Source organism: Sphaerodactylus townsendi, linkage group LG11 (genome assembly GCF_021028975.2).
Source record: "Sphaerodactylus townsendi isolate TG3544 linkage group LG11, MPM_Stown_v2.3, whole genome shotgun sequence".
NCBI lineage: Eukaryota > Metazoa > Chordata > Lepidosauria > Squamata > Sphaerodactylidae > Sphaerodactylus > Sphaerodactylus townsendi.
Genome location: NC_059435.1, coordinates 48,416,351 through 48,704,708, shown reverse-complemented (window position 1 = coordinate 48,704,708; position 288,358 = coordinate 48,416,351). Strand labels below are relative to the sequence as shown.

The following is a 288,358-nucleotide window of genomic DNA, read 5'->3' as shown; positions in this document are numbered from 1 at the left end:
AAAGAGTGGTAAAATACAGATTATGTTAAAACCAATTGACTAAAATTTACACAAAGGTTTCACTCTTGATCCAAGTGCCTTTGTTAAAAACCTGGCAACTGATTCAGTAGTGTGGGGATGATGGTCACTAAGCAGGTGTGAAACTATTTCCTTGTCTGATCTCACTGAAAATTTCTTCAAGATGGCCTCGAGAAAAAAAGCAACCGATAGACTGCCAAATCTTTACAATGATGGAGCACGTGTTCATTTGTTTCGGGTAGGCCCGCTGCTCAGGAACAAGTCCTGTTCCCTATCCTGTGGGGATGCCATGATATCTGCCTCCTTGTTTTGGGTAAGCGGTCGGTAACACATTTAAGTCGAAAGCAAGCATAAAATATCTGCGGAGATGTGGATTGATTAAATTACTCATATATTTAGCCATAAAACCCGGCAATGGTGGTGAAATGCCATAAAATGTGGGAGAACAAGTTCTGCAGGCTCCAGCTGTGAGAAGCTGCCCTTCAATGTCAAGAGTACGTTGTTTCAAAACTCCGAAAGCCTGTCTTTCGTCCATCAGTAGGAGTTGGTCAAAAGATACACCTATGTTGTTTATTTGCTTGATAATCTTGGTGTGCCAGGTGGAGTGGAAGTGGTCGCTTAACAGAAAATATGTGAGACTGCCCGGGGTGTGGTTTTCTCTAACAGGCAGCGGTTCTCCAGGGCTTCACATTACCTTCGCATCACCTTCCACCTGAGCTGATCCTTTTACTTGGAGATGCCAGAAATTGAACCTGGCATCTCCAAGTATGCTAAGTAATGCTAAGTAAATGCTCTACCACTGAGCCCCAGTCTGTCCCCAATACTCAGTGGTGTGCTTTCCATCAGATTTATTTTCTGCAGTAACCATTTTCTCAAAAACATATCCAGAGTAGCGAAGCAACAATCATCAAATATCTTTCTTTTCACCTGTCCCCATCTTGATTTGCATAAATCAAGCTTTGTCTTGGACGATGCCGCTGTACTGATAATAAGTTTTCAAGCCATTTCCATGCTGGTGAATTTCATCTGGTACAGTTTGTCTATTAAATGGGTTTCAAACTGTATTGTCATTGCAATGTTTTCTGCACTGATGACCTCTGTGCTGTGGAGTCTATGTCTCAATAAACAGTCTGTGTATCCTACTACACTGTTTATATTAGGCCTTCCTTAATGACCTGTAATCTAAACGCCCTTATTTGGTAATGAAACTCAATGTATTTTTCAAGAATGAATATAAATTTAATTTCATTTCACACCCTGGTAACATGAAAATATCCTACATTTGAGGTTATTCTACTCTTGCATTTCACTTGGCCTAAAAAAAGTCTTCAGATGTGTATTCCTAATAACATCTAGTTATTTTGCTTGGATCAGGTTCCCTGTCTGTAATAAAACCATTGTAGAGTCACAATTTATGTTATGGTCAAATGTATCAACTACATTTATAGTATTAGATGTTAGATAGTATTAGATGTTATTTTTCATCTTATATTTATGCACCATAATCCTTATCTACTGACTGAATCACTGAATCCATTGACTGAACCTTGGTCCATCTACCTCAGTATGGCCCATTCTGGTTACCTGTGATCTTTAGGGTCGCAAGCAAAGGGGTCCTCTCTAACACCCCATCTGCTGTCTGTGCTCCTTTAATTGGAGATGCAAAGGATTCACACCTGAGGCCAACTACTTTTAAATCAGGTGCTTTAATTCTGAGCCACTCTTTCCACCCCTGGGATGTCTCCTGCCAGAAGAGGAGTTCATGAGTGAGACTCAGCAAGGATTTAGGTGGTCAGCTGGAATGGTCATGGGTTGAGTCCTTGTACTTCCTTGAATAGTGGAGGGTTCTCCTGTTTCTGATTCTGGCAAGTCTGGACTCAACACTCTGGTTGCAACCATATGTTAGCCTTGATTGGGCTCTTTCCTTCACTGTTCTGTCATCTACCCCACTCTCTCACTTGCAACAGGGCAAATATCTGCTCTGAGAGGACATCTAAAGTCAAGTAAACTGAATAGAGCTAATATTAAACCCCCCCCCCCCAATTGATCTGAAGCAGGGACATTCTACACCTCCTGTTTTTTTATGTGACTCTGGAAATCCACCCACACATTTGGTTTTCAAGTCTGATGACCCAACATTGGTGTAACCTGCTTATAATATCATATTTGGTATAAAATGAACTAACACTTGTACTGAAATGAACTTCCTATTATGTACTGGTGAATTCTGAATCCATAATTCTTCATCAGAACCATGGCATTCTTGTAGCAGTGTTGTGCTCTCATTCGAAAGGTTTTGGTAAATCAAGAGCCTGCCATTGAATTTTGGTTTCCTTAAGGTCAGTGCAGCTGAAATAATTGGCATTTGTTCCTGTGGCATAGGATTAGTTTTAAGATCTTGGCTTTGGGGATGAGAGAGATAGATTTGAAAAGAAAAATGTCAGAATTAGCATTAGAAAATGAGCCCTATTCCTTTCATTCTGGGAGTTAATATTTTTGGAAAAGACTTGAATAACATTTTCAGTAACTGCAGTGGCGTTGACGAGAACCAGAGCTTATGTCCACTATGAGTCCTTTCAGGCTAGTCTAGGGATTCCCAAAGTGGTCACTACTGCCCCCTGGGGGAAGTGGAAGCATCAAGGGAGAGGTGAGGAATTTGGGGGCAGATGGTGGGGGGCGGTGGAGGAATTCCTGGGCTAGCTGTTGGGTGGGACACCAGCTCTGCAGCCTAGATCTAGTTGCTTTTGAGAAGCAGTCAGCCCTGTCTTGAGAAACATTGGCACACACCGCTGCCAGTTGCTGCTGCTGGCTGGTGTATGGGTTTGGGAGGCAGCAACAGAAATCCCCCCTGGCCAGCAGGGGGAGGAGAGGAAGTGAAAGAGCCCTTAAGGTGGGCAGGCAAACAGGCAGGTGTGCTGATTCTTCCTTGCAGGGAACTGCCCAACCTGTGTCCTCTTCGCAGTTGTGGCTGCGGGGAAGGCACTGGCCACAGGCTGGCTGCCAAGGGAGGTGAGAAGCTCAGGCTGAGCTCCTATGGTGGACTGGGGCTGTGTGGTGATTGGTTAGTTGGGCATGAGTAGAGGGAGGTGGGCTTGGTACACACACCCTGAGCCCTGCAGGGTCAGGCCTGTATGCTGCCCTGCTCTCCTGCAGAATGGGTGCACTCTCTCTGGGCCAAATGCTCCTAATCCAAGTCTCCCAGATCCTACAACGCTCCAATTACTACACAAGCCCCTCATCATGTTTAATGATACAGAATTAATGATAGGATATCACACTGCAAATCCCTGCATCTCTATTTAATTGACTGCTGCTGCTGCTGAAGGAGGGGATCCTTGTGGAGCCATGACATCATACCCTTTGCCTCACTAGACAATACTCGTAACAAGATGGGTGGATCTTGTCTTTTGTGGGATAACCCCTAACTGGGGGGAAAGGGAGGCTTGAGTTCAAAATCCACTTTGCAGCCCATTCTGCAGTCAAATCCCATGAACCATCCATATATACAATATTTCTCACAAGACTGAAAAAAATATCAAACCATAGTCTGGGCTGTGCACGTGTTAACTATGGGGAGTGCTGCTAACGCTTCTCATTGAGAGGAGCAGTGGGAGCTGAAAACAATGTCTACAGGGGTCATTCTCAGGTTTTGCTTTTCATCATTAGGGCCAGTTCAGATGCCTGAGATATGACAGCGTTGTGAGTCTTAATCTGCTTTTGAAAATATGCTAATAAAGAAAAGTTCGCAAACCTGGCACATTAATCTTACCCTCTATTAGGCTCATGTGCTCCAGAGGTCACGTCAGGACACAGAATGGGTTATGTTGGTGTTAATGAGTCAGCAGCTTGGGCATTAGATGATTAGTGGATGGGAAGATCGTCTGCAAAGCCTGCAACGACATGAAATCCAAATGAGCCTCTGGGCTGTTCACGCTAAAACACATGGCAGGCTGTGCAGGTTTCCTTTCCAATTGTGAATCAGCTGAGGAGCTGCAGTCACCTCCAGAACTTTAATGCCACATTGTAGATCTGAAAAAAAGGGAAGATGCTGAAATTAAAAGTGACATTTAAGAAACACTTCCTGTATTATCCAAATGTATGTGTAGAGAATTTAATTAGTATCATAATTTTTCTAAGTTCAAACCATCCCCTGAGTAACCTTAATGTAACTTCTAAAATTAATTAGAGCATATTAATTCTCAGAGAAACAACCATTCACATTTCTCTTTGCAGTCCCAGTTTCTTCATATTATCTTTTAAATATCTTCATGACCTTCAGTGGAAATACCAAATAATAAAGTTCTTAATATCAAGTGAGGCCTGCTGAACCTGTATACATTATTTCTCTATCCTTGCTAAGTGGGAGTTCCTGAAATTCTTTTTAGAAGAGTTAGAAAACGACAAAGAAATCAATGAGTCTATTATGAAAAGAATTTCCACCCCCTTTTTCACATTCTTCTAATGAAGCCCCATTTATCATTTCTAGCCTTTTATTTCCCTTGAAACTCACTTGTAATCCAGTTATCTATTTAACTCACACTTTAGAACATGCACTTTCCTTGATGGTAATAATAATAACATGGCATAAATTAAATTAATATCTTTATTGAGGCAATAAATTAAATAACTTTACCAGTAACTGTCTCTCTTTATCTGTCATCAGAGCACAATAACAAACAGCAGCATATGGATATCTAAACAAACATTCATTTGGATGTCAGTGATTCATATAAGTCTTAAGCACTGCTCATTAAATCACATAAGTACTATCTAGATTTATTTTGGGTCCTTTTCCATTATGTGGTTTCAGTTTTGAAGGAGACACAGAAGACAGGACTGGGGACTACAAAAACAGTCAAGAATTTGTGTTGTCGAAGGCTTTCACGGCCAGATTCAATTGGTTCTGGTGGGTTTTCCAGGCTGTGTGGCCATGGTCTGGTGGATCTTGCTCCTAACATTTCACCTGCATCTGTGGCTGGCATCTTCAGAGGTGTATCACAGAGGGAAGTCTGTTACACACTGTGTCCAGAGAGAAGGGAATGTTTGGGGTAGATATTGTCTATGTCCCAGGGTGGGGAACTAATCATTAGGTGTTTGGGTGGAACTTGTTATGCAAAGATGTGGTTGATAGTATTGTATTGTGGGTGAGACTTATCAGTCCAGGGAGTGTTTCACATTTTCAAGCCCTGCGGCAGCAGCAGTATTGGTGAATGCAAATCCTGTGTTTGGGTGGAGTCCATTGTTCATGAACTTAGCATGCCACTGAAATTCACAAACACCAAGACAACTGCAACAGGAAAGAAGAGACTCTGAGAATTAACAAAGCTTGGCTACACGTACTTAAAAACACCAAAAGCAAACCCCAAGGGCATGTGAATCACTCCCTGGACTGATTATTATTATTATTATTTATTATTATTATTGCATTTTTATACCGCCCTCCCCCGGAGGGCTCAGGGCAGTGTACAACACTAACAAACAGACAATAAAACAAAATAAAAGTTAAGTTAAGTTAAGACTTAAAATGCAGCATTCAGTTATCAAAACCAATTTAAGTTTAAAATAGATGGCATCCAGCTATTAAAACTCCTCTTAAGAGAAGGACAGTGGGTCTTAGAGTGTTTCTCAGAATGTTTGTTTCGGGCACCCACATCAGCAACTGGTCTCCCCGAAGGCCCGGTGGAAAAGCTCAGTCTTACAGGCCCTGCGGAACTCATTAAGGTCCCGCAGGGCCCGGACAGCTGGAGGGAGAGCATTCCACCAGGCAGGGGCCAGGGCCGTAAAAGCCCTGGCCCTGGTGGAGGCCAGCCGCATCATAGAGGGGGCGGGGATCACCGCAGAACGCAGGGACCGACGTGGGACATATGGGGCCAGACGGTCTCGTAGGTACGAGGGTCCCAGGCTGAATAAAATGAATAAAATGGGATATTATTTTTAGTAGACCAGCTTAGAACTGGTCTCTAGGCCACCCATAGCTAACATGAAAATCTATGACTGCATAAAATTAATAGAGTTGCCAACTTTTAAAACAAGTCCTTTCAAATGGTTCCTTTAGCTTCCCTTTGACATCAGTTTGACCTGCAACTGTCAGGTGATGTTATTTCGCTTTGTGCCATGAAAAGCTGCAGTTTCTCATTTCTATTCCTTAAATTTTTGTTTCAGGGATGGGAGATTTGTTTGTTTTTTTCCCCCTCTCTGCCAGCTGGCAACCTTATGGTTTTATAACTGATGACTTCTTCGTGGTGATTTAAAAATACAGACATGTACTGAGAGTAACCTATGATAAAGAATCAGTTGTACTATGCAGCTGAGAACCAGGGTAAGTTTTCTACTCACTTATTCCTGAACATTAGCAGTGTAGCTTTTTATCACAAAAGTCCTATCTGCTTGGGCTTGGGGCCAAATGGACATGGGAAAGGGGTAGGCATTTCTACATTCCTCCCCCCCTTGTGCTTTATAAGAGAACTAAAGCAGAAGAATTCGTACTGAAGAATGCATTCTTCGTAGCACAGAACCCACAGTCTTAATTTCATCCCCATTCCAGGATAAGCGACTGAGAAATTACCTCCGGTCGAAATTTCTTCCTCCAGAATACTATTAGCTTTAATGCACCTCAGGAGACCAATTCCCCCACCCCCCTCTGTTTTTGGCTTGTTTTAAACAGATGCTCAACCATTCTCAACATTCCATGTTCCTAAGGGGTACTGAGCATATTCAGTTCTCATAACGCTCCTTTGAGTTCACTTACAAAGTCACAATCTTTCTGCACTCCTGGGGAGGAACATGAATGGTCAGTCAGACATCTCTTCCCTGTCTGTGGGTCATGTCATTTTGTTTTCTGACTGATAGGTGATTAGCCATGAGGTTTAAAAGGAACAAGTTAGGGGTTTTGAGTACTTGCTTGTGGTAGGATTATGCAGATAAAGTCTAACAAACCACAAATCCATGTTTGAGAACAGTTTTTTCCCAAAAATTCTAACCTTAGGGTTGGAGCCTGTGCTCATCCAGTTGGTATTGTCAGGCCCTGCCATTCTGGGCATGTCTGGCTGCAGCTGAACTCGTATTAGCATTGCCCAAGGCCAGAGGCCCTGCCTTTTGTTACTGCAGTAATGTAGTGGATGGAGTCCACCGACTCTCCCTAATTGCCCCTTCCCGGGGAGAAGCCAAGCCATTCCGCAAACAATGTATCTACTGCAACTGTCCTCAACTGTCCTTTCTCATGCTGATATGGGGGGAATGGAAAGGTGGGGGTTAACTGACTGTAACTGTAAGGTTTATACTGGGGCCAGGGAGCTGGGGCTTCAGTCTCAGCTACCTGGCCATAGGGGTCAGACACAGTTCTAATAGAGCTCCTGAAGCCATTCTCGAGTCTTGTTATTGACTGGGGTACCAAACCCTTACAGGTATACACCTGGGCTTTGGGCCCATGTTGTGTTGAAAGTGTACAGGCAGAAGGAAAGGGCTAGATTATCAACCCCTTCATAGAATCCTGGATTCCTCACCGACCCCCAGGCATGTAAAATAACTAAATCAATATTATCAATAATAAAAATTTTTATTTGTGTAATAACAATGTATAATATCAGATTGGGGCTATATATAGCCATGCATCAATAAATTGTAATTTAAATTTATTGTATCATTTTATGTATTTTTATTTCTCATACAAATGTCGGCTTTTGACTCCAAAAGTTCACAATCAACCATGGTGTTTATTGACTGCCTTTTGACTCCAAGGCATTTGTTGACCTCTTGGATAGTGCCATCAACCCCCAGAGGTCAATATGAACCACTTTGGAGACTCCTGGGCTAGTAGTAGAAGAAGAAGAGTTTGGATTTATACCTTACTTTCCTCAACTGTAAGGAGTCTCAAAAGTGGCTTACAAACTCCCTCCCGTCCTCTCCCCACAACAGACACCTTGTGAGGTAGGTGGGGCTGAGACAGGTCTAAGTGAGTAGCCTTTACACAGCAGACTTTATGTGTAGGAGTGAGGAATCAAGCCCAATTCTCCAGATTAGACTCCACTGCTCTTAACCACTACACCATGGTGGCTGGAGTGCTCTCCCTCAAAGTGCATTGACCTGTTCACACACGTTGCATGTTCAGAGCTAGTATATTCCTTCTAATGGACAAAGTTCCTGGGTGCGTGATTTCTGGATCACTGTTTAATGCCTCAAAGACTTTACATTTTTTAAAAAAATCTCTTTCATAATATTTTCTTTTCAGAATAGACTCATCAGGACTTCTTGATGTGGTGTAGAGGTTAGCCTAAATCCAAATCCCTATTAAGCAACAATGTTTACTGTCTTACATGGGACACATGAACATGCCACACATGAAGCTGTCTTTATCCTGAACCAAATCGTTAGTCTATCAATGTCAATATTGTCTACTCTGACAGAAGCTCTTCAGTCTCTTTTGTACCACCAATTACCACGTCCCCTTAACAGGAGCTGAACGAAGACATTTTGCATGCCAGAAGATGCCCTACCATTGAGCCACAGTGCAATCATTATCAACCTAACCTATGTCACAAAGTTACTGTGAGGAAAGGGGAGAGAACCTGTCTACTCCCTTGAGCTCCTTGGAGAAAACAGAGGATAAAAATAAAGGGGATTTTAATTATTGGTTTCTTTCCCCTGTTGCTATCATTCCCTGCTTCAAGCTCCTACCTGCCTATGTAATGATCGCATATCTTTCTCATGCTGTTTCTTCCTCTTCTGTAGATGTGGATGGTGAAGGAGGAAATAGCATGTGCTATTTTGTCTAGCTTTCAATGGTGTAAAAATAGAAGCAGAAGACTAAGTTTGAAATAAGTGCCTCCTTTAATAAAGAGTCCCATGTGCCAAAATAGAAAGACAGAAGTGCTTGTTTTCATGGAAATGTTCAAGAAGTGATTTTCAGGAACAATATAGAGAGGGTGATGAGATTATTAATGAGGTAGCCTCACACAGCTGGGTCTGAAAAAAGAGACTCAAACACTTTCCATTTTAAGACAACGTCTCTTTCTGTTAAACTAGCTTGGGAAGGGTTGTTTGGGAAGAAATGTTTGCGTGTTGGATGCTCTCATCTGTTTCCATGAAGCTTCCCCTGATTCTATAATCTTCTATGTTGGAGCAAAATTTGCAAACCATTTTTATGCTCTTGTCACCTGCCCCTATCCTTGTTGTCCTCACAAGGAAGAAAGAAACCCCAGAATGTCTACTCTTTGAATCTTCTGCCACTCTAAGAGGTGAGGAAATAAACAATCAAGTTTTCTACATATCTTTCAGTGGTTCACACAAACCTTGTGCTTTTATGACCTTGTCATCTAGATCTTCTGAACAGTCTAGCCTTTGATAATTGTAATCCATTCTCTGATCCAATGAACAGCACATCTACTCATACTAGTTAGTCAGTTGACTACTTGTCAGACCTCGCCATTCTCAGCCTGGCACATAGCATGTCCGCTTCAAGGCCATAGCTGGCCCAGCCATTATCACGGCTCGAAGTTAAGGAGGCCTCCCCCTACTTGCATGTAACCAGACAATAGAGCTTAACCATCCACTCTTATCTGCCTTTCTTCAAGGGAGTGAACTGCCTGTCTTTAAACAATGTCTCTGTTTGCACCAGTCATTGTTATGCTGATATTATGGGAATGCAAGGGGGGGGGGGATTTTGGGATGAGTCATGTTGTAACTTACAGGTATATACCCGGGTCAGAGAGCTAAACTTCAGTTTCGTCTATCTGAGCCTTGGGCTGACACAGTTCCAATAAAGCTCTTGAAACCTTCTCCAGACTCGTTCAATGACTGGAGTAACAGACCCTTACACTAACTGAATAAACCTCAGAGAGAAACTTTCAGAGCCAGGAGTAGGAAGGCAAGGAGCACAAGCTAAGCTCTCTCCCTCTTGTCATTGGTCCTTGGGACAAGTCACTCCCTTGCATGCCACTCCTCCCTTCCTCCCCTCCCCTTGCATGCGACCCATCCCTCTTCTTCCCCTCCCTCCACTAGGGTGGGTGGGCCATGTCCAGATGCCGGACCCCCTTCCCCTCCCTCCCCTCCCTTGCTTGCCACCCCTTCCCCTCCCCTCCCTCTGCTAGGGTGGGTGGGCCATGTCCAGATGCTGGACCCCCCTCCCCTCCCTCCCCTCCCTCCCCTCCCTTGCATGTTACTCCTCCCTCCCGTTCCTCACCCTCTTCCCTTGCATGCCACCCCTTCCCCTCCCCTCCCTCTGCTAGGGTGGGTGGGCCATGTCCAGATGCCAGGCCCCCTTCCCCTCCCTCCCTTGCATGCCACCCCTCCCTCCCTCCCCTCCCTCCCTCACTTCCCTTCCATTGCATGCCTCCCCTCCCTCTCCCTTTGCTAGGGTGGGTGGGCCATGTCCAGATGCCAGGCCCCTCCCTCCCCTCCCTCGCATGCCACCCCTCCCTCCCTTCCCTCTCTTGCATGCTTCCCCTCCCTCTCCCTCTCCCTCTGCTAGGGTGGGTGGGCCATGTCCAGATCCCTTCCTTTGAGGGGTCTTTTCAAGTTCTGACTATTTTTAGCAATGTTTAGGAATTACTTTTACAATAGTGGTATGTGGTGGGGGGGAGGGGGGATGCACTGAGTTTCCATGGGAGAGAAAAAAATGTAAACAGAAGTGTGCATCTGATAACTTTTTGAATGGGATAGGGAGGCTTATGAGAAAATCTGTATTTGGCTGAGAAGGGTCACCGTGAGCTCATTTGCTTTTCTTTGATGCTGCAGTTCAAATCTCTCCTATCAAGCTTTGTGACACACAGCCAGATGGAAGAGCAAAAAAGTCAGCACGTGTATTGATTCCAAAAGCCCCGGCAGTTCCCAGGGATCCACACCTAGTAGGAACATTGCAGCACATTTCTCAGACGAGCAGCATCCAGAAATTATGGGCAGATGCGCAAAGAGATTGCATAGCACCAACAGCTAATAAGGGTTTGGAGCCAAAGAAAGGTCACTGTGCGGAAGAACAACTAACTGTTAGGTTGGAAAACCAGACAGAAGGAATACTCTGACCGTGGGGCTTTTTTCAAAATAAGCCTGATTCCAAGGGAGCAAGTGGCATCTGTAAGTGCTCAGATGTAATTCAAGTTGTGTCTGCAAACATCAGTGCTGATGGATGAATGTGCCACCTGCCCTCAAAGCCAGCTGATGTCAGTCAAAGAACAAGTTGCTGAAGAACAACCTTTTAGACTGTATGAGTATTGGGGAGGAAGTGACTATATGAAAGCCAATGTAGTGTATTAGCTAGAGTGTCCATCTAGTAGGCAAGTGTCCATCTGTCATCAGTGACCTTGCCGGGTGACCTTGGACCAATCACATACTTTCAGCCCAACCTCCCAGGAATTCTGTGAGGGTTCAATGGATGAGAGGAGAATGATGTAAGCCCCTTTGCGTCCCCATTGAACAAAAAGGCAAGAGATAAATGATGCAAGTAAGTAAGTAAGCCAATAAATAAAATGATGAAAATTACAGAGCTTCATAGATTCCAGAGGTTGGGAGCTGCTGTATCAGATGGCCCTTTTCACTAGTTTGTTTTGAGGCTGAATCACAGATCACACACAAGGCATCTGCTTTGCGACAGGGACAAATGTCTGTTGCAGCAAGATTTCTTGTACGGATGTATTTCCTCACTTTCTAGACTCCCTGTGGCAAGCAAGACCACTGTGGCAAGCAAGATCATTTCCTCACTTTCTAGTCCCCTTGTGGCAAGCAAGAGCACTTGTAGCATGAATTTAATTTTGCTGCCAAAGTGGGGAGATTTTCCAGTGAGCACAGCTTTGCTCCAGACCTCTTTCCTCTGCCCATGCCTAGCGCCACCCTTCCCTCTCCTTGCGCTGCCATCCATGCCTTTCCATTTCATCCATCCCTTTCCATGTGGACAGCTTCTTCCTTCTTCTCTAAACCCTCATATCAAAATATCAATGTAACCATATAGCAGAGTTGGCTTTTGCCAGGAAAAGTGCAAGCAGGGTCAGTTTCTGGCTTTAGCCCACCTCCCTGTTCTGCTTCTGCCATCCCCAATGATTGGGAGGGCTTTTAATAACCTTTTTTCAGACAAGCCTCTTTTTAAAAACAAGTCTCTCTTCCGCGGCAGCAATGAGAGAGAGGTTGGGAGAGAGAAAGACAGAGTGTAGAGAAGAAAGGGGTGCAAAAAACCAGCTCTATAGTATTGGGACTACTTAGTGCTGTGATATCTGTGCCTTTAAGAGGAGCAGCGTTAACAGAACCAGGAAACAGAGGCCTGTTGAGGCTACCTGTGGGGTTGACCAGACTGCCTCTTTGCGCATAAACAGAGAACCACAAACCACACTTCAGCCCCACTGTGCAGCTAAAAGGCCTGAGATGAGTGTTCCATGAGTAATGGGCCCAGGTTTCTCGCTAACACTTCTGACTTCAAGCAATTTTGCAGCATTGTGATTTCATACACATACGGTAACCTGTTCTGCATTTATCTAAAGGCCACACAACAGCTAGTCCAAAAGACAAGTTGGAATGATACAGGTGTTCTGTTATTTGGTTTTATCATCTAAGTTTGACCCTGGATTTTACAGATTCTTATAAATAAATAGCTCCTAGTTGACTACAAAGTATCTTAGATTTTTTTGCCCCTGTAGCAACGTAATAGGGATGTACATTCAGACATTAACTAGCCAAAACCCAACCTGAAAAATATTTATTTGCTAATCAATATAATATATTTAAATTTTTTAAAAAAGAGAGGTAGGATTCAAGTTGTATATCTGTGCATCTGGCAGTTATTGTTGAACCTGGCTGTCAAGAGATGGAAGAGTGAACAGAGAACGAGGAAGCATTTATCTGACAGGAATGTTTTCCAATCAGTGGAATTATACAGATCTTGCCACCTAAGAGAATTGAACGGATAGACAATATTTCTAAACTATGTAGATTAGACTGATAACATTTTTAGCTCTTATTGAAGAGGGCACGGATTCCACATTATTAGCGGATGCTGTTTCCTTGTTCCTCTCATCTGTGTAATATGTTTTTGTTTTGAAATACTTCTATCCCCACTTCAGAGGTGAATGAGCAGAGAATTTCCTGGAGGAAAAGCACACACACTGTGACCATTATCACAGACATTGGTTCTGCCAGCTGTGACCTAAACTGATTAATTCCTTGCATTCCCAGCAGAGCAGTGTCCCCATATTCCTACTAAATGTGGTGCCTGCCCAGTGGCATTTTATTTATTGATTGTGAATGCTTTTTCTGCTATGGTGCATGCCTTATGCATTGGGGGATTGTGTAAGAATCAAGGAGAAACCACTCTTTCCTCACATACCATTTCTCAAATCAAAGCTGCCCCCTTCAGCTGCTGGGAAAGAAGACTTATATTTTTTCTTATCAGGCCTTCTTGGCCTGTCTTTTTCCTGCCAGGGTGAACAGCAGGCTGGAGGAATCACTTTCAGTCATGGTAAGAACATGGACACATGAAGAGAAAACTCCTTCATCAGTGACAGAGGTCCAATCCTAACCCTCACTTGCTGCAGTAGGTTTTTGAAACTGAACTATAAATCAAGGGATCCCTGTTGTAAGATAGGTTGGCCTTGAATGTGCACATCCAAAGCAGCTGCCTACTGAAGAGTGACATGGTTTAAATTACACTTGGTCTTTTGGAGAAGCTCTCTTGGATTCAGCTCACTGTTCAAGTTGGAAGAACAGATACTGGATGTTGATATTTTAAATTTTATTTTTAAAATGAATACCTTTCGCTGAAACTTTTCAGCACAATGGTGGAAGGTCCTGTCAAGTCACAGCTGAATTAGGAGGCCCCAGCGGGTTTTGAAGGCAAGAGGTAGTTTGCTAGTGCCTGCCATTGAGAAGCAACTCTGGATTTCCTTGGTGGTTTCTAACTGGATTCTAACTGGAGCTGACTCTCCTTACCTTTTGAGATCTGATGAGATTGAGGTACCCAGGGGCCGTGCTAAGACCCAAGGGCTTAGACAAAGCAAAATGCAAAATATATTATGGGATTAGGCAGGTTGGTGAGGTGATAATGGAGACAAGCAAAAGATATCGGGTTGAAGGGAGGGCCATAATGTTTTTCTTCCTAGTCTGGTGTGACTAGCAATGCAGTTTTATTGCTTTTGTAGTCATCCCCGCAGGGTCGTCGCTAAGGAATAGGCGAGACGCGGAGGAGGTTTCATCTGGCGGAGAGCGTCAGCAACAGGAAGCGCGGGATTTCGTGATCCTGACAACTCTGCTCTGTGCTGGTCTCTGGCACCTTTTATTAGGGTTTCATTGTGGGCGTGTAAAGGAGGTGGGTAGGGAGATGAGCGGGAGATCCGGAGACTCCTGGAGATCATCATGTGATGCATGATCTCACCTGGCTACGCGGCGGAGAGGAGCTTAGTTGCCTGGAGCTCTAACTCTCACCTGGGGGTAAAGACCATTGTCCCTGCTCTCGTGACTGAGCCAGACAGTTTCATGACCCGCGGACTCATAGGGGATGAGGAGTGGGGTGCGAAAGCATCAGCAAGGTCCGTAGGTCCCGCTTGGCCCTAACGTTTCTACCACGGTGCTGCTATCAGCAGTGCATTACTACATCTCCTTTTTTTACATTTTAGCGGCGGGGACCGAAACGCTAAGTGCATTTAAAGGGACGCTATGTCTCCGGCCGCCTGGTCAAGCTGACCAAGCTGCTTGTCAGTAACATTAGAACTTGGCTGCGGGTAAGGGAAATTCGAGGGGCTTCTTGCACACGCTACAGGCAATATTAGACACACATTGAACTAAACAAGCATCCGATACCCAGGCAATAATAATTAAACCAATGCAGAGCTAAAATAATAGCACTTCAACCATCTCTCCCGCAGCCAGCGCTCCAGAGGGCTGGACCACCAATGGGGCAAAACATCATACCTTCAGGATTAGATACAATCTTCTTGCAGCTCACGCATCTTCATATGAATCAATTGGGAATTATCAGAAAGATTAAAACAAATACATATTATGTACATTCTCACAACCTTTGGTGATGTAATAACAATAAGTAATCCAATAGCTGCAGACGATTTTCTAGGGTCGCTTTGATCGAAGTTCCTGCTGCTCGGAGGCCAGAGCCGGCCCAGAGCAATGGAGGTAGAATTTGATGGGCTTCGCGAAGGGCATTGCAGGCCAGCCGGCCACGGATAGTCTTGGTGTTACAGGAAACAAGTCCCGGGCTCCCACAAGGGAAGTTGCGGGGAGACAGGCTCCCGCCTTTGGAGAGGGCTTTTACCGCCAACAAGCTTCGGTATTGGTGAGGGATCGGTAAAGGCAGAGCTGAGCTAAGCGGGCGGGCGTCGGCGCCCGGGGGTTCTGGGGTGAGTTCGGGGTAGCAGAGAGTCCCGCAGACAGACAGGCGGAAGCGGAAATGCAGCAATAACAAATAACATAACTTCAAAAATTAGGGCATGCAATAAATTTAAACAATAAAACAACATGGCTAAACGATACATAGGCTGGATGATGTAAGGAAGGAAGGCAACCTCGCGGCTGCATTAATTGTCCAATGCATGGCTCTTGCTGTTTGGACTACCAAAGCTGGCTACAGAGCCGATGTATGCTTAGGAGTCCATGGTGGATTTCTCAAGAGCCTTAGTGGAGCAGCCATCACTGATAGTCTTTAGCATTGCAGGTTCAGTGTGGATTCTCACGATTTGGAGCAAGGTTGTGAGAGAAGGCTGGTTCCAAACAACAATATTCTGCCGGGCTGGAGAACAGCCGGAGAGTTCCAAGGGTTAATCTATCAGGAATGTCCCTGGCTGCAACTCCAAGCTTCCAGCCAGGGGCGGCAGAGAGTGGCTGGCGACCTCGCGGGAAGAATGGGTGTACTGGTTCCAGAGAGGTCCCTCCCATCTCTCGCCCAGGCTGGGGCAATCGGGCCCTTCCTCGAATAGGGCTAAGCGGGGTCGGATCCTCTCAGGGAGGCTCCGGCCCATCTCCTCGGGATGGGGCTGGCCTGGCATGGCGAAAGCTGGACTCCTGTATGGAAGAGAAAAGACAAGCAACGCTTTTCCCTCTAGGGTTTTGGCGCGTGCAGGTTGGCTGAGTTAGTCCTTATAGGATGACGATGGAAAGTTCGAGCCCTGGAGTGGGGGGGGGCGGCAATTTTTTTTGATAGATAGAGAATAGAGAAGAGTACCTCTTTGGATATGGTCTGCTGGATGAGACCTTTGATTGGGTCGGATAGGGGGAACTACTCCCCTTTCGCTTTGTTTTGGCCAAGCTTTCAAGAAGCTTAGTTGGCTCCATTCCTGGACAAATCGCATCACTTGCAACATTCAAGGCGCAGAGATACAAGGCAGGAATTCGTCCCGGAAGGATTAGGAGAAGGGAGAGGTCATATCCAGGTCGGATGTTTGTTCGTGAAACAATCCCAATCACCGCCTAAGGTGTGGATTTTTTGCAAAGCAACTTGAACAATTCACAATTATAGTCATATCGTGTAATATAGCATCTATAGGGAAAGATATAGAGAAGATGCAAAGAAAACAGTTCCTGGGCTTGAGGTTTGATCACAGGAGCAAATTGAGAGGGGTGTTGCAAAAAACCCTTTATCAGATCCCTGATCTAGAGGTGGGGTAAAGCGCCAGCTCCATTAGAAAGAGTGGAGGGTGTGCAGAAAGGAAGGCAGGGGAGGGTTGCTTGGAAGTCAGCTCTACTCCTTCCTCCCGTGAATGCGATCCTTGGCCTCGGTTTGAGCTCGCTTCCTACCCTCTTCACAGCCGAGGCTGTGTAAGATAGGTGTGGCTGGAGAGACCCCCTTGGCACTGTGACTAGCCAGGGAGCCAGCAGAGAATGTGGGAGCGCATGAAAAATGATTTTACTTCATATGTAAACTTGCATGCCACGCCAATGTGGCAGTGTGTAGGCTCAGATGGACGGAAGCTGAAAAGGTTCTAAAGGAAAGGTTTGGAAGAAGAGTTTTGAGTGGTTTAAACTAAGATGGATGGCGTCTCAAGCAGGTCCCATCGGCCTCCTAGGGAGCACACATGCAATGAGCCAAGCTGCCCTGTTTAGGGTTGATGCTGTAATGGGCAAAGCCTTCAAGGCATTCGGGCACAACATAATCAGAAGGAGAAAACTTTAATTGAAGCACAAGAGCATAGCTTAGAAGCTAATGGAAAATCCTCTTGCGAGGGGAGAACTTTAGGGTCTCTCTTGAAAGGGGCAAGACATACAGAACATACATAGGCATACAGAGCACATATAAAGTAACGAGGAGGATTGCAACTCCCCTGATTTGAGATTTTGCTCTCTTGAGGTGCTGACGACGGTTTGCTGCCAACTGGGAGCTTTGAGCTTAGGGTTTTGCACAGGCTCAGAGGCTATGAGATCTGGTTTGAACCTTTACAGCTGGAGAGGGCCAAGGGGGGCTTCTCCTCCTTCAACGGCGACTTCCTTTGGCTTAAGGCCATTGTAGCTGAAGCATCTTCCTTCTCCATGCCTCTATTGTCCTGTAGATTTGGCTATGGGGCATTCTGAGGGAGGGCTCTAAACGGCAGTCCTCTTCCGGCCAGCATTCCCTTCTTGCTGCTGCAATTCAGTGCGACTGTGGACTCTGCAGAGAGAGATGTTTTGAAATGCTGCGTACATTCTGGGGCACTGGGCGGAGGCATGGCGTGACTTTGGAAGTAGAAGGGCTATCGTGCAAAGCAGGAAGTATAGACGTAGGGGCAAGCTGGCAAGACCAGCCCAATGGTCTCAGTGGGGATGGGATCACTATACTGGAAGCTGGGGCTTAAGATCTCTGGGCTGAGTGGAGCCCTCGGGAAGGGCTTTGAGGTGCGGATCTTGGGTTCCGGCTGGGAGATGCCCGGCTGGCAAGCTCCCCAGCTGGCATTGGGAGCTCGTCTTAGACTTTCCTGGCCTCGCTCCGTCTCTGGGGAGAGACCCTCCTCCGGCCAGGGTTGTAGGCCCCCCCCGCCGGCAGCCTACAATTCCTCCGAAATGTCCTGGCTTCGCCGCGAATTGAGACACTCGCCTCGGGCTGTCTCATTACGGCGTTTATAGTGGCAGCGGGCTAGAAGGCTGGGCTTGGATGGGCTTAAAGACCCGATCATCCTGGCAAGCTTTGGAGCATGTCGGCCAGCTCGGGTTCCTTCCCTATAGGCCTGGGATCGCTTTGCGCACTCCAGCTGGAGGCGCGTTTCCCTTTGGCAAGGCGCTTAAGGAGTCTCGCCTCTGGGCCTCTAAGCTGTCAACCTTGCCTCTTTTTTGAGGGCCTCCTGGAGCCTGTTCACAAACTCAGCATAGGCTCCTTGGAGGCTTCTGCCGGTGTTAGAAAACTTTTGGGTTGGCTGTCCGGCATTGGGGATCTTTCAAAACGCTTTGTATTTATTCAGAGGCTTAATCGGGTGGCCACCGCAGGACGATCTGGATTGTTGGGGTTACTGGAAGGCATCGGGCCGAAGCTGAGCTGCTGTGTAGGGCGCCGCCGAGGCGGCCCTGCTAAAGCATTGCTGGCGGAACTCGCCTCCCAGATCACAAATTGTGCAGGGTCAGAGCATGCGAAGCGGTGGTCTTCCAGTCGCCAACCGAACCATTAAGTGATTCCTCGCGATCACTTCTAGCATGCCTCTCACATAGCTGGTGACTTCACGTTCCGCATCAGCTTTGGCGGAGCTCAAAGTGAGATGTTGTAGCTAAGGGCTACACCGACAACTCGGGCTTAATGACGCACCCTCCCTCGGTATCTGTGAAATGGACGGGCACAATGCAAGAATTCGGCATCGCCTTCCGCCAGGGTTTCTTCTGCAGATCGTGGCTAATACCGCTCTGGCGAGCTTGAAACCCGCCATTACGCGGCGCTGACGGAGGTGCAGTGGCTTCGAAAATGAAGGCGGAGCAGGAGGGGGGCGGCTGAGCCGCTGGAGAGTTTGAAATGGGCGAATGGCTATGGGCAGAAGGAGGACAGGCCCAATTTAGTGGATAGAGAAAATTCCGGGTTGAAATTGAAGGTGAAAGATCGAAGGAGGGCTGCCTACAGCAAGGGAGCCATAGGTTCTGCAGGCTGATGGCTTACATAGCATTGTCTCCACGCCAGTAGCGACATCGGCCAGGCTCTGTGCTTAAGAGTGCTCGATGTTTTCCCAGTCCTTAAGATTCCAATGTCCCCCCTCTGGGTACCATGGACACTGAGCTTCAATCTCAACCAATTTGCGCAGCGCCCCTTCACGGGGATCTCTGTCGCGATTTCGCTAACGCCAGTTCGCCAACGTTTGTCATAAGCCCTGCTTTTGCAAGCTCCCATACTCACCGGGTGTTCGCCGGATTCCAGAGAGTGTCCTAGGACGCTGTCTCTGGATGCGCCGCATCCAGAGGTGACAGGCGATACCGGGAACGGTGGTCCCTGGATGCGCATCCAGCCGGACTTCGTATCGCTGCCCTTCCCCAGGCGCACGGTGAGCAGGGTGGAGGTTCGAGGATTCCTCGGTTTCGCACGCCAGTCATCCCCGCAGGGTCGCCGCTAAGGAATAATACAGACGCCGAGGAGGTTTCATCTGGCGGAGAGCCGCCAGCAACAGGAAGCCGGATTTCGGATCCTGACAACTCTGCTCTGTGCTGGTTCCCTGGCACCTTATTAGGGTTTCATCATTGTGGGCGTGTAAAGGAGGTGGGTAGGGAGATGAGCGGGAGACCGGGAGACCTGGAGATCATCATGTGATGCATGATCTCACCTGGCTACGTGCGGAGAGGAGCGTAAGCGTCTGAGCCTAATTCCTCACTCTGGGGCAAGACCATTGTCCCGCGCTCGTGATCGGTTTCAGACAGTTCATGACCCGGGACCAAGACTCATAGGGGATGAGGAGTGGGGGTGCTGTGACTAGCAAGGTGCGTCAGGTCCGCTAGCGCCCCAACGTCTTGCACCACGGGTGCTGCTGGGTCAGCAGTGCATTACTACAGCTTTTGTTCTGTTTTTTTCCCCTTCTAGGTAGCCCTTATTAGCGGGTGATGAGCAATGTAACTCTTGTGGACATGTCCTTTAAAATTTTATCCCGATGGAAAAGTAAGCAGATAGTTTACTCCTTTGATCTTATATCATTATTTTCTTCTTGTCAGTGCTTTGTAGTTGCTTCTCTCACTGTTACCTGTTTTTGTTAAACTGTAAGTGGAAATGTGAAACACAGAAGTTGGATGAAATATATAAAGAGCAGCCTGCAGAGCCTGCTTCAGAAGTCATTACCTTAATAAAAGTGCGTGGATCAAAGCATGTTTAGGTCTACAGACATTAAATGGGCCAAAGAAGTCTAAAATCTTTTGTCAAATCTAACTTGGAATAGGTCCAGGGAGAGGTTTGTGCTGTGAACAATTAAAATGCAAGAAGAAGACAGAGCACACATAAAAACATGAGCTATGTCTGATGTACATGCAGTGGTGGGATTCAGCCGGTTCACACCACTTCGGCAGAACCGGTTGTCAAAATGGTGCTTGTAAACAATCAGTTGTTAAATTATTTGAATTCCCACCACTGTTTATTGTTTCTGCTGACTAGATTTTAAAATTGAGATTGATCTTTAGGAAATAAATGTATTTAACTCCTCAGCTGAAAACAGTGTATTCTATAAGAAAAAAGACTGCTTTTAAAAATGGTAATGCAAGAAAATATATTTTTCCCTCAGGATATTTTTCTCAGGAGCAAAGGATTTTGGCACAGGACACATCTCCTTCCCTGTACTTAAAAAAAATATTTGGGAGCTGAAAATCAAGCTCTTACTATGGACTTCTTCTTTGTTCCAGACCAGACACTCTATTTCTCCTTGGTAACAGCTAGCCTAATGGACCCTTATTATCTCTCTCTTTCTCTGGAAATTATGCCAGGGCTCCTTCAGAATTGGCTGAAAGCTGTGCTGAATCAATGAGACAGCTGGCACCCTCCCTGGAGACAGAATGTTTTACCTTTTTGATTCATGCGTCTCTCTACTAGCTGAGATCCAGGATGCCAGGAGTGATTTCTCTAAAAGACAGGTGAGAACAAAAGAGCTTTGTAAACCCAGTTCAATAGAAACTGGAGACATGGTGCTTTATTGATTACGAAAATACATACGCAGTCCAGAAGCATTTTCTCTGCAATTGATTTCTGTGTGAGATGGAGCTGAGAGTCCCATCAAATAAAACATTCCATACCAGAGTTGTCCTACATATATATCAGCATGTGTGGAAGATCTCAGCAGTGGCACCTCATCAACCGAACTCTTGGATTACTTACTCATCAAAATCTGTCTGCTATAGGATATCTCTTTTGTCTCAGAGATGATCAGTCAATGGACGTGTAGGCATTTGCATCTCTTGCTTACCATTTGCTTGTTTGCAGTCTGCATGAAGAGGATCAGAGAGGAACAACAGAACCATTTGTTTACTTGTTAAAATCAATCAGCTCCACATTTTCAGAGGATCTTGAAAGAATCTGCTTTTATTGTGCCCAGTAGGTAATCCAAAATGGGATGATTCAATTCACTTCTGATTTTTCAATCTGGGCTGGATTGCAGTATGTACGTGAGCCCAGCGTTCTATTTTACACAGTGGCCAACCAGTGGCCATGGAGGGCCAATAAACAGTGCAACAGAGTCCAAGACCATCTTGTGATATTGCCTCCTATCACTAGAAGTTTCCTTTAGTCATCATGGCCTCCATGAATCTGTCTAATTTCCTTTTCAACCATCTATGCTAGTGCCCATTACTATGTCCACAAGCTGTCTCCAATAAAAAATTGTCCAAATCACATTTGTTGTTGATACTTTGAATTATCCTTTATGTCATGTGTCCCCAAACTTCTTAAACCTCTGAGCAGTTTCAAAATTTGAAAACAGATAGCAGGCACCAACAGACAATAGCCTCTCTCTCTCTCTCTCTCTCTCTCTCTCTCTGTGTGTGTGTGTGTGTGTGTGTGTGTGTGTGTGATATTAATGATAAAATGGCTGCCACAAGGTTGGGGGTACAATCAGAAAAATGTTGGCAGGTTCTGAACCTCCTATGGTGGAGACAGCTGTTGGCAGGTTCCCGAACCTCGCATGGTGGAGACAGCTGTTTCTAAACAGCTGCCCCAGGCAGGCTCATTCAAAGGTGATGTCCCACAAGCTCTTCTGAAGAACTCCAGTGAAATGGAGGAAAGCCATGACTGGCTCTTTGCTTCATGAAAGAGTTGTTTTGGGAAAGAAGGAAGAAACACATTGGTGACATTATAGCACTCAAGGGCACCATATTGGGAATCCCTGTTCCATGTTCTCACCTCCTCTTTTATGGAATTTCTTTCTTTAGATGCTGAGGCTTGTCTCTGTTTGCTTTTGTCCCTCAAAAGCCCTCTAGGGCAAGAGCCCAATGGGAAACATTTCCTGTGACTTAAATCCCTGTTCTATATTCTCATTGTCATAAGAATGAATAGGAGGGAAGGCTAAATTATCCTGAATTTCTTGGAATAAGAATAAGATTAAAAATGTAACAAAGAAACAAATACATGTATTGTATTCCATAGTCGTTATTTATTTTTAAATGTCATAGTGCTCCCCTGTGCAAACACTGGGTCATTACTGACCCACGGGGTCACATCTCATCATTATGTTTATTAGGTAGATTTTGCTTACAGGCTGGAACGCCACTGCCTTCCCCAGTGATCTATACTCTACACCCAGCAAGCTGGGTACTAATTTTACCAATCTCAGAAGGATGGAAGGCTGAGTCAACCTCAAATCACCTACCTGAAACTGACTTCTGTTGGGATTGAACTCAAGTTTTGAGCAGAGCTTTGAGTGCAGTACTGGAGCTTACCACTCTATTTTCCCCCCATCCTGTACAAATGATACATGCCAGGACAGAGGCAATATGTGCAGAGGGGAATCAGGAAGGAATGTGTTGTCCCTGCCCCTGCTTCTGACAAAGCATACTGTGCCATCTCCTGTGCTCATTCACCCAAATGTAGGCACAGTGCCTACCTCTGTGCACATTGGACAGACATAGTCTTCAGCCGCCCAATCAGGCACATTGGAGAACCAGTATTCATGATCACAGTTTGCACACATGCATGTAGGGTGCATAGCCACATTAGGCCACAAATGCACACAAATGAGGACAAGGTCTGTGTGTATGCCATTGTGAGCAGGAGGTGAGGCCACACTCTAGTTCCTGCTCCGCCAATATGCTTTGGCTTCCCCTTGCATGCCATTTGTGCATTGCTTCTGTGATGCTACTTCACAAACTAAACTTTCTGTATGGATTGGTGGCTGAGATCTGTTGATGCCTCGTGGTTCTAAGGTATAATGGTAGAATACATGTTAACAGCACTTTACTGAAGCTAAGCGGGTCTGGGAGGCATGGTTAGTACATGGCTGGGAGACCCACCTTTGTTTCCATGATGGAAGATGTCTCGAAATAAGCAGAGATCAAGCTAAGAATGCCAGCCTCCAGGTGAGACCGGGGGATCTCCCAGAATTACAGCTCACCTCCAGGCTACAGAGATCAGTTTACCTGGAGAAAATGGATGCTTTGGAGGGTGGACTCTGGGGCATTGTACCCCACTGAGGTCTCTGTCCTCTTGAGGCTCCATCCCTGTTCCCAGGAGTTCCCCAACCTGAATTTGGCCATCCTACCCACCATCCCCATCTGCTGACGGGGAGAACTCACAATCCTAGGTAAATCTGAGATTGAAAATAGGGTTGCCAACTCAGGCATGGGAAATTCTTGGAGGTTTGGGGCGGTGCCTTGAGAGGGCTGGGTTTGTAGATAAGAGGGAGATTGGTGGAGATGTATTGCTGTCTACTTTGCCCTCCAAAGGTGATGTTTTCTTCAGGAAAACTGATCTTTGTGGTCTGGAGATCAGTGGTAATTTTAAGAGCATTCCAGGCCCCACCTGGAGGTTGGCAAACATAATTAATAAATGCAGTTCAAGGAAGTGTGTTATTTATCATCCTTGTATCATGATTGCTGTTTTGCAACTGGCCAAAGCCCAGAGATCTACAGACGAGGAAAGAAGGCCCTGCAACTCTGCCAGCTGCAACAGCTCTGTAGGCTCTGTAGGCCCCAAAGAGATAAGGTAATCAAACAGAGATAAGGTAATCAAACAGAGATAAGGTAATCAAACAGGTCACATTTGACTGAAGAGGCCAGGCCTCCAAGAGAGAGCTGAGGGCAAAGAGTTAATACTTCTTGCCTTTAAACTCTGTTTGCCTTTTTTCCTGGAAGGAAGCCCAAACCATCTCTCTTTTTCACCCATTCCACAGGCTGTGTTTCTGTACAGGGTTTATTAAAAGGCTTGTCTTTGGGCCTGGTCACTTTTAAGGCTGCCCTTTATATAATTATTATGAATCAGGGAGCTGGCCAGGCAGTGTGAAGGTGAGGTGCGGCAACTGTAGTGACTCAGCACAGTTGGACAGAGAACCGAGGAGAGCAAACGAATGCAGTCTTCAGCAGAGTTACACCCTCTCCACTCCACTGAAGCCAGTGGGGCTTCGAAGGGCATCAGCCTGCTTAGGACTGTGCTGTAACTCACTGCCGTTTGTTGGATGATGCATGCTTTCTCTGTCTGGCTGTGGGAGACAGGAAGCAGGGCGCCGTAGGATGCTGAAGGCTGACATTTTGGTGTGGGGTATAATTTTTCTCTGCTGGGAGCTCTTGCTGCTGTTTCAATGAATTTACTTCTGACCCACATAATCCATTAATAGGCATGTAGCAAAATACTTTGAATGTATAAAAAGAGGAAGAAACAGGATTTCTGAAGAACTACACTTGCTCCTTCCTTTATTAAGGGAGTTAAGCTGAAAGAGTGGGTTAATATTTATTGGCGATTAGTCAGAACTCACAATAGGGCTTTTATTGCCTCTTTCCCTTAAATTATGCCCTTGGTTGTAACCTCTGAGCTTGTTATTTTCAATAAGGGTTTGTTTGTCTTGGACTTAGTTGTTGCCGTTGTGCACAAGATGCAGGACAAAAAGGTACCTTGGGGTTACACTATTACCTTCTCTTCCAGCAACAGTTATACTACTTTTTAGTAAGGATGCTTCTGAACTTTGTGACTCGACCCGTTTGATTCAGAAGTTGCAGTTTCTACCATGGGATCTTCCTCTGTTGGGTGAAACCAGATATTCTTGGGTGCACTGAGCATGTCTGACACAAACAGGGCAAACACCCTGGAATTGCTGGCAATGATGTATATTTATTTAGCCTTGCCTCCAAGGTGGTCAGGACATGGTCCCTGGAAGAGTTGTAGCAAGGGGGAACAGCGCCCGGGGCACATGTGTGCCCTGCACCTCTGCCATGCCCCTGTCCGCCCCTGCTCTGGAACACCCTGAAATGCCCCCTCCAAGCCCCCACACCGGCGAGCACCCGGTGCAAGACCCCCCTGCCTCTGGGTGTTACGCCGCTGGTCCCTCGTCTTTTCCTCCTCACATAGTAGTTGTGTATTTTCCTCCTCCTTTTCCTCCTAGCAGATCGCTCGACCAGTTCAGAGTCAACCTCTGAACAATAGGGCAGCTGCAATATTTTAGTTTGGTACAGGCTAAATATACTGGTGTCATATTCACATTGCCTCACGTCTGATTGTGAGCACTGAGCACAATATCTTTGGTTGCCAATGCTGCTTGCTGCAAAATTTGCAGCATCCCTAGAAAAAACAGCTCGTCTTCTTCCACAATCGGAAACTTTTAAGATAATTTGTTTATTTATGTGTTTTTATATTTGTACCCTGCCCTACCCCCAAAGGACTTAGAGCGGCTTACAATTTGGGTTCAGACAAGCCACTGAATATTCAGCTTCCATAACTGCTACCCATAAGAAAGGCATTAGCCTCTCTGGGCCTTTCCCCACTTATCTTAAGCCCCACGCTACTTGAGGAGAGTAGCGCGGGGTCCCCTGGCACTCCCCACGACAGGGGCGGCTACAGAGCAGCAGCCCCGACGCTGCCGCTGTCATGCCCCCTCAGCACACGGCATCCCAGGCGCTCTTCTTAACGGCGCCTTTTGATGACCCCATGCAGAGCATGGGGTCGTGGGGGCGCCCGGGCGCGCGCCTGGGATGCCGTGTGCTGAGGGCAGCACGCGGCATAGGGGGGATGGAAAAGAGTGGGGAAAGGCCCTCTGAAAGGCAACAGAGCATCCCTGCATAAAACAGACGACCACATGGGCTATATATAATATAATAAATTATATATATATAAAATGCATATATATATATATTTGCATTAACAAAACCATTTGTAAGAATTTCCCATCACTTTAGCTCATATACTCACGTTTATCTGGGGGGATTTTCAGATTACGAAAACGGCACAGTATATCAAATACATACTGTACATAATCACACAGGTGGAATGCAATTAAAGAACATTAACTGATGAACCCCCTGTAACGAACAAAAAAGCATATAAGAACAGCATTGTGAAACCTGATCTTGTGAAAAATAAAGTCTGAAATGTCCACCGTGCTCTACTCAGCCTCAGTACATAGCCGTTTTTTTTTTACTTTTTCATTTCTCTGCAGAAGTGGCTTTAGAGAGGAAGAGCTGGTGAAAAAAACGACACTGTTTTCTATGCTTCTCCAGTATCCACCTGCTATGGAGCTTCTCCTCTATACTTTGCATTAGCAATTTCCTGCTTGATTGCTCCTCCACTATAAAACAAGCTTGGAGATTTAGCGATCTCACAGTACAGCTGAGTAACAGCCCTTCCATTTCCTTTTAAAAAATTGGCACCTCTCTTGCCTTGTAAGAACCTTACCCCTTGTCACTCAGATTTCAGAAATGTGGGGAGTCAGGTAACAAAGATATGTGGGGGGCAATGGGGGGTGGGTGGAGAAGTGTCAGCCATTTAGTAACAGCTAGTTTCATTTCCATCCTTATTTCCTCCACATCATGGATGGACTCTGTAACATGATTCTAATTGCCTAGGCACCTGGAGTATGAAAAGAAATGTATTTTCCATTCTAGTGGGCTATATATTGTGAGCTTACAAATATCGACCTGGTACAGTTGTTGAATGAAAGCATAATTTCATACACAATGAGGCTTGCCTTCCACAGCTGAAATCACACCCTATGCTTGCAAAACAGACAGAAATTCTCTGATGATTCGGATGTGTTCAAGAGGCAGGGTTGCCAAGTCTGGCCGGGAAAATTCCTGGGGATTTTGAGGGTGGAGTTTGAGGAGGGGAAGGAGTTCAGCCCAGATGGCATTTGCTCCAGGGAAAATGGTCTCTGCAGTTTGGTGATCAACTGTAATTCTGGGAGAGCTCCAGGTCCCACCTGGAGATTGGCACCCATAGCAGAGATCCCTTCTTCTGTGCAGTTCACAGTCTCCTTTGCATTCTGGGTTCTTCAGTTCCACTGGTGGATTTACCAAGTCCACCAGTCTCTGCTGCTTCCTGGTTGGTTGTGGCACAATGACATCACTGCATCACATTGAGTCAGCTGAGGTGTGATGTCATCACCACATCAGTGCAAGTGGCCAAAATTCTGGAAAATTATGCAAAAAAAAGCCCTGTTATTCTAAATCCCAGGCTACTGAAAAATTCTGCTTGGAATATTGTCCAGTGGCACATTCAGCTGTGATTTAAATATCTTCTGCCTCAAAATGTAATACACAGAGCTGCTGTTTCTGCCTAGGTGTAGGCACTCATTTATTTCAAAATGGCTTGTGTGGATAGTATTTCAATTTTTTTCTATGTAAGAACTACCCCGGGAAGCTTTAATTCTTTTCTGCTTTGTCTTTAGTTTGTAATTGTAGGTAGATCTAGAGATACAAAAAATAGCAATGCATGAGATATATTTAATACATCATCCCCAAGAGAATATTCTCCTTGTAATATTCTTCTCCAGGAATTTTGTCCCTCTAGATTCCTCCTTCCCTATCATCTTTCACTATTTTAAACTTACTCTTCAACACTAGCCACAGCCTTACGTAGGTATTCATAGGAGAGGCTATAAGAAAGAACAGGCCCAACTGTCCCCTGATTCCAAGGTATATTTTAAAGACTACTACAAGGCAAAGTTTGAATAACCTGTTACGATGAGTGACAACCATTACCCCTGCCCCCCAATTTACAAATGGGCTGAGAGCAACAGAAAGTCTCCTAGAACTGGGTCCAGTTCTAGTGAGTTTCTAAGTCGTCTGTTCCCAAACTGTAGCTACCTAAAGGAATATAAATATGCAGTCTCGCCTCAAGGATAATGTGGAGAATCTGATTGATCTCCCAACTAAAACCTTAATATGGTATTAAACTGACTGCGTAACCTTCAGTATAACAGAGTGAAAATATTATGACATCCATTGTAGGAAGCAACACATTAACAAGTTGTTATTGTTGTTCAGCAACTTGTTCTATAATCTGACCATCCGTCCTCCACACGTATTCAGAATATCCTACCCCAAACGAGGACTTCATCATAGTTTAACTTCTTATGAACAAACTTCTTATGAACAAATAATTCCTCAAAGCTGAAAGCAAAGATCTCCATCATTGATCTTATTTACATACAAACTAGAACAGTGGTGGCGAACCTTTGGCACTCCAGATGTTATGGACTACAATTCCCATCAACCCCTGCCAGCATGGACAATTGGCCATGCTGGCAGGGGCTGATGGGAATTGTAGTCCATAACATCTGGAGTGCCAAAGGTTCGCCACCACAGAACTAGAAGGAAAGAATCTAAAATGAACTTCTGTTGAATATCTCTGTAGTTTCAAACCGAGAACCAGTATGGTGAAGTGGTTGAGATGTTGGACTAGAATTTGGGAAACTCAGGTTCAAATTCCCACTTGTGCCATGAAAACTTGTTGGGTTGACCTTGGGCCAGTCAAATGCTCTCAGCCTTGATCCTGGCCAGCCCTGGCTTGTATTTGAATGGGAGACATCCAAGGAAAACCAGGGTTGTGACACAGAACTTCTGTTGCTTTGAAAACTCTACAGCATCATCATAAGTCAGTTGTGACTTGATTGCAAAAAAAGTTTCAAATTCCTCTGTCATTGGAGATGCTAGAGCCATTTTCTTGTACAATGTTGTAATCAGATGCAAACATCTGTTATCAGCATGGGGGGGAAAACCCAAGCACAATATGAAAATACTTTCTCTGAGGAAAAAAGACAGGCACATCTAAATCATGATCTAATTAGGCCACCGTATTTGAATGTAAAGAAAAAACCCTTGGTATGTTTCATTTTGTTTTCAGTCCAGTGCTTTGGCTTGTCTATGCTTGTCTACACATCTGCATATTTATGATTATGGTGTACTTCTCGTATCATAAATTTGGAGCCACGAGCCTAGTGGTTAAGTGCTTGCCCTGCCACTGACATGGTCAGGAGTTCAAGCCCCCTGTGGGTCAGATATCCTGGCAGATGGCTCATGGTCAACTCAGCCATCCATCCATTTCTTGGTCGGTCAATGAGTACCTAGCTCATAGCTAGGCGATATGGCAAACTACCCCACAAAAGCGGCTTGCCTATAAAATCACTGCTCGCATGTGATTTTATAGGCAAGCCTTTACCTTTTTTTCCTCAAAAACTTTACCTTTTTTTCTCAAATCACAGGCTCATTCCGCACATGCAAAATAATGCACTTTCAAACTGCTTTCAGTGCTCTTTGAAGCTGTGCGGAATAGCAAAATCCACTTGCAAACAGTTGTGAAAGTGGTTTGAAAACGCATTATTTTGCGTGTGCGGAAGGGGCCACAGTTCCAGGTTCAATCCCTGAATCTTCTGTTAAAGGGATAATGCATAGCAAGTGGTAGGAAAGCCTGTCTGAGATTCTGGAAAACAACTGCCAATGTGTATAGACAATGCTAGGCTAAATGACACAGTGGTATGTCATGTTATAGACCACCTCATATGTACCATAAATATGGCCAATAAATCTTTTGATTTATATCTCATCTAGCTTCTAAGACTTGGGACTTCTAAGATGTTTAGATCAGGGGTCCCCAAACTACAGCCCGGGGACCAAATGTGGCCCCCTGAAGGCATTTATCCGGCCCACCAGGCATGGCGGCGATGGCTCCATTCATGTACAGTGGGGGCTCGAGGGAGAGGAGGAACCGGCCCCAACGGCTGTTGATTGCAGTTACATGATGGCACCCCCAAATCTCCATGAATTTTCTGACCCAGAGTTGGAAACCTTACATGTGGCAACGCCTGCTCCGCCCTTCCCTCTCGGCTACTCCATGTGCTGCTCTCAGGCTTTCTGTTCCGCCTCACTCCCATTGGGATCAGCCAGGCTGGCGAATCGCTCGCTGGCTGCTAGGGAGGAAAGAACCCAGGAAGATACCTGATCCTGGGTTGGATGGAATGCTTCATTGGGAAAAAGGTATTCCACAGCCTCTCCAACGATATTTGGAGCCCACCCTGTACTTGACATACTTTGGTCACTGTTCTAAAAATAGACCATGACAGAAAGGCTGAAAGGTTAAATCAAACATTTTACAATCATTTGTGCATAGGAATTTGTTCATAGTTTTTTTTTAGTCCGGCCCTCCAACAGTCTGAGGGACAGTGAACTGGCCCCCTGTTTAAAAAGTTTGGGGACCCCTGGTTTAGATAGAAATGCAACACCGGCAACCTGACCTGGAAGATGGAATTTACCCCATAACATGTGTTGCAGTATTCAAAATCCACAGAAGGTGGCGGTAGAGGATTATAGTCATGCACAGCAATTAAGACCAGAGTTATAAATCACATCATTGTCAAAGTTAAAATAAAAAAGGACTTTTACATTAAATGATGCAAACCATGAAAATTGGTCATTTCTTTCTTCAGATGTGGCTTCACTGCCTTGAGCTTTTTTTTTTTGTTAAAGTGCTGTCAAAAGCAAGACCAAGACTGGGCAACACACAGCACAGAACACTTTGATGTCTATCCTTCTTTTATAAAAGCGTTGTGGTTCACTGCTGTTTACTTAAGGATCATGGTATGAACCTAGCAGTTCCTTCCATAGCTTTGCATGATGCCTGCTCTTAACTTGTAATGATAATCTGTTAGAAGCTTGGGTGTTAGACTTCACTGCGGGAAACTGGGCTCAAATCTCTGCTTGGTTATGAAACCAACGGGGTAGTTTCAGGCATCACCACTGCCCAAGCAGAGGCTACAACATAGTGCTACAGCACAAGGTTTGCCTGCAGAAGTCCCACATTCAGTCCTTGACCTCAACATTGAAGTGTCTGGCAGCAGGTTGCAGCAAAGACTTCCCTTTTCTCGACACCTGGGAGCAGGGGCGTAACGAGGCAGCCCTGGGCAAACTGTAGCCCTGGGCAAAACCTGAGTTGGATGCCCCCCCCATGGGCGGCCACTCCACCACGACCAAATTCTTTTTGCACCAGGACATTGGTGCCTGCAGGGGGTGCATTTTTAGACACATCAGCACCAAAACTTCAGCATATCATCAGGAGACTGTTCTTATGCTACTTTCCAAGTTTGGTGAGGTTTGGTTCAAGGAGTCCAAAGTTATGGACTCCCAAAGGGGGTGCCCCCCCTTGTTTCCAATGGGAGCTAATAGGAGATGGGGGCTACAGTTTTGAGGGTCCATAACTTTGGCCCCCCTGCACCAAACTGCACCAAACCTGGGGGGAGTCTCCTGATGAGACCCTGAAAGTTTTGAGACTGTGCCTTCAGAAATGTCCCCCCCCCCCAGCCTGCAACCCCCATTGACAGCAATACAGAAAACTCAATGCAGAACAAAGATTATTGGGCAAATTTCTGGGATGTTCCAAATTTCTGGAAACTGTCCTTATGTTTAGTGCAGTTCAGGGGGTCCAAAGTTATGTACCCTCAAAGGGGGTGCCCCATCCCCCATTCTTTGCTAAGGAGATGGGGGCTACCCTTTTGAGGGTCCATAACTTTGGACCCCCTGAACAAAACTGCACCAAACCCTGGGGGTGCCATCATGACAGTCTCCAGATGATACCCTGAAATTTTGGTGTTGATACGTCCAAGAATGCCCTCCCTGCAAGAACATCCCGAAATTTGCCCAAGAATCTTTGTTCTGCATTGAGTTTTCTGCATTGCTGTCAATGGGGGTTGCAGGCTGGGGGGGCACATTTCTGAAGGCACAGTCTCAAAACTTTCAAAAGAAAGGCACAGTCTCAAAAGGCACAGTCTCAAAAGGAGACTTCCCTAATGATACCCCCAAAGTTTGGTGCAGTTTGGTTCAGGGGGGCCAAAGTTATGGACCATCAAAACTGTAGCCCCCATCTCCTATTAGCTCCCATTGGAAACAATGGGGGATAGGGGCACCCCCTTTGGGAGTCCATAACTTTGGACTCCCTGAACCAAACCTCACCAATCGTGGGGGGTAGTATAAGGACAGTCTCCTGATGATACGCTGAAAATTTGGTGCTGCTAGCCTAAAAACTGCGCCCCCTGCAGGGCAAAAATGGAAAACCACTAAAAATACCCAAAAACGAACCCAGCATTTTGATGCCCCCCACAAGGTGATGCCCTGGGCAGCTGCCCACCTTGCCCAATGGGCATTACGCCAGTGCCTGGGAGCAGAGTAGTCAAAGTGGATACTTGTCAACTAGAAGAAAAGGAAGAGTTTGGATTTATAGCCCACTTTCCTCAACCATAAGCAGTCTCAAAGCAGCTCACAAATCCCTTCCCTTCCTCTTCCCACAGCAGACACCTTGTGAGGTTGGTGGGGCTGAGCGAGTTCTGAGAGAACTGTGATTAGCCCAAGGTCACCCAGCAGGCTTCATGTGGAGGAGTGGGGAATCAAACCTGGTTCTCCAGATTGCAGCCTGCCATTTTTAACCGTTACACCACACTGGCTCTCTAGAAAGTCTAGAAGGACTAATGACCTGACTCATGGGTGTGGGTTATTACAGTTCACATTCTGCAGAGTCCTGTACTGAGTTTGTGGTCCTCACTCCATTGCTGTGCTTTCTACTTGGCCAGCACAGCTTCCAAACAGTTCGCAACCAAGACAAAGGACCAAAGGAAAATGGCAAGCATAGGGGAGTGTTTTTGCAAGTATAAGGACTTCTATCCATGAAGTAAGACTTGCTTCCGTCTCCAATGTCAGCCCCAAATCCTGCTCATGGGTGAGAGAGGACCCTTCACTAACAGGATTTGAGTGGCATTTGAGGAGGCCACAGGCAGGAGGAGCTGCAAAATTTTGCTTTATGGGAAGACGTCCTTACACTTGTGGAAACATGTACTGGATCCGAGCCACATGTTGAAAAATTATATCTGTAGATACATCTATTGGGTCAATACTTGATACAGAAAGGTATTAAGAATCTGACATGTGAATACTGCATACATTGAAACATAATTGGATTGCATGCTCATTTTGAATCTTCCTCAGATTCATCCTGAACAGGAAGGATGTGAATTGTAAGAGGAGACACCAGAAATCCAAGTTTAGGACCAAAATCTGCACCAGATATACAGCAAAAGGAAAAAATATAAATGTACCATTATCCAGATAATCAAAGGTGAATTGAATCTTTGAGGTGTGGAACCTAAATGTGTAATTGTATCTAATTATCTAGTCCAAGTTGGAACACAAAGGAAATCCGGATTGTTTCCAATGCAGAAACTCCAATGAATGAAGTTAGTCCAGTTAGGCTATTTCATTTCCAAGGTGCTCCAAACAGTAGGCTGGGTTCTCCTCTTCTCCCTTGTATCCTTATAACTACCTTGTGGGATTGTGCAGACTGAGAGAGAGAATCTGATCCAAGGTCACCCAGTGACCTTCATGGCCAAGTGGAGATTTGACCCTGATTTTCCCTTCCCCAACCAACCTTATTAACTACTGCATCACACTGGGTTTAAACAAGGGATGGATAGAAGATCACTCAGAAGTGACCAGTCACTCTCCAAGCAATTAAAATTAGCTCTCCATCTCTCCTGGAATCACTTTTGTATCCTTCTGATTAAAGCTACCAGAGCAGGTACGCTCCTCTTTGTCTTTCACTCAGAAGAGGAGGAGGGACCCGCATGTTGTGGTGTGGTGGTTAAGAGTGTAAAACTAGTATGGGAGACCTGGGTTTGAATCTCCACTTATGCAGAGGCGTAGCTCCAAGGGGATAGGGGAGTGGGGATGCGCGACTCACCGGGCATGCACCTCTGTGGAGGGTGGCAAGGTGTGGCATGGGTGTGGCCGTGGCATGGCGTGGCATGGCCTTCTGGGGTTAGTTCTGGGGCAGACAGGGGCATGGCAGGGGTGAAGGACGCACCAGTGCACCGGGCGCTTTCCCCCCTCGCTCTGTCCCTGCACTTGTGCCATTGAAGTTTGATGGGTCACCTTGAGCCAATCACACTGTTAACTTAACCTACCTCACAGGATGGTTGGGAGGATAAAATAGAGGACAGGAGAATGATGTCAGCCACTTTGGGTCCCCATTGAAGAGAAGGGCAGGATACAAGTGAATTTAACACATACATATATGCATTCTTACTCAACAACAATTCCAGCAGCCTTTCCCATCTGCTTCTCTGCCTCCTTCATGTGTGCACAGTCTGTGCCCTTACTCTGGAAGGGAAAGGAGTGGGCTAACATCTCTTTTCCCTTCCTTTAAACCTACCATTTGCTCCTGCCAAGGAATAAATAGAGCCAATTTATTTTCCCCTGCAGGGCAACTTGTAAATTGGGACGGTGTGGGTGGTGTGCTTTGGGAAGACAGCAGAGGCAAAATTTCCCCACAGGAGCACTGCAGACATTCTCTAAAATGCTGTAATTTTTATAGAAGCCATCATTTTCTCACTGGCTCCACTCACCAAGCTGCCATTTTGTGCCTGGTAGCTCCTAAGGCTCTTGGGAAAAAAAACCCAAACAGATAATCCCCCCAAATAATAAATCTGCCCTCACCTGCTTTAAAACAAGCTGATGGTCAGCAAAGGACTTGGATCATTGCCTCTATGAACACATACAACTAGCATTTGTATTAAAATATTCAGTAAAATGATCTTTTTAATGTGTGGCTTTCAACCATGACAGGGATACTGTATGTTCTAAACATTAAAAATGTAATTTCAAAGTCCGTGTAGAAGAGCAGGATGCTAAGTGTGATTCCCCCTTTATAATTAAAATTGTCTTCATAAATTCAATTAAAAACAAACACTAGGCAAAAACAGCTTGCTGAAGTCCCCCTCCCCCATTTAATCAAATGTTCTACGCTTTGAGAAGCCCTAAATATGTCAACGGATTCATCAGGTGGCCCCCAGCTGACTTTAAGGGGGGGCTGAAGCGGCCAAATGGTCAACAGTGACATCACAGAGGAAGAATGCACATGGTTGCAAAAACCTTGTTGTGCAGATACTGCACCGTGGCTTCCACTGAGAGCAATCCATGGAATTAGCTCCATCAATAACCGCAGTGGGAAGAGAACGAAACAGACCCCATTTTTCCTGATCTACAGCCTTGTTAAAGCAAAGTGCGAGGATTTCAGATTGCTAAGGGCATTTTCACAAGGCATTCTAAAAATGCTCTTTAGGCTATGTCCTCCAAGCAGCTTCCCCCAGGCTGATATAATGCTGTATCACTACATCACTACCAGAGAAAGGGTGCGGCAAAGAAGAGGTACCAACCAGAACAGGAGTGCTGTGCTGTGTGAGCAATAATTTCCAAATTTCTTATCCCTGCTCTTTCGATCATCAAATTTCCATGTCATTCTCATGTTTCCTGGCTGTGCATCAAATCCATAAAGGGTCTTTGGGTCTTTTTAAAATCTCAAGTCAACCAAAAATGATCAAAGCAGCATGTCAATATCAGTGCGTAGATACATAGGTAAATGGAGATATATTGATATATTAACAAAAGCAGTAAAAAAAACAGCTCATCAAAATGAAAAGGAACAGGAAAGCAGTCTGCAGATTTAGATCCAACAGCAAAATTGCACAGCGGGATAGCCAACTATTCAAATGCTAAAAACAACAAATCAGCACCTTCAAAAATTTAACATTAAAATTGCTAATAACTCTGAAGGATCTCAAGTGCCTGTCCTAGGAGAGGCAGTACCATATGATCAGTGGACATTTGAGACCCCTGAAAATTACTCTGTAGAATGTCTAGATTATCCTCTTGCTGAGCCATCACCTCAGTCATAACTGGGTTTCCTGTATTGGAGTGGGGTTGCAAACAAAAGTATACTGGAGATCTGGTCAAGGGACTTCCGGTACTTGACTCTGCTGAGCATGCATAGCAGTGACCAGGTTGACAAAGAGTCCAATGTTTGCAATTGTCACATTCTTTATGCTCCAGAGGAAATTTACTCCAGAAGCAATTTCAGGAGTGAGACTTGTCCCGTGGTCCCGTGGCTACTGACTTCAGTGGAATGATTTGTTCTTATTGTCAGCAGTGGCGTAGTGGTTAAGAGCAGGTGTACTCTAATTTGGAGGAACCGGGTTTGATTCCCCGCTCTGCTGCCTGAGCTGTGGAGGCTTATCTGGGGAATTCGGATTAGCCTGTGCACTCCAGCACACGCCAGCTGGGTGACCTTCAGCTAGTCACAGTTCTTCTGAGCTCTCTCAGTCCCACCTACCTCACAGGGTGTTTGTTGTGAGAGGGGAAGGGAAAGGAGTTTGTCAGCCCCTTTGAGTCTCCTATAGGAGAGAATGAACTTGTAGCCCATCCCTTTCCTCCTTTGCTTACTTATAAATAAATAATAGCCAATAAATGGTAGCCTGGCTGGAGCCGTCACTCAGCCAACAGCAGCAAGTAGCAATGGAGCTCAAATCCCTGGCAAGCTGAGTTGCAAAGTCTTCTTTTTCCAAACTCTTACTAACCTGGGAAAACTTTGGAAAACAGGGGAAATATCTAAACAAACTCTGGTGTCCTTTTGCCATTAATTAACCAGTTTCAGCACCAGTTAGCAGCACAAATCTCTCCTCATCAATTGAGATCTGTAACAGTGGTCCTGTCGGTGAACCCTTATCTTCAGGGCATGAATAGGCAATTATCAAGGACAGAACTTTTTTCTGCAGTTCCATCTCAGGTTCTGGAACTCATTCCCCACAGCAGCTGGCTTGGTTCCAAGTGAAGGGATGGTTTATGCTCCCTTTTGTGTGAGTTTGGGTTTAGTTGATCTCACACTGTACTGTTGTCAGGCTATTGTTGTGTTTTATTTTTCCTACATCTTTTACTGCTGCCAGGCCAGTTCAATCTTAACAGATCATGGGCCTCAGCAGGGCCAGCCTTGGTTAGAACTTGAATGAGAGACCACCAAGGACTTCCAGGGTCGCTATGAAGAGACAGCCAATGGCAAAGCACCTCTGGACATCTTTTGCCTTGAGACCACCATAAGTCAGCTGTGACAGGAGGGCACTTTACACACACATTTATTGCTACTTGGTATTTTGTTGTGTTTACTCGGTATATTGCTTTTTCTCACTGCTCAGTAAATTACAGTAATAGTTTCCTAAGTCATTTTGGAAATTCTGAGCTAAGAGCCGATGGGATATGTGCAAATAAAATTAATTTTAATTTGGGACCAGTGTGTCACAAATTTGACTTCACAGGTCTGGAAGTGGATTAAGATAGTTTGACATCTTAGTTACAAAAGTAGTAATTGCTCTCTCTCTCTCTCTCTCTCTCTCTCTCTCTCTCTCTCTCTCTCTCCCCTGCTTTGCCAGGAAGAGTCAAGTGTCCAGATAATCTGAAAAATTGTTCCACAATCAGCTCCAGCATCAATTGCTTCTGGCTGGCTGAGAGGCTGCTGGATTTATTACTGCACAGCAGATGCCAGTGAGTTGAGCATTTGAGCTGTCATTGTTATCCCAACTTCCAACTCAGTTCTGAAACAAAATTAACTTATCACAACTAAACCAAACCCCCACACTTCTGCCTAGGCATTAGAGTTATCCTTTTTTTAAAAAAAAAAGTATACCTCATCCCCAAAAGCCCCCAGGGCAGCTCACAACCAGATTAATTTTTCTTGAAAGAATAACGAACAATAAAATGTAACAACATAAAGTTTAACATAATTGATTGCAGAAGTCAAGCAGGGTCGATGCTTAGAAGGAAGACCTCTAAGGAAGGCTCATTCCGCACATGCAGAATAATGCACTTTCAAACTGCTTTCAGTGCTCTTTGAAGCTGTGCGGAATGGCAAAATCCACTTGCAAACAGTTGTGAAAGTGGTTTGAAAATGCATTATTTTGCATGTGCGGAAGGGGCCAAAGACTCTGCAGAGGAAGGCAATGGCAAACCACCTCTGCTTTATCACTTTGTTTTGAAAACCCCACCAGGGGTCACTACCAGTCAGCTGCGACTTGGCAGCACTTTACACACATATATAACTCTGCTGTGTTAAATCTATGCTATATTATTCTTGTACACGGAGCTGGTAATGTCATTCCCTATTTTAATAAGTGCTTTTATTGATGTCTTCTGTTATTTGCGAGCTACCTTGAATACATCGGATGAGTCAGGATATAAATTCATCTGTCATTCAATCAGAATTGCCTCTTAGGTTAAATGTGCTTCAGTTTAACTCTTCAGTGAAATCACTGAGGAGTTGGATGAGTAGGAGTTCCCCTATTTTTTCTGTGAAGGGAAACTATCCAAACAAAAGCTCTAGATTCACATCAGAGATTCACAGTAATGGTCAAGGAGCATTACCAACAAGCTCCATGCCTAACGTTGGAGACTTTTTCGTAGATCTGCCCCCTTGGCCTATAGTCAGACATCAGGAACCTACTGCTTCTAAGTAGATGGCAAAAGCTTCTTTCCCTTTTCACCAACATCCTGAGCATGTTTCCTGTGCCACTTTGCCTTAATTCAACCCTTCTGTGTGACTGACTTTTCCTTAGAGATAACTGAAAACATTTTGGTGCATGGGGGGTGGGGGTGGGGGGGAATGCATAGATGTGGAATCATGAACTTGCTCTGGGTTGTATTCCAGCTGGCATTCCCAGTAGTAAAAGCAAACTGAGCAACTGACAATTTTATCATGTTGTCCTTCAACTCTCCTCCTGTACATGAGCCACCACACTCCGCCTAACAGGTACAGCTGCCCAGTCTGTTGCTCTTGTTAACTTTTTTCCTTCCTACCTTTGCTCTGCCATAGAGCCTGTTCTGAATTTTGCTTTTGCATCTACCATCCCTTGCCGATCGCTCGTATTATTTCATCCTGTTTTGACCCTGCTTTTTCCTTTTGGCTTCACACCCGCTATTTTCTGCTGCAGACCTGTAATCAAGCCCTCCTGCTTTTATTGGACTTCCAAAATGCTCTGCCCTCAGCCAGGTTGATCAGCTTCATCCACAGGCCTTTGGCAGGTTGCTGGCTTTCGTGCCTCACTTCCTCGACAGAACCTGGGCTCCAAAGACTTCTCCAGAGCCCTGAATCGGCAAGGAAGCGTCACTACGTTGGCTGATGATGGTCATAATAAGTTGATAATTATGCCTGAACAGTAGCGGGCGGGGGGGGGGGGGAATTCAGATGCGTGTATGGGAAAAGCTTAATTGGCTGAACATCTGCCTCTCAGACAGTCACCGTTGCAGAGCACAGGAGTCCTGGCAGAAACACAAGTTGGCAATTTTACTCCACCCGGGGATGATTTTCCACATTCTTGCTGTTGCCACTGCGAGCACAGAGGCATTTGCGACAGCAACAGAGCATCCGCATGCTCATTCACCCCACAATTTTCCTGGTCCTGGCTGCTGCCATCCCCATTTGCCACTAGAGGGCCGTTGGGGGCATTTAAGAATGGTAACTTGCACGCTACGTGTTAAGTTATAGCAATTTCCACTAATTTTAAAAGCCTGAAGAAAAAACTCCCCATGGTGCAGAGGGTGGCCAATAGCAGCCATGGGGGTCTGGGGCAAGAAAAGTGGTGCTGATGTGCCACAAAAAATGTGCCTCTGTCCACCCAGAATGTAGTGATGCTTTGACAGTGATCTTTTTAAAACATGGCATCAACCCAGGCTGGAAAAAGGACTGCATAAAGGATTGCATAAAGACAGGGGAAAACACAGGAAGGGAATAATTAGGGGATGATGTTGTATGGGTGCTCTCTCTCCACTCCAGCAAAACCTCTGGGCAGAGGCAGCCCAAACTGACTTTTACCCAACCCTTTTGGCTTAACTAGGCTTGATTGTCAGGCTGAAGAAATGATGGATATAACTTTTGTTATCAACTTTCCTGGTCTTTAGCAATTTTGCCTGGGGGAATCTGTCAATTAATAATCCCCTAGGGTGGCCAACAGAAAGAATCCTGCTAATTGTATTTTAATGACAAACTTCACTTTAGTAGTGCAGCAATTTTTGAAATCTCATTATCTCTTTAGGAGAACCACCCAATTCATTGCTTCTCTGCAAAGTACTATTTGCTGGCTCACTGCGGGCCTTTCAGCTTTGCTGCAAGGTATTTTCTTGTACAAGTGTGTATGAGTAATTAAAGCCTTTGCCCTCCCTAGAGTCCTGCATCAGAAGACCTCTTGTGTTTGATCAATTAAATATGGGAGATGCAAAAACAAAGATTTATTATATATTTTACACAGTAATCTCCCCCCCCCCCTTTTTGCCAAAGGCTTTCCTGTGAAGAAACCACAACATGAGTGCTAGGAATGCGTTACATTTTATTACAACTGATGAGAGAAATCTCAGTTGATTAATCAAACGAGTTTCAGTTGATTCATTGATTACATTTGTACAAAAGAAACTACCATTATTCTAAAGGGAAAAAAAGACATTTACTTTTGTTTCTCGCTGATGCCTGCATATTTTACAGTAGGGTTCTCTCACACACAGAAGGGCAAGATTCTTTTAAAATGGTGTTTGTCATCTAAAGTTTTTATAAGCAACTGTGTTAAAATAATGATAACAATAAGTTACCAATCCACTCTCCTATTAATGAAGCACATTGTTTTTACTCAATCTCAATGCAACGTAGTAAATTAATCTGCCTGATTAGTTCTCTGAAAGTTACTGCCCTGATACAGAAGTTCAGTATCTATCCTTTCTTGAGAATCATTTTTTCCCTAAATCGTTCTGCTCTGGAGTGTGAACTGGCTTGATGAGATTCAGGTTCAAGCCTCACCTTAGGCTGAAATGTCAGTGGTTGACCTTGGAGCAGTCATTCTCTCATTTCAGTCTACCTCGCAGTGTTGTTCTGTCATTAAAGGAAGAATCATGTAAGCCACCCAGGACTCCTTGAAGGGAGGTGGGATAGAATGTGAGGTGGGATAGAATGTGACAGATAGTCCACCTAAATTTCCAGACCTGGTCCAAGGCACTTTTGCTTAATGCAGATATAAGTTTGGCCACTTTCCCTTGGCTACCATCACCTTCTTCAGCCTTCCCTCTCTTATAACCTTGCAGCCTTTCAAGGGACCAGAGCTACCTACTATGAAGGATGCCCTTAAGAAAACAAACAGTTGGGTGAATAGCTACCTACTTTGTGGTAGGGCATCAAGTAGGTAGTGAATGTGGGCCAACTTTGACTTCAGCTGTGGGTGAATTGAGTCCTGATCAGTGGTGACAGTTTTGCCAATATATATTCTGTCTTGTTCCATGGATGTGTTTGATTTTACAGGGGAAAAGTACATTATTATCCAGAGTATGTTTTTTTCCAACTCTGCCAATGGAATGAACCAAGCTGGGGTAGGGAGGGGGGTGGGGTGAAATTCGCATTTCAAGCTATGGTCAACCAATTGGACCCACATGTTGCATGGTCCAACAAACCAGGCTGATTGAAACCTGTCAATAAACCTTCTAGTTTCTGCTGAAGGCCTGGACCTGCAAAAAAGTGGGACTTGACAAATCACAATGTATAGCGTTTAAAGTACAAACTTGCTTAAAGGTTGTATTTGCTTTGGTAGGTCTGAGTCAACAACCTTGGGCTTAAATCTTTCATAGCTTGAACGGCCACACTCAGACATTTGGGCTTCTCATCAAGTCTGTAGCCAGAACTTTTGGAGTGAGGGAGCATCAATACTGTAGTTAGCTACATAGGAGGTAGAAGTAAATCAATGCAGAACAGTGTGGCCCTGAATTCAGATCATCCAATGGGCATGAAAAGGTGTCATAAGAATATATAATACAATAAAATTCCATTTTGTCAGATTTCAAAAGAAGAGCCTAATGCTTTTCATCCAATTGGCCAGAATGCCAGCAAGCCTGAGCAGATGGGTAAGACACTGTCTGCATGCTTTTCCTTGTATCTTTCTACACAAAAAGATCCGACTTATTTATTGGAACACAAAAGGTGGCCATGCAGGGAAGGGGCCTGTAAACTGATGGAAAGGAGCCAGGCCCCTCATATGCAAATGCTCTGCCACTGGGTCATAGGTCCTCCAGCAGCGGGGGAGACACTCTCCATTTTTCTCAATTGAAGCTTCTTTTTGGCCCATAAGAGCCACGGGGACAGGCCTAAACTTGTGCTATCTGGAACAAAAAGCATGGACAAGGACAGAATGTGAAATTGCACTTCAGATGAATTTGAATATGTCATTATAGCAGTTTACGGTGACAACAACACAGTGCAATCCAAAAGGTTATAATTCCAACATACCTGCAAGGAAGTCAGCTTCATTGGACTCAGCTGAATTACTTTTTAGTAAATATTTTTTAAAAATCAACCTGCCAGCCGTATTGCTTCAGCTTAATTCTTACAAAATACATTAGCATATTCTTGGCCTGCTGGAGACTGTAGCTTCCATTGAATAAAGAACAGGCAATTGCATATCATTCTCACTAACAACCCTCAAAACTCCTACTATGAGTATGCAGAGACTCCCGTGGGGGGAAAAATACTCATGTTCTTTTAATTAAGACTTCCGTGTTCAACAGACACATGTCTGGAAACTGACCTTGATACAAGCCACTTAGAACTGATTCAAACCTTTAGCACGGCACATAGCATGGTCACTACCTCGTCAAATACACTTGGGTCATTATCTGTTAGGGACTACACCCTATAGGGCTAAATCTAGCTCAGCTTCTCTCTGCTATATTCGTTATTCATATGCAGGAGGATTTTCAGGTGGAGGTGCTTTCAGACAAGCAATCCTCCATGTTCACACCTGAGCTGGTTACTGGCCAGACTGGACAAAATGTGTTGTTGAGTGTTCCAATCAGCTCTTACTCAAGAGAATGTTTACAGACATCTATAAGAGTTGTACACTAACAGATCAATCAATGCAAACTCCACTCGAACAAATCGCTGTGGTTGACTTTGATGGAACTTCAGCAGGACCTGTCTAATCTACACTCTGATTATTTGAAAGGTCTCATTTGCTACATTCATATGCATCCTTTGTTAAAATCACGTCCATCCAACCTGCTCTCGCTAACTCGAGCAGTTAACATATATTGGATGTTCTATTATTATTATTATTATTATTATTATTATTATTATTATTATTATTATTATTATTATTATTATTATTATTATTATTATTATTATTATTATTATTATTATTATTATTATAATATTTAATATACCGCCCCATTCCCGAAGGGCTCTGGGCAGTGTACAACATAAAACCGTGTATAAAATCATCATAATCAGACTTCCACAAATATAATAAAAACAGCAGTTATATCCTAAGATGGCATCCCACCTAAACCTAATCCTCCTAGAAGGAGGAGGGAGAGGTAGTGGGTCCTGATGGTATTAGGACCTGTAGATCTCAATAATGGGTCCCGATGATATTGGGGACCCATGACCTGGGGGGGGGGGGCACAACTCTGCGGCTGGTTACTCCAAAGGCCCAGTGGAACAACTCAGTCTTACAGGCCCTGCGGAAATCACCAAGGTCCCGCAAGGCCCGGACAGCTGGAGGGAGAGTGTTCCACCAGGCAGGGGCCAGAGCCGTAAAAGCCCTGGCCTGAGTGGAGGCCCGAGTGGAGGCCAGCCACAACATTGAGGGGCCAGGGATCTCCAGTAAGTTGGTCTCTGCCGAACACAGAGGTTGAACTGGGACATATGGGGTGATGCGGTCCCGAAGGTACGAGGGTCCCAGGCCGTGTAAGGCCTTAAAGGTCAAAACCCACACCTTGAAGATGATTCGCAATTCAACTGGGAGCCAATGCAGGCGGCACAACACAGGTTTCTACCAGCATTTCTACTTTGTTCTGCCAGAGTTGTTCTACCAGCACTACTAACATTAGGGGAGGGCCAGAGGCGTAGCAAGGGGGGGAAGCGCCCAGTGCACTGGTGCGTCCTCTGCCTCCGCTCCACCCTGAAATGCCCCCCTACCCCAGAACACCCCTGCCCTGCCCCTGGAATGCCTCTGCCATGCCCTTGAAATGCCCTCGCCTCACCCCCACAGGGGGATGCACCCGGTGCGTCACACACCCCAATCCCTTGGAGCTCCACCTCTGGGGAGGGGTTGTGGCTCAGGTCAGTTGTTCAGAATTACATTCCTTATCTCATTCAAACATCAAATTCAAACCCTGGCAAAAGATTTATTTAGCAGATGTGGAAAGATCCCTGCCAGTCCCTAGAAACAGAACTGACTTTGATAAGTCAAGATTCTTTGACAGATGAAGGGTCTAGCTCAGTAAGAGGCACTTCATGTATTCTTTAGATTATGGAGAGTTTTTACTGAAACAAAGACAGAACTACATGGTTGGAAACAGCATAGTGCTTGAATTGGGTGGGACTACCTGTTCCGACTAGGTTGGTAAACCTTCAATTACTACTTCACTGAATGGACTGAGGATACCTAATTTTCCAAATAGGATGTAGACCTGGTCTGTGATTGAGAATCTTTTGGGAAGCGCAGGCGAAAGCTGGCTATAATAAATATATACGTATTTTTTAAAAAATAAAACTGTGACCTCAGGAATGCATGCAGAATTCAAAGTTCTTTGTTCACTTTCCAATATTGTTTTTTTGAAGAAAAGGAGTTACTCTAGATTTTCACACCATTTAGCTTTCCAGATGCTTCACGGTTGTAGTCCCTCTTGAAGTCAATGAAGCTAAACTGATTTAAAACAGGTCTGTTGTTCAGAATTATATTCCTTATCTCATCTTTTCCTCTTCCTGAGCTCACTTCAGAGACCAATTTAAGTCAGAATGCCTAGAATTAAGATGATATGGATGTACTTTAGCAATGGCCCATTGAAATCAATGGGGCTTATTTCCAAGTAAATACCCCCAATCTTCATCTCCAAAGGCCCTCTGAGGCAAACACAGAAGGCCTGCTTATTCACTTCGCTGAAGGGAATAGCTCTGTGTGTAAAGAGACATAAGCCGCAGTGGCCCCTTCAATGTAAATAAATAAGAAAGCCATCAAATGGACGAATATTCCTTGCTTGCATTCACAGTCTCATGCATGCAAGGGGAGGAGCTTCTGTATTGTGTGGCACTGGAACTACTAGTTGTTTTGGCTTCCCTAGGATGAAACCTAACCTAAAAACTCTTTTAGGGAACCATATGCAGAAAGGTGGGATAGAGATTTGCTTAATCACTGCCACCACCACCAATTATTTTCAAGGAACTTTAAAGTAAATCTGCTTGTGTGCATCGAGGAATGCTGCTGTAAATTTCGTTGTGCGTGCACAATGACAATAAAAATGCTTATGCTTATAAAAATGCTTATGCTTATGCTTACTACTGCAGCCTGTATTGGGGTAAATGCAAGACATACTTTTCTGTTTGTTTGTTTGTTTATGGAACAGACATTTTAGGGAATCCTTCCTGAGTCAGTATAGCTACCATGGGATTAAAGAAGAGTGAAATGTAAATACTGACTTTGGTTAACTTAATTCATAACTCTACTTGACAACAAGTTTTACAGTGCAATCCTAGGCAGTTACTTCAGTCTAAGCCCAATGAAATGACAAGACATAGACTGGAGTAAATCTCTTTGGTATTGCACTAGTTCAATCCAAAGGGGGGGGGGCAGCAGAACAGCGACTGGGGGACAGTGCTGCCGCACTGCCTCCAAAGAAGCAATCAGCAGTACAGGTGCCGGGTGAGAAGGAGAAACTTCTTTCTCTCCTGGGAAAGCCCATAGAGCAGGGGTCTCCAACCTATGGCCCTCCAGACGTTCAATTACTATGATTCTCATCAGCTCTGCCAATTGGCCATGGTGGGAGGGGCTGATGGGAATTGTAGTCCATGAACATCTGGAGGGCCATAGGTTGGAGACCCCTGCTATAGAGGGATACGACTTAGGTGGCCTAAGGTGGCCTAAGGTGTTCTGGCTCTGGGGTGCTCTGTTACCAAGGTAAGTCCCTCTGTGCTGGTGTCCTTGTCACTTTGCGTGGTGCTGGTGGTGCTGGCACTGGCACAATCCTTCTGCCACTTCCAATGTGCCTTAAGCCCACCCACCTTTGATTGCACAGTTTCTCAAAAGAAAATACAATTGTGAATCTTTTTGAAAAATTTCAGATTCAAATGTCAAAACACTTGCCCCAGTGCAACTGTACTCGATACACTGGGAACTTCTGTTCCAACCATACTGACCCTTACCTAGTTCTTTCTATCGCATGGAAGAACAAATCACTCCTGATACAGATACCTGCATCCCCAGGCAGACCTTCCTTGCTAGATTTGGGGCATGTGTCTTTGCCTGCAACCTGCCCACTCTCCTTGAGTCATATCCGTTCTGCTGTACTGGACTTGAGATAACATAGATGAGTGGTCTTCAACTCATGGGTTGAAACCCTCAAGTGGGTCATGGAATTCCATCTATTGAGCTTTGAACCACTATAGAGCTGCAATTTTTACTGTCTTGTGGAAGGACTTTCTGCTAGTCCACATTTTTAAACAGCCTGAACTCTACACTTCCTATCTCTCATTGAATGCATAATGGGAGAAGCAACAGCAAGGTCAGGTTAATGGTTTTGTAAAGCTTGGATAACAGGAAGCTCAGGATTTTTTTGAAGCAGGGAAAATAGAAGGGAGGAGAATTTGAGAGATTTGAGAGATTTGTCAGTGGGTGAGAGTAGGGCTGCATCTACATGTCACTGGATATTGCACAACGGTCACAGTGAAATTCTTTTCCTGTGTGGATGAACTAACCCAGGAGTAAATGGTTACTACAGTGCAGGAATCAGCAAGAGCCAAATGTGGCTCAGCGTGAAATCAGATGTGGTTCTTTCTTTCAAAAAGAAAACCAAATGTTTCTATTTAAAGTATACTGGAGGGGGATGGCAAGTCACTCTCTTAGCCTCAGTCCCTTGTATTTAAAATGAGGGTTGATAGTAAGCAGGCAGGAACTGGCCCAGACTGAGTCCCAGCAAGGAAGAAGCCAAAGTCATATTTTGCATCTTCGACTGTGAGTCCACTGAGACTCATAAAAGTGACAGCACTAGTAAGACTTGCATAAGAGGGACTTTTAGAGGACTTACCATGATAAAACTCTGCAAAAATAAAAATTTCTGGGCGGTAGAAACCAGGAGTCCCCAACCTTTTTGAGCCTGTGGTCACGTCTGGAATTCTGACACAGAGTGAGCACGGCAACAAAATGGCTGCCACAAAATGGCTGGCACAGGAGGCAAAGCCCGTCTCAAAATAATTAGCACAGCATAACTTCAGTAACACAGTGTGGGCCCCTGTGCTGTGCTGGCAGCTGCTGCTGCTGAAGAAACATTTTTAAAAATCTGCACAGCTAATCAGATTTCCAACAGTCAGTCAGACGTCTTGCTGGGCAAAAGCCCTACCTGACTTCACCCACTTCTTAAAAACACTTGGTAAGCACAAGGAAAAGGTGTCAGTGGGCACCATGACAACCACAAGCAGCACACTGGGAACCCCTGGAATAAACAGGCAATAGCCATAGAAATAGAATAGCTTTTATTTAGCAGCCTGAACAACTTTCATTAACCAGGGAGTCCAAACCAGATGCAATAAGAGAAATTAACTGTCACTTATTTGGGGCTGGCTAGTGAGTTCCTAAGCCCCCTTTCCAGCCCCCCCATCTGCTCCCACCACCCACTTGGCTTCTTTACCCATGACCCATCCCACTGGCTTTGCTTTCTGCCATAGGCATGCCCTTCTCCCAGCAGCCCTGAGCACCTCAAGTGGCCAGAAGTGCAGCTGGCAGGAAGACTACCAAGTGGGGCAGTGGCAACAGGCCCTCATGGGTGCCTGGACTCCAGAAGCTGCCCCACCTCAGGAGATGCTGATGCTGATGCTGGGCTTTATTTGTGAATAGCTTATATCTCTTGCCTTTTGAGAGCCAGCATGGTATTGTGGTTAAGAGCAGGTGCACTCTAATGGGGAGAACCGGGTTTGATTCCCTGCTCTGCCACTTGAGCCGTGGAGGCTTATCTGATGAACCAGATTAGCTTGTGTACTCCAACACCACCAGCTGGGTGACCTTGGGGTTGTCATAGTTCTTCAGCCCCACCCACCTCACAGGGTGTTTGTTGTGGGGGAGGGGGAGAGAAAGGAGATTGTAAGCCTCTTTGAGTCTCTTTACAGGAGAGAAAGGGAGGACATAAATCCACACTCTTCTTTTTGTACTGTGTGCCAGACAGTGTGGCAGACTCATGACAAGGCCCTGGTTTCCAACATCGGTGGTTACATTTCACTCTCCTCCAGTGGGCCCAAAGGGCTAGAACAGAGGCCACCATATCATCACGGAGGCTTACCCAAGTGTCCGTTATGCCCTCCATCACGGTCACATCCAGACTCCAAGACAGTTTATCTAAAGGCATTTAATCACCGACCGGCTTTTTATTACAATGTTCTAAAGCAAGGCCTCCGAGTTGAAACAATATTTTAGAGTTTAGTATCAAAATGTCAGGCAGCAGCATTAATCACCCAGATGTGTACTGAGGGAGCAGGTACTTGGCAGGACAAATGGAGTCCTTTTCTTTTTTCCGCTGGAGCATTCAGGGCTTGATTGTCTCCTGGTTTCCTCCTTTGGAAGATGATAAATCACAGCCTTTCGTCAACAAGTAACAGGAGGAGGCTGCTGAGGTCTGCTAGTTAGGCTTCGATCCCCCCCCCCCCCCAACCATCCCCAGGCCAGAGTTTCAGAGGCTGGGTGAAAGGCTGGGATCTCCCTCCTGTAGATGCCTAAGGCCACTGATCGTGTATTCATGATCCGGGGGTTGCAAAACTCAACCAGGAGCAGAACAGTCCCAGGAAAAGGCAAGGTCCTGTTGAGCCCAAATATCGCTGTCCGCGCTGGTGGGAGCTGTCCATGGTGGCAGTTTCAGCTCTATATCTTTTAACAGAGGGGACCAGGGTGGTTGAAGGCAAGATCATGTGGTCGAGCATGGGGTGGATCCGTTTTGCTCCAGGACACCGTCGCGCTAGCGGTACAGAACTGCTTACTCTTGGGCGGGTGGGTTGCCGTCAAATGTAGATTAGGAAGGGTGAAAAACTTGCCCCCCACCAGCCAAAATAAAGAAACCTAACAGGGACAAGCTACAGAATTTAGACTTGACCGCCAACCCACAGATTTCCTTTTAAAAGGTGGGAGGGAACTCTGTCCATAGCAAGGGTCTTGGAGATTGCTCCTCTGCCCAGCTGTATGCCAAGCTATAGCCCCCCCCCGGGGCCCCCTTGCACAAAGGCAAAGTTCTCCTGTATGAGCCTTGGCAAGCAAGGACACGCTGCCTCCCAGAATAGAGGGGGAACTCCTGTTCAAGCGTAAGACTCTTGTTTTCTCCCTCGCTCTCTGTCGCACACTTTCTTTTTACTTCTAGAGCTCCTCGTGTCCAGTCTACAAAATTAACGCCTTAATTCCCATATAAGCATGCATTAAAGTGTGCCTGTGTGTGTGTGTGTGTGTGTGTGTGTGTGACTTTTCAGCACTAGGACGACCAGCAAAGAATGTATGCAGTGGGGCAGAGGATCCTGATCACGTGCTGTCTTGTAATAACTTCTTGGCTTTAAATTGGGGAGGGGGAGTGTAAAATGGCTGGGAAAAGGCTTCCTCTCGCTTCCGTTCTTTCCGTGCCCGCCTATGGCCGACATGGGGACGGCATTCTTCCTGACGGGATTCAGTCCGGAAAAAAGCGGAGGAGGGCAGAGATCCTGAATTAATTAATCCGGAGGAAAGCGAGAGACCGCCGCGAGGCGCGTGTGGAGAGGCAGAAATAGCAGCGGCGGCGGCGGCGGCGGCGGCGCTTTTAAAACTCCAAGTTGCTGAATGGCGGCCGCCCCCCTCCCTGCCCAACGCCAGCGCCGACATCTAGACCGGGGGTGGCGGTGCTGGGGAGAGGCATCTGCGCGCCAGGCAGCGCTCTCCCCCCGCAGCCCTGTAACCCAACTTCTCTTATCTCGGGTGCCAGACTTCACGCCCCATTTCTCCAGCCATCTCGCGCAAGCCCCTGCAGTCATCTCCAGGAAACCATCGGAAGACATCAAGCCTTCCCTTTCAAGTGCTTTATTATTTGTGCGGGAGCCAAGGGCGACATCATTATTCATATGCATGGGATATTAATTGGTATTGAAGAAGGAGGAGGAAGGAAAGGAAGGAAGGAAGAAGGAAGGAAGGAAGGAAAGAAAGAAAGAAAGAAGGCGGGGGGCGGGAAGGAAGGAAGCAAAAGAAGAGAAGGAGAGCCAGTCCAACCCTCCCGTTTTCCTCCTGGTGCCAATGTAATGTAACCGCTGGGCAAGACGTCCCCTCTGCCCCGACGGCCGAGCGACGGGTGCGGAGGGAGCCCCCTGGCGGCAGGGCAGCGCGCCGCAGCGCCTTGGGCGGGCTGTGATTCGCCGCCACCCAGTCGGCGCTCGAGTTCGAGGCTCGCCGCTTCTGCTCTCCTGCTCGGCAGCGGCAGCGATTCGGGGACCGCGCCGGGGGCTCCTGTCTCTCCGGCATCGCCCGCCCGCCCGCCCGCCCGGTCCGCCGCTCGCTCGGCTCCTGGTTGGGGCGGGGGGCTCCTCCCTCCCCTCCCTACTCGCCGCGAAAGGGATGCTCGACCGTGGTGGGCTTTGCAGAGCGATCTGAGCCAAAGTTGGGGAGCAGCCCTGGCCGGACTGGGGCTGCCGGCGGAGTCGCGTCCGCCTCAGTAGAGCCACATCGCTGGGCACGGCCGGGCTGCTGCCGCTTCTGCTTCTGCCGCCGCTCCTCTTTCCCGAGCGAGCCACAGGCGGCCGGTCCGGGCAGGCTGGGCTGCGTCTCCCGCCTTCTTCGTGCAAGTTTGCCGCGACCGCGACCGTCCCCGGGCGCCTCCCTTCCGCATGCGGGCTCCTCGGCGGCGCCTCTTCCAGCGGGACCCCTCCGGCCAGAGCATGGAGCAGCCGCGCCCCGGGGAGCCTCGCCTCGCCCTCGGAGCCGCCGCCGCCGAGCCCCTCTAGGCTCCTCCATGGACTACTCCCGGACCCCGGCGCTGGCTTTCGGTCGCTACAGGCAGTAGGTTGCCCTTCCCTTTCTCGCCACGCGGTCGCGTTGCTTTCTAGTGCGGGGGGGTGGGTGGGGGTGTCAGTCGGATCGGATTTCCTATTTTTAAAGGGAGGGCGGAATGGGGCCGAGAAGCTGGAGTTGGCACCCAGGGCACGCGCCGGCCGGGGGAGAGTTCAGCGCTCTGCTCCGGCTCTGACTGGGGTGGGGGGGTGGGGTGGGGGTGTTTCTGTGCGCGGCCACCGGCCCCTCTTGGCGTCTTGGAGGTGCGAAGGGCTGTTCGGTTTAGAGCGTGAGGCGTGGGGGGGGGGCAGATCCCTGATCCCGGGCTAACACCCCCCTAACTCCCATTTCCACGCTCTGGTGTCCGTCTTGAGTGCGGAGGGGGGGGGGGGGCGGCGATCGCGCAGCCGTCTCCTCTTCCCGTCCTCCTGACAGCCAGACGCTAAAAAAAGCCCCAGCCCCACCGAGCACGTCCTTTGTTCCGGAGTCACTCCGCAGTAAGCCGGCTTGGCCCGGTCGACCTCCCTCCTTCCCCGCCCTCTGCTCTCTACGTGGATTAACTCCCTTGGAGTCGTTACTGCCCCCCCCCCCCGCGCTGCCCTCCCCCGGTTCCCCCCCCCCACTTGCCTCCAAGTCTAACCTTGTTTTGTGGTCATGGAGTCTATAATTTCGTTTTTGTCTAGGCTGGCGCGAGCTCTCCTTGTGCTATAGAGTAGATGCCCGGTGGATCTATGTTCCTGGAGGAACCCGGAGCAACAGAAGGCGCCGCCGCGGAACTTTGAGCCGGGAGGATGCAGCCCGTCTATTGGTACGCCGCGCTCCTGCTACAGCCCGCGCTTTACCTGGTGAGTTTCAATTGCCTCCCCCCCCCCCCCCAGCCTGGGCTTGGGCTGGAGGCAAGAGGGCACCCCGCCCAGCAAAGCCCACGATCCTCAAGCCACTTTCTCCAGAGTCGCCTCATTGCCCCCAGCAGCATTCCTCCTATGTCGACTGCCAGGCTTCCCCTCTGCTGGTAGTTTTGGGGTGGCGTAGGAGAGGAGGCAGGCTGGCGGGCGTTTGGTTACGTGCCGGGCAAAGAGTTGCGCTCTTGCGGGTCTGAGCGCGGGTCGGTCAGTGTGCGCGTCGCGTGTGCGGGGCCCGGTTGTACATCCCGGCATCTCTTAGCAAGTCCAGTCGGGGGGAGGCTTGGGAAAGAGACTGGCAAACTTTTCTCCCCCCGTGGAGGGTGGTGAGTGGCGCTCCTTCCCAGGAGCGAAGGGCACAGGCAGGGCGTCGAAGGGGCGCGGAGGAGCGCACGGTGCCAAACTCGGGACCTCCCCCTTACAAACTCTAAATTTACTGCAGGTAGCTACAACTCTCTCCCTCCTGGAACTAAGGAGTCCGAACTGATGCTTGGGACGGATTTTGTTTTCTCCAGCAAACGAATCTCTTCCGTCCGCCCGAGGCTGTGACCGCGGGGTGTCACCTGCTCTGCCCCCAGGGGGCGTTTAGCGCTCATTGGGACTGGAGTTGTGGCTTGCTCTACACAGTGCCGGCAGGCAGTCCAGCACTAGACAGGAGGGACCCGCTCTTAGGCCACAAGACCTCCTTATGTATCCGATGCGTCATACCCCCCCCCCCTTCACAAATCCACTTTAATGTAACCTTCCGATGGGGGTCCCTTGAGCAGGATCAGAATCTGCACAGGGTGACAAACTAAGGAAACAGCCCCCCCCCCCCCACGCTTTTTAAGCCCTGGCATGGGTAGTGATCACTGTTCAGGTGGGGGAAAAGGTGGAAGGGGCTTCGGAGTCCGGGCTGGACGAAAAGGCGGGTCTCTGCAGCCGAACCCAAAGAGAACCCCGACCCAGGCTCAACTCCGGAGCCTCAAGCCCCAGCCAAGCGCCCTCCTTTCTTTGCGCGGCTGGCCTGTACTGGCGAGGATTGTCCGCGTGAGGGCGCTGTGCGCCAGTCTCCACGCAACTCGGACACCTCGGTGGGTAGGGGGGAGGGTTAGTAGATGATCGCGGGGGCAGCCCCTCCAGTTGGGGCTCGGCGCTCTCGGATGCCGTCGCCTGCGCGCTCCTGCAACATCCCCCCCCCCCCCGCCCGGCACCCATGGACAGTCACAGTTTAGAAGGGCAGGGAAAGAAATCGAAGAATTAAGGAAGAAGACAGGGAAAGAATGATTCGGTTCTGCGCCTCTCCCTTCTCTGCGGGGGCTGCAGCTAGGACGGAGAGCCTGGTAGGATTTTTGGAGCTGTTGCGACCCCTCCGATGACGTATGAGGCAGGGGCTTGGGAAAGCTTGGCTGACTCCGTGTGAGGGTCAACTCCCCCCTTTTTTTGGTTAGCTGTGGCTCTCCTCTCCACTTTTGAGAGGGGGTGGCCAAAACTCCAGAACACGTAATCTCTCTCTCGCAGGCACCATATCAATAAACTGCGTGATTCTCTCCGCCCCCCCGCCCCGCTCCGCTCGCCTGCCTTGTGGTTGGTGCTGGCACTTAAAACTCTTTCCCACTCATTGCAACAACAGCGCGGGATTTATTCTAATGCGCGGCAGGCTGAAAACAAGCGCATTAATTCTCCTTTAATTGTAAACTGGGAGCGTTTGAAAACCATTCAGTGTGCAAATTATGCTGATTCAATTACCGTTTAGTTACAGACTTCATTACCTGAATGCCGCACTTCCTCCCTCGTTCCCCCCACCCCGGCAGATTGGGCAAGAGGGAGGGGTGGGGAAAGAGGCAAAATGCGACCCAGTAAAATGGGAATTCAGTAAAATGGAAAGTTTTCATCTGCAACCGGGTAGGGGTCAAGGCAGGGTTTCCAAGGCTGTCGCTGTCCTTTCCTGCAAGTCCGGGCAATTTCTTTGTGTTGTCTCCTGAGCAAGTCTGAGATAAGGCGTCTGTTATTAGGCGTGAGCCGGGAAACTTGAATGCGATTCCAGGACCGCGCAAGATGTCCTGTTTTGTGGTCTGCCTGTTGTTATATGGATGTGAGGGGCAGAATAGACGTGTCTCCTCAACACTAGGACCGAAACGAAATGGGTGGGGGCCGGGGGCATCAGACCCGAGTAAAGCGAATGTAGACGGTTCTGGATTCTGCCTGTTATGCCGAGAGGTTCGGCTGACGCCTGTTTGGGGGTTCATAGCTAACACGAAAGAACCGTCAGTTCCTCACAGTAGCTGGCCTGGCCGGGCCTCCGTGATTCCCGCCCTCCCCCCTCCCATCTCCGCTTCGAGGAGCCTCTCTCCGCCCAGATCTGCCGAAGTCTTCGCCAGGCAGTCTTGTTTTAGTTGTGAGCTAGAAATCGGTGCCACTCCGAGGTCACTGCAGAGGCAGACAGCCCTCAAACGGCCAGGAATTTCAGGCGGACTCCTTTCTTGTTAGGCGTCTGGCGAAATCAAAGACGGCTGTAAGAGGCTCGGTGGTGTTCTTGAAGGGATTGACGGAAGAGCTCCGTTTGATAAGCACAAGGCCTCCCACTCCCCTTGAGGAATGAAAGATTTCTGATTCTACACTGTAAAGGGCCTTAAATAAGGACGGGCTTCAGGTTGAGCCTGCCTGCCTGCCTGCCTGCCTGCCTGCCTGCCTGCCTTCCTTCCTTCCTTCCTTCCTTCCTTCCTTCCTTCCTTCCTTCCTTCCTTCCTTCCTTCCTTCCTTCCTTCCTTCCTTCCTTCCTTCCTTCCTTCCTTCCTTCCTTCCTTCCTTCCTTCCTTCCTTCCTTCCTTCCTTCCTTCCTTCCTTCCTTCCTTCCTTCCTTCCTTCCTTCCTTCCTTCCTTCCTTCCTTCCTTCCTTCCTTCCTTCCTTCCTTCTGCCTGGTGTAGTAGTTAAGAGGTGGAACTCTAATTTGGAGAACCCAGTTTGATCTCCCACTCCTCCACATGAGCCGCTGACTAATCTGGGGAACTGGGTTTGATTCCCTGCTCCTCCCTATGAAGCCTTCAGGGTGACCTTGGGCTAGTCACAGTTCTCTCAGGGCTCTTTCATCCCCACCCACCTCACAAGGGAGGTGGGGAGAGGAAGGGAAAAAGGAATTTGTAAGCCCCTTAGAGACACCTTAAAGGGAGAGAAAATCAAGGTGTAAAAACCAGCTGTTCCTCCCCCGGCTTCACCTTAGTGGAATTTTGGACTGATTTTAAATATGTCTACAGAACAACACAGCAAAGTTGCTGGGTGCATAGGACTCCAAATCCCTGAATGACACTCCGTGGTTGCCTGAACCTTTGGAGTAGTGAAAGTGTGGAATGGATTGTTAGAGCAGCAGCAGCAGAGTTTTGGAATGATTCCTAAAAGGAAATCTGGGGTCTGATATTATTTCTGGACATTTTCCTTTAGGCTCCAGGTATGGACCATCCACTAGACTGTGATCCAGAAGAGCTGCCCTAAATATACGCTAAAACACAGAGGTGTGTGATAATGTGACACAGCTAGATGCCAGTTTAAGGTTCAATGGTACATACTAACAGGCATTTTTGTAGAGAATGGGACACCAGTGACTGATTGTAGGTGTGACTTTATATTTGGTAGTTACAGAAACCGCAATGTATAAATACAAACGTGTGTGTGTGAATATAGACACGTAAATGGCATGATTAGGCTTCTTTTTGCATAAACGACTAGAGGTCATATTTTCCAGACCGCTTGAACTAAGGAATGGGGTGCTGTGACTGTGATCTACTAATCAGATACCTGTCAGATCCCATGCACATTTGCTCGGAAGTAAATCCCGCTGTTTTAAATGGAACTGATGACCAAGTAAGCATACATAGGATCGCAGGCCAAAGCACTGGTTGACAGCTAAGCAATATTGGTCCTAAAGACAGAAGCAGGTTCCCTTCAGATGAACTGCATATATTTTTTTAAACATGTAAATATATTCAGGATCGGGGCCTCGGCCGACTTAGTTTACTTGGATTCGCTGAAAAGCACACACTTGGACTTCCCTTCATCTGCCTGTCTTCAGTTGTGGGGGGTTGGTCGCATCAATGTGTTACAAGTGGGAAGAACCCTACTTTTTTTTCCTGGAGGGGCGGGGAGCAGAAGGGCGATGCTAAAAATACTTTGTTCCGAAAGGTCTGGGCTGTCGGTCCCACCCATTCCGGCATTCTTCAGTGGCTACAGAACACACACACACACACCCTCCGGATTTTAGAGGTAAATCGAAACAGTGGCGTGACCGGTCTGCTCCCAGGGGGCCCAGGCGTCTCCCTGCTGTCTTCCAAATGCCTTCAGAATAAACTTGGTCTTGGGGCTGGCAGGCTAACGTCGAAATCACCCGGACCGCCCTTGCCAGGATGGAAGAGAGGGAGGGAGGGAGGGTGGGGAGAAGCCGGCTGGCTTTTAGGAGACGATTCTTGAAGCGGTTGGGTTGCGCCTGTCGTTCGATTCGGCGGTGCGATCGTGTAAACGAGGGTTCCCAGGACTTTGGATCGTCTACACCGACCCGCTCTCACGTGTCCGTCGAAGGAAGTCCGAAGACTTTTGATTTGTTTCTCCCTTCACCCATTTTTTGTTCTAACCTAAGCAAGTTTTTTTCTGTCGACCTTAACTCTGGGTTGAAAACAAGGCGACCAAGTCCAGGGACTTGACTCCTCGGTTTCCTTACCGCCTTAGAGGGGATCTCGCCAAGCACCGAGGACTGAGAGCTCTCCCGGCTCGGTCCGTGAGCCAGTGAAGCCAATACCGGTTCTAGTCCAGCTCGGCGCTTCCGTCCTAAACTGCCACGCCAATGCCCTGACATGAGGCGCAAAATGCCCTGAAATCCATGAGCCAGGCGTGCTTACTTGGAAGTAAGCTCTATGGCAGCTCAGAGGACTCAGATTCCGCCCAAAGGCGCTTTGGGCCGCCTCTGAAATGTTGAAGCAATGAGCCATAAGCGCGACTCTAGGCTGGCTTCTCTGACACCTTCTGGTGGCTTGCAGGCCGGGCTGTCCTCTTGCTTTTAACTCAGAATCGGAAAGTGGGATCCAAAAGAGTCTAAAAGCAGCCGACTGTCCAATAGTGCCTCCTTATAGGCGTCCTACGGGGTATGCCTTGCGGGGAAGCTTTTTTTAAACAGCACTTGTCGTTTTGCTCTGCGGATGTAGCTGTTAAATGTCAGAGCTGGTTGGAAGGCTGTCGTGTGTACTCCTGTCTAAGGTGTCGGGGCCTGTTACCAAAGGCGTGACGAATACGCTTGTTTTTCTCTTGGCTCAAGAACTGGGGCGTAGATCCCCCCCCCCAGGAAAGCGACCTTAGAACAGCCCCCCCCCCTTCTAAGTTTGATGCTGCCGGCGATGCTCGGCTGCTTTCTGTCCCAACTGGGATTATGGGCTTCTTGTGTGGGCAGACAGAAGGGCTCTCCTTTTCTACCAAGGGTACTTTCCTTAGACTCTTCAGCCTGGCAGCCGACATTATATGCAACCCCCCCCCCCCCCCGAGCCCTCTTCCAGGAAAGAGCCCCTCTTGGCTAGATTTGTCAGAGGACACCTCTGTGGAGGCGTTTGGCTGTTAGTGGCGACTCGAAGGGGCTGGCGGGTGGAGGGAGAACTACGCAGACAAGCTGGTAGGGTTGGTGATGTGTTCTGCGACTCAGAGCCGATTGAAATTATTCAGGGGGGGGGGAACGGGGAGGTGAGAAAGAACCCATAGCTAAGATACTCGGTGGGTATAACATAGAATCACATCTGAAGACATATAAACGGAATAGAATGTGCAGGCAGGCTTTGCCTCTGGTAAGAAGGCAGTCAAAAATCAGGTGTCTGGGAGCATGCAGGGGTTTGCAACCTGCGGCTCTCCAGATATTCATGGACTACAAATCCCATCAGCCCCTGTGGACACCTAGGTATAGCACACATACATATGTGCAAGCACCTGATTGTACAAGGACCTAGTAGGCTACACATAAGCAGTAGTGTATACATTGCACAGACGCTGCATAGATCCTGAACAATATATTGTATTTCGACAGGTTCTTAGGCGTGCCTGGGAACAGGGTACAACATAACACATCCGACAGAAGTTAATATAAGCAATGTATAAGCAGTTCCAGCTAGATCATGTCCCTTTTTGGTCAGATTTATTTTTAGCCTGATTTGGTCTGAGCCGTGTTCTCTCTCCTTCTCTCTCTTTCGTTCTAGCTCCATAAGCGCTCCTGGAGGGCAGCCCATAGATTTCAGTGACGCTTACGTCTTAAGCAAAGATATTTAGGCTCGCAACCGTGCAGCTTGGTCCTCGGTATGTTTCCTCGGAAGTAAAACCCACTCGTCCATGGGGCTTACTCCTAGGTGAATGTGGGTGGGATCGCAGCCTCGGATCCCTCGCTTTCCCCTCTGGCTCCTCACTTATAGTATATCCAAAACCGGGGAAATTCGGTGGTGGCGGTGACGCCCTCCCACTCTTTCACCTTCCCAAGTTCGCACATAGTCAAGGACAGGCGAGAGGATCCAGAGGCGCCCGTCAGGTTTTCCTCGCAGACCCCGATGATCAACTAGTTCAGAAAGCAATTCTAAACAGGTGTACCCGATGGGGTTTACGTCCAGGAAAGGGACCTTTGAACCGCCACTGTAAATCTCCCTTCCTCTGATTTGTGGAAGGACAGAAGCGCAGTGTGGGATTTTGGAGGGCGGATCCCTCTTCGGTGGAGAGTAGGCTGGAAGCCCACCGCAGCCTGTCTTGTAGCCATTTTAATCCTCTTTAGTCTCTTTTGAAGACCTTTTTCTTCGGAGAGCAACCTCGTCCCACCCAGCCCCACCCCAAGGAGGCTCCCCACTTCTCTCTCTCTCTCTCCGCCTCACCCCCGCCATTGTCTTCCTGGCGACTCTACCCTGGTGATTTACCAGCTAGTTTAACTCTCAACCGGCGCTTGTAAGTTAGCATTTGAAGCGCCCCCCTGGGTGCTTGGTAAATAGGGCTTTAGCCATTTTTTATGCGGCGCACTGACAAGTTGACGACTCTGCTGGAAGGGAGCCTTTGCTCCCCCCCTCCCCCCGCCTTTTGCCCAAGCTTGGCGTGCACTTCATCAAGGATAAAAAGGCTGTGCCGTAAGGATGTCACTCAATTTATTGCGAAAGTCGAATGAATTACGTTAAATGAAAGTGCTCCCCCGACGAAGATTACCAGCCATTTCTTGAGTCTTGGCGCTGTCAGGTTGATAGGGGAAAATGCCAGCCCGCTCCCCGCAAAGATCTCCAGTCGGGACCTGCTTTTGCAGATTAGGAGAAAGTGGGCACACACGGATTACTCCTCTCCTCTCCTCTCTGCCCCCCATGCCCCCTTTCGATCTCCAGCCCTGCAGATCTTCGGCTGTGGGGTCACATTCAGCTTCTGCGAATGTGGGGACACTTATGTGGGGAATGTGGGGACACTTATATAACCAGCCCGCTAGAGAAACTGAGGTTTGGCCCCACGACATTAAAAGACCCCCCCCCCAAAAAAAAACCTCGGGAAAGTTTCATTGAAATGAAGTAGTTTCATAAAAGTTCAGGTCTTATCTGTGCTTGAATAGGCAAGCCCGATCTTGCCAGATCTTGGAAGCCAAGCAGGATCAGCCCTGGTTAGTATTTGGATGGGAGACCACCAAGGGTCGCTGTGCATAGACAAGCAACGGCAAATCATGCCTGTTAGTTCCTTGCCCTGCCTTAAGTCGGAACTTCATGCAGGCAGGACGGGAGCTTGTTCAGCACGGAAGGCTCAACTAAGTCAGATGGGAGAGTTCTCCTTGCGCATGTGGATACACCAGACCACGAAACAGCTCCGCCTCAAGGAACAGGGGTGGGGGTGGGTGGAGGGCTTGAGCTCCGATTTCATGGTTTCGCCAAACGGGGTGGAAGAACCTAGCTCAGGCTGCTAACCCAGGCGCACCTTCTGTTGTTGAGTCTCTCAGGCACGGAAGGAAAGCAGCCAGGGCCCAACTTCAGACGACCCTCCCTTCCCCTATGAACATCTTGAAGGTCACTTCTGCTATGGTCTTTCTGCTCGGATTCCACTCCCTTTGGGAGTCGCTTTTTGGCTGATAAGAAGGGCGGAACCAAAGAAACAAATACTTGTGGAAGGGAGTCCTGTCGAACTGGGAGAGAAGAACTCGGAGCAAGGTGGGCATAAACATGCGAAGGCTGGGTAGGACACAACCCTTGGAGTCCTTGGCTTTACCATAAACATAACTCACACCCTTGGTCTATGAATCCATTTGGATGATTCTCAGTGTCTTTTGATGCCCTTGTGAACCTCTTTAAGATCACCCATGTCGGTTCTGTTGACTCCTGTGAGTCTTTCTGAGAACCTTTCTGATCCTTTCTTGAGAGTAAATCTGCAATTTAAACCAGGAAACCATATCTCAGTCAGTAAAAGGTTGTGCGTGGGAGCGCCTGTGCAAATTCCAGCCTTCTTTCATAAAGTAAGTTCCTTTACTTCAGAGGGACCTGATATGAGCAGGTCCTTAACCTCAGTTTGATTTAAGATTACCAATACTACGATTTTAGGGGCACTGAAGTTACAGTCATCAAACGCCTTTAGAACAGCAGAGGTCAATTTGAGGCGTTACTGCTGCTACCTGAAAATGCTAAAAAATTCAAGAACTCTAATGAGGGTTATAATCTTGGGACACTAAACTGCAATCCTAAAGACACTTTCCTGAGAGTGAGCCTTTACTTCGGACTTACTTCAGAATAGACTTCCTTAGGCTTGTTCCACAGGGCGCTCCTGAATCAAGAACTTTTGCAGTCCAGTTCAGGTTGCAATCGGGACTAAATCCTAGCGAACCCCAGGGGCTTCTCAACAAATATGGATTGGGGGCACACGTCATGCAGTGCACGTGTCTGTGCGTGTTTATCCCACTATATATTCATGTGTATGTATGGAAAGATGTATAAATTCCACTGTGCTCAATGAGACTAACTTCTGGGTAAATTTGGATAGAATTGCAACGTTAGCTCTATGTCCAATGGTTGTTTTCTTCTTGGCAATAAGTTCTACTTAGTTGGATAGCATTTATTTCCAAATAACTATTCATAGGGCTATAACTTTAGAAACAACTGCACACTTCCATGTTCAGGACTTAATTCCCAAGTAAATGAATTTAGGATTGTTGTTTTGCTTGAATGTAGATGTTATTGAGCTCCAGGGAGACGTGTTTCCAAGTAAATAGGATTGTGTTTAATACACTTAAATGGGAGCATTCTCATTTAACTGGTTTGTTGGTCTGGCTGAAAAAAAAACATTGTACAGTAGTAAAGTATTTTCTTGTCATGTCATTGTGGATGATGCAACCATGTCATTTGGGACAGCTTCTTAAGAACTTTTGCATGGGAATCCAAACATCTTGCTTCTGAAAACCTCAAGAACATCCCTTTCTACAGCCTTCTACTTAGTCCTACTGAAATTCAGGGGACATACTTCCAGGCACATGACTAGGATTGGGGTGTTCGTATGTCACCCCAGAAACTCATTTGCTGCACCAAGATCATCAAGGGCAAAATTGCAGGCAGGCTTTTTTTTTTCTCTTCTGAGGCTTCTCCAAACCTTGAGAGATAGGAAAGCCTGCCCAGTCTTGGAACCTGCAGCTAGATGGACCTATGGACGTGGCATATTCAGAGTGAGGTGAGTGAGTGAGTGAGCAGACTGATTCAATAAACAATCCTCCTGTTTATGGGGTAAGCTGATCTTAAACAGGTGACACTAGAGGAAGGCTGGAAAACCAATTATGACTGCAAAGAGTTACAAAAATAGGTGTCTAATTTCTAGACAAACTTTCAGGTTATACAGAACTTTCAAGTTATCCTGTCTGTGAGAGTACAGTAACATGGAATTTTGGAAACTCTCATACCACAAGACTTTTATTTGTTTCAAAGATACCCCTTCATCTAAGTTTGCCTCACTTGTTCTTTCTACCCCACTGACAGCCACCTCAAAGTAAGACTCTTATTTGCCTTATCTATAGCTGGTCAATTCCAGTGCATTATAATTTATTGGTGTTACAAGATTCAGCCAGAGCTGGAGCAGGAGAATAAAGAGACTGGCAGAAAAGATTGCACACCACTTTGAGGTTTGACCTAGGGCATATTTGTCTTCAGTGTCATTGAGCTGGAAAATCTGTCTCTTTTGTTGCTCTCTTTCAGACATGAGTGAAAGCAAATTCCTAGGACAGGGCAACAAGGTTGACAAGTTGGTTAGAACTTCAGAAAGCTCTCTCTTCTGCCCTGTTACTGTGATCTTGGTCCAGTGAAAGGTATAGATCGGCTTTGAGCAGCGATGCTCTAACAATGGCTCTGTTCAGGACCTTGGACAGTGTCACACTCCCTCTTCCCAGGCGCAACCCTGTGACCGAGCTCGGCGGTTTGTTCCTCACCAGAACCCTGGACAGCGTTCAAGCCTTCTCCCAAGCCCATCCAATCTCTGCGACCAAAGCGACCTTGATAAATAGCCTTCCTTGCAGGTGGCGTTTTTTAGCCCATCGCGATAACTCCGCCGAGTTAACAAAGCAGCGCTCCTCTAACCCTTCCTCTGTTGCTTCGGAAACAAAGAAAGCGAATAACTGAGATTGATGTCTCATTAACCATCGGTGCTATTTTATGTGACGCTGCTTAAATCAAACATTTCTCTTTTAAGGCAGCCCCCTCTCGCTCATTTCAGCAGAAACGGATGCCTTTGGAATAATTTTTAAGACAAATGGACAGGATTTGATCTCCAAGAAAGGTTCAGCACAAAGAAACGGACCCGTTGTGTGGACATCCCTCCCCTCCCCCTGTATAATTACACTTTCGAGGGTAACTTATCTATGTTTGAGAACCAAAGGGAAGGATTGTTATTCATAGGTATTAGAATAAACCCTTTCCAGCAAGCAGATCATTTATTTCTTACATCACTGACTGGCTGGCCCTGAATGTAGACAGATGGGGAAGCCGGGTTCATTATTTCCTATGGAGAGTCCATGGAAAGAAAGGAGCTCTGGCAGGGACAGTGGAAAGAATCTTTTTATATTTATCATCGTCAGGACAGGCAGTGGGAAACCAGCATCTCTTTTTAGGAATTGTAGAATACTAGTTTCCCTGAAGTCTCCTTTGGCTGTGGCCCGTCCCCTCCACACGGAAAAATTAACTTAGAAGGTTACAGACAATGAAAAAGGGGCAAATAACCGGAGTCACAGAATATTCAATGGCGTTAAAAAAGCTAATGAGACCTTTTGTAGTTACCCTGACCAAACCGTCCTTTCGGCTCGATCCAGTAAATAAGAACAATGATTAATTAATTGATTGATCGATTGATCAATCCACAGCTTTTAATCAAGGAGCGGTGCAACAAATCTAATTTGGTTCCACGCCAAACCTTAGGAACTGTGCCATCAGAAAGCTATTGCAATCGGCCAGCCATAGTGATCGGTGTCAAAAAACATTAAGCGGTCGCCCAATTAACTTAAACGTAAACGATAGTTTTGGCGTTCCGACGAGCTCGCCTTCCCCCCTGGTTAAGTAAGAGATAATCATTGACTTTGCCCCTCGATCGCATAAATCCCCACTTAATATTGACAGAGCGGTCCCTCAGGGTTCTGCTCGCAGGGAAGCGGTTGTCGATAAAACACAAGAAAGTTGACAAGGAAGGTGTAACTGGATGAGTGATGGGTAGCCTTACGAGTTACGAGAAAGAGCAGGGATGGGAGTAGATTGCGTCGTGGCGACGCTTCAAATCAGGCGCATTCAAACACCCCCCCCCCCGAAAATGGGAGCAGGGAAGTGGGCGATAGAAGCCCCTTCCCTCCTTGGAGTCTGGCTGACGAAACTCGGGGAAGGGGACAGCTAGGAGGTGTGGGTTCAAAGTCTGTCCTTGCCCATGATCCCTTGCTTGGTTGTAGACACGTCGTTTTCTTTTAGACTCAGTAAGTGGTGTGGGAAATGGGCATGCTGCTGGAAGGCAGAATCTCTGCATTCATTGCTTTCATTCATGATTGTGGTGAGGACGCCGGTAACTGAAATGCCAGAGTGGTGTCATGGTTAAGAGCGGTGGATCCTAATCTGGGAAACCAGATTTGTTCCCTCACTCCTACGGTCCTGATGGGTGACCTTGGGCCAGTCACAGTTCTCTCAGGACTCACTCCGCCCCACCTCCCTCGCAAAGGTGCCTGTTGTGGGGAGAGGAAGGGAAAGGAGTTTGTAAGCTGCTTTGAGTCTTCTTCTTACAGTTGAGAAAAGTGGGGTATACGTCCAAACCCTTTTTCCTCTCAGTTGCAAAAGCCTGGAATAATAAGGTGCGGGCCAGCCAGTTTTTATTTGTAAGATTATGTTTGTGTGTATATATGCATGCATGTATGTATAGCTGTCAAATCACACCTGACTTATGGCTACCCCCTTGTACATGTGTACACTATACCTGTGAGTCAAATTACTAAGCCGTGCAGTTTTAATAAGCCCTGAACCTAGAGATATGCGATGTAATTCAATGCACTGAAAACCAGGTGGGACCGGGAATGGGGTCTTCCTCCCAGCACTTTAGCCCATTATGAACCCCACCAGGCTTGGTTTTTTGCTTGGCAGGGAGTATACTTCGCCTCTTCCGTTCTCTTGGAAGCGGAGGGGCAATAGACACGTAGCTTCGGCCCTTAAAACGCCGTCTCCCCTCCTGCCAGCACCCACCGACGGCTCCTGCAAGTATCCCTCTCTCTCTTTGGCCCTGGGCGGCGTTCCCCGCCGTGGTGTCTGTTGCAGGTTGCTGGTTGACTTTCATTGTTGGCGAGGCCTGTTGCTTCGGAAGGCGGGAGGGGGGGGGGAGGGGGGGGAGCCGGTTCAGTTGCTCCAAACGCAGGCTGCTTTCCGACTTCTCGCCTTATTAGCAGCAGCAGCCCGTCGCTAGATGGTTGGCCAGCCCTCCGAAGCGCAAAAAGGCGTTCTCGTTTGCATATGTGTAAAGGGCAGGGGGAAAAAAGAAAGAAAGAAAGGAGGCTGCGGCAGTGCTCTGCTTTGAATCCTTGGTGTCTATCAAATGGCAAACCGGTGTGGCTTTCCTCTTCCAAATGCAATGAATGCAAAGATTATTGGAGAACAAAAGCTTGGATGACTGTGCGCCCCCCCTTCTCTTCCTGCTGAACTTTAAAAGTCATTCTAATGCAAATATTTCTGCATTATTTCCTTTCTGGTTTCCCAAAATCCCCGCCAGGGAAAGGAAAAAAATATATTGGACTCTGAGCATTCAGTTTAGAAGCACATCCACTGTGGAAAGAATGCCTGGTGCCCAGTGAAGGAAGAACAACTTTGAGTGGGGATAATGGGAACTGGGCGGAGGTTTTGTCAGAAGTTCTGGAAGGAAACATGCAACACAGTGGAATGGATTTAAAAGAACACTTTTTTTAATTTTAATTTTTTACAGTATTGATAGACTTACAGGGGGTTCTAAATTGTAAATATGATCTATCTACTCAGTCACTCTGATCCTAGAGGAAAGGTGGGGGTGTATATATAGTTTAATTAATTAATAAAATATCTGTAACCTATCATCTATCAATCTACATTCTTGCTTTAGAGATAATTTTAATATGGTGAGAGACATCTTGCGCTAGGATGTCAGACCTTTGATGAACGATAAATTATTGAAAAGAGTTGATCAACTTGTCTTTTAGAAAAATGGTTATCAAGTACCATTTCTGCCAATCCACGAGCTTCACTGAGTTTGCAGGGAACAATTTTGATAGGTATTTAACTATCCTACAATTTAATAAATGGCAACAGCTTTGTTCAGAGATGGAAAATGTTTCATTTTCGAATAATGTATTTCAGGATTGCATTCATTTGTATGTCTTTAAAATGTATTGGAAGATATTGTGCTCTGTTTTTTTATTATTGTCATTTTTTCTTTACGTATTGCCATTTGAATATTAAAATAAATAAAAAGATGGCATATATTAAGATCATCTCAAATGTGAGCTACTCAACTCAGGCGTGAATAAAAACACTTTCGTTCTCTCCGGAAATGTCCCGATGGTCTTAAAACTATGTCAGAGTCTGCCAAAAACTTTGGACTTTGTGATTGAACTAGAATTGACCAGTAGGCCTCATAGAGCGTACACAGCAATTCCTAGAGCATTTCTGTGTTACTAATGTCCTCATGATACTGAACATCTTGGCCAGAACTGGAGCCCACAATATAGTCCAAGAAGCCAAGCTCCAGTGCAGAAATGGTTGCTCTCTAATGGAAAATTTTTAAATATCCAGGGAATATTCCAGCAATGGATAAATTTGGAAATTATTACCCAAGTAAAAAGGACTCTCTGACTAATTGACTTCCTTTATTTCTGCATTATGAAGATAGTATGTGTTTGACTTCAATAAGTATAACAAAAACATAGCTTAATCTCAGGAAAAAAATGTTTTAATAATCCTGATCCTAAGCATTTTTATTCAGCAGTAAATATTCTTACACTCAAGTAAAAGTGCCCATGTTTGCTGTTTAAATGAATAATAAGAACATAGACATGTATATTTTCTACCATTTCTATCAACAATTGACATTTTTAAGGATTGGTTTATGAAAGCCAATATTTGAAAAGTGCCATTAATCAATTAAACAACTCTTTGTTTCAACTCTGCTTTGAATAGCACATGTACACATGTACAGAAAGGTGGAATAAAGTGGACTGATTGTAGTTTTTCAGGCAGGACTGATCATTAGAGAGGGAGCTGTACTGTCCTAGTTTTATCCATAGCAAAGTTCACTGTGACATATACTTGGAAATATGGCCTGTTACTCTGAATAGATCTATTGTGAAATAAACACCTTGGGATCAGGGTCTATGTTTAGTGTATGAAGAGTTTGAATCTAAGTATAGGGGAAAATATACATTTTAAAAGAAAACAAGATGGTTAAAATGAGGGACCTCTTTAACTTCTTTTTGGTGGTCAGATTCTCCCCTAAATTGACAGTATCCTGTAGAAATTCTCCCCCTCCAATAAAAAATAGGTCAATTTTATTACTTAGGAAGCAGTCTGAAAGTTCATTTATTATCACATGTAGTTTTAAAGCCACTCCTGACTGAACTTTTCACAGAACAACTTTTCTGTGAAACTATCTTGTCAAGAAATGCTGTCATAGGCCTTAAGGTGTATCAAACAGCTTGTGTAAAGTTAAAGGGGTGCTTTATATACTGACAAACTGACTGGCAGAAGTCTTTGCAGATCAACATGTGTATTTAAAACAGGTGCCATCTGAAGCCTGCATATTCAGGTTTGCTGCACAATCAGTGATCTTAAGCAATACTGAGAAGTGTTGAAAAATCAGACTGGCTGTAGGTGAACAATCATTTAGAGTTTTCCAGTGTGTGATTAACAACACAGCAAAAATTCGTCATGCCCCCCCCCCCCAAGAGTACACTTATGCAGAAAATGTGGAGCACAATTAAGCATGTTATGTGTCTAGCAGTGCTAACTCTCTGCAGTATATTGCAGATTATATGGGAGACACAGCTGTTGACTTAATGGGTTTTATAAGAGCACCAAGAATAGACACATCAAGCCAGAGAGCTGTTTTTGGTATGAAGAGTTAGCACAAAAATGGAATCCAAAGTTTATCAAAACACTTCTTGGAAATGTTCCATTTGTGCCAGATAGACATGAGGAGCATTATATGAATACTGGTCCAGTTCACAGAACAGGATTATCCCAGAGAACCCTGTGATATGATTTGATGTGTTCAATCTTTGTTCAAAAGTCCCCTCTCTATTACAGCCCCTACCATCCCCCCCCTTAATGGAGATATTATGATCCCAGAAATATACTTTCTGGTGACCAAAAAGAGACCCTATCTACTGTTTGTCATGAGTGGAAAAACTGGTTGGATCCCACACTAGATGTTTTTATTCCAAACTGCCCAATATCAAGGAAGTTCAACTTGATAAATACAGAAATAGCTGTTTATGGTTTTGCGATTTCAAGCCCTGTGCAGTAGGACAAGCCAGGATCAAAGGTTCCAGAGAGGAGACGGACAACAAATGCAGACTTTGTGGAGGGATTTTCAGTAGTGCAAAAGAGTCAGAGATGATCAAGTGAGGGAAGCCACCACAATGTTGTCAGTGGGGCTCCGCTGGCTGCTCTTAGGGGAGTGAGTGTAAGGGACCATTGGTGGATGCTTATCATGGCTGGCTTCCCTGGTTGCATAGACTACTATCTCCATATCTTCCCAGCTGGGCTGAAAAACCTGGGGGCAGATTTTCTTGCCCCTAAAAACCCTTGCCTGGAGGTTACAGTTGGGTAACCTCCAAGGAATACCAGAGGCAGGCAATGGCAACCCTTTGAACAACGATTGCAGAAAACCCTGCAGGATCACCATGAGTCAGCTGTGACTAGATGGCAAGCAAGCACCCCCAAAAAACCCTGGTCAGGACAGAGTTTGATCAAAATACAGGACACAGATATTCAAGATGAAACACTTGAAAATGTAAGATGGATTATTGCTAGCTGGGGTCACAACTGATATCAGTGTATTTATGCCCTGCCCATCACTCAAATGGGGACACAAATGGTCTGCACCATTCTCCATCATCATCCTGAAGGGTACTTGATGCCTTCTTTGAGGGTTTAGTTAGCTTTGCTTTTTGTTAATCTCTACCACTATTTTTCTAATTCTCGTGCTTCTTTCTTGTGTTTTGGTATTTTTGATGAGGGCTATTGATTTTGCTGCATGATTTTTTTATTGATGTGGGTCACTTTGGACCATGGGTTTGATTCTGTAGATCTGTTTTGTGGCTGCTGGTGCTTTCTTCTGGTGTAAGATGCCTTCATTCAACACAAAAGACACTGAGATTTAACCCAGCATTTTGATGAGAAGTGGGATATAAACACTTTCCATTTTTTAAAAAAAATCCAGACATGTACATCATTTCTTAATACTGGAGCTGAGATAAAAGAATAGGGCATCCTCTATTGTATATCGATTTGAGTTCTACTATATCCAACAGATAAAATTAGATATAAGCCAATACTAAAATAATACAAGTGAGAATCCATGAGGACTCGTGGTAGAGTGGAAATCCCATTCAATAGCTTTTCTCCTATATCCGACAAAAGCCTTTTCTGCACAAATCACCAGAGGCTATTGAATGGGATTTCCACTCTACCACATGGAAGAAACATTTTATTTCCTGTCTCAAAATGTTTTTAAAAGTTTGTGTGGAAATGGCCTTTGTTTCCTGCCTTTTCCATCTACTGCAGAGGTGGGATCCAACCAGTTCTCACCACTTCTCTAGAAGTGGTTACTAATTTTTTCTGAGTGCCGAAAAGGGGTTACTAAAGCAATCTCCCTGCCCAATAGGGACTGGAGGTGCGTGTGTGCGGCGCCGCCACTGTTTGAATCCCACCACCATCGGAACCTGTTATTAAAATTTTTGGATCCCACCACTGATCTACTGCCTTTTTCCATCCAATACCTCACCCTACTTTCACTTTCTCATGGGGTTGGTGGCTGCCTCATGGTGCAGAGGGGGGGGGGGATTTAGAGTTGCTATGACAACCCAAAATGCTGTTTGTACTTCTTTGGTCCTTGATCTTTATGCATGCACGTGCACAAATCTTACTCCAATAGCATTTTTTAAAGGGTTTTTCCTTCAGTTTTTAACAAATTTGATTTCTCTGCAGATCTGAAGTTTAGGTTTTCAGAACCTGATATTGAAGGTACAGCTGGCCCTGTTGAGCAGGTTTTTTGGATGCACTTATGATCAGTCTTTGGCTATTATATTCAGTTATTTGTGATCAAAAATATAAACAGCAACTAGAATAATAATACCACTCACCAATGTGAATCACTTAGAATTTCTATGCAGTATGAAAAGGTAATGCCATAACAATTGTCTGTAGGTTTTAACACACTATATTGTTTTATATATTTTAATATATACATATCTTAAAGGTTTGGGATAGCTAACAAAATATTAAAAAGCATTATTATAGAGATATTCCAATTCATAATTTAATTTTTGAATTGAAATATTGACAAGAAGAGCTAAGTTCTTTAAGTCTGCCAAAGATTTACCAAATGTAAACTGACAAGTGGTTCTGCAGGAACTATTGACTGCTCAGGCTCTGTGTTTACAGGCAGTGCCTGGGAATCTGGAACCAAAAGTGTCTCGTCCTCTCCATCTTAGTCTTCCTCCCAGGGGTTCCCAACCAGACCACGCTGAGCCATAACAGAACAGAGGCAGGGAGGGGGAGGGCAGCAGAAGCAGGGAGAGGTGCAGGTAGGTTAGACTGAGGAAAGATGGGGCAGCTGGAGGGCAGAAGGTGTGGGAAAAAGTAGGGAGGGGAATGGCAGTGGGGTTAAAGGGAGAGAACACTGCCTGCAAGAGTATCAGAAGACAAAATAGGTTCAGAGCTGGAATTTTCCCACTTGTGTGGTATAGAACATCCTAGCTTGATGGGATCATCAAGTCAACATTAGAAATATTTGGACTGTGCTGTTTTTGTTTTATCATAGGAAGAGAAGCAGTGACCATTTTGCTTACTGTGGCAAAATACTAGCAGTTTCCCTTGAAGGAGAATTACGGTGCTGTCTGTCCCTTAGCAAGCTCTGAGGAGACAAACTACCATGGGAAAAGTGACTTTTCATGGCATAGAGAACTGTGTGTGTGGACCAGATGTACTGGTTAGTAAGATGGTCAAGGGTGATAGATGGTGATTTGTCTTAAGGTCACCAACCTGGGGGCAATTTAAACCCAGGCTTCCTAAAACCAAGTCTAATGCTTTATCCACTCAGTGCTTTAATGGCAAAGTAAGGAAAGGGAAACCATTAACGATGCATGGCAAAATCATAGCTTTCTTGAACAGAGCTTACATATGGTATTTCAGGATTGTATTCACTATAAAGCTAGACTCTACATTAACTATCCATTAGCAAATATAGTGATTCATAGTAGCTGCAAATTTCATCATGGATCCCATAAAATGGAACTGCTGGAGACCTTTATAAAGTATGATTTTAGCTGCAAGCATACACATGTGTGAAGGTCAGTGGTCATATTTGGCAGGTGCTCTCTCCATATTTTTCCTCTTGCTTGCTTGACAGCCCTGTAGTATGATCCCATGCTATTGAGAATGTATGTAGAGGAAGAAGCCATGTGCATGGAGTCAACCACACTGATCTTTTCCCACTTTTCCAGATTAGGGGTAGCCAACCTATGTTGCTCCAGATGTTCATGGACTACAATTCCCATCAGCTCCTGCCAGCATGGCATACTAATTAGATTAAAATAATAGTTTAGAGCAGAGGTCTTCAAACTATGGCCCTCCAGATGTTCATTGACTACAATTCCCATCAGCCCCTGCCAGCATGGCCAAGTGGTAGGGCTCAAGTGGTAGGGCTCATTGCAGTCTATGAACATCTGGAGGGCCATAGTTTGAAGACCCCTGGTTTAGAGCCAGTGTGGTGTAGTGGTTAAGAGCAGGTGAACTCTAATCTGGAGAACTGGGTTTGATTCCCCACTCCTCCACCTGAGTGGCAGGGACTTATCTGGTGAACCAGATGTATTTCTGCACTCCTACATTCCTGCTGGGTGACCTTGCTGGGTGACCTTCAGAACTCTCTCAGCCCCACCTACCTCACAAGGTGTCTGTTGTGGGGAGAGGAAGGGAAAGGAGCTTTTAAGCCACATTGAGTCTCCTTATAGGAGAGATAGGTGGGGTATAAATCCAAACACCACCACCACCACCACCACCACCACCACCTCCTCCTCCTCCTCCTCCTCCTCCTCCTCCTCCTCCTCCTCCTTCTTCTTCTTCTTCTTCTTGGGATTCTCTCTACATAGAGAAGATTCTTGGAAATCAAAATACACTGACAGTGGAACTGTCTGACTTCTTTCCAGTCTTGTACTACATATTACCTTGGGAAAATTTAGATGACAGCAGCATTATCTATCACTTTTACATGGATTTAAAGAATGTAAATAAAATTGTTGGAAGTAAATAGTATACATGAAGGTTCTATTCATTTCCACCATAATGACAAAAAATGCCGATTGATCCAGCTAAGGTTTAGGAGACCATGAGGCATTCTCTTAGTTTCTAGTAATCTAGGTTTAAGCATTTTATAGCTCAGTATTTATGTGCCTAGTTCCCAGTCAGGGAAATAAGAAATCTGAAATGAACCTTTAAGAACTTCATTGTGGGTATATTTATAGCCTGACTTGCCAACCTCTCAAATACTGAACTTTTTAAAATGCCAAGTCTTCCTGGATTACAGTTTTTTTTCAGGTGGAAAAATGGCAACACAGAATATTTGCAGAGATAGGAGGAACAGCCTTTGAAATATGTTGAGCACTCTTGAATAGGCTTGAAAAAAGGGGAGGGGAAAGATTCAATGTGCTTATCATTCTTCATTCTTTCTTCCCACTATGCCTGTAGTATGTGAAATACTCTGACTGGGCCATTCTTTTCTGCTACTGAAGGAAAATGAAAATGCTTTCTCAGGGGCCATTCGCATCTTGCTGTTAATTGGCTTTAGAAAACCAGGGTGATGTAGTGGCTGGAGAGTGGGCTGTATGTGGGGAAACTGGGGTTTATGTCCCCACACTGTGGGAAACTGGCTCTCCCTTAACCCATTTGATACAGTTGTGAAGATAAAATCCAAGAGGAGAAGACCACGTACTCTCCCCTGAGCTCACCTGACAGCAATGTACCAGCTAGATTTCAAAATAGTAAGATGAATGAATTCCTGCATTTTTTTATTTTCACATCACAACACATTTTCTCATAGGGATTTCACCACTTACCTCAGCTGATGGGAAAGAGATTTTTCAGTGCTTACTGGACAGCAAGACCCTAGTTCTTCATTTCACTTTGGGAGTGAAGAAATATCTAGATTATGTACAATAAAAAAAAAGATTCAGTTTGTTCGGAGTATTCATAAAGCTACAAGCTGCCATAAATATAAGCTAGTAAATGAGATGCATGAAACAAACTTGGAAACAAATGTATCTGCATTTAATAACCCAATCAGTTTTAAAGATAAATAATGCCACAATCTAAAACTCTGGATCTGTACTGTCTATGGCTTAGCAGCAGTGTGCTCCTCCATGCTCTTATATCCAGGGGAAACTATGCTTGCACATCTGCACTCCTGGTACAAAGTTGTTCACTGCTCTGAAGGTAAAGCTCAGCCCTACTTGAGGCACTTGGAAACATCTTGCCTTTTGGAACCAGTAATCAAAACTTTAGAAAATGCCCATCTGGTTATTTTTGCTTCTTTTATTTACATGTCATCTTTAAACTTACAGACAGAATCCAGCGAGAGTTGAATATCTTCAAGCTATGTTTATTTCAGAAGAAAACTGAACCTCATATTTAAGTATCTGTTATTAAAATGAAAGGAACTTTGACTGGATTGTGCCCTGTGGGTTAGATCCTGTGATGTCCTTGTGCTAACCGGGAGTTTTGTCCTGTGTAGGAAACCTTCTCCTGTCAAAGCCAAGATTCTTCCACCAGAGGAAGACTGTGGGTGCCCTTGGATTTAACTCTATGTAATTATTAAGGCAACAATGCATGTGGTGAATACCTGGGCATATATTATTCAAACAGAACCTGACTGGAAACGACAGTAATGGACAGAATAGTTGCCGTTGCCTGCCTCCACATCACGAGCCTGGTATTCCTTGGAGATCTCCCATCCAGATACTTGCCAGGATTCACCCTGCTTAGCATCTGAGAGCTGACGAGATCGGGCTAGTTTGGGCAGAGACAGTAACGAGCAGAATAGTCTCCATCTCTCACAACAATGTGCACATCAGAGAGAAGGTTTTTGAAAGAATGTTTAACTTTGGTTTAAATACAGCTTCGGTCACAAGTTCCATTAAGCAAACCCTCAAAATATTACAAGTGTAAGGAGACAAACAAAATTGTGCAGTTTATGTAAGAAAGGAAGAAGTAAGAAAACAAAACAATTGCAGCAACAGTCACTATATAACTATCATTAAGAAATCGGTTTTCATCAATGCATTACATTCAAAATAAAATATGGGCTACCTCAGTTAGGGTTTTAAGTACATAAATTAAGCTGATTTTAGGAGTGTCTTTTTTACAGGGCTCATTTTTGAATTCAATATAAAAAGAGGAACGGGAATCCTTCCTTGGTAAAGTTGCAAGTCTAAGTGGAATTCTCCATACCTGCCAATTGGGATGATATTTGTCTAGCACCATAGTATCCTACCTAGATCTTGGCATACCAGATCGAAATAGTAGGTGTAGCAGTTAAGAGTGGTGAATTCTAATCTGGAGAACTGGGTTTGATTCCCCACTCTTCCACATGAAGCCTGCTGGGTGACCTTGAGCTAGCCACAGTTCTCTTAGAACTCTCCCTGACTCACCCACCTCATAAGATGTCTGTTGTGGGGAGGGGAAGGGAAAGGGAAAGTGATTGTAAGCTGCTTTGAGATTCCTCAAAGGCAGAAAAAAGCAGGGTATAAAAGCAACCTATATATATATTGGGGGGGGGGTAGCCTTTTTTCTATGACATGAGACACATTTTTCATGGATGGGTGGGGAGCTTTTGAGCAACATCTCTGCACATAAAATTTGAATTCATACTATCGTCACTGATGAGGCTATAATGGCAGCAGAAGAAGGACATCCGCATACAAATAGGAATGTTCACCCACTGAGAACAATTAATAGGAAGCAGGTTCAAAAATGGAATTTTTAACTGGATCTGGGAGGACTCACAAGGGACTGAAACAGCATGGGGCAGAAATACCACGAAAAGGGGCATTGATTCTCCAATAACGATTTTTTAAAAATATGGATTTGCTCTTTTTCTTTTATTTCATTTCACATTGATGTTTTTATATAGCTGTATGATTTTGCAGGTCCAATATCAAGCATCATATTGGAATTATGCTTTCATTCAGGGGACAATACTAGTACAAAAAGATGTACCATGTTGCCCTAAGTCTACTGATTTCAAGAAGGAGGCAACTCTGGTTAGGGCAGATAATTTTGCAGCAACATATTGCTGGATTAGAAATATTAATACTGATTGCAGATGTTAACAGGGGGCCACCTCATTCTTCCTCAGCATAATAGGATAAGTCTGCACACTCTCCCTAGACTCTGTTTTATCTGACCTATGCTGGATAGCCGGGCCAGACTTCCTCTTCAGAAATCTTTAAACTTTACTCAACCCCTTCAACTCTGTCACAGCTTAGATGCTGATGCTTGACAATTAGGGAGGTCTATTGTGCTGATCCAACAAAATCCTGGCTTGGATTTACTCTTAATTAATAAACTCTACACAAGGGTCAGAAAGAAACAGGACTTGTTTCTAGGCAGGGAAGTTTCAACTGTAAGCCAACGAAGCAGAAAAGCGAAGAGCCTCAGGAAAAACCATCCGTTTGGGGATACTGTACAGACATTCATGGGCTGCATGGTACAGGTCCCTGGGAAGACTGCAGGCATTCTGCATTTTAACAATATGATTTATCAAATTCGTGTCCCAGCCTTTCTCCAAGGAGCTCAGAGTTTGTTTTCGATCTGTGAGAGGCTGTCAGAGATGGAGATTGGCCCATGAACTCAATAAGATTCATGACCAGACAGATATTTGACTCTGGGTTTTCCCTGGAGGCAAGTGTGACATTTTCTCCACTAGAGTAAGGGATACAGGCAGCACTTGCTCTGTTCTTATCACATAGCCAGGCATTCAGGCCCATTACTCAGCATGTAAACTCATGCATTGTTACAGAGGCACACACAATTGGACATGTATTTAAGGGGCACCTTTCCATACTTCGGGTTTAGCAAAGACCAAATGCATTCATTCTTCACAAAAACAGCTCACCATATTTCTGTGTTCATCCAAAAAATCAGTCTGAACTTTGGAAATAAAAAAAAGCACTCACCAAAAAAGCACGATGAGGTTTGAGTGGGAAGGATGGCTGACTCCCCTGATTCCTTAATTGTATGGCCAGAGAGGCTTTTTGCAGGTGGCAACCAGGAGCAGCCTGAAAACCTCAGTTGCTTGGAAAGTTCTCAGTGGGTTGCTGCACTGAAGGGCCTTAGGGAACCCAGCAGCAAGAGGAGCTGGGGTCTAGTTGCTCAGCCAACACTGCCTGGCCCACTTGGCTTGGACATGTCCAGAGCAGCGACCAGTGTCAGCTGCCTGGCTGCCTCTTCATACACTGCTGCCAGTGGACTGAAGTTCAGAAGGAGGCTTTTGGTGCCACTGACCACATCTGAACTCAGGGGTCCTTATACTGTTGGCTGGTAGAACCGCAGGGACCTTGCTTCTGGCTTGCTTCTGGATCACTTAACTTCCCAATCCTCCCTCAGTGGTGATTCAAGGGGACTTTGAATGGAAGGGCCACCAGAACACTCATCAGGAGCACAAACTCTTCTCTCAGTGCCCTGCTGCAAGCCCCCAGATAAGGCTAAAGTGGCAGGGTATTGAAAAGCTATTTGTGCTTGTGGCAGAGAATAACCACCTGGTTGGGCTTCTAATTGATTGTGAAATCATTTGTATGGGGTCTATTGTGGATTTGTAATGTATAGAATAGAGAGTCAAGGTTTGAGAGTGTATGAGTCAAGGTTTGAGATGCTTTGTGGGGGGACTGGGCTACAGTCATTGTGGGGCCACATAGGAGTTGTTAGTGGATCTTTTGTGAAGCCTGTTGAAAAGAATGGGAACGTAGCAAGTTGTGATTGTGAATGGGAAGGGCTGACTGAAACAGGATGATTGCCATGTCCCATGTTTACTTCCCTGACACTTGAATTCATCATTTCATGACACATTTCCTTGACTTTCTCTCTTTTCACACACCCTGATATTTGACTTAATCTTTGTTTTACTCCAGCAATACAGCATAGGTGATTTATAGAGAAGAGGCTGTGGGTTGAATTGTTCTAAAGTGTAGTGTAAATGTTTTGGACATGTTTATTGGCTCACTACTTTCTTGTCTGTCACTTGCTTCCTTTTCCTATCCAATAATCAAGCCAGGTTAGCCTGATCTCACCAGATCTTGGAAGCTAAGCAGGGTTGGCTCTGGCTAGTATTTGGATGGGAGACCTCCAAGGAATACCAGGGCATTGGCAAGCAGTCACAGGCAATGACAAACCACCTTTAAAATATTTTGCCTTGAAAACTTTATTGGGTCAACAGTTGGCGTTCCCCACTTAATCTGGATTTAATCTCAGTCATCCATCCTGCTACAGCAGACCTGGGCATTATACGGCCCGCCAGATGACCCTGACCGGCCCCCCTGCCTTGCTGGGGAGCACAGGCGTTTTTGCCTAGGGACAGTACCTCTTTTCCCCGGGCGCATCCATTTTGGTCACGTGGGGGGCGCCAAAACGTCCCTGCACACAAGCTGATTCAGTAGGCCTTAGCAAGCAGGCACTGAGGCAACGACTGTTGCCAGTGCCTGTTGTAGCCCCGCCCACTCTGTACGGTGGCCTGGAGTGTCCAGGGGGTGGGGGAGAAATCCCACTGTGCTCCCAGGAGCAGGACTGGGGCGCTCCGCCTCCCCTCCCTCTGACCCAGTGTGCCTTATTCTCCCTTACTCACAAGCCTTCTGGGCAGACTGGCTCCGATAGGCACAGGAGAAGGGAAGCTGAGCTGGATCCCAGCAGCAACAGAACTGATGATGATGCTGGCATTTGTTCGGTAAACCTTCAGATGGGGGTGATTTGTGAGAGATTTATATGCTTAAAAGTTAATTTCCCCTTGCACTGGCTTGGAGCTGTTTCTCAGGCCAGCCTACCTCACAGGGTTGGTGTAATGACAAAATTAGGAAAGAGAGTTGGTGGGGAGAGAGCCATGTATGTTTTGCTGGGGGTGGGGGGTGATCTGTGAGAGATATTGCTGACATTTGTTTGGTAAATCTTCTGATGGGGGTGATTTGTGAGAGATTTACATGCTTAAAAGTTAATTTTCCTTGAACTGGCTTTCTGAGCTGCTCTCAGGCTCATTCCTCAGCTGTTTCTCAGGCTAACCTACCTCACAGGGTTGGTGTAAGGACAAAATTAGGAAAGAGAGTTGGTGGGGAGAGAGCTCAAGTGTATGTTTTGCTGGGGTGGGGGGTGTCGGTGCAGGGGTGCAAAAAAATCATTGTTTGGTCGAGTGGGGAAGGGTGGCCACCATCTCGGGGAGGGGCCCAAATTCAGGTTTTGTCCCAGGCTCCAGTTTGCATAGATACACCTCTGCTGGGAGGGCTTTGAAAGCCCTGCAGAAGCTGGTTGCCTTGGCTGCCGGCTTCTGGCGGGCTTTCAAAACCACCTTCTGGCTTGCTGCTAGAGCGAGGGCGCTTTGAAAAGCCCCGCGAGAAGCTGGTTGCCTTGGCCGCGGCTTCTGCGAGGGGCTTTCTGTGCTACCAGCCTTAGAGCTGGTAGGCTTTGAGTCTCGCGAGAAGCCGGTTGCCTTGGCTGCCGTTTCTCCATGGGCTTTCAAAACCACCTCGCCCCCCTGGCTTGCTGGGGAGTGAGGCGCCTTTGAAAGCCCCGCAGAAGCCGGTTGCCTTGGCTGCCGGCTTCTGCGGGGCTTTCAAAACCACCTCGCCCCCTGGCTTGCTGGGGAGCGAGGCGCCTTTGAAAGCCCCGAAGAAGCTGGTTGCCTTGGCTGCCGGCTTCTGTGGGCTTTCAAAACCACCTCGCCCCCCCTGCGTTTTGGCCCGGCCCTCCACAATATTTTCTGTTTCTTATGCGGCCCCATGGAAAAAATAATTGCCCACCCCTGTGCTACAGCCTTCAGATAACTGGCCAAAACCTTTTAGGCAGATCCTGGATGACCCTCCATCAACAGATATAACTGGGCATCATCAGCGTACTGCTGACAACCCAGTCTAAACCTCTGGATTAACCCAGTGAGGGGTTGATGTAGATGTTAAACAATTTTGGTGACAGAATTGCTCCTTGTGGGACTCCTCACATCAATTAGGGGCACGTGGAAACTCTCACCAATTGCTACCCTCTTTCCCTGGTCCTGGAGAAATGAGCACAGCCATTGTAAGTCTGTCTCTTGAATGCCCATGCCAACAAGACAGTTGACCAGGATATCATAACTGACCAAGTTGTATGCTGCTGACAGATCTAATAGCAGTGCCAGATCTATTAGCAGGTGTCTCCAGAGATCATCTGTGAGGGAGGTCAGAGCTGTTTCCATCCCATGGCCAGTGCAGAAGCCAGACTGGGATGAATCCAGGGCTAATGTCTCATCTGGAGCTGTCCTGCAACCACTTTCTCAATGACCTTGCCCAGGAACAAACGGTTTGATACTGGGCAGTAATTGGAAGGATCTTGAGGATCCAATGATGATGTTTTAAAGAGCCATCTCACCATGGCCTCTTTTAACTCCTTGGGGAAAATACCCAAACTTAGGGATAGATTTTTAATATCCCCCAAAGCGGTTCACACTGCATCCTCATGGGCTTTCACCAGCGAGTAGAGGCATGTGGTCTAAGAGGCATGTGGTGGGTGTTATATGTGTGGAGGCCGTGGTAGAATTCAAATAATTTAACAACCAGTTCTGGTGGTGGGAATTCAAATAATTTAACAACTGATTATTTACAAGCACCATTTTAACAACTGGTTCTGCCGAAGTGGTGCGAACCTGCTGAATCCCACCACTGTGTGGAGGGGTGGGAACAAGGGGGTGAGGTAGTTGACTGACTTGTCTTCCAGATGTACTTACCGGTAGTTTTACTGCCTCACTGTGAAAGTCAGTATCCATCAACTAGGGTAAACTGAACCCCAAATTTTCACACTGCTGCCTAGGAGTTGTAATTCTGAGCATGCATCACCATAATCTTAGAAGGCATAATAGTTATAGCATTGGACTAGGATCTGAGAGACCCAAGTTCAGATCGCCAGCCAGCCAAGGAAGCTCTCTGGTTTACCTTGGGCCAATCACTGTCTGGAAAGTCAGAATGGTGTAGTGGTAAAGAGCAGTGGACTCTAATCTGGGAAATCGGGTTTGTTTTCCACACGCCTCCACCTGAATGAGGCACTCTTATCCGTTGAACCGGATTTGTTTCCTACATATGAAGCCAGTTGGGTGACTTTGGGCTAGTCGCAGTTCTTTGGAACTCTCTCAGCACCACCCACCTCACAAGGGGTCTGTTGGGGGGAGAGGAAGGCAAAAGAATGTGTTAGCTGCCTTGAGTCTCTTTACAGGAGAGAAAGGTGAGGTGTAAATCCAAACACTTCTTCTCTTCTTCTTCTCTCGCAGCCTAACCTATCTTATAGGCCTGAGAAGGGGAAAATAATATGGCTGTAATGCAGATTCTGACAGGGGAAGGGGGTGGAAAATCTGGGTGTAAATACTTATGAAACAATATAATAATGTTGCTGTCCACTGACTGGGCAGCCCCAAAGGACTCAGAGTATCCAACCCACTCATGATGCCTCTGGAGCACATGTTAGCCTGCCAGTCTGTGAACTGTGAGCATCCAGTAGAAGTGGCTCCTTGGCCAATCACCATATTGAATGCTGCCAGCAATGCGCCTACAAAACTCCTTGAAACACTACTTGTTTTGAATGGTGAAATCATAAATATGAACACATGGGGCATTTGATGGGGATGCTTGTTTTTCAAACGTGTTCGTTGCAAAAACGGAATCATCCCCGCTTGTGAATTGTCCTTTCACGAGCTGCTTTTCAAGGGCGAGGTGGGTGTTCCCAAGACTTGGCACAATTTAGACTTGCAAAAATGTGCAGTGTACCTGATGGACAGGCCCAGTTTCAGTTATCAACAATGTACGTAAGTTTGTTTTGCATATAAGAGTTTCCCCCCCTGCTCTTGCTTTTTGGAAGTGGACGTGGCTGGCAAAGCTACAAAAGCGTTACAAAAACATACAGGCTCCAGGGAATACTTTATCTGTCTACCAGGCTGCCTTTTCATGGCAGAAAAGAGGAGCTTTTCTTCTTATGCAAACAGTTTTAACAATTTTGTAAGCCTTTGTAAGCTTCTCTGTACAGAAAGGATGATATTGCAATGCAAGGCCCTTGATTTCAGTAGCTTGCAAAACCTACATATTGTTAACATTCATAATGTCTGTGAAATAGGAAATCAGGAGGAAATTACCAGCAATTTATCAGCATTTGCTGTCTGCTTCTGGCTGCCAGATGGACTAGAGAGAATCTTTAGTTTTGGAATCTCAGTCCATGCTGAAGATTTTGTAAGTGTGTCTGTTGCTACTCCTATGTTATGCTCAGGATTCTATTTATTCTGCTAGGGGGGAAATCTAAATTCTACACCAATAAAATACAAGCTCTGTGGTATGATTAAACCATGCAAATTAAATGAATTTACATATACAACTGTTTATTCTATGTAATTTGTTCAGCTTTTGCTTGCCATGGGAAGGATTAGGAGCAATGCATATTTTACTTCTAAGCCACCAGCTTGAGTTCCTTTTGGTTTTTAAGGATGCCACCAGACGTTGCTTAAATATGATGAAGCTGTAAAAACAAAACTCTTGAATCCTTAAAAATCAATTCTGGGATTTTCTGGATCCCAGATCTTTGTCTGATACTTATTTCCACACTTGTACAATGTGCAAGAGGCTACCAATCTTGATCCTCCTTGATCTGAGATTGCAAATGCCTTAGCAGACCAGGTGCTCGGGAGCAGCAGCAGCAGAAGGCCATTGCTTTCACATCCTGCATGTGAGCTCCCAAAGGCATCTGGTAGGCCACTGCAAATAGTAGAGTGCTGGACTAGATTGGCCTGATCCAGCAGGCTCTTTCTTATGTTCTTATGTGTTAATGTACACAGAGCCCAGTTACATTCAATGACTTGGGAAGCACACACAAGTTAGGCTCATTTTATTCACTGGAACTTAACTGCCTGCAACATGTTCTTAGGATCCTGTCTAGCATGAGTGACACTTGTGTGAGCAATCCTTCCTGCTTTCCCCTTCATGTTACAGCATTTGTGTGCTCTGGGATCGGTGGATTCCAGGAGCAGCATGGGAGTTGGTATTAGGTAAGAGAAAACAGGCAAAAACTGTTCCCCTGTTTCTGCTAGTGGAAGTGCCTTCTGCCAGTGGAAAACATTCTTAGGATCTATTGTGTTGAACATTGCAGCCCCCTTTTGTGCTAAATCACTGTTCCTGTAGGCCACCATTTAATTGTTAAACAAGATAACTGAACATAAATGAAAGGTAATGAGAAAGATGGTCAAGAATGCAATCTGGAATCCTGGTGGTGCTGCTGGTAGTGGTGACATGGCAACATTACTTCTAGTGTGGACCAGTAGTGATGTCAGTGTGCCAAAGGTACCACTGAGGATTCCCTGGTATTTGGGAAAAACTCTATGAAAAACTCTTTTATTATTACAGGGTTTTGTCATAATACCAGAACATTCCTGGTGGTGTCAGTGAAGTGCTGATGTCACTTCTGGTCCAATGTTAAAGTGACATCACGAGGATGTTTCAGTTTCTCCAATCCTTCCCACCCCTGCTGGCCAACTGATTGGTGTGGGGTGGCAGCAGCTATAAAGGCCTCTCTCTAGATAAACTCCTCCAGGAAGTTACTTCTAACTCCATTTGACTATGTCACAGGGGCTGCTCCTTGGTGGGCAAAAGACAAGGTCACCGCAACGGCCAATTGTAAATGGCAGTTGACAATATAGGTGCATTAGGCAATAGAGCTAAAACCAATCCATTGACTTGGCACAGTTGCTCTGGGGGGTGGGGCAGCTGACAGCTGTATGAACAGCCTGTTCATGGGCCATCTCCCAGCCTGAGACCATTAGGCAGGAAGTGACTCTAGTCAGCAGGGTTTGAGTATTCTTAACTTTCCTGAAAATATTAGCCAAAAATGAAGATAGGCCTTTGTTTGGTGGTGGAGAATGTACTTGCATGTAGAAAGTTCCAGGTTCAATCCTCAGTGCCTTCAGTTAAAAGAAACTCAAATATTGATTTATCTATTTAATTCATTCATTTATACCCCACTTTCATCCCAGTGGGCACCAAGGCAGCTTACATCATTCTCCTATCTTCCATTTTACCCTCACAACAACCCTGCGAGGTAGCTCAGGCTGAGAGAGCTTTCAGGGCATAAGCGATGACTTGAACCCAGGTCTCCTAGATAGTCTTAGTCACTGCGCCACACTGGTTCCACTAGCACGTGATGGAAAGTCCCTTGCCTGGGGTCCCGGAGCACAACTGTCAGACAATGGCTGAATTAGATGAAGTAATGTTCTGACCCAGAGAAAAGTATGTCAGCCAGTTGGCCCAGTGGTTTAAGTTTCTGACTCGGGTCTGGGAGATCCAGGTTCACAACCCCAGTTGCTGTAAAACTCACTGAGTGTCCTTGACCGGTCTAACCTACCTCACAGGACCAGTCTAACCTACCTCACAGCCTAACCTACCTCACAAGATTGAAGTGAGGATAAAACGGACAAGAGGAGAGAACCAATGGTGCAGCCTTGATCTTAGTGGAAGGAGGGTGAGACAAAAATGTACTGCATAAATGTCTACCAGCCACAAAAAATGTGTCTTTATCAGAGATTCTATCTTCATTTAGTTAATTTCTTTACTGTTTCTTTCTGAACTTTACACATTTGCAAAAGTAAAATGTAATGCTACTCTTGGATAGCCGTAGAGAAATGAGCCTGTGTTTATACACTGACCTATAAGTTAAAAGCTCTGTGGCATATTACCAGTCCATAACATTCTACACCTTATTTTTGTATTTGTATTCAGGGCAGTCTTCAAGCTGTGCTATGGGAATTCTGAAGCCACACAGATCCATAAAAAGATCCCAAATCTTTAGTCATTTTCAAACACATGATCTGTAAATAATGTTTAAAGAGAAGACTTTTTTTTCTATTATACCTTTTCGGAGAGAAAACAAAAATGTTCTTTTGCTCATTTTACAGCCTTTTCCTTTTGACAAGAGCAGTCTATAGAGAAAAAAAACTGAATCATGAACTAGAACTTGCTCAAATAGTATAAATAAGACCATTAAAAGAACCTTGTTGGAGCTCACCAATGTTCCTCTAGTTTGGCATTCTGTATCCAGGGGTGGTCACCCTGATGACTCTGGGAAGTTTCCAGATAGCACTCGAATCCAAGTGTCCTTTCTTGTTTGTCCTTAGGGTCTGGTATACTGCCTTGAATATGGAGGTTCCATGACTAACCTTCATGAAATCATCAAGTCCTTTTAAAAATCTGCCACAGCTGGTGATCATCACCATGACTTCTGGTGACTAATTCTATCAGTTAACTAACAGTTAATTGTGAATTGTGTGAAAATATGCTCTCTGTAAATCATGAGGCAATACAAATGTAGATTGGAATTGTCAATTTTATTTCACCTGGAGGGATTTTAAATTGAAAAACCACATTTAAAATATCTGTGCGCTCTTTATCATTTACACTGTGCATGCATATTTCACACTTGGGCATCTCTCTCCAAAGTAAATAGAAAGTATCAATGCAACCCTGTGTAAATTTACACAATTTACACACCTTAAAGGCTATCATTTCCAGGGTATAAGTTTTTGGAGTCAAAGCTCCCTTTGTCAGGTACCCCAGTTTTATCCCAAAGTGGCTTAGAATATTGTCCCCTTCTCCATTTTACCCTCATAACAACCCTGTAAAGTAGGTTAGACCAGCCATTGGAAAAGGAAGGGGAGTGGGAGGGGAGAAAATATGCCATGCCTATGGATGATGTAATTTCTAGTGAATACCCCAGAAGTGATGTCACCATGCTGGTGTGACGCCTCTAGGACCTACCAACTCTATGGTAAAATCTCTATAGTTAAATCATAGTTTGGGCCGAATTCAAGGTCCATTCCGCATGGGCCCCTGCAGCGGCTGCACACCGGCATATATGCTGTCAGTGTGGCCCTGTTGCTGTTTGCACGCTGAGGTGCGAGCGGCCCGGGCCCACACCGGCAGCATATATGCCGGTGTGTAGCTGCTGTGGGGGCCCGTGTGGAATGGGTCTTGGTTTCCCTACTGAGATCCTTTAGGGGAGAAACAATGTAGGGTGGGGTCTTTTTTTGTTCACTGCACATAGAAGTATACCATATTCCTTAGCAGATCCTGCAAAATACTTGATCTCCCTCATAGTGTATAACTTGGCTTTCAAAAAATAGGGGACTGGATCAAAATATTTTATGTGGTTGCTTACATAGGAAAATGTTATAAGGCGGGAAACCCTCCTGATATATTAGTAATAGTGGAAGTTTCCTCCCATAAGGATAAGTTACTGCAGTCATTTTTATTTCCTCCTTATTCCATATGTTGTTATTATCATCAGTTTCAGTCTGTCTCATTTTGTTATTATCACTGATGATCCTTTAAAACACACTCGCTATTTTAATGCTGCTTTTAGATGCAACTGACAGATAAATAGCATTGAAAAATGCATACTTTTTATTGGGGAAAAATCAGTCCAAAGCAACTGAAAATGCTGTGTAAATAAAGACTCACAGATTCATTTCAAAGAAAGGAGAAACAAAATTGATAGGGGGATATTTAAACCTGAACCAGGAGGAGTGCAGATGCCGTCTTATATTTCTCCTGCACATTTTAAAACATGCGAACAGGGATCCAAAGAATGACTTAGGAATGTCCAGCGTGATTCATCATTCTTTTTGGGAATGACACTCTCCCCTTATGCCATACCACAAACCGCTTTAAAAACCCTCATAATTTCAACTGTGGCTTGTCGGGGAGCAAAAGAAATTAGGGGGCTGCTGTTTGAGAACACTACAACCCACGGTCCTTGAGAATGCGTTGTGCTCCCAGCCAAGAGGCGGCACAGCAGAGAAAATCCAAGGCATTGCGTTTTGTATCATAATGTATGAGCTGGAGTTATGTGCTAACTTTCAAAACCATTGTCCCTCTTCCCCAAACCCGATGAGAAAGTCGACTTTGATCGCCACGTTACAGCAAGAGTGAGATGTTCTCTCCGGTCATATTAATGTCATGCTGATTTTCATTTATTTTTAAAGCGACGAGGCTCCCCTACCGTGTCGAAAAATGCTAATAAATAAATAATGAAGCATTAAATGGCTCAGTGTGTGCCGGCTACAGGAATCGCTACTCCTTTAATTTTGGAAATGTTTAAAACTTTTATCATAGGATGAGGCTTTGCCCAGAGATGATGCAGCAGAGGCAGGCCCTCCACTATTGCTTTGCTGCATCTGCTTTTCCCTGTCTGAGACTGAGCTGTCCTAGAGAATTAATTACTATAAAGAAGGTCTCTTACCCCTGAAGGCTGCCTTTCAGGTCATGGTTCAGGTCTTCAGCAAAGCAGGGTGGAAATGCTTGTACTTGGACAGCCCGCAGATCTGTTGACACATAGATAGATGGAGTGTAATTTCCAGTCTCCTGCTACAATATCCCTAAGCTTCAGAATTTTCCACTTTAGTGGAGGGCATAGGTAACGTTCGCTGCAACAGGACACGCTGCATGATTTCCATTGTGACAGCCTCGATTTGTTTCTCAGCACTTGGCTTCTTCTCGTGACAGATCCAACTATATATAAACACACAATATTTCCTTATCAAAATCTGTGTGTTTTAAATAATACCTTGACACTTTGCTTGGTCATCAAATCAACTTTCCTCTCCAGTATTTTAAGGCATTTATCTAGATGGACACACACATCCCCAGCTAGATGACGGAGGGGGAGACCGCTGGGTGGAAACATCCTGCGTAAGAGATACCATTGTGCAGGTTAAATAAAACAGGAGTCCCATGACATCTTAAAGGCTAGGCCAATAATTACATTTTGTTAGTCTTTAAGAAGCCAATAGACTGCAGATTAACATGGCTACCCACCCAGAATTGTCTCCATTGTACTGGTTGTCAGTATAGTGAGCTGTATTTACTTTCTCCCATAAGAGGAAATAATTGCTTTCCACTTCCATGGGAAAAAGAAAAGCACTATGCTGTGAGATACAGTTCAGAAAGGAGCTGGGATGGAAGAACTCACATTCAGGTGAGTCACCCCTATTTTGATGTAGCTTTCTTCTCTTCTTATTAATATCTCTTTACATTCTCCAATTTATCTGAAGTGGCAATGTACAGGTGCATTCTAGTTGTCAGAGGTCCAGTGTGATCAATGGAACAGTCCCTAGAAATTGGCTTTTATACATCTGAATCTTAAGTGGATAGGTTCAGACTGGGGAACTTTTATGTTGGACTAACTTTCAATGTCCACATTTTTGGTTTAGGTCAAAGATTTTGAACAGCCCTCAGCAAAATCAAACTTGTGTGGTTCCAAGGAGGTCATTTAATTTTAAATCTGCATCACTGAAATATGTTTTTGTGACTCTTGAAAGTAGGTAGGTGCTAAGCTAAGCATTCTCTGTAAAGAAAAGTGGGTGCTGTAGATTCTAGGAAAATTTATTCGGACAGTAGCTCAGAATAATACTATGTCAGGGGTCCCCAACTTTTGAAGCTTGTGGGCACCTTTGGAATGCTGACATATGGTGATGTACACAACCATAAAATAGCTGTCTTAGAAGGCAGAGCCAACTTAAAATGTTGGAGTATGTAATAATTTCTTATCTATGTTGCCCTTAATGTCCTTAGTTGCCCAGATCATAGTTTATAAAATTATTTAATTAATTGTTCACTGATTTATATAATCCAAGAAAACTTTCCACCTTCCCTTGAACTCTGTCGAGGGTCTGCTATGTACCAAAGAAGTTAGTTTTGCCATTGCTGAATATTCGGTGAGCTTACTCCCCTATTCCATGAGATCTGGGTAAGGTTGCAACATTCTTTATCTCCCCGAAAAGCTGGCCTTCAGGGTCAAAGGACCCTGGGAAATGAAATGGGGTTTGCCATGGGGGACTGCCTCTGTGGAAACTGAGGATCTTCCTTCTGTAAATGTTTGCTGAAGATGACATTTAGGTGCATGTAAGAGGGTCTGGGCCCACAACAACGATAGCTTCAGTAATCTTTGAAGTTGTGGGAAAGAACTGATGGAGTCTCATGGGCCAGGGTATGAATTGTTTTTGCAAGGCAGAAATCTAATGCTGGTGTGCATGGCTCTAATCTTGAAGCTGGTAGCTCTGGAAATCGCGCCACCTCTGCAATCTCCTCACATAAACTGGTGCAAGTTTCTCCCCAAAGATGCAAAATAAGATGTGTGAGGAAAAACAGTAGCTCTCAAGTGAAATCCAACGAGAGTGAGAAGAGTATGAATCATGTTCCTGTCTTATGATTTTGAAAGCATGCAGCAAATAGAAAACCTTGAAACTGTCAAATTGGTGGTTTGTAAAAAGTGTTCCTAAGAGTGTTCTGAGCTTAAACATTTGCGTATAGAATTGACTAATCACAGGATTTTTTGTGTGGAAGACATGAATTACAGTCTGTCATTCTTCATAATCAGGATTTATTACTGAACCACTCTGCAAAACTTGGTGACACATTGAAGATTTTTTTTACATCCTGTGCAAACGGATGTTATTTATGCTATTTGAGCTAAATGTGTATAATTTCAGAGATTTTTAAAGGCTTTGCTATGTTTTTAGTTGTCACATACAGCTCAGAAACTTGAAAATTAAAAATTACCTCAGATATTTATGTCAACAAGGATCCTGCATTGAACTCAAAGCTTTTCCAGACAATCAAAATCCAGTTATTCTAGCGAGGAAGCACTACATGGTTGGTGAAACATTTGACGTGTGGGGGTTCTGCAGTTTTTCTCCAAGGATCCCCCCCCCCCATTTTTGATGGTATTGCACTTCCATGGCAATCAAATTACAAGGAAAATATGATTCTTTCATTACTCATTGTGATTTTGACATGAGTATCATTGCACAGATGACATAATCCTTCACTGTTTTAAAAATATGCAGTTCCCAGTCTAAATATTCAAATATTGACTAGGGCATTTGGAGTCTCTGAGATGGATTTAGACCTGTGTAGCCCAGTTGACTTCCATGACCCAGTTAATTTGGAAGTACTTGAATGTAATCTAACTGTGGCAACCAATTTTCCTTTAGATGGGCAGTCTTGAATTTGACAGGATAGACTAAAGTGTGCCTGTATGTTTCTGTAAGAGCACAAAGCATTCATATGCAGGCAGAGGTGTAGCTCCAAGGGGACGGAGGGTTGGGCTGTGCGCCGCACCTGGTGAATGACCCTGTGGGAGCCTGGTGGGGGCGTGGCGGGACAGGATGGAGGACGCACTGGTGCACTGGGCACTTTCCCCCCTTGCTATGCCTCTTCATGCAGGGCAAACAACCCCAAAGCAGCTGAAGAGGTGGCACACTGAATCATTGTTGGTGTTTCTCATGGAGCGCACACAGAAAGCTGTTTTGCTAACCTGATGGATTGAATGGAAATGAAACAGACGCTGCCCTTTTAAAACATTTGCAAGTTGGCTGTTATTTTAGCTGGAAATGTTTCAACTATTATTTTAAGCCACCACGAACAAAGAAAAAAGGTGGGATATAAAGGTGTTAATAAAAAATAAACGAACTCAATGTGTGTATGTGTGTGTGGTTCCTTAAGCTTTTGGAGCAAATCTGCAGGTAAAATCAGAGAAGGGCTTGTGTGTGGGGACAGGTGGAAGACACAACCCTTCTGGGCATGCCTGTGGATTGCTGAGAGGAAGCTGCTGCTGGATAAGGGATCTGGAAGACTTTCTAGGCTGGCCTTGTTTGGGCTTTTAAAAGAGGAGCTTGCCCTACCACAATAGAGTCAGTGGGTGGCACTCAGTGGTAAAGCACATGTTTTCATGCAGAAAATTCAGGTTCGATTCCTGATACTGACAGTCATGAATTGGGCCAGAAAAGCAAGGTGCCTGTCTGTGTGGCTGCTCCCAGTCAGACAAATCAGCCTGTCAAACTAGTAAGACCAGTGAGATGACTCAAAAGTGGCAGCTTCATCTGTCATAAATGTAGAGAAACTCTGAAGTACTTTCCGACTTAAGTAGACTTATAGAACCATCCTGAACAGAGCTATACACTGATAAGACCATGGGTCTAGGTCCGTGGTGGTGAACCTTTGGCACTCCAGATGTTATGGACTACAATCCCCATCCAATTGGCCATGCTGGCAGGGGTTGATGGGAATTGTAGTTCATAACATCTGGAGTGCCAAAGGTTCGCTACCACTGGTCTAGGTGGCTGTAACTCTGTGTAGGATGGCCCAGAGCATGATTTCATTGATTTTTTTGCATTGTGAAAGACCAAACAGTATCTGGTAAAGCAATCTTAAAATTCTTGCACCCTGCAAATATCTCCAAGATGTGATATTTTTGAAAGATAGGCTTTACACAATAAATGATGACAATGTGGCACTACCCACTAGACAACAGGTTTTATTTCACTTGACATTTTTTGGAAATGCAGCCTGTGCCCAGTCTAGACAAATAAGTTAACCATCACAAATAACAGATTCCTTCAATCCCTTTTCTAAGAAGAGAATACTATCTCTTTTTTTGCAGTCATAAAACAAAGCCAGCCCCCCTCCCCCCATAATTTATATCCCTTTAGGAAAGGGTAGTAATTGTGGTACGTCAAAACTGCCTAACAAATAGGATTAACACAAGCCAATTGTTTAGGTTTATAAAGCACATCAAAGTACAGAAGAGGCAGACATTTTAGGGCTTAAGGAAGAATGATTGTTGAAAGGCATTTAATAAGGTATGAAATATACATTTTCTGATTTGCAGCCCTCTCGTGTATTTTATGGCAGTCATGGCTAGGTGCAAACTGCATCATTAGTCTTTCACTTTCTTTCCTTCCAAGAAGAAAAGCTCAATTAACTGGAAACTGCAAATTAGGTTTCTCTGCCAGTGCACCCAAAGTAAACGCTGGGCCATCTCTAGTATGTGACATAGTATAGGGGAGAAACGTGGTGCTGTAGGACTCTTCCATGATGCTAGGAAAACAAACAAGGCAGTCTTCAAAGAAGGGCTAGTCTGCAGTGAGCCCCTTAAATGGGGGGCGGGGGAGGAGGGGAAAGATGGGCTGGAGATTCTGGCCCTGTCAGCAAAATGTGGTTCTTTCTCTGAGAGCAGAAAGGATAGAAAATAATTTCTATGGTACAAACGTTTTTTGTGTATTTTGCTGTTGCCAAGGCTATGTGTACCCTCTGATTCTTCGGTTGCCTCAGCTAAGAATTCGGTAATGAGAACAGCATCCAAAGTATTTTTGCTTTTTTTTAAAGGTCAAGTTTCTAGTCCTTACTGTGAAGATACTCTTGAGAGTGCCACGGCAGAACCTTGTGGAATTTGTGGACAGTGTGGAGCTGAGCTTGATGAGATGAGATGAACTTATGTGAGCTAAAGGCGTAGTTACTTGACTTCATCACACTATGCAATGTATGCAAAATGTGCAACAGTACTTTGTGGAGCGCCTCCTGGGCCAACTTGGGGTTGGGCCTGTCTGTCGTCCCTCCTTCCCTTCATGGGCCATATTCAGTCCATTCTATGGCCCAGTCTTTAGGGCCTGTAAGCAGGCTGGTGCTCAGGTTTTGTCCCAGCCTGGCCCCCCAGATGGGTGGCCCTCTGAGTGGTAGCCCCCTAGGGTTGTTCTTGGCCAGCACTGAAATAGACTGGGCTTGGCTCTCAGCTTCTCCTTCTCTCCCTCTCCCCTCCTTTCTTAGCCTGATGGCACTTCCCTTCTCGCTCTTTCTCACTTTGGTTCTGTCGCTCCTCCCTCCCTCCTCTCTGCTCCTCCTCTTCCCCTTTGGCTTATTTCTTTCTCTTTTTCCTGCAATCTGATTGACCTAATCCTACCTCCTTCCAACCTGCTCCCAAACGTCCCTGGGCTAACACCTGCTCCCAGGCCATCATCGACTCTTGGTCTGTCTGAGAGCTTGCCTGACATTTCAAAGAGCAGGGAGGGGGCGTGGCCCCACTGGATGGCAGCATCCAGCCACCTGTCACCCTGGTTGAAGGGGTGTGGGACTGCCCATAGTCTTCTTCATGGCCTCAGGGCTCTTCACGCCCTAGGATGTGAGCTGGTGAGGCAGGGCTTCCCTGTTGCTTGTGTGGGGTAAGGGTGGATTCCGCTCTCCCTGGAGTACCCATGGGCCGACTTCACTGGGCTAGCTGGTCCCAGCCCCACCCCTCTCTCATCGTGGCAGTGTCCTGGACTGGTGTGCTCCCTGGACCCCATGCCTGTTGCTGCTGCTGGCTCGGGGACATTGTGGCTGCCTCTCCACCAGTAAGAGTTGCTTGCGCGGGGAAGTCTGGGCTGACTTGGGTCACTGACTCTGGGTGACTTGATCTGAAATAAAAAAAACCCAACACTGATATCCTAAAGACACATTCCTGAGAGTAAGCCACACTGAATAAAATAGGCCTTACTTTTGAGTAGATTTGCTTAGGGTTGTACCCTCAAGCCTTTGGGCAGTTTATGCCCAAGGCACAAATTTCTTTGCTAAAAGAATAACTGACTGCCCTACGTTGATAGAGTCACTATACTTAAGGTTACAAAACGCAAGAAGAAAATCTGACAAATCTGTCTGTATGGTGCTACTGGTTGGCCTTGATTTTTTTTTGGTACTACAGACTCACTTAGCTACCCACATGAAACTAAGGCCGTTTCTGCACGGCCAGGAGGCGCCCCCACGCCGGCAGGAGTTCTGCCGGCGTGGGGGCGGGAGCCTGCTCGCACGCAAGCGTGCGAGCAGGCGAAGGGGAGGCCGGCAGACGGCAGGCGGCTCCGCACGGAGCCGCCTCTGCGCCCTCCCCCGCCCCACTCACGGTGTCCTCCTCGTTGCCTGCGGGGCGTCGCAGCCCCGCCCACGCTGCCCTCCGACCCTGGAGGTCGGAGGACAGTGTGGGCGGGCTGGCGACGCCCCGCAGGCGACGCAGGAGGACACCGTGAGTGGGCGGAGACGGGAGACAGCGTCTTCCCGGCGGTGCGGTTTGCACCGCGCCGCAGGGAAGACACTCCCTCCCCAACAACAACCCTTTAAAGGGTTGTTGTTTAGGGCGGCTTGACGCCACCCTGGGGGGAGGGAAGAAGAGTCAGGTCGCCGCTGCTGCGTTGCAGCAGTGGCGCCTGTGCGAACGGCAGCCTGGGGGCGCCTTTTTTGGCGCCCCCAGGCTGTCATAAATGGGCCGTGCAGAAACGGCCTAAGTAAAAAAATTCCAATAAATCTTTTTTTAAAATAAATGCTCTGTTTGTGATCTAATTTTGATCTTGTTGGCATGAATGGATATTAAATAGATGCTGTACTTCTAAAGTTTGTGTGAATGGATGTTTTTCTTTTTTACTTCAGTTTAATAGAATGTGGAAATGAATATTTACATCATAGTCTGCAACTCAGTTGTAACTCCTGGAGAACTCCATGTCCCATCATAAGTTTAGTAACCCTAAATACTACTGATGTTTACATAGTACAGCTTCCTCCCAGGAAAGTGACCTTAGGACTGCTCTGCTAAGCTGTGAACTGTCTGACACCAGGGTGTCTTTAAAAGAGCCTGGGTACATATGAACTAAATTATGATCATCCTCAGAGGACCTGCCTTTGTGTCCCATTGTACAGAGACAGCAGAATCCATCATACCAATGTCATTGCATCAGTGCTGTAACATCACTTCCAGCCACATAACCAGAAGTGATATCGCACATCACAGCAACACTCTGTCTGACTAGAAATCAATGGTAAAACCATAGAGTTATGGGGAATAGCTAGAGTGTCATATTGATGCATGCTGTCGCTTTCAGTTTTGCAGTCAGAAATGATGTAGTGACACTGTGCAGTGCTCAGTCTCTAAAAGCTTCTGAGGATTACCAGGTGGTAACCCTGTTTGGAGGTGAAGATGGTAACTCCTTGAAAAGGGCCTTTTCTGTAGTTAGAATTCAGTTTTGGAATTCTGTCATCAAAACCACTGGCCAGGTGCCAAATCTGAGGAGTTTTATGTGCTGGATAAAAATATTTCTGTTTTTTTAGGCATGTTGTTGGAGGTGTTCATTTTGCTTGATTGTTTCTTGTAGTCACTATGTGTGTGTTTGTCTCAGTGTGTTTTTGTCTCAGTGTTTACACTTTGTATGCCTTCTTCATTTTAGTGTTTTGTTGCTGCTAGACTACAGCTTGATGTAGTGTGAACTTAAAAACGTAATTCACATACCGGTGTTTATCTATTTGTTCTGGTTTTCTTGGTTTACTTGCTGTCAGCTGGCGGTTCTACAGAGACAGTGGGATCACACTATTTTAAATAAATACAAATAAAATCTGTGGCCCTTTCCGCACATGCCAAATACACAGCGTTCACACAGGAGAGCGTTCGCACAGGACGCGTTGCTGCTGTGCAGCAGTGCCATCCTGGCTTTCCCCGGGTGGCATGATAAACAGCGTCTTCCTGGTGGCACGGTGCGAACCGCACCGCTGGGAAGCCACTGTTTTCCCCATTGACTCCACTCACCTTCTTGTGCAGCGTCCCTCTGGAGAGCTGCAGAGACCCGCCCATGCTGCCCTGCAACATCTGGAGGTCGCAGGGCAGTGTGGGCGGGTCTCTGCAGTCATCCAGAGGGACTCTGCACAAGAAGGTGAGTGGAGGGGGACCACTGAAAGGCAGCATACTTCATACCGGTGGAGGTGCGTTTCCGCACATGTGCGGAAAGGGCCTGTGTTACAATTCCTTATCAAATTCTAAATTCAGAGAACACAAATGGTCACAAGTAGCAGAAATATTGTGAATTATATTAGTTTGGCTTCAGATGCAGGAGATGGCTCAGATGTTTGTTAGGATAAAATTGGGAAGGGAGGGAAAGAATGAGGAAAGGGAACAGACAGGAAAAAAAAGGTTGAAGTTCCTTGCTGGTTATTTATTGTAGGTTGGATTCAAGCAGCTTTTTTGGTCAATCTCATCCAGTTTCCCTGCTATCACACATGGCCTTTGGCAATGAAGGCTTCATGATCTCCAACATGCATTTTTAGACACCAGAAGTGATTTTACTTTTCCACCAGTGAAAAATCAGTCAGATCCAATGCTGTGTTTATAAAACCAAATTCTTCTAACAATTATTGGCCCTTTCTGCACAAATGTCTTAAAATGTTTCTAAAATCTCCATTTACAACAATGTTAATCTCAAAATGACTGCTATTATGTGATTTCCCTCCCTATTTGTGAGTTCTTTGTTGAATTGATGCTTCAGTGCTTCACAGCCTTGTGCTGTGATTCTATACTTCTCATATACTCAATGCTTTGGAAATTGGTCCCCTGAAAATAAAAGAACAAACAGAAATGTTGCAAATAAACAGGCAAGGGGGAATGGAGTGAGCTCAGAAAATGGCGCCATGGAGAAAGTTCAGGGAAGCAAAGAAGTGTGGGAAATATAGTCAATAGATTGCACAGCTGAAGACATTGTCAGAACATTTCAGCCAGAGAATCGTTTTAGAAGTGGATTCATTTAAAACATTTTGAGGCTGGAAATAAACGTTTGGAAGTAAAAACAATGTGGAACTCCATGGAGGAGACATTTTATTTCCTGCCTCAAAATGTTTTAAAAGGTTTGTGTGTAATGGCCATCATTTGCTGTGAATATGTACATTTGTGCGGGTGTATCTCTCTCGCTCTCTAATGTGCAGGAGTCCTTGTGTGTGTGTGTGAGAGAGTGTGTGTGTGTGTGGAGTGTAATTTAAATTCCAACTAGTGGGTGTCACCATACCAGCTCAAGAAACTGTTCAAATGGCTGGCAGCACTGCATCTTCTGAACCATGCAACGTTTTGTAGCATTCAGTAGATTTATACTGTGGAACCTAGCCTTGAAAGATGTGTTGGGGGGAAAAAAGATAACAAAAAACCTAAACCAATTAATAATGAAGGCTTCAGTTGTGTCAGAAGTAGGACATCTGTGAGAATCTTACTGGGCTTCCCAGGGTATTAAAGGTCTCAAGGGTAATCAAAAAGAAAAGTCGATTGCAGAGACTCTTAACTATTTTTTTCAGTGACCTAGAACATGGAGAATTGAGGTGGAAATCTCAGGGTTGGTCTTTAAATATACTTAAAATGAAGAGCTACAAAGGGTTAGAGCTACGGGACTCAAGTAACAAAAGGAAGTATAGGAGTTCACTCTTAAGGCAAACTAGGAATCAAGATTGCCACATGATTCACTCCATGGACAATGAGACAAAATACTAGGAGTAGAAACTATAAGTCTGCCAGTTTTTACTTAGAAGCAGTGACATCCTGGAATTTATCAAAGACGAATGGTAACTATGATCAAAGAAAATTGCTATGTAAGTCGAACAGTGTGAATCAATATTTTTCAGAATTTCTAATACTTGATGCTTCATTGACAGCAGATCACATAACTTGCCCAGCTTTCTCAAGGCTTCTAAGAACATAAGAACATAAGAACTAGCCTGCTGGATCAGACCAGAGTCCATCTAGTCCAGCACTCTGCTACTCACAGTAGCCCACCAGGTGCCTTTGGGAGCTCACATGCAGGAGGTGAAAGCAATGGCCTTCTGCTGCTGCTGCTGCTCCTGAGCACCTGGTCTGCTAAGGCATTTGCAATCTGAGATCAAGGCAGATCAAGATTGGTAGCCACAGATCGACTTCTCCTCCATAAATCTGTCCAAGCCCTTTTTAAAGCTATCCAGGTTAGTGGCCATCACCACCTCCTGTGGCAGGATATTCCAAACACCAATCACACGTTGTGTGAAGAAGTGTTTCCTCTTTTTCTCAGTTTTCTCAGAGTTTTGATGTTCCACTGCTTGGAGGGGTGAACAAAACTGTACATGCTGGTTTTTTTAAGGGCTTATTTTGTTCAAGAACCCCAAATTCTTCCTTCCTACTTTTGTAAAAAAATTTTTTTGGGTTTTGCTGACTCACTGCATTTGACTAAAATTCACCTGTCATTTTAATCATTTTGCACTGCTCCACCCTTAGCAGAAAGACTGTGTTAGGAAGGGCGTGCCCTAAAAACTAATACCTAGTGAGTGAACATTAGCCAATATTATGAATAATCAGTGTAACAAAAGAACTGTCTGTTAGTTGTAGGTTAGAAAAAGGGAACGTTCTTGTCTATATACTTGCTGCTGTTCAGAACATTCTAGAAGGACTGTGATTCCAATGTTTCCCTTATCAAAGACACCAACGAAAACCTAGCAACTTGAATAAGAACAGTTATTTTAAGTCCCACTTCTAATGAACACCTTTGTTAAATAACAGCATCCTGATTATTAGGGAACCCTGCTATGATCACATTCATGGGAGTTTTTTTTTTAACCAAAGGATATGACTGAGGAGAGCTAGGATTCAGATGCTTACTTTAAGGGCTTAGTACCCCAGTCAATAATAAGACTCAATAATGGCTTCAAGAGCTTTATTGAAACAGTGTCTGACCCACATGGGCAGGTAGCTGAGACTGAGGTTCCAGCTCCCTGGCTCCCAGTAGAAACCTTACAATTACAATCAGGTAACCCCCACCCTTGCATTCCCCATATCAGCATTAGAAAGGACAGTTGAAGACAGTTGCAGTAGAAGAGGAGAGATTGGGAGGAATCGATAAACTCTATTCACTACCTTGCTGCAAAACAGGAAAGCTGAACCTCTGACCTGGGGCAAGGCTGATGCAAGACCAGCCACCGAAGGACATCCCCAGGCATGTCTCAGGCGCTTTGGCAGGCCCAGAATGGCGGGGCCTGACACTTACTCTGCCATGAAGCTCCCTTGGGACAATCATACTCTCTCAGACTGACCTACCTGACAGAGTTGTTCTGAGGTAAAATGAGAGGCACCACGGTTATCATGCTGAGCTCTTTGGAAGAAAGACCAGTTAAAAATGTAATAAATAAAATTCCAAATTATGGCGCAGGGGGAAATAGAACATTCATATTGCTTTTAAAACATATTGCTTTTAAAACATGGCAGCTAATGTTTTCATTGTGAGGAGTTGACAGTGAAGAACAAAATATATGCTATAATTTTTTTTAAAGGGAAAAAAAAATACTAAAACGCATTCTTTAGACTCTAGTCCAGTCTGGAGAATAAAACTGGTGTGATTTCCCTCTCGAGAGAACAGGAAGGAGGTCTGATTTGGCTAGGCCCTATGCACTAGTGTAATTAACATTACAGTCATTCTAGGCCTGGTTTCAGTGGCTGGTGTCCCACTGATTCTCCAGGGGGGAAGAGCTTGATTTTTTGCAGCATTTATCAAGAGCATCAGGACTCTCTGAAAGAGGGATATTGCTCATGTCAACCTTTCCTTAAGATGGTGTAAAATGAACAGCAACAGTTTCTCCTCTGAGGCCCCTTTCTTGAGCTTCTTCCAGCCCATTATTGTATTAGTCACAACTAATCCTTGCTTGCCTACTGATGAGAAGGAGAGACAATAAAGGCAGGGTTCTGTGAGAACAAGGGTCATTAGTCACAACAGAATCTCATTCATCTAAGGAAGGCATGGAATTAAACGGAGATACTGAATGAATTGGGCAACTGTCTGGAGCAAAAACTTGGCATCCTGACTGAGGAAAGCAAAGAGTGCCTATAAAACAAGCAGCAGATATTGCTGCCTTGAGGCTTCCAAACTCTTTTTCACTTCATATATTTTCTCGCCGGTTCTAAGATTTTTTAGACTGATGGGGGTCGGGGGGGACGGGGAGGTATGTTATTTACTTGTACTGGGGATTGACTGGAAGATACCAGCAAGGGAGGAGCAGTGTCTGATGTCGGGTATTATATATGCATACAATTAAGAAAGGTTGCAGGAAGGGTTTTCAGTCATTTTTATGCTGAAAGATAGCATGTAATGGCAGCAGCGGCATCACTGAAAGGCGTCTTAAGCAGCTGTCGCAAGACCCATTATGTTTGCTTGCTCTGATGAGCCAATGAACAAAATTGTGTTTCAAATATAAGGGCTGGGAAATTGTTTTACACAATGGTAAACAGCACATCTAGTCTAATAGACTGTTTCTGGTGGCTGTTTCTGTGGCTCTAAGTATGTATGTATGTGACATCAAGCTGCAACCAACCTATGGCGATTTGAGTGAAGGCAAGTGAGAAGCAGAGGTGGTTTGCCATTGCCTTCCTCTGCAGAGTCTTCCTTGGAGATCTCTCTTCCAAATACCAATCCTGCTTAGCTTCCAAGTTGTGATAAGATTGGGCTATACCCATGGTGGTGAACCTTTGGCACTCCAGATGTTATGGACTGCAATTCTCGGTTTTGAACTTTCAATCCACTTTCAATGCACTTTGCAGGTGACTTTTATTGTGCGGAACAGCAAAATTCACTTGCAAACAATTGTGAAAGTGGAATTGAAAGTGCATTATTCTGCCTGTGCAGAAGAGGCCTCAGAGATGTAATTATTATTACTTCACCAAAACCTTTGGAAGTAGCTCTCGGTTCTGAACTTTGATGAGCCATGATTCAGGTGAAGCTTTGCTACTGAGGTGATTAACAAACAAAAATAACTTATCTATCACAAACCAGATATCATATGGGGATCTGTATTGGAATCATCCGATATAAAACTGACCTCCAGAAATTTGGCTGATAAGGATCAGGGCCATGCTTTAGGAGGTTTAACCCCCATGCTGTTTATGTGAGCAGAAGCCCCCAGTTTTAAGCCTGGGAGAGGAAGTGTTAAGATATTGCTTGAATGCAGATATGGTAAGAATTAATAGTTTCCATGCATTTGTTTATTTAAGACAAGGGTGTGTCAGACTCATTTGTTATGAGGACTGGATATGACATAAGTGTCACTTGCGGCCCATTTGGGGGGGGGGAGCTGAAAGAGCTTGGGGGTGCGGTGCAGCTTTATGCCAGTGTGTTTGCCCCTTCTGCTGCATAAGGGGCAACCCCACCAGTGCAGGGAGGAAATGTGTTGGCGTTCCGCCGTCCCTCAGCTCCCAGAAATGGTTGCTTCTCTGTAGCTACATTGGTGTATTTTTTGGGGGGCCATTCTTCAAAGCATTGAGTATACTCCTTGTATACTTGATGCTTCAGAGATTGTCCCCCACCCCCAATTAAAATAAAACTCAAGAGAAAGGCTGCAAATAAACAGGTGAGGGAGAGTGGAGCGAGCTCAGAAAATAGTGCCAGGGAGAAAGTTCAGGGAAACGGAGAAGCATGGGAAACACAGTCAATTGATCACACAGGAACTGAAGACATTTTGAAAATGTTTCAAATGGAGCATAGTTTTAAAAACGGATTAATTTAAAACATTTTAGCGTGCAAATAAAACATTTGGGGGCAAAAACAATGTGGAACACCATGCAGGAAATGTTTTTATTTTCTACCTAAAAACATTTTTTAAAGTTTGTGAGGAAATGGCCAGGGTCATTATTTCTTATGTATCAATGATATAAGAGGCAGCAGCTAGTGGAGGTGGCAGCCCCCAGCTGACTGTCTCTGTTAGGCTCCTGTGCTGTAGTACCTCAGGAAGCCTCTAGGTTGCCTTCCTCCTCATGGCTTTTCTCCTGGAGGAGTTGTGCCCGCCTTCTTAGTCAACCCTGCTGTTGGATGCTGTTTCTTAACCATGCAAGTTTGTTGCAGATCTTCAGTGTGCTGGGAGTCCTGACCTGGATAGCCCAGGCTAACCTGAACTCATCAGATTGCTGAAACTAACCAGGGTCAACCTTGGATAAGTGACCACCAAGGAAATCTGGACTTGCTGCATGGAGGCAGGCAATGGCAAACCACCTCTGTTCATCTCTTGCCTTGGGAACCCTGTAGGGTTGCCATAAATCAACTGTGATTTGGCAGCGTTTTCCACCACCAGTGTGTTGAAATGTGGCTGGAACTTTCAACCTAGCCATATTTAATTCCAGCTGGGATGCTGCTGCTGCGGAACGCCCACCTGCTCTCATCCCCAACATATATATTTTTTAAAATGACATCTAGAATGAAGAATACTATAAGGAAACAGCTTTACAGGAAACAACTTAATGGGCAGCATGGCACTTACAAATACTGATGAACCCTTCGAGTGCAGCAGTGAAGGCATAAGTGGTAGAAATGGAAAATGGTCAAATTCTGTCCCATACTTGTTTGCTCATGGGGGCATTTAAAATATGGCATATCTGCAGTAACACAACAAACACAGTAGGGCAAGTAACAGCTAGTGGATGAGGCCCCGCGGGGGTATTGTGTCTATGAAATAGAACCCTCTAGCATATGTCTGGCGTGCCAAACATAGCCCTCATTTTGATTTTGAGTTCAAATGTCTTTTTCTACATTCATCAAATCTCCAATTTAATATACTTCAAAGTTTTAACAGCAGGATATATATTTTTAAAAAGTGAGTAGTTAGACTGCTCACCAAACCTATCTTTGTGTTTGAAAGCGCATTGACATGGTTTCTGAAATGTCTGAGCTGCAAATGGCTGATCAGTCCAGATTTTCACATTTTAGCAGACACACGCTTCTATTGTAGCATTAAGGAAATCAATCGTTAGTGGACATCTCATTAAGCACTTCAACACAGGCCTGCTGTGACTATTTTGGATCACATACCCACAGTTCCAACTGACAGTTGAGATCCAATTAAATAGAAAATGTATCCTCATAAATGGTTGCTAGATGGCTTGAATTTTGTTCTTTTCTGTTGATCCCCCCCCCATTTCAATTAAGCGCTCATGAATATGAAAAACAGGCATTGTCCCAAAAATACATTCATCTGGATTTATTGAAAACATCGAAGTTAGTGACGTAGGATTAGAAACTAGAATCATTTTGGAAACTGCTTGGTTAGATTTTACCTTCTATTGAATGAGTTATTGATCAAGCAGCCTGTTCACTAAAGTTCAGGCAAGAATAAAGACCCATATTTGCAGATCCAGAATCACAGGCCAAGGCCTTGTCCCCCATAATTTCACATTTCCAAAAGCAACATTGTTCTGCAATTTCTGCAAGTATTCTGTCCTGCATGGTTTTAATATCCAAGATGTCATTTTTCCTTCTGGGACACAAAATGGGATAAACACAGGTTGGCTGTCACAAAGAATACTATAAGGACTTTATTTTAAGCTCTTATTGTCCATCATATTTGTGTTTGGGAAGATTTCCTCCAGGATACATTGCTTATGATGACGCAGAGATTTAATTTATTTATATCCTGCCTTTTCTCCAACATGCAACTCAAGTTGACTTATGTGGGGATCCCAGACTATTTCCCATCCAGGTGCATCCTTGCTTTTGCTTGGGGAAGGCTTGGTACTTCTACCCTTTATACCTTCCCCAGATTTGTGTGGTTGATCTCACTTATGCGATCCTTGTAGAGATATCTTCTAGGTCAGGGGTCTGCAACCTGTGGCTCATGTTCATGGATTACATGGCCAGTTGGCCATGCTGGCAGGGGCTGATGGGAATTGTAGCCCATGACCATCTGGAGAGCCGCAGGTGGCAGACCCCTGTTCTAGGTGGACACATTCGTGTGGTTTGCTTTGTTTACTTGCTGTCTTTGTGTTATAAGATAATGATGTAATTTTATCTGTGTGGAAATCTTCAGCACCGCAGTCAGGGTTCAGTCTTGGGAAGCATCTGCTACATTCTAAGCCCTAGAATCTAAAATCATATGGACTGTCTCAACATATATACGCAGAAACTTTGCTTTGTGTTACTTTTGCTCAGAGATGGACTGTGTGCGTGAATCTGCCAAATGAATACTCGGTGCTCTTGACATTGACGGTGCCTGTCAGAGAAGTTGGCCCCACCACAATAGTGATGAGGAATCAAATTGAAAAATTAATGTCTTGAATATAGAGATACACTTAGAGGAATTATGTTCACCATGGGAGAAAATGGCACCTCAGGGTGCTTTGTATCATGGTACAGAAGAGGATGTATGCTTGGAAGCCCGTTTCTCGCTTTGTGGATTGAAAAGAAGCATTTGTGATATTCTTAACTGAAACCACTATGGCTTGGATCCTATATCTTTTTTCCACTAGGACTTTCCCTGACCATTATGGGGGTGGTTCTTCATTATAGAGCACACATTCCTCAAGCACTAGGATTTGCTGCTGAGGTAAAACCAATGTCTTTCAAGGAGCTGAAAAGTGCCTAGCAGGAGAGGAGCATGCTCTGCAGCTGAATAAGAGCAGCCCAAGTGGAAACAAGTTCATGTATGCCAAGGCCTCTTGAACGTTGAGGAACCAAGCAATAAATCTGAGTACACTAAATTGCAAACTGCTTATATGTGCTTTGGACCGCAATAAATTGAAGCTAACAATTGCTGCAAAGTGCAGCTCCTGAATAGCTATTGTGGATCTTTGTATAATCTACCTTACACATCTATTGTCTGAGCTTGCAACCCATGTATTGTAACAAAGGAAAACAAGTCACTGGAATGAGTGCACATCAGAGAAGCTTGCCTCCACCAGTCCTGGCAATTTGTGGTATTATTTTTTCCAGTCTGGATCCTTGCATTGCAATGCTACCAGCATGTTTGTCCCTTCAGTATTCTTTGATGTTCCATGGTCAGCTTTTTTTATCTGCTATGCCCTTCAATTACTGACAGCAACTGCACACGGGTGCTCTAAGCAGAAATGCTCCATTTGTAAATCACCATACAATGATGAAGTGAACACAGCTACTGTGACCAAACCTTAATGAGATATGGTAGGGTGGTCCATTGACATTGATGGAGATTTCTGAACTTCTAGCTTAAGTAGCTTTGCAGTGTCTAAAAAGACTGCAGTATTATAAGTGGAAAAAAGTGTATACATGGAGAGAAGAGACCAGAAGGTTATTTTACTTTCACTGAACATAGGAGGCGCAGTTCTCACCTCGATTGCTACCATTTGTTTTATTATTTCCAAATATCCTTCTTGTATAAGCTGAAGATCCATTTATGTATCATTTATTCAAGTAGGTGCATTTATCCTCAGGAAAGACATGCAGAACAAATATGGAACACCGATCCTCACCTGACACATTTTCTTTGCTTTCATGCCGAAAAGGGAAAAAAAATTAATATAAAACAGGTCATCTGCAATTAAGCCCATAAAGATCAGAGGTGAGATAATGAGCTCATTTACATTAAATGCAGGATTTTGTTTTGAACTTTACAACATTAACTCAGAGAGAATTTGCCATTTCAACACAGCAATCTGAATTAATGACTTTAAATCAAAAGAAGCCCCTTATTCATCGACCGAAAATTAATCTCCAGACAGCAGTGCGATATGATTGCTGTTGTGGTCAAGTTTTTTACTTTGTGTCTGCTTGAAGAGAAGTTCAGAGATGGTCAGGTCACTGTTCACCTAACCATATGTTTTTATCATTAGCAGCTTGAATGACTCCGAGTAAATTGTATTTTAAGAGAGCCTTCTAAAACCGGGAAGAGGTTTTAGACCTGTAGTGGCACGGATGATGGTTGGCTTGCCAACCAGTTGAGACTGCTCAAAAAGCTATTTTTCTTTCCTCTGGTGCAGCATGAATGACTGCGCAATACAAACAAGGTTGTGTCCTAGAACAGAAAGATAAAGCTAAAGTGGCCAAGTCTGACTAATAGTCAGATATGTTTTTCCTGCTGTGCCACTGGTTCATAACCTTTCTGCTTTGATTTCCTGTTTATTGGCAAATCCACAGAGAGGGTTTATGTTGGGGCATTTAGAATGGAAAATATTGACTGCCCCAGTTTAATAACAATCATTAAAATATTACTTTTAAAATATCAGTATTATTTCACTGGCGTTTCTAGGTCAATGGCTGGTAAAGACCTTTCTCTGCCCCAAGGCCTTGATAATGTTCAACCAGATAGAATAATGTTCAACCAGATAGAATATTATTAGATTTGATAAAGGACAGTTTTATATGCTTACTAGCAGGCCCGGCCACGCGTTGCTGTGGCAATTATCCTTCTCATCACAGTCCGCACAGATGTCCATGCAGGTCCAATGATCCCCAGCATAGCCTTTTGAGGTGGTCAAATAGAATCCCTCTTTTCCTTTTCAAATCACATTGTTATATTGTGGTGTCTTTTCTTTAGTATAAGGAAACCCTTCCCATTCCACAACGGAACTGTCCAGAGTGTGAATCCCGCTGTCCATGAGGCTGGTTGACACGCACAGTCCTGGCTTGGGTAAGACAGAACTGGGGCAAGCAGGTTATCCCAGTCAGGCAGCAGAGGCAGGGTGGTGAGGCGGTCAGATCGAGGCCAGCTCCCTGGGTTCTTAAAGGGCCACGTGCAAAAGAAGTGGAGCCGGTAGTGTTGGTTCACCCCAATTCCGCAGATTTTCTTAGAAGAAAAAGGCAAACTCCAGCTTGCTTTTAGTAAAAGAGAGCTGTGGCGAATATGGGTGGGAAGTGGTTCGCCCCAATTCCACGAATTTTCTTAGAAGAAAAGTGTTGGTTTGCCCCAATTCCGTGGATTTTCTTAGAAGAAAAAGGCAAACTCCAGCTTGCTTTTAGTAAAAGAGAGCTGTGGCGAATATGGTTGGGAAGTGGGTAAGTGGTGGTTGGATGTGAGGGAGGGCAGAGTGAGGTGTGTGAGGATGAGCTGGATGTGGATGAGAGTATGTGAGTTGTGTGGTAGTAGTGGGTGAGGCACAGAGAGTGAAAGTTACCTGCATGTGTGTGTGTGTGGGGGGAGCCCCACCTGATGTCTCACACGGCAAAGTGTGTACGTGTTTCACTTCCACTCGTATTACTTACCAGTATTACCTATTTACTGTTTTCACTGCTCATCTCTGGACATCTGCGTGAACATTCTAAGGGCATCCCGAGCCCTCAGGCCACAGACAGGCTGCACGAACATTCTAAGGGTGACAGTTCAACACAGCCAGCTTCATGGCCTGGTGCGCCAGGAAAAATAAGTTTTACCTGGCTCAGGTATGGACTTTCAGTGATTTGAAGGTCCGATAACCTGCCCAGAACATGGAGGAACGTCCTGTGAAAATTTGGGGGCGATCCGTCCAGCAGCTTCTGAGGGAGACCATCAGGGACAAACACACGTTTAGATTTTTATATATATAGATGGTATAATTTCTCTAGTAGTTTGGGCACTTTCAGAAGACAAAAGTTAGTGAAAATGTAAGGGGAAAATCACCTTGTGGTGACTTGCCTATCTCAGAAAGGGTGACCTGAATTCTCCTGAGATTGTGACTACTGGAGAGAAAGGAATGTACTGTGAGAAAAGGTTTTAGAAAGTATTTGTTCAAAGAAGAGACGCTACCACAGTGGTCCGAAGCCTTGTAAGGTTTTTATTTCTCTTTGTAGACCAGACCATCCATCAAGCAATTAGCATCCTTGCTATGCTGTCCTAAGCAGAGTTATACCCTTCAAAACCAATTGGAGCCAAACAGCTTAGAAGGGTGTAACTCTGTTTAAGGATTACAGTTTCTTTGGCTCAGAGCTTTATGAAATCACTACACCTTGATCTAATGGAACAGCAAGTGTTTGATTTGTAGCTGCACTAAGATATTTTATCTCTAAAGTACCCCCAATAAGGACGATTGGGAAACTGCATTTGCACTTTGCAGACGGCCAATGCAAATGAAAGAGAGATAAATTGGGTATTTGCAGAGAATCCAAAGAGAGCTCAAGAAAGCTCCCCTGAGCAATTGTTCTATTCCTGTGCGCTGTCCATATTGCACTGAATTTAACCAGCCAAATAAACAAAGCATAATCTCGTTTGGTGCATACCTCCGTGCTGGCACTTGAGCAGCCCCTAATGTGCCAGCTGCTTCTTTGTTTGCTGCTGCTTGCTGTATCAATGGATTACACGTCACTCTCATTACTTGGTGAAAGGACAAAAAAGAACACTTGGGATGTGCAGATGGGGAAATGGTGTTGCATGGTAGGGAGAGTGGAAGATAAGAGGACCGGATGATGTCTGTGTTTGGAAGGTACATTCTTTTAAAAAAGGATCGGTACCCTTGGCTGCTGGTGAGTGCTGGGCATCCGATGTGAGCAGGCTACATCTAATTTTTACCTGCATTTGCATAACTAAAGGTCCCAGTGTTTTCCAACAGGTACAACCAAAACAAGAAGTTTTCTGTATGCTGTTCCTTAACTTTCATGTTCTTGATGACCTTTTTGCATAGCCCCCAGAGCAGCATGATTGCTCATACCTCCATGGTTGTTCCCATGAAATGTTTAATTTTATGTCTTCCACCCAAATGGTTAGGAAGATTCATGTAACGAAGTGCCATATTGATAACACGTGGCCATCAGAGATGTGCATTTCCAGAGTAATAGAGAGCCACAAAATATATTCTCACTGAGTGATTTATGGCTGAATGTGTGAACTGTTCATGCTGGGAAGAACATTGATTCAGATGATGTCAAAACAAAACAAAACAAAACCCCTTCCTTTCCTAGACCTAATTTCCTTTACCTAGTTTTCAATTTTTTTAGGTTCCTGGAGCCTTTAGTATGTAAGACTGTACATCTTCCATTAAAAAAAAAGACAATGATAACTCTCTTCTTGCACAAGTGGTTATCTCACATTGCACAGGGATGAATGAACATACTTCTGGTACAGAGTCAAGACTAGCATTGTCACCTTTATTTATTACATTTATATCCTACTTTTTCTCCACAGTCATTTATAGAGTTCCCAAACAGTCTTCAGGGAGACTGACCAAACTGAAGTCTGCTTAATCTAAGTATGTTTTCTGGGTCATATGCGCTAGAACCACAATAATGGTAAGCATGAAATGTGTTTTTGGGTTGGAACCAGTGATTCCCTTTCATTAAATACGGAATCTTATTTTGAAAGGAAAAAAAAACTTGTGTTGGAAGAAGTCTTGTCCAATGAAGGAGTTCTTTCTCCAATTGATTGATCTTCTCCAACAGAAGATCCCACCCAGCAGAAGGGAACCATTGGATCCAGTTCAACTTGTATCAGTGCTTTATGATGATCAACTTCAGTTCATCTTGACTTCATGTTTACATAGTATGTGTATGTGATAATTTATAGTCCCTCATTCTGTTTGCTTGGCATTGTGGCAGAATCTCCATGAGTGCTCATTTCCTGGAGACTTCTTTTGGCCGACCTATTCTTTCTCTGATTGCCATCAACATCTTTACTCCCTTCTTCCAACCATTTGGACTGACTATATCTAATGTTTTAGCTGAAGAGGGTTGTGATCACATTCCTACCAGCTCCTGATATCAGAAACAGGAAACACTTCTTCAGATCTGACCTAATTTCTCACTTCTCTGGAAGAAAACCCTCAAGTCTAATAAAAACTATTCTTTATCCTATTGATTTTAATAATTGCTTTCCAAGAATAGGTTTAAGGCTTAAAAAATTGGAGTGCAGTGGGAAGTATCACAGTTCCGTGCAAAAACTGAGCAATAGATTCATAATAGCAATGAAGGACTGTGAGTGTAAGGAGTGCGAACATTTAGGTGTTTGTCTTGTTTGATAACTGAGACTAGAACTACAGATCTCCTTTGTTCCATGATCTTTTTCACTGGTCTTTTGTTTTTACAACTGCAGTCATTAGGCCTGCTTTTTAAAGGGGAGATTCATTAGGGAAGATAGGCTCTTTAGCTTTTTCTCTGGTGCTGCTTCCCACTAAAGAAACCCCAAATGCTTGAGGGTTCCTGGATTCTTTCCCTAGAGGAGGTGACAGTGACTCAAGGTGGTGTTTTAGCAAGAAACCATCAGGAGAAGAAAAGCTGGAAAAATCTCCTTTCCTTTCATGCAGTTCTTCCTCTTGATAAAGCAGCCCGGTGGCTGAATTTAGAGAAGAAAATCTTCTTTTAAAATTATCTTAGAACTAAACATAATGTATAATTCCATCCTGAAGCTATGCAGTGTGCTTCTTGCTAATTCCTTATTGTTTAGCTGAATAGAGTTCAATAATAAATATCAGTCTACTCATAAATAAACCATGATGAGCAGACTATTTGTGAAATGCCTCTGAATCGTGCACTTCTGTTTGCTCATAGGTTACATTGACATTTTGAAGACATGCATGGAAAATGTGCACAACTGTGAATGCCCATGCAAAATATTGGACTTTAAAAACCAAAACAGTGCATTGTTTTCTTTGTTTGTCACTTGCTCCCTTTCCAGGCTGCGCCGTTTACTGCATATTATTTTGAGAAAAGATTATCTTAGTAGGTAATAGACAATAAAAAATGTAATTCATCCTAATAAGCATGAATGGTAACCCACATGCCTTGGACCTTTCCAGCCAGGCATAATTTATCCCCATCTTTGGCTGTGAAACAGTGTGGATCTTAACTGAGTCCCTGACAGATGGTTTAGGCTTCTTTCTTTTTTTTCCAGGACTCCATTTCCAATCATTTTGCCCATATTGCAAAATTGGCCTTGAAAAAGGGTAAAGAGTTGTTATGCTGCATTAACATCCCTCCTGAATTGCTCGCTGTGAAGGGCATGAGAAAAACCAAGGAAATCAAAAGAGGAATGCTTTTTAAAGTGTGCCTTTGAAAGTTACAAATGTTCAACACACTGATGATTGTAGATGATATCACCAATCTCAATTTACATTTGAATGCGGGCACGCTAAGGATAATATAATGAAAATACAAACACTCTCTGTCACCTTAGTTAATAGGCCATTCAGATGGTGCCTGTAATTCCCCCCTCCCTGAAAGAAGTGTTAAAATGTTGTAATTTGGGAAGACATCCTATAGCCTCAAAATCCTGCTGTTCAGCTCCACCGCGGGCTCTCAGATGAACAGAGATTTTCATGGAAGCTTTTAAGTTCTTTTTGGCCCTGCTACCTGCTCATAATGAAAGCGCTCCGATATCTGCATTCATTTTCCAAGGAACATGAATTGATCACATTCACTGTGCCCAAATTTTTCATTTTCTTTTGCAGCTTCAGCTGACTGACTTTTCTATATAAAAGTGCTGTTCTTTTCTTCTTGTCGCCTTTTAGTTTATGATCAAAATCAATGAGGACTGAAGCTTTCAACAGCCATCTATAAAATGCAATTACTGTATACAACACACAGTAAAACTCCTGTGGTGTATATGTTGAGACATAATTTATGCCACTTACCTTCAGAGTGGGTATTGATCTACCTCTCTGAATGTCTTACAAAAGGGCCCTTGAGTGTTACCTCAAGGAAATATGTGGTTATTGGGATTGATCTATAATTTGATTAATAATGAGCTATTGGCTGAACTCTGCTCTCCTTTGCATTGTTTTTTGTGACTTGACCTTATAACTTTGAGAGCCTGCATGGTGTAGTGGATTAGAGCGGCAGATTCTAACCTGGAAAACTGGGCTCGATTCCCCACTCCTCCACATGACCTCCACATGAAGCCTGCTGGGTTACCTTAGGCTACTCACAGTTCTCTCAGAACTCTCTCTGCCCCACCTACCTCACAAGGTGTCTGTTGTAGGGTGGGGAAGGTTTTGCAAGCAGCTTTGAGACTAATAAAAGGTAGAGAAAAAGCAGGGAATTAAACCAACTCTTCTTGTTTAGTTCAAGGATGTCATAGGCTGGGATGTCTGTTCTCACTGTTTCTGTCATGGTTGTGTGGTTACTGGTGGATACCAGAAGTACACTAATGGAGGAAGGATGCAGTATTGTGGAAATATTCCTTTTCTTACCACAAGTGGAGCCTAAGTTGGACATTGGGGTTGTATGCTATGTGACATTAGCAAGATCCCTTGATACATTCCCAGTTTCATGAAGCCAGAGTAACAGAGCTGTCCAAAGAAGGAAAAGGCTAAGCATAGGAAATCTCAGCCCACCTAATATTGTATTGTACTTGCAGCAGTGAAGTCTCTGATTGCCTGATCTGGTGGCTTGGAATATCCAGTTGTTAAGAGAACAAAGTAGTCTGCTAGCCAGTAACAGTGAGGAAAGGAAAAAGCACTCACTTGACTGAGAATAAAGCCGAAAATAAGATAGCAGAAAAGGGGGGAAAGTTCCGGGGAGTTAGGGATGCTACAGCAAACTTAGAGGTAAGCAAACTGAAAGAAGTGTACAGAGACTCTCTCTTATAACTTAGAAACACCTCTGCTGTCATTCACCTACTCACTCAGGCAGCAGAGATCTGAAAGTGGTCCAGAGTAGTCCATTGGTATTATAAAGATTTAATCCCTGCCCAGATAATGGCAATTCTGCCTGGGAGGAAATAATTGAAAGATGTTGTGGCTTGTGCATAATTACTCTTTGCATGGATGTACCCTATAGGGAATCCACCACACCCTTATAGTGGATTTCTGTTTTCACTATAATATTGCCACCTGGCAATCATAAAGGGGCAGCAAAGACCAAGATTCAGTTGGGGAAGGTCTGCATTTTTCAAACTAACTGGTAACTTCTTTGGCCACAAAGTTTATGGTTCCATATTCATATTTTGGTTCATGGAAACACAGATCCTTCACTGTAGGTCTCTTACAGCCCAATCCAGAGCCAGTGCTGCTTTGGTGCCAGCCCGCTGCCTCCAAGAGGGCTTCTTGGCACAGAGCAGAAGCAAAAAACAGAAAAAGCCTCCTTACTGCAGAAAAGCTTTTCTTTGGGTAAGCCCCTGTTGCTGGTATTCTGGCAGGCAAAGGCCAGGTAGAAGCTGACTAATGTCTGGTTGTTGTGGGTTTTCCGGGCTGTGTGGCCATTGTCTGGTAGATCTTGCTCCTAACGTTTCACCTGCATCTGTGGCCGGCATCTTCAGAGGTGTATCACAGAGGGAAGTCTGTTACACACTGTTGCCGGTATGTCTATAATTTCCCTTGTTCATAGTCTTGCATCAACAATAACAATGTTATCAATATAGTCTGGAGCAAGAGGATGGGTGCCTTTAGCATGCATGTTTATTATATACGATTGTTGAGAAACAATCATTAATTATGCTGAGATACAGTTGAACCTGAATATCTTTAACTTTGCCAGACCATTGGCCCTTTCACACTGTAATCTTGATCAGAGTTGTGTGTGAAAAGTGCCATCAATTCACAGCTGACTTATGGTTTTCAAGGCAAGAGACATTCAGAGGTGGTTTGCCATTGCCTCTATCTATCTATCTATCTATCTATCTATCTATCTATCTATCTATCTATCTATCTATCTATCTATCTATCTATCTATCTATCTATCTATCTATCTATCTATCTATCTATCTATCTATCTATCTATCTATCTATCTATCTATCTATCTATCTATCTATCTACCTATCTACCTATCTACCTGCCTGCCTGCCTGCCTGCCTGCCTGCCTGCCTGCCTGCCTGCCTGCCTGTCGGTCGGTCGGTCGGTCGGTCGGTCGAATCTGCTAGTATTAACTAGATCAGCGGGATAGCAGATGTGCATATTAAAGATTCCAAATGATACTTGCAGTCATCATGAGCAAATTGGCCCTAGAACCTTCTTTATTACAATGATGACAATATTGAGGTTCTAGTGTGAAAAACTGGTGGTGTTAGAGGGGAAGTGGAACCTTTTGAAATTCCATTCAGGGAAAAATTACTGAGCAGTGAAAACATTTTATTTGCAAAGAACAAACCTCCATTACTTGATCTCTGAGTATCCAGTCTTAGGTAAATTCTTCAAATAAAAGACTGCAGGGCAAAGTCACTAAGCTGACAGTTTCCATTTCAGAGTCCATATACCCAGGGACTCTACACAACTGATGGTAATTTGCTGTATTGTGTGGGAAAACGCTGTGTATTAAAACGAGTGAGGGTCTCTGGGAGGCTAATTCACTTTGGTTATGAGTCTATGGAGTCGGTTAAGCTTTACCCCTTACACAATTATGGCTTACACTTCAGTCTTGTTTTGAAGGTAATGCTTCTTTTGGGATTACAAATTAATTGCCTCTTCTGAGCACATTACCAATGGCCAGTGTTACAGTGTGGTCAAAAGTGCAATAAAATAACATGGATTGGAAATAGAATGGCTCGCCTGGTGGACTTAAATGCAGCAGGCAATGGGGCCCTTTTCTCTGCTCAAGAAGAATGGACCTTTCTAATTCATGATCATCAGAGAAGTTTGAAAAATTTCTTGTAAGGATTTTGCGCAGTAATTAGGCTGCTCAAGATCAATATATCATAGAGCTGTTAATGGATAGAAGGAAAGGAAGGCAAGTAGTTAGGCTGGTTTGCAAGGATTAGCTGTGCTAATACGAAGTGTAAAGAACAGGTTGAAAATTTAGGAGTTTTGTTTTTAGGAGTTTTAGGAGTTTTGTTTAGGAGTTTTGTTTTTGACTGTTTTTTAAACTATTGTTGTAAACAGCCTTGAACTATCAAGAAATAAAATAAAAGGTGAAAATAGATTTGAAAGTTTCATTTCAAAAATGTAAGCTTCACTACCTCATAATAGAGAGCTAGTCTTATGTAGTGGGTAAGAGTGGAAAGACTCTAATCGAGAGAACTGGATTTGATTCCACACTCTTCACATGAAACCTCCTGGGTGACCTTGGGCCAGTCACAGTTCACTCAGAGCTAAGGTTGCCAAGTTCCTCCTGGGCACTGGCAGGATCTTCATGTGGGCGGGACTGGAGGTGGTGATCTGTGCAAATAGTGCAATGATGTCACTTCTGACTTTACTCTGGAAACACCAGCAATGCTCCGGGATACTCTAGTACAGGGGTAGGGAACCTGTGGCTCGAGAGCCGCACGCGGCTCTTCTGCCCTTGCACTGTGGCTCCACGAGCCGAGCCGCCGGCCCCATCCTTGCCCGCCCTGCAGGCAGCAGGGCGGGCGCACCAACTGCCCACGGTCAGCCGCGGGTTTCTGCCCCTCCTGCTGGAGCCGGGCGGCACATTCTCCTGGTGGTCGGCAAGGCTGAGCCGCCAGCTCATCTCTGCCCGCTCTGCAGGCAGCAGGGCGTTACGCACCAACTGCCCACGGTCATTACCGCTCGCGGGTTTCTTCCCCGGGTTGAGCTGGCTACATTCCTGGTGGTGGTCGCGGCATTGTCGCCAGCTTCATCTCTTGCCCGCCTGCAGGCAGCAGGGTATGATCCATGCGCTTCTCAGAATGAGCGGAGTAAAAGGTAAAACCCCTATATATATAGTGTTATCTTTATTTTAAATGTCAAAAATTATTTGCGACTCCAAGTGTTTTCTTTCCGTGGAAAACGGGTCCAAATGGCTCTTTGAGTGTTAAAGGTTCCCTACCCCGCTCTAGTACCATTCTCTAAAAACTCTATTGTTTTCATATAGGCCGTTTCTGCATAAAGGCGGAAACGGCCGGGTCGGCGTTTCCGACGCCGACCCGACGACGCTGGGACCGTCCGCACAGACGGTCCTGGGAACAGCCGGGCAGCTGGCGTCACGGAGCTGCCCCGGTTGACCAGGCTGGCTCCGCCGAGGCCTGGAGGATTATGCCCCGGTTCTGGGCGCTGCCTACTCCAGCTGGCGGTCCCCAGGCTCGCATTTACTGAGGCCCGGGACAAGGTAAGTGCTGGGGAGTCGCCGTGAAGCTGCTGCCGTTCGCTCGGCAGCGGCTTCACGGCGGCGTTTTCCCAAAAAGAGCACTGAGAAGTTGCAGCTGCGCCCGTAGTGATTGCGGCCTGGGAGACGGGCTGCTTACCGTCTCCAGGCCGCCATTTAATGCCTGTGCGGAAACGGCCATAGTTTTCTTGGGAGAGCTCTAGAGCATCCCTGTCATGATACTGGCACTTTTAGGTTATGCCTGGAAGTGACATCATCATCCTGTGTATTTCAGTGTCATGTGTGTGTGTGTGGGGTGGGGTGGGGGTGGAAATGGCACCTGGCCACATCCGGCTGGGTCAGTCAGCCTCCCACAGTGTCCTCTGCTCTCCACTGCACTACAGTATCTTAGATGTCCTAGCATCATAAGCTTTGCTGGTAAGATGAGTTGTTACCTTAGGGGCAAAGCCATGCTGAACTACATTTCCCAGGAGACTTTGCGAGCCCAAACTCCTGCAACGAGCCCAAACACCTGTGGGGCTCTCAAGGTCTCCTGGGAACTGTAGTTCCCACCAGGCTGCTTTTTCTAAGGTAGCAGTAAACTCTTACCAGCAAACTCAAACTAAGGTAAGTGGGAGGGCATGGGGGGGGGGAAGGGGGAGGGGCATGAGGCCATTTTCCCCTCCACATGACCCCAATGGCGTGGGCCCAGGGCGCAGCACCCCCCTGTCCCATTGCATCTCTGCCTATGGTGCATTTGCATTGCTGCCCCCTTCAGCTGCCCTTTTTCCTCCTGCTGACCTGTTGAAGGTCCACAGGCAGCCCAATTAATTGGCTGTCAATTGCCCACCAGGCAAATGGCAACCCTTTGCAGAGCTCTCTCATCTCACACAGAAGCAGGCAATGGCAAACCCGCTCCAAGCATCTCTTGTCTTGAAAACCCTACAGTGTTATCATGTCATTTGATTAGATGTGTGTCTAATGTGAGGCCACACACATGCACACATCATAATAGTTTTTAAGGTGTGTTGTACAATGCGCATTAACCTAGGCTGTGACAGTCTCTCAAGTTTTAAATTTTTGGATTTTAAAATATTTTTAACAGGTGGGAAGATAATACCTGAGCCTAGTGGTTGGAATCAAGCACATGATAAAATCTGGGATGATTAGTAGGCTGTTCCTGAAGGACCAGATCTCCTCACCCTATTTGTTTTATTATGGACAAACATGGATGAATTTTATCAGTGGATTCTGTATATTCATAGATAAATCTGTTGTGTTTAGAACCTGCATGGTTGCATTGCTTGTTTTCATCCCATCACCACTGTTGCAATGATACCCATCTTGCATCTGTTTCGGTACAGGTTTTATTGTTATAGCTTCTGATTAAAATAATGAATAAACACTGTTAGTTGGATCCAATTATGGCCTTCTGCTAAACTGTATCCACTAAATTCTTCCTACTCAGTTTTCCTATGTTGCAGAACGTTTTCATCAGAGGAAATCTTGGCATAGGGAATTTACAGGATCCATCAGTGGAAGGCAGCGCTGGCCCCAGCGTTTTGAGCACCCCTCTCAGGGGCAGCCAAGTTGCTCCCTGCAGTGGGAAGGCCGAAAGAGGACAGTTGTTCCTCCCATGCTGTGGGATTCAAAAGAAGACTGGAAGACAGTACCTGCTCTCCTTTCCCCCACTGCTCACTTCCTTGCACTCCCCCCACCCCACGAGGCACATGGCTAGGGGAAGAAGATAAAGGCAGGGAGAAAGAAGGCTGGTCTCCCCTGATGGATGGAAGCAGCAGTCTTCCTGCCATTCAGCCATAAGGCCCAGGTCAGTTCATTTGTCCATCTACGTTTAGGGGTGTGGAGCATCTGCCACTGCTTCTTTTTAATCAGAGATGCCAGTGATAGAACCTAGGACTTTCTGTGGGCTAAACATGCTCTCCCTGTTCGTTATAGTTCATATTAGGAGATGAATGTGTGAACCTGCTGATGAATCCCATCATTATAACCTGGAGGTCTAGGAGAAATTGTAAGGGGGGGGGGGGTATAGGTAATCTTTTATGTTTTGTTGCTTTTATGGCAGTTGTGAAGGAACAGACTCGCTAGTTTTCTCAGAACTTGGGAGGTTAAAACCCCCCTCAGCCTTCTCCGCTCTCCACTCAATGCTGCCACCCCTTTCCCGTATTCTCAGGGCGCATCAAACCTCAGTGAGTGGTAACTGCTGCCACGAGCAGATCTGAGAGTATTTCTTGCTAGAAGGTTTTGCATATCTAGCACTCTGTATCTGTGTTGTCATTTGCTGTTTCGGCCAAATTACCCTGTCTTCTGCTTTGCTCATGTTAGCTAGCATGGAAATGACCTGTGGCACCTTTGCAACTTCAAGCTATCATATTCAAGGGATTGTGAGCTCACTCAATGCCCATCCCATTTAGCATTCTTTGGATATCAAGACGGCATAGGTGGGGTGTGTATACAGAGGCCAGGCTTAGAACATTCAAAATATAAGAAAGATGAATAAACAAAAAAAAGAGAATTTGATTTGTTCAAGCTTCAGACTGAGCAAGGGTACAAAGAAAAAGTGAAAACACACAATGCTACACTTGGCACTTATCCTCAACGATGTTTAATTAGGATTAAGTTGAAGTTGAAGCATTTAAAAGTCCATTGTTACCTTAGTTCTTGAGCTGGGACTTTTTGCCATTGTCCACGGCTGGAGAGGGGGGAAACTGTGCCTGGGGCACGCGTGTGCCCTGTGCCCCTGCCATGCCCCTGCCCGCCCACAGAATGCCCTGGAACACCCTCACCATGCCCTCTCCATGCCCCCGCACTGGCATGCACCTGGTGCTTTGCCCCTCCATCCCTTTGGTGCTTCACCACTGCCATTGTCCCTCACCATGTGGACAAGGCAGAATTCTTAGGTAAAGAGTTAGTCCTTCAAGGCATATGCCCATCCAAATTGAAAAACAAGACAGAACAGCTCTTCTTCTTCTTGTGTTGAGAATTTATAATCTCCCCTTGAGAATATCTCCCCCTCTGGGATCATTCCTGGTCTTCCTGCTTCAAGAGGAAGAAATTACTCTGTAGCTATTTAGTTTTTGCAATCTCTGTCTCCAGTTGGGTCTATCTAGCAGTATGTTAGATAGCAACTTTCTTGTTTTTACTTCAGCCAGAGGCATTTGAATCTGTAAGCACTGAAGTACTTTGATGGCTCAGCCCTTCTTCCTGCCAGCTGCAAACTTGCAGATGGGTTGCAACTCATAGAAAATGTCATCTCAGTGGTTGAATTACTGGGATGAATTCTAGGGTGAGGAGGATTAACCACCACCTATTTGATGTAGTGTTGAAACCAGAAATGACAAAAATGCTGCCAAATCTCTAATACAATTGTAGGACACCACTCTCATCTGGTAAGAATCTTTTTTTTAAAGTGACATTTATTTTTTAAAAATAACTGCAAACAAAGATTCAGAACTGAGTACTATAAACTCAGCACTCACAAAAGTAGGATTTTGCTTGGCTCAGATGTACATTTGTTGGTGCATCAACATAAAAGTACATATGCTTGCATATGAAATATAACCTATACTTACTGCCTTAAGTAACTGGGAAATTGGTCTAAAATTACCACAGGAAGAGAGAAAAGACAGTAGATTGCTTTTGAAGATGAAAATATGCTAAAGGCGAAAATCATTAGAAATCTCTCAGAAGGCCCAACGTGTCTCAAGGAAGAATTGTTCTGGTGACTCTGAGGGCACCTTTTGACATTTGCTCTTTCTTTGTACAAGCACCTGTCAGCTCATGTGTGTTTTTTAATTCTGTCAGCCAAGCATGTTTACTGCCCTTGAATCACACAATTCACCTCTTTACAATTGTCTGTCAGTATTGTTCTACCGAGGTGATATGACATAATTTGCCATTCTCTTGCCCTTTAACAGCTGAAGCCTTGTTCAAAATGAACCCATGTCCATGCAACTTCTTGTTCTTAGTTTGAACAACAGCATGATATGTGTAGAATATTAGATGGCAGACAAACGGAAGCTTATAGCCTGCATATTGGTTTTACATCCAAAATTAGCTTTAGGTCTTACGATCAGGGTCAATATGGTATGTGTTTAAACTTGGAAAAAGTAATGATGTCCAATTGCAGGGCTTCATCAGTTATTTCCTCTATGCTTCAGAAGTCATACAATTGCTGATTAGAAGCACTTCTACTATGGGGTAGCTCATTGGTTCTACATACATTATGACTTACTAAGAGCAAACAGATGGGTCTATGTACAGTGCATGGATGCCGAAGCCACAGTTCTTTTGGTCAGAAAAGAACCACTGCTGCATTTGAGGCCTTGTGTTCCATAGTACACGTTCATCTAAGAAATCTATACTTTGACTTAAAAGGAGTTAAGAGCTGCCAAGATGTCCAAAAATTATATGCAGGTTTCAGACCAAAGAATATTTTGGAAACTTGGAGCTAAGCCAGGGCAAAGGCTACACAAGAGGTCAGGCACTAATGCCACTGCTCAAGAAATAAAATCCTGTGTGATTGGCCTGTCATACCCATTATTTGACAGCTGCCAAACTAGATCCCAGAGTGACCAATCTGGTTGAATTCTTTTGAAGGAGATGACAGATAAATGTCCTGAGGAATACCGTCATGGCAGACTGCCAATTGCGAGAGCATGAGAAAACCAAATGGCTGTTTTTTTCAGAAATAGAGGCAGTGACAGCAAAATCCTAATCTCTGCACTGACAACAGGTTTATCTGTGATTTCTCAAGGCTTGGATTTAAATGAAGGAATAATCTGAGAGATTTTCAGGAAATCTAAAGGAAAGTTGTACTCTTCCAAGTTCATTGACTTCAATAGGAGGGTATAACTCTGTTACTGTGTACTGAAAACCACCCATTCTAAACTTCAAGTGAGATCTAGAGACAGTGGCTAGATGCCAGCTCAGGGTCTGTTTCATCAGCTCTCAGCCTGCCAGCATGGCCAATTGGCCATGCTGACTGGGGCTGATGGGAATTGTAGTTCCTGAACATCTGGAGAGCCGCAGGTTCCCTACCCCTGATCTAGAGAAACAGAAGCTAGATTGTGAAAGGTTGACATTCAATTTAACAACATGGTAACAGCACTGTAATGTCTATGACATGATATCAGTGCCATCCTAAACTAAATTAACATCCTTGTTGGTTTGGAAGGGTATATCGGTTGGAAACGTATAACTCTGTTTAGGGTGACACTGAAAATGCTTAGTAGTCAATGTTCTAATTGAAGGTGCCCACATAGGTGACCATGTACTCCTTCAGAAATGTCTAATCCATTAATGGTTTTTGACAATGGCATCTGAAGAAATATCTAGTCCTACATGTAGCCACTCATCAGTAAAAAAAATGCATAGAAATTAAAATTACATTTTAAAATTCTATTAAAAAGTTTAAAAAAAACTATCACGTGTCCTTGCCTTTACGGGACAGGTCGGTGGTTACCAGATAGCTTTTTCCATGATGGTGCCCTATTTGTGAAACACCCATTGCTCACCCAGCACCCAGGTTGATGAGCTTTAGGTGAAGAAATTATTCATCCAGGCTTTTGGGTTGACCTCCAAAACCAACCAGTTTTTACAAACACTGGGGCTTTTGAACTGATTGCTATTAACTGCTGCTTAGGTGTGACCTGTAAGGATCTTACAGTCCAATCTTATGAATATTCTACTCAAAACCAATCCACGAAATCAATGGGCTTAGACTCTGCACAGGATGACACCACTGAGGTCTATATTTCTGTTAATTATTTACTTATTTATCTAAAACACTTTAATGCTGCCTTTCCGCCCAACTTTGGGTCCCCAGGACAGTAAACCACAAAAACATGAAGAAAACACATAAATTACATAATTTTTTTTTAAAAAACAATTAAAATAGAACACATGAACACACAAATAGGTGGGGTTGCCAGCTCTGAGTCAGGAAATACTTACAGATTTTAGGGGTAGATCCTGAGGATGACAGTGTTTGACAGGGGAAGGACATCCATGGGGTATAATGCCATAGGGTCCCCTTTCCACAGAGTCCATTTTCTCCAGGTGAACTGATCTCTGTTGCCTGGAGATCAGTTGTAATCCCAGGAGATCTCCAGCTACCACCTGGAGGTTTGCATCCATATGTATGGGAGGAATGGCCTGTGAGAATCAGAGAGGAAATGCCAGATGAAGCAAAGAAGTCTTCACCTGCTGGTGAAAGACAATAATGAAAGAGAAGGGAATGTCATACTTTTAGTGACATGACTGGGCAGTCCCTTTCCTGCTAGATCGAAACCCCACTGAAAAGGCAGCTTATCTCAGTCCTTAGAAAAATCTGGTGTCCTCCAGCAAGCTGAAACTAAATAAACGAGGCTTTGTGAACTGGCAATTATACATCTGAATGAAAGAGGGCTGATAGCCTTTGACCTCGCGTAGCCTCGATGGCAGTTGAGGGCCCTCAAAAATGACAAGCCAAGACCTGTTGTTGTAGTAATCAAGTACATGTAGGATGGGTAAACCTTGCGCCCCAGAACTCATTTATTTCACACACTACAGCACTGAAAATAAGAGCCAAGGGAAAGCAAGTGCAGGTCTGGATGATTTTAGATCCAGTGTTTATGTGAACGTGCTTGTCCAGGTGACCCTGCCTTTGTACAGAAATAGAGCATTCACAAAGTTTATTGCAGCTGAAGATCTTGGCACTTGTCCCTCCCCCTTTCAACATGTGGAACTGAGACCATTAAGCAGATATTAAAAGAACAAAACCCAGCAGGCAGGTAGCACCGTATATTTTGCTTGAGAGCTCCTTTTCCTGGATCCTCTTGAGTCACCACAATCAGAAAGCAGCTGGTATGCTTTCTCTACAATAAGGATTCTGGAGTGGTTTCCTCCTGGCTGTATCAATCTCCAACCAGCAATAAAAACCAAGGCAAATGGCAAGTCTATTTGCATTTTCAAGCACAGCATCGGCCTGATCTGCTGGAACAGGGATCACAGAGACAAAGTGTTCATTGGGTCTCTCCAATAAATGCTTTGTTTATTAGATTCTTTGTTCAATGGTATTAAACAAGAAAAGAAGGGGGATAAATGCATTTCAAGTATGGATGATTTTAAGTTTCTCATTCCTGCTGTTTTGACCTGAAAATTTCCATTTCAGTTTTGCATGTGCAAATCAAAACGATGCTTCTGTAGTTTGTGCTGTTTCCTTGCACTGAGTTTTCCTTATGAAAGATGTCAATAAGTAAACCAGTGTTATGCATAAGCTGAGAGACAACATGATGTAGTGGTTAAGAGCAGTGGACTTAGATCTGGAGAAACAAGTTTGATTCCCTTCTCCTCCACATGAAGTCTGCTGTGTGACCTTGGACTAATCTAAGCTCTCTTAGAACTTTCCCAAACCATGCAAAAACGGGCAGTGGCAAACCACCTCTGAATATGTCTTGAAAATCCTGTGAGCTCTGACTTATTGGCACTTTCTACCACATATGTAAATTATATAATTGATTAATTGACTTTGTATGTATAAAGTGTATATATGTACCTTAGCCAGTGGTTGGGCCTGGCGGGACGAGGGGGGAAGGAGGAAGGGCATGGCTGGGTCTGGGCGCAACGTTGGCTACCCTATTGGGCCATTGGTGTGCTCTCCAGAGAGATGGAGAACACACCCACAGCGCATCAGGCCAGCTGACCGACGAGCATAGGTCTTGTCCCGGGTGGCGCACACACATCGTGCCCAGGCCCAGCCATGCCCCTCCTCCTTCCCAGAAGTGTGGGGGTGATTTTCTACCCGCACATGATGCAACGGGGGCCACTTGGGGCAAATGTCCCCACATGTCCCCATTGCATCCACCCCTGTGCTGACAGGACCATCAAAAACATGACAACCATCAAAGACATGATAACAATACAATATATATTCCAAGAGTGTCAAGTTTTGCTCAGTGCTCAGACTTCTCAACCTCAGACCCTGACACTCTACTTCTTCCACCACCAAAGCTGTGGATAGTAGAAGGTAATTGTAGGGGTTTCAGGCGCCAGATTTGTGCAGCATCCCAGAATTGTTCTAGCTGAGGGGGTCAAGTGAAATCCAAGAGTCAGTCGAATGCTGTTGCTCAGTATAAAGTGTCCAATCTTCTGCACTCTTTCTGACGGGGCAGTTTTACTGAGGAAGTTTTTTCTTGCTTCACAGGGCTCCATGTTCTTCCCTAGGCTCTGAGCACCTGAGCTAGGTAAACCAGGAAGGGTTTAAAATGATAAAACACTGAAAGGATTTCTGGACTGGCAGAACTGTCTACAGAAAGGATTAAGCTCGTGTGACTCCAGCTTCTGGCTTGGAAAATTGTCAAAGCTCTGAAGGATTTTACACACCAGGACCTCAGAACTTGACAGTATTACTGGGGATACATTGACAGGTGGCGAAGAGTACTCAAGCCAAACAAAGACATCTGCTGTTGATGTCAATATTACAACAGTTAGTCCGTAACCAATAAAGGACAAGACAGGAAATGCTGTTAACAAGAAAAGGGAAGTATTGGTAATCTGTGTAAAATATGATGGTAAAATAGGAAGGGTTTCCAGTAGAGGCTTTAGTTAGCGGGCGTCAGCATATAATTTATATACAATGAACTGAAAAGCATATCAGTTGGATTTTTATGGTCTATTGTACTGAGAATGTTTCAAAGCATGACTTTGAAACATAGTGGAATACCATAAATCAGTCTGACTCTAAACACACAAACACCGCCCCGCAAGCATCAATATAATACATGCACACACACCCACACCCACACCCATCAACATAACTAATTCTCAACATGGCCAAATTTGTGAATACTTAACTCTGCAAATTAGAGTCAGGAACGGGCAAGACAGCTCTTTCTGCAAATTTGAGGAAAGCCTCAGATCTGCAGAAAAATCTGACAGCTAAAACAAACAGGAGGTATTGCAGGAAGATGATTAAACCCCAAATAATGGAAGCAGCGCCTGTAAATTTAAGAAGCAAAATCCTACTGTGACCATTACTAGACAAGCTAACTGGGAAATATTTGAAGGTTTTGGGACTGGAGCCAAAGGAGGGCAGAGTTGAAGGAGGTGGGACGATCTAAACAGGGCATAATGCCATAGAGCCCACCTTCCCAAACAACCATTTTCTCCAGGTGCTGCTTGGAGATCAGTTGTAATAGTGGGAGATCTCCAGCTGCCACCTGGAGGTTGACATCCCTAAGATGAAGTTTTGGGTTTTGTCAGTAAAAGGAAGGGGAAGGGAGTGGGTGTTCGGTACACCCCAGCCTAGCTGAAGCGAGTCATAACAATCCTCATTGGAATTAATTGAACAAGTTTATCACAACTTACTTGAGCCACGTTGCTGTCAGTGTGACTGTTGTCACAATTCACTTTAACTGGAACTAACTTGTTGCAAACAATGCAAAGTGTTGCTACTGAGGAGGCAAACTTGATAGGTGTTGCTCTGCATTTGTGTGAAGCAGTGTCCACATAGTCCAGACTGACTAGCTCTATTAGCTGAAATAAGCCAAGATTTTCCAAGGGGAGCACGTTATTCCCTTTATAACATCAAAAAAAGATATTATGGTAGAGCTGCCAGGTATCTACTCAGGAACTCAGATGCATCGAAAAACATTTGAGTCCATTGGGACAAATTGGGGGACGTGTTGCAAGAATGAAACACAAGGACTTCTGTGAGGCTGCAGATGGTTTGGTTTGATGACCATTATGTCGTTTGCATTCTAATCAGAAGCAAGGATACAATGAAGCAGTGAGTGAGAAAGAGTACGTGATGTCATGATAATCAAGCAATTAAAAGACTGTACAACTTTCATATAGATTATGATGATAGCTAGAAAAAAAAGAGAGTACTTCCATTTTATTTCGTATGATCTGACTCCAGTGGAAAACATTGTATTTTAGGTTACATACAGCCCCATCCAAAGCCAGAGATTGTGGGACGTGGTGCTGCTGCAGTGCCACCCGGCCACCTTCAAGAGGGTGGCGTAAATCTGAGGACTGGGGTACAGCGCTTCTGGCCCTAAACTCTTGGAAAGAGCTGACTAATGTCACTCCACCCCCAGGAACACCCCCACCCTCCCCCTATGCTGGGGTCCAATCAGTGCAGTGCAGCTCTGCCAATCAGTGTGGCGCAGCTCTGCCACAGCCTGGATTTCTGCATTTTGTGGTGTGGGGCTGAAGGATGGGCAGCTGCTGGTGCGTCTGCCACCTCCACCAGGATAAGTGCCTCAGGGAGGGCAAATGCGCTGGTGCGTGGCTGCACCACTCCCTAAATTCCTTTTGGTCTCCCCATTGGATAGGACTGAGAAGGAGATATTAACTCATAAAAATCGTCCCTTGATGTTGTCATCTAATTATCAACATGAACATGCGAACCTTCCTTTGACAGCCAGTGTGGTGCAGTAGTTACCAGCAGGTGGGCTCTAATCTGGAGAACTGGGTTTGATTCCCCATTTTTCCATAGGAGTGGTGGAATCTTATCTGGTGAACCGGATTAGTCTCCGCATTCCTAAATTCCTGCTGAGTGTCCTTGGGCTAGTCACAGTTCTTTGGAACTCTCTCAGCCCCACCTACCTCACAAGGTGTCTGTTGTGGGGAGATGAAGGGAAAGGAGTTTGTGGGCCCCTTTGAGTCACCCTACGGAAAAGGAAGAGGGGTGGTAGTCTTCTTCTTTAATACAGATAATATGCAATTTGTAAAAGCATGCCAGGTGCCAGGGGAAGGAACTATTTGAAAAGGGCGGCGGGAGGGGGGGGGGAGATCTCCCTTTTGAAAAAATTCTTACATTACAAAAAAAGAATCCCTATTAGGGTCAAGTCCTTATCTGGGGAGAAAAACAACAACCCAGAAGTGCTGGTGATACTTTACAGGTCTCTCGGATCAACAGTGCTAAAGGGAGATGTCACTATGTCAGCTGAATAGATTTATGATCAGGCTGCTCCTCTGTTAAATGAGGAAGGATATAGTTAACTAGCTGACATCTAAATTACTGGGCATTAGAGATCACTTTGCAGGATGAATGGATGCAGCATCTGAGAGACAGCTCTGTATCAATCATACTCAGTTCACATTTCTGAGTTCTCTCCACAGCCATGACAGCTACAGATTTGCTTTTAAAAAAATAAACAAAAGCTGAGACTCTGGAGAACAAGATAGCCGCTTTTGAGAAGTGCCAGTGTGCTATCCTCTATGCAAATGTCCAACTTGAAAGGAGAAAGAATATTGCTATTGCAGAGCAAGGAGCAAGATCAATAGGACAGAAAATGGCTACTTTGTATCCCGGCTCAGCTAGCCTATCAGTGGGATGCAAAAGGAGATTCATTTTCTGATACTCTGCAAAAATGTTACCATCTGCCAACACTGAGAGAAACAGAGAAAGGGGATGGAGAGTTCCTTAAGACATTTCAGAGCTGAAACCTGTAACTGAAGAATAAGAATTCCCTGTTGCTTTGGCGGAGTGGGAGGGGGGAATTAAGCACTTGCTTGCTGTGGCTAGCTTGGTGTGATTTCTGCTTACTGCAAAAAAAAAAACAAACACAAATTATTCTGCATCAGGGTTGTGAAAAATACACATTTCTCTTGTGCGTAAACAAAAATTCTTAAAAGATTGTTTCAGATATGGGTGTGAATTCAGACTTGTTCGCTACCACAGAAGCCACCTATTTTTTGTCTGTCTGTCTGTCTGTCTGTCTGTCTGTCTGTCTGTCTGTCTGTCTGTCTGTCCTCAATTTTTAGACTGCTCCCCCCTCCTGTTTATACGGGTTCGGAGCAATTTACAGCATATTTTAAAATATCAAAGTAGTCATAAAATTATCATATTTTTTAAAATCACAATTGCACCTTAAAAATAAAATCCAGTGGGATGAGATGGTCTAATTTAACTCATAATGTTAAATCATACATATCCATAAAAGAAAATGGGAAGGGACAAAGGTAGAAGGGAAGTCAGCTAATTATGGGCAGAAATGACTGCTGTTCTCAACCATAGGCCTGGCAGAATAGCTTCCTCTTACAGGCCCTGTGAAACTGTGAAAGATCCCCCATGGCCTGGTTTCATTTGACAAAGCATTCCACCAGGCTGGGGCCAGAGCTGAAAAGGCTCTGGCTTAGGTTGAGGACAGCTGGATAGGGACTTGCTCTTGTGGCTCTGGTAGCATTAAGAAACTGAGGGCAGAACGATACACTACATTATAATGTGCAGCTGCTGTCAAAAATAGCAGCCACATGGTTAATTCTTCCTCTGGCTCATGGCTTTGTGGTGGAGCATCGACTTGGCATGCAGAAGGTCTCAAGCTCAATCCCCAATGCCTTCTTTTTAAAAAGTATCAGGAAATAGTGATGTAAAAGACTCCTGCCAAAGGGTGTACAGTGGTTCTCAACCTTCCTAATGCTGCGACCCTTTAATACAGTTCCTCATGTTGTGGTGACCCCCTAACCCTAACATTTATCCATTTTATGCTGGAGAGAAAATAGTACTATCAAATCATTCAGCTACTGCTTTGAGAGGCAGCCAGCCACATGATTTAATAAATGTTAACATTATCCGGGGTGACTACAGGATAAGGAAATGATTATTTGGATATTTAGGATCTTTTTTTCCTTACTTTAAATAGGCCTGGACTTTTAATTTCCCTCTCAGTCATTCAAACAAATCTGAGGTTGAAATAAGAACTATTGCCCCAGAGAACCAACTCTTCAGATTGTATGTGGGTAAATCATCCCTTAAGCTTGACGTAACATCTCTCAGCATCTGATCAGTGACTAAAAGGTGTACAAAATTCTAACTCAGAATGGATAAATAAGATGTGCTCACTGCCAATTTTAACTCATAGGTAGGACAATATTTCGTGTTTTCTTCTATGCCCATAACCAGATACAGACCATTTAGAGAATAAAATCTATTTGCCTGAGTCACTTCTCATCGATACTGTGACAGCAGATAAATGGGCTGAATGATGGAAAGATGGTGACCCAGAGGACTAGTTCAGACAGTGCGTTCTGTGTAGCCAAGGGGGATTTCCTCTGATGGCATTTTATTACTGTGCAGCAGATTTTCACATAGGGAAGTGGTTATATCTTTCCTTTGCCCTCCCCTGGGATGATAGGAAAATCTTGCAAAATCATTAAAAATTGCCACCAGAAATTGCCTTCTGTACTGTTTCAGAAATTTGGATGAAACCCTGCTATATTTGGACCTGGGACATATTTCCTCAGCATATGCTGACATTTTGTACGCATGGTTATTACATTTCCAAAGTGTAATGTTTTCTAACATAGGACATCTGTGCTGATAGACAATGTTTGTGAAGTGTAAACATAAATTTAATTGAATGCACAATAAATATAGCCAAACAGCAAGACATTTTCACATTAAAAATGAGTCATAGCCATGCTGACCCACCTAACTCAATTAGCTACTATTTCCAAGACACTCTCAACATTCATCTCGGTAACCACACAAATGCAGTTCTTACAGTCACTGGAGTCCTTGTAGTCTGCATTTTAGTATAGCTCATGTGCTGTTGAAGGGCTTGAGAGTTACCACCATTCTACCATGCAGTATCATCAGCACTGCCTGCTTTAACCAACCAACCAGCCCTTCTACAAATTATGGCACCAATGGAAAATACAGACCTCAATATAATTTAGAACAATGGAATTCTGAAGTCAAAAGTTGTTCTGAGTATTTGGTCCTCTGATTTGATTTCCCACCGAAGCTTCAGAGACTGTCAGGCCCTTTCTGCACGGACCAATAAACTTGAGCTAAGCATGGGATAAAACTCATGTTGGGGGGGGGGGGGACTTTGCATGGATATCACTCCTAATGTGAGTCCAGTCAGCATCCCTCCCCTGGTTTGTTCAAGAATCACACTATCTGCGATTCTTTAGTTGTAACGCGGATTGCAGCTGCTCGCTGAACGAACAATTGTCCTGGAAAGCAATTACTTTTGGATTTTTAAAGGTCCTCCCTGTGCAGCGATGCAACATGGGAGGTGAGGTTTTTTTTAAAGACACACCTCTGTGCGAAGGCATGATGGCAGCCTGCACTTCTTCCACAGGCTCCAGTCACTGCCTGCATGGAAGCATGCAAAAGGACAGGAGGGAGGCCGGGTTCCTTTATCCCGCCTGCAACCTGCTCTCCCAGTGCTGTGCAGAAAGGCTCTCAAAGATGCGCCTATGAAATTGGGCTCTTGGAAAGACAGGGTGGATTGATTCTTTTATACCCATGTCTGGTTATTATAGTTGATGTCAAAATTCTCCCTGAGATTAGAATACCACTTTCACAATTGTTTGCAAGTGGATTTTTCTATTCCGCACAGTAAATCCAGCTTCAAAGTGCATTGAAAGTGGATTGAAAGTGCATTATTCTGCAAGTGTGGAAGGGCCCTGTGTGCACTTGGGGTTTCTTCTTCAGAATAACTATTAGCTGTTTGATCTCTTGATTCTTGGCTTTGTGGATTCTAAATTTATAATGGTGTATGCATGGGAAATCTAAATCAGTAGATGCCTATTTTGAAACTTTTCTGACAAGAAAAAGCTTTGTATACGGGAATATTATGCTTCTTTCTTTACCTGCGCTTTGGGCATTACATTTTATTCATGTGCTTCTGTTTGGTGTTCTGCTGTTCTCAATGTAGTGAAACTTGATATCTTGTCTTATGAGTTTGAAATCATTTATTAAAACAAATCAGATAAAATACCAGTGGGCCTGATATCACACAACTAAAATTAATGGGGAATTTAATTCTCAATGCAGTGTGGGGACAGATTGCATGTAGTGAGTACATAATTTGAAATGTAATTTTTAAAAAAACAATTAGTGTTAGTTTTAATTCTACATAAATGCCTTTCCTAATTTCATTGGTTAAGAGTTTCACTGGGAAACTCAGTCCCAAGGCATGTTGATAAGTCATTGTTTGTAGTCAAATTCTGTTTGACTAGAAGTGACATATAGTGATTGCAGTAAACACAACAAATACAGGAATCTTCAAATCACAAGGATAAGAATAGTACAGCAAGCCATCAGGAAATATATTGAAAATCTCTCTTTGAACTGTATCCTGTGAAATTCTTTACCCACTGAGAAGATGAATCAAGAGTAGCTAGGAGGGTCCAATGTTTAAAGCCTGAGAACAGCTTGATGGACACATCTAATAAAAGAGATCACACAACCCCCCCGCCCATGAAGATTTGGGACCAACAGCCACAGCACTGAATTACAGAGTAGGAGGGTAATTAATATTCTGACTGTTTTCTCATTGGCTCAAGTTTTTCGTCCTCCTAAAAGTAAAATGAAACCTTTTCTATCCTTTCTTGTCATGGCTGCATGCATCTCCAAACTGAAACAGACTGATCCTAATTACATTTTTCCTGGTGTTGCATGTGACATTTTTGGACTGGTTCAGATTTCTGACGAGGGGTTTAGTATGTGTATATTGTGTATACACTTCAAACTTTACTGGTGAATTTTGGCTTCTGAAAATGAATGTGGTTTTCCAGTCTTGACATTATTTGTATTTTCAAAGCTTCATTGGAAAGTGGGAAGAAGAAGAATAATTTTTAAAAGTACTGTGTCAAACTGTTTATAATATCCAAATCCAGCTGCTTTCTACTTTCTCTTCATCCCTCCTGATCACACTTCTTCATGGGTGTAATCAGGACTGGATTGTGTTATCCTTATTGTATTATTTGTGTTGGTTTACATACTAATTGTATTGGTTGATGTTTTATAGGTTCTTCCTTCCTTAGTTGGTTACAGAGTGGTGAATGGGATGTTATTAGAGCACTAGGAGATGTTGTTATATTGTAGCTTTAATGTACTATGAATTTTAGATTGTTTTCATATTCCAATTTGTTAGCCCCCCTGAGCCTACCCCTGTCAGGAAAGGGTGGGATAAAAGTCAGACAGACAATTCATTAAAAGTTCATGGAGGTCAACATAGTTTATTCTGTCATTTAAAAGTGCAATTGATTATATACACATATAAAAAGAAAAATAGGGTGTATAATATATGGAGGGGACCTCCTTTTGTACTCCCCACCCCTCAACAAAAATGTAGATCTGGCTCGGGGACAATGTTTGATGCTGCACCTATCCTCTGTGTCCCCCTCCCAATTCTGTGGACAGGCTGCAAGTTCCTATTTGTATACATATGGAATGAGATGTATTCCTTTGTGGGGCTTTTAAATAGAAAACAGTATAAAATCCAATCTGGTGGTATATTTCAGAACAATCAAATTGAAAAAAATGAGCAACCCTCATAGCATTCTTTATCAAATAATTGCTTTACAAGTCATGAACATTACACTGTAAAATGGTTCCCATATGGTGAAACTCCACGTATCATTTTTCGATCTCTGTACTACCAGAGTAAATATGGTTCCAAATCCGACAACTTCTTATGCATAGCAGAGCCATGTGGAAGTGATTATTGGTAATCTGCATGCAGCTGTGTGATCATCTGAAAGTGAGCCACTCCATTAACTGGGATTAGTGAGGGTGCACCCATGGTTGGATCCAATCTAAATTTTCCAACAGAGGAATGGAATTTCCTGCCTTTCCCTACTGCCATAGTCCACTGATCTCCTCAGAATGAGGCTGCTGAGAAGGTTGAGGACCCCAAGGAAGGCCTGAAGCAGGAAAGCTTGTTTTAATGTTTGTGACAGTTTGCTGCCTTGTGGAATTTAAGTTGAGTGGGAAGGTGGCAAACAAAAATGTTTTCAATAAATAAATTGCCAATTTAGTTTGGGTTCCACCCCATAGTTTGGAGTTGGTTTAATAAACACAGTCTGAACTGTGATTCTGCATGCCATGAACACAGGCATCTTGATTTAATTCTGGCTTATTTCCTGGCACTGCCCTCACTGCTGTGCATGCTGGGGTACCATCTGGGTCTCTGTGGGAGATGGCAGGAGAAAAACCAAAGGCAATGAAGTGAAGTCAGCATTTGTCAGGGCAAACCAGGATTTGAATGATTGCAAGCCAAATCGTGGCATTACATGTGAACCATAGTTAAAATAAACCACTGTTATGTCTGTCCATCCAGAATAACAGAAAGATTTTTCAGTTTTCCCCCCAGCATGTCTGATGAACAGTTTTATAGATTTTTGATAGCCAACCAATTTGTTTGTGATTCTGAAGACTTTGGTATAAGCAGAAAGCACAATTTCTGGGCCTGGTGCTCAGTGCTAGAAGTAGAAATTCTAGCCCTATTAAAATTGCTCAGGGACCCCAATCAAAGTCAGGGAATGCATGGATTCTGGGGATATCTTCAAAACACTTCCATATTATAGATGTAGAAATGTTATTAAAACCCATCATTGAATGGATTATTGTACAGGCTTCACTCCACTTTTGCTCCAGGGAACTGAAGCCAGCATATATGGATCACCTCTCTTCTATTTTATCCTCACCTGCGATCACCCACTCAAGTTTCCTGGCAAGCAGAGAATGTAATCCCAGGTATTCCTGGTCCTTTTCAAACACTTTATCCTTTGCATTACAATATGCCTTCAGATCACGTCAATGTGATCTGCATACAAAACATGTGTCCACAAGGAGGAACATAACCCTGCCCTTCCAGGTCATGGGATAAGAAGGAAAAAAGTGGCTGATTCTATTTATCCCCTTCACTCCAAACATGTGATCAGTGTTCAGAGCTTGTCCCCATCAGTTGAAACACACCTGTGTTGTGTAGGGCCTTGTGTATATCACATGTTACACCAAATTCTGGACTGGCCTACACGATAAAACCCAGTGAAACATTTCCACTGGTATCCATGGTCTTTATTGCTGATTACAAAAGCCTACTTTGCCTGTCTCACAAAAGTCAAAGAGGCAGAAGGCAGAAATACAATAATGCCTTATCTTACTTCTTTGTTTAACGTTAACTATTGAAGAGCCTACAGCCTACTCTGTTACAATGCCCTTTTGTCTAACTATACCAACGGGATTTATAATAAAGTACCAACTGAGGGTAGAATTTGCAGTTGTCAAATAGGAGGTGTTGAAAACTCAGAACATATATTATTTGAATGCTCATACTATTATGAGATATGTTGGATGCTTCTGTCCTTTGACCAGACAAACTCTCCTTTGGCTAAGAAAGAAAAGGTTAAAATACTGTTATCAGATACCAATAAAAATCTAATGTATTCTGTTGCCAAGTTTGCCTGGATATCTAGTAAAATCAGGAAGGCCCGACAGAGGTCTACTGGCTCTGTCAGCTAATCCTTATTATTAATTATTATTAGACTGACATTCTACTCATTATCTTGAGCTGATGTTTTGAGTTCCTGAGGCCTATTATCTGCATTTTGCTAACTGTTTTAATCTGTATATTTGTAATATCAGTAAATTTTATGATTTTAATGCTTTTGGATCTTGCTGGTCAATGACTGTAAATAAATTATGTATGTACAATAAAATAATAATAGAAAAGCTTACAGCAATCCACGTAAAGCTAACAAACAGCAGGTATCAATATACTTCCTCAGAAAGATTTTTCCAAAACACCATGATGAGACTGTGAAGGTTGGAGGACAGGTAGTGAACTGCTCTATGAGATGCGTTGTTGAATAGGAATTGATTAGAAGGGCGTAATACATTTATGGGATTATAAAAGCAGATGCAGAACTTCATGTATGTGAGCTCCAGGTCGTCAAAAGTAATCACCAGCACCTTGAACTGAATCCAAAAGCAAATGGTAGCCAGTGAAGCTGTCCTAAAACTGGTGTGTTATGTGGAAAATGGCTAGCTTCTCCTGGAAATGAAGTGACTGCAATCTGAACTAATTTAAGCTTTTTAATCATCTCAAGGGAAGCTCAAGACAAGGTACATTGTAGTGGTCCAACCTGGTAGCATGGTCATGAGAACAAATTAATAAGTACGAACCAGATATAGTTGAAAAGGGAATTTCTAGCAATTATGATAACCTGTCTATCTAACAACAAGGCTGGGACTAGAAGCACTCCCAGCTTCTTTATTTGATCAATCAACAATAAGACAACCCCCACCAGAAGGCAGAAATACAGCCCCCTCCAGATATTTTTGTTCTTCATGACCAGAACTGGTTCCACATGGGGATATGAAATGGCACCCTTACCCTGGCAGCGATAGCAAGGAGGATTGAGCAAGGATGGAGATGGCATCTGCACACCGCTTATCCCGTCCCTCTTCTTCCTCTCCATTGCATTGATTGACACATATGTGCAGAAGCACAATAAAAATCTTGCCAGAACTGCACCCTTCCAACAGCTGGGCAATATTCTCTTCTCAACAGCTGATCGACAGCTCACAAAGGAGCCGCTGCTCAGCTGCTAAAACAAGTCAAAAGCTGAAGTAGGAGAACAAAACAGAGCTTAATGTTGCCATTTTGAAGGCTGCATTTAGCTCCACCCTTTCCATGGATTGGTTGCAGGCATAGCCTCAATGTGTCAGTTCCATATTAATTTAGAGGAGCTTGGAGGGAAAACCTTGATAGGCTCGCATACAGTCCCCAGAAGGAATGTGGCATAACATAGAAGTACTGGCAAAAAAAAGTACTGGCAAACTATAACCCTTTCCGCACACAGGTGGAAACGATCCTCCACCAGTGGAGGCTCGGGGACCGTTCGCATGCTAGCATGTGAGTGGGCCCCACTAACCCCCCCCCCCGCCAGAGAGGTGGCTCCGCACGGAGTCGCCTCTTGGTCAGCCCCCTCCACTCACCATCATGTCCAGCATCACCCTGAAGGGCTGCAGGGACCTACCCCTGCAGCCCTCCAGGGCGATATTGGACATAACGGTGAGCGGAGGCAACAGGGGGAAGTAGCGTCTTCCCAGCGGTGCGGTTCACACAGTGCCGATGGGAAGACACTGCTTTGCAAAAACCTTGCTTGTTTTGCGAGGTTAAAAGCAGCAGCTTCACGCTGCTTTTGGGCAGCCAGGACGGCGCTGCTGCAATGCAGCAGCACCTCCTGTGCAAACAGCAGCCCAGGGATAGTGTTTTTGCCGTCCCTGGGCCGCTGAACATCGCTCGTGCGGAAAGGGCCTATGTTTCAGTTGGGGAGAATTCCTTGTAGGCAGCAGTCCAGCCTCACTTCTGTTTCATCTTGAATCAGCTTGTTATCCCTCAGCTACCTAAGGGCTCAGGTACATCATGACTGTGACTTATAATGATATGTTCCTTTGGGGGATTCAACTAAGAAACCTCTTTGTCATTCAGTTCAACTCCAAGTGCTGTGAGGGGTCAGAAGGACTTCAGCCTTCCCTGTTTTTGCTAGCAGAATGACAGCTTTTTTCATGCTCCATGAGTCTTTAGTCACATGGTTTCAAGACACATGAAGCCCCCCCCCCCCCATGCCATTTCCATAGAAAAAAGATTGTGGGAGGGAAGGCTGAGCTCCTCCTCCTTCTTGCAACACATGGAGTGACACTAAGTAATTGATCGCTCTCTAAGGGTGAGTCCCACAAAGGTATGTGTGCCAACCAGGTTGGGGGATTCCTGACCCAATTTGCATCATGTGTAGCTGGACCCTGAAAGTGATTTAGGGTATCAATTGTAGCTTCTGGAGTCTCAGATGAGAAAACATAAATCTGAGTATCATCATATTGATGATAGCCAATCCCAGTCCCTTGAATGATATCATATGGTGATTTAATATATACAGTAAAAGTATGTGTGTGGTCAATAAAGTTGCTTCCAACTCCTGCTAATCCCATGAATTAATGTCCTCCAAAATGTTCTACCGTGAGCAGACTTGCTCAGGTCTTGCAAACTGGGAGCCATGGTTTCCTTTATAGAGTCAATTCATTTCATATTGGGACTTCCTTTTTTTCTGCTGCCTTCAACTTTTCCTAACATTATTGTCCTCTCATAATATGATCAAAGTATGATAGCCTCAGTTTAGTCATTTTATCTTCTAGGGAAAGTTGAGGCTTGATTTGATCTAGAACCCACTGATGGAGATCCACAGTATTTATAAAACTTTCTTTCATCACCAATATTTAAAAGTATAGAGGAAATAATTGAACCATGAGGAACCCCATAAGACTTCCAACCATGAGGAACCCCATAAAGCTTCCAAGACTTTACTGCCAAACAAGATTCTTTGAGACTTGTTGGCCAAAAAATAATGGAACCAATGGAGCACAGTGCTTTTAATGTTCACCCTGCTTTCTAAACTTGCACCTTTGTATTATACTAGCAAGCTGTAGAATTGTTTACATGCTTGCAAACACTAATGCACTAAGAATTTATGGATGAGCCACTGCTCAAGTGAATGGCTCTTGAAGTAGAATATATCTCTCTCGTTTACCACCCTAATCAATAGCTTAATTAATGGTCTGTTTTGTAAAAATAAAAAACCTCTTGCAGTTCTATATTATCGATTATTTTCATAATTAAAACACAACCAATTGTAAATATCAACAATTTCAGATCCGATGACTTCATTAACGTGTTGCAGAGAACATTCACCTACATTTTAAATACCATTTTTCTTGCTTAATCCTTGGCGGCAAAGCAAACTGGCAGCATTTAACATGATTATGTCAATCTCTCCCACAAGGTAGCTCCCAGCCAAGGAAGCTGACGTGAAGAGTCAATACGCCTGGGCTAATTACATTGATGGAGAAAAAGTTACTTTTCTTTGTGCATGATAAATGCTTCCCAAAAGGTTGTTTTGCACACTCTCTGATTTTACCCCAAAAGATTACCCTGAAAGGTCAGGAATCTTTGATGCAATTTAATTACAATAATGTTTACTATACAAGCCTCATTATCTGATATCTGATCAAGCAAGGGTACATCTATATATCTCTGAGTAATTGGATCAGAATCCTATTTCTAAAGGAGTCTGTGCCTTAGGTGTCTATGATCCCATGATACTAATGTGGTGTGGTTGCTGTTTCTGTTTAGCCAGATGCTCAGCTGATAAACTTGGTACAAAGTTTGTACATGGGAACCATCTGGGAAAAGGCAATGATGTCCCTCATTTGCTTCTCCTAACTGCACGGTTCTACTGGGTGAGTGTATGCCTGCATACCTAAAGTGCTATCATTAAAAAGTCTCCTTAGAATCCTACTCAGATGCACTCATTGGGGCTTACTCTAAAAAAAAAACATTCTTAGAATTGCACTATTAAGTCACAAGTCCCACAAAATAAATCTCAACCCTTCAGTGTGCATTTATGATTAATATGTATAGATATGTTGATATTTTGCAGGTGTAGTAAATATTTCATCCTTTCATCCTTCAGTCCATTCAGAGGTCACTATGGAATGTAACATAGAGCACTAAAAGAATCACATTGAGATTAATCTCTTGATCAAAACTTTACATATTTTTAAAAAAAGTGTTTTGGGTTGTTAGTTCCCCTTTAGAACTAGCTCCCATAATCTACATTATTCGTAGGCTGATTACTCACTGCAGCCTGTTACCCGTCCTCCCCCTACTCTGGCATGAAAAGTTGCACAAGAAGCAAGATTAGATCAAGATCAGACAGTATTAACAAACAAACATTGTATCATCCTTAACTTGAAGTTCAGTGAACCAAAATGTCTTCATCGGGCATCCGACCACCTATAGAAATGGTGCCATGTTAATGTTTTGGGAGAAGATAGCCCAAAAATATGGTCCCACCATGGAAAAATCCCTTTCTTGATTCTATCATGTGATTTGTCTCAACAGTCACTAAGGATGCAGTTTTGCAGAGGATGTAATGTAGAACTTGGTGTACCCCTATATACCGCACGAGCTTCCTTGCAACACTTTCTGGCAGCTGAAAAAGTTCTGTGGAAATTGCTGCAAAACTGCTGTGCCGTGTCCTCTGCAAAACTGCTTGAGGACGTGCAGTGACTGAGGATGATTTGGGCTGCTTTGTATGCAGGCAATTGTGACCATGTGAACCATCTCTATCTACAGCGTCATGCAATTTGAGTGTTTTTCCTCGTATTATTAGAAAAGATGGAAGTAATCTTTACAAAAATAATCATGAATCTTATACACAAAGATGGGATTACTGCTTTCTTAGAAGCATCCATATGGTCATAAGTGAGCTTTGGAGGAAAACTAATTTTCCCTTGTCTCTTCGGATGAGAAATCCTAAGGATTGTGATGAAGTAAAAATGGAGGTTGACTCAACAAATTCAGAGAAGGAGTTCGTAAAACCTGAGCCATTCCCATTGGTTCAAATTCATGACATAGAAGATATGCAGTGCCATCCTGAGCAATGTATCACCCTTCTAACCCATTGACTTCAATGGACTCAGTAGGGTATAACTCTGCTCAGCATGGCACTGACAGAGAGCTTAATCTCTTGCTAAATACTTTTAATTTTTTGTTTTAGAAAATCCAGCTAGATTGTCGATTCAGAATATGCTGTAGTGGAAAGTGCAATCAAGCCACAGCTGACTTATGGTGACCCTGTAGGGTTTTCAAGGCAAGCAATGTTCAGAGTTAGTTTGCCATTGACTGCCTCCTTGTGAGCTGAGAGAGTTCTGAGAGAACAGTGACTGGTCCAAGGTCACCCAGCAGGCTTCATGTGGAGGAGTGGGGAATCGAACCCAGTTCTCCAGACTAGAGTCTGCCAGTCTTAACCTCTATACCATGCTGGTTCTCTTCAGAACATGCTGTTTAGTCCCCCCCCCCTTTTCCTGCTTCTGTGAAATCAAGAAAGACATGTTGGTTGCATGCTTATTTTTATTTTGTAGTTGTTCTTTAAAAACTTAATATAAAGTCCTAGTTTGTTAACAAGTGAGGGAAATGAAATAAGCTAACTGCATTGGTATGAAAATATGTGAAAGGTATTTCAAAACTAAATTATATGATTATAGCACCTGGCTTCCATTTCCATTTCATATCTTGGGAATGGAAGCTCTGCTTTCTTTTGCTGCAGGGATTAAGCAGAAATGACAAAGGGTTCACTCGATGTCTGCAATTGGCTCCCATTCTTAGATTGGTGATATTTGTCTAATATCAAACTGTGCCCATCTTGAAATATGAGAATGGGAAATGTCAGCAGCTATATATTTTCTCATGGCCAAAAGACACACGCACACAAAAACACTCCCCCCCCCCACTTTTCTTGTAAATTTACTTTCTTTTAAAAAAGGAGAAAAGGAACATTACCAAATTTCTCCAGAAGACCCCCATCTTTAAAAGTAAGGGAGTGTGGCTTCATATTTTCAATTTTCAATTGCTTTAATAATTTGCTACATGTACACTTTGGGACTGAACAGAGAAACAGCTAGATGATTCTTGGCTACAAAAATACTCCCCATCAGGAGGTTTGATGAGTTATAGCTTGATGTTGACATAAACAAACACAATTGATGTATTTATTTATTATATTTATACCCCACCTATATACCGGATCTCTAGGTGGCTAGAGAGGAGTAGTAGTTGATTTTTACTGGGCAAAAGAAGTTGCCCGATAATGCACCAGTTGTGGCTAAATATAAAGAATATGTCCTAAGATTTAATATAGAGAAGTCATATAGAGCTTATCACTTGTATTAGTAGCTGCCAGCAGGGCTGTGGATCTGCATGCAGAGTAGCACAGAACTTCTAGGGAGCAGAGCAGGAAGGAAACTACTTGGCAGCAGTGGATGGGATGGGGGTGGGGTCAAAGTTGTTCCATTGCTTCAAAGACAGATTTCTTGAGCAGTGACAGTTCACCAATAAAAGTCACTAGGGAAAAATAAAAAGTCTGGCAACCTTCCTCTGTTTGGGGAAGAAGCCTTTTAAAGAGCTATCTGTGTTGCCTAATGAGCCAGGAATCAAAACCTTGGATCGCATTACTGTTATGATTCCTTATCCCACTAGAATCTCTTATCAAAATGTGGCCTCGTTAAGTTCAATTGCACATTTAAAACGTGTTGAACTAACTAAGAAATAATGAAATATCATTATTTGGAAGTTTTATTTCAGTTGGGCTATCAAACTTCAGCAGAGAGAAATTTTATAGCTTTCATGTGCAAACTCTCAGAGAGACGTCTACGCTGCACCCTCAAATGAAGGGGAGAAGCATCCACAGCTGCAGGAAAAACAAAAAGAAAGGCAAACCTCAACGGAGTGCTCCAAAAGGAAACTTAATGTTGTGCAAAGCACAATGCATTTTGATTTTAAAAAATAGCATCTTCTGCAAGGGCGAAAAACTTATGTGACTGTCACTTATAAAGCAGCTCACTCAGATTATTTGCCCAATAATCTTCTCAGATAAGTCAGATAGCAACATGTCAGGATATTTCCTCTTGAAGGTCATTTTTGGATTTAATGTTTTTGGGTTACATTCAATACTCCTTTTGGAGAACAATTTCAAACTCATTGGATAACCTTGTCAGTCATAGAATCAGAGTTGGAAGAGACCACACGGGCCACCAAGTCCAACCCCCTGCCATGCAGAAATATACAATCAAAGCACTCCTGACATATGGTCATCCAGCCTCTGTTTAAAAACCTTCAAAGAAGGAGACTGCACCCCACTCTGAGGGGGTTTATTCCACTGTGAAATAGGAGGTTCTTCCTAATGTTTAGATGAAATCTCCTTTCCTGCACCTTGAATCCATTACTTCTTGTCCTAGTCTCTAGAGCAGCAGAAAACAAACTTGCTCCTTCAACATGAAATATTGTCAAATATTTAAACATGGCTATCATGTCATCCCTTAACCTTATCTTCTCCAAACCTAGCTCCCTAAGTCTTTCCTTGTAGGGCACAGATTTCAGACCTTTTACCATTTTGGTCACCCTCCTCTGAACCTGTTCCAGCTTGTCAATATCCGTCTTGAATTACAGTGCCCAGAACTGGACACAGTATTCCAGGTGAGATCTAACCAATGCAGAATAGAGAGATACTATTACGTCCCTTGATCTAGACACTATACTCCTATTGACGCGGCCCAAAATTGCATTGGGTTTCTTGGCTGCTGCATCACAATGCTGACTCATGTTCAGTTTGTGATCTAGTAAGACTCCCAGAACCCTTTCACATGTACTGTTGTCAAGCCAGGTGTCCCCCATTTTATATATGTGCATTTCATTTTTTTCTGCTTCTGTGTAGTATCTTACATTTATCTCTGTTGAGCCTCATTTTGTTAGTTTTGATCCAGCTCTCTAATCTGTCCAGTTCATTTTGAATTCTGACCCTGTCCTCTGGGTACTAGCTACCTCTCCTAATGGGGTGTCATCTGAAAATTTGATTAGCATGCCCTCTAGTCCACCATCCAAGCCACTGACAAAAATATTGAATAGCACTGGGCCTAGAACTGAACCCTGTGACAGTCCACTAGTCACTTCTCTCCAGCCTGAAGATGAGCCATTTGTGAGCACCCCTGGGGTTTGGCCAGTCAACCAATTACAAATTCATCTAACAGTAGCATTGTCTAGCCCACATTTTATTAGCTTGCTTGCAAGAATGTTATGGGGGACCTCGTCAAAGGCCTTACTGAAGTCAAGGTATGTTACATCCACAGCATTCCTCTCGTCTACCAAGCTTGTCACTCTATCAAAAAAAGAGGAAGATTAGTCAGACATTGCTTTTGAGAAACCCATGTTGACTTTTAGTGATCACAGTATTCCCTTCTGCTTACAGACTGTCTGTTTAATGATCTACTCTAGAACCTTTCCTGGTATTGTTGTCAGGCTGACTGGGCAGTAATTGGTTGGGTCCTCTTTTAAATCTTAGATCAGCTGAAAGTTCTATAGACATCCCTCTTGGTTTCCTTAGCCACCTCCCATTTTACTTCTCATTGGAACTATTGTTGTCTTGTCAAAGGCTTTCACGGCCGGAATCACTAGGGTGTTGTGTGGTTTCTGGCTGTATGGCCATGTTCTAGCAGCATTTTCTCCTGATGTTTCACCTGCATCTGTGGCTGGCATATTCATCCTCTGAAGCTGCCAGCCACAGATGCAGGCAAAACATCAGGAGAAAATGCTACTAGAATACAGCCATACAGCCCAGAAACCAGACAACACCTTATTGTTGTCTTCATGGTGACTTTTAAAAGAATTTGGTAGGATCCAGGTAGTTGAAACCACTCACCATTATGCAGTTCCCCTCCCTACAAAAGTCTCCACCTCCCACAGTTTTGGTCCATACCAGTCTCATGATTCCCATCATAGCCTTTGTGTAGTCAAATTCCACTGTTCCCTTCTTTATCAGCAAAGAAGCTGGCAGAAGTCAACCCACTGTATTATATTCAAATTAGTATGCTGCCTGGAATACTTCTGCAGAATGTGGGATATAAATATAATCAACAAATTAAAGGTTCTCACTAACATTTTGTTATTTTTTGTAGTTGAAGTCGGAGGTGGAGTGAGGGGAAACTACGGTTGAGGTGCATGCGTGCCCTGCACCCCTGCTGCAGTGTCACCCGTCCCCACCCCCATCCTGCCCCTAAAACACCCCAGAACACCCCTGCCATGCCCTCACCATGCCTCCTCGACAGCCTGGCCATGCCTCCGCCGCTGCTCCACCCAGGGCATCGTGCCCTCCCCTACCCAGTGGGCACTACGCCACTGGTTGAAGTATGCATTATGTATGCATTTTTTTTTTAAAAATCAACATTACAAGCAAGGTTGTATTTGAGGTGGCCTTGTTTTGGCTATCCAGTGTACTCAGAACTGTAGACTTAGCCACCATATTGGACTTACAAGACAGAAGTTGTTATATGCAAAACATTAGAGAATAAAGCTATTTTGTTGCATTAATTTGGTAGGATGCTAAAGAGAAAAAGTTGACATTTGTATAAAGAACTAAACACATGATAATGCAAAAATAAGGTGATCTTGACTATATCAACATACATTATTCATATATTGTTCTTATTGTGGATGAAGCAGCTAGATGTACTACTTTTCTTTAAAAGAAATAATTTGAAACCATTGTTCAAGAAAACTACAACTATTTGGCTCAAATCCAGTGATTTGAAGGAAAAGTAAAGCCTCAGCGATAATGACTTGAAGACCTCAACATGTGGTCTTAATCCAAAGTCCAAATGTAACACCACTTACAATTTCATAAATCGTGTTCCTATGCATTTATCTCAGCAATAACCAATACCTAGTAACAAATTACAGAGGCCCAACGTGGTTCACATATGGAGGTTTCTAAGCAGGGCCATTATGAAATGAAAGGAATCAGGTGAAACCTTGTACAGAATATAATTTTCTCCCATCTGGTTTTAAATGGCATTAGCACAGCAATCAGCTATGGAGGTGAAAGATAAATAGTTCAGGACTGCAATACAAAAAAAAATCAGCATAGTGTCAGTGAGGAGAAAAATTAGCATTTTGCTGTACTGCCTTTTTGAACAATCCCCCCTTTCAATGTCTTTGCCTGTGATACTGGTTACACTTGTGCAAAACTCACTGAAATCAATAGAGCTACCTTTTGCATAACTATAAGAGGACATGGCAATCCTAACCCTTGTTGAAAACCAGAAATATTCCTTGATCTCCACAAATGTTATTGTTGGGAAGGATATAGAATTATGTTGATTTTTGCATGAATATTTCATTATAGGATTGCATCAACTCATTTCTGTATAATTCTATAACGATGTATTAACTGACCTTGGAGGGTTCTGATTTCAGGATTTGTTAAAAAATATCTAACATTTCAGAGGAAAAAGAAACCAAGCTCTGTTTTAGCAGAAGGAAATGAAGGGCTATTAATGTTTTAAACTGCATTTAGCATTAACACAGGAGAATCTGGGTCCTGCAATTATAAAAGGCAGCAATCACAGTGTGACAAAGACAACCCCATGCAGTCATTTTCAATGCTGAGGAAAGAAAAGGGAACCAAATAAATAAAGGCAACAATCCAATTCTCAGCAGTGGCAAAGAGCCTGCTTGTGTGTAGGGCAGTCATGGGGAAATGAGGAGCTTCCGCAGATGCGTGAGTGGGAGAAAGACGCAAAGCAGAGAAGGAAGCCCACAAAGGTCTGAATAAGATGGCTGATCCCATCAAAACAGTGTACTGCTGTATCCTTCTGGTACAAAGTGGAGTGTTTTTAGATGTCATCAGTTCAGTTCTGTGAAAGAGAGAACAGTTTCCTTTTCATTAAGGCTGGGCACAGCATCTGAAACGAGCTTGTGAATTGTGATTCAGGATTTATCCTTTCCCCCTCTTGAAGTTGGATTAGACCTGAAGAATTTTTTTGTGCTGGAATTCTAATGTAAACTTATAGGTTCTGGCTTTGGTAGGATCCTGGGGTGGGGGAACATTCAGTAAACAAACTGAAGACATGACCCTCCACTAGTGAGATGACACTGCTTGTTCACTACAGCCCTTCTCTAATCCAGGGGTCCCCAAAGAGATACCCACGGATGTCATGGCAACTGTTGACATCTCTCCTGGCACCCACCGATTGTTTTCTAGAAAGTGGGCAGGTCCAGGTAGGACTTCTGTCCAGCACTGCTTCTTATTGGCCATTGGAGATCTAATTGGATGTGTAGTTTTTAAAAAATTGTTTTAGTTGCAATTGCCACCACAACACAGGGATCTTCACTGCGTGACTGAAAGTAAGCTGTGTGTATTCAAGAATATATTTTTCAACAATATGTTTATTTTTAAAATCATTCTACTAAGCAGAACTTCTGCCTAAAATACTGAAGAGTTAATATTAGAATCATTTTGGCAGGCAGAAACTGGGGGCAGAGAGGGTGTGTGATTGTCCTGGAGAGAAAAATTAAAAAGAAAAATAAGGCCTTGTATACTCACAGGACATTCTGACCATAGAGTTTCTGGAATTCCTAGAACTACCTGGAAGTGACAAAGGTATCAAACAGATCAGCAAATATATACAGTCAAACCAATACTGAAAGATATGAGGCCAGCCAAGCCTAAAAAACAAGGACTGTATATATAGGGATACAAGGCAATGAGGTATAAGCAGTTAGTTTGAGTGTAATTTCAACAGATACTTCATAAACCGTTCATAAAGATTGTTCATAAAGATATATTGTGGTTATTTAACTGGATAGAAAGGTAATAAACACACATATAATGAGAGCATGTCATAAACATTGTCCATGAGGCACGCTAAATATACCTGCAATAGTCGCGAAGGCATTATGCGTTCCAGTCAGTAGAAAAGAGTCCAATGGGTGCTTCCGCGACTTACTGTGTTGTAACCCGGGTTTCTACCTCAGGTTCAACTCAGTGTATCCTCGCAGACTCACAACCGGAAAGCTTCGACGTTGTCTTGTTCTCTCTGGTTCCCCGCTTTCCCGGAACCGCTGACATCCCTGGTCGCCAGTTATGTAAACTTTCGCGCACTTCGCTGGTGGGAACCAAAGGTCGATATCGCCGAGCTTTCAAATGCTGGACGATGTCGAAACGACACGTCGCGATCCATTCAACCAATCAGGAGCCTGCTCGCTTCGACATGACAAGCAGAATGGGAGAGTCGCGGACGGGCAGAGAGCTGGCTTTTTTTTTATACCAGTTTCCCTCACGTTTCGAAGCTACGATATCGAGATGGTTTCAAAGTGACGAGGAGAAATCACTGACTGGAAAAATTTTGGCGCCAAAGCTTCGTGAAGTCTCCGACCGCGCCCAGAAGTAGTCTCAAGCGTGTCAATGCTCACGAGCTGCTTAATGACGGTGATACAGAAACTGTAAAAAAACACACAAAGAACGTTCCCGTTTCCCGCCGTAACACAAGCGCCAATCACGATCGAGGAGCGAAACAGGTACCCGCCCACTTAGCTCGGTTCCAGGGGGCCAAGGAAGTTGCTGTGCGGACAGCCAGGAATCGCCCCCCATTGAAGGGAACCGAGTCGACCTTCACTCCCTTTTGTAGTGCGGAAACACCCAATATCTCCAAAAATTCAATGAATTAAAAATATTAAGATGAGTTGTGGTAGTTGACAGCAACAGCTCCAGCAAGTGATGAAGAAACTACGGCGACAGCAGCCACATTCGCAGAACGCGTTGCGCGCTAGTCCTTGTTTTTTAGGCTTGGCTGGCCTCATATCTTTCAGTAGTGACAAAGGTATCTTCAGCAATGGCCAGAAATTCTATGGCCGATTATGCACAGCACAAAAAGGACCTCCTGGGGATGTCTTTTAAAAAAGCCATTTTCCCCTCATTTTTTTCAGATAGCACAGACAAAAACGCATCAGAGGAGAAAGAGTCCCTCCAAGCCATTTCCTCCTGCTAAAGTTTAAATCTCTTGCACCCAACATTTTGTGGTGGTGCATGGATTTCCCAAGCCTGCGGTTTTTTCCTTAAGGGTTTCCCTGGACATTTGCTCTGCACTCTCTGCTGTTGGGTACCTTTTCAGCCCCAAAACTACATGATTGTACTTAGCTTGTCCTGCCAATTCCAGCAGTTTCCCCATTTTTAAAATGATTTTTTAATGAACTGTCTTCAAAGACACAAAGACTGGATATGAAAATCAGCATAGATGCTGAAATCGTGTCTGTATGTTTTTGAAGACAGTTTATTGAAAATAAACAAGAGAAAACTTTATATTGCTGGAATCGGCAGGATGAGCTGAGTTCAACCATGCACTTTTGGGGTTGACAAGACGTCCAGCAGTGGAGCCTGAAGAGCAAACATCCTGGGAAAAGCAAAAACAACAACAACCTGTAGGCCTGGACAAACACATGCAGGCCATGGTTTCTTTCTGCTGGCTATTTTGTTCTGTCTGGTTCTGACTCTCCTAGGCATAGGAGCAATCTAAACATATGTAAGCGCACTCATACTGTTAGCAGAAAGGATAATGGATGTCTAACACTTTTAGATATCATGTTGAAGAGTAATTCATATGAGTTCTATAACTACATCCTGAGGACCAGTGAAAACAGAGCTTTTCTCTCAAGGTGCCTTGACTGAATAGGGGCTGAATAGAGCAGTAGCTTCAGTCAATAGGACTCCTTCAGAATAAGTAGGGCATGAATTAAATAATGTATGATGTGACCTAAGGGCCACTTCATGCATTACCTTTTCTTGACACAGATCCATCTCAGAAAGGAATGCATTATAATCTGTGACGGGGTCAATCCAGAATTTTTTTCCTCTCTCCCTGTGAGCACACTTATCAGAAGCTTATACAGCTCCCCCATCGGTTTACCTTATACTGGCCAACGTATTAATGCATCCCTTAAGCATACTAACATGGTTATAAGGCGGGAAATAAGATTTCTTTTGTAGGATAGAAAACCCACAGTTTATACTGTGGAGACTGATATTTGTGTCAGAACATTTACTGAACAAAGCAGCCCTCTGACATGGAAATAGGTTTCAGATATGTATCTTATTATGAAGTTATCAGTTGACTGGATCACATAAACCACCTCCTCTACTGATTGCCTTTCTCCTGCCCTGCTAAGCTGATACTATGGGCTGAGAAAAACTTAGAAGAAAATGTCATAGAAGACATGGGTCTGAAGTGAAGAGAATGGGGGGTACTAGTTGCCTCTGTCTGAGGTATAAATTAGAGGCAGAAAGGTTGTGACTGAATATTAGGATTTTTTTTTACAGTAAAGAGTTCTGCAACAGTGGAATCAGCTGCCTAGGAAGGTAATAAGCTCTCCCTCAGTGGCAATCTTTAAGCAGCGACTGGAGAAACACTTGTCTGGGATGCTCTAGGTTGATCCTGCATTGAGCAAGAGATTGGACTAAATGGCATGTTTGGCCCCTTCCAACGTGATGATTCTATGATTTGGCCATTGGAGCCTCCTGAACCAATGGAAGAGGGAATTACAGACAATTTCACCCAATCCCTCCTTCTCTCTGCAGTTGCACAGACCCAGAGGCATTTTGTGCCCAAAGGAACCCCTGCATCAGCTTTTAAATTGTCAAACGATTGGTGATGAGAATGAAGAGGGGAAAGATCCACATCCACAGGAGTGTATGTTTAAATATTAGGGCCAAGACACATGATACAGGAGATTTATTGCTGATATCCCAACTTTTTTAAACTTTAAATGAGGAGCAGGAAGCTCGAAAGTGGTGATTGGAGATGTAGTGTTTAATCCCTGTTTTCCTGCAGCATTTCTCCAATCTAACCTTTCTCTCCCTTCCAACCCCTCCCCCCCCCCCGCTTGCTGCTAGGTCCACTGGGGAAAAAAGGTTTACTTCTTTTCTGCAATTGTTTCAACGCTTTGCAGAATTGGGAATCTGAACACAGATCTCCTGTAGGTAGTTTAGCCTTATCATACACCTGGAATGGACTTTAAGAACATAAGAACAAGCCAGCTGGATCAGACCAGAGTCCATCTATTCCAGCTCTCTGCTACTCACAGTGCCCCACCAGGTACCTTTGGGAGCTCACATGCAGGATGTGAAAGCAATGGCCTTCTGCGGCTGTTGCTCCCAATCACCTGGTCTGTTAAGGCATTTGCAATCTCAGATCAAGGAGAATCAAGATTGGTAGCCATAAATCGACTTCTCCTCCATAGGTATATCGTTCTCTTACTCAAAGAAGGAAGCCCAAAAATCCATTCATCTATCTATTTCAGCATTGTATATCCAGTGCAGTGAGTCAGTGCAGTGTAGAACAGGAAGTATAAAATAGTCACTTCATGGATTGTCACTTCTGTAATATTTATTGCTTCTTTTCTGTTTTTCATACTGTTTTTTCTATTCCAGTCTCGATACATGCTGTAATTTGTTACTGCTTTAACTCTTGTCTAGATCCTTATGTTGTTATTACATACTTCTCAAGTGAAGTAAGCAAAACTGCACGTGTCACTAAAGTGTGAACTAGTTTAATTTGTAATGAGGCCCTTTCTGCTTTTCTTCAATCTTGCCTGTCCACTCATTTGCACACAGTAAGGAGATTTCTTCTTTACGGAAGACAAGGAAAGAGCTAAGAAAAGTTTCTCCTGCCCTGCCCTGGAGTCAAGAAATAAATGATACATTTACAGCCTGGTCTGGGCAGGGGCTTGGATCCACTTCTGGAGCTGGTGCAGCCCTACACTGGCACTGGTGCCCACTCCGCCGGTGCAAGGGACAAATGCGCTGGTGGAGGGGGTGAATTATCTGAGCGGGCGTGAACCACACAGCTCTATGGCACCTGATCTGGAAGCCATCATCCATGCATAGGCCTGCTAGTGCAGAAAGCTGTGCTGGCATGGCTGGGGATGGGCTAGAGGGTGGAGCTGACCTTGGTTGGTTCCCACTGCCTATCCAGTGCCATATTTTTCATGGTGTACTCCATTATCCCCTATGAGGGATTCTTGCTAGGAGTTTTTTGTGGGGGCGTCCCATGCCATGGGAATGCCCTTTGGAGAGGGTGGCTCCAGCACTATCCCTGCCCTCCTGCCCAACTTGGATTGGGCTGTTAGGGTGATAACAGGAAATAGGGTGATAATAGGAAATTATTGTCCATGTAGCCTTCTCACCTTTTTTATGGTTGCCCCAGTTGAACTTTTTAATGCTTCTCGTAACTTACTCTGTCCTACTAACTCTGAAGTGGTTCCAGTGATGAGCCACTTTTCAAACATGCTGTTTATAGGCAATCCCCATTTAAGTCACCTTGATGGGATCTCTCTGATGTCACTGTTACATTGCTGGGGATGTATTTATAGTATAAACGAATGAAACATCAATTGAAAATTACCATTAACTGTTGTTTATCCTCATCCTTTTGAGTAAGAGAGAATATCATTGCAATAAAGTTGTCTGATTTTGTAGGTAAGAAATATTTTGTTTGTATGCATATATTTTTTGTAATGAACTGGTGTAGTCTTTCTTCTCTTTTATGCTTTCATGACTTGAAAGGTATTTTTTATATCAGAAATGGGGGGGGGAAGCAGAAATCAATAGAGCATTGAAATACAAACACCTCAAAGCACAAAGAGAGCATCACAAACACAGAGGTGAGGATATTGTAGGAAGTTGTAATACACTTAAAAAAGGTCTGCGGGGTTCCTTGAAAACTATGGATTGCTTGGAGATACACATCCACGGCTGCTTTCTTCCATTTTTCAGCACACAGCGTAAGGTGGGGGGCACAATTTTCTTTGTTCAAATCAGTGAAAAAAAATTGTCTTATTGTCTGAAGAAAAAAGGAAAAGCGCCCTTTATTTATAGTTCTCTTGATGATGGAAAAACTCGACCCAGAACGGAAGCTTTTCTCTTTATGTAGGTTATGAAAATGCAGTGTAGTGTGTAGCAGAGCCGAAGTTATCTGATTTTGCTGAGAAGCAGGAATGATACATACAACTAACCTGGTGGGAAAAGCAAATATTAGATTCAAGATAAAGGATACAGCAGCTTTTACTATAAAAATAAGGGAGGGGGAATACTGAGTAGGCTGGAGTGATTTTGTTTTTATTCCCAACAACAAATACACTGAAGCTTGCTGCCACATTGTTTTTACTTGATTTTTTGAAGGATCTACCTGAGAAAGACACACAAAGAGCACAGTCAACTTTGAGATGACAGGAGATATGATGAAAACATGAGCCATTGGAGGGTATTTTCCCCCCTGGACTAGAGCAGATGTTGAGAAAAAGATTAGGATGCAGCCAGATGAGATTTGGGTCGTGCAATATGACAGAAGTGTTTTGAGTACACATTTTCTCCTGTTCTGAAGATGCTTTCTTCCAAGAAGGGCCTGAAAAATTGATGGCTGTTACACTGATCCAATTCCATTGTAATCTCTGCAGCAAGAGAACCGCTTCTCTAGGGAGAGATCCCAAGTCATTGTGGTCACATTAGCATGACAGATGGGCAATTCCTTTAGGCACACTCCTGCCCTTTCCCTTTAATATTTCTTAGCGCTTGTCTGGTTTCTTATGTTGTAATTATCAATGGCAAGTGCCCAAGAACTTAAAAAAGAAAATTTGGGACCACAGTAATATGTGATTATCATTTGCATCTATCACTACAACATACCTGTGCATTTTTCTTATGTTTGTGCAGGTGTGTGTAAAATGTTGTCAAGTCACAGCCAACTTATGGCAATCCCAGCAAGGGGGTTTCAAGGCAAGAGATGTTCAGAAGTGGTTTGCCATTGTCTTCCTCTGCAGAATGTTCTTTGATGCTCTTCCTTCCAACTGAAATATTACTCTTTGCAGCATGAGAGCTGCATTCAAATAGCAAGATTCCATGGTGCTCCAGTAATCATATATCTAAATTAATATATTTGTTTACTGAACTTTTACCACACTTCTTGGCTCATTAAATTATTCCCATGGTATATTACAGACCTCAAGCTACCACTTGGAGGTAGGCAACCCTAGAACCCTGGTCAATCTGTAGAATGCAGAAATGTCCCATGCAGTGGACCTGATTGCTCCTCAGTGCCCTCTCACCTCCCATAGAAGATGGAAATGCTCAGTTTACTAAGGATCTTGGAGCAATGGAATCTCTGGGCAAATAATGCACAATTGAAGAAAAATGTGGGGCAAATGTGAATGAACATGCTTGAGAACTCATTAGCTTCCCTTCCCTGTGGCAGTGATGATAGTGAAGTAGGTTAACTCCTCTCTGTCACTGTTGCATTCAAGGGATGCTGTCTGTTAGAGGTTTAATGCATTGAATGGGGGCTTGTAATTTGAGGTCTGTCAATATATAGGCATGGAGAATTTACAGGCTTCCTGTGACTTGTTCACAAGGCATTTTACAGACAAAATCACTCACATCTGTGACTTGAATTCTGTAGTTAATCCAGTTCAGTCTCAGGCTGCTATCAGATTGTAGTCTGGGCCTAGTTGTATAGATGACTTTCAGTTGGTGGAGACTGATGAAGTATACAAGCTACTTGTGAGTGTGCTGCCTGCTACGTCTGACCTTAAACCTTGGCCATCTTGGCTGATAGTTGTGATTCAAGTTTGGCTTGCCAGGTGTATCTGGGAGGATATACATGCTTCATTGATCGAGGAAGGGGGTGATTCCAGCTTCCTTGAAGGAGATGGGTGGGAGATGGCTCTGCTACATTACACTGCTGTTGGGAAAAAGCATAAAATGGTGAAGTTTCAATAGTGGGTTTCTCTGTGATATGTTTTTCTTCCAAATGTTTGCAGTAAATTCTTGTACCACCCTAGTTTCTAGAAAACATGTTTTACCACCTTGTTTGAAATCTGAATACTACATTTAGAGGAAGAACAGGCTATAATCATAAAGCAAGTTATCAAACAAATTGCACATATATAAATGCCTAAGTGGGGTAAGAAACATTGTTTTGGAAGAAAATCCCCGTATGAAATAAGTATGCAGCATTGCAGGAATTCATAGAAGTACACAACAGAAATGTGACTTGTGAGCAGTACAATCCTATGCAAAATTGCTCCAGTGTAAATCCACTGATTTCAGTGGATTTAGGCTAGCATTACATTGTATTTCACTGTAAATTCTCTTATAGTAAGAAAATGTTACAGATTATTTAACAACCTCATGTCATGACCACTTTAGTGGATCTTAACTCTCTAAAGCTATGGGGCTCCAGGCTTCTTGGGATCTTTTCACACTCCTAGGGCAGAAGAGGCAGAAAGGCGGTGACATATTAGCATCTGGCTGAGGGTGGCTGGTGGTGCAGCTGTTAACAACCAGGGGACCCACTGTGCAGGTGCAGGCTTTTCCCCATCTCCCCAGCTATCCTGGACCTTCTTCCACCCTCTTTTAGTCAGTTGAACTCAGCCTGGCTAGGCTGCTGCTGGTGTTCCAGAATCAACTGACTTCATGTGAGGGTTTCCCCACCTACATGCCCCAGCTCAGTAACTGGCTGCCATGCTGGTGATCTTACCGGCTTGCATAGCAAGTGTAACTCAGCTCTCAACTCCCTAGGATCTGGGAATCTGGGGACCTCAAATTCGACAAGTGGACTTGCAGGGTTTTGGCATTAGACCCACTAGTTCTGATAAACACCTAGGATCAGTAACTGTGTGTGAGCTACCATGCTCTCAGAAGCAGCTCTCTCTCCCTTTCATTTAGTCGTTAGTCTTTTAATTCTTGCCTCTTCTTTTTTGTTGGTAAAATAATAAAAATTATTGCTGTACTTATCCACTTGGAGCTGCTGAAAGTTTGTTCATGAATGGTTAGAATGGCCCAGATAGGAGGTTCAATGGCTTTGTTCCTCTGTTTGTATCTACTATGTTTGCCTTAGAATTGGAGTTCTTGCCCTATCCTGTCATAGTATGCTGTATCATTAAGAGGATAGGTCTTACTGCCATAAACTATATAACAATGTTTCCTTTACAGGATGTTTGATGCAATTGCCTGTTCATAAAATATCTGTGAGGTCCTTCCTCCTACATAGGTAGATGTTTTGTAGATGCTTTGTTCTGTAGTTGAATTAAACAATAATTATTTTTCTTTCCATTTAATAAGGACATGGGGAAGTTTTTTTGTGTATGTGTGTGTATATATATATATATATATATATATATATATATATATATATATATATATACACACACACACACACACACACACACACACACACACACAACTTCCCCATGTCCTTATCAAATGGAAAGAAAAATAATTATTGTTTAATTCAATTGTTTTATATATATATATATGTGTGTGTGTGTGTGTGTGTGTGTGTGTGTGTGATATATATATATGTGTGTGTGTGTGTGTGTGTGTATATATATATATAAAAGGCAATTGTCCTAAGACCATTTTTTAATACCTAGAGAAATTGGCTGAATTTTGGAGGAAAGTTGCAACTATTTTCTAGGCAAGAAAAATAAATTGCTCCAAACATTCATAAAAGAGGTTTGCACATCTAAAGAGGACCCACAGAGGTCACTCCTGAACCGTGGTTAACTAACCACAGAAAGTTAATTACACTCACCAATTATGTACTCACCCTTATTTCCAATTTAGCAATATTAATGCCCTTAGTATTCAAAAAGTGCTTATAGTTTGCACATAGATACATTATTAATGTGTGATGAAATAGAGCAATCAGAAGTTACTTGTAACTTAGTATAATGTTACAAAAATTGATAAATGCAAAATTTTAAGAAATCCTTTCAGAGATATTTTCTTTAGCTGAATATGTCTTGGAGTGTTAACAAACCTTTCTTGGGAATGCATTTCATGTCATCCAAGATTTCTTGATGTAGGTTGTCAGCAGTGTTTCTGCAAACAATTTAGAGATAGCAGCAAGCATAGAATTGTCAAAGACTAATACAAAATCCAGGCGAATGAGAAAGACAAAAAGAGACAGTGATGAGAAGGACAGAGATAATAGACTGCCTTAGGCCAGTTGTAACTCATAAGGACCTAAGGGGAGAAAGAGTGTCTGGAAACCAGGGGGAGGCAGGCAATGGAGGCAGAAAGCCAAATGAAACAAGTCTCACTTGAGGTATTTTTACCATTTGTTTTCTGAAGTGGTGTGACCTTTCCTATGAAATCACCAGCTAGCCTGCTGTGGAACCAGCATTCAGGGCCTGCCTGGTCCAGAAAGCCACGGATATTTCATGCTGGATCAGGCACTTAATGCATTATCTAATACATAACATAAGGCATGCAAACTGTCACTACAGCCATTCTCAGTTCCTTTGTAAGGTTAATGCTTTGTAAAAGAATGTCCTTGTTTTGATGAATCCCTTACTAAGCCAAACAATTTCATTGCTCTTTTGCTATCTGTGCTACTATTTAAAGTACTCCTGAAGCACAGCACAAAATGAAGCAGGCTGATACGCTCTTCCTTTCCATCACAGAGAGTCAAAGATAAATTGAGAAAACACTTAAATGAGATACTTAATCTGTGCCTCCATGCAATGTTTACAAAAATAATATACCGTGATGGAGAGTGTTGATGCATTGTTTAATCTGTGTCTTGGTTCTGAAAGCATGCCTATGACTCCTTCTTACTCAAATTATTTTTAGACACATTGATTATGTATCTGTCTACTCAGAAGTATCAGTACTGTGAAATAGTTTGAGTATATTAATTTTTGTGGAATCTGCTTCTCTGGGTGCTGGCCGATAGGAAGGCGCTGCTTTCCTTGGGAAGGGAGGTGGAAAGCGGCGCCTTCGCACCACTTGGGGCCACACAGGATGGCGCTGCTGTGTTGCAGCAGCGCTGTCTGTGCGAACGGCTGCCCAGGGACCTGTGTTTTTCTGTCCCTGGGCCGCTGTTTTTGGCCCCGTGCAGAAAGGGCCCTAGTTTTTTTCCAGAAGTAACATAGTGATGTTGGTGACATGGTTTTTGTTTTTACTTCCACTGCTGCTCTGATCAGTGGGGGTCAGTCCTGCCAGCTGCAAGAGCAGAAGTTGTATGCTCTTGTTTTTTTCTATGCCAAAGAAGGCTCTGAGTAGGCTTGGCCAATACCCTAGAAATTCTGCAATTTATTTATATGCCCGAATAAGACAAATAACATATTTGTATATACCCGAATATTCAAATTCGAATATACCCGAAAAATTCAGGTCTGTCTGATTTTTTTGTATTTTTGATGTTGTTTCATGTTTGTGCCTGTAGGTGGCACATTTATAAAGCTAGCAGCACCAAAATTTCAGAGTATCATCCGGAGACTGTCTGGATGGTGTCACCCATGTTTGGTGGAGCTTGGTTGAGGGGGTCCAAAGTTATGGACCCTCAAAAGGGTAGTCCCTTTTTAAAGTTAGACCTTTGAACATTTCATCAGTTAAATGGCTTGTTTAAATATCAGTTTAATATGTTTCATTCACTGTCTGTTTTCAAACCAATGGAATCCACTAAATGTGTAGTGTGGCTTTAAGGCAGGATTACAAAAGCATTGTGTTCAGAAGAAAATAATATAAATACAATAGAAGTACAAATGAGAAAACACTGTGGGGGTCTGTAACTAAATAAGTGTCCATATTGAAAGTAGCAGAGGGCCAATATAAATAACGAAAATGAGAAAAGTTGGACAATTTTTTCTTAAAAACTATTTTGGGGGAAAGGATAAAAATCTGTTCTTCAGTTAAAGAAGTGGATCATTTCTTGTGGGTTTTGACATCTCCGTTAGCACAGATAAATGTTTTGGTTAGTGTTTACCCTTTATGATCTTAGTAGGATGGAAGGTTGAATCAACCTTGAGCCGCTACCTGAAACTGACTTCTGTTGGGATTGAACTCAGGTTGTGAGCAGAACTTTTACTGCAGAACTGGAGTTTACAATTTTGCTCCATTAGGGATCCTTTAACGAGCCTTTGTTTAGATGTAGCCTATTTGCCTTTCCAGAAATTATTATCACCTTAGACTGAAGGCTCTGTTGCCTGAGTGGCTAGTTGTATTTTTAGAGCATTGATAAGAGCATTTAAAAAACCAAAACACTCCAAACACATTTGGCTTTTGCAACTATTTTTAGTGTACATTGCTCCTCCAGAGCCCAAGGCAGTGCAGGCAAAATGCCAGACACTGCAATCTTTGGAGAGATTCTGATATTCCAAGTTCATATTTTATCAGACTTGTTTCCCCAGCCTTACTAAATTGATCCAAATTTGATTGTGAAAATGACATCTGAATTGACCCATATGATTGCTAATGAAATGCTGCAATTAAAACAGAAAGTGAAATTTCTATTCCCCACATTTCTCCCTTTATTTATTTATTTATTTATTTTATTAGATTTTTATACCGCCCCATCCCCGGAGGGCTCATGGCAAGGGGTGAATAACACCAGTTTAGCTTCTGCTCTTGTGATAGTCGTTTTCCATAACAATATAGCTTTATATTCTGGCACCTAGTGTATTTGTTGAAATGACACTGCTCTGATACAAATGGAAATGAAAGCCCACTGCAAAATACAGGGGAAAAAATCCAGTAGAATGTCAGGACTAAGATTTTTACATGCCAAGTCACTTCTCCTTTCACCTCCACAATATTTCATATGACTTTTAAGTCTCTATGCAAGAACATTTAGACACCGCCACAACTTCTAATGTTCTGGTTTCAGGCCATGGCCATTTCCGCATGGCCACAATTGGGGGGTGGGTGCGTCGGCGTACATGACGCCGATGTACCCCCCTGGGACCGTTCGCACGAATGGTCCCGGTAGGGGCGGGGAAGACGGCACAGCCTCCGTTGCCCGAACGCCTTCCCTTCCCTCCGACCTTCCGGTTCGTCGCCCAGGCCAGGGGACATGACCCCCTGCCCTGTGCGACAGCTCTGGAGTCGCAGGGCAGGGGGGGCGTGTCCCCAGGCCTGGGCGACGCACTAGAAGGTTGGAGGGAAGGTAAGGCATTTGGGAAAGGGAGGAATGGCACCTTCCAGCTGCTGCCGTTTGCACGGCAGCAGCTGGAAGCCGCTGTTTCTGAAAAACCTCGCCCAGGGAGTGAGGTTCAGAAACAGTGGCTTTGCACCGCTTGGGGGTTGCTAGCCACGCTGTTTTTAGTGTCCCTGGGTCGCTGTATTCCGCCCGTGCGGAAACAGCCCATGTAAATTATCAGATATATTGCTTTGTTGATACTTTGAAGGCATATTACCAGTGGTGGGATTCAAATAATTTAACAACCGGTTCCAGTGGTGGGATTCAAATAATTTAACAACTGTTTGTTTACAAGCACCATTTTAACAACCAGTTCTGCCGAAGTGGTGCGAACCTGCTGAATCCCACCACTGCATGTTACCTTTGTTTTAAAAACATAAACAAAAATTTAAAAGATAAATCTTGAAATAGATGACACGTTAATAAAAATGCTCTGTCATTAATTCTACAACTCTTTTAGGAGTTCTGAAACTTCCAGTTCAATCTTAAGCATAGATGCAACATATGTTCTTAGTACAGAGCCTGTCGGTTTATTTCCATACAATCTCTAGCATGATTAGCAAGAACTTTCCATCAGAACCACCAGGGTTGGGGGAATAACAGGATCTGTGGGATCTATGGAGCCTGGTAAATCATTCTGTTTAGTTCATATGTTTGTGTTGGCATAAGTTGTGAGAGGTGGAAATGAGGAAGAATTTTAATCTAAGGTCCTGTTACTAACATCTTCGTTAGTATTGCCCCATTGTCTGAGGCAAGAAGGGTGGAAACCTAAGAAAGGATTTTCCTCCCCAGGAAGATTAATCTATCCTCCCTGATCACTGTCTTCCATCAGTGGATGAAGACGTTTCTGTATCACCTGCCATTTTGTAACTGACCTCCTACTTTTGGTTTTAATAAATACATACTTTTAAAAAGTTGGTTTTAAAGACTTTTAAATTGTTGTTTGCTATCTTGAGATTCAGTTGGGTGGAAAGGAGAGATACAGTTTTTAAAATAACTAATAAATGTTGGTGCTCAGTGACTCTGCTTTTATTCATGCTAGGTGGCTTTTCTATTTCTTCTGATTCTCCTCCCCTTTCATGCAACAATGCATGTCATGTCATAGCATCTGACTTTCACAAATGGCTTCTTGGCAGCTGGAATGTCATGGAAAGGCAGATAAGTTCTGTTATATATGTGGAACTCTGCTTGTGGCTCCTTGTATTCAAGGCATGACTTCTGTGGCAGTAGAGGGACTGGAAAATATTGTCCAACCTAGTAAAAAAGTTGGTGAATGAGGAGAAACTGCACTATTTGGAACACTTGGGCCCGTTCCGCACATACAGAATAATACATTTACAATCCACTTTCACAATTGTTTGCAAGTGGATTTTGCTATTTCGCACAGTAAAATTCGTGCATTGAAAGTGGATTGAAAGTACAATATTCTGCATGTGCAGAAGGGGTCTTGGGGTGCTTGCTTAAGATATATTCAATTTGTGGCTACACATTCCATTTATTGTCAAACAAGATCACAAAAATTGTGTTAATTCCACTTGATTTATTATTTCCTGTGTGTTCCTCTTATGTTGCCTACATACTTGTAGGAGGAAAATCTTATCTTAAAAGCAAATTCTTTATGTGCACAATGTGTGCTTATGTGGGGGGTGGGTGGGGGTGGGGGTGGGGATAATGTAATAACTGAGGATTTTTTCATTTGAAAATGGCCTGTGGTGTCAATTAGAGACAAACCAAAATCCTCTGAAAATAAAACACACACATTTAAATATGTATGAGATTTCAAATCATTAAAGCCCTGAACAGCCTGATAATAAATACCAGAAACATAAAGGGGGTGGTGGTGGCATGTGGCAGGATTTGTTACTTCTATTCCAAACAATGGAGAAGAACTATCAGTCAGATTTAAATGGCTGGTTCACATCACAGTAGAGTTGGGTACTTGTTAAATAGTTAGACCATGACTTAGCTAAGGAAATGTACGCAAGGAATCCAGGCAAGTATCTTAGCATGCAGTTGATACAGGCACAGGTATCTATATCAGTGGTGTACCTAGGCAAACTGGAGCCCTGGGTTAAACCTGAGTTTGATGCCCCCCCCCCCCCCATGGGCGGCCACCCTCTCCGACATGACCAAACAATGATTCTTTCCACCAGGTCATTTCAAAGTCACCATCACATTATAGAACATGCCCCAACTCACAAATCTGAACACAGCAATGGGCCATGCCACACAGCAGAAATATTTTTTTGAAAACATTTTCAAAATGCTTTCAAAATGCTTTATTACTGCTATGAAAACATTTTATAGTGTTGTATCCAGTCCCCCCAATTGGGGGAAACAGAATCACTTTCAATGTTATTTAAACTGGGGACCCCAGATTCTCCCTTTAAGGTGGATTTAAAAGGAGAATCTGGGGTCCCTAGTTTAAACAAGTGATGCTTGAATCCACCCCCAAACATCATTTGCTTCTTCTTCTTGTTCTTGTTCTTGTTCTTGTTCTTGTTCTTGTTCTTCTTCTTCTTCCTTTTCCTTTTCCTCTTCCTCTTCCTCTTCCTCTTCCTCTTCCTCTTCTTCTTCTTCTTCTTCTTCTTCTTCTTCTTCTTCTTCTTCTTCTTCTTCTTCTTCTTCTTCTTCTTCTTCTTCTTCTTCTTCTTCTTCTTCTTCTTCTTCTTCCTTCTCCTCATTATGGTTCTCACCTTGAACTGGCTGGATATGATGTGGATGGGGCCAGATTACCATTCAGAGATATTGTTCCTTGCATGTGACTGAAGCCCAGTGAAAACTTTGGGACACAGCAGCTTCTTCCTTGGTACTAAGATTGCCAGATCCCTTCTGGCAACTAGTGGGAGAAGGGGGGACAGTTACAGGAGCAGGAATTGGGGTATGAGTGATGACACCACTTCCAGTGCAATGCAGAACACCAGCATGGCACTAGGGATGGGGATGCTCTAGCACTAGCCCCTCAATTCTATTGGTTTCCTTGGAGTATTGGGGAGAGTGCTAGAGCATCCCTAGTGTGATGCTAGCACTTTCACAGGGCACCGGAAGTGACATCATTGCACACACCGCATCACTCCCCTTCCTTTCAGCCAGCCTGCTTCCGCTCACCAATCAGGTGAGTGTTGATAGGCAGTATCAGGAACCCTTATTAGCTGGCATCTGGAAACCCTACTTGTTACATTTGAGCTGATTTAGGTCGGAACTACATATAGTCGAGAGCCAGTATCATGTGATCAGTTTGATCATATGCTAATTGAAGGCATATTTAGTTTATTCTAACTTTGGAGCAGTGATGTAGCTATAGATTTTTATGGGGTGGGTATGGGGGCATGGCCAAACCCCCACACACCCCTGGGGGTGTGGCCACACCTCCCAAAAGGATGGCAGACTCCCCTGCCCCATCTGCCCCACGCCGCCCCACCCCCCACCAGCTGGGCTCCCAGCTGGCAGTCGGCAGCCCCTTCTGCCCTCCCCTCCGGGCAGAGGCTTAGCTAGGGAAAATGGACACTAGTGAAAAATCTGAGTTTTACATCCCCCCATGGGTGGTCGCTGTGATGCTGGAATCCACATGTAAACAACATCACTTTCAATGGTGTTTAAATTAGGGAGGCCAAATTCTCCTTTTAAAGCCACCTTAAAGGGAGAATCTGGGGTCCCCAGTTAAAACAACATTGAAAGTGATGCTGTTTTGGTGTGGATTATTCCCCACCCTAAAACAGCATCACTTCCAATGTTTAAACTGGGGACCTCAGATTCTCCCTTTAAATCCATGCCGATTTTAAAAAAGAATCTGGGGAAATTTGGGGGGTGCCTGCTGTCAGGGGTGCAATTGTTAAGCTAGCAGCACCAAACTTTCTGGAAATTTTTAGGAGACTCTCCTAATGAGGTTTGCTGAAGTTTGGTTCAGGGGGTCCAAAGTTATGCACCCTCAAAGGTGTAGCCCCCATCTTCTATTAGCTCCCATTGGAAACAATGGGGGATGGGGCACCCATAACTTTGGACCCCCTGGACCAAACCTCACCAAATCTGGGTGGTATCATCAGAAGAGTCTCCCAAAAATTCCCTGAAATTTTGGTGCTGCTAGCTAGCCTAAAAGCCACACCCCCTACAGGCCAAATACTGAAAAAACCCTAAAATAAAAAAAAACACTAACGGGGGCAGAGCTTCAGACATGTAATTGGGGAGGGGGGTTGAACCCGGGAACCCCCCCTTGCCTTGCTTTGGGGTGAGGCTATAATTTATATTTTCTGCTGTTCAAAGCTAATTGAATTAAGCTTGTTTGCCTTTCTCCTTCTGCCTGTACATTCTTATATCATAAAGTTCTCTTTGCTACTGGAAGGCCTCCAGTTAATGCTTCTTGCAATTCTGTTGTTGCAGTATTCTTTGCAAAACCCAGTTCTGCATGTATGGGGCTGATTTCCCCAACTCTGAACACATACAATGGATAGGAATGTCTCCATAAGGATGTTTTCATTTAGAAAATTTTCGTTGTTGAGATTCCCCTTTGGCCTGTCTCTTTTGTAGAAATTTAACACCATTTTTATGCCATTTATGTGCAGCAGAGGCAAAATGAACATTAAACATTGTGTAAATTTAATGGGAAAAAAATCAGTTTGAGGAAACAGAAAGTGGTGTGAGAATAAATACTGACAACTTCAGTGCACAAAAGGGAAAAGGGAAACCAGAACATGAAGTTATGAGTAGAAGCAGAAAGGCTGTTAATTTTGAAATTAATAGTATCCCTAATTAATGTAGTTGCATAATTAAAAAAAATCTTTTTCATTTTTCAACAGACATGCTGGGGATGCTGTTTGGGAATGTCACCCCTCTTTTTGCTTTTAGCACCATCTGAGGCAGTTTACAAATGCATCCTTCTCCCCAATATCCATAAAAGCAGCCTGTGATGATATTTTCCAGTAGGAAATGGCATGAGAGGGAAGTGGGTTTTTTTTTTAAAAAAACCTCCCTTTTGAAATAGCAGTCCCAGAGGCTAAATTTGGAAAAGAAAAACAATCTTCTACAATAATAATGGGACTACCATTTTCCTGCTCTTAATATGGATGTTTTTTTTTTCTCCCATCATGTGTATGCTACAGAAATTTGTGTTGGAGAACTGTCCAGTTGGCTCTCCTAATAATGTATATCTGTGAATGTGATAAAAGAAAGACATAGAGCCATCCCACACATTACAGAGAAGTACATACTAATGGGTGTTTTTACTGTGATCTGGGAAGCCTCTCTATGGGAGCTTCAGTCCCATTTATTAAGTCAAGGGTGTCCAACTCTGGCCCTCCAGAGTGTGGTCCTCCAGTTATCAGGGGCTGGTGGGAATCATAGTCTATGAACATGCTGGCAGGGGCTGATGGAAATAGTAGTCCATGAACATCTGGAGGGCCAGAGTTGGACCCCCCTAGTTTAAGTTTTGCCTGTGAAGTGCCTGTTCTTCTCCAATAAGGGTGATTTGCTTTGTAATTTATTGATATCTCACTGGGCCATCTGTTCTTCAGCCTCCTATAATCTTCTGCTTCAGGATGGAGAAAGTTGGACACAGAACAGAAGAGAACCACATTTCTCTAGGCTGGGACTTTTGAAATATGCTTTCATGAACAGCGGGATTTATTGTGCTTTATGGGAAAGCTAGGCCAAATAGCCTCGTACTCTCTGAGAGCTCCCTGTTAAAATGCATAAAAATCACCTAAACCATCGTAATTGGCTGCACTCATTCCAAATGGGCACTTAATAATTAATACTTAACTCTTTTTTTTGAGTGCTAGACAGTTGGAGATATTTCAATTGCTTCTATGAAACTAAAATATTTGTTTACTAATGCTGTGTAACACAACAGAGCATCTAAGTGCACAGGTAAGTGTAGCGAGTTCAAATTAAGTGGAAATTAGAACTCTAGATAAAAATAGGTTTTTTATTACAAAATAAGATCATTATGAATTTAAAATATAAAATAAGTTATTGTTAGAATACTTTGTATTCCTAGGAGTGGGTAATCTATGCAAGCCTACTGCTGTTCATACCTGCTCATAAGTATTTCTTGTACACTCAATAAGTCTTATTTACATGTAGCTGTACATAGGAGTTCAACAAGAATTTCAGAGTTCTTAAGGATTAGAAGTCCATTTTCAAGGCATATCTACGAACGGACATGTCTGAAAACTGGTATTTACCTAGTAGTAACAAAACCCTTTGAAAAATAATCAAACTTAATGTATTGTCGAAGACTTTCACGGCCGGAATCACTTGGGTGCTGTGTGGTTTCCGGGCTGTATGGCCGTGTTCTAGCAGCATTCTCTCCTGACGTTTCGCCTGCATCTGTGGCTGGCATCTTCAGATACTGAAGATGACCAGAACAATTCCTGTCTGTTCTATTTGGGAGATGCACATAACAAGGGAGTGTGGAGTGTCAATAAATCTCTGATGCCAAAAGCTCAGAAAGAGAATGCTAGCTTTGTGGGAACATGCCTTTAAGACTACAGATCCTCAGCCAGAGGAATACAAAAATCCATCTGAGAAAAGGGAGTCAAAGCTCCATCAGTTGTCTCCACCCTCATATCCACTTCAGTCAAAAAGGCTTTGCTGGCTCATAGAGCAGCATCTGAATCACTGCCTAAGAAGGCAAAGAGGACATCAAAACATACTCCTTCATCCCCTCTCAGAGATGCTATTCTCCTTTTCCTTGATACCGAAAGGGTCAGTTGCCTTGATGGCAACAGACTCCTTCTTGGTGCTGACAAATACCTTTTCCTCATGACCAGCCCTCCATTATCTCAATGCTGACAGACACCTTCACCTCCAAAATGGTCGCTTGTGTTGTTCTGCTAACTATTTTTTGTAGAAAAATTACTTCATAACCAGAATGAGATGCAAACAGAAAAAAATAGATAACACTTCAGTATTATTGTATTTCCATGCCAGCAGATTCAGGTACACTGGATCACTACTTGAAAAAGAGAGGCCAAACTTCAGTGTAAATGGTGACTCTGGAAATCAGACACCAAGAAAGGATTACAAACTCTGGATCTTAACATTGCCAAATCTTTGCCCTCTAATTGACATTACTAGGAATGTAAAACATTTGCAAAGTCTTCACTGTAATTCCGAAGGATGTTGAGTAGCAAACTAAAAATTCAGCAATGGCACTCATTTATCTTTAAGCATCTTTATATTTCAAAGCAGTAAGTCCTGCTGTGCAGGGTTCTGAGCATGTGTGTCCTAACCATTTGTTCTCTATGCTGTACCAACCACTTCCCTCTTAATTTGCCTCTGCATAATAAAAGAACACATCGTGAGTGAACAGCATATTCCATAGGCTGTCAGTGATTACCCAGATGCACCATTTGTCTTGCCAAGATCCCTGGGACTTACAATCACGTTAGTGTTCAGAAACATGGCGCCTGTGCAGCTTTTCTTTCCTTCATTAGGCTGTGTGTTGGAAATGATGCAAGTCAGGGCTGTTACCTACCGCCAGAAAAATGTTGAATGTACTTCTCAGATTTCTTTCATGAATGTTGACCCAAGCAGCTGACAAAACAAAATTGCAAACTGTGTATCAATTGACTTTTTAAATATTTAAGTTTCCATATATTCCACTTATGCACTGTGGTGCATAGTGGTAAGCTGCACTACTGCCGTTCAAATTCTGCTCCTGACTTGAGTTTGATCTCAATGGAGTCTGGTTTCAGGCAGGTGGTTTATGGCTAACTCAGCCTTTCACCTTTCAGAGGTTGGGAAAATGAGTCCTCAGCATGCTGAGGATAAAGTGTAGGGCCGTTTCCGCACGGCCCCCCAGGCGCCCCCACGCCGTCAAGAATTCTGCCGGCGTGGGGGTGGAGGCCGTTCGCACGCAAGCGTGCGAGCGGCCTCAGGAGAGGCCGGCGGACTACAGGCGGCTCCGCATGGAGCCGCCTCTGCCCCCTTCCCTTTCCCACTCACCTTGTCCCCGTCGTCGGCCTGCTGGCCTCCGAAGCCCCGCCCACGCTGCCCTCCGATCTCCAGGCGTCAGAGGACAGTGAGGGAGGGGCTTCGGAGGCCAGCAGGCCGATGACGGGGACAAGGTGAGTGGGAAAGGGAAGGGAAACAGCGTGGTCCTGGGGGTGCTGTTCGCACCGCACCGCCAGGAACACGCTGTTGGGGCAAAAACAACCCTTTAAAGGGTTGTTTTTTAGGGCGGCCTGACACTGCCCTGGGGGAGGGGTAGCGAAGTCAGGTCGGCGGCCTGGGAACGGCGTTTTTTCCGTCCCCAGGCTGCCTTTTTTGGCCCGTGCGGAAAGGGCCTAGATGACTGGGGAAGGCAATGGCAAACCTGACCATAAACAAAGTCTGCCTAGTAATCGTTGTGATGTGAGGACACCCCATGGGTTAGTAATGACCTTGTGCTTGCACAGGGGAACCACCTTTACCTTTTTAACCTTTAGGCAGGTAACATCCTTTGCTGTCACACAAAATTATATATAGTAAATGTTTCCGCCTGTAGGAGAGGTGAACTGTGTGAGTCAAGCTTGAATAACTTGTGATATTGTTCAACCATGTTTCAGTGTTTCAGGCTTGGGGACGAGGCACTACGCACACTCCAATCAATCCAAGTGGTCGAAAACTTTTTTTGAGTTGCACCCAAAACAGGCTACTGATGAAATACAGAAGCAAAATTACAGTCAAAGTTCAGAGCTTATATAGGCATAAGGATATCAATCACAAAAACATCACTGATTATATCATTTTTAGCTAACCTTCTACATAGGATAACAGGTGAAGCCCCTTTTAGGAAATTTCATATATCCCATGAGCAGAAAATGGTGGAGATTTTACCATGCTACTGAGACACAGGTCAACATTCCAGCAAAACTGCATATGAAACTGTCTGCTGCAAGGTTACATGACAATGGACTGGTGTTTAGGCTAATGTCTTTATATCTTATCCAGGAGGAGGAAGAATTTAATTTATGCCCTTTCAGAATATTTTATGTTCCTCAAGTACCTTTGATGTGTAGGAGATTTGAAACTCCCTACTGAATTATTGGCTGGGCTAGGAAGGGGCATTCTACTTACATATCTTTTAATATGGGTATAGCCAAAGGCAAGAGTCTGTAGGTATGCAAATGCAAAATGCCAGGAAACAGGGAAGAACAAGGGTGTACCGCCCAGGAGGACATTTGGGGTCAAATGTCCCTGGGCTGTGGCCATTCAGTTAGGGGGTAGAAAATCACCCCCACCCCTGTACTATAGTATAGAACACACTCATTCACTCTACAAGCCAGGAGGACCACACACCAACCTTCTTCCCTCCAGGTCCATACTTCAAGACAAGGTCGTGGTGATGGAGGGCAGTCGCCCAAATGAAGCCCCCCCCCCCCCGAAAATTCAGATTTTGCACCAAGCTACATTTTCCCTAGATAAGCCTCTGGGAATGAGCTAGTTTTTCTCTTTGACTTAGCAGTGCTGCAAAGGACCAATTTCTTTGTTAATATCTACTATCTAATAAAAATATACTCCTTGTTATGGCCTACATATCCAGGCTGCTGCCACAATATACCAAACCAGACACAGTCAATTGACAATTTATTGTGGTCTACTAGCTGCTATGAAATATTTGCCGTCTCAGACAGGCCACAAAACCTGAGATTTTTAAAAAGTTTTTATTGGGAAGCTGTGCTGTGTTCAGCTTGGGCAATCACAAGTTGTGCAGATGTGCTGCACGTCATTGTTTTGAGGTTGCAAGGCTTTACCCACTACAGCCCGATTCTTACAGCAAGCATTCCATTTATACCTCAGCTTTATTTCCCAATGCAGTATCAAGGTGACCAATATCATCAAAACAGCAACCAAGCTGCAATAAAGCTCATTTTAACAGTTAGCTGGATCTTGTATGTTCAGTTCTCCTGGAACTTGCTGGAACCATTCAGAATGTTGCCAGAGAGATACAGCTGCAGAGGCTAGCTCTTGCTACCAATCGGTTAATTAAAGTCTAAGTAGCCAAAAATATTTTTCCATCACCAGATTCGCCAACATATCTTGTCCTTTTACTAGTTTGATCTGCAGAAGTTGACAGGTAATGATGATTAGCTCCATGCTACTAAGAGGTTTACATGCTAATTTCTGTATATCTATTGAGTAGCTATTGAAGATATAGAAGTAAGCCAATTGCTTTTTCTCCAGGCTAATTGTCAACCCTATCTATTACCCCTGAGAGAGATTCTGGGACTAAGGACCATCTGCTTTGGAATAACTGCCTGACTGTGAAATCATTGTCAGAGGCCTGTCTATGTGTGTCTCCATCTTCTGAGGTTAGACAGGGCTTTTCTTCAGTGGCACTTCTCTTGTGGAATTCTCTCCATGCACCTATTTTTCTCCCATCCTCTTTTGAGCTTTTGGTTGCCCGGTGAAAATGCAGTGGTTTCCTCAGGCAGATGATGATAACTGTTTTGCAGCTCTTGACCGTCTTTCTTTCTTTCTTTCTTTCTTTCTTTCTTTCTTTCTTTCTTTCTTTCTTTCTTTCTTTCTTTCTTTCTTTCTTTCTTTCTTTCTTTCTTTCTTTCTTTCTTTCTTTCTTTCTTTCTTTCTTTCTTTCTTTCTTTCTTTCTTTCTAGCTTTCGTCTTCAATATACAGTACTGACATTTTGTTGCAGCGTTTTGCTATTTAATTTGTTGTGTAGAACTTTATTGATTTAATTGTGCTCTGCAAGAGATGTGATCTGCCTTGAGAATTGTTTTGTTAGCTTGGAGGGATATAAGTATGCTTTAAAAGGCGTTGCCTACTTTGGGCTCCCTTCTTCTATGAACTGAAATGGGAAGAAGAACTGCATAAGGTGTTCAGTAGTTGCTTTTAATTATTTTATAGCTAATGTTAAAATCTTGCCAGTCATTCAGAAGTCCTAGGACAGTTTGCAAATGCAAAAATAAGTTCATAATACCATAGCGTAACGCCTTGACTGTCCATGTTTATTCATGTCCTGTCTCCTATTCTTCTGATAGAGCCTCTCTGTAGCCTTGCAAAGAACTCTATTCATATCCTTTTTTTTAAAAAAAAAATTGAAACATCTTCTGATTTGGCATCTGTTATTATCATTTTGACTTCTGAAGAAATCTGTTAGTTATTTTTATGAAGGTTTCTTTTTTTTAAAAAATACACATTCTAATGTGTTACTTATTTGAATTGAAAACTAAAAGCCTGTGTGTAGAGTTGGGCCCAAAATAAATGTAGGCTTCATCTTCTATAGAGCAATAATTGCAGGTGCCTTTTGCAGCATTTAGTCTGATTGCAGCTTTAATCTCTTCCACATGCAGCTGTGGTGAAGTGCATGCCATTTGTATGTGTTTTTGTCTCCATTTTTGTGGTGTTTCTAAGTTTATCAGTGTCATTGTACTGAAGATTATCAAGCTGCATATAGGAGGTTGTTGATTTGGGGGAGGGGTCTTGAACATTTTCTTCTAGTGGATGGTGCCTCAAATGTGTGTGTGGACTGCACATAGTAAACTGCTTTCTTCAGTTCCCTATCTTCCCAGCGAGGTTAAAAACATTGTTTTCAGCGTGAAGAAACTTTAGTGATACAGCCTGATAACTTGAAAATGACACACAGTTCCAATGGAGTGAAGAAGCGTTTAATTGCAGACAAATTGACCTTTACTCCTTTACTCTCAGAAGTTGAACAGTAAAATGTTCTGACCCCTGGGTTCTTGAGTCTTTGGAATGTTCAGTTCAGCCAATCAGTGCCAGAGGTTTTACATGTGAAAATAAAGCAGATTTCTATTCTACAACTACAAATTGGCAGGATAGCTAGGGTTGCCAGGTAAAACCACAGAGTTTATAACAATTCCTAGAGAGGACTGACCGCTTCTGGATTTTTCCTGGAAGTGATATCATGCCATCGCTGAGAGCCACTTCCATGTCCCTAGGGTTTTGCCATAGAGCTTTGGAAATTCCTAGGCAGGTGTGACATCACTTTCATTTTTTTCCTGGAAGTGATGGCACACCATTGGTCTGATAGTCATTTAATTTCTTTTCTTTTGCTGCTGCTGTTAGCAGCAGCATGAAACAAGATGCAGGGGATTTGCAACCCCTATCGAAGGACTGGCACCTCAGAAATAGAGAAGGTTGCTCAAAGATAGGTAAAAATAATTAGTAAACACCTTGAGGCATCTGGTATCATGGGGTTTTGTGTGTGGAACAGGCCATCATATGCTTTACAGCAGGGAGAAGTGTTTTCAGCAGAACAGTATAATTCCAAACATAGTTAAGGTATTACGTCACATCAGGGGAAGGGGATGAGGCTTGGCAAATCTCAGCACATAGTGCATGTGTGAGCAAAGATAAAGCCAGCAGAAGTGGTTGCCAAATTGGAGTCAGGATGGACCTGCCCATTAAAGTCAGGTATGTTTGGCTGCCTAGTTCAGACAAATCCTTGAACAGATAACTTATTTGAATAAGCAATTACATAGATTAACCATTTAAATAAATTAAACTAATTGAACCCATACAGTTGTCTTGTGTCCTCAATGGAGTTTGGGTGCGTGCAGTGGTGGGATCCAAAAAATTTAGTAACAGGTTCCCATGGTGGTGGGATTCAAACTGTGGTGTAGCGCCAATGGGGCTGGGTGGGGCACGACAGGGGCATGGCCGGGCATTCCAGGGGCGGGGGAATTCTGGGCAGGGCTGTGGCAAGGACACAGCCACTGCGCCGGTCCTTGGGCGGGAAACAAATGCACGCAGGCGCAGGCTGCCACGCACGCCGGTGCACCTCCTGCTAGACTGCTTCAAGTTCTGTGCGCTACTGCTGAGGAGCGGAGGAGCGGTGTAATTAAGGCAAAAATCATGTGGCAAAATCACCAATTAGTAATCCCCTCTCGGCACACACAAATAGTTAGTAACCTACTCTCGAGAACCTGTGAGAACCTGCTGGATCTCATCTCTGGGTGCGTGTGCCAAAGTCATTGATCCAGAATCCCTGCAACCTACTCCATATACATGAAGATGCTTGTGATTACTTAGAAGAAACATATCACGTAAGACATTTTTCTTTACACATACTCAGATTTAGGATTTTGTATGTTTGTGTACTTTCAAACATTTTATATCTCACTCATAGTCTTAAATGGAATACTCCAGGATAGCTTGTATTACCTGCCTATATTGTTTAATTGGCTGTATGATCTTCAGTGTAATGAATAACTTTATTTGAAATACTAAAAAATGAATTTTATCATAGTTATTCATGTCATTGATTTTATTGTGAATTTAGAGTTGTTTTGCAGTTGGCTTTATTATGCCTTCAATGTGCATTTTATGGAACTTTTTCTGATAGTCGTTCTGAATGTCCTTTTCAGACAGAGAACAATCATTATATCTAATTCCAAATTAAGCCATGGAGGGTGAATCAAAAAGTCCCCACAGTGGGGCCAGAAATAGATTATTTTTGTATAAGTCTGTGGAAAGCGCCATGCTTGTAGAAAAATATGAAATGTAAAAAAAAAAAGACACTGAAAAAAAGGTAAAAGATGGAAGGAAAGGTAAGCTGGACAGGGAGGAACAAAAAAAGATGGACGGGAAAAGTTGATATAGGGGGAAGAATGAAAAAAGTGTAGGGGGGAGGCAGAGACTGCCGGGGAGGCAGAATGGTTTTTAATGAGAATCCTGGAGGAAAGGAAAAGAGAAGGATTTAAAGATAAGAAGAGAAGAGGGGGAGGGAAGGAAGGAGGGAGAGGGGGGGAATAATGGGTGGGGAAAGGGGTGAGGGAGAGAGGAGAATGCAAAAACGATGGAATTGGATGCTTTCCCCCCACAAGTTTCTTGTGGGTCTCAGCTTTATATTTATTTATATGAAAAATGAAAAGTAGAATATAAATGTGTTTAGTGTTGATGGAAGTGAGATTCTTGAATTTTATATCAGGGAGGTAGAAAGTAAAGCAACCTCGGATTAATGTAAGTTTTATTACTAAAGATTAAAGTTCAGTGCATACATGGAAGATAGCGGTCGGGCCTTGCAATTACAGATCTAAGGAAAGAAAGAACGAAGAAACATAAGTATGATTAAGTAATAATACAAGACAGTTACCTTAGATGGAGCAACCCCTCCCCCTTCCCCCACACACTTCCTTCTGTCCTTTAGCACAGAACTTTAGGTCCAAGAATCTGGGCAAAGTATTTGAACAAAGTGCAAAGGAAGATCCCACCTTTTTAAAGTCTTCTAACTGCTTAGGTGAAAACCTCTGCCTCTCATGGCAGATAACCAGTGGTGGGATTCAGCAGGTTCGCACCACTTCGGCAGAACCGGTTGTTAAAATGGTGCTTGTAAACAACCAGTTGTTAAATTATTTGAATCCCACCATTGGAACCGGTTGCTAAATTATTTGAATCCCACCACTGGAGATACCCTCAAGCTCTCCCACTAAGGTCACTCAGCACTTAGCCCTCATCTCAGGGTATTTATTTATTTATTTATTTATTTATTTATTTATTTATTTATTTATTTACTTACTTACTTACTTACTTACTTACTTATTTATTTATTATTGATTAAAATTATTTATACCTTGCCTTTCTGTAGCCATATTCAAGGAGGCTTACAAAATACAGTACAATAAAATAATATAACATTTAATGCTAATGGGCTATCTCTAGCAGAACATAGATCCTGTCATGTGACTCTTCCTGGCTTGCATTTAATTACACCTTCTCAAAATATCAAAGAAAACAATTAAACAGTTGGTTTCAGAGTCCCCATTCATAACATACCCTGTTGTACACATAAACAGAAGACAATGATGTAATCTGCTTTAGGTCTCCTTTGGGAGGAGGTGAGTAACAAATGCTACCTATAAATCAACAGAAAATACAGGTGAGTTAGAGAAGGAAGGGGAATAGGAACTGGCTGCAGGCATTACCATGGGAATGTAAAGAAAAACTGCAAGAGGCAGAGGGGGAAGTAGAGAAATAGGATTCCAAGTCCTCACAGATCCCACACTTGTAATAATAAGAAGTGCATATTTTTCTTTTTGTTCAGGATAAATTTAGAGGTGAGTTTTTGGAATGCATGAATATGAACTTCTTAAGAATATTCACCTCCATGCATGGTGTGCAAGGTCATTTTTGTCCCAATGATTTTCTTAGGCAACTTTCTCGTATTTGATTATTTCTTTATACAACCTTTTAATACTATTTCTTCATGTTGTTGTTGTTGTTGTTGTTGTTGTTGTTGTTGTTGTTGTTGTTGTTGTTATTATTATTATTATTATAAGCCGCCCTCCCCCGAAGGGCTCAGGGCGGCGAACAGCAGACAATAGAGGACAGTAAAATCAGTAATATCAACTATAAAATCAATTAGGAACAGCTCTATATATTAAAACCCAACCCCATTAAAAGCAGCTTTCTAACATCAAATATATCGATGGTGTCTCTCTAATCAGTCCCCTGAAAGGAAATGGGAAAGAAAGGGCGGTAGGTTCACAGATGTTATGGAGAAAGCGGGGGGGGGGGGGGGAACCATCAGCGGCCGGACCCCTCAAAGGCCCGGTGGAACAGCTCTGTCTTGCAGGCCCTGCGGAAATCATTTAGATCCTGCAGGGCCCGCATAGCTGGGGACAGAGCGTTCCACCAGGCAGGGGCCAGAGCTGTAAAAGCTCTGGCCCGGGTGGAGGCCAGCCGCGTCATTGAGGGACCAGGGATCACCAGTAAGTTGGCCTCTGCTGACCGCAGAGGCCGAGTTGGGACATATGGGGCAAGACGGTCCCGCTATTTTAATGCCATTTATAGGATATATACTATTTATACGTAATTGATTAAAATCAACCCTCAGTTTTAATGGTAATGTTTCTTTCAAAATTTGTTAGTATGTTGTGGAAAAATGACATTTGCAATGTGAAAAAAAAAATAGAAGAAAGCAAACTTTCACATTGAACTATAGTGGTTATAAAGACAACCCACCTGTTAAGTTTCAGAAACACTCAAGATTGTGTGACTTTTACAGTGAAGGAAAAGGTTATAAAAGTTCGAGGCAGACTTTCTTATACATAAAAAAGTCCTAAGTGTAACTTTTCAATCTAGACAGCAAAGTTTAAACCTTTCATACATCTTAAACATTTACATTTAAACATTACTCCCTTTTACTTATAAAGCTACACTTACACAAAACGTAAAGCACTTAATATATTTTCTTAAAATATCATCTCTGCTATATCAGAATGTCAGTCAAACATTTATTTATTTATTTATTTGTTTGTTTATATTTCTAGGCTGCCCTTCCCCTTGTGGGCTCAGATTGGCTTGCTGAAAGTAGACATCCCCTTCCAATTATTTGGGGATTTTAGGAAAGTCCAGTCAAAAAGCTTTTTGACTAGATGTCTATCTTGCCGTTGTTTACTATAGCAGCATTTAAACTCTTGCATGTTTCACGGATCGTAGCCAGTTTATGAAAGTTGTTTTTCATATTTAGTCTCAGTTTACTGAACCTGATTTCCAAGACAGATTCTGTTCCTAAATAAACTATTAATAATGAGGGATCATTGCGCTATTCTTTTATTATAAGAGCACATCACCTAAATGAACATGAGGCAACATGGGTTAAATTAGTTTTATTGACTGGCTGATCTGCACCATCATAGCTTTACTCTTTTAAGGTATCTTGTGATTCAGGCAGCCAGGTGATACCAACATTCTTGACAACTCCACCCTCACTCCCAAATCAACCAGTGTTCTTGCCAGCTTTGTTTATCCAATCCTACATATTGACTACGCTAACAGGCTCTAAACTTGTCCACAAGGTTTTTCACAAACAACCAGAGGTTTTGTTGATGCTGTTCAGCACCCAAAGCATTTCCTTCCCAAGTCACCCAATTATTAAAAAAACTGAAGGCTGGCTCAGAAATGGCCCTTTTCTCTTCAGTACCTAAGGTGCTTGCAAATGTACACAGCTTTGGAACAGCAGGTGCTCTAAATACTCCACCTGCTGCTCCAAAGTTATGTAAATAATTCCCCTGGGGAGCCATTTCAGTGTCTGAAAATTGCCTGGAGAGGAGGCAGGAGTCCCTCCCTCCCAAACAGCAATTCAAGTCAAGAAATAGCCCTTCTGATCTTTAAGCTGACATTTCTGCATTTCTGTGTGTCTGAAAAGAAAAGAAGTTGGGTTTGGGGAGCCCAGCATCATCTAGTGAATAAATATATTCTATATTTTGGCCTTAAGTATGTGTAACTAAAAAGGTCTTCCCTTACTAATCCCTACCCAAACCTCCCTTCCTTCCCTTTCTTGTTTATGTAAAATTCTTCTTTGATATTGTAAGTTCTCAAGGCCAAAAACTTGTCTTCTTGTGCTCTATAAACTGCTACAAAAATGGCAAAACCATTATATATGTTGAAACTAATAAATCTATGATCCTATCTTGGAGGCTTCCAGATCACCATATCACAATTTTGCTTTAACACGGTTTATTTGTTTTGATTTAGATGTTATGCCTGAACAGTGAAACTCAATAGCAAGAAATTACGCATAAAACCAACACAGGTGTCAATAAACAAAACAAGATTAATTTAATAGTGTAGTCAAGTAGTCTGCAGCATAATAGGTATCTGTTTTCATCTGATTGAAAATAAACCATGTCCTTTTCATGCTACTGATAGAATAATGAATTTGATGCTATCAATTTTTCTCCCTGAATCAGTTCTAACAACTTGGATTAATATATTTCTAAGTGCTGAAGCTGTGAATTCCCTATCTTCTTTGTGTGTTTTTTTTGGTTTACAGTCCTTTTTATTACTTTTGCTTATATGTTAAGGTGGCGACTTACTTCTTGCTTATATTTATGATTCACCAGGCTTTTCAGAGGTATATTGAAATAATAGTTCTTGGGGTTATAAATATCATAAGAACCTCTTTTACACCTGGCTGTGTTCATTCTTCAGTCAACATCACTGCTGAAACTCCTTTGTTTAAGATTAGCTTCCTTGGATAAGGACAGTCTATACTGAATTATGGCCCTCATTCCAAATTGCCTTTGTAGAGATGACAGTGAAACTGCATTGTTGCAACTTTTTACCTGTAATGATCTCCAAAGTAAACACAATCTGGATGATACATTTTGGGAAGAAATCTGGTAGAGCTGCAACATTCAAAGTTATCTTTGTTATCTCCAGAGAATTTTTGAAACTAACAACTCTAGAAAAACTTTTGCTCATGGGATCCATGGTAGTCAGTTTTCTTTCTGGGAGTGTATCTTTTGATGGGTTTGCTCTTTTTCACAGTTTAGCATTATTCAGAGCAGATGAAATATGGCCTGCTAACAAAGAGGATGTCACAACTTCCCTGAGATTTTAATGGGGCAAGGTCAACAAGGTCAACACGTCCACGCTGCCCTCCAACCTCCAGGGAGGGGGCGGGGGACCTCAAGTCTCTTCAAGTTTCTCCCTGTTTGGACTCTAATCATTGCTTCTCCTGGTTAATTTTTAGCAAACCTTTTAGCATAGCAAGGAGTTATTTCATTTCTACACAGGGGCTGTTTCCACATGGGCGGAATACAGCACCCCAGGGACGGTGAAAACAGCTCATTGAGTGAGGTTTTTGAAAAGCGGTGTCTTCCCACCAACCGCTTTCCCTATCCCCTCCACTGGAGGTCCCCGTCCCCTCCCTGGAGGTCGGAGGGCAGCATGGACATGTCCCTCCAGCCCTCCAGAGCAGTGCTGGACGGGAAGGTCAGTAGAGGAGCCGAACCGGAGGTGGCTCCATGTGGAGTCACCTCTCTGGTTCAGCAGATCTTTGGGGCTGCTCGCACGCTACCGTGCGAGCAGTCCCTGAGCCTCCACCGGCATAACTTATCGCCGCCGTGTGAAAACAGCCTAAGGGAGAGTGCATTTGGAATCAATATTACTAACCATCTTGGACAATTGATGTTCTGGAGGTCAACTAGAACTCTACGGGGGCTTGCAAGGTGGTAACTCCTGTAGACTCTGGGGTAAACTAAGTCTGAAGGCCAGAATTCTCCACATGATAACCTGTCTGCTACATGGAGTTGATAGAGACTTTTCTCCATAATTTTTCTCCTACCCAAACACAACAAAGTATCAAATCAAGTATATGACCTGCCTAATGTGTATTTGGGGACAGATACATTGGGCTGTCATGGTAGGCATGAATCTCAAGCTTACACCTGATAGCAGGTCTTCAGTACCAGAACTGTAAGGGTTTCCTATATGCTTCAAAGATATATCTGTAAGTGTAAAGGATCTCCTAGACAGAGAGGTAGGTATTATTGGAACAAAATCTTGATTTACCAGGTATGCTTGAAGACTGTTGAGGTTGATTCCTAACAGTTGTCTAGGATATTGCTTTTCATGCCCTATTTGATTTTGACATCAGTGATTTTGTAAAAAAAAAAATCACACCTGGCTACAATAGAGGCTTCCAGCAGGAGGAAGGATGAAGGAAGCCTGTTCCATTCCACAGGAAAAGCAGCAAACCTCTGGGCCATTCTAGGAGCTTGCCTTACATATTACAAAACATACATGTTTAGAGTTTAGCTAGGCCTCTTGTACAAGTCATGGCAGACGTTCTTTTTCAGTCCTCCCTTTCTTTTGCCGTCCTCTGAACCCCTGAAATTTGCTCCTGGAGAACTGTAGACCATCAGAGACTGCATAGGGGCAAAATGGGGTCAGTAATGGGAGGAGGGGAGGGAAAGTGGTTTTGTATTCTAATCTTACTGGATCTTGCAAGTGAAACAGGCTTAGTACTTGAATGGGAGACCACCAAGGAAGGCTCTGCAGAGGAAGGCAATGGCAAACCATCAATGCTCGGCTCTTGCACCGAAAACACCTTGCTGGTGTTGCCACAAGTTGGTAGTGACTTGATGGGATATGAGTACATGATGGGAGGGAGCAATAGCTAGAAATCACCACTCCCCTCCTGAAGACAGAAATTCCATTAATTTTTGGAGTTGTATGTTTGGAATAAGCCATGTTATGGCTGTAAAACCCACGGTAAATATCTTTAATTAATACAGTGTTTTAAATAATACCATGTTAGTTTAAATATCTATAATAATTTTTTATAAAATTGTGAAACAGGCATCCATAATTTATAAAAGATCAAAGCCTTTTTTACTTCACATTTTTAACAAGACTACAAACTGTTTGATATTATTGTAACTTAGGCTTTGTTTCTGAACTTGAAAGTTTGCTTTTTGTTTTGTTCCATATTTCTCAAGAATAAATTTGTGATAATCCATGTGTTGGCAGAAAGGCATTCGCTTTTCAGAAAATTAATTAGATTGTATTTGAATATTCATATCACTGTCTTGCATCTAATAGATAAAAATAGTTCCTGTTGATTGCCTGGGGAGATAGGGATGACCTAATACAGCTCTGTATAAAATAAAGATATATACAACAAAACAATCCTTTTACCCTTTCACACATTCATTGTGTAATCTAATATTATTAAGTACTCACAAGTTTCTAATTCAGTCTGTGATGGAATGGTAATATGGTAATACATTTTTTATCCATCTCTCTCTGTCTGACTGTGCGCTGAAAGGAAGAGAGAGAGCTTTTAAAAATCCATTGACTCCCACAATTCTATAGTAGCCTCCCTACCGCCACACAAAAAGATGGAGTATTTCACATGTTGAAAGATTTATCACTGTTAATATTAAGAAAACTCCTACTGCAACATGTTTGAACTGCATATTCTCTTCACTGGACTAACAGTATAATAGGGAGGAAGAAAATGGCTCTGAAGTAGACACTGATAGAAGTGAGGAATCTTGTGAGGAATCTTAGCCCTTTTTGCACATGCAGAATAATTGTTTGCAAGTGGATTTTGCTATTTTGCACAGTAAAATCCAGCTGCAAAATGCATTGAAAGTGGATTGAAAGTGTATTATTCTGCATGTGCGGAAGGGGCCTTAGACTCTCTTATTTTGTAACTGGTTCCAGTCTCCAGAAGAATGAAGGACCCAGCAGAAAAAGACTTGTTAATTCTATCTGTTGTTTGGTCAAATATATGGCAATCTGTTTGGAATTACAAGTGTACGTCATGAAGTGTACGTCTATAACATCCTAAGATCAAGAGCCTGTCCTATATTCCAACATCTGATAGGGCATGTATAGAAAAAGGCACAGAGGAATCCTATTGCCCCATTCTTTTGGATCCCTTGCTCAGTCAGATGAAGTGCTAAAAGTATGCTTGTAAATATTTTCCTTTTAATAAATACTTTTACATTTTGGATGCTGGTAGAGGTTCTCTGTGCCATGTAGACCTCCTCCATCTTGAAAATGCTACTTTAAAAAGGGAGTGCCAAGAAGGGGAAGGGTGGCAGTTGGCGATGGCTATTCCTCTAGAGGTGCATCAGGCAGTAAATTGTCCTTGTGGCCCCCAGGAGTGGAGAAGCGGGAAACACAGAGGCAAAGTTTGGAAGGAAGCTGAGGGGTCCTGACCTTTTTCAATAGGCAGTTCCTACAATGATCAGGTAGAAGCAGCAGTTGCTCAAAACACAGAGAAACAAGCCCCTCCAGGAGAAGTTGGGAGCCTCCAGGACGGTAGGGTAGAGTAGAGCCTGCAGGTCAGAGCAGGCCTGTTCCACCACAGCCACTCTGAAGTATTAATGAATAATTACACTTTTACATTATTTTATTTACATAATATTTGACTATTTCCCTTGGCATCAACCTCTCTGCACACATAAAAACCCAACCCAAGGAGACAGTTTTTTTCAAGCTTAACCTTTTCCTGGACATTAAAAATATATATATATAAAGCACACATAATTTTGACATGGGAAGACACCTCATACTCCTTCAAAGCCTAATAAAGTACAGCCCAGGAACAGCTTTATCTGGTAATTATGCTGCTGGAAGCTAATATGATCAAATAGAAACCACAGTACTTTAGTCACTGGAATAAACTCACTGGAAAAGACAATAGTTCTAAAAAATGTTGAAAATAGTAGGAAAAGAGGAAGACCCACCATAAGGTAGTTTGACTCAGTAAAGGAAGGCATGATGTGAGAAACGAGGACATTTTTGGAAATCATAGATTCATACCTCAGGAGCAACTTGATGGCAAGTAACAGACATGAATAAGCCCTCCATTCTTGTTCCTCCCTTTCTCAAAGTGTAAAATCAGGCCCTTTGGGGATGACCAAGCCTATCAGACGGGCACAGGGGGGGGGGACAGGTCTACCTGTGCCTTTGGCAAAGCCAAGCATAACAGCTCCCAGCTTCAAAGTGATGGAGGGAGAGCAAGAAAGAGACTGTCCTCTTCCCCTCCACTCCATTTGACTACAGCCTGCCCCAGGGCTTGCAGCAGAGCACAAGGCAGGGTGGTGGGAAAGAAAAGTGCATCAAGCATTCTAAACCATTAACAGTCACTAGCCTCCAAAACATTTATGTTTACAACACATCCTAAGCTCTCTCCTGCCAAGAAACCTCACATGCTGAAAGCCTACCATAGCCACTGTCAATGCATGGTTCTTGAATGGAGGGGGGCACAGAAGCAGGGCTGGAATGAGGGGGAACTGCACACAGGGCACATGGATGCCCTGTGTCCCTGCCATGTCCACACCCCCTGCCACGACTCAAAATGCCCCTGCTATAATCCTGCCATGTTGCGTGCTCGGTGCATCGTGCACTTCCCATCCCCTTGGCGCTACGCCACTGCATGGAAGATAAGGAATTGGAAGGTCCTGCAGGTGGAAGAATGGAGGGTGCCTCAGCAGGGAGGAGGAGGGAGATTGGTGAGGCCAAGGAAGGTTACTGGTTGGTATTGTCTCTCACCACATAGAATTTGACATCTTTGAACTTTTCATCAGGAACCTTTAGTTCCCCTTCTCTTCCCTTACCATAGTCTCACCTAACAGCTACAACTTCTGCCTTACCAATGGCTGTGACTTCCTTATGAGGCCTGAGGTATCCCTCCCCCTACCCACCACCTTCTACCAGTCTAATTAGGGCTATAGAACATGTGCTATAGAACAAGCCATCTCTTTCATGCAGTTGAGCCTCCCCCACCTCCTTTCATGCAGCAGCCTAATCAGAAGAACAGGTGCATGTGCTGCAAAAACAAGCTATCTCTGCTGGGCAATTGAGCCTCCCTCACCTTCTGCCTCCACGCCCTCTCTGTCCATTGCCCAGGGCACCTGTTCCGTTCACCTTGCTTGATCTGGCTCAGGATACTTAGGTAGTGGACCTTCCGCTTGAGGCTCACCTGGAGCCTACATTTCTTTCTGTTAGGTGCCAGGCCACAATCTTTCTGTTCATACGGATTTTTAAATAAGGAGCTCCTATTTTAATCTGGAAACTTATTTTAAATATCAGTGTTCTGATTTTATGTTTTTATGCTGAGCTGGGCTTGTAATGCTGGGTTTCAATTAGTATTTCTAATGTTTTATTTTAATTATTTTAGTTACAAGCTAAGATACCTGGAGAGACAGAATAAAAAATGTACTGAATAGCAAATAATTAAGTACAATTTGAGGAGAGACCAGAATTTAAGAAGTAAGGAGCAGTATGTATGCTTACTGCTACGGAGCAGTTGGTATGTGTGTTTGACATGAAATCTGTGTGATACAGTGCTTGAAATAAGGCCATGGAGATGGGGTTTAAGTCCTCTGTTTAGCATCAAACACCTTGTCTGACTTTGGATCAATCACTAACTCTTATGCTAACTTAGCTCACAGGGTTTTTATGAGAATAAAACAGGGGGCAGGGGAGGCATTTACATCGCCTTCTGTGATGATATGTGTAGTAAAAATATACCGTTAATAATATCTAGGGTCCAGACTGCTTGGAAATTGTATGCAGTGAGGTTGGCCTTGTGTCCCTGACATGGTTTGATTTCAGTTACTGTGAATGAAAAAGCACTCTACATTCACTTTGATGAACTCTTTTTATAATTTGTTATTGTATTTTTATGATTGATTATTATTTAATTTTATGGCCTATTGAAACGATATTTTGTTAATTGTGTGTCATTCGTAGATGTTTGTATTTATGTTGTAAACTACCTTGTGTGCTTTTTAAGTAGAAGGGAAAATAAATTATGTTCTAAGGATGAACTCTGATGGTGACAATAAATGTTAGGATTGACCTTCAGTAAATCTAGGATTTCCAGGCTTGGCCTGGCTTGCAGCGAGAGATGGGTTGGGACAAGGATAAGGTGGGCAATTGTCCACAGCAGCATGATATCACTTCTGGGGAAAATCTGGAAGTGAAGTTATTCCCTGTCTAGGAATTACCGGAAACCCTATGGTAAACTCATAGAATTACCAGTGATTCCTAGAGTGGCCTAATAGTACTTCTGGATTTTCCCTGGAAACGACATCACACTGTTTGCCCAAAGGTCTGTAAATTTTTTTTCTCCTATCACATCTCAGAATGGTAGTGGGATGTGGGAGCTGAGGTTGGAGGATTCTCTGCCTACCCAGGAGGGCTGGCCACCTGGGCATATTTCTGCTGAAAATTAGGCTTTCAGAATATCTCTGCAGGAGGAAGGAAGTTTCCCTTCAGGCGCCTCTCTCCTCCTGTGTCCTCTGTGCAGTTAATAAGTGAGTAGAAAAGAATTATTACTTTTGTTTTACCCTCATTTGTTTCTACAATCCACACTTACTTATAAATAGATTTTGAGCCCTTTGCAGCCATGTGAAATTGCTGTAAACTTTTATAAACCCATGGAATAGAAAAGAAGCTATGCCTAAGAAAGAAGCAATAGAATTATTTAATCAGAAAAAGCATTCTACATGTTCATTGATTTAAAAAGCATTGCCAAGAGTCACAGTTACACCTAAGTGGTTTTATTCCTCAACCCCTCCCCTCCCCCCACCCTAAGTAGCTTTCTCTGCTTCACGTTAGTATTTGGCCAACAACCCTGGAAGCAATTTTTAATTATGAAAGTCAATTAATGTTTTCATTTCAGCTACAGCAGGTGTACAAACAGCTTAATGTCAAAATTCTCATCAACTCCACGCTGTTGCATACAGAGGGAGCAGAAACTCAAAACTCCTTGAACCAAATTGGCACTGGAGCTGTTTATTTAGTGCTAGCAGCTTTTTCTTTTTTGGTGTGAGAATGAATGGTAATTTTTTAACTAGTGTTCTGAAGGAGCAATACTTGATTTTAATTTCAATAACTACTGTTCTGATATTTCTGCCTTACTGGCATTTATTGCGTTTTGCAAAGGCTAAAGTAAATTAAATATAGATATTTTTTTTATTTTCCTTTTTGATCTTTTTTTTAGTGTAAACAAGAGACTTCCATTTCTAGTCAATCTGGTCTTGGTCCAAAGATCAGTGGGGTTGCTGTTGCTGCATATGGACCAAGATGGGTCAAGTTCTTGGTGAACACTTGAGGAAGAGCAAGTATGATTTGTGTGTAACAAACATACTCAAACTAATAGTGACAAAATGTTTGCTTTAAAGAGGAAATCTTGATATATTTGGTATAAGCGCCAAGTGAAATGAAAAAAGATGCTCTGCAATATCAGCAATAGCATATCTCCCTCAGCACTACTTGATTCTGCTGGTCCCAGAAAGAACGATGCTGAAAGAGGAATGGTGATTCTAATACTGCCATATAGGGAGAAATATACACATTGTAGAGTGGTAGAAGGGACCATTCCACTTTATATTACAGATGTAAGTACAGTACTACTGAATCAAGGATTCAGAAGCATTGCCAAGCTGTGAGTTTGTTCTTTCAGGAAGAGTGCAACTCTCTCCAACGACAGGGGGACTGCTCAGTGATCATGCATCTTTCTCAATGACCAAGCACACTATTCTGGAGTGAGCTTCAGTTCATCCATCCTATTTATGTATGTAAGTTCAGGACTTTTTCAATCTCACCCAACTCAGCTATTGATCATAAGTAGAGTTGGGTGCATATTGGTGGCACCTTAGTCCAAATTCACAGTGGTTCAATGTAGTTGTTAAATAGCATGAGGTACATGATGGAACTGACACGATACCATAGGCTAAATGCCATAGGGCTGAGCTGCAGTCATTCATTCATTTTTATTTATTTATTTATTAATTAGGCTTTTATACTGCCCCATCCCCGAAGGGCTCTGGGCGGTGTACAGCATATAAAATGACAATATAAAACAGTTAAACATTTAAAAGCAGCGATAAAACTAGAAATTTAGTTTGCACAGTCTCAATAATATGTGGTTGGCGCCCAATATTCCAGATTTAAAATTCCCTCTCCCCTGGGAAGGGAGGCATGGCGAGTCTTGTTAGATGGCATGTGGCCTAGATGTCAGGGCCGCAGAAAGGAGGGGGGGGGGGCACCATTAGCGGCTGGTTTCTCCAAAGGCCCGGCGGAACAGCTCCGTCTTACAGGCCCTGCGGAACTCTCCAAGGTCCCCCAGGGCTCGGACAGCTGGAGGAAGAGCATTCCACCAGGCCGGGGCCAGGGCTGTAAAGGCCCTGGCCCGTGTGGAGGCCAGCCGCACCGCTGAAGGGCCAGGGACCACCAGTAAATTGGCCTCCCCCGACCGGAGAGGCCATGCAGGGACATATGGGGTGATGCGGTCTCGAAGATACGACGGTCCCAGGCCGCGCAAGGCCTTAAAGGTCAACACCAGCACCTTGAAGGTGATCCGGAACTCCACTGGAAGCCAGTGCAGCTGACGCAATACAGGTTGGATATGTTCCCAGGTGGCGCTGCCTGTTAACAAGTGCGCCGCCGCTTGTTCAGTACCACCTTTTGGAATTGGCCAGTCAAATAAGAACACAATCACCAAAACTCAGCACCCCACTCTTCCAATTCAGCGACCAGGTTTGTAGAGTTATTATGAGTTTATAAGAACCATTATTAAAATGCTGTAAAATAAGAACTTTTATTTACACATACATTTATGTGTAGAGTAGTGATTTTAACCAGCCTTGACAATTGCATGGCATAATGGCTCTTTCCATTGGATTGAACCGTTGAGGCCTTCCATTTTGTTTAGCCACCCTGATTAAATGATTTTCAATATGGTCAAACTTCTGCCAAGAAAATGTCGGGGTGTGATGATTTTAAGAGTGAAAATTGGGACAAGCCAAAAAGCAGTTAGGCAATTTTGAACTTTGAAAAAGTTGTAACTATAGAAGTAAAAAAGAAAAATGGCTGTTTGGTTACCAAGGATGCCTTCTTTGGATGAGGATCTACGCTTGAAGCCACAGCCTCCTGTTTCCATCTCTTGTGCCACAGTCTGATTGTATTCTGTAGAATCTTCTCAAGACTGTGGAACCTGTGATGAATTAGGCAATCAATTTTCTGAAGGGAAGCCTGGTGTTTTTTTGGTCCAGATTGTGGAGAGGGGGAATAGTGTGTCAGAGGCCTGAGGTCTATTAAGTGTATTTATTTTACTAACACAAATACTCACTTGGAAATTGGATCATTCCACTTACTAATTGACAAGAAGTGTACTTAAGTGCTTTGTGGGGAAATATGTGGAAATGAATACTGCGATGTTGATATGCAAAAATATTTTAGCAAAGAAAGCAATGAAATACACTGTGGAAATATCTCAGTCATGCAACTTGTGTATGATCATACTATACATCTGCCCTGTTGGAGCAAAATATGGACACAAGTTATATCCATGCCATACACTATTGTTATTGCATTCTATTTGAGGAATTTTTGGTCTGGGAGAGGGGTGGGAAGAAATTGATACCAACGGTCCATGGCTATATGCTATGTAGGATATCTATTTTACAATTAGGTCTCAAGCTGCCTTCTTTTAAGGCATGCAGCTAGTCTCCTTGAAAATCAATGGTGCATGTACAATAGTGTATTCTGAACATCACAACCTCATGTTGAATCCAGATGGCAGATTCCCACATTGCAGATAGGCTGTGCAATTTAAGACTGAAATGCAATACTAATAAATATTTATCTCAAAGACTGCCTCTCCCCACATGACCTCACCACTTCTTGTTCAGTAAACTTTTTTGCTATGTATCATACTTTCCCCAAGATGGCTAACAATAAAGTCCAGAACTAATTCTAATTGTGTGTGTGTGTGTGTATGTGTATACACACACACAAGTTCCAAAATATAAGCAGCCTGCAATCAAATACAGCTATAGCAATCTGAACAAGTATTTAAATAGGAAATAAAAAAGAAACACACATTTTCCCCACTGCTAAGATGAACAAAAAAAAACTTTCACAAAGAAACGTTTTTCATGCCTTTCTAGAAGACAAGACAAGGCCAGAAAGATGGTCTTAGGGGGCTGTTCCCCTAGAAATACATAGGGGCTGTAGTGGTTGGAGTGTCAGGCTAAAATCTGGGTGATCTGGATTCAAAGCCCCATGATGCCATGATATCTGTTAGGTACAGAATTGATTATGTTTCTTTGTTATATGGTCTACAAAAAGAACATCTTCTGTTTTGTTCTGCAGATTCCCAAAGATTAGGATTGGGTTGTTTGGAAAAGACAAGTGGAGACCTACAAGAAACCTGCAACCCCAACTTTGCCACTCTGTTCACCCCCACCCATGCTCCTTTCTCTGCCAAGGCCCCTCCACATCTACCCCTCCACACCCAACACCCACCCTTGGCACTCCGTTTACCCATTCTTTTCTCTCCACCCAGCTCCCATCCTTGACAGTCTACTCACCCCCACTTATGGTGCTCTCCCCTGCTCCACTCATCTGAACTCTTGCGGGCCCATGAAACTTGATGATGGTGGTGGGCATGTGATTGCTGACCTTACCAAGGCTGCCACTCCTTCCCTACAGTCCCAGTCTTGGCAGAGTGAGCCTGGAGTTGATCCAGGCTCACTTACCAAGGCTGCCATTAGCACCCCACCACTCCTGATCTTGGCAAGGTGAGCTCAGAGTTGCTCCAGGCTAACCTGCCAAGGCTGCTGCCACCCCCTCCCCCAACACAGTTCCTATCTCAATGGGTAGACCTAGAGTTGCTCTGGGCTCACCCACAAAGTTGCCACTGGCACCCCCCAATCCCAGTCTCAGCACAGTGAGACCAAAGTTGCTCCAGGCTCACTCACCAACGTGGCTACCAATCCGGGGGGGGGGGATCAGCCTATGGATGTGGCATGGGGCTGTGCTAGTGGATTTGCCCTCCCTGGGGCACTTACTCCAGCAGAGGGGCAAATCCACTGGTGAGTGGCTGCTGTGGCCCTCTATGGTGACCAGATGCTCTTGCACCCCTGCCACCTCTGCCAGCTTAACGTGGATGTTCCAGAGGCATGACCTGAGGTGAACCTGACACTGGTCAGTTTATTTCTAGCCTGTGCTTGCCAGAACGTTGGTGCTGGGGGCTTGAGCTTACAGCCCCTTTTGGGTGGCATATGCCCATAGAGCCCAATGGAGGGCTTTTTGGCAGAGGAAAGGCCTTTTCTGTATTTTGCCTCTTTGTGCCACTGAAAAGGCCCTCTGGGAGGTGATGGCGTGGCACCAAAGCAACTCTGTGTTTTGCTGCCAAGGGCTCTGGATTAGGCTGCCCAACAGAGTTTGGAATCTTGTTTTGCAGGGAAGAACAAAATCCATTGCAGCTGGTTCCAAAACACAGTTTGCATAGAAAGCAAGGGTCTTTAATTATTGAAGCAAATGTAAAGGGATGGGGAACATTTAAATTAAAAGATACTTCAGATTGGATGAGCTATTTTCATTACTTCTGAACCATGTTAACTAGTTACGAAACCTTGTGTGTGGTTAGTCATCTTCAAACACTTACTGAAGGATGCAGTCTAGTTTTTGAGAGAGCTGTGTTTGTACCTTTACTCTGAAACAACCGAATACTGCAAAATCAGGCTCAATTCAATTACAAGGTTGAAACCATGAGATATTTTAACTGTAATCAGTTTGTGAAACCAGAATCTGGTAATTAAAATTGGGGGTTTTTTTAATTAAAGAATAAAAATAGTAAAAGAAATACATTTGAAGCAATGAGCATGGTCCCATAAAGAACACTTTGCTGTAATGCCTGAAATGGCACATAATCCCATGTCATGTGACAAGATAGCAGTTAAGGTTCTCTCCCCTACAGGTTCAGCAAGCTGTTAGAGTAATGTGTTATGTGTGTGTGCATGCACATGTATGCACTAGTTGTACACTCCGCTGAAAAAATGACTGGACTTAAGAATGGTAGTAAAGGACCTTGCTCCTTGTGCGAACAAAAATGTGCACAAAGGGAGTCCTTGTATTGGAACGACTAGAAGTTAAACACTGTTGTGTAAGTCTGAAGTGCCAGCATGTCATAGTCAACTTCTGCAACCCAGTAGGGTTTTTAAGTCAAGTGGTTTGCCATTGCTCTCCTTTGCATAGTGATCCTGTTATTTCTTGGTGGTCTCTCATCCTAGTACTAACCAGGGCTGACTCTGTTTAGCAGCTGAGATCTAACCCTAACTCTAGCCTGAGCCACCCAGGTCAGGGGAGTTAAATAATACTGTAGGATAAGTAAAATACTTAACAGTGAGCAAAATTTAGCCCCTGAAGCTTGTGCACGGTGTCATGCAAAGGGTAAAGAAACATTTTTTGGCAGGGGAGAGAGGCACACTGGGGGTCTTTTCTTCATATTTTATCTTGATGTAGACACAGAACAGGAAGATGTTTGTTTTGCCAATATCAATATCATATTTTTCAAAATGCTTCTTTATTGGAAGATATCATGATTCTGTTTCTTGCGTTGATTTGGGCCCAGCCATTCTGGTGAACTTGTAGAAGAAAATCCTCTTAGGAGAAAAAAAATGTAAAGATGACATTTTGCAGACGAGAACTACCTTGTGACAATGTACTTGGAAATATTTGCTGGCCACTGTAGCTCAAGCACACAGCGGAGTTACAGATAAAGGTTTGAAAGCTCACTGTATTGTAGCCGTGGAATGGTGCCCCTTGGATACAGAAACCCCAAGTACCTGCTTTGCTCCAAAGCTTATCATATGACCTTGGGCAAGCCATTATCTCTGAACTTAACCTTTCTCACAAGATTGTTGTGAGTCTAAACTGCCACTTTAAGCTGTCTTGAGGAACAGTTGGATAATTATAATAAATATTGGCATAGAAACTACTCCTATCTTATCATTCTATTGAGAGAAGTTTGACAACTGCTTCCAGCTGAAAGAATTTTTCCTTCAAAGGATTGGCTACTGAAGTTGGAGAACATTTCTTGGTGTGGAAGAACTTCCTCCAACCGAAGGTTAGATTCATCCCAGTGTGTATAAACACACTGGGATGACTACTTAATCTGGCAGTGCACCTGAAAACTTCCTGCTACATTGTGATTCAGATAAAAATGGGGACAAGTAGCTCCTGAAGAGGAAATTCCAGTGTCCATGTGGACATATGTGACTTTTACCAGTGAGAAAACGCTTTGAAGTCTGTATCAGAGGTTAGATGTAGAGTGTGAGAATGATCATAAAAGTAGAAATGCTGGAGTAACTCCCTGGCTTTAGGTTCTACTTTGAATTGGGAATTCCACTGTTTTCTGTTTGATCTTCCTGCTCCAAGCAGGAAAGAAAGAAAGAAAGAAAGAAAGAAAGAAAGAAAGAAAGAAAGAAAGAAAGAAAGAAAGAAAGGGGGGGGGACCCAATATGGCACATTGATCCAGCTGTGATTAGATGCCACCAACTTGGTAGTGCAAGGGTACTGCTGTGCACAATTGATGCTATGCTTATGTGAGGAAAGATGAAGAGAGACATGCATTAAATTTTTGGCTTTTTTCAATCTTGTTGTTGATGTGTTCTTTTAAAAGACAAACTAAACAACTCAGTTAAGAGCCCAGAATGGTCAGATTTAGTTCTTAGGGAAGCTCCCCAACTATGGAAAAAGCAGGAAGTGCTCATGTTTGAAAGTCAGTTCTGCTTGTGTTTTATGGTTGGCTTTTATATGTGCATTTTGCATATAGTCTCAGCTTTCCATTTTAACGCAGCTTCACCTTTCACTACCACTTGTGCTTTTCTCAAGTTTGATCTCCAATTCTGCTGGAGAGCAAGTTTATTGGGCTTTGGGTCGAGAGGTCTTTGCTGCCTGCCTTGCTTGTTGATGTTTTTGTAAACAGTGTGTGACTCCTCAGTATTAAGAGAGAGACCTCGTGTTCAAAGCATGAGCCACACACAATATATGTGCCTGTCTTCCACCCAAAAAACTGACAGGAGCCCATTTGCAATTGATTTACAGTGGTGTAGCATCTGTGAATTGGGACAATGAATCTTGCCAGGAAAAATAAATTCAGAATCTGGCAAAGCATGAATATCCAAGGCAATTTTCTTCTCCCCAGAGACTGGGCAAAGAAAAAGCTCTGAAAAAAGGGTGTTTGAAAATCATGGAGCAGGCATTTAAAATACAAATCTAACCAAGGTGTGCTAGATGTTTTGGAGAAATGGTGAGCTTGAAGTATTGATGGAATGCAAGAAGGAAGGATGATGACTTCAGTGGACTGGGAGGGCTGTAACTCTGCTCAGGACTGCACTGATTGCCTCTCCTACTTGGAAGCTGATTCTTATTTGCACCCTTTATTAGTATGTGGAAACAACAGTTATGTCCAAAGAAAACGAATGGTGATGGATTAGTGCAAATAGTATCTATTTCTCAGGTATCAGAGAGGAATAGCAAGGCACCAGGCTCACCAAGAAATGGGAGGAGCTGTGGCTCAGTGGTAGAACATCTGCAAGGTCCCAGGCTCAATTCTGGAATCTCCAGTACAAAGGACCAGTTCAGATGTAGAAGATCATGGCCTGGCAATATAATATTTTTAGTTATTTTATTTTATTGAATCAAGAGCCCAAACCAGATAGAAGGGATAAAATGGATTGTGGGAGTGGCAGAGGACCACATTGACATTTTTGCCCACCCCGATGGTGTAAGAAGAAGAAGAAGAGTTTGGATTTATATCCTGCCTTTCTCTCCTGTAGGAGACTCAAAGAGGCTTACAATCTCCGTGCCCTTCCCCCCTCACAACAAACACCCTGTGAGGTGGATGGGGCTGAGAGAGCTCCGAAAAGCTGTGACTAGCCCAAGGTCACCCAGCTGGCATGAGTGGGAGTGCTCAGGCTAATCTGAATACCCAGATAAGCCTCCACAGCTCAAGTGGCAGAGCAGGGAATGAAACCCTGTTCCTCCAGATTAGAATGCACCTGCTCTTAACCACTACGCCACTGCTGCTCCTATGCCAGCAGAGAGAGCAAATGTGCTGGTGAGTGAGTGAAGCACAGCTCTGTGACGCCGAAACCTGGACAGACTCACAGCTCCAAAGCTGTGTTGGCATAGGAGACCACACTGGTGCAGAAGGTGGTGGTAGGGGGAATGGAGTTGACTTTAGGTGACTTCCACCAGGTTTTCAGTCCAGGAATGCTTCCTTTCAAGCCGTAGACTTATGCCACCGGAAAGCATGGCATAAGTAGTTTTGTGCAATTTTTTTTGGCGGCTGGTTTTTGGTATTGCCTTTTCTGGACTTTCCACACTACCTGAAACCCCTTTGGAGGCAGCAGTGTGAAAGCAGCAGCATCCCTGGCTACTGCAGACTCTGGACTTGAATGCTTGAATATTGTGTAATGGTTTTAAGGAACTGGTTTTAAGATATATGGTATAAATGCTTTCTAATCATCTGTATATGAGAAACATATGCCATGCAATAAAAAAATAATAGTGATTGCCTGGAGTAAATGCCACCAATGCCCAGAGGCGTACCAGGGGTAAATGGCGCCCGGAGACAAATTGTCTCCAGGATGCCCCCAGCTCTGCCCCTGATGCCCCCAGGCTCCACCCCCTGCCCTTGACCCCGCCCATGTCACCATGGACATGGGAAAGGTGCCCACCTCCCCCCCCAGACTCCCCCTGCCGGCTGGGAGCCCAGTCGGGAGGAGGGGGGAAGGAAGGGGGGAGTCCAGGGTGCGGTTGAGGGCGCTTTGAGGTAGCAGGAAGTCCTGCTGCCTCGTCGTTTTTGCATGCCTCGACTGATACAGATGGGTCCGCGAAAACGACAAGGCAGCAGGACTTCCTGGTCACGTGATTTTGTGCCCCCCACGTGACCAGAAGAGTGGCGCCCGGGGACAAGGGGTACCCCTTGTCCCTAGGTAGATACGCCACTGCCAATGCCATAACTGTGCTGGTACTGACAGTTATTGGTGGAGCCATTTTGAGTTCTTTGGTCATGAAAACAGTGCCCTTATGCTCGCTCATAGTTCCCAGGTCATGTAGATGTTCATGGCAGGAACTTAGTAGCATTGGAATGATGCTGGAGGTGTGATAAATTATGTCAAAATGTTGTGTATCTGCAACAGCCAGGATAGGGGATGATTGGGTATGATTGTGGAGTAGTTATCTCTGGTGATCATAATAATGATTTGCATTTGTACTTGTTGCACAGCAGTGTCCAAGATCTTGTACGTTTCTCTTCTTCTTTGAATGAAATAAAAAAGAGCTGTGTTCTTAGAGATCATTATGTAGTATCTGTGGGTAGATATTGACTTTCTAAATAACAGCCACAATTGTGAGCGTCTTTTATCCACTTTATCTATTTATGCTCTTGCTAGGAGTCGTTTGCCAAACAAAATCTGATAGTTTCACCTCACAAGCATCACAAAAATGTCATCTTGTTATGAAGCATTCATAATTCTTTGTCTTTGGAAATTAAAGTATAAATATTTTCATAATATAACTGTTCATCACCTCAATGACACCTTGTCTGTACAGACAGGCAGTTTGAAATTCATTCATTCATTTATTCATTCATTTCATTCATTTGTGCCCCATCTTTCTGTGCAATGGGGATTCAAAACTGCTTACATCATTCTCTTCATTGTACCCTCACAACAACCCTGTGAAGTAGGTTAGGTTGGGAGAGTATGATGGCCCACAGTCACCTAGTGAGCTTCCATGGAGATTAAAACCTGGGTTTTCCAGATTTTTGTCTTCTACTCTTAACCACTACACCCATTAATATGCAGGTGATCCCTTTTGAATTGTTCATAAAGGCAAAAAACTCTTTTCAAGGAGAGAATGAATATGTCAGGGAACAAAAGTTCTCAGCCAGCCTTCTCCCTACTATCTTAATCTTCTGCTTGCTTTAATCTAGAGGTAGCAAATATCTACTTGCAGAATAATGCAGTTTAGTCCATAATAGTGCCTGAGGATTCTGTCACTTCATTTTGTAGCAGGTTTACATTATGCCTGCATAGCCTGTTCAGTTCATGTAATATCTACCTCTTCCTCTTTGGTTCATTTAGGTATGGATAAATGTATTCTTTCACTCTGAAAATGTTTACTTAGTGAGGAAAGTGAGAGGAAAGTGCAGTGCATGTGTCTGGGAGCCCTATCCAAGGTGGGGCACGAATCTTCTCTTGGGAGCAGCATGCCACTGCACCGTGGATTCGCCCTCCCCGGGACACTTACTCCGGTGGAGGGGCAATCCTGTTGGCATGTGCCTACTGCTTTGCTGTCTCAATGTCCCAGGGCCCCTGCCACTACCAGCGAAGTGTGGGCATGGCAAAAGCATGGCATGGGGAGAAGCTGACATTAGCTGGCTCCCTCCTGGCCTTCGCTGGCGTTACGCCTGCAGGCCACACTTAAGACTTAAACCACCAAAACAGTGGAATAGTCTATTGTAGCCCATAGAGACTTTTTAGTGGCTGGAAGACTTTTGCAGTTTTTGAGCCTCCCCATGCTGCTGGGGAAGGTGGCTATGGGTCTGGTCCTTGAATGGGGCTGTTAACAATTGATATAAATATGTTATATTTTTAGAGAGAAGTAAGGTTGTCAACTTCAAGTTGGGGAATTCTTGGAGCCTGGGCAAAGTGGAGTTTGGGAAGAGGATGTACGTTAATGGCGTATGATGCCATGGAGTCTACCCTATGAAGTTACCTCTCCAGGAGAACTGATCTTTGTATTCTGGAGACGAGTTGTAATTCGTGGAGATCTCTAGGCCTATCCTGTAGGTTAATCAAAAAATCACTCTGTACCTAAGGCTGTAAGTACCCAAGTACTATTACAATATGCAGTCTTTTAATCAAAATGTCTACAAAATTGTCTACTACGTATGTTAAATAATTTAGCCAAGTCTTTCAAAATATAACACAAAGCAGTTTCAATATCATAGTCCTACAAGGTCACAACACAGAGAAGTTCAGATTCTCTATTTCAAATACAGTTCATATATACTCCTTCAGAATTCTAACTTACAGATTCTCTATTTCCAATATCAGTAATATCAAGAAACTAAAGTATCCAACTAAAAGTTTTTTAGAAAATTTCTAAACAGAAACAGGCAGGGTTTCTAATGACCAATGTCACAATGTCTCTTGAGGGAGTAATGCTCTGGTCAAATTACTGGGTTTGGTGATTGTTGCTGGCTATGGCACTGGAGTAGATGAAAATATGATTGGCATAAACCTTAGTGCAGAACTGGAGACCATGTGAGGCCAAAGGAAAAGGTTAAGACCCTTCCACCTCACTTAAGCTATTTGGAAATAGAATCCTTCCATTCTTATGTTGATTTCTTCTGTACTCTGAACATAATAGCTCATTTGTCCATTTGGGGAACACCCATGCAGGGATACTCATGGAAACCGTATCAAACCTAGACTCAGTGGACTGGCCTCAATGGTCTACTGACCTATGTTAGATTGTTGAACATGACAACAAAATCTTCCTGTAGTGCTTTGTTCTCTGGATTAAATAGCTTGTTCTGCATGTTCTCTCTAACCAGCATGCTAATTAGATGTCTTTTCATCCCCAGAATGCTCCTCTATGTTTGTCAACATCCTCCTTGAATTATAGCATTAAAGATGCTGTTCACACTGTTCATTTGTGTGTGTGTTTTTGGATTGTGGACAGTAATTTGCATCTTGCTTCACCTTAAAAGTTGGGTGCACAGCCAAGGGGATTCAGAAGGCTACATCTAATCATTTCTGCTATTAGTTATCAGCTGCTTCGTCTGCCAGTTCTAAACTAATGATATGATTCAGCAAACTAAAACTGGAAATAATAAAGGGCCTCTGTCTAATTTGATCTAACAATTGCTTTAGGCTATAATTATTAGATAAAAAGGAGGGACATGAAATAGCCACTGAGAGCAAAAGGAAGATGCAAAAATGATCCTAATAGGTAACTTTAATTAAATCAAAAATGCATGTAGACAAATGGAAATTAACACCACCCACATGAATATTCAGCTCACCCAGACTTTTGTAATAAGGCACAATAGGAAATCAAGTCTGACAGTAATTCAGAGAAGTACTTCAAACAAAGTATAATGTCTCTGGGGAAGTGACATAAACAACCACAACAAAGGAAAGAACACCATGATAAGTAAATGTAAAAGTCTAATTTACCACTATGTGACGTTATCCCTCTATGGCACCACTCAGCATTTTAGTAACTGTCCCATTTCTATAGAACTCTTATTCGACTGCTTCATTATCCTTCTGTCCTCACAAGAGTCCTATTAAGAGCATTATTCATATCCCCATTTTAGGATGGGAGATGTCAACTTGCCTAAGGCTGTGATAATATCATTGATCAGGGATTTGAACACAGCTGCCTTAAGTCAAAGTGTATCCTGTCCTCTGCTGGAAGACACAGGCTGTCATCTGGATAGACAGATAGAGACCAAAGGGACCAAAAGGTTGCTTAGTCCACTGCAGTGGAGCAAGTCTAACTCCAGTGGATCAGATGGTGCAATCAAAGCATCAATGCATCGCCCTGGAGCCTCATCATCTTTTTTATCCAAGCTTCAATCTCAAGTAATTTTTGATGTCGGAAAAATAACCATGATTTTTTTCTGGAGATTTTCTCAGGGTGAAATGCTACCATTATATAAAGTAACACATGTATACATTTAAAGACTGACAAGAGAATAGAAGTGGAGATCCGAGTCCTTTTATCCTAGTCAGAAGGTGGGAGGAGTGTTTATAAGAATGCTTGTACAGGAGGCAGAGATACAAAGTATACTGTAATCAGCTTGATTAGAGCATAGGGGAAATGGTTGGGGTTACAAAATTAGCATCTCTAGTGAGATAAAAACCCTACGTCCCTATTCAGACCTGGGTGGCTTATTGTTCTGAATTTGTGCATGAATCTGAGTTCGGCAATGTTGTCCTGTAATTTCCCTTTGAAATATCTTTGTTTGAGGACTGCCACTTTGTAGGTCAGCAATGGAATGACCTGGAAGATTAAGATGTCCTCCCACTGCTTTTGAGTGTTGCAGCTTTTCATGTCTGCTGTCTGTTTATTCTTTTTTGCAGGGAGTGCCTTGTTTGTCCAATATAGAGACCAGAAGGACATTGCTGACATTTGATGGCATATATAACACTGGAAGATGAACAAGTGAATGAACTTGAGATAGTATGGTGGGTGCTGTTAGGTTATCGTATTGTCAGAGTGGACATGGGGACAGAGCTGGCATCTTGATTTGTTGCATGCCCTGGTCCCAGAGTCCATGTCCACATTTAGAAGGGCATTGCTGAGGGTGAGAAGCTGTTTAAGATAAGGAGGCTCTTTGTGGGTTAGAAAAAGTTGTTTCCCAATGCCTGTGAGAGAGGAGTGTCATTGTACAGCATTGGTTGTAGGTTGTTAATGATGCGTTGAACTGGTTTCAGCTGAGAGATGTATGCGACTACCAGTGATGTTCTGCTGTTGTTTCATTTGGGTCTATCTTGTAGCAGGTTATCCCTTGGTATCATTCTGGTTCATTGAACTGTTTCCTTACTACATTAGGCACGTATTGTAATTCCAAAATTGTATGTTGTAGATCCTACAGGTGAGAACAGATGTGTACAACTGAGCTGTAGACAATGGATCACTTGGTGTGTTTGAGATGTTGACTGAAACATCTATACATAAAAATGAAATTGTAATTTCTGTAATTCTTGTTTCTATAAAATATCTATCACTGCAAAATATCTTGGTTAGTCATGCATGTGGTAGAAACCTTGCAGCACACCAGGAATGGTGGCCACAAACCCTTTGAAGATACTAATTGTGGTGGGTTTCCCGGGCTGTAGACCAGACCACGGCCACACAGCCCGGGAAACCCACCACAACCAGTTGAATTGGCCGTGAAAGCCTTCAACAATCCCTTGAAGATAGCTAATGCTCCTTGAATTCAGAACTCCAAACACATTCCAGTTTTGAAACGAAAGGTTCCCTGCTCATTTCCAAGCTTACTGATGTGGAGGAAACAATTTTATATGCATATGCCTTTATATGTACACACTCTGTGTAATTTGCCTTGAGTCTCAATGAAAAAGGTGGACTATAAATAACGTCAAAAAAGAGGTTTTGTGCTTGCCAAGAAGTCACTGAGCATTATGTGAAACCTGTGTCTATCTGAAGACAAAATTAGTGACTGTCTGCACCTCAAGGAATAAGAGGAATGTTAAGCCTTACCTATAAGGCCTATAACAAAGATATCCTATCAGATACCAAAAAAGAACGCAGGTCCATGGGAATGTACACTCAGAGTCAGCATGGTGTAGTGGTTGGAATGTTGGACCAAGATTCAAATCCCAGATTGCTGTGAAACTCAATAGGTCACCTTATGCCAGAATAAAATGGAGCAGAGGAAAACCATCTTGAACTCCTTGAATGAAGAACATGATTTTTAAAAGGAATAATAAATAACAGAAAAGGGCATACTTGACTACTTAGGACATAAACAAGATAGCATCTGAAGTACAGCAGGAATAAAACCTAAGTTTAAAAACCCATTTAAACTCTTTCCACTGTCCATTGAAGACATTCATGGTTGCTTCAATATAAAATTTAGAGTAGAAATAAAACCCAGATAAAGTATTGGCTGTAGTGGGGCCAGCGTCTCTATTAAGAAGCACTCTCTTTGTGTTATTTATGGGATATTTAAGTTAGTAGTCTTATTATGTGTTATGGCCATTAGTATACTTGGCTGAATTCTTTCTTGCTTACATTTTAAAATACCTGATAAAACTCATGCAGTTTATGAACTTTTATTGGATGTTAAAGCTCTATTTGAGCAGGTTGACATTTTACAGCTTCTCTTTTTACTTTTCCCACTCCTCAAATGAAGGCCATTGATGCATGTATTTTGTGTACTGGAACAGGTCATGTCCCTTTCTGTCACAGTCCACCTTGTTTTGTGATTGTATACCCCTGACTGCCTAACAGAGATAGGGGCCACTTGCACATAAAGAAACATGGTTGAAATGAACCATGAAGCTTGATGCTTTAGAAGACATTCTGAGCCTCCTCCCTTCATGGACATATTATTCAAAAGACCCATATATGTGGGCACATTAAATTTGGTATTTGAAATATATATCAGCTATTCAGTTTCATTTCCTCCCCTGTCTCAGTACTGCCTTCATTTTTATTATTTCAACATACATGCAATGCAAATGAACACATATTAGAGACCAGCTTCTTAATACCTTGATATTAGTTGTTGCTTTAATTTTCTGCCCTGGTTAAAATTATCCTTCATGCCAGCTCAAGAGGTCGTTTCTTGCTCAGTTAAAAGAGTGCTATGAGTAGAAGACTGAGACTGTGTCAGGGAATGATGGGGAAATACTAATAAAACATGTGTCAAAATTGGTAACAGAAAAGTGAAGAAAAAGGTGGGAAATTCAGGAGATTCATAAGGGCCCTTTCTGCACATACCTTTAAAAATGTTTCCAGAAAGGAAATGAAACATTTCCTCCATGGAGTTCCACACTGTTTTTTCTTCCTTTGGTTTTGGAAATGTTTTCTTTCCAGTGGGGTGCTATGTGGTTTCTGGGCTGTATGGCCGTGTTCTAGCAGCATTCTCTCCTGAATGCATTCTAGCAGCATTCTGTCCTGAATGCATTCTTTCCAGCCTGAAAACTTTTTAAAAACCCCTATTAAAATGATTCTTTTGTCTGAAATGTTTTCAAGCTGTCTTCCCTTGCTGTGCAGTAATATTTACAATGTTTTCATCTTTCCCTTTCTGTTGTCCCCCTGTTGAACACTTGCAGCTCAGTTGATTTCCTGCCTTGCTAAGGAGAAGCAGCCTTAGGAGATTTCTCCTCGTTCTGAGCCTCTTTGAACTGTTGTTTTTAAAAGCTTCCTCTTACCAAGCAAAAACAAAAGCAAAAAACCCCCGCTCTTTCCTTTTTATCTCTGCTCAGCTTTGTTGCTCTCTGCTCACACTTATTCAACTCAGGCACTCCTCCCCTCTCCCTGCCTTTGTTCTCCTCGAGGCAAAATGCAAATGCAAGAGGAACCCCACAACAGACAAGATGAACCGGGTCTGCTGCATTCACAGCAACCAGCAACATCCCTGGGCCAGCAAGCATTAGAAGGGGCAAAGAGGAGCCAGAAGCAGATAAAACACCAACTGGGCAAAAGTGAAAACAGAAACTTGTGGTCCATTTCCCCCCTCACCTCATCTCCTTCTTTGTTTTAAAGGCAAGTACAGATCAACACCATGATAAAGGAGAATTTTTGAAAACATTCTTGAAATGTTTACATTTGTGTGGAAAAGGGCAATAGCTAGTCCGCACAACTTCAAAACCCCTTTGCAAATATAGGATGTTGTGTGGGAATGGACAGTCGACATCTGACAGGATTTTTTTAAAAAAAGAAATCAGTAAGGGGAAAGAAAACTAATGTTGAACATGGAAGCTGGGAAGGCTTTTAGAGTGGAGTTTAAAATTTTTGAGTATTGGCTCTCCAGGTCTGAAGCAGAGATCTTTCACATCATCTGTGACCTGGTCTTTCTAACTGGGGATGCCAGGAACTGAACCTGGGGCCATCTGGATGCCAAGGAGAGGCTCTTCTACTGAAATGCAGAAACAAGCAAAAGTAGTAGAAATGTGGTAGCAGGTCCCTGGAAAGTAGATGCTGTGGAAAAGAGACAGTACGGCCCTTTCCACACGGGCGTTTTATGGCGCCCTGGGGACGGCAAAAATGTTGTCCCCAGGGAGCCATTCTACGCGACAGGGGTGCAGCCGCCAGCCGCCGCCGCCGCCTCGCCTCGACGAATGCACGTATTTAAGCCAGGTCATTTCCCAACCTCGCTCGGGGAGAGATGTTGTTTGGAAATGCCGGCTTGGAGCCGCTGCCGTGCGAACGGCAGCGGCTCCAAGGCACCCTCCCCCTCCCACTCCTAACCTTCACTTACCTGGTCCCCGGCCCTCCGGTGCGTCGCCAAGGCCTGAGGACATGCCCCCCTGCCCCGCGACGCTCAAGCAGGCACGCAGGGCCAGGGGGCGTGTCTCCAGGCCTTGGCAACGTGCCGGAGGGCCAGGGACACGCCGGGTCGGCCAGGCGACGGCGCTCCGCGGCGCTGTCTTCCCGGCTCTTTCTGGGACTGTTCGTGGAGTACACCGACCCAAGCCCTTCCGCCTCCGTGCGGAAGCGGCCTAAGTGAGAGGCAGGCTGTTAGTGCCAGCTCTAGAGAAAGTTGCACCTGCAAAGAAAGCCAGAGCTTGGGATTGGGGCAGGGAACAGCTTGAAGGAACAGCGAAGAAAATATTTCTGAAGTGCTGTTAGCCTTAGGAACATTTTCCTCTCTGGTTTTGCACACTGAATACCCCTGCAATACATAAGTAATACGAACTAGAAAGTCACCATGATTGTTTCTTCGAGGACAGCCTGTCAGATTCACAATCCATTTACATTAAAGTACTTGGATTTAAATCCATTTAAAATCAATTGATGTCAAAGGGTCTGAACAGGCTCAAAACCAACAATGTTGACTTCACCAAGTTGTGAATCAGATTGAAATAAAGCAGGACTGGAAGGGAAATTTTGAATACCATAGCAACGAGCAGTCTATAAAGAAGGATACTAGGGTAATTTATTGACAGGCGCTCTAGACATTAATTTAATGATTTACCTCAATGTTCACAAAAGAAGATGCAGGACAGATGCTGGAAACAGACAGAAATTTCCCTTGAGAGAACAAAGAAATACTGAGGGAAATCAGGATCATGCCAGAACAGATGATCAGGATATTAGATTGTCTGAAGATTAACAAAGCTCCAGGGCCAGATGGAATCCATCCTGGAATTTCGAAGGAAGAGGGAAAAAAAAAGATAGGAAATATTCAGAACCATGGTGTGTGGGGGGTGGGGGGTGGGGTAGGGGGATGGTGGACAGTGGCAGCATGAGAAACTATTTTAAAAATCCATATAAATAATTTCAGGAAATGAGAGATCTGGGAATTAGGTTTATACTCTTCATTTTTGCAATAAGTAAGGGACACATAGTGCTAATCAGGCTCTCCTGAAAAGCCATGATTTAATTAAGGTCAGCCTGAATTCATGGAGGGGGATTCCTTTAATATTATAATCAGTTGAACAAAGCAAATTAAAAGCTGATTGTCTGAAAAAACCCAGCTATAATTAACATATACTTTGAAAACTGAGTATATGAAAGGTAAATCTTTTAATAAAATGTTTTTTTCCTAATCTAATTTTAAGGGATGCCACCATATTTATATTAAATGAAGAACTCACAGTGGGTCAAAGGAATCATCAAGGGGACTGACAGAACAATAGACAATAAGGTAGTCACAAAAATCTTATAATAAGGCTGGTTGGGACAATTTCTTCAAATGATTTGAATAGGTCCCAGTTTTGAGCCAGAATATGAAACATTTGTGTGTGTGTGTGGGGGGGGGGCACAACCAAATGCAATTAATTGAGCTATCTGAATCAGCACAAATGTGCAGATAAGTTTCATGATAGTAGATGTTTCACATGTAATCCTAAATGTGCTGTACATTTATTTTCATGGTATTATTGGGAGGCAAGGTTTGATCTTGGTGTAGTTTGATCTTGTGAGATCTCAGAAGCTAAGCAGCGCTGGCACTTAGATAGGAGACCATCAAGGGAGGCACAGGCAAACCACCTCTATTCCTCAGCTGGCTGGAATGCCCCTTGCTGTTGCTGGCGTCACCATGTCAGCTGCGACTTGATGGTAGTACACACACACACATGCACACACGCCCACACACACACACACAAGCACACACACACACAACTATTATTTTTTATTTTCAAAGCACCATCAAGGTGCATAGAATGCAGAGGTGGGGCTACCAGGGGGTGGGGGAGTGCGCCACACACTGGGCACACAGTTTTGGGTCACATGGGGGGGTGCAAAATTCCCCCTCCCCCTTCCCCTGCGGCACCCCCTTGCGGCATCTCCCCACCCCCTTTCCATACTTACCTTAGTTCCTTTCCTTTTCCTACAACTTTTTCAGGCTAAAAAAAAGGCCTGTTCACAGTACAGGCTAAAAATGGCCTGAGGAACTACAGTTCTCAGGAGACCTTGGGGCTCACAAAGTCTCCTGGGAAGTATAGCCTGAACTGTGAATAGGCCTTTTTTTCAGCCTGAAAAAGTTATAGGAAAAGGAAAGGATCTAAGGTAAGTGTGGGAAGGGGGGGCACCATGGAGGGGGGGCATCGCGGGGGAGAAAATATAGACTACGCCTCTGACAGAATGAAAGAAAGGCAAGCTTCCTGTCCTGAGCCCACAACTTGAATTTGGAGAGAAGTGGTACAATGAGAAAGAAGGGAAGAGAAGTACTGGTTACAGTGGGTGAACCTGAGCTGGTACATATCTATCCATCACATTTTATCCTGACCTTTGTCAAAGGAACTCAAGGTGGAATACATACCCTGGCCATTTTTGTGACTTCAGAACAACTGTATGAGGAAGATTATGCTGCCTGACCTGAGATTACCCAGTCAGGATCCTGCCCTATGTGTCTGTGTTCTCTGGTGTAAATTACTTCTCATTGTAATTAGTTCAGGGAGGGGAGCAAGTAAGGTATCAATGGATCTCTCACATGTAATGTAATTGAGCTCTAAATCAAGAGTAGTAAAACACTGTGCTGTGTTTTAATGTAGATCTTTGAGACTTGACAATACTTGGTTTTGCCTTTTTCTTCAACCTGCATTACAAGAAACATTAATTTTATTGAAAAATATTTGCAACAAATAAGTCATTAAAGTGGGATCAAGAAACACCTGATGGGAAGAAGAATCAACCCCCCTTGACTGGTAAGTCATGAAGGGCTGCTCCAAAAAGCCTCCCTCCATCCTAAGATACTCCAGGGTGTTCAATAGAGTCACTCAGCATAAGCAAAGGCTGCAGTATTTCAGCCAGTCTGAGTGGACCCTAACTGCTCTCTACTAGATCTAATTAAAACACCTTACCCCAACAAAATGGCAAGGCAAAACAGGTGAAAAAGAACCCTTTCTTGGCCAATTGGCACCTTGCCCAATTACCAGGATGATACAAAAAACAACCAATGTAACAATGATGGCTATGATAATTGTGTGTGAGTGTCTGTATATACACAAACACATACACATATAATATACACAAACATATTATATATAGGTTTGTGTATGTATGTATGTATGTATGTATGTATATATGTATATATGTGTACATATGTACATATATATATGTGTACATAAGATGATCTTGTAACAGTGTTGCATACACTGTTAAGCCTGAAGCAGTTGGAACCTGAAGCAGATATTTTTGGATCACAGGGAGCCTTTGGGCAAGATTCAAATTATGGGTGGTAATTAAAACCATAAGATATTTCAAGAGCACTACAGAGGCCTGAACCAGATAGGTTGTACAAAGCTTCTGCCATCATCTAACCTTCAGCTTCTATTGATAACAAGTTTCAAGTCTTTACTGACTATCAAACACATAGAAATAGTCATCTTAGCCATCATTGTTACAGTTGTTGTTTTGTATAGCTTTGTATTACTATAACCCTCAATATATTTGAAAAAAATACCAGGATGGGTGGCTCCAAATGTCAAGTGCCATGATAGGGAGGGAGCAAGGTTATAAGGTTTGTTGCTTCTAGTCCTTGATTGAAAGGGAGCCCCGCCTCCCAACAAGCCCTCCCCCCAAAAGCAAGTCCCAACACTGGTGATGGGAGTTGAAATTCTAACATTAACCTCCCTGGCACACACACATAACTTAAGCGACAAAGAAACTTTTAAATGCATATCGCTTGGCAGATGTTTTTAATGGAATTTGGGCACACACAGGAAAGTGAAAAACTGATTACAGCACTTTTTTGAGAAAGCAGGCACTGTTTTAGGCAGAGAATGGACAGTGGTTACCTTGACACAAAAGGAAAATCCTTGAAAGAGCATATATACTGTCATCCTGTGGTTCTGTACACAGAAAACTGATTATGGGAATTGTGCAAGAATCAGCAGGGCCATTGTCTGCATTTGCTCCAGGAACTTGTGGAGGAAGAAGTACATGTCTAAACTACAGGAGAATGGTAATAAATCAAACAATGGGGAGAAAGTGGAAGAGAGAGACAGAGAGAGCTGTAGAGTTCACGAGTGCTTGTATACCCTTAGAAACTCAGCCCAGCAAATTGCTTATCCAGTTAATTTACAAAAAAAGTACGAGGAATTTTTTTAAAAGTTTGAAAAGTCTAAATGAGGCCTCCATGGTCAACTGCCCCCAAACACTAATTAGGCTGAGAGAAGAAGCTGGTGTAGATGTAAGCCCCACCTATTTCCTTAATGTTTCCTTAATGTTGAAGAGCGATAAAGGAAACACAATGTGGAGATGACATAAAAACTAGTATTGAATACCAGTCAAAGGATATTATCTAGTGTTGTGTATAAATTGTTAACAGACTCATCCTGGAAATCCAGGAATTGTCTTTTGTAATCTTAAACTTACATTTTATTTAAATTAAATACAATATATAAAGCCAGAAATTATAGAAAGCAAACACTACATGCTATTGGTGCCAAACTGATGCAGTCATATTGTTATTATTGAGTTGGTCCTTTTCAGCTAATGGTGTTTTCCTCCAGTGCAAGAAACTTGTAGCAAGGGAGGAAACTGTTGAAGCATCAGAAAGCATCTTATACCGGACCAAAGTGCCAGTGCTAGTGGGTAAGTTCCATGGGATCCAACATTATTGTCATAAATATGGGGGTGGTGGTTGCATCATGAATGGACATGATGCCATACGGTATACAGAATGACAGCATACTAATGATTCTCACCAGTTGTCAGTGAGTGACGACCACGTACTGAGATTTTGAGGCTAGTTATTCTATAGAATGCCAAAATACTACTCAACAGGGTAGCATATTATTTTGATATGTGGATATATAAACATATTGTAGCACTTAAATAGAATTCTGGATTTAAAAAACACTGAGGGACCTGACAAACCTTTCTTTCAATAAGTCCAGCTGTCAACGAAGAGGCAGCTTTCCCCCAAATAATTGTTTTGAGGAATCAAGCAAGGGGAAGGGGGAAATTCAAGGTCTCCACAAGGAATTAAATACAAAAATGAAAGGGTCTTCAGTTTTCATTATGTTACAAGGATGTCATAAGGATGGATGTCCTAAAAACTTTCAACTGAGCTGAGATTCAAAAGGGACATGTACAAGAAATGGAAAAAAGGGAAAATTACTGAAGAAGAATTCAAACAAATAGCCAGGACATGTAGGGAGAAAGTCAGAAAAGCTCAGAATGATCTCAGGCTTTTTTGGTTATGTCCACAGCAAACGGGCGGAAAAAAGGATATGATAGGGTCACTGCAAGGGGAAGATGGCAAAATGTTAACAGGGATTGGAGAAAAGGCAGAACTACTCAATACCTTCTTTGCCTCAGTTTTCGCCCAAAAGGAAAACAGTGTTCAATCATGGAGAAATGGAACAGAAGATACAGTAGGGGATTTAGTCTGGAAAAGAGAAGGTTAAGGAGTGACATGATATCCATGTTTAAATGTCATGCTGAAGAGGGAGCAAGCTTGTTTTCTTCTGCTCCAGAGATTAGGACAAGGCGTAATGGATTCAAGGTGCAGGAAAAGAGATTCCACCAAAACATGAGGAAGATTTTTTGAAAGTAAGGGCTGTTTGACAGTGGAATACACTGCCTTGGAATGTGGTGGAACCTCCTTCTTTAAAAGTTTTTAAACAGATGGCCAACTGTCAGGAGTGCTTTGATTATGTGTTCATGCATGGCAGGGGATTGTACTTGATGGTCTATGTCAGGGGTAGGGAACCTGCGGCTCTCCAGATGTTCAGGAACTACAATTCCCATCAGCCCCTACCAGCATGGCCAATTGGCCATGCTGACAGAGGCTGATGGGAATTGTAGTTCCTGAACATCTGGAGAGCCGCAGGTTCCCTACCCCTGGTCTATGTGGTCTCTTCCAACTCTTTCCGCACAAGCCAAATACGGCGCCCTGGGGACGGCAAAAACGCCGTCCCCAGGGAGCCGTTCGCACAGGCGGTGCTGCTGAAACGTAGCAGCGCCAACCTGGCTCCCCTCCACCTCCCCCAGAGTGGCGTCAGGCCGCCTCCAAAAACCTCCCTCCTGGAGGGAGGTTTTGGAAAACAGCATGTTCCCGTCGGCGCAGTGCAAATGGCACCGCCAGGAACACACTGTTTTCCCCGTCTCCCCCCACTCACCTCGTTGTCCTGCGTCGCTCTACTGGACTGCTGAGACGGTCCCTTACTGTCCTCCGACCCCTGGAGGTCGGAGGGCAGCGTGGGCGGGTCTTAGGAGTCCAGCAGGGCAACATGAGATAACGAGTGATGAAGAGAATGAGCTTGAGGAAGAGGTGGCTCCGTGCGGAGCCGCCTCTCCCACACTGGCCTCTGCGGGGGCCGCTCGCACGCTCCCATGCTAACGGCCCCCACCCCTCCACCGGCAGAATTCCTGTCGGTGCAGGGGCACCCTTTCCACAGTGCAGAAAGGGCCTATGATTCTAAATCTCAGTATCAAAATTTAGCTATTTGGATTAAAAAACAACAACCAAGCATTGGATTAAAAAAAAACCCCAAGCCTTTGGAATGATTTGCATATGAGCACCTGACTGGTGTTTGTGAAGTTTTACAAAGGGGAAGAATCTTGTATAGGGTAACTGGCTGACTACATATTTCATATAACTCCATTGTCACTTATACCCTCTTTTGAAATGAAAAATTGCTTTGGAAGGAGGACTGCTTTGGAGTTGAGAAGACTGCTTCCTGTTCTATGTTTCTAGTCATCCCCACATTCTAGTTGCTATCCTACTGGGAAAATCCAAATCCCCTTTTTGAAAGGGTAACTAAGGGGCAATTTGGAGCAGAATGGTAGTAGGCTGGGAAAAAAATTAAGCACCCCCCACTCTGCTGTTTCTTCATTTGAAATTCTTATTTAGTGAGGTTTGGAGGGGTCATGACTCAGTGGTAGAGCATCTGCTTTGTGTGTACAATGTCCCAGATTCAATTTCCAGCATCTCCAGTGGAAAGGATCAGGTAAAAGATAATATGAAAGACCTCTGCCTGAGACTTCAGAGATCTACTGTCAGTCTGAGTAGGCAATACTGGCCTTAATTAACCAATGGTGTGATTCAGTATAAAGAAGCTTCATGTGTTCATGTTCCTTCCTTCCTTCCTTCCTTCCTTCCTTCCTTCCTTCCTTCCTTCCTTCCTTCCTTCCTTCCTTCCTTCCTTCCTTCCTTCCTTCCTTCCTTCCTTCCTTCCTTCCTTCCTTCCTTCCCAAGGATCTGTCACATAGAGTTCAGTGTATCTGACCTGTTAAATTAACGCTGCCCTAAATTTTATAATCATCAGATTTTTAAAATCTTCGTGCATTCATCCCTCTTGATCAGTGATAGTTACAGTTCTGTGTTCCTGGATTGTTGAATTGTTCTATTTTTTAACTTTTTAATTATTTATATGTCATTTTTGTAATTTGCTTTTATAATTGGAAATTTAGTTGTGAGCCACCTTGAACATGGCTTAGGCTAGAGAAGGCAGGGTATTCAATAAAAATAAAATAAATACACTCAGGCTGGAGACATATAATTGGGGATTACAGAAAGGCAGGCCCCAATCAGGCCCCCATTTTTGCAGAAAAAACACATATTTTAAAGAAATGTATACCCCACTTTTCTCATTACTATATATCCAAAGCAGCTTACAGTTCTTCTTTTCTCCCTTTTATCCTAACAACAACTGTGCAATAGATTACGGCTGAGAAAGACTGACTATCCTTAGGTCACCTAGCAAGCAGAGCAGGTGTGGCAGGACCAGTGGCCAACATTCTGCTCATCTAGTATGCACATTCACTGCACACACCTTCATTCAATACATATCTGAAGGGAAAATACTTACCTGGGATGGTTTGGCAATTTGCTGTGCAGCCTCAAAAGTGGTCCCACACTTGAAAGTCTACAACTAGACTTCCTGCATCATTTGACTTGCCTCTTCTTGGATTGTTGACAACACCATACAGCACCAGTGAGTTAATAATCTGTGTAACATGACAAGATGCATTAGGCTTTGCCTGTTCTGCCATCATTAGCATAATAACCAGCTAAGATTCATTCCAGAAATAATATTGTAGAAGTTGGCTGATATACAAGAAAAGAGAAAATGCTACTTAATTTGCAGATCTCAATTTGCAGAGCTAGTAGGTGGGAAGATTTTGTTTTGATTTTTCACTGGAGTAAAAAGACATTGATGAGAAATATGGAATGCTAGAATACTGACTACTGTTGGAGTCAATTTGCCAACCGGAATATCCTTGTTTGTTTCCTTGTCAAGTGTTGCAGTGTTCCTATATCTATGTGGGCTTTGTTTCCCTCTGTACACTTCTAGATGTAATTTTGCTCTGGAGTCTTTTTTAAAAGATTGTGTTTTTCAGCTTTCTCTTCACAATGTCCAAGTGAAAAATGACCCTTCTCAATGATGCAATATTGGCAAAGAAACCCAAGCATTCATCCACAGATAGCAAGAAACGATTTCAGCAGGATTTTCCATTATATTTCTTAATCTTGGGTAGATTTACAGTGCACCTTATTCAATGACAAAGATCCGATTTAGAGCTCCAATTCAAAACAGCATGTACATTAGATGACCACTTAATTATCATCTTCACTTGCATTGTAAGATACAAGTACTTTCTTGAACTAGTGCTTAAATGCTAAATCAAGAAAGCACCAGACAAGCAGTGTCAGGACTTTGCAAACAAGATGCAACTTGCACTATCAGCCCCCAAAGTGCTTATTTAAAAGACAAAGTGTTCAGAGACAATAGTTTGCCTGTTCAAAGGGTGAAAGAGAGGTGATGCTAGGGGATAAAGGGTTATGCCAGGTCTCTTGATGTATTTCTTTTCCATCCCAAGGTGACTGTCTGAAACGATACATGGCATGAATATATTCTTCTCCAACATTTTATATTACATTCCTAATGTACTGATTTGCAGTTCCTAAACAGCAGGAGCTGATATAGTACTAGATAATGCTGTGTTCCTAGAATAAACTCAGTTTACCCTATCTGTATGAAGCAGCGCCCCCTGCTGTGGCAGCCACAACAAGCAAGGTAGAAACAGGCAGAAATCATTTCCCACAATTCCTGCTCTGCTCACTGTAGCCCTCAGTCCTCCTACCCGCATTTCTCCATCCTGCTTGTGCAGAAGTGATGGTCATGCCACATCACAAATCCCTTTCCTCTGACCTTCTCTTTTCCAGCCCAGCTGATGTGTAGGACCACGGCATAGTTAGGTGGGGAAAAGGGAAAAGTCTTTAAAAGAACTAAAAGCATGTATATGATGTGTGGCTGTGAGCTACTCCATGCCATTTAAAAGCAGAATTTAGCTCCACCCTGTCCCTGTAAGTGGCTGCAGCTGGAGCATGCAGACTGAGGTTACCAGCCAGTGACCGGGAACTGATAGGAATTGGATTGGGGGATGCCAGAAGTGAAACACAGAAGTGACACTATTCTGCTTTAGAAATCTCTGGAAACTCTACAGGGTTCAACAATTCCTGGAGTGCAATGGTGTCATATCCAGGTCAGCTCTTCTTTCTCTCTCTGGCAGGGGGTGCTGCACTCTGGACTGGAGTCAGGCTGGAGGAAGGAGGAAGAAGGAAAAATTTGGAAATTTGGGGCCTGGTGAAGGGGGGATTTGGGGTCAGACCCAGGCTATGAGGAATCCAGACATAAATGGTGGCTGCTGGATAAGGAACAGGAAAAGATGCCATCTCTCATCCCCCATGGGGAAGGGGAGATGATCTGGAGAGTCGGGATGCAAAGCATGTGTGTAAAGAGTCCTAGGCAATCAGGTGGTTTAAAAGGACTGGATGACTCTGTGGCGGAGGGCCAAGGGGGGGGGGTGCGTCATGCAAAATCCTGGGGGATGCAAAATTGCCCCCTGGCCCCTCTCCCTTTCCCCTGCAGACCCCCGTGCCCCCCCCCCTCACGGCACACACACACACACACCAACCCCCTTCTCACACTTACCTACGTTCCTTTTCTTTGTGTAGTACTTTTTGAGGCTGAAAAAAGTGGCCTAGTTACAGTTCAGGGGGAAAACTGCCCGAGGAACTACAGTTCCCAGGAGACCTTGGGGCTCACAAGGTCTCCTGGGAAGTATAGTTCATCAGGCAGCTTTCTCCTTGAACTGTAAATAGGCCGGGTTTTTCAGCCTCAAAATACCTAGAAAAAAAACAAAAATGTCAGGAAAGAATGAGTAATGGCGATGATGACTTGAGAGGGCAGAAAGCGGAAAAAACACTCTGTGCACCGGGCGCAGTTTGGCCCAGCTACGCCTCTGGGATGACTACAGGCTAGACTGGGTTAATGGGAAATTCAGCTTGTTGTGGGGACATCTCTGCCCCCCTCCTTCCCATGTTTTGAACAGGGAATGTTGCCTTAGGCCAGATCATGTCCTGCCTGCCATCATTTCCTGGGCACCATTTTCTGTAGATATGCCCTTGGCCACAAGCATCTGAGAGAGAACATTCTATCTAATTTAGAGCATGGACTAATGGGTGAGAGAAGGTGATTGCTTAATTGAACCCAATGCAGCTGCAGAGTATCTGGTCTAATTGGCAAAGTCACCTGATTGATATAACATATCTGACTGTGGCTGGTCAAGTTACATCATTTGCTATGCATTCAATTGGTTGGCTAGAATGACTCTAATGTGGTCATTGGGTATAAAGAGAGATCTTTCATTCTAATTTTGTCTTTTGTGTGGATCATATTTAACTTTGGTACATTTTGTGATTTTGGGTGGGTTATGCCTGGCTGGAACTCTTGTCCTGAACTTTGGACTTTGAAATCATGTACCAATGATTGGGTAACGTCTTGATCTTGAACAAAGACTTGCGAATGGGCGCAGATTAGATATATTGCTTCATTATTTTATCCTTATTCTCCATTGCTTTTTAAATCATATTTTCCTGCATAATTTTATAATAAATCACTTTACTTTTATTTTGTGATGTTACTGAGTTCCATGGCTGCAATCTGAATCCAATACTTTGGCCTATATTGGTTGCAGCTCCCCGCATAATTGTTTTCTAGAATTCACCTTGGAAGCATACTACCTTGTAGGATTCCAAGATTTCCTGTTCTTGGAATGTAGGAGGGCTAGAGTTTGGGTCTCTGGCTGATGGGGTAGTAAGGGGACAGGTGATAGTATTACCCTAAGGCCCTTTCCACACATGCAGAATAATGCACTTTCAATCCACTTTTGCAATTGTTTGCAAGTGGATTTTGCTATTTTGTACAGTAAAGTCCAGCTGCAAAGTACATTGAAAGTGGATTGAAACTGCATTATTCTGCATGTGCGGAAGAGGCCTAGAATGTGAGGATTCACATTTCAGCCTCTTTGAATTTTCTCTTACCCAACTTGCCCCCTTAAACAGGACTTTGGCTTTAAGGCTCTTTGACAATGCAATTGGAGGATACATTATCCAGCAACCTTGTGGAAAGTCTGGGTCCAGTCAGTGCCTATATGGAAGGCCAACAATATAAATGCCATGTTTGTTAAATTTCATTATGGCCAAAAGATGGGTTATAAATATATTTAAATAAATCATAAAAAAGAATCAAGTGATACTTAAAATGGCATTTTTGTTCCTTTTTATCAAAAAAGGATATAACTCCATGAAAACATTTATGGCATTAATAGCAAAATGTCTTATCTAGTGGATTTCATAGAACACGCACGCACGCACACACACACAAACATGTATGTTAAAGATATTAGTCTCCCTATCAAAGTTTTCCATTCTAATAAACACTAAATTCCACGTTTTTCCATTTCTTTTATGTCTTGAGGTTTTTAAAAGGCTAAATTTTTAACAAGACATAGGTTTTCTTTGACCTAATAAACTAGTCATGTTTTTTCCAGTTGCAGCTAGGATTTCCAACCCTTGGCAAATATTAATCTAGCTGCTGTCAACATATAACAAGGTGTGCAATGATATTTTCGTGGTATGTTGGTTACATAATCAAGCAAAACAAGTTTAATGGATTCTTTAGCTTAGTAGCAAAACTGGCAGACAACATACAACCATTTCCCAAAAAACATTTAACCACTGCACAGAGCCACCACACACGTACATTGTCAGTGTTTGTGTGACCAATATTGATTGGAACCAATTTGATAAATCCTGTAAGTCAGCAGGGGTGAAAGGCCATTGTTGTAATATTTTGTCTATGTTATTTGCAAAAGAGATTACACACTGAGAAAGGACAAACATATAATAATGGAGAGGACCAAAATCTTGCTTTTATACCTTAGCCTAAGGATTTCTTATATTTCAATCTGGGGATTTTTCTTTAATAAGAAGGTATAAAAATGTGACAGTGACAGTTTTTTGGGAGCAGAAAGCATAATTCAAATTTACTAATTTCATCTCCCAAATCTTTCTTATGTAGCTTTTGTTCAAGAAAGCTATTCATTTATAAATAATGAAATATTATTGCTACGTTGACATACTACTTCATAGGACATTGTTCTGTTATTGTTTATTAAATTGCAATAGTGATCTCAACCAGCAACCATACATCGTTTGCTTTGGAGTCCTGACTAGCCTACTAAAGGACAAGCTGTACTGATGTTGCAGCTGTGAGGGGGTGGGGTGGGGGGTTTGGTGGACTCAGTTACAGCATAGGTCAGTGGTGGCGAACCTTTGGCACTCCAGATGTTATGGACTACAATGGCCAATTGGCCATGCTGGCAGGGGCTGATGGGAATTGTAGTCCATAACATCTGGAGTGCCAAAGGTTTGCCACCACGGGCATAGGTTATCCCAGGTTAACAAGACATTGGTGATCATAGATTTTTGGATGTAATATTTCATTCTTTTCAATTTTCTTTAACAACACCCAGTCCTTTACGGGAATAGCAGCAACAGATCATTCAGTTTGAACCACTGTATTTCATTTGCCTTGAAACCATTCAGTTAACTAGCATTGTTTTTCTTGTTATTACTTACAATAATTATGAGAACAGGGTGTTCTGCAATTATTATAATATGAAAATGAAACAAATTCCTTGTCTAAGCAGCTTAAATTTTAAAAAAAATCATTATTTTCTTCCATTTTGTTACTGCCTTCTTTCTTCTTTCTGACTACTTGGCTTAATTTCTAAAAGGTTGTCAATGTCCTCCTAATTAGCATTCTCCTAATAAGGAACTAAACTATGTTCCTGAAAGGTGGGAGGATAAGCTATGGGGTTTTTTGATTGACTGCTAGCTGTCGCTACTAGTATTACATCAGTGGCGTAGCACCAAGGGGACTGGTGTGTGTCTGTGCGCACAACACACTGGGCGTGCACCAGTGCAGAGGCATGGCAGGGACATTCCAGACCATTCTGGGGTGTTCTGGTGTGGGGGTGGGCGTGGGAGTGGGAGTGGCAGGGACTCAGGGCACACGCATGCCCCGGGCGCAGTTCCCCCTCGCTCTGGACCTCGCTTACATACATGTTGGAAGTACTGTAGTCCTGAACAATATGGGGTAAAACTTTATTCCCCTCTCCTTTTAACACCTTCTCCACTGTGCCAAATTTGCACTCTATGCTGCCCTTCTTACCTATTGCTCAAACCTTATTCCTTGTCCAAGCAAATATCTACTTCCTGCCTATCTACCCAAATGATTTGCCTTCTTTGATCCATCAAATGGTGTTGCCTTATCAGTTTGCTTCTTCCTTGTCCTACAATCCAGCTAAGTGAATGCTGTGCCAGATTTCTTTGCTGAATGCCACTGTCTGTGTGTGTTTGGAATCTCTACTATCAATGCTCCTATTGACATTCATGTTAAATATGGGTCCCTTTCATTACCTCAAAGAGGGGAACTCTTTAGTCTATCTGTCCAAAAATTTGGAAGTGCATATGTCCTAGGGGAGTGCTACAGCGTTCCTGAGGCCACATTGGATGAAAATATAGTCCCAAGAAGAAAGGAGATCTTCCATTGAAAGAAATGGAAAATGATGGAATAGAATTAAGAACATGAAACAACAATAACAAAAGAAACAACAGTGACGTTATGGGATTAGTTAGAGTCGAGGGATGTAGTGCCTTCCAGTTTCCCCCTTCTTCTTGGAAGGCCTCCAGAAGTCCTCAGTTATTAAGAGGGAGTGGAGGCTGCCTGAACTTATCTGGCTGCCAAGATCCTCTCTCTTATATTCTGGGAAGTAGTCTGGCCTTCTTGGATATAATTTTTGAAGAGTTTCCTGAGTAAGGGACATCCCTGCCTTCTAGTTCTCCCTCCAGTCCAGGGGCTACACCAATGGGGCTACTTCCTGGGTCTGGGATCACCCTGACCCACCCTCCCAACCTTTTCTGAAGGAGCTTTCTTTCTACCTGCTTGGGCCTAGTGAGGCTGGGACTGCCTGTCCTCTTTTCCAATCCACCAGGTGCTCTCCCCATGATCTATTCTTCCTATCTGGATCTTTTCTGTACCAGGCCAGGTCCCACACTGTCTTCGTTGACGTTGCCATGGCCCTGGGATTCTTTGGGCCCGTGACTTGTTGTTGGGCAGTTCCTTTGATTGGACAGTGCCCAACCAACTTGGAAAATCCAAGGCAACACGTCCAGGCAGAAACAAAACCAAATGAAGCAATCCTATTTTTTTTTAAGTCCATTTGGGAACTGATAACAAAAATTAGAGAAATGAAACAAACTCTCATATGCAGGTAAGGTTGCCGACCAATCTCTGATCTGCTACTATTACAACTGATATCCAGGCAACAGAGATCAGTTCACCTGGAGAAAATGGCTGCTTTGGAAGGTGGACCCTATGGCATTATTCCCCATTGAAGTCCCTCCTTCTTCAAGCCACACCTTCCCCAGGCTTCAAAATCTCTATCTGTTTTCAGACTCAGAGCTGGCAACCCTATGTACAAGTCTACTGCTAACTAAAGTAATTTGACGGTGTAATAAAAATAAGGTCACTAACCCCCCTTTTCTAGAACTTGACACCAATCAGTTCTTGTTAGTTTTTGTTCCAAATGAAATCCTAGATTAATCTCTCTTTTTTATAATGTACAACCATAAATTTGAATGTGAGAGTCTTGTATAAGAAAATGTGAGAGTCTTGTATAAGAAAAAGCAGCTTTGTCAGTGTTATCATTAGCTTAATGATGATAATCTTGTCATAGAAAGACAATGTTAAAGAAAGCCTTATTTTTTATTATATTCACAGTTATAAAGTTAATCTCCTAATACTCAGAAGCTTTCGTTTTTCCAACTGGTTCAGGGCTGTGGTAGCTGAGAAAGCCTCCAAAGGATTTCCAGGGCGAAAAAAGGAGAAAACTTCGGGCCACCTAGGAAGCCCTCGGGTGGCATAAGTCCAAGCTTTGGGCCATGATGTTCCTAACTCAGATGCCTAGTGGAAGCCAACTAAAGTTAGCTCCACCCCTGGGAACATCCCAGCCTGTCCCCACTTCATGCCAGCATCCAATCAGATGCCAGCGCAGCTCTGCAGGGGTGCCCAATTCTGGGATTCACCACCATGGAGCTGTGGAGTGCCTGGACACTGGCATCTTTGCCCTCTTCACTGGTGGAGGTATCCCTTACACTCCCAGAAACTCTGGATTGGGCCATTAGTATGGTTTTTATCCGTTGTTTTAATGTTTTTATTTTTTATTCACTTTCAATGTTTTTTTAATCCACTTTTAATGTTTTTATTTTTTATCCATATATATTGCTGCTATTATCCTTGGGTCCTGAAATGAAAGCAATAAATATTTTAAATATATACCCACAAGGGAATCAGTTGTGTTAAAAACTCAGAGTATTTCTTACTAAACTAGCTCACTTTTTCCTTCTTGAGTGCTTTAACAACAAAGCACCTGTATTGTTATGCATTTCTGCCTTATCTATATCATTTTAGCTCCTTTGTTTTATACTTCACATTTTTCTCCACATTCTTTTTTTTTATCCCTTCCAGCTTAGTTTATAGTCTCTGACAGGAGATTCTGTATGCTATCTGCCAAAACATCTGTTCCTTTACCGAATAAAAAGCTTCCTTCTCCAGAAGGTGTCATGCAGGTCTACAAAAACTATAAACCTTTTCCTTTTCAACATGACTGCCAAAGTTAGATTTGTGCTGAGAAGCTTTATGATCATTCTGTAACGTCTCATTTTTCATTATACCCAGTTTTCCATATCTAATTCATTGTGGGTGGGGTAGGGTGACTTTGTTGGATTTATAATTTGCAGCAGACTGAACTTCATATTAATGACCAGGTATTTTTCTATTTTTTATTGTTTTTGGTTCTCCGTTCTATCTGTTTTTAATTCTGGACCAGTTCCTTGCATGATTGATCAAAGCAGAATTTTTAATTAATATTTAAAATGTTCTTTTCCTCATAAACTAGAGGAATATAGATTTCTAAATTATCAAGTTCTGTTATGAGTAGGAGTTAGAGTTGTGGACACTAGCTTGGGAAATTTCTGGAGATTTGGGGGCAGTGCCAGTGGAAAATGGAGTTTGAAGAGAGAAAGGAGCTCAGCAGAGATGTGATATCATAGACTTCACCTTCTGAATGTGCCATTTCTCCCAGGGAGAGTGATCTGTGTAGTCTAGATGATGGTCAGTTGCAATTCTAGGAAAACTCCTGGTCTCACTTCGAGGTTGATAACCTTAGTAAAAGTTCTAGGCCTATTTTTTTTGCAAAAATTGGAAACTGGACAATTTTCTTACATGGACATTTGTTTACAAAGAACTTTGTTACTTTTCTCTTACTGTGGCATGCATAGTTATATGGGCTGTGTGAACACCAAGTGTTTTTGCATTGCTCTGCAATAAATTATAGTCACCTAGCCTACCATGTTATATTATGTTATATTCCCCAGGAAAGTGGGACCAAAAAGGGCTGATAGGTAGGGATGTGCATACAATTCCACAGAAGCACAGAATTTGATATCAGTATTATTTATTTCATTTATTTAAAACTTTTATATTTTGCCCTGAAAGGGGAAGCCTCCTTTCCTCTCAAGTATGGTCCCTGAGGCAGGGGTACCTTTAATAAATTTAGACCTATTTTTTTAAAGTAAGTGTCTGTCCCTTATACCTACGAACATAAGCTTGAATGCGTGTAGGAAATACCTATTGAACAGGTGTAGGCTGTAAGGACAGAGGGGAGAGTGCTAAACAATCTTCCAGTTGTGAAGGCTTCAAAGTCACCCACAGTTCTTTGTCTTGCCCCTGGCTAGCTGAAGCAGGCCAAGTTATGCAATTCATGTTCTAAGCAATTTGGCAAAGAGCCATTTGTATAATCTCTAGATTTAAGAATTCAACTTGTCTCAGAGCAGAGTGTGGGTGTAGCAGGTCTGCTGACCCATCTCAAAGTGCATCTTCAAGAAGGTGGAACATTATGTATTTTGAAATAAATTAACAGATTAGCCACTTATTTATTTATTTATTTATTCAATTTCTATACCGCCCCATCCCCGGAGGGCTCTGGGCGGTGTACAGCATATTACCCAACATGTACAAGATAAAACGACTAAAACTTATTAAAAGCAGCGATAAAATAGAAAATTAAGCATACTAACTAGAATTGGTTTGCAGAATGGCGTCCGACGATTCCATTTCAAACCCTCTTTCAGGGGAGGGAAGCGCAACCAGTCCCAGGATGACAGAGGCACAGATGTAGAGGCCGGGGGAGGGGGGGCACCATCAACGGCTGGTTCCTCCAAAAGCCCGGCGGAACAGCTCTGTCTTGCAGGCCCTGCGGAATTCAGTAAGGTCCCGCAGGGCCCGGACAGCTGGCGGAAGAGCGTTCCACCAGGCTGGGGCCAGAGCCGTAAAGGCTCTGGCCTGTGTGGAGGCCAGCCGTATCATCGAGGGGCCAGGGACCACCAGTAAGTTGGCCTCCGCAGAACGGAGGGGCCGTACAGGGACATGTGGGGTGATGCGGTCCCGGAGGTACGAAGGTCCCAGGACGCGTAAAGCCTTAAAGGTCAACACCAACACCTTGAAAATGATTCAGAACTCTACTGGGAGTCAGTGCAGCTGGCGCAACACAGGCTGGATATGATCCCAGGTGGCACCGCCTGTGAGCAGGCGCGCAGCTGCATTTTGGACCAGTTTTAGCTTCCGAATCAGACGCAAGGGAAGGCCCGCGTAGAGCGAGTTACAATAGTCTAACCTGGAGATGACCGTTGCATGGATCACTGTGGCCAGGTCGGTCTGGGAGAGGAAGGGGGCCAGCCGCCGGGCCTGGCGAAGGTGGAAAAAAGCAACCCGGGTTATATGAGCCACCTGGGTCTCCATTGATAGAGACGAATCCAGGTGGACCCCCAGGTTGCGTACGGAGGGGGTCGGTGCCAATGTGACCCCCTCCCACACCGGCGGCTGAAACATCCCCCTCTCCCCCTCACGGCCCAGCCAGAGGATCTCCGTCTTCGATGGATTCAGTTTTAACCTGCTCTGTCGCAACCAACCAGCGACCGCCTCCAAGCAATGCTGTAGAGCCGCAGGGGCGGCGGCTGTTCCCCCCTCCATCAACAGAATGAGCTGGGTGTCATCCGCATACTGATGACAAGACAGCCCAAAACTCCGTACCTGCTGAGCAAGGGGTCGCATGTAGATGTTAAATAACGGGGAAAATAGTGCCCCCTGGGGTACACCGCAATGAAGCGGGCACTTCCGGGAGGTCTCATCCCCACACCTCACTTGCTGACTCCGACCCCGGAGAAACGAGGCAATCCATTGAAGGACAGTGCCCCGCACTCCAGAGGCGGCCAGGTGGTGGGTCAAAAGGTCATGGTCAACCACATCAAACGCTGCGGTAAGATCTAGCAGTACCAACAGCGCCGATCCGCCGCAGTCAAGCTGCATACGGAGTGTATCTGTGACGGCGACGAGAACAGTCTCCGTCCCATGCCCAGCACGGAAGCCGGACTGGAAGGGGTCGAAAGCCGATGCGTCATCCAGGAAACCTTGAAGCTGCTCCAGCACCACTCTCTCAATTACCTTCCCCAGAAACAAAAGATTCGAGACGGGGCGGTAATTGGCCAGATCCCTAGGATCTAATGATGGTCTTTTTAAGAGTGGGTGGACCACTGCCTCCTTCAACCCATCCGGAAAGACTCCTTGCTCAAGGGAGCTATTGATGATACTCAACAGATGGGGCCGTAGCTCCGCTCGGCAGGCTTTCACAAGCCAAGACGGGCACGGGTCCAGAGGACAGGTAGTAGGTCTAACAGCAGCTAAGGTCCTGTCGACAGCGGCTTCACGGAGCAGGGAAAACTGGGCCAAACAAGGGCCTGAAGACGGCAAGGGAGTCTCCAGTTCACTAATTGTAGCCAACGTGGATGGAAGGTCGTGGCGGAGCGACGCAACCTTATCCGCAAAGAAGCTCAGAAATGCCTCACAGCTAATATCCAATTGAGGATTTGATGATCTCTCCGACAAGGAGGTCAGTGACCGAATTATACGAAACAATTGAGCTGGGCGAGAGCTAGCGGACGCGAGAGAGGAGGAGAAGAAAACCCTCTTCGCTTCCTTCGTCGCCATCTCATAGGCTTTCATAAACGTCCTATAAGATGTTCGCGCGGCTTCGTCACGAGATTTCCTCCATACTCGCTCTAGACGTCTAAGACTCCGTTTCATCTGACGCAACTCCTCTGTATACCATGGAGCGCGTCGAGATCGGGGACATAGAGGACGCTGGGGGGCAACAGCATCGATGGCATCGGAGAGCCGGGCATTTCAGTCCTCCACCTGCTCATCGAGTGTGCCGGCGGGTTCAGGGTCCCGGAGAGCGTTCAGGAAACCAAGTGCATCCATAAGTCTCCGCGGGCGGGCATAAATCGGCCCGTCGCCTAGACGGGGGTGCTGTGGCAAGTCCACCCGGACCTTCAAGGCATAATGGTCGGACCATGGCACTCTATCGATGGAGGATACGACCAAGTTTATCCCCGACCCGAAGACCAAATCCAGCGTGTGCCCGGCCTCATGGGTGGGGCCAGAGTTTATTAAGGAGAGGCCTAGTGTCGCCATGGATGACTGAAGTGAAGACAGACAACCTTGGAGTACTTTGGAGTTATGACCAATGTCATTGGAGATATTTTATGTTATATTTTAATAACGAGCATCCAGATCCTAGAAGAGATACCCCCTTGTTAAATATAGAGAACTGAGCTCAAATACTTTTAAATTTGAAAACTAAGATGCCATATGAAAATTGACATCTGTTAACACATAGAATCATCAAGTTGGAAGAGACCACAAGGGCCATCAAGTCCAACCCCCTGCCCTGCAGGAAGACACAATGGTTCATTCTGCACAGCACAAATAAGATGTCCTAGGGATGTCTTTAAAAAAGGTACCTCCTCATTTTTTGTCCAGACAAAACAGACGAAAAAGGTGTCAGGGTAGAAAGACACTTTCCTCCTTGTCTGTCATTTTCTTCTGCCCGAGTTTAAAGCTCTCTCACCCGACATTTTGTGGTGTTGGAGTTATCCTTCGTGCCTGCAGTCAGTTGCTGAATCTTTCCTCAGGACATTTCCTCTACAGGATCCACTGCTGGTGCCTTTTCTATCTGTACTCAGCTCATCCTGCCAATTCAGACAATATATAGTTTTCCCTTTTTACAATTTTTTGATGAGCTTTCTTTGAAGACACAAACACACAATATCAAAATTGGCATGGATTCTGAAATGATGTGTTCATATCTTCGAAGCTAGCTCATCAAAAATTTAAAAAGGGATAACTATGTATTTCAGGAATCAGCAGGACGAGCTGAGTACAACTATGTACTTTTTGGATTGAAAAGAGACACAGCAGCAGAGCCAGCAGAGCAAATGTTGTAGGAAAATCTTCAGCAAGTGGCTGCAGGCACGGAGAATCACTGCAGTAGCATAAAATGTCGGGCATGAGCAGCAGAGGAAACTGACAAAAGAGCTTTAGCAGCTGGGCAGGAAAAATAAGATGTCTCCTCAGCTCCTGAGCTCCACACAGCAAGAGGAGACGACTTGCAAATGACTTGCAGAGAAAAGGACAGTAGTTTTGAGTCTTCAAAATAGGATGGCTTCAGCTGAAACAAGATGTTCTGAGGATATCTTGGGGGGAAAGCTGTGCAGAGTTCCTCCCCAAGGTGCCTTTTTTCCTGTCCTCATGATGTCTTATTTGTGCTGTGCAGAATGGACCTATTGACCCAATGATTTGCTGAACATGTTCTATTGTTTTATTTATTAATCAGATTTATATCACTTCCCATTTGGTGGATATTCCTTTGTTTCATGCTGTTTTGGCCCAGTATTAATTTATGCCCCACATTCTTCCCCAATGGGGGAAAAGTCCCCTTCTCTCTTTTATCACCTCCTCCATTTTATCAATGAAAGTCATCCTTTTCCCATGTCAAACTTGAATAGTGGAACTGTGCTGGTTTTGTCAGACCAACTGGATGATTTCACTTCTGGATTGCACAGTAAAGGGCATCATGGAACTAGTGTATCACCCCAATGTATCACCTTCATCCCCATTTACTTGAGCAGTTCCCCCAACCCTGATTGCCCAGCTTGGCAGCAGCAAACAGAACCAATGGGAGTGGGGAGATCTCCTGTCAAAATGGCCAATCTGGCATCCCTGTGTTGTCTTAGCTGTGAAGATATCTCATTTAAAACAAAAAGGGGAAAATAACGACATGTCCGCGGGATCACCAGGAAAAACTAACTTTATTAATGAACTTTATGCACTGACATGACGCATGGATGAGCTGCAAGCAGAGGAAACTCTGTGGGAACATTCTGCTAATGGAGCCTCCTGAAGAGGGTAGAAAATGGTGGGCGTGAACTACTCAGTGGAAACTGAAATTAGGAGCTGGGAAAGACAGAAACAAAACCCACCATCCCTGCCAATGTTTTGTTTGTCCATGCTATGCAGACAAAAAAAAAAGCCAAAGCATTGCCAACGCTGCATTTTTTTATCTCCAAAATCAGACAGTGGCTTCTTCTGGCCTTGTCATCTTCACTTGCACATATTGTGCTGAGAGGTACCAAGCTCCAACGTCTTCCCAGGTGCACCATAAAACCACTGTCAGGTTCAGAAAGATGCTGCTCAGCACCAAAGACACATCTTCCCAAGCACCATCTCACCATAAAGGCAGTGAAGGTCTCTTCAGGACATGCCTTCCATCATGCCCAAGGGCTTCAGATGATTGCCACCCATCCCTGCCTTTCATGAGCACCCCATCCTATCTGTGCCAATCTATTTATGGCCAAAACAGTCTATGATGAGGCCTAATTATTTTAACTTATCCCTTTGCATTCCAAATATCACAGAGCAGGTGAAAAAAGGGCTTTCCTTTACTGTCAATCAGGGAACAGCTTCCAAAATTCCTGCTTGGGCCCTATTCCCGCTATATTATTGAGGGGGTGGGTGAGTCAGTTGTAGGCAGCAAAAGTCTGCAAGGAGGGGTGAGACTAGAATATATAGGCTCTCCACTGCATGTCCCATTGGATGTCTGCTGCCCAGCTGACCAATAATTGCCTCATGACTTATTTGAAAAGGGACCAGGGCAAATTAATCCCCCAGATTTACTGCCACTTCATAAACTTTTGTATCTTTTGGGTTTGATAGGCAAACCCCTCCCAACTTTTCCCATAAATTGTTTTCAATTGAAATGTGATTACAGACTTCAGGTACGTTAAGTTGGAACCAAATTGGCAATTTCCATTGATTTCCCTTTTCCCACTTTAGACCCCCTCATGTTGTTCCTCTGGGTACCCTATCTCCCAGGAGCAGCATTTCATGGAGATCAGTGAGCTACAGGTGGGGTGGGGAAGAAGAGGCCTGTCTCCTGCTGACAGTTTTAGTCTGGATCCAACCCACTGCTTGTAAATATTTTAGCTTTGTGCATGGGAGTTTTTGCTATGCGCAGGGCAGAGTTGGGTGGCAACTTCCCCAAGTGGAAAGGGAAGGTAAAGCACCATGGATCAACCGGCTGGAGGTTGGCAGGCTCAGAGTTGGAGGTGGGAAGGCAAAGGAGTTTGTAAGCTGCTTGGAGACTTCTTACAAGAGAGAAAGGTGGGGGGTGTTTGGCCAGGAGCTGGGTGTACCTGTTTTGTGGTGATATGCCACTGCAAACGTGTCACTGTACACATGGGTCAGCAGAATCTGACCACAAACGTGACTTATCCTTATGAGACTCACAAAAAAGTAGTCCCTTTTATTAAAAGTAGCAACAATGAAAATCAGAATGTGTCCAAATGGTGAACTGGCATTGTGATCCTGGCCAGTTATTCATAGCTTTACTGTATGCTCTATATGAGGAGAGAATTTGCCTTTCCTTAAACTATATTGGTGTATGACCTTGGAATTTTCCTGCAAAAATCATGGCTTTTTTGAATGCAGGTGTATGATGCCTAAACAAGTAATTTTACTCTGGGTCTTCCTCCTACTGACACCCCAGTTTTGTTTCATTCTAAATGGAATTAATTGATTTTGGAATGACAGTTGAAATACAAGTGGTAGAAGGAAACTGAGGTCATTGCAAGTTCTCCCTTAAGCCACAGGCTTTCTCAAATCATTTTGACTGTGCAATGCCATCACTGTGCATTATAAAGAAAAGCTGTCTCACAAGATTCAGGAAGCACAGATATCCATTTCTTGATCCTGCCAGTAGCTACCCAGGAAATTCAACTTTCTTAGTACTGATTTTGTGACAATCAGTGATATAATGCACAGAACAGTAAAAGAAAATTGCTGCTAAGCAGTGACCTAAGGGGAAGGATACACAGTGGAAGGCTGTGAAAGAATGAGGGACTGTTAAGACAATGCAACTGCAGACCTGCTAGCAAACTGGGCTACTGATGTGGTCTGTTCTCCCACTGGACACTGCTATCCTCTCAGTTAATCTGTTACTAATATAGCAACCCTTTGCCCTCCAACAGCTTCTGGTAAAGATGCCAGGTTTCCCTTTCAGCTGCTTCTCACCTTACTGCCATGTTACTTCCTGGTATACTATTTCAATGACCACTGCTAGGCTCATTCCGCACATTCAGAATAATGCACTTTCAAACTGCTTTCAGTGCTCTTTGAAGCTGTGCGGAATGGCAAAATCCACTTGCAAACAGTTGTGAAAGTGGCTTGAAAACGCATTATTTTGCGTGTGCGGAAGGGGCCCTAGTTGAGCTCCCATCAAATGCTGTCCTTGGGTTATATCTTGAGATGCTTTTGCTGTGGAAGCTTTACATTAAACTACTATCGAGTGGATAATTTGTTTGGGGTAGGCTCTTTGTATATTTCTGGAGGTATCTATTCTACAGGTGCTTCACTGTTTGTGGCACTTGAACTATTCGTGGCACAGCACACTGTCTGGATCATAGATTGACCTATGGGCAACTGGAAGGGGAGGAACCCACCATTTGATCTTTAGATTGGGTGACAAATAATAATCACATCTGGCATTCTAATCCTCTGAATTATCCTACGATGCTAGGTGAGTCCATCCAGGATTGAGCTTTTGCATCTGTGTTGTTTAGTATTTCCAAAGGAGGTAGGGATTCCCAGTTATAAAATTGCAGTAAGCATCCTCAAACTCTCATAGATAAAACCTGACAACTCTGTGTGCAGCCCAAAATGGATCTGAATATTTGAACAGCCTCCCTCAACTCCTGTGTCAATGCCCCAAGGCCCTTCTATTCATCTAGCTTAAATTAATGATCTCACTGATGGCACTTGCAATTGAACCACAGCTCTCCTGAGCCAAGCACTTCCATACTGAATTTGATTAATTCTGATGACTGTTAATTCTCACTGTTAATTAGGTAAGGTACTTCTGTAAAAAAGAACAGAGCATGTTGTGTAAAAGCAACTAGAACAGATTGCCGCTATGCCAATTTACTACTGAATATAAGCAGCCCTTGTATGCATTCTAAAAGTTCCTCTTTATTTCATGTGTGGAATTTATCATCTAGACACAGATTTTTGCATCTTGGAACCTTCAGAGTGCCCTCCCTTAAAAAACAAAAACACGATTTCTAATTCTTATAGCTGTAGAAAAGAATATGAGAAAAACATCTGTAGTGTAGGGTAAACAGGCCTTTCCCAGGAATTCCGGTGATCAGTATTTTGGCCCCATTCTCTGGTCTTTTCTGAACAACACAAATAAAACATCTTGAGGCTGGAATATAAAATGTTTTTTGCAGGAATTCCGCTCAGCTTTTAGTCCCAAAAGGTTTTTATTTGAAATTGCTAAACTAGCAATCCTTTCCCCCAAAACATTTTTAAAACATTTCCTGCCCGATTTTGAAGTTCTCACTTTTGTTTTTCTATTGCTCACTGCCCACCATTTTCTACCACTTCTCTGTGCTGTCTGCCATTTGCGGAACTGTCCTATAGACATTTCCTCTTCTAACATTGAAGCTGCTCACTATTTCCATCATTGCTGTGCGCTAATAAAGTCAGTATTCTCTGCTGATTATGTGAATGTGTCGTTTTCTCCTTTTTAAAAATGTTGTGTGAGGTATCTTTGAAGCAATGTAGACATGATATAAGAATCAGCAAGGGTTTGGATATCGAGTCTCTGTAGCGTTGAAGATAAAATGGCTTTTTTCCCAAAAGAAACAAAAAAGAAGTCAAAATGGTCATTTACAAAACATTTGCACAACATTGCACAGCATTATGAAATTTCCATGCCTCTCCTCTCCTGATTAAATGCGTGAGGCCCACACTAGAAGTTTGTAACTCAAATCTGAGGCTCTTTCTGCATGAGCCAGGAATTGGCTGCACACCGGGGTAGATGATCCCGGTGAAGCCCCGGGACCATTAGCATGCTTCTTTGCGGGCGGCCCCAGCGCTGCTGCTGCGGCTCACAGAGGCACCTCCGCAAAGAGGTGCATCCTGTTTTTCAAAATGTACTTACTCCCTGCGCAGCTCTGCAGGGAAGAGGAGACATGTCTCCAGAGCCACAGCATAGGTGCGACTCCTTGTCCCTGCAGAGCTGACAGGGAGAGAAGGTAAGTTTTTAAAAAACAGGGGATGCAACTAAGTAAGATGTGGGAGATCCAATGACAGGTTCTCCTGATGTATTTTGAAGGCTAAGAGCAGTCAGTGGAGGGCTGGGATTGATCAGTTCTTTGCAAAAGAATTTGTTTGTTTCAAAAATAGTATATATAATGCTGAATATAAACTGTGTATTTGTTTTGAAATCTTCATAAGGTTATAATGTGTCCATAGAGCTCTTTTACAGCAGCCCCTTCATTTCTACCTTATGGACTCTTGTTTGAGGAGACAAGAGGAGCGGTTATGACGTTTCTAGAGAAACATCTGGGCATGCAAATCTCTGAATGTGTAATTGCACACACCTCAGAAATGCAGAAACCAAAGCTGTAGCGCAGTTAGAAGTCCATAGTAGATACATTCTTTGACATATCAGACTTTTGCTCAGTATTATTTCTTGCCTAAAGATGCTCTATTAAACACTTCAGGACAACCTATATAAATAAAAAGCTAACAGTGACTTTGTTAGTCATGCCCTAACGCCGAAACGGCTGGACAGATCGCCCCCAATTTTTCACATGACGTCCTTCCCTGTTCTGTTCTAATTGGACCTTCAAATCGCCGAAAGTCCATACCCGAGCCAGGTAAAATGTATTTTTCCTGGTACACCAGGCCATGAAGCTTAGAATGTTCGTGCAGCCTGTCTGTGGCCTGAGGGGTTGGTATGAGGGCTTAGAATGTTCGTGCAGATGGGCAGAGATGAGCTGTGAAAACAGTAAAAAGGTAAAACTGTTAGGTAATACGAGTGTATGTGAAACACATACACACTTTGCCGTGTGAGATGTCAGGTGGGGTTCCCCCCCCTCACACGCAGGTAACTTTCACTCTCTGTGCCTCACCACTGCTACCACACAATATACATCCAGCTCATCCTCACACACCTCACTCTGCCCTCCCTCACATCCAACCACCACTTACCCACTTCCTCACCCATATTCACCACAGCTCTCTTTTACTAAAAGCGAGTTGGAGTTTGCCTTTTTCTTCTAAGAAAATCCACGGGGTGGTGGCAAACCAACACTAGTGGCTCAGCTTCTTTTGACCCCAGAACCCAGAGAGCTGGCCTCGATCTGAGCGCCTCACCACCCTGCCTCTGCTGCCTGACTGGGATAGCCTCCTTGCCCCAGTTCTGCCTTACCCAAGCCAGGACTGTGCGTGTCAACCAGCCTCACGGACAGCGAGATTCGCACTCTGGACAGTTCCATTGTGGAATGGAAAGGGTTACATTATACTAAAAGAACAAGACACCACCATATAACATTGTGAATTGAAAAGGGAAAGAGGGATTCCATTTGACCACCCCAAAAGGCTATGCTGCGGATCATTGGACCTGCATGGACATCTGTGTGGGTTGCGGACTGTGATGAGAAGGACAATTGCCACAGCAACGCGGGCCCGGGCCCTGCTAGTGTCATATAAAAAGCTACATCTCACAAGACATTCTTTGAGAATATACGCAGCATCTCAGTGTTTGTTGCCCAATTCATTTCTTTATCATCGTCTCTTTTCCTCAGATTCCTGAAAAGATACTAATAAAAAAAATAAAGATCAGAGTTCTAATGAAAGAACAAAGATCTCATTATACTTGAAGCTATTCTTTCTCTTTCTAAATAGAACTTTGACAATGGATCTCTCTCAGTTCTGAGACTTCCACCAATATCCCCTGAAGACCTCCATATTACCAACCAGGCTGTTCTTGAGAGTCTTTGACTACCAGGAACAAAGGTTTGGGTTGAAGGAGGCTGTATAGTAGGAGCACAAACTGGTGAAAATGTCTGCCTTTTCTGTCAAAACTGGTATAACAGGTGATTGGTTCCATTGCACCTCAGCTGCCAGATCCTACTTGCTTATCCCTTAGAGATGGGGCAGTTGCTCCATCTATGGTAGAACATCTGCTTTGCATGCAAAAGGGCTTTAGGCTCTATCCATGGCATCTTCAGTTAAAAAGATCTCTACTTGAGAATCTGTGGCTGTTTTTGCATGGGCGGAAAACAGCGCCCTAGGGATGGTAAAAACACCATCCCTGGGGCACTGTTCACACAGCAGGCACTGCTGCATCGCAGCAGCGCCATGCTCGTCCCCCCAAGCGGCACAAAGACGCTGCTTTCAAACCTCGCCCAGGGGGAGGGGTTTGAGGTTTTTTTTGAAAACACCGGCTTCCGTTTGGTGCCGAGCGAACAGCACCGGGTGGAAGCTGGTGTTTTTCCTGCAGTCCTCCCAAATGACTCTTATCTCCTGTCACCTTTTATTATATTGTGGAGCCAGGGGACACACCTCCTGGCCTCTGACCCCAGAGTCATCGCTCTGGCCATGGGGGCATGACCCCTGGCCTCCACAACGCGCAGAAAGGTGACAGGAGGTAAGATCTGTTTGGGAGCAGCGCAGCCTGTGCGAAGGCTGCACCATCGGCTGCACACCAGCGGGGCCATCCATGCGAATGGTCCTGGGGGGTGCATCGGCATAAATGGTGCTGATGCTCCCCCACTCATCTGGCCATACGGAAATGGCCTGTGAGTAAGTTCTGTGAAAGTTGTCTACTTGAGAATCTGGACAGCCACTGCGAATCAGAAAAGACAATACTGACCCTGGTGGACCAATGGTCTAACTCAGGATAAAGCAGCTTCATCGGTTCATCCCTGACCTCCCCCTGTAATAAACCAGCATTTTGTAATCCCGTAGTCATTAATAATCACAGTAAGAGACAACACCACACAACTGAAAAAATATATTTTTAAAAAAATCTGTGGTGTAGTACTGTAAGCAGAATTGCTACTCTGAGATGGGGCTATATTACTTCATAAGTTGGAGCTGAATTTTTGGCCAGATGCTTGCTTGAAAAAGGGCATCTTCTTAACCAAGTGGCATATGTAAAGTAAGCACAGTGAAGGTTTTGATTAAAATGTTGCTCAGTGGCCTTTCAGGTAAATTCTAAAATTATTTAATATTCTTTTCTACACTTATGCAGGAAATGGCAAAGGCAATATTAATAAAAGAGGGCTTAGAGAAGTACAGATCTGGAGCACTGGCTCCTTGACAAAAGTTATTTACCTAGCTAGAGTTTCATTTCAAAGTGAACAGAACTCTGTGATGCCTGTATTATGCAGAGGCCTTAAAACTCTGTTAGACATTTTTAACCCACTCTGATTTATTCCAGGAAAGCTTTAATCCCTTGCAGAACGAAACTGCTGTGAATATTTTTTTTAAAAAAATCATAATTCATCCAAGTGGGGGAAAAGTCTGTAATGACAACATTGGCTCCAAGAGTTTAAATTCATTCTAAAAACGTAAAACCAAGGGCAAGAGTTAATAGAATATTTCAGACAGTTAACATTTCAATCCTCCTCCAAATCTTTATAAATTCACTTGCATCTCTGCCATTAGACATGTTCTGATGGAGCACTTGCCAGACTTCTGAACTTAAATGTTTCAAAAAAGCACTATCGAAGAATCTTCTCTGACGTTTTGGAACTCTCATGTGGTGTATCATATACGAGGGGGTATCTAGTAGAATAATGAGTCCTAAAATAAAAGGAGAGTGTGACATATTAAACCAGGATGAGGGAAAAAAAACATGTTTTCTTAAATTTTTGATCTTTTAGGGTCAGTGCTGTTTTCTTCAATTGGCAGCTGCTCCACAATATCTCAGGTAGAGATCTTTTCTACCACACTACCTGATCCTTTTAAATGTTGGAGACTGAACATGGGACTTTTTGATGCTAAGCAAAGATTCTACCTCTGAGTCGTAGCCCCACATGAACATATGATCTTTCTACATATTATAATAAGAGTAGCAGAAAGTAAGAAAGAAAATTATATATATAATTTGAAAGCATCCCTGTGGGAAGCCTGGTTCCATTAAACTTGTCACAACTAATAGACACTAATCTATCTCTGCTGAAGCTGAGTGGCTCTTTTAAAAAGCTGTCTAAGCTAGAGGCCATCACCATGTCTGGTGATAATGAATTTCATCTATGAATTATGTGTCCTGTTTCACTGGCTACTTTCTACTCCTCTAGTATGAAGGCTGAAGAGATTACATATTTTATTTAAACGATCAACAATTTCCAAGCCCTGGAAATTTGTTATCTTATATTTAGTCAATGAATTAAAAGCAATTTTTCCTCACATCTGTTTTTTTTAAACACGTACACCAAGAGATCAACACGAATGTCTTTTCAACGGTGACATAACGGATTTGTTAGCCTCTCCCCCATTTTTCCATCATTACAATTCAGAATCAGTCCAGTCAGATGAGTTTCTGTTGTGGAAAAAAAAAAGACAAAATCCTCTCTGCATGTGATGACATGGCACTTTTATTTTGGATAATGGCCAGACTTTTAAAACCTGTGCTGCAATTAAATGTAATGAACTGTAATTCTTCTAAGTTAACACAGAAAGACTGCAGGAAATCAAGAGGCATTCTGAACCCTTTGGGGTTTTCTTCAAACCTGTCTTTCAGCATTTGAAGTCTCAGTAGTCAATAGTTCATGTGCGTGAAGGATGTCTTTAAATAAAATCCCCCCAGGATTTGAGGTAAATTACTTACTCTCCCCCCTGGAGTCTCCAGGGAGAAACTAATACTCATGAAAAACACATCTAATGAAGTCAAGTGTCACTATGAAAATGTCCCCAGCATTTAAAAGAATGTGACATAAAGATGGGAGTGTTCTCTTCCAACTGAGGGCAACTAGACAGTTAGATCAATTCCCTAATCACAAAAACATACTCTATCTCCCTAATATGCTTTTGGGCAAATTGTGCTCAGTCAAAAAAACGCTTTCACTATAATGAAAGATTGAACAGAGATTTTACATTATTGATGAGACACAAGTTACCAAGCAAAAGCATTACTAATGATCCAGTCCTAGACAGAGTTACATCCTTCTATTTCCATTGAATTCAATGGGCTTAGACTGGATTAACTTTGCTCCATAAATCACCTTGCTCTCAGTAACTATCTTGGCAGCATTTTCAAAACTACCTGACACCCTGATCCTATAGAAATGGACAGTGCTGACTAAGCAACAACAGTGTTCTGTGAACGAAAATGAACGAAAAGCAGGACATATTCAGCATGCTTTGTTTAATGCAAGTTTCCAGGCCATTGTTATTGACTATTACCAAATAGGTTCCTATGATGTAATTGACTCTATTAGGGATCGTGAGTTCATATCTTCCGTTCTTCATTCCAATCCAAATGTATCCTGCCCTTCTACTCCCTTATGCAGAGGCGTACCGGGGGGAAATGGCACCCAGAGAACAGAGACATCTGTTCTCCCAGCGCCCCCCCATGCCAGGGACGGGGCCCACTTCCACCTCCACCCCCACCCCCAAGCCCTGCCCCCTCCTGGCTGCCAGCTCTGAACCAGCAACCAGCAGTCCCTTCTGCCCTCCCCTCTGGGAAGGACAGAAGCAACTGGAAGGCTCCGTGCTGGGGCCTTTGCTTTTATAAGCTTGGGGGCGGGGCCATGCAGGGCTTGTAGGGAGCTTGTAGCCAGGAGGGGGGATGAGGCTTGGGGGGTTCCTCTGGCTTCCTTGGCCCCACCCATGTCGATGATGACTTGGGCGGGGCTGAGGGTGCCAGAAGATGACAAGGCAGCATCCTGGTCATGTGGGGGGGGGGATTTTGCACCCTCACATGACAGATCAGTGGCGTCTGGGGATGGAGGGTACCCCCTGTCCCTAGGCAAATACGCCACTGCCCTTATGAAGCTGCCCAACCACTATGGTCATCTTCAGAGGCCCTTCTTTGGGTGTCCTTAGCTTCTGAGATTTGGTGGGTGTCAACTGAAGAAAGGGTATTCTTGGTCATGACACCAAAGGTCTGGAACTCCCTCCTCAGGGAGATTCATCTGTCCCTTTCTGTTCCCTTCTTTTTTGTATTGTTTGGCGTTCCATCAATAATCCCTGCTTCCTAATAATTTTAGTTTTTAAATCTTTTGTAAGCATTTTAATTCTGTTTTAATTGTTGGAGGGGTTGAGTTTTCTGGTTTTAACATGTGATTATGTGATCATGTGTGTTTTCAATTGTTAGCTAAATTTAAATTTTGTAAGTAAACAAATTTCCAGGAAACAGTATGCATGGTATTGCAATAACCCCTGGCTTCATTGAAATAAAATGAAGTAGGAATGTGAATGATAGGGTAATTCTGACAGGGTAATTCTGACAGGGTAATTCTGGGAAAGAATGGAATGATTTGGAAAATGAGAGGTGAACAGAAACCAAGAAATCATATGTGAGGGAAACATTGAGAGTGTAACAGAGAGAGAAAGGATAGGAGCAGTAAAAAATAAAACAAATGGTCAGGAAAGAGAAACAGTTTGACAGTCAGCATGGTGTAGTGGCTAAGAGTGGCAGACTGGCTTTTTCTGCCCAGAACATTTAAAATGTTGTGCAAATGTTTTGAAAAGAACCATTTTGGGATTTTTTTGATTTGCATAGCATGGAAAAATAAATGTTTCAGGCAACAACAGTTCTTTCTTTTTTTTTAAAAAAGAGATGCCATTGTATCTTTGAAGTTATAGAGACTTGAAATCTGCACAGCCTTGCCGATTCTCATATTGTGATATGTTGCTTTGAAGATACCTCACACAATTTTTTTTTAAAAAATGGAGAAACAACATGGTTATATAATTGCCAGGCAATACTGACTTTATTAGTGCACAGCAATGATGGAAATGGTAGGCATCTGTGATGCTAGATGAGGAAACATCCATAGGGCATGGCAGCAAATGGTGGACAGCACGGAGAAGTAGCAGAAAATGTGGCAACCATTGTGGCAGAGAAACAAAATGGCAGAGAAACAAAAGTGAGAGCTTCAAAATCAGGTGGGAGAAATAAAACATATTCTAATCTCCACAGCAAGCAGGAAATATTTTGAAAACATTTCAGGAAAAAAGGTCACTTGTTTAGGCTGTTTCTGCACAGTAGCATGCGAGTAGCCCTGATGATCTGCCCAAACGGCCTCCGGTTCGTCCCCTCCACTGACCTTCCCATCCAGCACTTCTCTGCAGGGCTGGAGGGACACGCCCACGCTGCCCTCCGACCTCCAGGGGTTGTGTCCCTCCAACCCTCCAGAGCAGCGTGGGCATGTCCCTCCAACCCTCCAGAGCAGCGTGGGCATGTCCCTCCAACCCTCCAGAGCAGCACTGGATGGGAAGGTCAGTGGAGGGGCAGAAAAAGTGGCGTCTTCCCGCTGGTGCTGTTCGCACTGTGCCGGCAGGAAGATGCCGCTTTTCAAAAACCTTGCTCAATGAGCGAGGTTTGAAAGCAGCGCCTTCACACCACTTGCGGGGTGGTCAGGACAGCACTGCTGCAATGCAGCAGCGCCTCCTGTGCAAACAGCACCCCAGGGAAGGGGTTTTTCTGTCCCTGGGGCACTGTTTTTTGGCTGTGCAGAAATGGCCACAGTGTTTCCAATTAAAACCATTTTCAAAACTTTTGGGGTGGAAAGCTGTGCAGAACTCCTCCCCCAAATGCTTCTATTTCCATCCTCAAGATGTTTTACTTGTGTTGTGCAGAAACAGCCTCTGATCCGGAGAACTCGGTTTGATTTCCCACTCTTCCATATGAAGTCTGCTGGGTGACTTTGGGCCAGTCACAGTTGTCTCAGAACTGTCTCAGCTCCACCTGCCTCACAAAGTGTCTGTTGTGGGGAGAGGAAAGGAATGTGATTGTAAGCTGCTAAAAGACTCCTTAAGGTAGAGAAAAATATGGCATAAAACCTACTCTTCCTGTATTCTTCTAGCCTTTCACAAAATATGTCAGATTCAGTTATTCAGGAGGGCATTTTTGTTGACAAAGAAAGCAATGATAAAATGGATCAGCTCAGGAGGTAACTTTTATTAGGGATAATTTTTTCCCCATAGTGATTGCCTGAAACAGATATGTTTTTATGCTTTGTTCTCATTCATTTTTCCTGTTCTCCAATCCCAGCCCGACAGTATTATTTTGTCTTACAAAGAATCTTTCTTGTTAAATTCAAATATCATCTTTAATCTGTTTACTGACTATCTGAAACTTTTTTTTAATCATACTGATAATCTGCCTTGAGTCTCAGTGAGAAAGACAGGGTATAACTGAAATAATAATATGAATAATTCTGTCATTATGGCTTAGAATACTAATTAGAGTTTGTGAGTTATATCTTTTTAAATTTTGTATAAAATACACAAGAGTATAAACATTGCCATTGATAGCATTTTCTTTCTTTCACCCATTTAAAATATGTTTAAGCCTCTATGCAAACGCACTATAAATTCTTATCTCACATGGTTGGGTAACCTTGGCATAGTTTGGGAGAGGTTCCCACTTCTGGGCATCCCAAAGCCTGCTCATACTACAAGCATAATTGTAATAATTATATAGTTGTTCTGGCAACATGCTTGTTGAAGAAACTGAGATCAGACATAACCTAGTTTTGTATTGGTCCAGCGTCTCCCCAGACAACATAATGTGTGTTCATCTAGTTTTGATTTATTTAAATAGTTATTTAAATTAACTAAATGGCTGATCTGTGTTACTGCTTATTTCAATAAGCTGGTGACTTTGAGGGCAGGCTGCGATAGGCATCCACATGGTATGCCTTTTGGGCAGATCCACCCCAGCTCCAAACTTGGCTGGTGCTTCTGCTGGCCTTTCTTATCACCACCTGTACTGTCATGTGTTCTGAGAGATGCCAAGCTTCATCCCTCTTCCCTGGGGTTGCCAACCTTCAGGTAGGTAGCTGGAGATCTCCTGCTATTACAACTGATTTCCAGGCAACAGAGAGCAGTTCACCTGGAGAAAATGGCTGCTCTGAAAGGTAGATTTTTATAACACACTGAAGTCCCTCCTTGAACCCTGCCTCTTCAGGCTGCCCCCCTAAATTGCAGTGGCATAATGCCCATGGTGTGTGTGTGTGTGGGGGGGCGCAATGCCCCAGACGGAGCCACGGCAGAACCACAGCTGGCCCATGGAGGGGGCACGGTGGGGGCATTCCAGGGAATGGTGAGGGCAGGCGGCGGTGTGGCAAGGGCGCAGGGTGCACACATGCCCCGGGCGCAGTTTCCCCTTGCTCCGCCTCTGCTAAAGTGTCAGGTATTTCCCAACCCAGAGCCTATTCTCCTCTGATGTGCTGCAAGGCTTTTGCCAGATTCAAAAGATTCTGCTCAGCTCCAAGAGTGCTCCTTCACAGTGTTACCAGCCACAAGATATGTGTTCTGGACATATCCCTCATCATGCTAGATACCTCAGGGTGCTTTTCAATTAAACTGACCTATCTTTTTATTTTTAATAATAAAAATCATAATACAATAAAATAATACATCCTGTTCTAGCCCCAACAGCCTACCCCCTTTTTTTTGCTGGAGATAATAAAGGGGAAAATGCTATCAAGAGACACAAAATACTTTAACGTAAGAGCTGAGACAGCCTAAGGCCCATGATTTGGGGGTTGGGTGGGAGGGTGAAGGTAGAAAACAAACTGGAATGAAAGTGGAATATTCTTTGCCCTTTCCGCCACCTTCCCCTGAAAAATAACAGTGTGGTTACCCAAGTCCTATAAAACCCAACTGGTACCAGAGGGGTTAGGAGTGTTTTAGGAGAGCGGTCTCTCTTTCCAACAAGAGGTGCTGTTCCTGTTTATATCCGGGGAATGTGGATATGAAGAGCAGAATGCTGCCTTCAAGAGGAGACCTGGCTCTTTTTATTGCCCAAAGCAAAGAACTGGGTCACACCACTGGTTTCCCACTTCCAGGTCTCTGCAATCCCCTAGTCCTCACAGCAGCAGGGCAGTACTCTCCACTGCTTCTACCAAGGGAAAATTGGCAAACCCTGTGCTGGTGACCCCCCTGCCATGCCTTTCCCTGCTCAATAATTCCCCTATCAATAATTCAAAAGGAGAGAAATAAGAAAAATGAAAATGTTACATCATCAGAATAGAATCCAGTGCAGGGCCAGTGCAGAGTCCCTGATGAGATGAGGGAAGTTGCCGCCCTCAACTTCTGGTGTTGGGTACCTCCCCATGCAGAGTATGAGTCAAACGGCAGGTTGACATGGGGCTGCCAGAGTCCCTTGCACTGCAATACAGTTCAGGAAGGGGAAATCCAGGCACTTACAGCTGTCACACATCCCCATCATGCTAGATGCCTCGGGGTCCTTCTCAATTAAACCTACCTATCTTGAACAACCTGACCTATTCCTGTCAATAGTTGTGGCCTGACCAGTTTTGTACGCAGGCCTATGTAATAAACAACATTCTGCCAACAGCACAAGGCAAGTGAAAAAGGACTTTGCACTGAACCAATCTGGTGACCCCTCTCCCCCCCAAAATTTCTGCTTGGCCCCACTATAGGGGCCAGCTATTCTTGTACTGACTATAAGGAGGGTGGGTAGGTCAGCCACAGTTGATGAGAGGGTGCAGCTGAATAAAGAAGCTGGCCACCCTCTCCTGAGTGATTGGCCAGGTTTGCTGTGATCCAATTGTGTCCCATTCCTTATTTGAAGTTAACAGGACTGGAGCAAATTGATCCACAGAATGATTTGCTGTGAATATCTCTTCTTTGCCTTCCTCATTTCCAAGGAAGTGCAGAGCCACTATTGAATTTCATTTTATTTTTTGAAAGATCAGATCCTAATGATGCAAGGGCATGGGTCTTTGTTTCCTAGAGATGCACACGGCTAAATGATAATGGCATCATTTCCTCCTATCCTCCTTAGTCTCCTCATACTATGTCTTGTCACTCTCAGCTGTTTAACTGTAAGCTTTCAAGAAACCTCCCTAATAGGAAACTTGCTTCAAGTTAGCCCCCCCTTGCTCATCTTGACACCATTTACTGCAAGTGTACAGTCTACTTTCTTTCCTTATCCAACACAAACAATCTTCTTATTGTATTGCAATGAATTAGCAGAGTAAATAATAGGGCAGAGATGTGAGTGTGTTGTTTTGTAGAACTTTACTGGATAACAAAATAAGTTGCACTAAATATAGGAACAGCACGCTCAATGCGAGTGCTCCATCTGGGTGTCTGTGCAGTCTAGGTGTGTGTTTGCCTGGCCTCTTTTGCTGGAAGAAGAAAGAGAGAGCTCTTTCCAGAAGTTCATGTGATTTTGGGCAGGTGACTTCAGCACTTAACTCTTGCTTGACTGAATGAAGCACGCACTTGTAAAATACTAACACCTCTTTTATCAGGAAACAAAATAACAGCGGCTCCTTCCGCACAGGCAGAATAGTGCACTTTCAGACTGCTTTCAGTGCTCTTTGAAGCTGTGCGGAATGGCAACATCCACTTGCAGACAGTTGTGAAAGTGGTTTGAAAACGCATTTATTTCGCGTGTGCGGAAGGGGCCAAAGTTACCTGTTGAAAATGGTATGGGCACATTCAGTTCTAATATCTGAATAATATTGAAATGAAGCAGATAACTGAACTGGTAGCTTTCTACCATCAACAGTTTACATTTTAGAAACTACTCCTTCTGAACAAACACATCTATTTCTTGATCATACAGATACTGAATTTACGTTGAACAGGACATCAGTAGTACAGGTAAATGAGTTGCTGCATGGAAGAACGAGTGAATTACAAAAATCTTCTTATGTTGAAAGACCCTCCTTATTTATTGAAGATTGTATCCTGTCTTCTGTGTAAAATTATGACCCGCTAGGCAGTCGTTTGTTTTGTGTGAATTATATGGCATCATTTGAGCTGACCACATGATGGCATCAACCTATCACTTTTTTAATTTAATAGATGAGTCTTGGCTATGTTTGATCCTGTTTTGGACAGTTTAGTTAGCAAACTGCTGTGAAAGCTGTGTTTTAAAACTCATTAAAATGTGATTTATTTTTTAAAAAATTAAATCCTGGATTTTAGTAAAAGTTTCAACTTTTGTTTTTATAGGAGGCAAGTGCAACTACCAACTGGCAACAAGAATTTTAAAATGATCACAATAAAATACCAAAAATACAAAGCCCATAAAACAACGGGCATATGAAATCAAAGGCAATACAGAAGCTATAAGGAAACAAAATCCAGTCTCTAAAAAACCAAAATAAATAGAATATTTTGACCACCATCACTATTAATCCAACACAAATTTCTGTCAAAAGGGATGAAGCCAAGTGTACATGAAAGGGGAGTAAATTGAGGCCACCACCAAGAAGAATCTGCCACATATGCCCACCCATTGATCTTCTGATAGTGGAAGGCCACAGAGTCCATCCAACTGATCTGACTGTTCAAATAGGTTTGTCTTGCAGAAGCCAGAACTTGAGGCACTGTGAACTGAGACTGGAAATTAAGTTGGAACCACAGAAGTTAGCTCAAGGCTGATGTAATATGCTAATGGCATGCAGATAGTGGCAGGAGGTGTGGAAGGTTGCAGACATAGATACAAACCAGCTATCACAATTTCAAAACCACACAAGGGTACATTATTATGCTCTGCTGCTTCTTCACATGTAGAGCACATTATGAAGTAATAACATGCACAGAGTAATGACCTGTCCCATTCTACAAGTAGCATTACATTTCAGAGGATATTATTCAGATCGACCTCCAGGTATTTTTTAAAAAAATGTAAAACAAGCTATCTGGTGTTCAGTTCACTAATGGGGAGACTATAAGCCCAATCCAAAGGACTTTGGTGGCTGGAGATGGCACCATTCCCATGCTAATGGGCTCCCAGGTGGTGTGGGGAGGCAACAAAAACTGGGAAACTCCTCTCTATCTGAAAGCCCTCCATAGGGCAAAGTGGACTTATGCCACCAACACAACACCACAACACCACACAAACAACCTTTATTAGGCATAAATTGAAAGTTATTCACGATCTAACCAGAAACCTTTAATCAGAGGTGGCAGTAAATTGACAAAAGTGAAACAAATTATCAAAAGAAAATAAAAGTGAAATCTTCCATAAAATATTTTATATTAAAAATGGACAAAAGCATAGTTTTACAACATTAAAAATATAAATATGTGTCAAAAGGTCCATGGTTATATCTGTTTTGAGGAATGTGCAAATACCTGTAAAAGAAACTTGGCAACTTCTTCAAGAATCTCAACACCACTAAATATTCAAATTGTACTTAAAGTTTTGTTTGGCTGTGTTTTAAAAACGGAAAAGTGTTAATAAAAATTATTTAAAAACAGAATCTCAGCATCACTACTATTGAGAAGACTTATGCCACCCTTTTTGGTAGCATAATTTTGAGGACTATTCTGGCAGCATTCCTGGTGGAAGCTCTGCAGGCTGCAGGCTCTACGGGGTCAGGTGACATGGTGCTCCACAGAGCCCACCCACCTCCCTGTTTGCTATCTCCACCAGCATAAGTGCTACTTAAGCCAGTAGGGTGGGCAAATGTGCTGGCATGGTCTTGCGCCAGTTCCAACAGTCAATCTTTACCCCCAATCAGGATTGGGTTGCCCGTTGCTTAATCTTGTAATACAAGAAATGGGCAATGAAGAGATGGGCAATGAAGAAAAACAGCTGCATTTTTGACAACTGCCAAATACAGTGTCTAGTTGTAACTTGTAGCTGCAAGTACATAAGACTAGCTAGTTAATTTCCTTGATTTTGATTTTGCTGACAGATTCACACAATACTGGCATACTGTATTTTTTCAATCCCCTTCCTCTTCCTATTTGCCTTCTGTTTCCAATATGCTGCTTAAGAATTACATTCAAAGTCTTTCCCCCCTCTCCCTGTGACATCTTCATTGCTGCTTCATTAACCAGTGCACCATCAGTGCATTTCATTACTTCCTCTCTCTTCCCTCACTGCGCTGATCTCAGACACAGATACAAATCAGCTATCAAAAGCCAGGCCGTATTTATCTTCCCTGCATTTCAAAAGAAGGGAAAATTGACTAAATCATCCCAGGGGCAAATATACCCATATTTGTCTCCTTTGCCTGCTCCCTTGAGAGCTGTTAAGTTAGAAGCAATTGTTGATCTCTGTTTTAAAATATATAATTTTAAATTGTTCTGGTTCATGAGATGGTCTTTAAAACTATGGAGCTACCCCTGGAGAAAAAAGGTTCTAATCAGAACCAGTTCACAAGGACAGTAACCAGCAAAAAATTAATAACAACAACAACAATAAAAGAAGTAGCTGAATGGTATCTAGTACATGGAAAAGACCTCCCTGTTTGCTTTCAGATGCCTTGGTATTTCTGTAGGGAGGTCCTCTTTGAAATATTTTGTTGTAGGACAGAGATAATTTTGTTAGCAAGTGAGATAGTGGGAAGGAATGGCAAATCATAACTCCAGTGAAGATTAGCCAGATGGATGGGATAAATGCTCAGTTCATATTCTCAATTTCCTGTTATAAAAAGCAATTAATCTTACACTGACTAACTGAGAAATTTAGGAAATAACAGCTGAGTCTCGTTATTATGAATGACTTTCCTATGAGGTGTGTTCTGATCAGGACTGTACATGACTTGAATTAAAGATTATCCCCCTTGTGCATCTGAGTGCCGAATTGCTGTCCCTTTCATATATTATAATGAAAGTCATATTTTATTTGGGTACTGAGCACTGTAAAGGAAGAAGAAAAATATATGTATGATAGACAGTATGACAGACTTCAGCAACAGGTTTTTTTAATGAATGCTTTTCCCTCGTACTCCTCTTTTCCTTCTGTTAGTTTCCCTGTGACAAATTTTAGATGGTAAACTTTTTGAAATAAGAGCCTGCAGCCTGCTTACCATTTGCTAAAGTACCACAAAAATAATTATAGCATAATATTTATTGTAATAAATCATCAACAACACATACCTTAAAATCATTTTGATAAGTAGCTTGGGGCAGTGTTTAGGAGTAGTAGTAGAAGAAGAGTTTGGATTTATATCCCCCCTTTCTCTCCTGTAGGAGACTCAAAGGGGCTTACAATCTCCTTGCCCTTCCCCCCTCACAACAAACACCCTGTGAGGTGGGTGGGGCTGAGAGAGCTCCGGGAAGCTGTGACTAGCCCAAGGTCACCCAGCTGGCATGTGTGGGAGTGCACAGGCTAATCTGAATTCCGCAGATAAACCTCCACAGCTCAAGTGGCAGAGCGGGGAATCAAACCCGGTTCCTCCAGATTAGAATGCACCTGCTCTTAACCACTACACCAATGCTGCTCCTGTAATCTGGAGAACCAGGTTCAATTCCCCACTCCTCCATGGGAAGCCTGCTGGGTGACCTTGGGCTAATCACCATTCTCTGAGAACACTCTCAGCCCATGCAAAAGCAGGCTATTGCAAGCTACCTCCAAATGTCTCTTGCCTTGAAAATGGTACACAGTCACCATAAGTCACAAGTGGTTTGACAGCCCTTTCCACCACTAGTCATAATAGCACCAGCAGTAATGGAATAATAACATTAGTTATTTAAGGTATACCATGTTGTGTCCAAATTACTGAAGTAGTACAAGGCATATTCACAAGTTACAGTGAACACATGCACATCCTGCATGTGTGTGAGTAAGAAATAGACAATGCACAACTGTTGGTAAGAAATAGACAATGCACATTCACTTTAAACATGAAACCAAGAACCAAAAGATAGATAAATGTGGGCTTTAAAATCACTCATCCATTGAATGGAACTTGAGAACCACACAACATGCATTTAAAGAAAAATCAAGAACACAGTATATGAGTTCACCCTTACTTGTGGATCAGGGTTGCAGTCTGTACCAAAAGGGTTTTCATCTACAAAGCTTAGATAAGATGAATTGATAATATGTTGTAGTCTTGAAGGCATGAAAAGTTAGATGGCAAGAGAACAGCAGGTAAGCCAAAACCTAAGAAAGTTGTAGAAAAACTGTGCTAAAGAAGTAGGCCCCTGGGAAAGCATTTAAATTAGGAGAACAATAGAGAGAAAGATGGAGGCTTCTTGTTCAGATGTGTAGTACCCAAAGTATTATCAAGGTGGGATTTGGAAGTGCCTTCAAAGACAAATAGTGTGTCTGACATATATCCTGTGTAAAAGAAGACAAATGGATCCTTTCAAAAAGGAGATACACCTTGACTTCTTTTAGCTATTGAACTAAGATAGCAATTGTGTGCTGCACTTGTTTTGAGAAGATTGGAATTGGGATTATAAATGTATCTAAATACCTTCTCCTTCCTTTCTTTCAGGTCACGTGTGCAAATTTAACCAGTGGTGGAAAATCAGAACTTCTAAAAACAGGCAGTTCCAAATCCACACTAAAGCACATATGGACAGAAAGCAGCAAAGACTTATCCATCAGCCGGCTGCTATCACAGACTTTTCACGGCAAAGAGAATGATACAGATTTGAGCCTGCGATATGATGCCCCAGAAACTTATTCTGAGCAAGATCTCTGGGACTGGCTGAGGAACTCGACAGATCTTCAAGAGCCTCGACCCAGAGCGAAGAGACGGCCCATTGTCAAGACTGGGAAGTTTAAGAAAATGTTTGGCTGGGGCGATTTTCATTCCAACATCAAGACAGTGAAGTTAAACCTGTTGATAACTGGGAAAATAGTTGATCACGGAAATGGGACGTTTAGTGTTTACTTCAGGCATAATTCCACTGGCCAAGGGAATGTATCTGTCAGCTTGGTGCCCCCTACCAAAATAGTGGAGTTTGACTTGGCACAACAAACGGTGATTGATGCCAAAGATTCCAAGTCCTTTAACTGCCGCATTGAATATGAGAAGGTTGACAAAGCCACGAAGAACACGATCTGCAACTATGACCCTTCAAAAACATGTTATCAGGAGCAGACCCAAAGCCACGTGTCATGGCTCTGTTCCAAGCCCTTTAAAGTAATCTGTATTTACATTTCATTTTATAGTACAGATTATAAACTAGTTCAGAAGGTGTGTCCTGATTATAACTACCACAGTGATACACCTTACTTCCCTTCAGGTTGAAGAGAACTGTGAGTCTGAGACTGGACCCTGAGGAATAAATAATTATTATTATTAAAAAAAGAAAGATAAAAGGAGACCATATAGGGCTGTTACCTCAAGGAAGAAGGCCACACCCCTTGCCTGGAATGTGTCTACGCTCTGCTGCTGATGTCAATGGAAACCAATCTCATGCCATTTCTGCCTAGTCAGCTCCACGTATATTTCTCTGGCTGAAAATCACAATGGATTTTAAATAACGCTGCACACAATTTCTCTCTCCCTCCCTTTCTCTCCCTTCTCCCTCTTTTCAGCTCACATCTATTGAGATTCCTGTTAAAGAGGGCTTTCATTGTCTGATAGATAATGTTCCAGGATAACCTATCATCAAGCCAAAAGGATTAACTAGACAGAAAATGTTTTATAACATGGACTGTTATGGAAATCTCCTTTTACGTCTTGAATACATGATAATCGATAATCCCCTCTCATGCATTTTACCACTTGGAGTAGTTGTACTGGTAAATAATTCTGTAGGAGTAAATGCTTGTTAAAAGGTGGGGTGGGAGGAGATATGTGTGTGTTGAATTCAGTATTCCTCTCTATGAACACAGCAAAGTGAAATGACTTTCTTCCAGCACACCATGGGCACATTCAAGGCGGTGTTAGGTGGTTCGTTTTCCACAGAGGGAGCCTCTTGAACTAATAAAGATGAGCAACCATTGGAATTTACATGTGACCAGACTTTATAATTTTTGTATTTTGGTAGTTGTCACTTAAAACAGGTAGAAACAAGACCAGCCAAGATGTTCTCCAAGAAAGAAAAATGCTTGATAGGTAACATGTAAGTTGTAAATGACTGTCTTATCTTTATTACAAAAATATTGTAACAAATTCAATATCCTAGTCTTCATTTGTATGAATGGTTTGTATTGTACATAGTTTAACCAGTGTTATTTGAGCTGCTTATTAATATTAACTTGTATTTGTCTCTCTGCTTGTTATTGGTTAAAAACAAAACAAGAAAATGAGGAATCCATTTTATCAATGTAGCTGTAAACTCCATTTAAGAAGACAGAATTCTGTACAAAGCATTTATTCAGCTAAAAGTATTGTAAGCTATACACTTACAAGATTTACAGTCTGTCTGTACTTAGATCTTTTATTTCCAGGTTAAAAAGATTGAAATGTACATACAAATAAAATACTGAAATTTGAGTTTCAATATGCACTCTGTAGATGGTGGTATAAGTAGTTCAAACTGAAGACAGGTTTCACAATGGCCGGGGTCTCTTTTGTTATCAATCATATGCAGAATATCTTCAACTCTGACCCTGCGAAGCTGTTCTGTATAGGCAATTTTTCTTTCATGGTATGTGGTTTTGTGGCCCTTTCCACAGCACAAAATTGTATCACACTTACCTTATTTATGGTCATGGCAACCCTGGGATAGCAGAGGAATGCAATAAGGTGCTGCTGATTTCCTGTGTGTGTGTTTGTGGTGAGGATTTAAAGTACAGCAGGCAGACAAGCAGGATACACAGAATGCCCACCCTCCCCCAAAAGTGATTCTCCCCAACCATTTCTTAAAATTTGAATCTTAGAATCTCTCTGGAAATAACCCCCAGTGATAGAGAAACACAGCAGAAGCTGAGCCATGGGGGCGGGAGGGAGACTTCCTTAAACAGTGGGAATGGGTTGGTTCTGTACAAAAGCACTTGTGCATTACATTGCCATCCTGGCATAATGTGTAATCAGCACAAATTGTGTTCTGATCTGCAGACCATGCTACTGTAATACCTCGCTCCACTCATTCCCACATGTAATCAGCAGTCCCAAGTGGTGACTGTTCCAAATTACTTCATATGAGTGGCTCTTCATGTTGTCCCATTGATTGTTGGTAGGCAGCAAAGAAAGGTGAATCTGATGGTCCTGGTTTGGCATCACACATGCACAAAATGCCATCTGTCACTATTTTTCTTGCTCAACAATCCTGATAGTAGGCTAAGCTAAGAGATGGTGATTTGCCCCCAAACTGAACAGCTGTTTGAAGCCAGGGACCCTTAGTTCACATCCATCATTATATTCACTATTATACACCGCCTCCAGGTTATTTCAGTATCATATCATCTTTTACTGGTGATACGTTTCTGAGACATATGACCACATCCAAGCTGGTTCACCTAGTCAGCACTGTCAGCTCCTTCAAGGTAGCAACTCTCAGGCCACAGTCTTTCCCAAACTTCCTTCTTGACATCCCTTTTATTTAGAGATGCTAAGAAAGCTAGGATTTTATGCACAAAAGCCTGCCTTCTACCATAGAGCTAAGAGGGAAGAGGTCCACATTTTTACGCAAAGAACGGTCTAGAGCTGATAGCAATAGACTGAGATTGAAACTATGGTTTGGTGGATGTTCTCAGATTTATGTCCCATCCTTTCTGGGGAAAAAAATTGTGAGTAATAAAGTTACAAATAAGAGTCCCCAGAACCAACAAAATAGATCCAATGGTAAATACACAAAAAACAATGTCAGTCTAATTGAATACCTTTTTAAATAAAATAATTTCCAAAGATTACTAAATAAATACTTTGTAGAACTGTCTTAGTACAGGAGCTATAGTAGAGAAGTTCCTACTCCCTATAGTAATTTATATTATGTCTTAGAGTAGATTTTCCTTGATCTCAGTCAGCAGATGGGTTCATATGGAAAATATTTTTCAGTAAGCAATGGCTCCAAAAAGTGTGCCAGTGCAGAAGTGTACTTCAGAAAGTTAAGCCATGATGTTGGAAGCATCTATTACCTGGATAGCTTTGCCAGCATTTATTTTTGTCTCTGATGATACGCAGGCACCAACTTTCTCCCATGGGTGGCAGTATAAATATTCCAGGATTACCTGAACAATCCTACAAATGACAGAGGTCCATTCCGCATAGCACAAAAAAAGACATCTATGGGACATCTTAAAAAGAGGTGACTGCTTTTCATTCCACATACCCAAAATAAGATATTTGGGATGACTTAAAGAGAAGCGGCTTCTGGTATTTTTCTGGACAGCAAAGATGTTAGAAGGAAAAATAGGCTTTTTCCTGGTTGGCTGTTCTGCTCTGTGCTCAGTTTCACCCTCAGCTTGCATCTGACATTTTGTGTGCAGCTGAAGGGATTCTCTTTGCCACCATTTGCTGAAGGTTGCCCCAGGATGTTTGTTCTGAGGACTCCAATCCTGGGTGCCTTTTTAGCCCAAAAGGTACATAGTTGTACTCAGCTCATCCTGCCAATTTGGGCAATATATTGTTTCCCTATTTTTTAACATTTTTGATGAGCTATCTCCATAGCTACGCAGACATGTTAGCAACTCAGAAGGTCTGCCACCCATTCAAAAGCATTGGGTAGACCTACCCTCTGCAGACTGACTATGGTAATCAATCCATGGAGGGCAGGTCTACTCAATGCTTTTCAATGGGCAGCTGACCCATCTTCCGAGCAGCTAAGTTTCTTGTATTCATGTCTGCGTAGCTACAGAGATACCTCATCAAAAAATTTCAAGAAGGAAAACTATATATTGCTGGAATCAGCAGGACAAGCTGAGTACAACTATGTACCTTTTGGGCTGAGAAAGTGCCCAAGGTCAGAACCTGCAAAGCAAACGTCCTGGAGCAACTTTCAGCCAATGGCAACAGGGAGAATCCCTTCAGCTATACCCAAAATGTCTGGTGCAAGCAGAAGGTAAAACTGACTAGAGAACAAAGTGGTCAGGTAGGAAATGTAAAATACCTCCTGAGCTCTGTATTCCCCACAGCCAGGTAGGAGATGACTTACAAGCAGCTTAGGGGAAAAAGGTGCACTTCAAAGCGTTCTCCCAAAAAGATGCCTTGAGCAGAAATAAAGTGTTCTGAGGACTCTTGGGGGAAAAAAGCTGTATGAAATTCCTTCCCAAGACACCTTTTTAAAGATCCTCTGGTTGTCGTATTTGTGTTGTGCTTAATGGACCAGAGGAGATCCCAGAAGAACCACCACTGCTTAACCACCCCAACTTGCCCATCATGCAAAGGACAGGCTGCAATCCTGGTAATAATTATTATTGCCTCCTGGGTCAATCTGGTGAAAAAAACTTGACCCCAGGTACCAAAAATCTCGTGCAGTAAAGGATGGTCATCCTTGTCCATTTGACAAGGAAGTTTCCAACATTTTAGTTTCTTGGTACTGAAGCTTTATATACTAAAAAGTACTATAAAGTAGGTGAAGTAAAGTGATTTTTTTTTTAAAAAAAAGATAACTCCAGCAATCATGGAGACTAGTTTTAGGGTTTTTATTTTGTCCCTATATGTCATTCTGGGTAGGTGAGATAAGTGAATTTCCCAGCTTTCGTTTTAGGCTCCACCCACCTCCTGGGCATTTTCAGACAGAGCTTTACAGATTGGAAATCATGATTTTTTCCGTGAATAGGATTCCTCAGGACTGTGATGCTATCAGGGAATGGGCTATCTCCGTATTAAATCAGCTCACTATTTAGCTAATACATTTAGTGGCAAACATTTTTATGGAAGTCACTATTTGCTTCTGGATGTTATTTTCATAGTTACTGTCATATGTTGTCATGTCAAATGGTAAAAACTGCATGCTAATAATTTTTTCTTGATTTTGATAGCATTTATTATTGATTTGCCTCGTCTGGTTCCTTGCTGCACTATGATTTTTTTAAAAATAATATTCCTCCTATCTTGGACTTTAGCTATCCAGTCAAGTGGTTGGTCACCAAACCTGCTTTCCTTCAATTTCTAGTTAGAACAAATTATGCAATTCAAAGTGAGTGGGACAAGGTGTTTTTAGAGTAAGAAGTGACAGATTAGCAATGCAATTCCAAACACAATTGCCGTCCAAAACCAGGAATTCAGAGGGTATGTTCTGGTCTGAAGCAGGAGGAGGAAGGTTAAAGAAGTTGCCCTCCCGCACACACACACTTCAGGTGGAAATCATTCCATCTGCCGAAGTGCTCTGTTAGGTCAATAGACTGTAAAGGAGTAACTCTCTTTAGGACTTTACTGTTAGTATGTATCTTTGATACAAGATTCTCCTTGAAACTACACAGTCATATGAGCACTGACAATGGATACTTTACAAACTGAAAAATACAGGACCTACACATTGTGTCTTTCGTGGAATCATAAGTTCATAGAGGTGGAAAGGACCAAAAGGCCTCCTACCAATCAGTTACATAAAGACCAAGTTCTGATTCACCACTTTTGGGTTCTTCCCCTCTTCACTTTTTGAAAAATCATGGTTCCCCAAAATTTTCTAACTTGTGACATGAATGTATTTTCATATCTGTCCATATTTCTTCTGTTTTGTTTCAACTGTAGCATATTTCTCTAAAAGAAGGGCAGAATAGGTATCTCTACTGATCACAAATGCTTAAATTCTATGTTTATTTGACAAGTTTTAATTCTTCTCGCAACTTGATCTGAAACATGTTTACATGAAAGTAAGTCCTACTGAATTCAGTTTGACTTCCTTCCAAGTAAACATTCTTTGGATTGTAACTGCAATCTCTTTCTGAATGTGGATCACTGACCAGTAACAGTAGATTTCTATTCAAGAATCCACGTAGACCAGAACACAATCTAGCATGCTTGCTTTTCACCATAGATTTTAACAAGTTTATAATTTTGTAGTATTCTAGAGCCATAATTAGAAATCCATGCTTTTTGATAGACATGATTGTGCCAAATATTGTGTTTATTAAAAACAAATAGTTAAAATAGAGGACAGAAGCAAAGTATTGTCATCATTGTCTCTTGAGTATGTCCTTTCTTTCCCATGATGTTTTCACAGTCTGTATTATCATTCCCAGTCACAGAATTAAAGTTCTACATTGAGATAAAAATATTGATATGTGGTCATGTGTTAAATATTTTCTTGAACATTTATTGTAAAGCTGATTGATACATCTATTATGGGTATGCGGAATTATTTTAGAATTATAATGACAGGCACATGGCATCTTTGTAATTTATTATTCATTATCAACAAAGAATAAGATTAACTTCCACAAATAGCTGATATATCAGCAAAAATTCAGCATCAAAATCTTTATTATGGTCATAGGCCAGTATAACCCAGGGTAAGGTAAATATAGAATACACAATTAAAAGAAAGCAGAAGACTTAAAGCTAAACAAAAAAGACTAGGCAGAAGGGGACAATGAAATTAACAGATAAAGTACTGTAACTAGAATTTTCAAATCTAAGCCTATTTTATGGCATGGACTATTTCAAGTGCTGCTGCCAAGAATCTGGCAACATATATGTTGTATCAGAATTGGTATCTGTGAACAGCTCGGAAGCATAATATTGTCCTGCATGCTCTGGTAACCAGTGCTAAAAAAGTGAGGAAGATGAGGCTTCAAAGAGACAACCAGTGCTTGAAAAGACCATATATTAAAACACATCTCAACAGACACATTCTTAAAGCCCTCTCCAGAGGAGGGGGGGGATCCACTATTGGAAGTGGCATGGGGCTGCGTGGGCAGATTTGTCCTGCCCAGGAAGAGTGGATTTGTCCTGCCCAGGAAGAGTGGATTTGCTGGTAGGCAGCTATACACCCCCCCCATGGCAGTTACATATAGCACAGAGCATAGTGGGGGTGGTCCAGAGGTGTGGCCAGGGAAGGAGTCAATGCTAGTTGGCTTCCCCCTGGCTGTTGCCTCAGCTATGCTGGACCCTGAGGTGTTGGACTTACATCATCTTTTTAGTGGCATAAGTTCATTAGACCCAGTGGGGGCTTCTTGGTGGCAGCGAGGCTTTTTTGTCCTTTGCCTCCCCATGCTTCTAGAAAGCCCCCTTGGAAACAGTGGGGTGGAGCAGCAGTGGTACTGCATCTGGATGCCCAGCCCTCTGGATGGAGCTATTAATCATGTATATTTCCAACACTGTGAAAAGATTTGCATTTATTGTCTTTTCAGAACTCAAGCAATGGGATTTTATGTAAGACTTGCTACTTCTATTCTGTTCTTATTTAGATGTATCTCAAATGTCTATCTTAAGAATTTAATTTTTCACAACACATATCTCAATGCATGCATACATTTTGTTGAATCACGTAATCATTTTCCATGGTCTGGTGTTCAATATGTTAAACAAATCATTCTTCTCAGACCACACTTGCATAGCTGCAGTCATGCATTACTACTTTAACATAGAAGAGCCTACTGGCCTAAGCAGAGTTATATACTTCTGAGTTTATTGAAGTCAATGATCTTAATAACTCTACTTGATTGCCAGGAATGGTGGGGGCAACTTGTGATGGCACAATGTTGCTTCTCGGAAAAACTCCGGAATGACATCAGGCTTCTCTAGAAATTTTTAAAAATTCTATGATAAAACATAGAGTTTTTGGCATGTCCTAGAGCAGTGGTGGCGAACCCCATATAGCATGTGTGTTCCAGAGGAATGGCACCTCCGAGAGCCCACTATCTTTGTGGGCTAACGCGATGCTGTTGAAACCCAGATTTGGGCACTCCCAAGGCGGTGGCATGAAAGGATGCCAAGGGGATGAAGGGTGTTCAATGCACTGGGCACACGCCCCTGTGGGGCCATGGCAAGGGTGTTGTGGGGGCATGTCGTGGGTGTTCTGGGGTCTCTGCAGGGCTGGACGGAGGCGGATGGTGGCATGGCAGGGGCACAGGATGCATGCGTGCCCCGGACCCTTTCTTCGCCCCTGGCACTTGGTCTCTAAAAGGTTTGCCATCACTATCCTAGAGAGAACTCGAAAGAGAACTTGGTCCTCTCTAGGAATAAAACTATTGAGCTTCTGATAATTCCTAGAGAGATGTGATGTCATTTCCAGGATTTTCCTTGAAGTGACACCATGCTGGCAATTCTTTAAAAAATCTCCCATTACTATTTGGAATGGTGGTGGGAAACAAGAGGTGGGGGAGCATTGCTTATTCACCCCATGGAGACTGGTAACTACAGACGGCACTGTTATTTTACTGTTAAACTTCTGTTGTTTGGTATATTGAAATTACTATTTACTACAGCTAAAATGTTGCATAAATTCATCTTTTGGAAGAGGTACTTTAGTAGCCCTCAGACATGATCACCAAAAAAGCAAGCAACAGAACTTGTCCCTGCTTGTGCCTTTTTTAAATTGAATGGAGTGTAAAGTGAGGGGAAATATGTCTCATTAAGAGGGAGGTAAACAGCAGTTTTCATACAAATATACTTGCCCTTTTATGTCCTTTCTGTGGATCAAGCTGTACAAAACTTTAATTAGAGGAAGTGGAGCTGTCTATGTTAAAAAAATACATAAAAAACAAAAAACCCTACTCTGCTGTATCTGGTCAAGGTCTACCTGTCCTAGCATTTTTACAGAACTTAGCTAAGTGGGACATCATAAGTGGTCACTATCTTAGCATTACAGGAAATGCAATAGTGCTTGCATTTTTCTTAGTTGTACTGAAGGGTATCAAAGCAAAACAAGTCATGAGGCTGCTGTTTTGTGGCAAAAAATTAAGGAAGTGATATGACCCAAAAGCAGGTCTGGATTTGTGAACAAGGTGATCTTGGAGCTGAGATGGGAATGAAGAGGAATGAAGAGGAAAGAGAGGCCTGGGAGAAGGAAGCTGAGGTTCCTCCATGATCAAGGGTGACGAACAAAACATGTGGTTTTCAGCATGATAGATTTAAAGCATCATCATGAAAAAAGCATATCCTTTTGTCAGCAGTTAATTGCACTACTTGAGAGATTTATTTCTCATGGAGATCCAAGGCCAATTAGTTGCTTCCACCTTGGCATTGCCTCCAGGTATGAAGTGGTCTGGGCCATGGACTTCAGCCACCCTGCGGTCATGCTGCCATGGGTTTAGGTTGAAGAGTTGGCAGAGCAGAGCTGCAGTGGCACTGGCATGGTGACTGAGGGTTCTGGATTGGGCTGCCTGTTAGCCTCATATGTTTTATTTGTTCTCTTAGTTCTGTAGTATTTTGATGTATTTTTCCAGTGCTACTGTGCTCAAATGAACTGAGATTATATTGTAGCAAATACAGATTTTTTTCCTTATTAAAGATCTCAGACTGCAGTCAAAGTTATCACCCAGCTGTCTGACTGTTCATTCATGCAGTACAGCAGGAACACCTGACTGGGCTACAGACAGCTGGTCAAGAAAGAGGGCAGGTGCGAAGCCTTATGAACAACCGTACACACAGAGAGAACCCCTATCCTTGCCTCAAGCCACAAGTAGAAAGGGCACAGCCTGAGTGGTAGTGGCAGCCATGGAAATGAGAGTTAGAAGAGAGAAGAAGACCTTTGCCATTCACTTGGATCCCCCATCGCCTCTTGGGCTTATACACGAGGAAATGAAGGAGTGGACACTTTTTATAGCTGGTGTATAAGAAATGGTAGTCCTTCAACCTCCACCATGTGCAGGGACAAAAGGGCCAAGGAAGGCAAATTTATTAGAGAGAGAAATGGGCCATAGGTGCCAGCATACCAATGCTTGAAGTCTCTAAGTCAAGGTGAAGGAGCTGAAATGCTTTGTACTAAATGGCAATTTAGATATAACAGGTATCCCAGTCACAGTAGTTTAGCAGTTGTGGGATAAAATAGCAGGTCCTTTTATGCATTAAAACTGGTTAAACAAAAGGAAAGACAGAGTTGGAATAAATGGACAATTCTTACAATGGAAGGAAGCAAGAAGTAGGATCCCACAGATTAGTATTGGGGATGGTGCTATTTAATTTGTTCATAAATGATCTGGAACAGGGGCAGGAAGGGTGAGTAGTGTAGTGGCTAAGTGTGTAGATGGCATACAATTATTCAGAATGGTGAAAATCTAAGCCACTTGTGAAGAGCTCCAGGAGTATCTCCAGAAACTGGGTGAATGGGCAACAATGGGGCAAATGAAGTTCAGTGTAGGTAAGTGTAAGGTGATGTACAATGAAACAAAATATCCCAACTTTTAGAATATGCTAATAGGGTCTGAGCTTGCTGAGACTGAGAGGGAAAGAGATCTTGAGGTCATAGTACATAATAAAAGTGTTTGAGCCAGTGTGAAGCAACAGTGAAAAAGGCAAATTCCACATTTATTATTAGAATCATTGGGAAAGGGATCGAAAATAAAACAGCCAATATTATAATGCTTCTATATAGATCCATGGTACAGCCTCGTTTGGAATACTATGAGGTTCTGGTCACCGTACCTCAAAAAGGACATTTCAGAGCTGGAATAAATACAGAAGAGTGACGATGTTGGGCTAAGAAGTCCAATTGTCTGGCTCAGTGTAAAATTCCATTTGGGATATTTTTTATTGCTCCAGTTTTAAGTGCTGTAATCACAATCTCTCCAGCCCTGCAAACCATTCCATGTTTAAAGGAGCACATGAAGTTGCCTTATGCTGAATCAGACTCTTGGCCAACCAAGATCAGTTTTGCCTACTCAGACTGGCTGTAGCTTTTTATAGAAATCTTACACTTCACCTATTACCTGATTAGGGACATTGAGGTTTGAACCTGTGACTTTCTGCATGCCAGGAAGATGCTCTGTGTCTGAGTTACAGCCTCTCCCCTATGCTCTTGATTTCAAGGGAATTTAATGGAGGTTTAGAGACCCATGGGGGAGAAATCCACCTGTGGGAGTGATGGGCGTATTTGCTGGTGGATTTTCCCTCCCTGGGGCACTTGGCCTGGCAGAGAGGCGAAACTGTCAGAGTGTGGCCGTCGCAGCCATCCCCAGTACTGAGATGTAGCGCTGAACATGGCACCAGCATCCCAGTGCCCTTGCCGCCGCCGCCAGCATAGCAGGGGTGGGCCTGGGGAGGAGCTGATATTAGTTGGCTTCCTCCCAACCATTTGGAGCATTACACCAGCAGCTGAGCATTTTGGGTGGCTTAAGTCTGTTAAACCCCATGGGACTTCTCAGTGGCGGGGACACTTTCATGCTTGCAAAGCCTCCCCATGAGGCCAGGAAGCCCCTTTCGGAGCGGCAGGGCAGCGGGGCTGCAAAAGTACAGCCTGCCACCTGAAGTCTTGGATGGGACTGCAAGTCTCAGTTCTCCTAAATATATGTAATTAAGAGCTAATGTGTAAAATAAATATTAGAAGTAGGAATACATTTTTAAAAGTCAAATGATGGTGGAAAGTGCTGTCAAGTTGCAGCTGACTTATGATGACCTATAGGCTTTTCAAGGTAAGAGACAAACAGAAGTGGTTTGCCCAGTGGTGGGATTCAGCCTATTCTCCCCTATTCAGTAGAACTGGTAGCTAATTTTTTCTCTAGTTCAGATAACTGGTTGTAACCCCACCACTGAGTCCTTTCGGAACTGGTTGTTAAATTATTTGAATCCTACCACTGAGTTTGCCATTTCCTGCTTCTGCATAGCAACCCCAGACTTCCTTGGTGATCTCCCATTTAAGACTAACCAGGGTTGACCCATCTTAGCTTCCAAGAGCTAAAAATATCAGACTATCCTGATCATCCAGGTCAGGTTACCATTCACATTCTGTTTGAAAAGCATTTCAAAATTTGGAATATTGTTCATATGCTTTATTGTCCCTCTACTCACTATGCTTTCATGCTTTTCATATAGCAAATCCAGGCATGGAGATCTTCAAGGAGATGAAGATTGTACTTGATGCATCAAACCATAAGCTACTTCAAAGAAATGTAAATTATATACATTTTTTGCTCTTCTGTGAAACACTTTTCCCTCGACATCTTTTCTTGAAACAGATAATGCTTATTATACACATACTTTTCTTAATACCATAGCACCACCTTTTTGTTCTTATTTATGAGAAGTGGAGATCTGAGTGAGAAATAGAATGTATTACTGAAAAGTTGTTCTTTCAGCAAAATACTTAACAAGATCCCCTGCATGCATAGCAATCATTAAAAAGAAGTTTGGCTCCAAAAGGAAAAGTGAACCTAATGAACATAAATTCAAGAGCCGTGCCTGAATCATGTGCTACTGGGTTTTTCTTAAAGGAAGAACCAAACAAGACATTACCCACAGGACACATCTAATAGCCTACACGTTCTTTTAAACTTAAAAGATAGTCATGATTAGGAATCAGAAGAGCAGTGGATGGGGAAACGTATGCTTGACCCATCCCTCTCCAACATTTTTTTTTCATTTTTTGTTCCAGTTGCTTTCTCCCCAAAGGCAAAAAGCATGTGTATATTTGAGAGTCCATTTTTCATTAGAAATGCTCTTGGCCAGAAAGTGTTGTGAAGGAGCATCAGCAGAAAGGGAGAAGCCACTGTGTGGCCTGTCACTTGTTGCATCACAGCTGGGGCCTTTCATGCTCAGCTTTGATCAGATCCAGCTCAACCTATTTTGCCACCTCAAGTGCCCTTATTCTATCCTGCTCCCATGGAATCCAACCTTTGTATTCCAGTAGCCATTGCAGGAATATGTGTGTCAAGTGGTGCTGGGTGTGTGTGTGTGGGGGGGGGAGTTGTTCCTGCTGATGTGGAGCTTCAAAGTGGAGACTCATACACAAAAGTAGAGGGGTTTGTCTCCTTCTTTGGTGCCCCCAAGAGATTCAAAGTGGACTTGCAGGGATGTTCTGTAGCCTGTCTTGGAGCCTGACGTCAGCAGCAGAAGTGTCAGAGGAATAGGCAGACTCATGTAGATTCCATTTTATGCTTCCTCCTGACTCCCATCATGCTGTGGCAGAGGAGGTAGACCCTTCACCCATCATTTCTGATACTGAAGCTCTGGATTTTAAGCAGAGAAATTGCATGGTATGATATTAAAATTACTACTATTACTGGTTTTTTTCCTTTGTGAGAGAAAGTCTGAAAATCTTTAGTGAAACCTAACCCTGACCTGAAGGGGCCAGGCTAGACTGATCTCAGATCCAGGAAGCTATATAGGGTCAGCCTTGTCTAGATAGGAGACCCCCACAAAAGTCCATGGTCACTACATAGAGGCTAGTAATGGGAAATCCCCTCTGTCTCTTGCCTTTAAAACCTTACAGGGTTACCACAGGTTGGCTGTCACTCAACAGCACTTTCCACCAATTGTATGATCTGCCAGAGCAAGTGAAGCCTAGAGGTGTTGAGCTTGGTGTGTTCAAGTGCTGACTGGGCTCACTGCAAAATTTGAGGCATCCCTAACATTCACCCGCTTTCCTCCAAACTTATGTGAGCCAACAGAAAGTCAGTTATTCACCAGTGTGTTGTTAAATACTGAGATTTGCTTTTACAATAGGTTTTATCATTTCCTAAGTCCCCATAGTTTAAGGCAAAAACTACTTAGTGTCTGCAAATATATGCTTTTTGTCCTGTAACTTGACTCATTCATCAGTATTTCACTATTACGATATAGTCTATATACAGTAAATAAGTTACACTGCAGCTCAGAAGGCTCATTAAATCAAATACTACACTCAGATATAATAAGATGCAATTAAAAAAAGCACACACACCCCACACGTACACCAAAGGTGTAATTGAAATGCATCCAAATCTTGGTCCACGTTCTGATCAATTTCCCAATGTCAAATGATTCAGTCAGGCTTTATTAGTTATCAAACTGCCAAGCTCATGGCAAAAACTGTATAGAGTTCACTAATGCAATCATTACATGTATGCTAGGGATTTTAATCAAGTTTGTGATGACTCGGAATTGATTCAAAAATAAGTTTCTTTGATGGTTTATCCAGACTTGGTCTGAAACTGCAGTAATCTTCTTCCAAACCATATATATTTTAAAAAATGATAGAAATGTTGCTGTTAAAACACTGGACAACTAAAACAGTTGACACAATATCCATATAAAAATTGGCCTTAAAATGGCACTTAAATGTGCCATGAAGAATCAAATACAAAAAAAAATGGCAAAGGCGGGTAAAGGTGCAAGGACTGTGTAAGCACTGGGTCATTACTGACATCAAGACGTTCACTATGCAGGCTATGTTTATGGGTGGTTTGCCATTGCTTTCCTCAGTCATCTATCTTTACCCCCAGCAAACTGGGTACTCATTTTACTGACCTTGGAATGATGGAAGGCTGAGCCAACCTTGAGCTGATTACTGGTAAGCAACTTCCTCTGGGATTGAACTTAGGTTGTGAACAGAGCTTTGTCTGCAATATTGTAGCTTACTACTCTGCACCATGGGACTCCTCCTCCCCATTGAGAATTGATCAAAGAACATAGCCAAAATGAAAATGGCCCCACCATGTACAATATACAGCAGTGTTCCCCAATGTGGTGCTTTCTGGTACCCACTTCCTCCTTCCTCCTTTTCCCCCCTAAAGCAAAGAGCTAATTCTGGCTTTTTTATGTATCTTTGGAACAGTATGTTCTGAAAACTCCAGGAGGCATCACTTTTCTGTCTGTAGGGAAAACTCATATATCATAGGCACTTGATTTGGAACGACTTCCCCCATTGCAGTGATTTGGTGGTGGTACCCACTGAATGGTCTCAAAATCCCTGACGTGTCCAAAAAGCCTCAAAAAGACTGGGCATTCTTGGAGTACAAAATGTACTAGGTACAACTTGAAACAAGTTGGAGAGTAGCAAACAACTTGTAACCTGGTACAATTGCCAAAAAAGCAAAAAAGTTACCTGTTTGCACTATTTGCCTGGATTCCCCAGCATATGTCCTGCTGTCACATGCAGCCCTTCCAAAGAGGTGTAGTGGTCATAAGAGCCCTTTGCAAAAAGATTTGATTATCTGCTTAAACAAAACCATTCCCAACTGATAGTTTGTTCTGACATTTTAAAACAGTGGGGTCAAGAAAGGCGTGGCTTTAAAACATTCATTTCCAAAAATGTGAGTACGTATGTACGCAAAACACATCTGCCAAAAGACCTGAAGCATTTGGTTCAAATGGGGAGGGGTCTACTATAAATATTTCATTTGGACAACTGAGAGGAACAATATTTATTGGTGCTGCACTCCACAATTAACAAGAGTAATCATGCAGCTGACAATACAGATGTTCATTTCAACGGTTTGTTGGCTTGTTTAGTCCTTGAATGTCACACTAGAGCCCTTGCGGGGTGACTTTGGATCCATTTTCAATGACAAGTGGGGTCTGAAAGGGTCACTGTAGGCGATTTTTATCCTAGCATCTTCCATTTATCCCTCGAGTGGTAAAATATTCTATGCTACATGAAACCATTTTTGAAAAAAAGATCACATACCTGCTATCAGACCTGCTATCTTCATTTATGATGATAGACAGAAGCTGCATGAATAGATTACCAACCCCTGTATCTGTCAACCACTGGACGCTACGATTTAATGACTGCTCAAGGTGTATTTGGGCCATTTGGCAATATCATGTAGAAAATACATTAAAGTGCTCATTCATGATTTTGCTAAGATTTCTTGCAGAGGTCTGCAATTTTATTTTCAACTTCTACCTAGTTATTTACTATCAAGTTCTCCCCTTCCCTTCCCATGTCCTCTTGCTTCCTAGTTGGTTTGTAAGGGTTAAAAATAACCAGAAGATTGGAAAACTCCCCCATTATCTGGTTTTGTTTAGAAAATTTGGTGAATTATTTTTTAATGAAATAAATATTTCTTTTCCACAAGGCTGAGTCTGGAAGTAACCTGTTGTGAAGATGACAAAATCTCTCTTTCAGTAACAGTCCAAGTTAGTCAGTCTGCCATGAAATACTTTGCCCATCTGACGGAAGCTTTCTAGCAGATTACTTAATAAAGGCAGCCTATTTTTTTTTAGTTGCCAGCTTCCCACTGAAAATCATCTTTACAAAACACATTGCAGTTCATTTCACACTGTGTTAATTGTGTAACACACTGTAACTATTACCTTCTACCAGCCACAATTGCTTGTCTAATGGAAAATGATGAATTTAACAAGGAATTATGAGATCTATTTGATCCTGGAATGAACATGTGGTTAATGATGCCTGTTGGTTGAAACATACTTCTCTCATGGTGAGATTTTTTTAAACAAGAGCAGAATAGGAGAAATAGAAAATAAATCTGAACAGTGAGTGCTTATTTCGACATAGTGGATAAACAACGTAATGCTAGTTCAAACATTCAGAAAAAGCCCAAGCAATCCAAGGCTGTACTGTGTCAGGAAGAGGACAAAGGTAGTTTTTCAACATAAATACACATAGTGTGGGTTAAATTCTGATTCTGAGGTTGCTAAGCTCCCCTTATTAAACAGGTCTGCCCCCCCCCTCAACATCCAAGCAGCTCAATAACACTTTTAGAAGTCAAAAAGGTCATAACCTCTTGTGTCAGAAAAGCCCTCCTGTGACATCAGAGCATATCAGCTACTTACTGTTGGACAACTGTAATAGTCTGTGAGCATGCCAGATGCCCTGTACAAGCAGATAACTAATTTACTGGGTTCTGAAAGATGGGATCTTTTGGAGTCTAGAAACAGGCAGCCAAAAAAATTGCCTGGTTAGTCCTAATCAGTATGTGAAATCCTACTCCTGCTTCCTGATTGCTTTTTGTCCACACCGTTCCCTTTAGGATTGCTAAGTCACAGTGTTATAGTGGCAGAAAATCCATAAGTGGTAGAATTCACAACTCTTAAAGAATTCACAACCTTTAGGGTGCAGATGCTATACCTAGCAAAACTACGTTTTCTGGCCCAGAAACGCAATAGTCCCGTGCTCTCCTACTTTCTTCCTAGTTTATTAGCTCCCCCTTCCCACATCTCAGAAATTTTGCAGTGAAATGTTCTTACACTGAACAATCCATACTATCATATTTACGTAATCAGTTCATGAACCTTTACCATCATAATCACAATTCATTACAATATAGAAAATAATATGGTAGGCCTGAATTCTAATCTATATCATCCATCTTTAACTGTGATGTCTCAATAACAAAATGATTCTTCCTTTCATAGGCATTGACAATCTCTTTTATTATTATAATATCCGAATAGATTTACTGTTTTTTAGGAAGTTATTTTATAGGCCTCCATTCCATGCATGTTTGAGATAGCATACAACTAAAACAATAAAACAAAACCATCAGCACCATAAAACAACTCAGGAACATATATCATGCAATAAAATACACCAATAAAACAGCCAAACCAGTAGAATAAATGAATAGAAACAGATTGGTAAAAGCATGTCAGTAAAAACAAGCTAAGCCAAATTAAAAGAGGCAGGACATAAAAGCACAAGAAACAAGCTGGGCAGTTTGTTTATTTACATTATTTATATAATCTGTTTTTCTCACTTGGACCCCTTCCGCACATGCAAAATAATGCATTTTCAAACCACTTTCACAACTGTTTGCAAGTGGATTTTGCTATTCCGCACAGCTTCAAAGAGCACTGAAAGCAGTTTGAAAGTGCATTATTCTGCATGTGCGGAATGAGCCTTGATCTCAAGGTGGATTACACAGAGTGGGTCAATGCAATAAATTGGATGAGAAATTCAATAAACAATACAATAGGATTATGGTTGTAGAACCAATCAGAAATCTAAAAACAGAACTGTAGCAAAGCTTACATATTAACATGAGGCATAGGCTGTACAATCCTGGGGTGGGAGGTGTATACATACATACATACATACATACATACATACATACAGACAGACAGACAGACAGACAGACAGACAGACAGACAGACAGACAGATTTTATTGTTGTACATAGGCCATCACAATTTCTTACAGTAAAATAGAACCTGTACAATCCATATAAACGTTAAAATAATAAATTAAATTAAATTAGTTCTGATGGGTTTTCTGGGCTGTGTGGCCGTGGATCTTGTTCCTAATGTTTCACCTGCATCTGTGGCTGGCATCTTCAAGGTGTATCACAGAGGGAAATCTGTTACACAGCGTGTATTCTGTTTTATCCATCACAATTCACAGTACTGAATCATCAAGGCATTGGATAGCTAAAGCAGCCTCTCCTTCCTGTCAAGATGACATGACACAGGCTCCAGTGGGAGAAGTAGACTGGGCTGCTGTCATATTTCCATGAAGGAAAAACGTTTCTGGCACCAAATAGAAGAAAAATGTGTAGAATTAAAAGGAAAGCAACATTATCATTTTGCAGCAGTGTGCCTTATAAATAACTTGTTTGAAAAAGCTTTTCTGATGGTCAAAAGTGACATCAAGTTACAATCAACTGATGACAACCCCCAAGGCAAGGGATGTTCACAGGTGGCTTGCCATTACTTTCCCCTACACAGTGATCCTAGCATTTCTTGGTTGTCTTCTATCCAGGTACTAGCCAAGGTGGACCCTGCTTAGCTTTCAAGATCTGATAGGACTGGGCTAATCTGGGACATCCTAATCAGGGCAAGCCTTTTTTTCACGTTTTCAAGTGTTTTATGTGATTTCTGCAGACATGCAGCAGCTCTGGGGAACTGCTTCTAAAAAAGAGGAAGAGTCCAGGCAGGCTTGGAATGACACTGTGGGCACTTTTCTTCTGGGAAAGTCACATCAAGAAGAGTTATTTCCCCAATTTTGCTGTTTCTGGTGCACAGAATATCCCAGATGGAGCAACAAAATTGGTGAAATAATTCCACCCAGTGTGGTTTTAGCACAAGAAAGCAGCTGGGGGAGGGGGATGAAGGAACACTTCCTACTGCTGTGGTGCTTTTCCAAGTCCATCTGGGGTCTCTCTCTCTTTTTGAAGCAGTTCCTGTATGGCTGCTGGGAACGTGTAAAATCCATGAAAACGTATGAAAAAGGCAATATAGAGTTTGACAATTAGATTGTAGTTTATATCGGTATTGCAGGAGGTTCTCGACTTCAAATCAGAAGAACAGGGATGTAACGGAGCCCGTCAGGATTGAAACTGAAGTTTATACATGGAAAGAATCTCTTTCATCACATTGTAACACTAGTAATATATATTAGACAGGAGGTAGAGCAGTTAAAGCTAAAGTAGCAAGGTGACCTTGAGGTAGTGTTATACACCAAATTCAATAATCAGTAATTGTGTGACAATGGTGTCATAAATAGAATATAAAAGGCAGGGCAAAAGCAGTACTTAACCCATCAGAGAAAAGTGTTTTCATTCTATCTGAAATTAGTATTATTGTGGAATCTGAATTTGATTGACTGCATTGGACTAGGGATTCACGACTTCAGAGAAAATGCTAGGGGAAAAATCATTCAAATGCTTAATAGAAATCTTTTTCTGTAGTTTTGATTTCTCCCCCCCGCCCCATGACATTGTTATTTATTTAGCTTATATGATGGAACACTGATAAATGGGACCCTGCTCATATTCTTTATTACTTTGAGTTGAATTACAATGTTTAAACCTCACAGCAAGTGCAAGCAAAACCGGAGAGATTACAACTTTGGATAAGATAAGAAGCCCCTCGTGTAAGTTAATATTAAAATTGACTCTGAATACAATCAAGGATTTGTCCAGCTATCTTTAATTGATCTGCTATGGCAGGATAGAGCTAATGCAGATGGAAGAGCAGTACATTTCAAATCAAAGGAAGAATGAAAAATGAAGCAGTGAAACAAAATGACATTTGTGCCTATCTCAGACCTAGGTATTATAAGTTGTCTCGCCAGGAGAGAAGAGTTTGTCTGTTGTTACTGAATGACAAATTGAAACAATACATCTCAAAGCAATCTACCTTGGTTTAAAAAAAGGATTAGTTAGCGGCCTGATCTTTATGCTTTGTTGCAGCAAAGTCAAAGAATTGATGCTGGGCTCTTTGCCCAACTGCTAGAAAGCAGGTTGGAGACTAAGGTCAGAAACGCCAGCTTTTTTCATTGACTGGGTTGTATCTGCAAAGAAAAAAGGTAAAAAGCAAATAGGAAGAAAGAGTGGAATAAGAATTCTGAAGAAGGTGGGAGGAAGATTCTAGTATATGAGACACAGTAAGGCCACACTTGGGGGACCCATTATCATTCTAGGATAACAAATCCAGAACTTGTATTTTGAAAAACTTGATGACTTGCCTAAGAGGAAAACGAGAATGTTGAATTGATTTGGGGAAAAAAAACAATTAAAGCCTAGACAAGATCATGGGTTTGGATGCAAATCTTAACATGGTGAAGGGGTTGTCTATGTCACCGCAGCTGACAGCAATATTATAACAGGTTTAGCCTCAAAGTGGAAGGGTCACACTAGAGATAACCAGACTAATATGCATCCACTACCTCCAGGAATCAATGGTCATACCAGTAGAAGAAAACAGACAATTCCAGTAGTAATGGGGGTGGAGAAATCCTGTCAGGGCTCCTAGTGGGCAGTAGCAGTAATGGAAGATGACACTGGCAGATGATCTTTTGTTGGCAATGGCAGTGCCCTTTCAGCTAACCCTGATTACTAGGCTTGAGCAATACTGAAAACATTCGGTAAAATTTGGCTTTGGCTTTAAAATTATCGTTAAAGATGAAAAATCTGAATATCTGATTTGGTAAACCCGAATAGTTTTGGATTTTCTGAACAAATCTGAAAAAATTCTGGTCCATTTGAATTTAATTCATAGGGTCGCCATATGTCAGAAGTTATTTGATAGCAAAAGTATGAGAGGGACCCCACAATAATTTGTATTTAGACAAACAGTTCCATTAATGGGATGGAAGTCTTCTGCCTCCACTCATTGTTACCCACTGAACTTCCTAAAATCTGCACTTGTAGGGGACAAGGACCCCAGGAACAGTGGGGACAGGAAGGTTAGGCAAAAATCATCTTCACCTTGTTAGCTAGAAATTATCATCAAGACACATGGAAGAATAATAATTGTTTCTTATACTTTGCTTGTGAGGAAGGGGGCTAAGAGAGTTCTTGGAGAACGGTAACTGGCCCAGTGTTATAAACACTCTGTCACCCATCAGACAGGGTTTGGAGAAACCAATCATTGAACCCAGTGGTTAGAATTTAAAGTAGCTTTATTAATAAAGGGAGCAGAGCAGGATGGTGTTTCCTGTTCTACTCAAAGCAGCACAGTGATTACAGTTAATTATATTCCTCTTCACTCCCGTGACGCAATGGTCCCGCTCCTTTCCCCCATTGGCTAAGGGTAATTAGAGTCACATGCTTTCTGATCCGCTTATTACATAAACATAAACAATACATAAACATATCAAAGCCTCTTCCTGTAACAAGCCCCTTCACTCCCCCCCCCCATTTCCATAATCATTACAAAAGCCCTTATTACTTGTTACCAGCGGTGAGCTTAAGCAAACTGGTATGTTTCTTCATAACGAATATCTACTCGCATCTCTACTTCTGTGAAGTTGCTAAAGATTCTTGAGCAAACCTTTCTACATACCTTGAGCAAAACTCCTTATGCCAGCTCTTTGCAAGCGATTGTCTGTTAAAAACATCTTTAACCCCTTTATAACACCAGTAGGCTTCACATGAAGGAGTGGGGAATTAAACCTGGCTCTCCAGATTAGAGTCCACTGCTCATGTGGAGGAGTGGGGAATCAAGCTTGGTTCTCTAGATTAAAGTCCACCACTTTTAACCACTACACCATGCTGCACACATGCTTGGTTCTCTAAACTCTATCAGAGTTTCTCTAGTTTGCCACTTTTAACCACCACACCATGCCTTCTCTATTGTGCCCTCCACTTTGTGGAATGGACTGCCTGAGGATGTAAGAAAGACTGACACATTTTCCTGTTGAGAATCCTGCAACCCATTGTTAATTGGAGATACATATTTCCGCCACAGAGGTTTATGTGATCACATGACACTGCTTGTCTGTTCAGCTTACTACCAGATGCTCTGACTGGCAGTGGTTCTCCAGAGTCTCAGACAGAGAAGTGCCTTTCCCTCAAATGCTGCGTGTGCTCCTTACACTGGAGAAACCAGGAGCCAAATCTTTTAAGTTCTTCAACAAACCATACATTCTTCTTCCTGAGACATGCAGTTGTGTACGTATGTGTTATAGGGACGTTCAGTGGGTATCTGGAATTAGAAGCATATTTAAGTACCGTATATACTCATGTATAAGTCAAATTTTTCAGCACATTTTTAATGCTGAAAAAGCTTCCCTCGACTTATATGCGGGTCATTAAAAATGTTTTTTGTTTTTACTTTGCCGGCCAGCAGGGGGCGCAGTTTTTATGCTAGCGGCACCGAAGAATTCTTCAGGAGTACCCTCAGAAGAGCTAACTCCTGATGATAATACTCAGCCAAGAAGTTTGGTAACAAGTTTGGTTTAGGGGTCCAAAGTTATGGACCCCAAAGAGGTACCCCATTCCCCATTGATTTCAATGGGGAGCTATTGAAGTAGATGGGGCTACCCTTTTGAGGGTCCATAACTTTGGACCCTCTGAACCAAACTTCACCAAACCTGGATGGTATCTCATCAGGAGAGTCTCTCTATGATTACCAGCCAGGTTTTGGTGAAGTTTGGGGTCAGGGGATCCAAAAAGCGTTATTTGACCCCCAAAGGGGATGCCCCATCCCCCATTACGTTTACATAGCAAAATTGGGAAAAGCTAATGCTGTGCAGATCTTTCCATTTCTGAATAACATCCCTTCCTTAACAAATCTAAGTTGGGTTTAGCAATTTGGATACATACAGATGATGATGAGGAATCCAGTTTTGAAGGATTTTAACTCTTGTGTTTTAGCTTGGTTGCTGGTTGAGCTAAGATTTTTGTAAAGTTATTGTTGAGACCATATTGTTCTTGTTGACCCTCTTTTCCACTTACAGAGCCAGTTTATTGTTTTTCTTTGAAATAAATATTCAAAAACATTTAACCTACTAATACCTCAATTGATGTAATTTTATTGGTATCTATTTTTATTGCTGTAGATGGTGAGACTCCCTCGCTCAATAAGTACACCACAACGACAGGCTGGAAAGGAATGGGCAGCAGCCCGTTTATTAAACAACAAACATATAAACAAGAACTATATACATCAGAGCTGGGCGGCAAACGGGTCGCACATCACATCCCAATGAATGGGAAACTGGCGGGAAGGGAAGCCCAGAGATCATACTCCTGAATGCTTCCACACTTCCCGCCCCTGCTGAGGAGATGGGCACCGGCTGAGCCCCAAGGCCGCCCCCAGCCCGTCTTCCTCCCGTGCTTGCTGGGGTGTCGGGCACCGGCTAAGCCCATGGCCGCCTAACGGCCCAACCCAACCCCACTCCCTGGGGTGTCGGGCAGCGGCCCGGCCTGCCGGCCTGCCAGCCTGCCCGCCCCACCCCCCCGGCCCTCATAGGGCGCAAGCCTGGGAGCCCCAGCCGGAAGGCTCGTTCTCTCCCCAGATGTGCGACACCGTTGCAAACCCGCCAGGACTGCGACAGTAAGGACCCAAAAAATCCCGCCAACCCTAAATTACAGGGAGGGTGGGTGGGCCACGCCTTGCTGGTTCTCGCCGCCGGGAAGGGCGCGGACCGGGGAAGGCGTCTAGATATACCCAGGCTCCTCCCGCCTTTTTCGGGGGGAGCCAATCATTGCACCCGGTTCTGCAGCTTGCCACCAGGCCATGCATGCCCCTTATCTTGCTGCGTTGCTCACCACGGCAGCAATGGCTGCCCCTGGTTATTCAGGTGCATCTTATTTTTTGAAATTTACCAGCAGCTGCTGCATGTTCCACCCTCGACTTATACGCGAGTCAATAAGTTTTCCCAGTTTTTTGTGGTAAAATTGGGTGCCTCGACTTATATGCAGGTCGACTTATACACGAGTATATACGGTAGTCTTTCTCCCCTGCACGGGTCTCCTTGAAATTGCAGCCACAGAAACTATGTTGTATATCACTTAGAAACACATTTTACAGGATCATGAAATTTCATAGAATCACAGAATCATAGAGCTGGAAAAGACCTTAAGGGCCATCAAGTCTAACCCCCTGCAATGCAGGAACACATAATCAAAGCACTTCTGACAGATGGCCATCCAACCTCTCTTTAAAAACTGCCAAAGAGGGAGACTCCACCATATCTCAAGATAGTGCATTCCACTATCAAACAGCCCTTACTGTCAGGAAGTTTTTTCCTGATGTGTGGGGAAGTCTTTTTTCCTTCACCTTGAACCCATTACTCCTGGTCCTAGTCTCTGGAGCAACAGAAAACAAGCTTGCTCCCTCACCAACATGACATCCCTTCAAATATCTAAACATGGTGATCATGTCACCTCTTAACCTTCTCTTCACTAAACTAAACATACTCAGCTCCCTAAGTCTCTCCTCGTAGGGCATGGACTCCAGACTTTTTACTATTTTGGTCGCCCTCCTCTGGACCTGTTCAAGCTTGTCAATATCTTTCTTGAATTGGGGTGCCCAGAACTGTACACAATGCAGAATAGAGGGGTACATTGAATTCTGACTCTGGGGTATTAGCTACCCCTCATATTTTGGTGTCATCTGCAATTTCATATATGGGTAGTGCTACCCTTAGCTCCAAGATCCCCAGAGAGGCTAAGCAAAAAGGGCAGTTCTGGTGGTGTCGTGGATACTTGTCAACCCCTCTGTCTTCCAGGCCAAATACCTGAGATAACTATATCAAGTTGTGCATTCATGCTAAATTCTCTTTGTTCATATGACTTCCCTTCTTACATACGCTATGTTAACCTAGGGTTCCTATTCAGCTTCTAACATGAGCCTTAATAAAGGTATATAAACAGCATGATGCTGTTTATATTATGCCGTGTGCTATTCTGTCTTCTTTTTATATAGCAGTATATTGAAATCTCATTGAGATGAGATTATTTCAGTACTTCCATTCTTCCAAGCTCTGATTATCAAAATATTGTGAATACCCAGACTTCATTTAGATTAATGGAGTTCTACTAGAAGTTTTCTTTGAGTACTGTCCTTATCACAGCTGACTGCAAAGTTCATCACCACTCTTATTTTGAAATGATGCCACTCATCTTCATGTTAATTTAGCATTTTTGTATTGCTCACTCAAAGGATTTATGGACTATTTCTGGATACAACAATATGAAAATTGCCATTTTGAATTGTCATATCAATACCAGATGTCATTATTCTTTTATTTTATTACTGAAAAGGTGGAATGAACTGCCATTTAAGTAAAAACAAGCTTCAAAATTGATGGTTCTTTTGGAAATGTCAGTCAGAAATGTCTTCCCTCTTTTGCTTCGAACTATTTCTGTAAGCATCCATTTACTCAGAAGAGTGGAAACTTTCCTGAAATTGGAAAGAAAAGATACTCCAAAATTGTATGAGAGCAAATACCTGATGAAAGCTCAGACTCCACATTAAGTAGAGCACCATAATAATTTTCCTCAGTTTTTAAAACACCCATGAGTCTAGGTATGCTACGTCTGAATGAAAGAAGGGCAGTGAAAGGTTATTTACTGCAAAAGGCTATCTACTGCTGCTTCCTGTTGTTTTTCAGCTCAAAACCCTATGTCCCCCGTGTACCATAATGGCTTTCATTTGAATGAAAGTGGGCTGTCACAGAGAATTACAGCATTCAGCAAAACATTTCACTCATTCCATTACTAATTCTGCAATAACATCACAATGGTTCCATAAAAATCAGCGGGCTTCTTTGTATGATAATGTCAGGATTTAACAACACTAGGATACATTTTATATTTTAGAGAATTTCCCTGAAAATTGAAAATAGCTAAACTGACTACCTGAGGGCACAGCTGCATGACAAAATTCCACAGATAGAGATGGCATGGTGAAGTCACCATGCAGTATAGTTTCCAGTGGTGATTATGCCATGGCTGAGTCATATGAGAATAGAAATGGCCTTTCCATGGGATGTACCTTGAGGTCAGTGTACACAGGGTTGTTTCCTATCCATGCTTCACTCCAACTGAAAATGGAATGATGTCACATTTAACATTCACTAAAGACCATTTGGGCTTGTTCTAACTCCCTTTAGTCCTATTGCAAGTCTCGGCAATCTTAAAAAGTGTCTCTTCACCAATAATAATCAACAGACATATGCATTTATCACACAACTAGGGGGAAAGGGAATATATTTTTAAAAGAAATATAGAGTAGAAATTATAAGTTTTTAAGCCATACACTGTCTATGCTTTTTACATAAAACAGATATTATAAAACAGTGGCTCTCAAATGAAGAATAAATTGCCAAGCTCCCTCCTTCACTGCCAACAGCAAATAGCAACCCCAGCAACACCTCCACACCTAGCATGTGAGTTGGAGCTGCAGCACTAGGCCCCGAACCCTCTCCCCAATGCAGGAGGGCAATAGAGGACTTACCTGGGCAGACAAGGAAGTGAGTGGCAGTAAGCAGAGCAAGGCATAGCAGGGCAAAGATGACATGATGGCCACCACCATCAGACCAGGGCCAAAGATAATACTGGAGCTGACAAGCGCACCGAAAACAATCTGGGGTGGAGTGTGGCAGCCCAGCAGCTCAACATCTAGGTGACAGAAGGAGGGGGCAGGGGAGCGTAATGGAGAAGGCATGGATGTACAGGAAAAGGGACTAATAGGGCTTGTGAAGAGCAGGCTCATCCATGTTCTCAAGGCCCAGATAGGAGGCATGGTAAATGTGGCAGGAGGAGGGGAGGATAAGAGGAGGAGGGCTGAGGGGTGAGGAGGAGGATGCTGGCAGCGGTTGCTAGAGATGGGGAACCTCATATACCAGGAGAAAGAAGCAGCAAATCACACCTCCATCCTTGCTTCTAAGGCCTATGAGATCTTTGGAGAGAGGCAGAGACAGTTGGGGCAGATGGCAGTAAGACGGCCCCAAAGCTGGGGAGCACCACAACCTTGTAATAATTTAAGAGAGTTGTGCCTTGCATATTGATGGTGACATGTGTGAATTCCATTGCTCTCACAACCACACTTGGGGGTTTGGGGGTTAGGAGAACGTTGGTATAATGAATTCATGGCTCCAACATGCCAAAAATAAGTTTAAATCTAAAGCAATTACAATTTCATGGCCAAATGATGCCCTATCTTCACAACAAAGGATACAACTATTGTGACCATCTCTCATATCTAGCTCTATAGCATCAACTGTTGTCACTGCTGGTTCCATCATATCATCCAAATCCAAGTTGTCAGATAGCAGGGAAGACATTTGCATAAGTGGCATTGAAAACAGTTTTTTCCCTCATAAGAAAACGAAGGACAGAGCTCTAGAGTGGTCTGGAAATAGAGCCAGATAGGGAATAAAAGAATAAGATCATGAGGTCAAGTCCTTCAATCAGCTCGACTGTTTTTCAGACCCAGGCAAACTCCCTGACAAAAGTACATCATTACTCTTCAATCATACCTCAAGTCTTCAAACCTCTTGATCTCTAGAAACTTGGAATAGTTTTGCATAATTTTGTGCAACTAAGCTGCAACCTTCTGCTTTATATAAGAGACAAGACGGGGAAGTATATAATAGCAATAAAGCAATGCTGGGGACAAAGAGTTTTTAAAACTATACTCTAAAGCATAGAATCTGTGTTAACTGATTAGGATTTGCTAAAAATACATCTTCTACTATGAGCGAGGTCTATCTATTTCTACTGAAAGGCTCCACAATTATCCAATTGATGCATACATACAAGATATGATTTGATTGCCTATGGCACCTAGACAGAGCTTCCGTGACTTTATTTCAATTGCTCAAGGACTTTGGATTTTAAATACTGAGGTCTTTTAGCATGTATATTCCTTGGGCCACAGTTAGTGAGGCCCTCTGTGACACAAAGATGCCTATGCCTGCCAATGGTAGTTGGAGGGGTGATGAGTTTCACAAAGAACACACTTGAAAATCAAACTTGCTTACCTTGTTGCTATTTTCTCATGAGCAGAGCACCCAATATGAACATCAGTTATTTCTTCACAATTTAAAAGGCGAATCAGTTTGAGAATTTAGAACAATTTTGAGTGCCTAATGACAAGCGAATATTTGAATGTTTGATTGTGCTGCTCCCAATTTGCAATCAAACTGTGATTCAGCAGAGAAGTATGTGCACATTGCTGACTATTCTCCACTGGCTACCCAGGGCCATTTGGTTTCAGACCAGTTGGTTCCATTGCTACATGATTGCACTTGTACCTTGTGGTCCTTGTTTGCATCTTACAAAACAGCAGGGAACATTTTTGGGTGCAAATTGTTTGGTGTGGCAAGGAGCAGTTACTGGAGCTGCATAATAGCATCTCAACTGCCCTGGATTTATGTAAACATGGTCAAGTGCTTGTGGAATGGCTATTGTTTTCTGGCCTCCCCAGGAGTTATAGAGCGGGAGAAAGAGAGAAGGACCCCAGTGAGGCTCCAGGAGGAACCAGGTTATGAGGCAAAGGCAACAAGGCAGCCCTGTTTCAGAAAGCAAACATAGTACAGATGGAACACCCAAATAGGATTAGGAATGCTGTGAATTTTTCCATGAACATATTCAGCAGTCAAGTCTACCATTTTGAACATCTGCAAATACCTGCTCAGCAGGTTTGTACTGAGTGTTTGCCAAACTAGCCTTGCACAAAGATGCTTCCAATTCAAATCAATCAGCATCTAGTAGCATCTTAGATAAATCCCAAAGGATAGGGTTCTATCAAAATGCAGCATTTATTGATGACTGATTTATATGAATTGTGACTGATTCAATCATCTGTTTTAATAATTTCTGGCAGAAAACAGCTACACAGCAAGGATGGCGATTGTAGAATTCAGTTCATCTCTGCTTAGAACATGACGGGCCAACCTGAAGGAACCTGTTAAACAGGGTTGTTAGGCACCCCCTGTCAACCTTCAAGGGATGGGGTTGCGGTGGGAGGAGAACTCACCAGGAGCAAACTGACGCCTAAGTGTGCACCAGAAGTGATGTCAGTTTGTTGCTGGTTATTTACCATGCCAGCTGGATTGTGCTGGAGGGATAAGCCCACATTGAGGGATCCCTTATCCCTGGTAAGGGTCTGGAAACACTACTGCAAAGTAAAAGAGACTGTGAGTGCTGGTGATTCTTTAACTATCTCCATTCCTTACAGTGCTGGGCGTAGTTGACATAGCTGCAAATAAACTTTCCTGGCTTATGAGCACTGGGAGTTCTTCCTGGTGGAAAAATTGAATAGAGAAGCAAGGAAGATAACTGAGGGTGGCTCTTTAACCTGTATTGCATGCACTTGGCGTTACCCCTGAAGGTTCTATAAAACAGTAGGTCATGTTGCCCTTCTGATTGTTATTCATCAAACTGTATACCACATCGAATTGCAGACAAATCATTACTTCTACAGACCATGAACCCCCCCCCTCCCGATGATGTGTAATGACAACTGTCTTGCCATTGCAGCAATAAAACAAGGTGGTCTACTTTTGCAATTTGGTTTGGTTCACAAAAACTTCAAGAGCAGGAAGAGTGCAATAGATTGCTGGTTCATGCTTAAAGAATTGCTATTTCTAGACTAGCAAAAAGCCTTTAAACATGATTACCCTAAAGCTTGGAAACAAGAAGGCAAATTTAAAGAAGAAAGCATTAATTATTTTTAAAATCACATCATCTGTAAGCCAATCTCATGATTATAGTTGTCTGACTTGATCATTCTTGAACAATTTAGGGTTGGCAACTCTGCACTAGGGACTATTTCAGCGCTAGATTTTAATTTGATAGAAATCTGTTTAGCCATTTGTTTTAATTAGAAAACCATTAAGGAAAAGTAGATAGGAGTTTAAGATGCATTTGCTACTAGGCTAGTGATCTGTGAACCAAAATTTCTCTTACTGGCTCTGATATGATAAATTGTAATGGTTCCCATAAGGCTATTCAAAGATTAGGTTCTTCATCTGTGGGTTTCAAGTTCTGTTTTTAAAAATGGCTATTGTTCCAAAAGGGCTAAAGCAACTAGTATTTGTACAGATACCTAGTTGGTAATATATGAAGGTCATTTTATAATAAAATACAGGATTTCTTAGTAAACCATAAAGGCAAACTTCTGCCTCCTGGAATGAGCACTATGTCCTGGTGAAATGGGGAAAAATATTTTACTAAAGTAGGGATTTTTTTCTTTTTCCTTTGGCTGTTATCTTCCAGGTACCTTTATCAAGGTGACTCCAGCATAGCCTGCCATTATACCCATCAGAGTCCTGGAATGCTGTTTTATCCAATTATTTAGTAGCTTTGACCCTGTTATCTTCTAACAGACTGGGGATGTTTTAATGTTATTCTGTAGCATTTTAATGGGGATGGTTTAATGTGCTGCCTAGAGATCTGGTATATAGGCGGGGTATAAATTTTAAAGATAAAGTGAAATAAATAAATAAATGCTCAGTTGCATAAAGAGTCTCTAGTCCATTGCATTTAAATACATTATGAGTACTTCCTACTATAACTCTGAGTGATTCAGATTATCCAAAAATCAACAGTAACAAAATTCTGTGACTTATGGGAGGCCGTTTCCGCACGGCCCAAAAACGACTGCCTGGGGGCGGTAAAAACGCCGCCCCCAGGCCGCCGTTCGCACAGATATGGGCTGCGTGTTAACTGCTGCAATGCAGCAGCGCCGACCTGACTGCGCTCCCCCCCCAGGGCGGCGTCAGGCCACCCTAAACAACAACCCTTTAAAGGGTTGTTGTTGGGAAGGCGTCTTCCCTGCTGCCCGGTGCGCCAACCGCCCCACCGGAAGATTCACTGTCTCCTTCTCCGCCCATCACTCAACGATAGTCTGTATGCCGTCGTCGCCTGCTGGTTATGGAAGCCCCGCCCACACTGCTCCTCCCGGACCTCCAGGGGTCGGAGTGGGCAGCGCTGCGGGCGGGCTTCCATGCGCCAGCATGGCAATTAATGCACGACGGAGACATCGTGAGTGGGGCGTGGAGAAGGAAGAGGCGGCTCCATCTTGCGTGCAGCGCGCACTCTCCCCTCGCGGGGGCTCTCTGTTACTCCGCCTGCTCAAGCGACGCTTATGCGTTAACGGGCTTAAGCTCCCCTACTTTACCGGGCAGAACTCTTGGCGGCGTGGGAGCCGCGATGGCGGCAAATCGTGCATGAAACCAGCCCTAACACAACTGGTTACTCCTCTCCTCCTCTTCCTTCTTTTTTTTTCTTTCCTGGAAAGCTAAGGTAGATAGGTAGATAGACCTTGACTGGAGGCACAAATCACCTTACAACATAAATAAAATATATTAAATAAAATACCTTTGAAACATAAATGCCAAAATCATGGCCATGCATGCACCACACCTTTTCCCTGTTTGGTCTATACAAGGAATAAATATGCATTGGACTTCAGATGATAGCTTTGTAGTTTCAAACGAAAGCTACCAATTAAACACTTTCTAGCATGTTAAGAGCATTTATGACCTCTCTGGGCTGATGCTGCCATTTAGTCATCAATGGAGTGTTGTTTCGGTGTCAGTTAGGAGCAAGGCATTGTGCTTAAATTGTTGGCCACTGCTGGCTCCTTGCCTTTAAAAACTGACAGCTTGACAGTAGGAGGTCACTTCAAAATGTTTGTGAGCTCTAAGCTGCTTGCAAGGACTGCTATGCTCAACTAAGTAAGAGTCATGCTTGCAAAAGATTTTGAATGGCTGACAGTATTTGAGGCACCTCCATGCATTAATTGCTCCCTCCCTCACACCATGCGCGCACACATCTTCTCAACCTTTATGTCAAATGGAGTCTCTGCTGTCTGACTGAAAAAGAAATTATTTCTGAAGCAAAATTCTTAATGCAAGTTCTTAAGTTAAAAAAAAAAAAGCTAAGGAGCATATTTACTTCCATGATACCAACGTACATCTCCAAATGTTTGTTATGTGTAACACTGCCTGTAATTTGCACATAAAAACATATTGCACTGTTGGACTGCAGTTTGAATCTCTTAACTTCTTTTATTGTGGAAAACAGTGTGTTGTGTATTTCTTATTCATTGCTTATTTGGTTTCCTATCCCTGGTTCCTATGATTGCCAGCTCTGGTTTGGGAAAAGCCTGGAGATTTTGAGAAAGGCAGGGTTTGGGGAGGGGAGAGACTTCAGTTGGGAATAATGCCACCTTCCAAAGTGGCCATTCTCTCCAAGTGAACTGATCTCTGCTGCTTGAAGATCAGTTGTAAAAGCCCAGGAGATAGCCAGCATCTCAGCTAACTTGGAGGTATACTAACCACCTCCTAATTCTGGTTCATGCAACTTATGATGTGGGTTGTTATTGTTAAAAACCCATGTGTCTATAGGCAACGTAGGACATGGTTACATTAGGGTTGCCAACTTCTTGTGGCCAAGTTTGCAGATGACAAAAAATTATTGAGAATGGTGACACCTGAGGCTAACTGTAAAGAACTCCAGAAGGATCTCCTGAGATTAGGTGAGCGGGCAATAATGTGACAAAGTTCAGTGTTGGTAAGTGTAAAGTGATGTATGCTGGAACAAAAAAAATCCCAACTTTAAGTACATGCTGATGGTTCTAAGCTTGCAGAGTATTTGACAGAAAGAGATCTGGGGGGTTGGGGTCACAGTGGAGAGCTGAATGAAAATGTCAACCCAGTGTGCCACAGTTGCGAAAAAGGCAAAGTTTACACTGGGAATTATTAGGAAAGAGATTTTAAATAAGGCAGCCAATATTATCATGTATATAGTTATGGTGTAGGCTCATTTAGAATCCTCTGCATACTTCTGGTAACCATATCTCAAAAAAGGACATTGCAAAGGTGGAGAAGGTACAGAAGAGGGCAACCAAGATGATTCAAGGGTTGGAGTACTTTTCATATGTGAAAAGGCTGAAGAGCTTGGGACTTTTCAGTTAGGAAAAGAGAGGACTAAGGGGACATGTTAAAGTTTATAAAATAATGCACAGAGTTGAAAAGAATGGACATAGAGAACTTTGTCTCCTTTTCACAAAGCACTAGAACTTATGAGCTCCAATGAAGTTGATGGACAGTAGATTCAGAGCCAACAATGAGTGATTAAAATGTGGAATTTGCTGTCAGAGAATATACTGATGGCCAGAGGCATAAATACTCGTACAGGATATTTGACAGATTCATGAAGGGCAGATTTATCAGTGGCTACTCACCATGGTGACTAAAGGGAACTGTCCCTTTCAGAGGCAATAGATTTCTGAACATCAATGCCAGGAAGCAACATCAGGAAAAAGCCTCTGTCTCTATGCCCTGTTATTGGCTGTCCATAGTAACTAGTTAGCCACTATGTGATACACAAAAGTTAGCTGAGTATGCACATATGCCTAATACTGGCAATATTTTTTTAAAAAAAAACAAATTCTCAATAAAAACTTTTTTCAATTGTTCGATTTGCAATGAAACTCTGATTCAAGCTGAGAAGCTGATCACCAACCAAAAGTCTCCCTCGACATTCAGCTAATTCCATGATATAATGTAAATCACTCCAAAAGGCTAAAATGTAAATCACTCCAAAAGGCTAAAATGTACTCTCTTTTGGCTAAAGAAAGGATCATTGCAACTGTAATCTGTAGGTTATAAATAGAACTGAAGCACATTGCCTATCATTAGCTGTTAGCTGACAAGATTGCTTATCTTCTATTTAGTTAATTAAATGAGGGATTAGTTACATTAATTAGATGCCATACTTCTTAAAATATCCCATGGAAATGTTTTGATTTTTTTTCTGTTAAATCTTTTAATATCTTGGAACTTTTTAAGCTAATTTCATCCTGATCCTTACTAAGTTTATGCACTGAGCAGCAATATTGGTTGATGTCATCATAAAATTATTAGGAGTACCTTTTAAATGACAGTGATTCACAGAGGCAGGGATGTTCAGATAGTGTGTATGTGTAATTGCAGCTTTAATTCTTTCTGGTAGTCATATCTGGGGTAAAAATCACATTTTTTGTGAAGAATTAATTTAGCTGCATCTGATGAATAAGAACCAGCATATAGTTATATGATTCTGATTAAATAACAGCCTATCATATTCTGTGTTATACTATATTGAACTATTGATAACTTGAATGACATAATGAACTGATTTAGGATCAATTAAAAACAGCTGATTTAAGAGCATTTTGGAATCCAGGCTCTGTTCATTTGATTGGGATCCTTGGATCTGGAATTGCTGGAAAATTATCTTGACTGAAAAGGTGTCCCTCATTCACTGTATTCCCCCTAGAAAGGTGTTACACATTTTGTTACCAGGGAAACAAAAACCTGCTTAATTTGACAAGATTTCCTTGATTTCATGATATTACATAATATTAAATATGATATTAAATCAATATTGTGGAATATGCCATTCTGCAAGGCACAGCTAATTTCCCCTCATCTGCACCTTTCAACACCAAGTTTTCTGACTAAACTTATTTATTTATTTATTAGACTTTCATCCCACGCTCCCTGCCAAAGCAGGCTTAGAGTGGCTACCAACACATTTGTACCAAACACAGTACAATATAAAACTAATGAAATAATAAAACACCCACATTACTTAATCAAATATATTATAACATCCAAAGGTTACTTTGTGATTCCTTTTACTGAGTGGGGATCCAGCATTGAGAGCTAGAGTGGTACAGTGGTTCGAGTGCCAATCTAGGATCCAAGACACCCAGGTCTGAATCCCCAGACATCCAAGGATCCAAGACACCCAGGTCTGAATGGAAGCTGATTGGGTGACTTTGTGCTAGTCACTTTCTTGCAACATAATCTATCTCACCAGGGTTTTGTTGCTGAATGGAAAAACTGGATAAAAGCAAAAGCTGTTTTGAATCCCCTTTGGTGAAAAATAAAAGGTATAAAAGTCTAAATAGATAAAATATTGCAGCTAGAAGTTGGGCTGTCTTAAGCTGTCTATGAAGGAACTTCATCTGATTTCCAAGATAGAGTACCTTAGTTTTATGACAGGAATCATGGCATATCTTGCCATGTTGATTCTCAGGACAGCTCATAGGATTTCAAAAGCAGCCATTGACACTTCTTTAAACTATAGGTTTCACATATCAAGTCAATGGAGACATCAGTTCTGATTAAACTCTCCCTGTGGAAGCTCTTTTTTTTGACCATCAAGTTGCAGGTGACTTACGGCAACTTTATAGGGTTTTTCAAGTCAAGAAATGTTCAGAGGTGATCTGTCACTGCCTGCCTCATAATGATCCTGGAATTCCTTGCTGGCCTCCCATCCAAATACTAACCGGAGCAACTATGCTTAATTTCCAAGATAAGACAAGTTCAAGCTAGAGTGGTCTATCCAGGTCCGGAAGCCCCTAGCCATAGGAATATGGTAACAGGCATAGGTGATGGATTCTCTCAATGAGCTGACAAAGGACTGGTGCGTCCAGCTGTCTGAAGCCATCAATGAGATCACCAAAAATTTTAATAACAGGTTCCAATGGTGGTGGGATTCAAAGAGTGGTGCTCCCTATTGGGCAGGGAGGTTGCTTTAGTAACCCCTTCTTGGCACTCAGAAAAAAATTAGTAACCACTTCTAGAGAAGTGGTGAGAACTGCTTGGATCCCACCTCTGTCCTAATATCCTCTTCACTCCCATGTCAACGTGGCTCCTTGGTATACTGGGGAGCTGTGACTGATGAAATGGGAACTAAGGTGACTAGAGTGAGTTCGGTGATGATGATGAAGCTACAAGAACATCTTACAGGACATTTATGAAATCCTGTGAAGTGGTAATGAAGGCCACAAAGAAGAAATTTTATGCTACCTTCATTGCATCTGTTAGCTTACACCCAGCTGAATTGTTTAGGGTGGTTAGGTCACTTACATTTGGTTATCAACTGTGAGGCTTTTGAGAACTTTTTCACAGATAGTCTTGCTGTTCCACCATGATCGCCTGGTAAGTGTTGATACAGTAAGGGAACTAGAAGCCCCTTGGCTGTCTTCAGGTCCTATATTGAACCTATTCAACCTGCTCTCCCAGACTGATGTGCATAAAGTACTAAAGGACCTGTGAAGCCTACCACTGTCCTCTTGATCCATGCCCATCATGGTTGGTTAAAACCAGAAGTAATGAAGCCCAGCTCCTGATGTTGGAGATCAAAAATTTGTCCCTCAAGTTGGGGGTCTTCCCAGCTAGGCTAGAAGACGCTGTGGTAAGACCATTTTTAAAAATAATCTCTGGATCCATTTAATCCAGCCATCTTCTGCCCAGTATCAAATTTGTCATTCCTAGGTAAGATAGTTGAGAGAGCAGTAGTGGAGCAGCTCCAGGGGTTTTGGATGATGCCTCAACTTTGAACCCATGCCTGTCTTGTTTCTGACCTGACCATAGGACAGAGACTGTGCTGGCTGCCTTCATAAACAAGTTCCAGCTATAGTTAGATCAAGGTAGGTCAGCGCTGATGCTGCAGTTAGATCTAACAGCAGCATTTGACACAGCAGACTACGATCTTTTGACCCACTGCATTACCATTATGGGGATTCAGGGAATAGCTTTACAATGGCTGACCTTGTTTCTCCAAGGTCAGGGACAGTGGATGGCATTTGGTGAGGATATGCCCCAGCGGTGACCCTTGCTTTGTGGGGTACCTCAGGGGCAATCCTATTGCCAATGTTTACCATCTACACGCAACCCCGAGCTCAACTGGTCTGGAGCTTTGGTCAGGGTTACCATCAATATGCTGATGACACCCAGTTTTATGTTGATGGAGGTCCAGCTGACCCCACCCCAGGTGTGTCGATACCAGGGGCATCGTGGGTGCACGTTGCACTGGGCGTGTGCCTGCCCCCCCCCCAAAAGTCAGGTTCCTTTGTGGTGTTTTTGTATTTTTAGTGTTTTTAAGTGTTTTTGGCCTGCAGGGGGTGCAGTTTTTAGGCTAGCAGCACCAAAAATTCAAGGAATGTTAGGGAAACTCTCCTGATGATACCACCCACGTTTAGTGAGGTTTGGTTCAGGAGGTCCAAAGTTATGGGCTCCCAAAGGGGGTGTCCCATACCCCATTGTTTCCAATGGGAGCAAATAGGAGATTGGGGCTACACATTTGAGGGTCCATAACTTTGGACCCTCTGAACCAAACTTCACCAAACCTGGGTGGTATAATCAGGTGGTATCCTAAAGAGACCCTGAAATTTTGGTGCTGCTAGCATAACAATTGTATCCCTGACAGCAGGCACCCCTGCTGTTCCGTCGCCTGCCCCTGCCCTCAGAACGCCCTGTCATGGCTCCACCACACCCCTTCAATGGCCCAGCCCCACCTCAGCGGCTACTCCACCTGGGGCATTGTGCCTCCCTGCCCCATGGGTGCAACGCCACTGGATAGGAGGATTTTAACTGATTAAAGAAGAATTTGCTACCTGTGATAGGATTTTAATGTTTTAATGTTTTTAATTTGTGAATTGTTTTATGGATATATTTTGATTTATTAACCGCTCTAAGCCTGGTCATTAGGCTATGAAGAACAGAGTATTAAGTTTAATTTAAAAAAAAATTAAAATGGTAAAAATATTTATGTATGTTTATGCGGCTTGTATCAGAAAAAAAGCCACTGTGAATGAAAGATGGAGGGGGAAATACTAGGTGAGAGAAACATACCCAAACCACTCCTCTACTCTACATTACTTTTCTGAAGGAGTGGCATTTGTGTCTAATGTGCTTTTTCACCCTTCTGCTTAACCTGTTTCCAGTCTAGCCCCATAATTAAATATTAATAGGATTGAGCTGAAGGTGATGGCAAGTACTGCAGTGCAGAAGGGGGACTTTCCCCCCAAATCTTCCCGTAAGGCCAGAGGCGTATCTAGGAAAACTGGAGGCCGGGGACAAAACCTGAGTTTGGCGCCTCCCTGGGCCAAACACACAAACCCTTCCCCACCATGACCAAACAATGATTTTTGCACCACCTCACAAAACACCTCCCACCCCCAGCAAAACATACATGGCTCTCTCCCCCACCAACTCTCTTTCCTAACTTTGTCCTCAAAACAACACTATGAGGTAGGTTGTTAGCCTGAGAAACAGCTCCAAGACAGTGCAAGTGGGTATTAAGCATGTAAATCTTTCACAAATCACTCCCAGAAAAACATTTACCAAACAAATGTCAGCATCATCTCTCACAAAACACCTCCAGTGGAATCCACCCCCAAACAGCATCAATTTCAATGGTGTTTAAACTAGGGAGCACAGATTCTTCTTTTAAATCCACCTTAAAGGGAGAATCTGGGGTCCCCAATTAAAACATTGAAAGTGATGCTGTTTTGTGGTGGATTCTCCCCCACCCTGAAACAGCATCAATTTTGATGTTTAAACTGGGGACCTCACATTCTCCCTGTAAGTTCATGCCGAAGGGGGTGGATTTAAAAGGAGAATCTAGGGAAATTTGGGGGGTGCCTGCTGTCAGGGATGCAATTGTTAAGCTAGCAGCACCATAATTTCAGGGTATCTTTAGGAGACTCTCCTGATGATACCACCCAAGTTTGGTGAAGTTTGGTTCAGGGGGTCCAAAATTATGGACCCTCAAAGGTTTAGCCCCCATCTCCTATTAGCTTCCATTGGAAACAATGGGGGATGGGGCACCCCATTTTGGAGTCCATAACTTTGGACCCCGTAAACCAAACCTCACCAAACCTAAGGGATATCATCAGGAGTGTCTTCTGAAAGATACCTAAAATTTTGGTGCTGCTAGCCTAAAAACTGCACCTGCTGCAGACCAAAAACTGAAAAAACGCTAAAAAATACAAAACACACACAAATGAACCTGAAATTTTTGCGCCCTCCTCTAGGGGGCACCCAGGGACATAGGGTATCCCATGGTCCCCTAGGTAAATACGCCACTGCATAAGGCCTATCTCCTTTGATACATTTTATCAGGATTCACAGTCCTGCTTTGGCACCTTTTTCTTTTCTTAAATTTGTCTATTGTTTCAGGAAAGATTGATGTTATTATATAGCCAATGAGTTTGGGCTGTGTGGCAATGTCGCTGAGGTCACACATAGGAAATGTACATGGAAACTAATGAAGCTAATGTATTTGCCTTCAGTGATATCACCCCCTTGTGAAATCTACTTGGCTTTGTTACTTTTGACAGGAATGGAAGAAACAAGGAAGAAAAGGAAAATGACATCAATGCAGCAGCTGAATAAGGCGGGAAAGAATGGATTCTACCCAAGCAGACAGGATTACAGCCGCAGCAAAAGGTACTGGGAAGCGTACATGTTGTAGTTATGCAGGGAATAGAGCAGCCCAAAGGTGGACCTGTGTGGATACTTTTGACCCAGACTGAGCCCTACATGAAGATGATCATCAAAAGAGGAAGCAAAGCTCACACTGCACAAAGTTTTTTCATAGAATGTACCTCCCACTTCCAATAAGTTTCAACCCTACATTCTATTGTACAATATTTTATATAGACGGGACTATCTCTTTGAAATAGGGCTACGGACTTAGAATTACTTGTAAAGCGTTGAATAAATGGGGTTGTCAGACATGGTCCATTCCAAAATCCATTGCAAAATTGTCCATTCCAAAATCCTATTTACCACAACGGCCTGGGGAACACCTCTAACCAGGTTACAAACATGGCCCAAATCCCTTCCCTTTTGTTTTTCTCTAAAACCACTGTTAAGAAGTATACTTTCTCTGAACATGGAAGTTCCATTAGCCATCATGGCAAATAGCTATTGGTGGACCTATCCTCTATGAATGAATGAAAATATTTATTAATTACGTTTCCCTTCATAGTAGGGGCAAGCTAGTTTATAAATACATAACAACAGGAAACAAATTATCACATTCTATAGCTCTGTCACAATGGAAATCTTCTGTCCATAAATGGGTTTTTTTTGTTGCTATAAGTAGACTATAAGCTACACTCTGGGAGGCTTTTGCCTATTCACATCCAGTCAGACTCCATATTGATATCTTCCTTTCATTTTAAAGAATTTTTAGTAGCCAGGAGAGTTGATTTTTCCAAGCCCAATTTGTAATGACAGGCTATAGGATACCTATATCTTCTATTAGTAATTATTTCCTTGGCTAATCCTCAAACAGGATGGAAAATTACTTAAAAATTAGTGGCCTTAAAAGTGCACCATCAATTGCATTCTGGATGACATTTTAGTCTATCACTATATTTATACCCCCATCTGAATTTAAGTTTTTTTTTTTTGCTATATAGTATTTTAAGTTTAATCAAAAGTCAACTTAGAAAGGCCATTCTGCCTAAGGGATATTTTTCCATTAAGTATTTTGACATATTGGTGGCCTTGAGGGATTATTGGTTTTTGAAGAAATATTAACAGCTGGAAATTTGCATTTTAATACAGTTCTCCTCAACTACTCAAGCAATTTTATTTTTAAGACCTGTGACAGGCTTCAAAGCCTTAGTTCTAAAGTAATCTCATCAAGTAGTAGCTAACATAATTTTATTACAAATGACTAAGTTTCCTAATGGCATTCCATTTTAAAGTCCTGTTTGAGGTGCTTGTGACATCAATACAAAAACTATGCAACCTGTTTTTAAACATTAAAATTGCTAATTTGAGGAGAAGAAACTACACAAATGAGCCAACAAGGAAGATATTCTTCAAAAGTGAACAAATATAAGAAGTTAGGAGGGAGAGTCTGTGACTAGTTCGTCGTCATCGTCGTCGTCGTCATCATCGTCACCACCACCACATGTTCATACACAGTAACAACCCTTCTTTAAAAGGCCCTAAAATAGAATATAAAATATATATCAAACCTGATCAGGTGGCAGTCACTGGCTTTTAGACCTTTAGGGCACCTAATGAAGATTTCTATTGTGATATGGAATGTGTGCATATGAAGCTGTCTTGCACTGAGTCATGTCGTTGGTTTCTCTAACTCTGGATTTTCTGCTTCAGCTGTTATTGGTTTTTCAGGGTCTCTGACAGAGAAGTGTATTTCCCAAAAGTATTTATTCAATATTCCTTAACTGTCATTGCCGCTGACTGAACTTAGAACCTTTGCATTCAAAAAAATCCCTGTCCTGTTTCAACTCCCAGTTCTTTGGAAACACCTGTTCTATTATTTAAAGATTTATATTCTACTTTTTCACCATTTAAGAGTAGGAGCCAAACAATGTGGATCCCTTTCAGTGATGGACCAGACTTCTTCTGTTCAGAGCGTGGAAGCATTTTTAGCGCATCCACTGATGCTGTCACTTTAAATAAGTTCCACTGTATGTAAATCAAGGACATAGGTAAGGGGGGGAGGTTTCTTGGGTTCAAAACCCCCCATTACATGTTTGAAGCTCTGCCCCCCCGTTTGTGGGTTTTTGGTATTTTTAAAGTGTTTTTTTATTTTTGGCTGCAAGGGGCGCAGTTTTTAAGCTAGCAGCACCAAAATTTGTTGGGAGACTCTCCTGATGATGCCACCCAGGGGTCTGGTGGTGGTTCAGGGGTGGGGTCTGGTTCAGGGGTCCAAAGTTATGGGTGTCCAAAGGGGGTGCCCCATCCCCAATTGTTTCCAATGGAAGCTAATAGGAGATGGGGGCTACACATTTGAGGGTCCATAACTTTGGACACCCTGAGCCTAACTTCTCCAAACCTGGGTGGTATCATCAAGAGAGTCTCCTAAAGAGACCCTGAAAGTTTGGTGCTGTTAGCTTAATAATTGCACCCCTGACAGCAGACACCCCCAAATTTCCACAGTCTCCTTTTAAATCCCCCCCCTTCAGCATGGATTTAAAGGGAGAACCTGAGGTCCCCAGTTTAAACATTGAAAGTGATACTGTTTCAGGGTGGGGGATAATTCACCCCAAAACAGCATCACTTTCAATGTTATTTTAACTGGGACCCCAGATTCTTTCTTTAAGGTGGATTTAAAAGGAGAATCTGGGCTCCCTAGTTTAAACACCATTGAAAATGATACTGTTTGGGGGGGGATTCCAGCATCACAGCAGCTGTCCATGGGGCGGGGGGGCATGCAAAACTCATATTTTGCACTGTGCTCCATTTTCCCTAGCTACACCTCTGCCCGGAGGAGAGGGCAGAAGGGACTGCCGGCTGGGAGCCCAGCTGGTGGGGGGGGAGAGCATGGGAGTTTGCCATCCCTGGCCTCGGAGAGGTGCTTTTATAAGTACTGGGGCTGGGGTGGGACGGAGAGGTGTGGCCATGCCCCCAGGGGCAGGTGGGGGCATGACCATGCCCCCGACCCCCCATAAAAAATCTATGCCTATGTCCCTGATGTAAATACAGCCACGCCTACCCACAGATGGATAGTAGATATGAAACTGCTTTATCTTGATATGAAACTGCTCTGATCTATCTCTAATGGTTTGAGACCAATACCCATTTATACAAACATACACATTTAAGATAGGCTGAAGAATAATGTTGTTTGCCTTGGTATAAATCAGCTGCAGGTTGTACAATGTAAGGCCTTAGCCCATGATTCACTAAACAAGGTAAACAGTAGATTGCCCTGGAGGCAAGAGTGTTTCTTCAGTGCTGTGTTCAGAGTCAATTTTCCCACTATTAAGAAGTACTCTAGGCATATTATCAAAATCTAGAAATAACCAGATACTGGAATGGATTATGATGATCTAATAATCTTGCTTATTTTCTGGAGCCTCAGAAAATTTTGCCAGAATTCCTGAAAAAATTGTTACATCATGATGGATGATAATGATGATGAAGATGATGATGTTTTGTTGGAAACTTAATAAACTTTGTTTTTTAAATAAAGGAGTCACACCAAGGCACGGTCTGCTAATGCTAAGGCAAGGTACTAGAACATCCAGTTATTTGAGATGAATTGTCTGATGGAAGAGTATCCATGCTATGTTGTGCAGTTCTTGGGTGTTCATATTCGTGATGAAGTCTGTTACGCTGTACTTCTGGTGTATTACTTAAAGAGAAAAACACAAATGCAAAAGGTAATTCCCTTGAAATTAGGAAGGGGAAACAATGATCAGTGTTTGAAGCTATGACGTAATTAGTCCTGAAGAGGAAAGAGTGATGGGGGGTTTGTATGTGGATAACATGATTAAACCATGGTTTATATTGATTAGATAGATTTATGCTAAGAATGAGATTACAGCATCAAATTGTAGGAAGCCTTTGTAATGCTGCATTGATGAAAGATTGGTTGGAGATAACAAGTAATGTTTCAAGAGGTAATTGGATCAAATTAATCCCTAGTGCAACTTCAGTATATATAAAAAGGGAATAAGCCATGCAATAGTTCATACAACAATTGTCTTTTAAAAACAATTGACTTCTCGATCAAAGCCTTTTTAAAATGAAAAATTGAACTATAGGTGTGTGAATCTTTGCTTACTACAAAGGTTTTACTGACATCTATGGCTTGAGTGACATGATGCATCTGTGCATTTTGAAGGTTAGTGGAGAATTTGTTATTATATTTTCACTGCTTTCTTCACAGACAGAAAATATGCTCTCACGAATGCAGGCAAAACCGAAATAAAATCCCTGCTTAACTCTGTTTACCAAGATCCAGGGCTTTCTTGGTGACCGTACTAACTGATGCTGACTACTGGAATCTTTTTATGGACTCTCCCAAGTCCTAATCCTCATGTGCTGGCTCACCCCATTCAGACAGAGCAAGAGAGAGTGGACCCTCAGAAACAGCCTAGTGGAGATCTGCAGAAGGAGGGGAGATGGTGGAAACTGGTGAACCTTATATATGTATACTTCTAAAAAAAAGCACTGCAAAGATCAGGTACAAACATGACAGGTACATAATTTTGAGCTACAATGACCCACATTAGGCTATAAAGATTTGTGGAACTCTTATTAATTTTCCTTTAATCTAGATGTATAATGTATCCTCTCCCTTCAAGGCTAACAGCAGACCTTATTGACCATAATGGGGCTACTTTGTTTCAGCTGGGCAATAGAAAGGTTCAAACCATTCCAAAGGCACTGGACTGAGCAGACCTTTGGGCTTGGCATACATACACTGTATACAGTCAAGTATGTTCAAGTTTACTTAATAAATACATGTTGAGTTATTTGTGGGGGCTGTTCGACCCACCTCATAATGTTCTTGTAGCTTCAGCTCACAGTCCAGGTCTAGCACTGCCTGTTCTCTTCAGCCTCAGCCTTTTTTGGTAGAGGGCCAAATACAGAATTTGCTTCTAACTGTACATCCCTTCCCCCAATGGCCTAGTGAGCTGTACAGTAGTTAAAAACAGCAGACTCTAGTCTGGAGAACCAGGTTTGATTCTCCAGTCCTTCACATGATGCCTGCTGGGTGACCTTGGGCCAGTCACCATTCTCTCAGATTTCTCTCAGCCCACATGGAGGCAGGCAAAGGCAAACCTTTTGCCTCCAAACATCTCTTGCCTTGAAAACTGTATGGGGTCACTAATAAGTCAGCTGTGTCTTGGCAGCACTTTCCACTACCACTATGCTGGCAAGTCATATGGACTTGACACCCAGGTGATCAGAGCAGACAGTCATCACAGTGTCCCTGCAGCATCAGCACTTGAGAATTATGACCACCCTTTAAATGGGTATCCTTAGTTTAAATTACTGTTGTGTTCATGGAGAAGGGGGCCCAGACTGAATTCATTCAGCCACCACAAACTGATTTATACTTGGATTTTCTCCAGGTTTTCCAAAGAAATTTAAAATGCAGTTTCCTCTTTGAAGTAGAAATCTTTGTCCTTAGCATTTTCCCATCATCAGAAGTGCTACCTGGCTGAACTCTGAGGGCCATTTCCTGGAGATGCTCAGTAATTGAACAGAAGCCGAAATAAATCCCATCTTTGCAGAATGTGAACAGCCACTGCCATCTTATTTTTTGCCATCACCTGGAGGACAATGTGGGTGGCTGCTGCTATGTGGTGAAAGCTATAATTGTCTGCCAATGACAAATTCTTTGATCTCCTAAAAGACACTCGAATGCAGGGAAACTTTATGGTCATTTTTACTGGTTCCTTCTGAACTTTCATTTCTTTAGGCAACTGAGTTGGTCCATTCTTCAGAACTATTGTTGCCTTACTTGTTTTGTTTTTCTGTTTCCCCAGAAAACATTGGCTCAGCTTTGTCAGTCTTACATGCATGAGTGCTCACAGTGATTAGAAAGTACAGGAGACTCCATTTTGGAAATGAGCCCTGTTAAAGAATATTGTGGCTGTGGACCTTTCTGACTTTAGAGTTTTGCTGTGGTACTACCATCATCCTATTATTTCTTCAGCACTGCAAATGGATTGATGTCCCAGGAAAGCCATGCTAAGCCGATGATAGTTTTAGATCCATATTCATGCATATGTGAGGTTATTTCAGAATATTTGCCATGCTATGTTTCTCTAAAATACGAATGTCCTACTGAGACACTCCTTCCCTTTCTATCTTAAACTTCATGACAATGGAAAGAAAGTGAGATAAGACTTATTGCTTGTCAGAGTAATCTTTGGGGTTGGCTAACAGTTTCCTCTGGAGTATGTCAAGTGGTGAAGGTTTCTTCAGCACCCCATGAAATATTACCTTTTGTGAGAGTTGCTGTTTCGTGGCCCCTTGCACGTAAAGTGCTAAATCACGGATGACTTATGGTGACCCCAGCAAGGGGATTTCAAGGCAAGTGGGAAGAAGAGGTAGTTTGCTATTGCCTTCTTCTGAAGAGCATTCTTCCAAGTGCCAATCCTGCTTTGCTTCCAATATTTGACAAGAGTGGACTACACCATGTTGCCTTCCCTTCTGCCCCTTCCTGTGCTATTTGTTAAAATCTGGAGTTGTGTGGGAGAAGAACATACTGAAGCTTCTTCTCATACCACTACTATTCCACTGCCTGGGACATAGACCTTGGGCATGGGACAAGCCATGTTGTGATGCTGGTCAAATCTGTAATCCCCAGAATCTCAACTTTGGTTCTGTAATGTTTGCTTGTATTGTAGCCTGACATTTTGGCATTTCTCTGGTTTAGCTCAAAATATGAGCCCAGAAAAGCCTCTTACTTTCTGACCATTCCATTCCTTTTATCCAGATTTACATGGAACAGTGGTGATAGCAGAATGATCTCCCAGGAGTCTACACTATTGACTCTGGGATTGGTTAAGTGTTTGAATTTGAACTGACTATTGTTGTGACTTTGGTAGAAGTCACATTGCTAATATGTGAAAATACCACAGTGAAAGAGAGAGTGGAGAAAGGCAGTTGTGATGGCGTAGGGGAATGTTTTGAGTTACAACCCAGATGCTTCAATTTCAGAGAGAAAAAATTCTGTGGGAGAGGGGTTATAAATTACTTAAATTACCAGCTGAATTTCCATTTGCCTAAATATCATAATGGGGCAAGATGGATGGCTATTGGAATGAAATGAGTTGAGGTGTAAGAATTTGAGCTGTATGCCCTTAAGGTGATCAGAGAAATGGATGCAGGATGAACCACATGGGATTCACTCCCCAAACCCACAATAGGGCAAAGGGAAACCCACACAAATGGGGCAGGAAAGATTGAAAGGTCTAGACAACCAGTATGAAGTGCTCAAATTAGGCTTGGGAACAAGGGAGGGATCAGAGAGACATCTATCTTGACCTGCCTCTTCTTTTTTTTTTACATTTTAGCAGGCTTGTGTTCATCCAAGGAGGGTATGCCAAGGTAATATCAGTGATTCTAGTGCTTAGAGTAGCCTCAGATGTTTCATATTTTTTCTTACCTCTGCCAAACCCTTCAGCACTTTGTACTTGTGCTCCAGTGACTAAAGTTTGTGTTGTAGTAAAGTTATTTCCGCTTAAAGAAAGCCAGCGTGGTTAAGAGCAGGTAAATTCTAATCTGGAGAACCGGGTTCAATTCCCCACTCCTCCACCTGAGTGGCAGAAGCTTATCTGGTGAACCAGATGTGTTTCTACATTCCTACATTCCTGTTGGGCTAGTCACAGTTCTCTCTGAACTCTCTCAGCCCCACCTACCTCACAAGGTGTCTGTTGTGGGGAGAGGAAGGGAAAGGAGTTTGTAAGCCACCTTGAGTCTCCTTGCATGACAGAAAGGTGGGGTATGAATCCAAAATTCTTCATCTTAAAGAACTCAGATTGTGTTCAAAGGCCTGGCCTCTTCTTCCATGTACAGGTTAGAGCCTTCTGATTGGACCAGGTTAAATAGCAAGCAGGAGAAAGTGTTGTGGGAGCTAAAAGTGCAAGCTCACACACACAGACACATACTCACACACAGACAT

At 43.2% G+C, this 288,358-nt stretch overlaps 1 protein-coding gene and 2 long non-coding RNA genes across 3 annotated transcripts; 1 reads left to right on the top strand and 2 right to left on the bottom strand.

Moving 5' to 3' along the window:
- The first annotated feature begins 51,083 nt into the window (after positions 1-51,083).
- Positions 51,084-242,718, top strand: NXPH1 (neurexophilin 1). The gene is made up of 3 exons (XM_048511019.1): positions 51,084-51,200; positions 51,875-52,036; positions 240,754-242,718. The coding sequence occupies exons 2-3, from the start codon at positions 51,983-51,985 to the stop codon at positions 241,513-241,515; spliced, it is 816 nt and encodes a 271-aa protein (XP_048366976.1). The 5' UTR covers positions 51,084-51,200; positions 51,875-51,982; the 3' UTR covers positions 241,516-242,718.
- Positions 170,380-178,026, bottom strand: LOC125440910. The gene is made up of 4 exons (XR_007245763.1): positions 177,882-178,026; positions 176,895-176,972; positions 171,198-171,277; positions 170,380-170,457 (listed from the first exon to the last, which is right to left on the bottom strand). It is a non-coding gene; the product is annotated as an uncharacterized LOC125440910 (long non-coding RNA).
- LOC125440911 lies at positions 204,043-208,691 on the bottom strand. Its single transcript, XR_007245764.1, has 3 exons — positions 208,637-208,691; positions 206,510-206,648; positions 204,043-204,084 (listed from the first exon to the last, which is right to left on the bottom strand). It is a non-coding gene; the product is annotated as an uncharacterized LOC125440911 (long non-coding RNA).
- Positions 242,719-288,358: the final 45,640 nt, after the last annotated feature.

Coding starts and splice junctions, on each gene's coding strand:
- NXPH1 (XM_048511019.1), top strand. CDS start 51,983: ATGCAGCCCGTCTATTGGTACGCCGCGCTCCTGCTACAGCCCGCGCTT. Junction 52,037..240,753: donor TACAGCCCGCGCTTTACCTG/GTGAGTTTCAAT, acceptor CCTTTCTTTCAG/GTCACGTGTGCAAATTTAAC.